The 243,784-nt window shown below is 39.2% G+C and overlaps 4 protein-coding genes across 30 annotated transcripts; 2 read left to right on the forward strand and 2 right to left on the reverse strand.

Annotated features, from left to right (window-relative positions):
* Positions 1 to 5,860: 5,860 nt before the first annotated feature.
* Carf (calcium responsive transcription factor) lies at positions 5,861 to 127,606 on the reverse strand. Of its 17 annotated transcripts, none has more exons than XR_011371201.1 (19): positions 88,204 to 88,314; positions 82,505 to 82,672; positions 71,360 to 71,479; positions 69,868 to 69,909; positions 63,698 to 63,925; positions 59,571 to 59,691; positions 58,428 to 58,551; positions 56,028 to 56,112; positions 51,483 to 51,672; positions 50,140 to 50,260; positions 42,243 to 42,386; positions 38,926 to 39,159; positions 35,633 to 35,795; positions 33,263 to 33,326; positions 22,920 to 23,050; positions 22,151 to 22,517; positions 18,006 to 20,356; positions 8,745 to 8,873; positions 5,861 to 6,020 (listed from the first exon to the last, which is right to left on the reverse strand). XR_011371201.1 is itself a non-coding variant. In XM_070019279.1 (18 exons), the coding sequence occupies exons 6-18, from the start codon at positions 63,911 to 63,913 to the stop codon at positions 20,238 to 20,240; spliced, it is 2,079 nt and encodes a 692-aa protein (XP_069875380.1). In that variant the 5' UTR covers positions 63,914 to 63,925; positions 69,868 to 69,909; positions 71,360 to 71,479; positions 74,307 to 74,389; positions 82,505 to 82,672; positions 88,204 to 88,314; the 3' UTR covers positions 17,184 to 20,237. The 17 variants fall into 17 exon arrangements, 11 of the variants coding, with proteins under 11 accessions (XP_069875380.1, XP_069875391.1, XP_069875332.1 ...); XR_011371209.1 differs by lacking the exon at positions 5,861 to 6,020 and having other exon boundaries at positions 8,528 to 8,873; positions 18,006 to 18,034; positions 20,180 to 20,356; XR_011371208.1 differs by lacking the exons at positions 5,861 to 6,020; positions 8,745 to 8,873 and adding an exon at positions 16,442 to 16,923 and having other exon boundaries at positions 18,006 to 18,034; positions 20,180 to 20,356.
* On the forward strand, positions 88,288 to 118,703 carry Wdr12 (WD repeat domain 12). Of its 3 annotated transcripts, none has more exons than XM_070019331.1 (14): positions 88,288 to 88,389; positions 88,638 to 89,000; positions 93,978 to 94,072; positions 95,204 to 95,298; positions 97,144 to 97,250; positions 99,383 to 99,498; positions 100,955 to 101,109; positions 104,278 to 104,323; positions 108,098 to 108,183; positions 114,753 to 114,893; positions 114,996 to 115,101; positions 115,211 to 115,343; positions 116,782 to 116,854; positions 118,413 to 118,703. In XM_070019331.1, the coding sequence occupies exons 2-14, from the start codon at positions 88,960 to 88,962 to the stop codon at positions 118,488 to 118,490; spliced, it is 1,272 nt and encodes a 423-aa protein (XP_069875432.1). In that variant the 5' UTR covers positions 88,288 to 88,389; positions 88,638 to 88,959; the 3' UTR covers positions 118,491 to 118,703. The 3 variants fall into 3 exon arrangements, with proteins under 3 accessions (XP_069875432.1, XP_069875434.1, XP_069875433.1); XM_070019333.1 differs by having other exon boundaries at positions 88,295 to 88,389; positions 88,772 to 89,000; XM_070019332.1 differs by lacking the exon at positions 88,288 to 88,389 and having other exon boundaries at positions 88,574 to 89,000.
* A 269-nt stretch (positions 127,607 to 127,875) lies between the features above and the next one.
* On the forward strand, positions 127,876 to 196,975 carry Ica1l (islet cell autoantigen 1 like). 9 transcript variants are annotated; one of them, XR_011371252.1, is made up of 15 exons: positions 127,876 to 128,178; positions 134,751 to 134,864; positions 137,885 to 138,053; positions 141,940 to 142,012; positions 147,209 to 147,332; positions 149,423 to 149,621; positions 151,139 to 151,264; positions 153,591 to 153,689; positions 155,135 to 155,220; positions 157,819 to 157,859; positions 158,904 to 159,164; positions 163,271 to 163,348; positions 169,555 to 169,810; positions 170,258 to 170,293; positions 172,470 to 172,686. XR_011371252.1 is itself a non-coding variant. In XM_070019341.1 (13 exons), exons 3-13 carry the CDS (start codon positions 137,892 to 137,894, stop codon positions 169,668 to 169,670), a joined length of 1,365 nt encoding a protein of 454 aa, XP_069875442.1. In that variant the 5' UTR covers positions 127,876 to 128,178; positions 134,751 to 134,864; positions 137,885 to 137,891; the 3' UTR covers positions 169,671 to 172,456. The 9 variants fall into 9 exon arrangements, 6 of the variants coding, with proteins under 6 accessions (XP_069875442.1, XP_069875470.1, XP_069875452.1 ...); XR_011371244.1 differs by lacking the exon at positions 172,470 to 172,686 and adding an exon at positions 196,953 to 196,975 and having other exon boundaries at positions 169,555 to 170,293; XR_011371247.1 differs by lacking the exon at positions 172,470 to 172,686 and having other exon boundaries at positions 170,258 to 172,455.
* Fam117b (family with sequence similarity 117 member B) lies at positions 179,502 to 241,935 on the reverse strand. The gene is made up of 8 exons (XM_070019334.1): positions 241,121 to 241,935; positions 211,639 to 211,790; positions 207,570 to 207,662; positions 206,528 to 206,641; positions 194,962 to 195,105; positions 191,868 to 192,093; positions 189,590 to 189,710; positions 179,502 to 183,452 (listed from the first exon to the last, which is right to left on the reverse strand). Exons 1-8 carry the CDS (start codon positions 241,749 to 241,751, stop codon positions 183,134 to 183,136), a joined length of 1,800 nt encoding a protein of 599 aa, XP_069875435.1. The 5' UTR covers positions 241,752 to 241,935; the 3' UTR covers positions 179,502 to 183,133.
* Between the last annotated feature and the right edge of the window lie 1,849 nt (positions 241,936 to 243,784).

The following is a 243,784-nucleotide window of genomic DNA, read 5'->3' on the forward strand; positions in this document are numbered from 1 at the left end:
GGTTCAATTCCTTAGTACCACATAAGCAAAAAGCCAGAAGTGGCGCTGTGGCTCAAGTGGTAGGTGCTAGCCTTGAGCTGAAGAGCTGAGGGACAGTGCCTAGGCCCAGAGTTCAGGCCCTATGACTGGACCCAAAAAAAAAGAAAAGAACTCCAATTACATTTTAAGTTCTTTCTTGTAAAGTGTTTCTTTTGAGGGCTGGCATTGTAAAAAGAACAGACTAGTCTTGTTTATTCATCTCTTCATTTGGTCTTGGGTTAGTCTTCCAACCTCCTAGACACTGTCCATTTCTCTTTTAGCAGATACCATACTGTTGTTTAAGCTAGTGTCAGACATGCTCATGAATACACTCGTATTATGATTACTCTGATTGGAAACTGTTCAGCACTTGCCTACACATTTTTATTAAATTGAATTAGCTTTGTGTTCTTTTTCATAATCCTATAACTAAAGAACTGAAAGTTACTGTAGACATCATGTAATTTAATACTTCCATTTTAAGTATTTTCTAAAAGGCCTGAATTCAACTAAGCCTCTAGACTGGCACAGTCCAACAGAAATTTCTGCAATGAAATTCTGCAATTTCCACATCTATTCTGTTCAATTTCATGGGTGCCAGCCATATTGGATAATTGAAATATGGTTTGTGCAACTAAGAAAGACAGGGCTCATTTTATTTATTTTAATAGCCACTTGTGGCTAATGGTTACTATATTGAATAGTGGTATTCCAGAAATAATTAGCATAGTAAGAAACATAGGGTATGGAAAAGGTAAGTTAAAATGACCATTTAAAATAGGTGGAAGTTCAGAGTGATTGATTACCTTGTTATGCAGCATGCCGATTCAAACGTGGTTGATGGTACTAGAATTAGAATCCAGAAATCCAGAAACTATGCTATCTTTTCAGAATGTATAAAGTGGTAAGTTTAGAGCAGGATTTCTCAAATCTAACACTATTAATGTTTTTGGATTGGATAAATCTTTGTTGTGGGAAACTGTCCTGACCACTGTAGGATGCTTTACAGCATCTGTAGCCTCTACCCAGTAAACACTAATAGCATCTCAAAAGTTGTGACAAACAAAAATGTCTCCAGACATGGCCAAATGTCCATGCAGATGGGTCTCCAATTGAGAATTTGTAATTTAGAATCTCTCTTCTAAGGATACTGTAGTCATATGAAATGTTTTTTAGTACTCCCATGAGAGGCAAGGTAGATTCAACTTACCTGATGGTAAAATAGCTTCAAAAATGTTATCTAATTCTACAAGTACAAATTAGCTAACTGTCTATTGATGGCTACCAATAGAATGAAGACTAACAATCAAGTGTATCTAATAACTATTTCTGGAACATATACTATGTATATAGTACTATGTGCTTTACAGCTTTCATATCTAGTTCTTAAACTAACATTGCAAGGTAGAATTCTCCATATCATACAGATTTTTTTAAAAAACTGGTCACAAGCCAGGCGCTGGTGGCTCACGCCTGTAATCCTAGCTACTCAGGAGGCTGAGATCTGAGGATCGAGGTTCAAAGCCAGCCCGGGCAGGAGAGACCGTGAGACTCCTATCTCCAATAAACCACCAGAAAACCGGAAGTGGCGCTGTAGCTCAAGTGGTAGAGCGCTCGCCTTGAGATGAAGAGCTGAGGGACAGCGCCCAGGCCCAGAGTTCAAGCCCCACGGCCTACCAAAAAACAAAAACGGTCACATTGTAACAATGAGATGTACAAGACACTATGTTGAAAACAAACTTTACAACTTTGCAGTGGGGGGAGGAGTTGGGGAGGTGAGGAGGAAAGGGATGGTAGGGGAAAAACAAAGGAGGGGGTAACAATGCTTGATAGAGAATGGACTCATTACCATGCTCATGTAACCCTTTGTACAGTATCTTTAGAATAAAAAATATATATTAAAAAAAAACTAAAAAAAAACTGGCTTAGAAAACAGAGCTAACTTGTAAAAGAGGAAAAAAAACATACCATCTAGACATATTGGACTTTAATGCCACCTGCTCTCTTTACAAATTCTTACTCTAACAACCTCTTTAGCACTCAGGACTGAAAGGCAGATTTTTATCATAAGATAAAGAAATGAGATCAATAAATAAAAGCATTGATGAGAGATACCATCAAGGAATAAGAATACACTGGAACTAGACCTGGAAGGAATATTAGAATTCTGGTATGCAGAAAGGAGAAGCTGAAAAGAAAATGCATTAAGTAAGAGCTTGGCTGCTGAGAAAATATCTTCTGAATTTTGAGAGGAGCACAAATTGCTTAACCTAGCTGAGGCAGGAGCAGCAGAGATGAACTGTAACCAGCACACAGTGGGTCTCTGAATGATTTAGATTTCATTCTATATAAAATTAGAGTTTTTAAGTAGATGTGTAACAGGTCAAAATATATGATGTCTTGCCCAAAACATTTACACACACACACACACACACACACACACACACACACACACACACACACACACGCTTCCCTTATTACTTAAATTGAAACATAAAAGTAAACCCCTTCACTTTCATCTATAATGAACTTCCCCTGGTGGCTGAGAAGTTAACTGTAATTTAAGACTTTTACATTCCACAATAGAGGAAAATTCTTTAATCAAGAAAAAAAAGAAATTACAGGAGTCTCATTGTTGTTGCTTTTAAAAAAATAGCATTTTCTCTTTTTAAATTCTCTGTCCTTTTACAAAACTGTGAAGAAAATGTTGTGATTGTAAGACATGTCTTAGTCTAAAAAAGCAACTTTCTTGAAGATCAGCTTCTCAAATTCAAATTCAAATGGCTAGCTGAGTGTTCTTTACTTGCTAGGTATCAAGGAATGTTTCACAGCAATACAGTAAGTCTGCCTTATTCATGCTTTATTACACATACTTTTGAATGTGCTGTTAAAAAAAATCAATGTTCATTGTACAACTCAGTTGATACAAAGGAGCCCTCCATCAATCCCATTGACTGCTAGTTGTGTTTAAATTTTATGCATCCTAAGGGTGTGTGGGCTCTTTTTAACTATGGTCTCCTTGTAAACAAGGATCTACCTTGTAATACTGTAAGTATTAAAAAGGAAAGAATCTGTATTGCTGTATATTCTGTATTATCATACTTCACAATTAGTTTTCCCTACATTTTCCACAGTAAGCTCATATATATAATGCTAGCAACTCAAGAGGCTGAGATCTGTGGAATGAAGTTTAAAGCCAGCAGGGGCAGGAAAGTTGGTGAGATTCTTACCTTCAATAAACCTGCAAAAAGGGGCTGGGAAGGTGGCTCAGTGGTAGAGAGCTAGCCTTGAGCTGAAGAGCTGAGGGACAGTGTCCAGGCCCAGAGTTCAGGCCCCATGACTGGGCCACCCCCACCCCCCAAAAAAAACAACAAATAAACCTGCAAAAAGCTGAAGTGGAAGTGTAGCTCAAATGGTAGAATACTAGCTTTGAGCAAAACAAAGCTCAGGCCACTAAGTTCAAGTTCTAGGACTCTCTCACGCACAAACAAATAAAAGAAAACCAAGGTATTTCTTGAAGTAAATCTATATCTGACACTGCATTTTCAGTTTTTTAGATGACTTGTTTTGATGCCTTATTCATTTGATTTGTTCCTTTTACTTTTCTGTTTGAGCAGTAGATTAATAATTATTGGTTTAGTTGTATTAAAATGATGATGAGATCTAGAATTTTGGAGTAAATGATTATAACTATGACTCACAGGGTTTCACTTTTTCATACAGCAAAAGTTTAATAGTAACAGAATAAAAACTTCATAGAAGAAAATAGATTCAAGATCAAGTAGTTACTACTTAAACTGACAATTTGACAGATATGAATCTTTAATAATTATTGAAGTAGAAAATTCTCCACAATTGTTAAAAAGTATTCTTGAAATAAACCACATATATCTCCATTTTTTCCTTCTCTATTATAATAGATTTCATGCAGGGAAGGAATGAGAAAGATCATTGTTTATTAAGCATTCCATTCCCATATTTATTCCCTGCCCAAAGCAGCATTAGTTTCTATCACATGACTCATCACCATGAAGCAGATTAGTAGGCCAAAAAGATTATGGTTTCAGGTTGTTAATAAGCAGATTAAAAATTGTGCTTTAAAAAAGTAAATATGAATAAATATGAAAAAAGTGTATTTCACTATAAATTTATTTTTTTATTGTAAAGATACTATACAGAGGGTTACAGTTACGTGAGTGAGGTAATGAGTACACTTCCTATTGAACATTGTTACCCCCTCCATTGTTTTCCCCCTACCATCCCTTCCCTCCCTACCTTCCCCAAGGTTCTTTTTTTTTTTTTTTGATTGTGATTAAGTGATTACATAATTTCCGGAATTTCACAGTATTGTGGAATAATGATGCTCATTTAAAGTCACAAGTTCATTCTACCTTTCCTGGAGCAAATTGTCTATCACAGTCTGTAACATATAATGGTGTTCACATGTTATACACCATACATGTGATCAGCAGCATGGGGATATTTAGTAGTGGTTCAACCAGATGAGTGGGAGTTCTTTGTTTCTTAAGTCCTGTTATTTTTGTCGTATCACCTAACAGTTTGGATTTAGCATCCACTTATCAGGGAGACCATGTACTGTTTGTCTCTTTGCTCTTGGCTTACCTCACTCAACATGATTCCTTCTAGCTCCATCCATTTCCCTGCAAATGCCATTTTTTGTCATTTCTTTTTTTTTTTTTTTTTTTTTTTGGTCTGGTTGTGGGGCCTGAACTCTGGGCCTGGGCACTGTCCCTCAGCTCTTCAGCTCAAGGCTAGCGCTCTACCACTTGAGCCACAGTGCCACTTCCAGCTTTTTGCTTATGTGGTGCTGAGGAATCGAACCCAGGGCCTCATGCATGCAAGGCAAGCACTCTACAACTGGGCCACCTTCCCAGCCCCTATTTTGTCATTTCTAATGGCTGCATAATATTCCATTGTGTATAGATACAATTTTTGGATCCATTCATCTGTGGTGGGGCATCTGGGTTGTTTCCATATCCTAGCTATTGTGTCACTATAAATTTAGAAGATAGAAAGCTAAAAAAAGTTTTCCCTCAAGTTGTTTTTTGTTTCCAAATGAGAAATCAAGACATAGCATTAGTTGAATTACTAACAAAAAATTGACATTGCAAAAATCTACTTTTCTAATAATATCATTTTATTGTTTGCTGTTACCCAATATATCCCATTAAATATCTAGCCACCCACCCATGGCTCATGCCTGTAATTCTAGATACTAAGGAGACTGAGATCTGAGGATCATGGTTCAAAGCCAATCCAGGCAGGAAGTCCATGAGATTCTTATCTCCAATTAACCAGATAAAAGCTAGAAGTGGAACTGTGGGAATGCTAGGCTTGAGTAAAAAGCTCAGGGACAGTGACCAGGCCCTGAGATCAAGCCCCAGTGCACGTGCTCTCTCTCTCTCTCTCTCTCTCTCTCTCTCTCTCTCTCTCTCTCTCTCTCTCTCTCGCACACACGCACACACACACACACAAAACATTTGTCAGCAAATTTAATGACATAGTGAGAAAAAAAGACTTCTGAGTGCTAAAATCTCTATCAGACCTACTCTGTGAACAATTTATTTCATTTAATAGTTTTATTATTGGTCTGCATCAGTCTCTGTTGAAGACATTCATATCACAGTAAGTATTAATAGTGAGGCTTATGTGGATAGCTTTCACAAATTATGAGTTCCACAGACAATATATTTCAGAGAACTCATATGCTAGCATTAGAAAGAATGTTAGATTATTCACAAGCTTGCAGTTGAACAAAATGGAGAGCCAGGCAAGTGAAGTGATTCTCTCGAGATTACTCAACAGGGAATGTGGCTTAGTGGTGGAGTGCTTCCTTAGCATGCATGAAGCCCTGGGTTCGACTCCTCAGTACCACGTAAACATAAAAAGCCAGAAGTGGTGCTGTGGCTCAAGTGGTTGAGTGCTAGCCTTAAGCCTTAAGCAAAAGAACGGTACCCAGGCCCTGAGTTCAAGCCCTGGGACTGGAAAAAAAAAAAAAAAAGAATTACTCACAAAGTAAATGGCCAAATTAGTCCTTTGATCCATCTAGTAACTGTAGTAGGAAGACCCCTATTCAGGCAGTCAAGCCCACCTAGTCATCCAGAGTGACAGAGCCCACTGCAAAAAAGTTGTTAACAAAGAAGCAACTTTATTGAGAAGGTTCCTACACTGGTCAGGGCCACAGCACAAGCTCGGGAGCTGATACTGAGATCTGAGTAGCCCATGTACTTTGTTTTTTAAAGACAAATTCTCTTTGGTCACGCAGGTGACCAATGAGCTTGTCACATACACAAAAGATTGTATAGTCATACCAGACCACACGCAGGTGGTCAATGAGGTTACAGTTTATCACATAATGGCTGTTTAAACCAGCCTATCACTTTTGGTTTAAATGACTCACAAATTCACCGGGTAAAGTGGAGCTTACAGTAAGCACTCGCAAAAGGCAGAGTATACGCAAAAGGTGGAGAATACAGTAAACTCAAGATGTTGCCAGTTTGAGCCATATTACAACCTGTTCTAACAGTCGGTCCTTAACTGAACAATCAAGGTGGGTTATGTTCTAGAGGCATTCTTTCCATTCCAGGAACTGGGCTGGTTGGAGCAAAATGTCTAGTTAACCTTGTTTAAAGGTTTTGTTTTTTTGTTTTTTTCCCTAAAATCCCTAAAACAAAGGCAAAGCCTGGAAAGAAGCTGTACCAGCTTGGGCCCCATCTCAGGGACCACTTCAGTAACTCTTGACAATTTTACATATATCAAATGATATATACCTACTAGCATCCATTGCTGCATTTCCTGTAATAGTTTACTTCCTGTTATAATACTTTTAGCTAAAGCTTATTGTCATAGGAATTGACTGAATATAAAACCATAGGGTGGGCTTGGAAGAAATTAGAAATAATCAAATGCATAGCTAAAGGTTTTAACTAAATTAAAGTCAGAATACTTTTAACTATTCCTCATTTGTGTTTTTTAAACTGGGAATAAGTAAAGCTCTAGCTTTCTCTTTTCTAGTCATAGTTAAAAGTTAACAGAAACATAACCTAGCATAATTAAAAATTAAAATGACCTGTATTTCCATGGAAATGAAAAGATCTCATGAATAAAAAATTACTGTCTGAAACTGATATAGAAGTCTGATGCTCTAAAAGCCACACATTGTCTTATAGGTCCTAGGAAATAGATGTTTGTGTTTTTTTTGTTTTGTTTTTCCATGTATTTATCTTTCAAAAATTGTTATTGTAGAGTTGATATACAGAGGGGATATAGTTAACACGAACGAGTAATGAGTACACTTCTTTTTGAACCATGCCTCCCCTTCTGTTGCTCTCTCTCAGTTTTATCTTTTAAATATTTTTGTATGTGTTTAATGCTGAGGATTAGACCCAAGGCTTGTCATACAGTTAAGCAAGGCCTTTGCCACTGAGCTATACCACAGTTCCTAGTTCACTTTTTTTTGAAGATCTAAATACACCTATACTTTATGAATATAATTTTGATCTTAAAACATTCTGAAGTGTTTTCAAATGTTAATGAAACAAGAGAGAAAATATCTCAACATAATAGGTTTACATGTATTAATCTGTATTTTTTACTATTTAAATAATCAGTATTTATATTTCCATTTGAATATATTTTAGATGAAAGCAAGATAAGTAAATTAGCTTAATATTTTAATTTCAAAACTGTGAAATGAGCCGGGCACCAGTGGCTCATGCCTGTAATCCTAGCTACTCAGGAGGCCGAGCTCTGAGGATCACGGTTCCAAGCCAGCCGGGGCAGAAATGTCCTTGAGACTCTTATCTCCAATAAACCTCTCAGAAAACCGGAAATGGTGCTGTGGCTCAAATGGTAGAGTGCTAGCCTTGAGCTAAAGAACTGAGGGATAACGCCCAGGCCCAGAGTTCAAGCCCCATGACCAACAAAAAAAATAAAAAATTGTGAAATGATTTCTAAAATTATAGTTTAAAGTAGATGTTTTAAAAAAATGATTAGGAAGCAAAGAGACTTTTATTACAGTCAAGAAAACTAACATACCTCATATAGTTTCCCTCCCTACTTCTTTCCTTCCCTTCCTTCATTTCTCTTAATTTCTTTTCCGTTCACTTTCTTTTTCACCTTCTCTACGTTTCCCTTCCTTTTCCTCCTGATCCTCTTACGTGTGTGTGTGTGTGTGTGTGTGTGTGTGTGTGTGTGTGTGTGTGTATCTATACAACTTCGCTGGCAAGTTAATAGTATACAACATTTTTAACTATGCCTTCATAAGGTTTAGTAGATTTTTTTTTTTTTTTTTTTTTTTGGTCAGTCATGGGGCCTGAACTCTGGGCCTGGACGCTGTCCCTCAGCTCTTCAGCTGTAGACTAGCGCTCTACCACTTGAGCCTTAGCCCCACTTCCAGCTTTTCTGCTTATGTGGTGCTGAGGAATCGAACCCAGGGCCTCATGCATGCAAAGCAAGCACTCAACCACTGAACCACCTTCCCAGCCCCAGATCTTTAAATTTATTCATCTTCCATGACTGCAACTCTGTACTCTGACCTATATTTTCCCATTCCCTCCTCCATTCCTACTCCTGAAAATCACAGTTAACCACCATTTATCTGTCTGTATGTGGGATAGAATTTCTTATTCTTCATGAATGAAACCTAGTATTTGAGGTGTTCAATAAACAATGAAACACCAAAGCTCAACCCAATGTGAACTCACCTCTTCAACTGTTAATTGGAGAGACATTGAGCAGGAGGTTCAGTTGAGGATTTAGGAAGTCTTGATCAGCATTTGATGGTATTTCCAAGATTGTCAAATGTGGCTCCTTTAAAATATCTCCCAAATAACCTGTTGGTAAAGTAACTTATTGAATTTTCTTTGTTTGCTTCAATGTGGGAAAATACTACCATGATAATCTTAGCAATGGTTCACAGCAGAAGTCAAAGTCACAATAATTTTTTTTTGGGGGGGGGAGGAGGAGGGAGGATTTGGCTTAAAATTAGTTTCATAATTGGAACTTCATTGGGATTGGCCAAAGCTGGTTCTTGTTCTTGTTTTTTTGAGACAGGATTTTATTATGTATCCAAGTGTCACTGAGACCTCCCAATCTTTTTACTTCAGCATTTTCAATGCTGGGATTATAACATGTACCACCATGTCCAGTAAAACTGGATAAAGTTTTTGACATAATAGTTTAGGACTGGACAGAAGGAGGTAAGAGTTTTGAAATCAAGTCTTTCACAAACTTCTACTTTCTTAGACTAGTCTTTTGCCATTTCCTTTATAATAGCCCATACTTCTGCCAACTTGAACAACTTATTAGCCTAGAACTTATTCTCTGACTTAAAATATTTTTGTTTGGATTGATAGTGCTTCTTATATTATTATAATTAAATATTCTGTCACCATAAAGTGAATCCCTGTGAGGATTATGTCTTTTTTTAATGTAAAACAATATTTGTTCTCAGAAAATTCTTGTCATTGTTGGGACTGAAGAAAACCAAAAATGTTTTTTTTCTAGTTGTGGGGCCTGAACTCTGGGCCTGGGTGCTGTCCCTGAGCTCTTCAGCTCAAAGCTAGCTCTACCACTTGTGCCACAGTGCTACTTCCTGCTTTTTGTGCTTATGTGGTGCTGAGGACTCCAACCCAGGGCCTCATGCATGCAAGGCAAGCACTCTACCACTGAGCTATCTTCCCAGCCCCAAACAAAAACATTCTGATTACTTTTATTTTCAATTTATGAATCCATTTAAATAAGTCCTTAATCTAGTAGGCCTAGGAATAGCATTTATTTACTCTTATTATATTACCCATATATATATATATATATATGGACTATACAATATTTTTTATTTTTATTTTTTGGGTCCAGTCCTGGGGTCTGAACTCTGGGCCTGGGCGCTGTCCCTCAGCTCTTCAGCTCAAGGCTAGCACTCTACCACTTGAGCCACAGCGCCACTTCCGGCTTTTTTCTTTTTGCTTATGTGGTGCTGAGGAATCGAACCCAGGGCCTCAGGCATGCAAGGCAAGCACTCTACCCCTGAGCCACCTTCCCAGCCCTGGGCTATACAATTTACAGCTCTTCTTTCCCTAACCTCCAAAATGACTCCTTCCACACCCCTATCTTAACTCTGACCTAAAGATAATACTGAAACGATCAGAAGAGAATGTTCACAAGCTCTCATCAACTAACAGTTACCCATGTAATCTGCTTTATCATTTATACTTAAGACGAAGCATCTGCTCGTATATAAAAGCTTAATCCTTTACTTGGGCACTGAAGTCTCCCTTTTCTCCTATTGAAAAGCATTTCTTCAGCCACAGATTGGTGACTAACATCTGTAATCCTAACTATTCAGGAGGGTAAAGTCCAAAAGATCCTAGTTCAAAGCCAGTACTGGCACAAAAGTCTGCAAAACTCCATCTCCAAAACAACCAGCAAAAAACAAAACAAAACAAAAAAAAAAACTGGGGCTGGGCTGGGTGTTGGTGACTCACACCTGTACTCCTATCTACTCAGGAAGCTGAGATCTGTGGATCTGTGGTTTGAAGTCAGCCTGAGCAGAAAAGTCCTCATAACACTCATTTCCAATCAGCCCCTCAAAAACTGCAAGTGGAGTTGTTGCTCAAAGTGGTAGAGTGCTAGCCTTGAGCAAAAGACCTCATGGACAGAGCCTGAGTTCAAGCCCCAAGAACTACTCCCTTCCCGCCCCCCAACAACAACCCCCCCCAAAAAAGCAAGCAGGGCTGTGGTGTGGCTTAAATGATACAGCATTGGCTGAACAAGTGTGACACCCTGAGTTCACACCCTGGTACTGCAAAAAAAATTATCTATTTTCCCCTCAACATGTTTTCATTTAGGGTTGTTGTTGGTTTTTTTTTTTTTTTTTTTTTTTTTTTTCTCAATGCTCTGTAAGTCATTTTAAAGTCTTAAATGTGGATGGTCATTTGCCAAAAAAATATTCTGTAAGCATCTGTTACCATGATATATCAATGAACAAAATGGCCACGTGTCTCTGCTTATCCATAGTTTATTATCTAGTAGGATACAACAGAAATACCATAAAAGCTTTTCTCAACATAATAGCCAAACTTCTTTTTAAACATAAGTGATATGCCATTCAAATGCTCAAAACTAAATACATGTCTTTCTTTGTATATATGCAGGTATCTTTATTGTGTGTTGTTTTACAATCCTTTGGATATATGCCCTAGCACTCTTGGGTTGGTAGAGCACATAGGAGCATAGTTTTATTTTGAATGTCTTGATTAATCACAATGATTTCCATAGTGCATGGACTAATTTACATTTGTACAGGCAGTGTTTAAGGTTCGCTCCCCTTTTTTGCTCCCCTTCATCTTCACCAGCATGTTTTTTGTGTGTGACAGGCATTCTGCTAGGGTGATATGAAATGTCATGTTTTGATTTGCATTTCCTTAATGACTAAAGATGTTAACATTTCTTCATATATTTATTGGCCATTTGCACTTCCTATTTTGGGCATTGCCTGTACAGTTTGTTTGTTTGTTTAATTGGATTACTTAATTTTTATTGTTGTTCTCTTTTGACCATCCTGGGACTTGAATTCAGGGCCTGGGTGCTACCCCTGAGTTTTCTTCTCAAGACTTGTGCTCTAATACTTGAGCCACAGCTCCACTTGTGCCTTTTTGGTAGTTAATTGGAGATAAGAGTCTCATAGGCTTTCCTGAAAGGGCTGGCTTTGAACCATGATCCTCAGATTTCCATCTCCTGAATAGCTAGGATTACAAGTGTGAACCACTGACACCTTGATTTATTTGTTCTTTTGATGTTTTAATTTTTAAAACCTTCCTATAGTTGATCTTAGTCCTTTGTCCAATTAGTAGCTTCTACAGAATTTTTCCCCCAATTATGTAGGTTTTCTCTCTCTCTCTCTCCTCCCTATCTCTCCCTTTCTCTCCCTCTCTCTCCCTCTCCCTCCCTCTCCCCCCTCCCCCTCCCTCTCCCCCCCTCCCCCTCCCCCTCCCTCTCTTTCCCTCTCTCTCCCCCTCTCCCTCTCCCTCTCCCTCTCTCTCTCTCTCTCTCTCTCTCTCTCTCTCTCTCTCTCTCTCTCTCTCTCGTTAGTCATGGGCCTGAACTCTGGGCCTGGGCGCTGTCCCTCAGCTCTTCGGCTCAAGGCTAGTGCTCTACAACTTGAGCTCTACCACTGAGCCTTCCCAGCCTCTGTAGGCTGTCTCTTAATTCTGGAAATTATTTTCTTGGAAGAGCAGAAGATTTTTGATTGGATGCAATCGCATTTGTCAGTTCTTTCTCTTTACATGCTGAGATTTTGGAGTTCTATTCAGAAAGTTATTGTCTATGCCTATATCTTCAGTGTTTTCCATCGTGTTCAAGTGGTAGTTTCAATGTTTCAAGTCTTACATGAAAGTATTTGATTAACCATATGAAAAGACCGCCTATTTTCCATTTATGTTTTTGGCTTATTTATCAGAAATCAGACAGTCGGGGCTGGAAAGGTGGCTCAGTGGTAGAGCGCTTGGCCTTGCATGCCTGAGGCCCTGGGTTCGATTCCTCAGCACCACATAGGCAAAAAGAAAAGAGCCGGAAGTGGCACTGTGGCTCAAGTGGTAGAGCGCTAGCCTTGAGCTGAAGAGCTGAGAGACAGCGCCCAGGCCCAGAGTTCAGGCCCTACGACCGGACCAAAAAAAAAAAAAAATCAGACAGATTCTGCTATGTGGATTTATTTCTGGGTCTTCTATATCATTAGTCCACCTGTTGGTTTTGTATCAGTACCATGATACTTTTGTTACTATGGTTCTGCAGTATAATTTGAAGTGAAGCATTGTGATACCTCTAGCCATTCCCTTTTTTCTCAGAATTGCTTTTAGTGTCTTTTATACTTCCAAATAAATTTTGGGTTGATTTTTTTCTATTTTGGTGAAGAATGACATTTTTATTTTAATGGGGATTACATCGAATCTGTAGACTGTTCTTGGTACTGTATCCATTTCACAATATTAACTAATTAATGAACATGGCAGTTCTTTCCACCTTCTTAAGCTTTCTTCAATTTCCATTTCAGTGTTTTTATAGTTTTCATTATGGAATTCTTTTACGTCCTTTGTTAAGTATAACTAGGTATTTCTTTGAGACTATTATGAAGTAGTTTTTCTGATAGGTTTTCTCTTCCTGTTCATTGCTACTGAATGTTGATTTTGTATTCTGCTACTTCCTGAAAGTATTAATCAGATCTAAGTTTTATGGTCAAGTGGTTAGTGTTTTTTAGCTTGTTTCTCTCTCTCTCTCTCTCTCTGTATATGTATATTCTCTCTTGCCTTACTGCTCTTGCTCTGGCTAGGCATCCCATGCCTATACTGAATGCAAATAAGGACAGTTGATACCCTTCTAATTCCTGATTTTAGATGAGTTTAGTTTTTACCTATTAATACAATGTTGGCTGTAGATTTGTCATTTATATCCAATATTGAAGTTAACTCCTCTATTTCCAGGGTTGCTTTTTTTTCCACATGAAGGGATGGTGAATCTTGACAAAGCTTTTTCTACATCTATTAAAAAGATTTGATTTTTGTCCTTTATTCTATTAGACACTGTTACATTTATTGATTTGCATATTTTGAACCATTCTTTTGTCTCTGGAATAGAGCCAACCTGATGATGGTATATAATCTTTTAATGTATTGTTCAATTTGGTTGATACGTATTTTATTTTATTTTTTTGTCGGTCATGGGGCTTGAACTCTGGGCTTGGGCGCTGTCCCTCAGCTCTTTAGCTCAAGGCAAGTGCTCTACCGCTTGAGCCACAGTGCCACTTCGGTTTTCTAATGGTTTATTGAAGAGTCTCAGGGATTTTCCTGCCGGGGCTGGTTTTGAACCATGATCCTCAGATCTGAGCCTCCTGAGTAGATAGTATTACAGGCGTGAGCCTCCGGCACCCAGCTTTATTGAAATTTTTGCACATATGTTCATCAAGGAAATTGGTTTAAAATTTGTTTCTTCTCTTTCTTGATTGCTTGTTTCCTTCCTTTCCCTCTTTCTCTTTCTTTTTTGATGTCTTTATTCAGTTTGAGTATGAAGTTAATACTAGCTTTACAAAATTAGTGTGGTAAAGTTCTTTCCTTTTCTGTTTTATGAAATGGTTTGTAGAAAATTGGTGTTAGCTCTTCTGTAAAGATATGAAAGAATTTGGCCCTGAATACATCTGGCCCTAGGCTCTTCTTTCAGTTTGTTGTTCATTTTAGGTCTAGGTGGGGGATACCATGTTGAGTCAATTTAAGTCAATTAAAGCATGCCTTATGAGTTCACTTATTCTAGATTTTCTAGTTTTTTATGTTTTCAAAGTATTTCCATTCCTCTGCTTTTCAATAATTGTGATATCCCTTTAAATCTCTAATTTTATTTTTTCCTTTCATTTTTTTCTTTGTATTTCAACTGGGACTTAAAAATCAGGGCCTCAAGCTCTTACTTAGCTTTTTAGCTCATGCTGTGTGCTCTGCCATTTGAGCCACACCTTCACTCTGGCTTTTTGCTAGTTAATTGGAGATACAAGTCTCAGATTTTCTTCTGTTGGGCAATCAGAATTCAGCCTGCTGAATGGCTAGGATTTAGGCATAATCCATTGATGCCCAGCTCACTATTGATTTCTGGTTTAAGTTCATGATAGTCTAATAAAAATATAGGAAGTGATTTCTATTTTCATTTATTTATTAAGACTTGCATTATGTCCTAAAATATGATCCCTTTTGGAGAAAGTATCATGTCTCAAAGATTTCTCTGCCTGGACTATCTTTGAACCATGATCATCATATTTTAGCCTTCTAGGGAGCTAGAATTATAGGCATGAACCATCAACACAGAGCCTCCTTTCTCTTGGTTAATGTGGCTAATGATTTGTCAATCTTGCTTATATTTGGGGGGGGTTGTTTATCTTTTAAAATAACTAATTCTATTTAATTGATTTAATGTAACTTTTGTCTCGATTACATTAATTTATATCTTGACGTTTTCTGTTTCTTTCTACCTTCTAACTTGGTATTTGGCTTGTTCTTGTTTTTCTGTGTCATTGGGTTACTTGAGATCTTCCTGGTTTTTATTTTTATTTTTTGTACTGGTCCTGGAGCTTGAACTATCCCTGAGAGTTTTTGCTTAAGCCGTATTTCCACTTGCTAGTTAATTGGAGATAAGAATTTAATGTACTTTCCTGTTTGGGCTGGCTTCAAACCACGATTCTCAGATCTCAGCCTCCTGAGTAGCCACTAGCACTTGGCTAGTTTTTCTTTTCTTTTTTTTTTTTTTGGTCGGTCATCGGGCTTGAACTCTGGGCCTGGGCGCTGTCCCTCAGCTCTTCAGCTCAAGGCAAGCGCTCTACCACTTGAGCTACAGCGCCACTTCCGGTTTTCTGGTGGTTTATTGGAGATAGGAGTCTCCCCGTCTCTCCTGCCCGGGCTGGCTTTGAACCGCGATCCTCAGATCTCAGCCTCCTGAGTAGCTAGGATTACAGGCGGGAGCCACCGGTGCCCGGCTTGGCTAGTTTTTCTGATTCTCAATATAGGTGGTCATAACTATCAACTTTCCTCTTAACACTGTCTTTACTGGTCCCCAAAGGTTCTGGTAAATCAGGTTTCATTTTCATTAGATTGTAAGACGTTTTTTCTGCTTATTTCTTCAAAAAGTGTGTTCTATAAAATTTCATTGGTAACAACCTAGCTCTTAGTATTTAGTGATTCCAATTCTGTTCGTCGTCCTCGTTGTTGTTGTTCTTCTTCTTCCAATCATTTCACATTCTAAAAGGTTTTCCAATTAATACACAAGTTATTTTTCCTAGGAATCTCTTTAGCATCCATTTATAAGTGAACTTTATTTCTAAAATTAAAGTTTTATCCAGGAGTTGGTAGCTCACACCTGTAGGCTTACCTAGTCAGGAGGCTGAGATCTGAGGATCTCAGAAGCCAAATTGGAAAGGAAAGTCCATGTACTATTATTGCCAATAAACTGCCAAAAAAGCCAGAAGTGAAGCTGTGACTCAAGTGGTAGAGCAAAACTAAGCTCAGGGACAGCACATAGGCCCTGAGTTCCTACCCCAGGACCTGCACACATGTGTATGCACATGCGGGAGCGCACGCGTGCGCGCGCGCGCACACACACACACGTTTAAAGAATTCATTTAGCAATAAACCTTTCTATCACTTAACAATAGAATTCATAGCTAATATGGTAAAAGTATACTAATATTTTTTGATTAAACAGAACTATAGCTGCTTAATATCCAAACAATATACTGTTTTAGATATCTGAAGCCCTTATCCAGCTGATGAGGAAGAGCCAATCAAGTCCCTCTAAGATTTTTATGGTCCTGAAAAACAGGCAGTAGAATAAAATGGCAAACAAAAGAGGGAAAAATAATACTGATTCTCCTCTTTCTCTGTCTTCCCGCTTCTCTTCTTTCTTCTTCTTTTTTTTTTTGGGGGGGGGGGGCGGTCATGCCTGAACTCTGAGCCTGAGCTCTGTTCCTCAGCTCTTCAGCTGAAGGCTAGCGCTGGCTTTTTCTGCTTATGTGGTGCTGAGGAATCGAACCCAGGGCCTCATGCATGCAAGGCAAGCACTCTACCACTGAGCCACCTTCCCAGCCCTCCTCTTCTTTCTTCTTTCCCTTGTGCCAGTTCTGGGCTTGAACTCAAGGCCTGGGAACCAGAGCTTCAGTATCAGCATTTTTTGGTGGTTAATTGGAGATGTCTCACAGACTTTCCTGCCTGGACTTGCTTCAAACCATGATCTTCCTATCTCAGCCTCCTGAGTAGCTAGGATTACAGATGTGATCCACCATTGTTCAGCTGGATCCCTTCTCTTTTAATTATATACTTCTGTCATCACTCTCCCATATATAAAGCTGCATTTTGTGTCCTGGTGCCAATAGATGGAGGAAAGAGGTTATTGATATTATATATTATGCAATATTACTATTATATATATATGGTTTTAAAATGCTGAATGCTTGGCTAGAGTGCAGAGTACAGATCTCTAAGTGTAATGATAACTAAAGTTATACTTTAAAACGCTCAGGTTTCAAACTAAATATAAATCTGTAGCCAAAATTATCAGGTATTAAATTGTTTATTCAGAATCCTATATAAGATGAATAGAACTTTTACTATCTCCAGGAAAGTTATTTTAAAAACAAACAAAAGCAAGTATAAGAAAAAAACTATAGAATTTTTAATTAAAAATTACATTATAACAAAGACACTATACATTAAGTTACAATATATACACACATTTTTAAGGTCTTATATAAAACCTTTTGTACAAAGGAAGCAACATATGTTTCCTACCCACATGATTAAATATATGTCCTGACAGGAAATAAAGAAAAAACACAAGCCGCTGTGCCTTAAAATTAGAAACTCTAATCAAGGCCAGATCCCAAAAATGTCGTTTCCTATCACTTTTGTAATGTTTAGGAAACATTTACTTTCATCAGACGTTAAAGCCTTTTCCTTTAAATATACCAGTTGCTTACATAGAAAATTGAAGGAAAAGTGCACCTTGACTGTGTTTACCTCTAATTCACTGAAGTAAATATAAAGTTCATTTAGAGGTTTGGAACATGAAAACTACAATGAAGAAACAGGCTGAGCTGTAATTGTGAATTTCTAACTGCTTATTTTGAATGTACAACTCAGTAGTACAAGTATTACACCTTGTAATACATGATACAAAAGAACACATGTCTGATTCTGCTGTAGAGCTTTTAGGAGAATGTCAAATACAGATATTAAATTTTTTATTCATTTGTATGTAAGACCCCGTGCATTTAAAAATAATTAAACACTTTAAATATATAAACATCGTTTTCAAAAATGATGCTAGGCATCTTTAAATGCAATACTGACACATTGTAACTCAACATGCAGTTAGAGGAAAAATGTATTTTTAAAAACTCATTTCAAAACCATTTTTAAAGAGTTACTCATTGAAGTACTTACATGAAAATATTGATAGTTCCAGTTTCTGCCTAAAAACCAAAAGAGTATACAATTAGGGATTAAAACCTTCCTTCATGTTCTTGGACTTTTAAGGATTTTTAAATTTTATTTCCATTTGTTTGTGGGAACTATGCACTATGACTTTCTTCAGGATTGAAAAAGAACGACAACAAAAGCAATAACAGAAGAGTTATCAATTCAGAAGAAAGGGAGAAAAAAAAAAGTTAACTGCATTTTTTGTTTCATGTCAGGGGCAGAGGGGTATTCTAGGACAGGACCCAGGGCCAGGTACATGCTAGGCAAGCAAACTACTTCTAAACTACCTCTCCATCACCTACATTTTGTTTTGGATTATGTACAAAGTCTGAATTCTTTGATATCTCTCATTCTCACAGGTAACTGACTAGGAAGTGTATTTTAGCAAGCATTTCTCCTTAGCCATTCAACATCAAAAAAGAAAGGAATGTCTCCAAAACAGTAAGTTTAACTGGCAAAATATTGAATTATATTTCATTATTTAAATACACATTATTGGAAGATGAAGACCAACTAAAATCTTGAAAAGTTTCTATGAAAAGAAGAAATAACAAATGAAAATAGTTTTATAGTACAGCTGAACTACAAATTTTTGCAACTTAATCCTTTTATGCCTACTGAGGCTAATAAAAACCTGGGTTTGAGGTAACTAAGAATTGTGTTTAATTTAGTATAATTTAATGCTTCTATAATGGTAATAAGAAAAAACAATTATTCAATTCTTAGGAAAAGGAAGAGCAATTCTTACTAAAAATTGTATACATAGCTACAAATAAACTTTACATTAAATAACATAAATAATAAACCTTACATTGAAAAGGGTATAAATCTAAAGAGAAAGGAATTTTAGAATTCTTTTTATTTCCAATACATTTAGATACATCTTACATACTTGAAACAAAGTGAATTAGGAATGGGAGCCAAAAGTGACTGAGATCCATGTAATCATGGTAAATTTCATACTATATGTATATGCCTTGAAAATAAGCTTTAATAGCTATTTGAAATAATTATTTTTAAAACATAAAATTTTAAATATGCCACACAAATTTCTTTTGAGATGGGGGTCTTATTATTTATCTCAGGTTGGCCTTGAAATCACAATCCTTCTGTCTGAGGGCTGGAATTACATATGTGTACTGGATTACACTGATTTCTTGACAGCTATATTTAACATTTCTAGCTTGCCAATCTTCCAGAAAACAGATGCTTATAATGAATAATTTTTTAGTATTTATTTGCATTTGAAGCAAATACATTTACTTAACAAATATTTTAAAATGTTAAATGTATAACTTTTAAACTTTATATTATATACTTACCTTGAAATACTATGAACCCTAATACTCATTCATTAAGAACTATGTTATTGAAAAAATGTAAATACAATGCAAATTATTTTCTAATCAGCACTGAATCTTCAAAACAAAAAAAATCCTCTACTATCATCAAAAAGCCCCTCTTTCCAAATTCTCTCCATTTCTTTATCTTTTTACCCTTAGACAGGACTTTACTCCAGTACAGCTGAAATCCATGCCATATAATCTGATTTCTGTTGCTTATTTAATCAATTTAAGTAATCAATTTAATCAATTCAGTACTTACCAAGACACTTAAATTCTGTCAGTTAACCATTACTATAATATTGGTTTGTAGTGAAGAAGTTTGAAAATTACAAGGAAGAGGCTAAAATGAAACTGCGGTTTCCACAAATGCAACTGCTGGGCTTTATGTCGTGGAAAATCTAATGCTTTATCTTTCTAGATAAGACACTATAAATATTTTCTCACTTACCTGCTAACTAAAAATTTCTTCACATCTTAATGACATACATATATCAAAACAAATATACACTCACATACTGTTTTTGTTATTGTTCTCCTTTGTCTATTAAGATCATAATTGGATATATCCAGGGATGGACTATGTTAACATTTGTGTTCAGAATAAATTACTGTGGATAACAATCTTTTGAAATCTGGATTATTAGACAATCAACAAACATAAAAATTATACAAAATAAAGAGTAATATCTCTTAAGGAAGGTAAAAAATATGGAATTGGCAACAATATACCAGTTTTAAGTCAAACTAGTCTTCAGTCCAGTTATCACAATGCTGCATTTTGACAATATTCACCTTCTTTTATAAATATCACAAGTCACCAGAGTTGTAAATTCTGAAAAGCTTCAAAAATTTATGTAGCAGATAATGTCTTACAGTCCAATTTATTTTTTGCTTCCATAGACAATGTAGTTTCTTTGGGTTCTTGCTTAACTTGATTCATAGAAATAGTACCTTCCAGATTTTCTTCAACTTTGAAACCAAACATAAAAGAAAAATCCAAAAGGTTAATATACTTTATGATACTGCAGTCTTTTGAATTAGATGAATTTAGAAGAAAAGCAAACAGTAGTGTAGAAAAACTAAGCAGTAATTTAGAAAAATAATTGGTATGCTGAAAATACAATGCCACATCTTATGATTGCTCTAACTTAGCTGTGTAAGCTAGGTGTTTGCTTTTCTGAAACCTTTCAGAAGGCACATTATCATTCTGATTTCAAAGTACTTTAAACCAGTAGCATACCAGTAGTAATCTGTTAAGTGGTAAATGGAATGTCAAATATCAAATTTTCATCTCTCTCAAGATTCAGTTTTCCAGCTGCTCTATGGGTATATCAGTTTGTCAAGAGTTGTGGAAATATGGAGAACCAACAAAGGATGGAGTTGAATGACCCCTGGAACTCAGATCCAGATGAAATAGTCCCTCAAATTAATCTAGATACTAAAATCACATAACTGTGAATCCAAAGACAGTCTCATTTAAAGCAATTTAGATTAGTGTTTCCAGAAATACGGTGGCACAAAACAGAGTGAGAAAACATGTTAGAATTGAAGAAAGCTTTGGGAAGTAAGATAGACCTAGGTTTAAATCCCTCTTCTGTTACTTACTAAATATGAGCTTCATGCAATTACTTAACTTCCCTGAGCCTTTGTTTTCTCACCTGTAGAATGGGGACACCAATAGTATTTTTGTGGGATTGTGAGAATGAATTCACATGTATTCCTCTTTCTCCTAATCTATTAAAGTTACTCAATAAATTACAAGTACCAAAGCCCTCTGGATGAGTTTTCTGTAAGGTAAGCTTCCAATAAATCTAAAAGATAGTAACTGTTTCTTGAAGGAGTTATATCACAATTTTCTTTACCCAGAAGAGCAATAATCAAGGAGGAAAAACATTATTTCTGTAAATATTTTTATACTTCAAAGCAAAAGAAATGTTCAGTCTAGAACAATCTGTGTTTAAAAAAAAAAAGTAACAGTATCATCAAGTAGTTAACAGAGTTCTTTTCTTCCTTTTTTTTGGACAGTCCTGAGGCTTGATCTCAGGGCTTGGGCACTGTCCCTGAGCTTCTTTTGCTCAAGGCTAGCACTCTACCACTTGAAGCCACAGCACCACTTGTGGCTTTTTCTGTTTATGTGGTAGTGAGGAATTGAACCCAGGGCTTCATGCATGCTAGGCAAGCACTCTACCACTAAGCCACATTCCAGCTCCTTAACAGAGTTCTTGACTGGGTTAGTACTGAATGAAGATAACAATGTCTTAGACTAAACTCAAGTGCCCAAATCTTACTTGCCCTCTTTCAATGTCCACAGAACTCAATATCTTCATCTTATTTCACATTTTTTTCTTTGTGTATGTATGTGTGCACATACCAATTTTTTCCAAACACTTTCTTTTTACTTGCTTCTATCATTTTTCCATACAATCTTTTTCTGACTTTACATAATCTTATCTTTCATACATTGTTTTTCTGGTTTTAAATTCTTTTCTTGTTTTACATAACCACAGATTTTCCAGGGAAAAATAATTTAAAATGAATAATTTCAATAGGGTTAAGTAGTTAGAAATAAGGGGAGGAAAAAATGTAAGTTTAAGAGTTCTTAAACTACTGAAATTTCCTTTTCTCTCATAATTTTGCTGGAGTTTTAAATTTAACCCACAGGGTAGAAATGATAGTTTTTCTATCTGAAACTATCATAGTTTTTTATCATAGTGAATGATAGTTCATAAAGACTAAAAAAATCATAAATTGACTTTAACTTACTAAGAGCTGAGTGGTTGTCTATAATTTGTATTGGAATGGTGTGCATATCTCCCAACAGAATCCTATGAACACTTCCTTCCAGATTCTCAGTATTTTCAACATCATCTTCCACCAGCTGATCCACGGCAACTAGAGTTTGATCTGGTTCTGGGAGGTTACCCATGGCAGAGGCAGTACTATTGTTTTGAGTTAGACATATATCTGTTTGAAGGCTATGACTTTGACCAAGCAGTAGAGAATTATTATTCATTATGGTACTTCCTGTAGAATTCAGAAGTCTTGAAGGACTGGAGGAGGGATGGTTATTTACTGATAGCAGATTTGGTGATCCTTCAGGGGAGGTGATTCTTGGTTGTAACTGCAAACCCTTTTAAGCAGAAGAGTCATATCAAAATACTTGTATGACAGTCTTATAGGCTATACTGTATTTTGAAAGAAATGGAACACAAACTAACAAGTATATAGTTACTATACACATTTGATTAAATATTAAATGAGAAACAAGAACCAAAGGAAAAATAACAAAATTTTACTGCACTTATAGCTAACCTCCAACTTTTTTTCAAAATATAGTTTTGAATTAGGATCTTAAATCATAATATTCAGGAGATATATTTAATCATTATTACCATTCTGAAACAATTATCTAAAATCCCTAGAAAAGGAAACACCTACAAAAGGAGAAAATCCCCAAATTGGTTGTAAGCTAATCCAATATTAATATCAGGGGATATTAATCAAGTTTTCTTTCTCTAGTGTGGATACCTACCTGTAGTTGTGTAAATATTTTGGGCTGTAATGAGGGCAATGAGGAGAGCAATTGATTTGGCTCTGGAGACAAAGAAGCCCCTGTCTGAGTTGTTCCCACTTTGGTGGTAATTGGTTCTCCTGGTGAATTTCCTGAATTATATAAAATACAAACTATTAAAACAGAATAGAGATATAATATGTAATCTTTGTTCATTCATGTGTTGTTGGGCATCTCAGTAGATTCTATCATTGGCTATCATGAACAGTGCTACCATAAACATAGATACACAGGTGTCTTTTTAGTATATTGATTTATTCCCATATATATATAGATAGATAGATGTCTGGTAGTGGTAGTGTGGTTCTTAAGGAAGGTCATTTTTAGTTGTTTTTTTTGTTTTTTGTTTTTTTTGGCTTATGTGGTGCTGGGGAATCGAACCCAGGGCCTCATGCATGCAAGGCAAGCGCTCTACCACTGAGCCACCTTCCCAGCCCTCATTTTTAGTTTTTTGAGGAAGATCAATACTGATTTCCATAGTGGTTGCACTAGTTTACCTTTTTTGTTGTTGTTGTTGGTCCTGTCTATGCCCTACGGCTTTATGGAAGGCTCATTTTATTTTTTTATTACTTATTTTGTCGGTCATGGGGCTTGAACTCTGGGCCTGGGTGCTGTCCCTCAGCTCTTCAGCTCAAGGCTAGTGATCTACTAGTTGAGCCACAGCACCACCTCCACTTTTCTGGTGGTTTATTGGAGCTGATAGTCTACGAACTTTCCTGTCAGGGCTGGCTTTGAACTGCAGTCCTCAGATCTCAGCGTCCAGAGTTACTAGGATTACAGGCATGAGCCACTAGCCTCTGGCACTAGTTTATGTTCCAACCAAGAGTTTGTGTGCTTCTTCCTTTCCTACTCCATCCCTGCAAGCATTTGTTGTTTGTTTACTTGATGGCTGCCATTCTTACTAGTGTGGTTTTAATTTGCATTTTAAAACTTTTATGACTATAGATTTTGAACATTTCATTAAGTATTTTTAACTATTTGTATTTCTTCTTGTAAGAACTTTCCAATTCACTTGCTCATTTATTAACTGGATTATCTATTCCTTCCCGTTTAATTTGTTGAGGTCTTTGTATATTTTGGAACTTAATTCTAGAGAACTATTTCTCCCATTTTGTGTGTTGTCTCTTAGTTCTTGTGATCTGTTGCTGTGTATAAACTCTTTAATTTGATATAGTTCTATTTGTCAATTTTTGTTCCTATCTTTTGGACAACTATTCTGAAATTTTACCTTTGCCTATAATTTCTAGATTTTTATTTATTTTTAATTGTGAAAATACTGTACAGAGGGGTTACAGTTAGATGGGCAAAATAATGAGTACATTTCTTTTTTTTTTTTTTTTTTTTTAATTTTGTTTTTTGGGTTTGGTTGTGGGGCCTGAACTCTGGGCCTGGGCGCTGTCCCTCAGCTCTTCAGCTCAAGACTAGTGCTCCACCACTTGAGCCATAGTGCCACTTCCGGCTTTTTTCTTTTTGCTTATGTGGTGCTGAGGAATGGAACCCAGGGCCTGATGCATGCAAGGCAAGTGCTCTAAAGCCACCTTCCCAGCCCATGAGTACATTAGCATTGTAGCCTCCTCCTTTGTTTCCCCTTCCCATCCCTTCCCATCAACTTCTAGATTTTTTTTTCCATTTTCCTGTAGTTTATTAAAGTTTCAGGTCTTATTTTGAGCTCTTTGATCCAGTCCTATTTTGAACTCTTTGATCAAATTTTCCCCCCCTCCCCCCCAGGGTAAGAGACAGAAGCCCAGTTTCAGTCTCCTGAAGGTAGAAACCAGTTTTCCCAGCACCATTTATTGAAGAGGCTATCGTTTATCCATTGTATATTGGCTTGTCAAAAATTAGTTGGCTACAGGTACATGACTTTTTCCTGTTTTTTTAATATTGTTTTATTGGTCTTTGGGTCTGGTTTTGTGTGGGTACCAATGTGTTTTTGTTTCTGGTTTTGTAGTATAATTTGAAGTATGGTTATAGTGTTACCTCTGGCTTTGATCTTTTTTTTTTTTTTTTTTTGGGTCCGGTTGTGGGGCCTGAACTCTGGGCCTGGGCGCTGTCCCTCAGCTCTTCAGCTCAAGGCTAGCACTCTACCACTTGAGCCACAGTGCCACTTCCGGCTTTTTGCTTATGTGGTGCTGAGGAATCGAACCCAGGGCCTCATGCATGCAAGGCAAGCACTCTACCACTGGGCCACCTTCCCAGCCCCTGATCTTTTTTATTAAGAATTTTTTTGCTATTATTTTTTTTTAATGCATGCATATGAGCTCTTGGATTGATTTCTGTAATTCTGTGTGGAATGATACTCGGATTTTGATGGATATGAATTGAACCCATATACTACTTTTGGCAGTACAATCATTTTCATATTACTTCTGCTAATCCACGAACAGTTTTTCCAACTTCTAATGTCTTCCTTAATTTCTTCAAGGATTTGTAGTATTCATTGTGGAGGTATTTTCTTCCTTGGTTAATACCTAGGTATTTTGTTTTTGAGGCTATTGTAAATTGTTTTCCTGACTTCCATCTTAGCCTATTCATTTTTGTTTTATAGAAAGGCTACTAACTTTTGAGTATTGATTTTATATCCTGTTATCTTTCCAAAGTTAGGCTCTCTCAGTTTTAGAACTTTTTGGTGATGTCTGTAAAGTACAGGATCCTATCACCAGTAAATAGGGATACTTCCTTCTTTCCCTATCTGAATGCTTTTTCTTTCCTTCTGCCTTATTTCTCTAGCTACGGAATAAGAGTGGGAAGAGTAGACATCCTTATTTTGTTCTTTAGGGGAAATTATTTCAGTTTTTCCCCATTTAATGAGAAGTTGGCTACAGGTTTGTTCTATTCCTAGTTTCTTCAGAACTTTTATCATACAAGGATATTCAATTTTGTCAAAGGCATTTTCTTCACTGATTGAGATAATTGTGTGATTTTTTATTCCTGGTCCTGTTTATGGGCTGTTTTATATTTATTGATTTATGTATGTTGAATCATCTGCATCTCTGTGTGCTTTTTTTGTGTTGTTAAATTCCATTTGCAAGAATCTTATTGAGAATGTTTACATCAACGTTCATCAACGAGACTGGTCTATAATTCTATTTTTGTTGTTGTTACATCTCTGGTTTTCAAAAGGCTGTAAAACAGCACTGGTTAGTAGTGTTTCTTCTTTTTCTATCTCATGAAAGAGTTTAGTGTAAGTTCTGTGAAGTTCTGGTGGAATATGTCCATGAATTGATCTGGCTCTTGACTTTTCTTTGTTGGAGGACTCTGTTACTGCTTCAATTTTATTGCTTGTCATAGCAGTTTATGTTTTCTTGGTTAAGTTTTGGTCAGTTCACTGTATATAAAAAACTTTCAATTTCTCCTAGATTTTCCAGCTTATCTGAGTATAGATTTTCAACATATTCCCTCATGATCCCTTGGATTTTTATTTTTATTTTATTATTCCTTTTTTACCTCTAATTTTATTAAGTCTCTTTTTTTCTTTTGGTCAAATTAACTAGGAGCTTATCAATCTTTTTTTTTTTGGGGGGGGGGAGGGTCCGGTCGTGGGGCCTGAACTTTGGGCCTGGGCGCTGTCCCTCAGCTCTTCAGCTCAAGACTAGCATTCTACCACTTGAGCCACAGCTCCACTTCCGGCTTTTTTTTCTGCTTATGTGGTACTGAGGAATCGAACCCAGGGCCTCATGCATTCAAGGCAAGCGCTCTACCACTGAGCCACCTTCCCAGCCTCTATCAATCTTATTTATTTGTTCAAAGAGCCAACTTTTGTTTTGCTGTATTTTTTAGGTTTGTTGTTACTCTTTTTATTTTGGTCTTCACTAATTTCTGCCCTAATGTTTACTAATTCTCTTCATGTGCTAGTTTTGAATTTGGTTTGTTGTAGTTTTTTGAGATGTATGAGTTGTAACATAGGCATTAAGCATTTTCTGGTTTTGGGATTTTTTTATTTTTGGCAATCCTGGGGCTTGAACTCAGGGCCTGGATGCTGTCCTTGAGCCTCTTTGTGCTCAAGGCTAGTGCTCTACCACTTGAGACACACTTTCTAATGTTTAAGTGGTTAATTGGAGATAGAGTCTCACAGGGACTTTTCTGCTCAGGCTAGCTTTGAACTGTGATCTTCAGAACTCAGCTGCCTGAGTAGCTAGGATTACAGGCATGAGCCACCAGTGCCTGACTGATTTTTTTTTTTTTTTAAGCATTAGGCACTTATGACTATGAATTTTCCTCTTAAAAATGTCCTTTGTTACAAGTTAACATGTAAAGTGGTTTTATATGAAACATCAATCGTGATGTTTTGATAAGCAGCAATACCAGCTTTCATTTGTAATACACTTTGTGGCTTTGGAAGAAAAGGATTGTTATTGCTGAAGTGAATTATGTTATAAATGCAAAGAGCTATTAAAAAATATTTCCTTAAAAAAACCCAAAAAACTTCCTTTGTTGTATCTCAGAAATTCTAGGAGGATATGTTTTCTCTTTCTTCTTTCCTTCCTTCCTTCTTTCCTTCATTCTGTCTGTCCGTTCTTTCTTTCTTCCTTTCTTTCACTTTCTGTCAGCCTTAGGGCTTGAAGTCAGGCCCTAGGCGCTCTCCCTGAGCTTTTGTGCTAAAGGTTAGTGCTCTTCCACTTTGAGCCACATTGCCACTTTGGTTTTCTGGTGGTTATGTGGAGTCTCATGGACTTTCCGGCCCAGACTATGATCCTTAGATTTCAGCCTCTTGAGTAACTATGATTATAGGTATGAGCCACCTGTGCCCCACTATGTGTTCATTTTCTTTAGTCATCAGGATCTTTTTGATTTCTCCTTTTACTTATTCAGTAACCTACATCTCATTCAACAATATATTGTTCAGTCTCTTTAACATTTTTTGTAGTGTCATTTGCTGTCAAGCTCTAGTTTAATGTCATTGTGATTAGACAGAATAAAAGGAGCTATTATAATTTTCTTGTATTTGCTCAGACTTACTATATGTTCTAGGATATGATCTAAGTTGGAGAAAATTACAGATACTGAGAAAAATATGTATTGTGAGCCTCTACATTAAATATTCTCTAAATATCTTTTAATTCCATTTAGTCTATGATGTCATTTAAGTCTAAGGTTTCCATTGTTGGCCTTTTTGTTTAGATGGCATATCTGTTGGTGAAATAGGATACTGAAGTGTTCATTATTTTTTGATTTTTGGGTCTAACAGTGCTAGTAAATGTATGTCTTTTTTCTAATGAACCTGGATGTGCTGGTATCATGTGTGTGTGTGTGTGTGTGTGTGTGTGTGTGTGTGTGTGTGTGTGTGTGTGTGTGTGTGTATGTGTGTGTGTGTGTGTGTGTGTATGTGTGTGTATCTCAACTCTAATTTTTTTTTTTTTGTCGGTCATGGGGCTTGAACTCCGGGCCTGGGCGCTGTCCCTCAGCTCTTCAGCTCAAGGCGAGCGCTCTACCACTTGAGCTACAGCGCCACTTCCGGTTTTCTGGTGGTTTATTGGAGATAGGAGTCTCACGGTCTCTCCTGCCCGGGCTGGCTTTGAACTGCGATCCTCAGATCTCAGCCTCCTGAGTAGCTAGGATTACAGGCGTGAGCCACCAGCGCCCGGCTTCTAATTTTTTCTTTATAGACTATTCCCTTTGTTAATATAAAATAACCTTCTTTGTCTTTACTGACTGATTTTAACTTGAGAAGATATAAGGATGGCCACTCCTGCCTGCTTCCAGATCTATTTGCTTAGAAGGTCTTTTTGATCTTTTAACCCAAGCCTGTGTTTGTTTCTGTGAGTGAGATATGTAACTTGCAGCAACAAATGGCTGCATAGGAGGGTCAGTATTTTTGCTCATGCTGGCATACAACATTTGTGCTATATAGTACCTCAACTTTGTGGCAGTTACCTGAAGAGTTTTGGCTTTGAACTGTAATCCTCACATCTCAGCCTTCTGAGTAGTTAGCATTATAGTGAACCACTGGCACCCAACTTCAAGGCATCTTAATTTCTAATGTCCTTTTATTTCATTCTGTTGCAGGTACCCAATACTATGCTACTATTCTACTCTAACTATATCTTTACAACACTTGGGACTATTCTACCTTTGAAATCTCACATTCAAACATTCCATTCTCTGATCACAGTCTCTATTCTTATAGGAACTGTGTATAGGTGTACTTCACTTGGAATTATTTGTCAACCTTATATGACTCCAGTCAAAAGATTCTGCAGTTTTCTTCAGCTCTACCAACCATTCCTTCATAACATTCATTCCCTACCCATATTTGTGTCCAACGCCTAAACTTTCAGTAAATTACGAGTACCTTAAACACATCTGCCTTTGGTTATATTCCCTTGGTAAAGTCATATGTGGATGAATATGGCTTCCTATGACCATACACAGGAGCCAAGTGGTCCTGAAAAAGAAACTCAATTATTAACGGACATCAGCTTCAACTGGACCTTCACCTAAAACTGGCAATCCTTCCCTCAAACTCACATTATTCTTTCTGAGACCTTTACTATTATTACTGTTATTATTATACCTAGCTCTCATTCAGCTTTTTCCCCTCATGGCTAGTGCTTTACTGCTTGAGCCAACCCCTACTTCCAGCTTTTTGTTGGGTTATTAGAGGCAAAACTCTTGAAGTTTGACTGCCTGAACTGGCTCTGAACCTCAATTCTCAGATCTCAGCCTCCTGAGTAACTAGGATTACATGTATGGCCCTTGGTGCCTGGCTCTTTCCTTATTCTTACTTGAAAAGATAAGCCAAACAGACAGAAATTTCTTCAACTTCCCATAAACATCTGCATTGGTCTCTTTAAAGTCTCTGTTTTTACCTTAAAATACCTTCCCTCAACCTCATATATCTCTTAAAAGATTTTTTTTTTAAAGATGGGGTCTTCCTATGGATCCCAGGCTGGCCTTGAACTCAAACTTAAAATCATTCTACCTTTGCTTTTCAACTGCTGGGATTGTAGGCTTGCACTACCACTCCAGATTTTATAGAAAAATTCTTTGAAAAGTGGTTCATATTGTCCCTACCTTTTCAGTTATCTCAAATGTACTCTTCAACTATCCCAAAATGGCTTCCTCCTCATCCATTCCATTGAAATGATCTGGATCCTCCAGCTTCAAACCCTAATATGACATTTTTCCCTCTTATTCCTCCCAACTCTCATCCATACCCACTTTACTCTTTGGCAGTATTGCTGAACTAAGTAATTGCCACCACAGTCAACAGTTCAAGTCTGAAATGCAGAGGTCATCAAAGGTCATTTTAACTCTTTTATCCCTTACTACACATACATCTACTCAACCATTAACAAAGTCTTGGTATTCTAATTTTAAAATAATTATTAAAGAAGGATAATTAAAGGAGTGAGATTTATTAGAATACATTATAAATGTATGTGGAAATGTAACAATGAAATCCTTCATATAACTAACGTAAGCTAATAAAGAAAAAAATAACTATTAAAACTGTCTATAATATGTATATCACCAACTATAGACTAAACCATGATTACCTTCTACATGTATATATTGAAATAGCTTCCTAAACCTGTTTTTGCTTATCCAGTTTTAATTCCAAGTGCTACATATGGTAAATCCATGCTAACTTTCTTAAGTTCATTAAATATGACAAGCTGTTCCTTGGTTGGCTTTTCCATATGCTATTCCTATTTTTCCTCCAGTTATTAGCTTCAGAGTGACATTTTCAAATATCATTTCTTTATTGTCAATTCTATCATATGCCCAGCACTGAGTATAATGATTTAAATATGTATAGAAGAACTCATTCTAAGAATTTGAAAGCTATTGTATTGATAAAGATACTTATAGGTTAATAAGTGAAATACCAAAATACCATATAATATATACTTATTCACTAATTCTAAAGCATTTATTGAGAAGTTAACTTTTTAACAGGCATTTTTCTAGGTACTAATTAGTTTGAATAAAATACAATACTTGCCTATTAAGAGCTCAAATAATATTCAAAGATACAGAAAGGTAAACAATAAACTACCATGTTGAATGCAGGGGCAAATAGAAAAGAATGAGTAGTTCTCTTATTAGTAAGGGGTGAGGTTAAAAGATCACTTAAGTGCTATGAATGTAGCTCAATGGTAGAGCATTTGCCTAACATGCAAAAAATCCTGGGTTTGATCTCCAGCGCTGCAATAGAAACAACTTAAAACCAGAAATTATTACTTGGGTAATAAAAAGAGTTTGCCATGTAGAAGAGAAAAGACATTTCCATAGGCGAGAATAAAAGCAAAATATCTGTAATATGTCTGGAATGCTGATAGACAATAGAATAGGGCTGGGAAGGTGGCTCAGTGGTAGAGTGCTTGCCTTGCATGCCTGAGGCCCTTGGTTCGATTCCTCAGCACCACATAAGCAAAAAGAAAAAAGCCGGAGGTGGCGCTGTGGCTCAAGTGGTAGAACGCTAGCCTTGAGCTGAAGAGCTGAGGGACAGCGCCCAGGCCCAGAGTTCAGGCCCCACGACCGGACCAAAAAAAAAAAAAAAAAAATACAAGCCATACAAAATGGACAAAAACAGTTCCCAAATCAAGGTATCTTAAGGCTATCACTACCAGAATCAGCCAGCCCTCTAGTTGAGTATATTAATATCCATTCTCGAAATTTTAGTCATAAAGAAGCATGAAATTTTAAAATAGGAGATGCTTTAATAGCTGTAATTTTCTAGCTGCTCTTTGCCTTTTTGGGTCATGGTTTCCTTACTTATAAAATATATTTTTAAAGCAAGGCGCCAGTAGCTCATGCCTGTTATATAAGCTACTCTGGAGGCTGAAATCTGAAGATTACAGTTCAAAGCCAGCTTGGGCAGGAAAGTCTGTGAGAGTCTTATCTCTAATTAACACCCAGAAAACTGGAAGTGGTGCTATGGCACTAGCCTTGAACAAAAAAGCTCAAGGACAGAGCCCAGGCCCTGAGTTCAAGCCCACAACTGCCCCCTCCATATATATATACATACACATATATATACATATATATATACACACATATATGTGTATATATACTAAAAAGTTATATATATATATGTTATATATATAATATATATATATAGAGAGAGAGAGAGAGAGAAAGCAAGCGCCTAGAATCAGGCACAATATCTCACGCTTGGACTCCTAGCTACCTAGGAGGCAGAGATCTAAGGATCAGGATCATGGTTTGAGGTCAGCTGGGGCAAAATGTTTGAAAGGTTTCATATAAGGCAATGGCACATGTCTTGTCATCCCAGTAATGGAGGAAGTACAATGGCTGGACATAGTGGTACACTCCTGTCATCTCAAGTATGTAGAAAATTACAAATAGGTCCCCCAGGCATGAAAAGAGAACCTATCTCAAAAATAACCAATGTAAAAAGGGGTAGCAGGGTGGCAAAAGTGACAGAGTACAGACCTATCAAGTGTGAGACCTGGGGCCTGGGTGTGGGGCTCACACTTGTAATCCTGGCTACTTAGGTGACTAAACTTGGAGGATTGTTGGCTTAAACCCAGCACAGGTAGCAAAGTCCACAAAATTCTTTCTCCAAAATAACCAAAGGATAGAACTAGTAGAGTGCTACCAGAACAAACAAGCAGGCTGAATAAATGTGAAGCCCTAAGTTCAAATTCTAGGATTAGAAAAAAAAAGTGTTAAGTGTTAAGTTCAAACTCTGGTACTTACAAAAAAGGAAGGAAAGGAATAGAGGGAGAGAAGAAAGGAAAGGAAAAGGAAGAGGGAAAAAAGTATGGGATGGGGGTATAGGAGGGAAGCATGGTGACTTATACCTGTAACCCTAGCTACTTGAGAGGTGAGACAGAAACATTGTGACATTCTAGGCCAGATGGGCTGGACAAAAAGTTAATGAGAGTCTATCTCAACAAACAAGCTAGGTGTGGTGGCTTTGGACTACAATTCAGCTATAAGATAGCAACGAGGATCAAGGTCCATGGCCAGCCCTGGCAAAAGTACAAGGCCCTTTCTGAGAAACAACTAAGCAAAAAGGCTGAAGCAATAAAACATTTTTTGGTGGTATGGAGAATTGAACTCAATACATTCATTGATAGGTAATGAGTGAGGCCTCCCTAGCCCTTTTGTGTTTTCGGTTTATTTTTCAGATTGGGTCTTCTACTTTTGCTACAGGTCAGCTCTTTAGACAGCAGTCCTCCCACCTCTCCATTCCAATTAGCAAGGATTATAGGTATCAACCACCAACTCTAGCCTGTTATCTGTAAAATTTGATTAGATAAGATAGTATCTTAAGTTCCTTCAAGTTTTAATGTTTTTGATTTAATACTATACAAATATTCAAGATAACCCACCTTCTGCAAATGTAACTGTCACAGTTTCTCTGAGAATATTCTCACCATCTGTTGTCCACTGAAGCTGAAATGAGAATATTTATTTCAATAAAAAAGTTACACAGAAAAATTTTTATATAAAAATAAAAAGTTCTTTATGTAAAATGGTACCATAAACAAAGTTAAAATATAAGCCACAGCTTAAGAGAAACAATATTTAGAAGGGAAAGAAATCTTAAAACATCAACATATGATTCTATTTTATTTTTATTTATTTGTTGTTATTGTAGAGTTGATATACAGAGGGGTTATAGTTACTTGAATCAGGTTATGAGTACAATTCTTTTTTTTTTTTGGTCGGTCGTGGGGCTTGAACTCTGGGCTTGGGCGCTGTCCCTGCGCTCTTCAGTTCAAGGGGAGCGCTCTACCGCTAGAGCCACAGCGCCACTTCAGATTTTCTAGTGGTTAATTGGAGATAAAGAGTCTCACAGACTTTCCTGCCCGAGCTGGTTTTGAACCGCGATCCTCAGATCTCAGCCTCCTGAGTAGCTAGGATTACAGGTGTGAGCCACCAACACCTAGCTATGAGTACAATTCTTTTTGAACCATGTCTCTCCTTTCCTTGCTCTCTCCCAGTTTTTCCCTTCTGTCCCCAACCACAAGATGCATCCATATAGTGCCTAGTGAGTACTGCTGTTGTATTCCTTCAACCCTTGTTCTACCTTTTCTGTGCTCCCCTTACCTTCCCAAAACAAACTAACAAACAAGACAAAAGAAAAAGAAAACAAAAGAAAAAAGCCGGAAGTGGCGCTGTGGCTCAAGTGGTAGAGCGCTAGCCTTGAGCTGAAGAGCTGAGGGACAGCGCCCAGGCCTAGAGTTCAGACCCCACAACTGGACCTCCCCCAAAAAAAAAGAAAAAGAAAAAGAAAACAAAAACAGCAACAATGGCAACTGAAAAACGTCGATTCCTTTTCTTGAAGTTCATTTCATAAAATATTACTTATATGATATGCACATAGCTATTGAGCCTTTGTCAACCACTCTTATGCATATCCTCCCTTTGGCCTCAGTATGTGAATATCTAGAGTCCTATGTAATTTATCATGTCCCAGTGTGTGTGTGTGTGTGTGTGTGTGTGTGTGTGTGTGTGTGTGTGTGTGTGTGTGTGTGTGTGTGTGTGTGTGTGTGTGTGTGTGTGTGTGTGTGTGTGTGTGTGTGTGTGTGTGTGCGCGTGCACACACACGTATACATATATATATTTTTTAATCATTTAGTGTGTGTACTTATAGATTTACAGGCACATTCTAGTTACCACAAATGAGGGAAACTATGCAGTCTGCGTTTCTTTGGCTCTGGCTTACTTCACTTTTCAGACTATATTTGTGCTTTATTCTGTAATTACTCTTTAGTTTACATTCTCATACCACAAGTATACCTCACTATCCAAATATATTAGGTTCTTGAATTCATCTACCAAGAATATGCATAGGAAGTGTAGGTGGTAATAATCAATTCTAACCAAATCTGCTTTATTTCTTGAATTCTGGATAAGATTAGGAGGCTATATTTTACAAATATTTCTAGATTCAAACACAGTACTGAACACTTCAAGAATTTCCTTGACTTTTACTATAATGAGGGATCTGAATGCTATAAAAGTTAGATAGTTATATAGAAAGAAATAGAAGTTCTACCTTTCATAAAGCCAAGAATCTATTCTAGTATTGAATTTGAATGAAGTTAGGAGAACAAAGGGTATTGCTGCTCAGATTTTCATGCCACAATCACTACCTGCCTGAATTGTAATTAGTGATTTCTGGGTAGCAGTAGTAAAATTTCATCAGAATAAGCTATATATAGGAAAAACTATAATATCAAAGTGTGAGGTACAGCTGATACCCACATATGGCATAAGGATACAACAGCATCACCTCCTGAATTCAAGTTGGAACAATTCAACCTTGCTCATGTATTTTTTACAGGAGGGCTATATACTCAGTATACACTGAATAAATGACTGCTTAGCCATAAGAAATAATTCTGCAAAAAAAAATACTGATTTAAAAGTGAAGATTAGTATTGTTGTTATTTTCAGATTGGAAATCCACTGTTTCTTCTTGTAAATGTAATAAAAAATTAGTCAAGTTATCATATAAGAGGTCTAGCATTTACATTTTTGATTGTCATATTGGTGGTACTAGAGATTGAATTCAGGGCTTCCCACTTGTTAGGCAAACACTCTACAACTTGAGTCACACCCCAGTTCTATTTTTTTCAGCTATTTAGATAGTCTAGTGGTAGACATCTCTATCAGGTCAAATAAAGAAGCTAATAAAGAGTCTCCAATAAAATAGTCCCTAATAAAATAAAGAACTATAGTTGTAATCATACCGTTGCTGGAATAATCTCTGAGTTATATACCATATCTCCAGTTCTCAGGGATTTCTGTACCTCATGGATATGATTTTTTATATCATTTACAGTTGGAAAAAATGATAAGTTATGTCTTTCGGGTACCTCATCAGGTTTGAACAGTTCTCTTTCTACAAATTTTCTGTGAAAAATATAAAATAGAATAAAATATAAGTAATGTAGTAATTATACTTTATAATAAACATCTATAAAGTATTATACAGGTCTATAAGAATAAGTATTTTATGTTTCCCACTTTAATTTTTTTCCATGTATTAAGTCAGAATTCACACAAGTTAAATAAAGAAATATTGTATTTTCATTGGTTAAAAGGCTAAAGCACATTACAGTGACCTTTTCATTTTTATGAATTTTATGAATTCATTTTATGAATTTAAAGGGCTCACTTCTCAGTTTAGGTATCATGTTTGTCAAACATAGTACAGAACTGCTAAGTATTTCCCTGAAATTTTACTACGCTCTGTGACAAAGTTACAATTATCATTCCCATTTTACAGATGAGAAAACAGAATACTTCAGAAGTTACATAATTTGCCCAACATGATAATTCTACCTAGTAAGAAATTGAGATTGAGCCTATACCCAAATTATACGCCAAAGCATCATGTGGTACTGTATCTAGCAGCAGTTTGATATGCTCAAATAGACGAGAAGAAAGAAAGACAGCATTGCTATATAGTCATATACAAATAAATGTATCAAGGGAATAACTAAGTTTAACAAATATATGTTTTGTATATTATACTCAATGAACCAAATTGCAGAATTGAGCCAGATGTTGGTGGCTCATACCAGTAACCCTAGCTATTCCAGAGGTTGAGATCTGAGGATTGTGGTTTGAAGACAGTGAGATTTTTTTTTTTTTTTTTTTTTGGGTACAGTCGTGGGGCCTGAACTCTGGGCCTGGGTGCTGTCCCTCAGCTCTTCAGCTCAAGGCTAGCACTCTACCACTTGAGCCACAGGGCCACTTCTGGGTTTGTTATTTTTGCTTATGTGGTGCTGAGGAATTGAACCCAGGGCCTCATGCTTGCAAGGCAAGTGCTCTACCACTGAGCCACCTTCCCAGCCCCGACAGTGAGATTCTTATCTCCAGTTAATCCCCAGTTAATCCTCAAAGTGGTAGAATGCTAGTAAAAAAGCTCAGGGATAGCACTTGGGCCCTGAGTTCAAGCCCCATGAACAAAAACAACAACAAGAAATAATAATAAATTAGAGTTGTATTATTCCTCTGTCCTTAATAAATCTCATTTCAAGTAGTTTAAAGTCAGTATATTGTCCTAGGTATAGTAAACAATGAATGGTTTTACCAAATTTTGGCTTTTTCTAAAGACATCCCAATGGAAATAAAATAAAAAGACTAATTGAGCTGTTAAATAGATGTCATGTATTAAATGAGAAATGATTTTAGAAAGTGTTAACTTTGCTGTTTAGATTATGCTACACAATAAATAGTAAGAGTCCCAATGGAATGATTCATGCTGTAATTCCAGTTACTTAGGAGGTGGAGATTAGGAGGATCATTATTCAAGGCCAACCCAGGCAGAAAGTTACAGAGATCCCATCTTAACACAGAAGCTACTTGTGATGATGCATACCTGTTATATCAGCTCATAGGGGGTGTAGGTAGGAGAATCACAGTCCAAGGCTTGCCCCAGAGAAAACCACAAGACCCTATTCAAAAAAATAACTAAAGACAAAAGCCTGGGGGCATGCTCAAATGGTAGACTGAGTGCCTAATTGAAAAGTCCTGAGTTCAAACTCAGGTTCTCCAAAACAATTTTAAAAATAGATCAAAATAACTAGAAGGAGCATGATTAATATCAGAAACTAAGATAATTTGCATAACCTACAGAATTAGGCTTAAATTTCAGTTCTGACTCTGCCTTTGAAGCCTATTATTCAACTACTTTGTATTTCCATTTTCTCATATGTAGACTGAGTATAAACATACTCACTTTGTAGAGCTGCTTAAGACTAAGATTATGTGTGTAAAAAATTATTTTAAATTATTTATTATTTGAAATTTTATTATTTTAAATTTAAACTTAATGTTAAATTATAATTCTATAATATATAATATAATCATATATAATATATATTATAATATATATTATTTATATAATACATAATATAATATATTATAATAATATATAATATTACATATAAATACATTATATTGTTATGTATTATGTACTATGTATTATATATGTGTAATATGTATATAATATATACATATCATATATTATAATCTCTAATATATAATAAGCATAATAAATAATTTTAACTATGAATTTTATTACAACAAATATTTTTTTCTGATAAGATTACATTTGTACTACTCTGGTCTAACTACTGATACTCGAGATAACAATTCATTTAAATATTTCTAATAATACATTATTATAGTAAATATTTTCACTATTTCATCTTGTTTTTTTTTTTTTTTTTTTGTCTGGTCGTGGAGCCTGAACTCTGGGCCTGGGCGCTGTCCCTCAGCTCTTCAGCTCAAGGCTAGCGCTCTACCACTTGAGCCACAGCACCACTTCCGGCTTTTCCTTTTTGCTTATGTGGTGCTGAGGAATCGAACCCAGGGCCTCATGCATAAAAGGCAAGCGCTCTACCACTGCGCCACCTTGTAACAAAATTTAATTGTATTCCAAATAGTCTGAGATACATATTTCGGCTTAGATTTTTTTTTTGGTTGGTTGTGGGGCTTGAACTCTGGGCTTGCCTGAGCTCTTCAGCTCAAGGCAAGCGCTCTACCGCTGGAGCCACAGTGCCACTTCTGGTTTTCTAGTGGTTTACTGGAGATAAGAGTCTCACAGACTTTCCTGCCTGGGCTGGTTTTGAACCTCAATCCTCAGATCTCAGCCTCCTGAGTAGCTTAGGATTACAGGCGTGAGCCACTGGTGCCGGCTTGGCTTAGATTTTAAATTTTTTGGTTCTTGAGAAATTTTTTTCTCTCAAAGTATTTATTATATAATTAAATTCATATATCACTTAGGAATAGTCTAACTGGTCAAAAATATAATGTCTCACATGAGTAATCAGAGTCATAATAAATCACATTATAGGTAAACTAGGGCATCTGCTGAAAATGATCAGTTCATAAATAAAGATTATTTTGATATAAACTATGTTCCTTTTCCTCTGATAGCATACATTCTAGAAAGTATCTACAATGTTAAGTGTGTTAAATAAACCAAAGCATAAAGATGAAAAATGCAGAAAAAAGCTTTCTTTTACTATACCGTAGCTGTTTCCTTACTGCATATACTTGTTCTACTCCCTGTGACACCAGCTCTTGAATCTTTTGTGCAACCTGAGGATGAAGACGTGAAGGTAATGCACAATTCTCATCTCTAAGTGCAGCTTCCTCTTCCTCGATAGAAGCCACAGGAAAGGGGGAGGGTGATAAAGGGAGGCAAGGAGTCTCTAATTCATGATACTGATGAGCTTGCTGTGTAGGTAACTGTACATACCACCTAATAAGAAAAAATATTTTAAAGGATTACAGTTTAAATGCTGAAATTATTCATTATTATTACATAGAGGCAGGAATCATAAGGGGCACTTAAGTTATAATTCATCAAAAGAAGGAATATTCTTTGAAAAATTGAATAAAACTTAAAATACCCTCTGGTTAACCTTTCTAAGACTGACTTCATACCAATTAAATACAAATCTTTTTAAATCTTTTTTTTAAAAGATTAATCATTGGGCCATGTTTATTTATTATTTATTTTTTTGCTAGTTGTGGGGCTTGAACTCTGGGCCTGGGCGCTGTCCTTCAGCTCCTCAGCTCAAGGCTAGCACTCTACCACTTGAGCCACAGAGCCATTTCTGGCTTTTTCTTTTTCTTTTCTTTTCTTTTTTTTTTTTTTTGGGTCCGGTCGTGGGGCCTGAACTCTGGGCCTGGGCACTGGTCCCTCAGCTCTTCAGCTCAAGGCTAGCGCTCTACCACTTGAGCCACAACGCCACTTCTGGCTTTTTTCTTTTTGCTTACGTGGTGCTGAGGAATCGAACCCAGGGCCTCATGCATGCAAGGCAAACGCTCTACCACTGAGCCACCTTCCCAGCCCCTTTTTTTAAGTCTTCATTCATTCACTTTCACTGGCCCTAATGTTGAGGGGGATGCAGAGATGTAAGCATATATGAGAATGGCATTTTAAATTTCATATTAATTAAATTTTACCTTAAAATAGTCAACTTGTAAGTCATCACTTTTGCATTGCATACTTCCCATTCAGCAAACATGTGTCCCACATTACATTTCTGTGAGGTACCTGTCACCTTATTACTATAGTACATTATAATTCAGAGCCTATCAAGATTGAGTTTTTGGGTTAGGAGTATGGCTCAAGTGGCACAGCATCTGACTAGTAAGATTAAGGATGTAAGTTCAAATCTCAGTAAGAAAAAAAGAGTTGAGTTATTTGGAAGAATCTCCTTAACAAGAACTCAACATGTTGCCTCTATATCATTCCTAGCTCCTACTGGCCCAAAGAACAAAAGAATTAACAACAAAAAACAAATCCTAGGGGGAGAGGGGGGAATGGGAAGGGATGAGAAGGGGAAACAAAGGAGGAGGCAACAATGCTTGATAAGAGTGCTTGCAAGGCATGCACTCTACCACTGAGCTACCTTCCCAGCCCTGGTAGGCTATTTTTAAAGCATATATATATAAATTATATATACATGCATGTGTATATATATGTTTTCTTCAAGTAGTTGTATAAAGGGGTTTCGATTAAACATATCAATTTATGTGTACAGTGCATCTTCATCAGAGTTACTCCTAGAATACTGCTTTGATATATTTATAGAAACTTTTTACAATGATTAATATCAAACAAAATGAGCCTACTTAAAAATTATAAACAATGTTTTCCAAGTTTTAAGGATATAATTATTGATTCAATTTCCTCAGACATCTGAATGTTTTTTATTAAAGGTTACACAAAGCTGCTGGGCAGTGGTGGTTCCCGCCTGAAATCTCAGCACTCAGGAGGCTGAGACTAGAGAATTGCAGTTCCAAGCCAGCCCCCACCGGGAAGTCCATGATAAACTTATCTTCAATTAACCACTGAGGTGGAGCTGTGGCACAAGTAGTAGAGAATTTGCCTTAAGTAAAAAAGTTCAGGGAGGCTTGATGCTGGTGGCTCATGCTTATAATCCTAGATACTGGGGGGGCTAAGATCTAAGGATCATGGTTCAAAGCCAGCCAGGCAGGAAAGTCTGTGACTTTTTTTTTTTGTTGTTGGTTGTGAGGCTTGAATTCTGGGTCTGGACGCTGTCCTTCAGCTCTTTAGCTCAAGGTGAGTACTCTACCACTTGAGCCACAAAACCACTTCTGGTTTTCTGGTGGTTTCTTGGAGATAAGAGTCTCATGGACTTTTCTGCCCAGGCTGGCTTTGAACCACGATCCTCATGATATCTCAGCCTCCTGAGTAGCAAGGATTAAGGTGTGAGCCTTAATCCTGGTTTCTGGCTATGACACTTAATCTCCAATTATCTACCAGAAAACTGGAAGTGGAGCTGTGGCTCAAAGAAGTAGAGTGCTAGTCTTAAGCAAAAGAGCTCAAGGACAGCACCCAGGCCCAGGACTGGCGCACACATGCGCGCACACGTACACCTACACACCTACACCCACACCCACTCATGCACACACACGATTACACAAAACTATTTCCCTTCTATTCAACTTCATTATATCATAATAAATTCTTCACCTGGGCATATATATAAAGAATAAGGAAAAAAGCTAATGTTTGTTTCTATTTAAACATGAAACATGAAATGGGATTTTATTTAAGGCCCAGGATTCATTTTTAGCTAATAGTAGTCAAAGATAGGTGGGAAAAAAAATCATACAAACAAAAGTTAGGAACAAATTGTGTTCCTAAATATCTTAAATAAAATACTAAAAGTAAAATGAAATGTACTGCTAAATATGTATTTTTCATTTTGGGGACAAAACACAAATATACCAAATTTTCTGTTGTATATAGTATATAGTAAGGTATAATTCAGGCAGATGCTAACACTAGGATGAATTATCTACAATGTTTGGCTAATAGATGCAATAAATTATACAATGGCAAATAAATAGTACTGCGATATCTACTTTATAAAAGCATTTCTTTGGTCCAAGACTGGGATTTGAACTGATGTATCTGATGCTTTCACTCACTGTCTGGCACCCTACCAATTGAACCACAGCTCTAGCCATAAAAGCATTTCTTAATAAAATAATTAGAAGGGGCTGAGAAGTTGGCTCAGTGGTAGAGTGTTTGCCTTGCATGCCTGAGGCCCTGGGTTCGATTCTTCAGCACACAAAAGCAAAAAGAAAAAAGCCGGAAGTGGCACTGTGGCTCAAATGGTAGAGTACTAGCCTTGAGCTGAAAAGCTGAGGGACAGCGCCCAGGCCCAGAGTTCAGGCCCCACAACCGGACCCCCCCCAAAAAATAAATAAAATAATTAGAAAAAATAATTAGAATTTCTCTTTAAAAAGAATTCTTATAAAGGAAGATAATTAGGAAGTAAAATAATTGTATAAATGTCATACCTAAGAACGCCACCAGCATCTACCAAGTTCTTCTTTAGCATGTTGAAGGCTTTCTCCTGTTCCATTCTAATTATTTTCTTGTCAATTTTGGGATCTGTAGATACTCTATATTCAGGAAACTTCTGTACCTTCTTAATGTAAATCCTGTATAGAAGATATAGGAGAAATTGTTTCATCACATTATGATAGAACTTACTAATCAAGAGTTTAGCTATAGGGCTGGGAAAGTGGCTCAGTGGTAGAGCACTTGCCTTGCATGTCTGAGACCCTGGGTTCAATTCCTCAGCACCACATAAGCAAAAAGAAAAAAGCTGGAAGTGGCGCTGTGGCTCAAGTGGTAGAGCACTAGCCTTGAGCTGAAGAGCTGAGGGACAGCGCCCAGGCCCAGAGTTCAGGCCCCATGACCGACCCAAAAAAACAAACAAACAAAGAGTTTAGCTATAATCCTAGCACTCAAGAGGCAGAGGCAGGAAGACTGTGAGTTTAAGTCCAGCTTGAGCTACATAGTGAGACCCTGTCTCCAAAAAAAAAATCAAAAAGAAATAAAGACAAAGATCCCTCACTGGCGGATGGCATTGCTCCATCCCACCAAAGCCACGTGGCCCCATAGCCCCTCGAAAGGAACTCCAGAACTACAGGGGTCTACCCACAGAACACCAGTGAGAAGACTCCCAAGGTGCTGGTGCTGACCTGGATAGCGCAAACAGAGACAGAAACCTTGAAGCTCAGAACGGTGTGAAGACCCCTCCCCTACTCCACTGCCGGCAGCCAGTGCATCCTCCTCCTCCCCGCCCCCCCACCCCCCGTGGTGCCGACCCAGGCAGCATCAACAGAGGCAGGGGAGAAACACTGACCCAGAGGAGCAGCCACTACACAGCCCAGGACCACAAGCATCTCAACTGAACGCAGAGTGCAGTGGCAACCAGCGACAGGCATCACAGAAACAGGGATTTGCCACAGCACAGCTGGAAGAGTTCCCAACTAGTTCTAGGGTGAGTACCCCACGGAGGGCAGTGTACCCCTTCCCCAAGGGAGACCAGTGCTAGTGGTCACCCACAGAGCTTGACCCAGACTCCTGCCCCAACACTTGGACTACAGGTCCCACTAAAACTGGGAACTGTGCAAGCGCCCCACCAGCCGGTGGAGCACATCCACCCTGCCAGGCCTGATGAAGAGTGCCCCTGGGAGGGAGCTTAAACGCCCAAACCGGGAACAGTACTTTTGGGCCATAGCAGCCAGCAGTGGAAGAAATCCAAACTGTGTACTCCAGGCTGTGCACCCCAGGTGGGATACCCAGCAGCACAGGTCCAACTGGCGTGCCCCAGGCAGAGGATCAGAAGGCAGGGCCAGGCCTGGGGATCGGGTGCCTGAGCTGCACAACTGAGTCCCAATTGAAGTCAGAAGCTGAGCACATGCCTCAGCAGAGGTGGGGGGGGGGGGGGAGCAGGGAACCACACCCCCTGGGAATCGTGCCCATGACAGCAAAAGCCTTGTGTGTCCAGGACAGGAGAATCAGAAGCCTAAACCCCACCAGAACCTGACCTGTATATCCCAAGCCTGGGATTGGACAGCTCAGGCTGCCAACACCTGATTATAGTCAGGAACTCATAGCAGACTCCAGCAACTGGGAGAGTACATCCAACATACCCGATCTTGCCAAGAGCACCTGTAGGAGTAAGCAGGAGCAGTCTAGGCTGCTCAGTCCTTGGCTAGAGGCAGGAACTGCCAGTGATCTCCAGTAGACAGCCCTACAGTGGGTCAGACTAGCAGCTGGAGGTTGGCCTCTACCCCAACAGAATTGAGACCAGGTACAGATTCTCCAGGCCAACCCAGGGCTGAGAGCAAGCTTCATCAATTGATCCTGGAACCAACCCAGAACCAAGCAAAGACAGTCACCTATACCAAAACAGTCAGAGTTTCAGATTCATCTCTAATAATCCCTGAATCCCCAGGCAAAAATCAGAGAAAATTACAAGATTTCTCAACACCCAAAACAGCAAGCTACTCCCCAAAGACAGCAGCAACTCAAGGGAGAGCCCAAGTGGAAGCAAAGCAGGAATAGGAATGCAGTAGGAATGCTACATCCAAGAGATGCTGGAGGCAATGACTCAAGAATTAAAATGAGAAATAGATCAGAAATTTAAAGAACACAGAAATGAAATATCAAAAGAGATGCAGAATTTCAAACAGGGGATGCATGCAAAAATAGATTCAGGGCTGGGAAGGTGGCTCAGTGGTAGAGCGCTTGCCTTGCATGCATGAGGCCCTGGGTTCGATTCCTCAGCACCACATAAGCAAAAAGAAAAAAGCCGGAAGTGGCGCTGTGGCTCAATGGTAGAGCGCTAGCCTTGAGCTGAAGAGCTGAGGGACAGCGCCCAGGCCCAGAGTTCAGGCCCCACGACCGGACCAAAAAAATAAAAACAAACTCAGAGTGAAGGATTGGAGAAAGATCTACCAGACAAATGCTCCCAGCAAGAAAGCAAGAGTTGCCATCCTGATATCTGACTAAATAAACTTTTCATAAAATCAATACAAAAAAGACAAAGAAGGCCGGGTGCAGGTGGCTCATGCCTATAATCCTAACTAGTTACTCAGGAGGCTGCGATCTGAGGATCACAGTTGAAAGCTAGCCCGGGCAAGAAAGTCCCTGAGATGGGCTGGGAAGGTGGCTCAGTAGTAAAGTGCTTGCCTGAGGCCCTGGGTTCAATTCCCCAGCACCACATAAGCAAAAAGAAAAAAAGCTGGAAGTGGCATTGTGGCTCAAGTGGTAGAGCGCTAGCCTTGAGCTGAAGAGCTGAGGGACAGCTCCCAGGCCCAGAGTTCAGGCCCCACGTCTGGACCCAAAAAAAAAAAAAGGAAGTCCCTGAGACTCTTATCTCCAATAAACCACTCAGAAAACTGGAAGTGGCACTGTGGCTCAAGAGGTAGAGTGATTGACTTGAGCTGAAGAACTGAGGGACAGTGCCCAGGCCCAGAGTTCAAGCCCCATGACCAACCCCCAAAAAAGACAAAGAAGGATACTACAGGGATACTACAGTACAGGGAACAATCCAAGAAGAGGATATTACCATTATTAGCAACTTATACTGCCCAAATACTGATGCACCCAAATACGTGAAGCAAATACTCTTAAACTTACAGAATAAAATAGATACAAATACGATAATACTAGACTTTAATACCCCACTCTCACCAAACGACAGGTCAACCAACCAGAAAATTGGCAAGGAAGCCACCAAGTTAAGTGAGGCTGTATTTCAAGCGGATCTAATTGACATTTCCCTAGTTTTCCATCCTAAAACGACAGAGTACACATTCTTCTCAGCAGCTCATGGAACTTTCTCCAAAATAGACCATACCATAGTTCATACAAGGAATTTAAGCAAATACAAGGGACTGACATAATCCCCTGTATCCTATCCAACCACAGTGGAATCAAGCTAGTTCTCAATAACAAAGCATGCTGTAAAAATTACTCAAATACATGGAAACTGAATAGCACACTTATGAGCAATACCTGGGTAACAGAAGAAATTAAAGAAGAAATTAAAAAGTTCCTACAATTCAATGAAAATGAATACATATCACATAGAAACCTGTGGGACCTGGCAAAAGCAATCCTGAGGGGCAAACTTATCGGTCTCAGTGAACACATCAAGAAAATAGAGACAGACCTAGTAAATAAGCTCATGTTGCAATTAAAACTGCTAGAAAAGCATGAAAAAAATTGAACCTAAAATTACTAGATGAAGCCAGATTACCAAATTAAGAGCTGAAATCAATGAGATAAGGACTAATAAAACTATAAATAAAATTAATAAAACAAAAAGCTGTTTTTTTTTTGAAAAAAATTAATAAAATTGATGGACCTTTGGCAAGTTTAACTGAAAAGAGAAGAGAGGAAACCCAAATTAATAAGATCAGGGATGCCATGGGAAAAATTACACCAAATACTCAATACATCCAAACAATTATAAAGAACAATTTCCAGAAACCATACTCACTAAAGAAAGAAAACCTAGCAGATATGGATGAATTTTTAGAGAAATAAAAGTTTCCCAAACTGACCCAAGAAGAAATAAATCAATTAAATAAGCCAATATCTTACAATGAGATAGAAGAAGCAATCAAAAGTCTTCCAACAAGGAAAGGCCCAGGACCAGATGGATTCACTAGGGAATTCTGTAAGACCTTTAAAGAGAAACTAATATCCATACTCCTCAGACTCTTCAAGAAATAGAAACAGAGGGAGCTATCCCAAACTCATTCTACAATGCCAATATCACACTCATCCCCAAACCAGGCAAAGACCCAACAAAAAAAAGAGAACTACAGACCAATCTCCTTGATGAACACAGATGCAAAGATCCTTAACAAAATTCTAGCCAACATAATTCAGAAACATATCAAAAAAATCATCCATTGGGCTGGGAAGGTGGCTCAGTGGTAGAGCGCTTGCCTTGCATGCATGAGGCCCTGGGTTCAATTCCTCAGCACCACATAAGCAAAGAGAAAAAAGCCGGAAGTGGATCAAGTGGTAGAGTGCTAGCTTGAGCTGAAGAGCTGAGGGACAGCGCCCAGGCCCAGAGTTCAGGCCCCACGACCGGACCCCCCCTCCCCCCCCCCCGCCAAAAAAAAAATCATACATTAAACCAAGTAGGCTTCATCCCAGAGATGCAGGGATGGTTTAACATACATTAAGTCAATAAATGTAATCCATCATATCAACAAATCCAAGGTCAAGAACCACATGATTATCTCCATTGATACAGAAAAGGCTTTTGATAAGATACAACATTCAGGCTGGGAAGGTGGCTCAGTGGTACAACGCTTGCCTTGCATGCCTGAGGCCCTGGGTTCGATTCCTCAGCACCACATAAGCAAAAAGAAAAAAGCTGGAAGTGGCGCTGTGGCTCAAGTGGTAGAGCGCTAGCCTTGAGCTGAAGAGCTGAGGGACAGTGCCCAGGCCCAGAGTTCAGGCCCCACAACCGGACCCAAAAAAAAGATACAACACTCATACACGTTAAAAGCTCTGGAGGAAATAGCAGTAGAAGGAACATTCCTTAAAACAATAAAAGCCACATATAACAGACCAATAGCCAATATTATACTTAATGGGGAAAGGATGCCCACTCTAACCACTCCTCTTCAATATACTTCTGGAATTCTTGCTAGAGCAATACGACAAGAAAAAGACATTAAAGGGATCCACATAGGGAAGGAAGAAGTTAAACTATCCCTTTTTGCAGATGACATTACACTATATCTCCATGATCCCACAAAATCCACCCCCAAACTCTTAGAACTTATAAACTACTTTGGCAAAGTAGCAGGATACAAAATCAACCCACAAAAATCAGTTGCTTTTCTGTACAACAATAATGTACAAGCAGAAAGGGAAATCAAGGAAACAATCCATTTACAATAACCTCAAAAAAAATAAAATATTTAGGAATTAACCTAACCAAAGGTGTAAAAAGAACTATTTAATGAAAACTACAAAAACTTATGGAAAAATTATAAGAGGACACCAGGAAATGGAAAGACCTTCCATGTTCTTGATAGGCATATAGTGAAAATGGTCATACTGCCAAAATTGATATACAAGTTCAATGCAATTCCCATTAAAATCCCAATGACGTTCATTACTGAAATATAGAAAACAGCCCAAAAATTCAAATAGAAAAACAAAAGATTTAGAATAGCCAAAACAATTCTAGGCAAAAAAAGACAACATGGGAGGGATCTTGATGCTGGACTTCAAGCTCTACTATAGAGCCATAATAACAAAGACAGCTTGGTACTGGCACAAAGACAGAACCAAGGACCAATGGAATAGAATAGAAGATCCGGAAATGAAGCTACACACCTATGGTCAGCTGATATTTGACAAAGGAGCCAAAGACATACAGTGGAAGAAGCACATTGGTGCTGGGAAAACTGGGCAGCCACATTCAGAAAACTAAAAGTGGATCCCAGCCTGTCATCATGCACTAACATCAACTCAAAATAGATTAAAGACCTTCACATCAAACCTAAAACTCTGAAACTATTGCAGGCCAAGTAGGAGAGACACTTGAACTTATAGGCACAGGCAAAAACTTCCTGAACAGAGTTCCAGGGTCACAACAAATTGGAGAAAGACTCAATAAATGGGACTACCTTGAAAAGTTTCTGCACAGCTAAAGATATAGCAACCAAACTAGAAAGACAGCCAACTAACTGGGAAAAAAAAATTTACCAGCAATAATATCAGACAAGGGGTTAATATCCAGTATATACAGGGAACTCCCAAACCTAACAAACCAATTACTATATGGGCAAGGGAACTAAAGAGAGACTTCTTAGAAGGAGAGATAAAAATGGCAAAGAAACACATGAGGAAATGTTCACCATTACTGGTTGTAAAGGAAATGCAAATAAAGACAACCCTGAGATACCACTGTACCCCAGTCAGAATGGCCCACATACTAAATTCAGCCAACGACAAATGCCAGAGGGGATGCGGAGAAAGAGGAACCTATTGCACTGCTGGTGGGAATATAGACAAATACAACCACTTTGGAAAGCAGTCTGGAGGGTCCTCAGAAAGCTAAATATTGACCTCCCCTATGATCCAGCAATACCACTCCTAGGTATCTATCCTGAACAACAGGAACCAGGATACAAGGACACATGTACCTCCATGTTATTGCAGCACACTGTTCACAATAGCCAGGATATGGAAACAACCCAGATGCCCTACCACAGATGAATGGATCCAAAAATTGTGGAATATTATGCAGCCATTAGAAAGGACAAAATAATGGCATTTGCAAGGAAATGGATGGAACTAGAAGAATCATGTTGAGTGAGGTAAGCCAAGAGCAAAGAGACAAATGGCACCTGATCTCCATGATAAGTGGATGTTAAATCCAAAACATAAGGTCATATAACTTGAGACTTGAGAAACAAAGGACCCCTACTCACCTGGTCGAATCACTACTAAATAACCCCATGCTGCTAATCACATATATGGCATATATGTGCATACTGGAGGGAAACCAGGAGGAGGACACAGAACTAAAGGCAATCAGGGAAAAACGTACAACAGTGGGACCCATCAGCTGCACTGAACATTGATCAAAATGAGCTAAGCAACTCAATGGCAGCAATGAGAGGGAGGGAATGAGTGGGAAAGAGGGAACAGCTGACACTAAGCAAAAGGAAAGAAATGTACACATTACTTGAAGTAGAAGAAATAACTGTATTGTTAAAGCTCTAGAACTCATAAACTTTATAGAACACGATAAAGACAATTTGCCCATGAAGGTTAGAATGTGTTTGTGACTTTAACTAAGTATCACTATCTCACAATGCTGTGAAATTTATGTAATCACTTAATCACAATAAAAAAAATTGCAAAAAAAAAGAAAGAAAGAAAAAAGAAAGAAATTAAGATCAAAATACATTATACTCATGTATGAAAGGCATAATGAAACCTATTTGAAAAAGAGTTAAAGTGAGGTGCCAATGACTCATGCCTTCAATCCTAGCTACGCAGGAGGCTGAGATCTGAAGAGTGCCTTAGAAGCCAGCCCATGACACTCTTCTCCAATTAACTACCAGAATCTGGAAGTACAGCAGTGGTTCAAGTGGTAGAACACTGGAGCCATGAGCAAAAGCCCTGAGTGCCCTAGGACTAGTGCCCATGCACGCATGCTCATACACACGCATGCACGCACGTACACACACACACACACACACACACACACACACACACACACACACACACACACAAAGACAAGGAAGAAGAGAGCCAGAAAACTTGGAATTGTGTTATATATTTTGTACTGTTTAAACAATAGAGTAGTATATTTGTTATTCAGAAATAATGAAAAACAAATATAAAGTTTACCTGGCTGGACAAGTGGCTTTGTAGAGATGACAAGACCTGTTTTCCTGCTCACTAATTTTTTTTAACTGGAAACCTTTTCTCCTTGGCCCATACTGACACTCCATTACTACAGCTCTACTCCCTGTGAACCAAAAACCATTTTTCCTATTAATTCAAGTATCTGTTTGCTTGAGGCAGATTTTTAAAAAACCTAGGTATTGGCAATGTCAAAGACTATACTGTTAATTTTACAAGTTTAGGGAAAGAAAACATTAGTATGTCTAATTAAAGATGTATAAACACATAAATTTAAAGCTTTGTTGCAAAATTTACCAAACGGATCATCTATGGTAAGAAAATTATCAAGTATCACACATTTACTGATTAAATATAGGGCAAGTACTATATTACTAAACTATATGCTCAACCTTAAGTACTTCTTATTAACCTCAGAGGTCCAGATGATATTCCAGCTACATTAATGCCCTCGTGTGTGGAAATAAACCACTCATTTTTAGGTTTGTTAGTGTCTGACTAGTTCTCTAATACATCTCAATGGATTGCTTGAATTTCTTTTTTTTTTTTTTTTTTTTGTCGGTCGTGGGGCTTGAACTCTGGGCCTGGGCGCTGTCCCTCAGCTCTTCAGCTCAAGGCGAGTGCTCTACCACTTGAGCTACAGCACCACTTCCGGTTTTCTGGTGGTTTATTTGAGATAGGAGTCTCACGGTCTCTCCTGCCCGGGCTGGCTTTGAACCGGGATCCTCAGATCTCAGCCTCCTGAGTAGCTAGGATTACAGGCGTGAGCCACCAGCGCCCGGCTGATTGCTTGAATTTCTAATGCCATAGTAAACACTAACCCAGTGTCTGGGATACTGCATGCAACATATCTGATACTTGGCAACTTTAATGTTAGAATTCTATATATTAACCCCAACTGTATATAAAGTCTATAAAATATCCCCACAATTATAACATACACAAAATGGGAATACATTTGTCCTATAAGACAAATTAAGAGAAAAGAAAAGAATATTTGGATTGGAGGGGAGGAGCCATAATGTATAAGCTTATTTAAAATAAGAAAATTGCCCTTTCATATTATTAAATAGATCTGTATGGAATTTCAATATTTTTATTTTTTATTTATAGGCAAAATACATAAAGCATTTGTTCACTAATATATTACAAAATAATTTTATAACAAAGTAATTTTTTATCTTTCTTGTAAGTTTTCTTCTTAAATAGGCATTTTCATTAATTAACATTCAGTTGTAACCTACCAAAATAAAAATGATCATCTCACTAAAAATTACATTTTCATAATGAACTATAGCTGTTTTTAAAATAATTCTTTTTAGAAGTACCTGCATTGACAAATGGGATTCCATCATATGGGACATACTGGGATTTCCACATCAGGCGGGTGGCAGGCTTGGCTGGGCTTGGAGACTGGCGGGTCCCCCAAACACTCTGTGTTTGCTGCTTGTGAAATGTTAGGATACTTTCTAATTCAGTCTCACTGACACAGTAGCCACGGTATGAATCACCAATTTTCTGCATGAAATAGTAATTAAAAAATAAAATCATAAGCAAATATGCTTCATTGCGCAATAAATTGAATGAAACTATCATCAAACGTGAAAGATTTATCAGCTTTTACAAGAGAATGTCATTCATTTCCTTAGATCACTGGTCTATACAACCAATAGATCTCCTCTGAATTCAACTAGTATCATCAAATAGATGAGGGAATATAATAACAAATTCATTACCACAACATGTCATAACCTTATGTGAGAGAAATAATTTATAGAGTAACTTCTTCCAGATATTAAAATTCTATTCCTAGGGCTGGGTATGTGGCTGAGTGCTTGTGTAGCATGCATGAAGCTCCAGGTTCGATTCCTCAGTACCAAATAAACAGAAAAAGCCAGAAGTGGTACTGTGGCTCAAGTGGTAGAGTGCAAGGTTTGAGCAAAAGAAGCTCAGCAAAAGAAACCCTGAGTTAGCCAGGATTGGCTAAATAAATAAATAAATATAAAATAAAATTATATTCCTGGATCAAATCAAGATCAGCATAAACCTAGCTACAAAGTACTGGTTTATATGGAGCTTCTAAAGACTGAGGTTGATATGATTCCATAAGTCTATTTGAAACTCTGTAATTTCAAATGTGATTGTGAATGTTATCTCCTATGAAAATGTTGCAGAAAATTTACTCATTATATTAATATTCTTTTTATGAAAATCCTTCCCTGACAGAAATGCCTGTCTATCCTTAAGAAAAAAATGGTTGTTTGCTTTTACCTTATAGAAATTGGTTTAATTTCAATTACCTAATAGGCACAACAGAATTTAGTAACTACCTAGGGTTCTCCTTTTCACAATGAAGGTACTTAGATTATAGACAAATGTGTTGTTTAAATATACATATTACATTAATATTTAAGATGTATTTACCTTAACTTTAATGGTTCTATTCCTTTTCTTTCTAACATTGGAGTTTGAATTCAGGTGTTGTGCTTGTTAACTTGCTAGACAGAAGCTCTACCACTTGAGCAATGCTTCCAACCCACCTCTTTCTAGTTAATTTGGCAGTAGAGCATAGCAAACTTTTCTTACAGGCTGCCTTCAAATCACTATTCTCCAGATGTCAGCCTTCTGAATAGCTAGGATAGTGGTGCTGTAGCTCAAGTGGTAGAGCACTAGCCTTGAGCTGAAGAGCTGAGGGACAGCGCTTAGGCCCAGAGTTCAAGCCCCACAGCTGACCAAAAAAAAAAAAAAAGAAGAAGAAAATAAAAAGAAAATAAATAGCTAGGATTACAGGTGCGGCACAGGTACTCAGTTGTCCATTCTTGTGTTTCTTGACTCTTCAGCCCCATTTTTAATTCCTACTTTGTTAATGTATTTTACATAGGTATTTAGGTAGTCTTAAATTGTTTCTAAAACAAAAGTTATAAGTTATGAAAATAAATTGAATGTTATCTACACACAGCCACTGAAATATACTAACGGAACAGCTTTTATTATATCAAAAAAGAAAATCCGTCAGGTTTGGTGGCACACACCTATAATCACAGTTCTCAGGAGGTGGAGGCAGAGGCAGAAGTATCTCTAATAGTGACGCCAAGGTCAGCCTTACCTATTTAACAACACCCTGTCTCAAAACAAACAACAAAAAAGAAAAAAAACAGGGAATGTGGCACATGGCAGAATGCTTGCCTAGCATGTGCAAGACCTGGGTTTGATATCTAGCACTTCAAAACACAGGGAGACAGATAGACAGACAGACAGACAGACACACACACAAACAGAGATGATAATTTTATTTCCAATTATTATTATAATACTTTGCAATAAAATGCATTAATAATTAGAATTAACTACATTAACTCCTTGGAGGAAATAAGAACAAAGATGTTGGCACAGTGATTCTACATTCTCCTTAGATTAACTACTCTATCTTGGAAGAATACATTTAAAAAAGAAGATATCAAAATACATATTGTGGCTGTATTTTGGTGATGATAAAAATAGAAAAATCTGATGCCAACGAATTTTATCAAAAATTTCCTCCAAAATTAATGAAAATGCTTTTATTTCAAATTTTCTTCTGACCTAAATATTTCTTTTTTAGAACATCTGTTATAAATAAAAGTAGGAATATAAAGCTTAACTGTTATAGTTTTTAGAAGGAAATGAACAAATGTTATAAAGAAAAAATTTAGAGTTAGTATATAATAAGGCCTGTAACAGATAATCATTAAGAATTAGAAATGAAAAAAGAATTAAAAAATAATATTTTAAAACAAAATCTGTTAACAAAAATGTTTTCTATAACTGATTTAGTTTGGAAGAGGAGAATGAATTCTTCACTGAAATAAATTAGTTTATTAGACACTTTTAAACATTTTCTTACAAAATCTATGATTTCAAGGTAAGCTACACAATGCAGCTTAGCTATAAAATAAAGTGATTTAGCACATGATTGTGAATGTTTTGTGAAGTTTATAATAATGACTTTGAAAAGCCTCATTAGCCAGGTGCAGGTGGCTCATGTCTACAAATCTCAACTACTCTGGGGACTGATACCTGAGGTTTGAAGCCAACCTGAGCAGGAAAGTATTGCCCAGGATGCTTATCTTCAATTAACCACCAAAAAGCCAGAAGTAAAGTTGTGGCTCAAATGGTTGAGCACTAAAAAGCTTGAGCAAAAAAGCTCAAGGACAGTGTCCAGGACCAGAGTTCAAGTCACAGGACTGGCACACAGAAAGAAAAAAAAATCCTTATCAATCAGAACAGTATCTTTAGGAAACTAATGAAAAAAATCATCTTATGATAAGCAAAATAATGGGCGAAAAGTCTAACATACACATGCATAACACACGTGTACATATATATGTATACATATATAACATATCACTTAGAAGAGCCAGGTTCAGGGGCTCAATCCTATAATCCTAGCAACTCAAGAGGTGGAGACTAGGAATTGATATTTGGAACCAGCCAATATAAGATTCAATCTCAATTAACAGCTAGATGAAAAAGCTCATTTCTCTCATTCTTAGCTATGCGATAGGCCAATGGCTAGGTATTATGGTGTGTACCTGTCATCAAAGAAACATGGGGAAACACAAAGAGGAAGACTGCAGTCTAAGCCAGTCTGTACATAAAGCAACACCCTATCTCTAAAATAACCAAAGCAAAAGGGGACTGGTGTGGTGACTCACTGGAAGAGTGCCTGCCTACAAAGTGTATAGTCCTAAATTCAAACCCAACTATCAGAACAAAAAAAGAAAGAAAATGTCCTAAGAGATGCAACAACAAATGACGTGACATTGTAAGACATTGTTAAAAGTGTTACCAAAAAATTAAAATTGAGGAAATTTTTTCTTTCCCACAAATTAAGATGTTTAAGATAATAAAGCATTTTAATAAACATTCATTAGCATCTATGATTTATATACAAAGGAGGTATGGCCCTTCCCTAAAAAAAATCTGTTGTCAAGGATCTCAGCACTCAGGAGGCTGAGGCAGGAAAATTATAAGATCTAGGCCAGGCTGGGCTATATATAAGAAAATCCTGCCTCAAAAGATCAAAATAAGAAAAAGAAAAAACAAAAGGTATGATTGGTAAATAATAATGAATAACTCAGGATAGCAAATAACTTAAGTGATAATAATAATAATAATAATAAATAGCAAAAGGATTTAAAGAAACAAATAGGTAAAAGCCAAAATAATCATTAGATAATTTACAGAAAAGATATGTATGACTTACATTGGGATTTGAAGGATCCCAATGGTCAATAGAAGAAATAACATGTAGGTGATAGAAATTAAAATAAGTGAAGGCAAAGCTAAAGAAAGACTCTGGAATAGTGAAAAGTAGAAAGACAAAGTTAACAAGAATGAAAGATGAGTGAGAAAAGAGGAAAATAAAATAAGGCAAGATAGGACACCAGATGACAGGATACTTTGAACACTAGCTAAATAATGTGGAAAACATAACACTGAACTTATTGGTGAGAAAAGACAATGAAAGCAATATTTAAAGATGAATTTAAGGATGAATAAAAGTAACTATGTCAGGGATTACTGTAATTTAATGTAAAGTAGGAAAGGTAGAGCTAGTTATACTTTAAAATGGGAGTTTTGGGATCAGGTATAACCAGTTAAATACATTGAGATAGGGATTGTATTTTATTTTTTGGCTTGAACTCAGGGTCTAGGCACTATCCCTGAGCTCTTTTTGCTCAAAGCTAGCACTCTACCACTTTGAGCCACAGCTTCACTTCCAGATTTCTGGTGGTTAATTGAAGCTAAGGGTCTTATGGACTTTTCTGCCTAGGCTGTCTTTGAACTGCAATCCTCAGACCTCTATCTCCTGAGAAGCACTTTTAACTCACCTCACAGCTTCTAAGACGGCAGGCCCATATAGGTGTATTAGAAGAAAGTGGCTGAAGAGGAGCCAGCAAAGGTTCTTCAACCATTCTGGGATAGGGAGAAATATATATAAACATATAGTTATACACACATATATGGACTCATACACAGACACAGAGCACTCAACTGTCAGAGACGGTTTATTGTCATCAACAAAATAGCTACAACAAGTGCCTTATTGTCATTTTCTTTATTTTGTTTTTTGCTTTTTTTTTTTTTTTTTTTGGGTCCAGTCGTGGGGCCTGAACTCTGGGCCTGGGCGCTGTCCCTCAGCTCTTCAGCTCAAGGCTAGCACTCTACCACTTGAGCACACAGCACCACTTCCAGCTTTTTTTTCTTTTTGCTTATGTGGTGCTGGGGAATCAAACTCAGGGCCTCAGGCATGCAAGGTAAGCGCTCTACCACTGAGCCACCTTCCCAGCCCCTTGTCATTTTCTACTAAATCACAGATGTAAATTAGTCTCCCCAAGTTTAATTATTTTCTATATCTCCTGAAATTTACTTAGTATGTTTCTCATTATATAATTATTTTACATTTATCAAAAAATGAGCTAATAGGAGCCAGATGCCAGTGGCTCACACCTATAATCCTAGCTACTCAGTGGTTCAAAGACAGCCTGGGCAGGAAAGTCCATGAGACTCTTTATCTCCAATAACCACCAGAAAACTGGAAGTGACACTGTGGCTCAAGTGGTAGAGCACTAGCTTTGAGCTAAAGAGCTGAGGGACAGCACCCAGGCCCAGAGCTCAAGGCCCTGAGTTCAATCCCCATGACTGACAAAGAAAAAAAAAAAAGAGCTAATAGGGCTGGGAATTGGCATAGTGGTAGAGTGTATGCCTAGCATGCATAAAGCCCTAAGTTCGACTCCTCAGTTCCATAAAAACAGAAAAAGCTGGAATGGCACTATGGCTTAAGTGGTAGAGTGCTAGTCTTAAGCAAAAAAAGCTCAGGGATAGTGCCCAGACCCTGAGTTCAAGTCCCAAGACTGGTACCTCCCCAAAAAAGATTAAACCAGGGCTGAAGGTATGGTCAGAGAAGGACCTGAGTTCAATCCTCAGTACCTGAAGTAAAAATAAAACTGTGCAAAAGCCGGGCGCTAGTGGCTCACACCTGTAATCCTAGCTACTCAGGAGGCTGAGATCTGAGGATCGCGGTTCAAAGCCAGCCCGGGCAGGAAAGACCGTGAGACTCCTATCTCCAGAAAACCACCAGAAAACCGGAAGTGGTGCTGTAGCCTTGAGCTGAAGAGCTGAGGGACAGCGTCCAGGCACAGAGTTCAAGCCCCACGACCGACAAAAAAACAACAACAACAACAAAAAAAACCTGTGCAATACAGAAAAGACAAAACCATTAAAATTTTAGGAATGGGCACATCTTCACTGTAACAATACAGTTAGACACTAAGTATGTTTTAAAAGATGTTACATGTCACTGAGAAAGAGTAGCACTTCTGAGGTTTATAGCTACTAGAATAGCTTCCTTATTGCCAAATAGCATTAAAATAAATATATGTTTGATGAGAGTGTGTGTGTATGTGTGTCTGTCCTGGGACTTGGGTGCTGCTCTGAACTTTTTTTTTTACTAACGTCTACCACCTGAGCCAGACCTCCATTTCTCAGTTTTTGGTAGTTAATTGGAGATAAAAGTCTTAAGGATTTTCTTTTTTTTCTTTTTCTTTTTTTTTTTTGTCCGTTGTGGGGCCTGAACTCTGGGCCTGGGCACTGTCCCCAAGCTCTTCAGTTGTAGACCAGCGCTCTACCACTTGAACCTCAGCCCCACTTCCGGCTTTTTCTGCTTATGTGGTGCTGAGGAATCGAACCCAGGGCCTCATGCATGCAAGGCAAGCATTTTACCACTGAGCCACCTTCCCAGTGCCTTTTTAAAAATTTTTACTTTTTGTGTTCAATGTCCTAGGTGTATCATAAACTAAGCTTTTTTCTCTTCTTTTCTTTTTTTGTTGTTTGTGGGGCCTGAACTCTGGGCACTGTCCCTCAGCTCTTCAGCTCAACGCTAGTGCTCTACACTTGAACCACAGTGCCACTTCTGGCTTTTTCTGCTTATTTGGTGCTGAGGAATGGAACCCAGAGCCTCATGCATGCAAGGCAAGAACTCTGCCACTGAGCCACTTTACCAGCCCGTTTAAGGATTTTCTTGACAAAGCTGGCTTTGAACCTTGATCCTCAGACCTCAGCTTCCTCAGAAGCTAGGACTACAGGCATGAGCTACCAGTATACAGCTCTGCTGATGGTGTTTCATGTTTTTTTAATCTCAACTCTTTAATCAGCTAGCTTTAGATGTAACCATTTTAGAAAAGATTTCCATGGTGGTGCAAAAGATGAACTCTTCTTTCTCATGAACTCACCTGGTCACTGACTTTTTGGGCAATGTGAGGGATGCTTGTGGATGAAGAATGTAACTACTGGTATTGTCTGCAAGATCATCTACTACAGTTGGTAAGTTATCACTGGGTTTCTCTTCAGAGACATCTTAACAAGAAGAACAAGAACCAAGCAACATCAGAATCTTAAATAATACCATTATAATGTACCTATCTAGAGCTTATATATACTAGAAAAAGAACTACTCTGAAATTAAAGACAATAAAATTTAAAATGTTTTATTGAGTTTATCATCAACAAACTTGTTTACTTCTAAATTGTAACACTGACTGTAATTAACTTTTTGGAACTTAGTTTGAACAGCTAGGATAGAAAAAGTAGTAGAAATAACTGTTATATTAAAGAGTTTGAAGATATAATAGAAAATTAATTTTTTTTTGTTTACAAATATTTTACTATTTGCTATTTACTGTGTATTGCTTACAAGGTTTTACTATTTTTCTTAACTTTATTAACAAAAACAATAAAGCATAAAGATAAATATGTTACCTAAACTATTGCCTATGAAAAAGCAGCAAAACAGAATACCTACAATGTTAGGAAAGAGATTTAATTACATAAAAAGGGAAGCAAAAGTAAGAGAACTAATGGATATTATCAAGTAGCTAAAGAAAAGAAAGCTAGTGAAAAGCAAGCAAGCATGATTCTCCTTTCTGAATTTGAAGGACCAAAGATAAGAGAAAAAGAATAAAAGGATAAAAGTGATCACTGAAAAAAGTAATGAATCGTACATCTAGCAAAAATATCAATAAAATGCAAATGTAAAAAACTTGTCCTGTAGCTAAGCACTTTATTCTTGTTATTATTTTTGTTATTACTATTATTGTAATTAAGAAGAATTTATTTTATGCTCACTGGTCATTTGGGAGGAAGCAGGGGTCAACCAGCTTCATAGAATTCCAAAATGAAATTGACAGCTAACCTAGACAGGAGTTGAAAAATGAACTTTAAATTCATTTGGGCTAAGAAACTTTTTTGAATTATTCAGTTCACAATCTTACCTAAGGACATCAATTTTACCATTGATTTTTATAAAGTGATTTAGCTAGAATATCACTTTATTCTGTAAAATAGTCTTAAATCTTCTATATCCTACTATGACTCACCCCGAGGACTATTCACATCAACAAGCTGTTCTTGAGGTATAATCACATGGGTCATTCCTGTTTGAATAGATGGAATTACACGAAGCACCTGTCCATTTTCTGATGGGCTGGCAACAATCATCTTGAATGGATTAAAAAAAAAAACAAATGCATATGTCATTCTGGTTTAACAGAATTATGAATTAAAATTTTAAACTCACATCTATCTTTATGATGCATATTATTATTTCCCCCAATTTATAGACAAAACATTGAGGCACTTTACAATCTTTTCTAAAGTCTTATAACTTATGAATGATGAAGCTAGGATTCAAAATAGGCAATTTGACTCTATAGCCTATGACCTTAAGCACCTATAGTCTTAATCATTATAGTCTATACATGAAGTTTAAAAAGGCTGTGCTTGGGGCTGGGAAGGTGGCTCAGTGGTAGAGCGCTTGCCTTGCATGCATGAGGCCCTAGGTTCGATTCCTCAGCACCACATATGCAGGAAAAAAAAAAAAAGCCAGAAGTGGCGCTGTGGCTCAAGTGGTAGGGCGCTAGCCTTGAGCTGAAGAGCTGAGGGGAAAGTGCCCAGGCCCAGAGTTCAGGCCCATGACTGGACCCCCCAAAAAAAAGGCTGTGCTTGAACTTAATTACATTTTGTATACTGTCTATTGTCCACATATCTGACCTATTTGTTGGGCAATAATTTGTCCCATATTTTTCATCATTTTCATTAATTTAAAAATGGTAACTTGTGCTGGGCACTGTGGCTCACGCCTGTAATCCTATCTACTCAGGAAGCTGAGATCTGAGGATCGCGATTCAAAGCCAGCCCAGGCAGAAAGTCCATGAGACTTTTATCACTAACAAACCACTAGAAAACTGTGGCTTAAGCAGTAGTGTGCTCACCTTGAGCTGAAGAACACAGGGACAACGCCCAAGCCCAGAGTTCAAGCCCCACGACCGACAAAAAAAAAAAAAAAGTAACTTGTAGCTGGGCACTCGTGGCTCACGCCTGTAATCCTAGCTATTCAGGAGGCTGAGATCTGAGACTCTTGTTTTTGTTTTTTTTTGCCAGTCATGGTGCCTGAACCCTGGGCTTGGGCACTGTCCCTCAGCTCTTCAGCTCAAGGCTAGTGCTCTACCACTTGAGCCACAGCACCACTTCCAGCTTTTTCTGCTTATGTGGTGCTGAGGAATCGAACCCAGGGCCTCATGCATGCAAGGCAAGCACTCTACTACTGTTGGCTGAGATCTGAGTATCCCAGTTTCTGCCTGGGCAGAAAAGTCCCTGAATCTCTTATCTCCAATAAATCACTCAGAAAAGGATGGAAGTGGCACTGTGGCTCAAGTGATAGAGTGCTAGCCTTGAGCATAAAGAGGCTCAGGGACAGTACCCAGGCCAAGTTCAAGCCCCAGGAAGAGAGTTGGTTTTTTTTTTTTAAAGGTAACTTATAGAGCTGGGGATGTAGTTTAGTTGGACAGTACTTTCCCTGGTATGTACAGGGCCCTGAGTTAGGTCCCCAGTAAAACACACACACACACACACACACACACACACACACCCACCCCCACCACCACCCGCACCCCCACCCCCACCACCCACCTCCAACCACCACCACCACCACCACCACCACATTAGATATAGAGCTGGGGATGTAGTTTAGTTGGATGTAGTTTAGTTGGACAGTACTTTCCCTGGTATGTACAGGGCCCTGAGTTAGGTCCCCAGTAAAACACACACACACACACACACACACGCATGCACGCACACACACACACACATACACACACACACCACCACCACCACCACCACCACCACCACCCCCCCCACCACCCACCCCCCCCCCACCACCCCCACCACCACCACCCACGTCCCCCCCACCACGTTAGATATCTAATTAAATAAAATCGTTAATTATCTGTATTATATGCCTTTGTCCCTAAAGAATACTAGAGTGTCCCGAGAGTCTGAAAACAAAGGGAAAACAGTAAACTTATTATAATCTTTTTCAGCTTGAAAACTGAATCCAGTATCTTACATTTATGAAATATCAACTTAAAAGGCACTTGAAGATTAAAAAAAATTAGGTTTATCATTTGAAAATATAATTAATACAGTTGTTGCAAATACGTTTTTTCTATTTTTTATAAACTATTGCTAATATAGTGATGTCCTATTGACTCAGTTTTCTTATTATTCTGCTTAAAATCTGCTGTCTTTCCAGTAAGAAGTAACTCTTTTATCATTCAAACCAGTATTACTAGACTTGCTTCCTGGTATATAAAATATGAACTGATTACTGATGCTTGATAGAATGCATTCCAACTTTTAAGAGGGTCATTTAAAAATAAGAATTTAAATTTGAAAAAAAAATAAAGGAAAAAATAAACAAAGAAAATGTTGAAATAGAATTTAATCAAACAGAAATAACACAAGGTTATTACCACTAAAAGTAAAAGTGGGACTTTTTTTCCTTCACCTAATGTTTTCCAAGTTTCTTAAGATAAAAATATCTTGCCATAGCTGGGCACTGGAGGCTCATGCCTGTAATCCTAGCTACTCAGGAGTCCAAGATCTGAGGATAACAGTTCAAAGCCAGCCCAAGGAGGAAGCCCTTGAGGATCTTATCTCCAATTAATCACAGAAGAAAAAAAACAGAAGAGCGGGGCTGGGAAGGTGGCTCAGTGGTAGAGTGCTTGCCTTGCATGGCTGAGGCCCTGGGTTCGATTCCTCAGCACCACATAAGCAAAAAGAAAAAAGCCGGAAGTGACGCTGTGGCTCAAGTAGTAGAGCACTAGCCTTGAGCTGAAGAGCTGAGGGACAGTGCCCAGGCCCAGAGTTCAGGCTCCACGACCTGACCCAAAAAAAAAAAAAAAAACAGAAGAGCTGTGCTCAAGTGGGAGAGTGCTAGTCTTGCAAAAAAGGAGCTCAGGGACAAGTGCCCAGACCCAGAGTTCAAGTCCCAGGACTGGCAAAAAAAAAAAATCTTGCCATCTTACCTCTTCAGCACAAAGAAACATGGTCAATTCTGATGAAAGTAACTATGCAGCAAGACTTAGGATGTATTCCTTATCTGATTTAATCCTCACCACATATATATGAAAGATATGAATTTTATAAATAAGGAAACTGTTGTAGAGCCTATAAAATTCATGCAAGGTTACACAGAATTATTTAATATTATGAGTTAAAATCAATCAAGCAATCTGACTTCTCTTAACCACTTCTCTGCAATGCCTCCTAATATTCAATATTACTTAACCAAAAATAATAAGGCAAAACTAAAACACAAAAAACCTTCTAGATCTGAGAAGCATGAGTTAATATTGACTTTATTTTGTTTTTGAGACAAGGTCACTGCATAACAAACTGGCCTGAAAATACTCTTAGCTAACAGTTTAAATTTGCATTCTTTTCTGTTTCACCTTGTTATATTGTTATTTTTACAGGAGATGCATCTTTATCTACCTATTAAGATCATGGAAGGGGCCTGGGCGCTGGTGGCTCACACATATAATCCTAGCTAATCAGGAGGCTGAGGTCTGAAGATGACTGTTCAAAGCCACTCGAGACAGAAAAGTTGTGAGACTCTTATCTTCAATTAATCACCGGAAAAAGCAGAAATAGAGCTATGGCTCAAAGTTAGTGCTAGCCTTGAGAGAAAAAGCTCAGGGACAGTGCCCATGCCCTAAGTTCAAGGCGTCCCCTCCACAAAAATCACAAAAGGTTTACTTAATTCCCAGATGTCCATGTTATCACCATGTCTTCTTTTTAATAGACATTACTAGCATATAGCTGATAAATAACCTTAATTTGAAACAAATATATATATATATTAAGAATATAACCAAATATATATTAAAATATGTAAATTACATGTAAACATTGGCACTTCAGCACTAGTTACAGATTTTATTATGTTTCCAATTTATTTTAAAGCACCAGTGTGCTTAGACATAAGTGGCTAAGAAGGATTACTATTCGTAATCCTAAAAGGAAATAGTCTTAAATCATTATATAAAAATGAACAGCACTGCCAACACAATATAGGTCAATAGTGTCAAGAGAGAAAGTTCAACTAGTCAGACTGACACGTTTTGCTAAGTAGCATAAGGGTCATTTATAAAAATATGCCCACCATTTGTGTATTAGAATCTTCCAGTGATTGAAGTTCATATTGAATAGGTTGTCCATTTTGGTCCACTAGATGGAATTGCTCAGCAGTCTGAGCAATTGTCTGAGTCAGGGGCCTTGGTATATTCTGTGATATGAGTGAATCATTTGCTTCAGTAGTAGTAATAGGCACAACTGTAGGAGAATCATTTTGTTCAAAGGAAGAAGCCTCAGATTCCATACAGGTTAGACACTTTGGGAAAAGAAAAAAAAATCACTCAGTCTCTTTATAATATACAGTCACTATTTTTTAAAAAGGCTATATATAATAAAACAGGGACATATTTATTTTCTAGTTAATTGCTCATTTTACTTCTGGAAGAGTCATCAATTCATACAAAGTATATGAATTTTTTTTCCATGCTAGAATTTGAACCCAGGTCTTTGTGCATGCCAGACAAATACTCTACCACTAAGCTACATCCCAGCCTATTCAAAGCATTTGTTAGGTGAGATTATTGATGTGGAGGTAGGAGCAGTACTGAGGATTGAATTCAGTGCCTGAAACTCGTCAAGCTGATATACTGCTGAGCCACACCTCTGGCTCTATTTTTCACTGGTTATTTTTTTAAGATAGGGTCTTGCTTCCCTTCTGGGCATGAATCTAAAGACACAATAGGCTTAAATTTATGCTTCCCATGGTAGCTTGGATTATAGACACACCCCTACATTCAGCTTTTTCTAGAGATGAGTCTTATAGACTTTTTATGCCTAGGCTGGCCTGCCCCCATAATCTTAATCTCAGCCTCCCAGTTTGGGATGCCTGATGGTTGCTGTCCAGATATGAGTTGAGTGGGAATCCTGAGAACTTTATTGTCTGGGCCAGCCTTGAACTGTGATCTTCCAATTCTCAGTTTCCCAAGCAGCAAGGATTGCATGTCCAAGCCACTAGTGCCAGGCTGAAATTATTTATTTCATATTTTATCATCTCAATTTTATTAAGATAAAGTTGTATAACAGAGTACATCCTGAAATGATGAAGTACATTTCAACATAGATTTTCTTTGCATATAAATTTTAATGCATATAAGTATTATTTTCCAGGTCCCTAAGTAGTTTGTATTACAGGCGTGAGCCATTGGCACCTCACCTAAAATTCTTTTAATTTTTGAGACAGTCTGGCCTTGAACTCACGATCCTCCTGCCTCAGGCTCGAGAGTGCAGAGAAAACAGGCATGTGCCACCACACCCAACACTATCAAAATTCTTGAATCATTGAATAACTAGTCTTCAAATATGAAAATTGGTTAAATGTATGCTGTTTTGGCTGAGAATGGAAAATGTTCCCATCTGAATCTCTACCTCAAATTCCTGAGTTTCTGGTTTTGACTCTTCACCATCATTACCTCTGACTCTTAATGAACTATTACACTGCTCCATGCTGGCTTCATACACAATTCCATTTTCTCCTATTAGCTAATGACTGAAAGAGTTTAAATATCTGATCAACTAAAGCATGTAACATTTTTACTGAATGTTTTCCTAAACAAATAATTTATCTTCTCTACTATAGAACCTTAAACAACTTATGGTAAAATTATTTACTAATTAAACTTATGACATGAAAAGGTAAGAAAATTAATATTTTTATTAATGTTGCAAAGGAACTATAGTACATTCAAAGCAGATAAAAGATTAGGATTGTGTAGCTGTCTCATTCTATCATACATTCCTATATTGGCTCATTAAAATTGCTTCTGTGAGGCCAATAAATATATGAATAAAGGCTTGCATCCGTGGACAAAAGGAAATGAAAATCAAAAGATAAGATTTCATTCATCTCATTCCAGTTATAATGGTTAGCATCAAGAACATACACAACAAATGCTGGTAAGGATGCCTGTGGGACAAGGAAAGAGGGTAGATATCTTTAAATACTACTGATAGAAATGTTAGTAAAATAACTATGGAAAACATATGAGGTTACTAAAAAAACAACTAAAAACAAGCCAGACACTGTTGGCTCATGCCTGTAATTCTAGCTGCTCAGGAGGCTGTGATTTGAAGATCCAGGTTTGAAGCCAGCCCAGGCAGGAAAGTCCTTGAGATGCTTACCTTCAATTAACCACCAAAGAGCCAAAAGTGGAGCTGTGGCTCAAGTGGTAGGGTGCTAGACTGGAGCATAAGAGCTCAGGCCCTGAATTCAAGCCCCAGGACCAACACACACACATATACACACAAAAAGAAATGAAAAACAAAATTAAAAACAGAATAGAACTACCATATGATCCATTCTTGGGCATATATCAGAAGAACTATAAGTCAAGATATAAAAGAGACACCTATAAACCCATTTATTATTAAATTAATAAAGCACTATTCAAAATAGCCAGTTATGGAAGCAATCTAGATGCTCTAAAAATGATAAATGGGTATGTGTTATGTACATATAATGTATATACCATGTGTATGTATACATACACATTGGAGTTTTATTCAGCCATAAAGAACAAAATCATGTCATTTTCAGGAAAATAGATATAATGTATATACCATGTGTATATATACATACATACACAGTGGAGTTTTATTCAGCCATAAAGAACAAAAAATGTCATTTTCAGGAAAATAGGTAGAAGTGGAGATCATCACGTTAAGTGAAGTAAGCCTGGTTCAGAAGGACAAAGTATATATGTATACACTAGACAAACACACGCACACCAAACATATTCATAACTGTGGACTTGCTTAAGGGAGTGAAAAGGCTGAGGGAGAAGGAAGGAGAATTACGGGGTTGAATAATATCAAGAATATCTGTGCGGGCTGGGAAGATGGCTCAGTGGTAGAGCGCTTGCCTTGCATGCCTGAGGCCCTGGGTTCGATTCCTCGGCACCACATAAGCAAAAAGAAAAAAGCTGGAAGTGGCACTGTGCTCAAGTGGTAGAGTGCTAGCCTTGAGCTGAAGAGCTGAGGGACAGCGCCCAGAGTTCAGGCCCCACGACCGGACCCAAAAAAAAAAAAAAAAAAAAAAAAGAATATCTGTGCTATGTATGAAGATGGCATAGGGGGAACGAGGACAGAGCAATAGAGGGACTTCATCTGATTACAGTATAATATGTGCATATGTGAAATACCACAATAAAATTTCTTCATATAATATACACTAAAGTAATGAATTACAGGAACCTAAAATAGGGTTTATCGGAGGTTTTACCAGTGGGAGAGAGGAAAACAAATGGAGAGGGTAAAGGAGGGTTAATATGGTCAAAATATAATACAGCCTGTTGAAACTGTTTTAAGAAGTGGGGAAAGAGGATGAGGAGTGGTATTACAGGAAAATTTAATCAGGGAACATTGTATGCTTGGATAAAATATTACAATGAAACCTCCTTATACAACTAATAATGTATGCTAATAAAAATGTGGATTTTTCCGGGCGCCAATGGCTCATGCCTGTAATCCTAGCTACTCAGGAGGCTGAGATCTGAGGATCGTGGTTCAAAGCCAGCCCGGAAGTGGCGCTGTGGCTCAAGCAGTATAGCGCTCGCCTTGAGCTGAAAAGCACAGGGACAGTGCCCAAGCCCAGAGTTTAAGCCCCACAACCGACAAAAAAAAAAGTGGATTTTTAAAAATTTGCATTTATGTGATTACACACATTCAAATAATTCTAAATTACTCACCATACAATAATTTAATGCAAATAAAGGCTATTTATCGGGGGGAAATGCTTGAACTCAGGGCCTTGCTTAACTTTTTCACGGAAGACAGGCACTTGAACCATACCTCCGCTTTTGATTTATTGCTGGTTAACTGGAGATAGAGTCTCTTGGAGTTGTCTGCTGGCTCCAAACCTTAGTCCTCAGATCTCAGCCTTATGAGCATAGGATGACATGTGTGAGCCACCAACACCCTACTACAATGTTTTTGTTCATTAAGAACTCTTGACTAGTAAGTTCAAGGAAAAAAGTTCAAGGATTGAAATAGCTATAATAAGAGATTAACAATGATGATTAATAATAAACTAGAATTAAGAGCCAGGCACCGGTGGCTCATGCCTGTTAATCCTAGCTATTCAGGAGAATGAGATCTCAGGATTACAGTTCAAAGGCTGCCCAGGCAGGAAAGTCCATGAGACTCTCATCTACAATTAATTACCAGAAAACTGGAAGTAATGCTGTGGTTCAAAGTGGTAGAGCACTAGCCTTGAGCAAAAAAGCTCAGGGACAGTGCCCAGGTCCTCAGTTCAAGCTCCATCACCAAACAAAAAAAAAAAATAGAATATGACAATATTTTTTCATAAAATTATCTATGACTCAAATTATTTCTTGAGTTTTTTCTTTCATATTTCAGACTATGGGTTGACCATAGGTAACTGAAACCACCAAATGTAAAGCTGAGGATAAGGAGGAACTACTACATACAATTCATATGATTAATGTATATTTCTAACACTTAATACTTCACTTGAAAAGCTTGGGGAAAAAAAACATATATACCTCTGAATGACTTGGGCCCAGTAATCTGTAGTTATTTAACTTTTAGGGCAATTTTGTTTTGTAACTCTGGTCTTTTTGTTGAATTTAGATAGATAGACAAACGACAGAGAGATGATATAACGTATCTATGTTATATGTTGTATATGCTATACATCTATGCTATACATTTATACATTTATCTATATTATATTTATCTACATACATATATAACACTTGAGAGTAAAAAATTTTCCTAAGAGAAAAATCTTCTACTAATGGCAATATGGCAGATTAGTTACTGTAGAAAATGAAGCTGACCTAAAACCAAAAAATTTATTTGATGTTTGGGCTCTGAGACAGGATTTAACAAAATCAAAGATTACCAACCAATTTCCATGTACCCTCCCCCAATCAAAAAGAGTAAAAGCTAATAGAAATCATTAGCAAGACTAAAATACTTAGAAATAAATTTCAACATGGAAGTAAAATACTTGTATACTTCTATAAAGTAAAAAGACTTAACAGCTGGATACTGGTGGCTCACATCTGTAATCCTAGTTACTCAGGAGGCTAAAATCTGAGGATCTCAGTTTAAAACCAGCCCGGGCAAGAAAGTCTGTGAGATTCTTTTTTTTTTTTTTTTTTTGTCGGTCGTGGGACTTGAACTCTGAGCCTGGGCGCTGTCCCTCAGCTCTTCAGCTCAAGGAGAGTGCTCTACCACTTGAGCTATAGCACCACTTCCGGTTTTCTGGTGGTTTATTGGAGATAGGAGTCTCACGGTCTCTCCTGCCCGGGCTGGCTTTGAACCGCGATCCTCAGATCTCAGCCTCCTGAGTAGCTAGGATTACAGGCGTGAGCCACCAGCGCCCGGCTAGTCTGTGAGATTCTTATCTCCAATTAACCACCAGAGAACTGAAAGTTGCACTGTGGCTCAAAGTGGCAGAGTGCTAGCCTTGAACAGGAGTTCAGGGACAACGCCCAAGCACTGAGTTCAAGCCTTACAACCAACCCAAAAAAAACAAAAAAAAGACAACTGAAATAAATGGGAAGATATACTGTGCTCAGATACTGTAAGACAGTTTTATGGTAATGACACTACTAAAATTAAGATATGTATGGAATGCCATCCCTATTATAATCCCATGGCCTTCTGTATAATAAAAAAAGCCAATCCTAAAATTCATATGGAATTCCAACGAACTCAGGATAATCAAATAATCCAAAAGAGGTAGAGAACTCATACTTCCATATTTCAAAACTTACAATAAAACTACAGTCCTGGAAATGTGACTTAGTGATAGAGTGCTTTGCCTAGCATGCATGTAGCCCTGGGTTTGATTCCATACCACAAAAATAGAAAAAGACAGAAGTGGCACTGTGGCTCAAGTGGTAGAGCTACCCTTGAGTAAAAGAATCTCAGGGGACTGGGAAGGTGACTCAGCGGTAGAGTGCATGCCTTGCAAGCATGAGGCCCTGGGTTCGATTCCTCAGCACCACATAAACAGAAAAAGCTGGAAGTGGTGCTGTGGCTCCAGTGGTAGAGTGCTAGCCTTGAGCTGAAGAGCTGAGGGACAGCACCCAGGCCCAGAGTTCAGGCCCCAGGACCGACAAAAAAAAAAAAAAGAATCTCAGGAACAGTGCCCAAGCCCTGAGTTTAAGCCCCAGGACTAGGGGAAAAAAAAAAGCTACATTAATCATGAGAACAGAGCTGGGGGTATACCTTGTAGTAGAGGACTTGCAGTAGAGGGTTCAATCTCCAGTGCTGAAAAATAAATAAATAAATAAATTGATTTGTTATCCATACAATGGAATATTATTTAGCTATAAAAAGAAATAAATTATTGATACATGCAACAACATGGATGAGACTCAAAAACATGCTAAGTGATAGGAGCTAGACACAAAGGCCACATATCATTCAATTTATATAAACTATTTAAAATTAGTAAATCCATACATAGAAAAAGCAGTTAGGGAATGTCAAATTTCAGGGTAGTGGAAATGTCTGCATGTAGATATAGCAGTAACACGTGTGCAAGATTGTGAAAAGAAGAACACAAATAAGTACTTGAGAAATAAAAGGGACTAACTAGAAAAGTAGATATAACAAGGTTATCATGAACAAAATTCTACAAACTATTCTCTAAACTGGACTCTGGTGACTCACACCTGTAATCCTAGATACTCAGGAGACTGAAATCTGAGGACTGCAATTCAAAGCCAGCCCAGGCAGGAAAGTCCATGAGACTCTTATCTCCAATAAACCACCAGAAAACTGGAAGTGGCGCTGTGTCTCAAGTGGTAGAACAGTCGCCTTGAACTGAAGAACTCAGGGACAATGCTCAGGCCCAGAGTTCAAGCTCCATGACCAACAAACAAACAAACAAACTATTCTCTAAAAAACTAAGTCATACTGCCTGAATAGGCATATACAGACATATATAAGTTGAATAAAATCTACCACAAAAAATAACAAGTGAAGGGCTGGGAAGGTGGCTCAGTGGTAGAGCGCTTGCCTTGCAAGCCTGAGGCCCTGGGTTCGATTCCTCAGCAACCACATAAGCAAAAAGAAAAAAGCCGGAAGTGGCGCTGTGGCTCAAGTGGTAGAGCGCTAGCCTTGAGCTGAAGAGCTCAGGGACAGCGCCCAGGCCCAGAGTTCAGGCCCCACGACCGGACCCCCCCAAAAAAAAGAAAAAGAAAAACAAGTGAAGACACTACAAATATTTACAACACTACATATGCTTTTATGGTATAAAGAGGATTTATCTCAACTGATGGTATGAGAATAACTTATCTAGACACAAAATTGATAGAGGAAGAAAGAAAACCTACAGCTAACTTTACTATATTAACTCTGTTTTTCTAGTTGTTTTTTTTTTTTTAATTTGATCCTCTGACACCTTCAGCCTTGCTGACCAGGGAAGGAACTGGATTAACCAATTCTAGAGATAGCATTCTTGTGAAATAACTCCTTTTCTAAAACAAATTCAAATACCAGGCTGCTCACTCAACTACCTTCTTTATTAGACTATCATCCTCTGGAACACTCGTTCTCCAGACCTATAATTCTAGGGCCAGGAACCAGTCAGTGTACCCAAAGACCAAATAAATGGTTCAGACTAATCATTCCTAAGCCTACTTATGGAGTATTATCCATTCTTTCTCTTAAAACCCACAATGAAGTTTCTTTCCCCTCTCTATCTACTACCAACCTTGGTGTTGTTTTGTGTGGGTCTTTGTGGTATATAACATGACCCTTCTTCTTGAGAATTGTGAGTAAAAAACTATTTTTTCAATGGCAATCTTCTCCGCATCTGTTGGTTTCACCATACCTGAATAGAAACAAAATCTGTCTTAAAACTGTCAGAAACATATAAAAAATCTAAATAAAATCTTAGTGAGCAAAATATAGCACTGTATAGTAAAAAGTGCTATGTTGCATAAAAACTAAAATGCACTATTATATTATGTGCAACTAAGAAAGAAAAAAATGAGGAACAATGATATTTGCTTTCTTATTATTTGGAGTTTTATTTCATACTTTTTGAAAGACTCTTAAGTTTAAAAAAGTTTTATTGTATGAAACTCTTATACACATATAAAAAAAACCAAATACATCTATTAACTTATCACTTCATTTTCAGTGATTTCTTAGAATCACTTTTACTCAGCTACTAATGTCCATTTTATCTCTCTAAAAGAAAAAAAACATAGGTGGCAACAGGTGTAATATTTACATAAAAACTAGGATCTTACAATGGTTTATGCAACTATATTGAAAAATTCTAATTGGCAGAGGTATAGATGTGTTGTAAAATATGGCTGAAATCTGCCCTCTTCCATCCAAAACTCTTTCCCATGGCCATTAGATTTCAATGGATAAAAGAGTGTTCCCTCAATGTCTCTAAGTGGAAACATTTACTTTCCAAATTTAGAGCACCAGGTGTTGTGGTTCATACCAATAATCCCAGCACTAAGGAAAAATACATAGGAAGATCCAAGTTTGAGGCTAGCCTGAGCTTCAAAGCAAGTTCAAGCAAGTAACAAGATTCTCTCTTTAAAAATCAAAGGCTGCAACAATGAAATGTTCCTTATTCAGTTAGACACAGAGGCTCACCCTTATTTCTAGTTGCTTGAGGCTGAGATTAGGAAGATTACAATTTGAGGCCAGCCCAAGAAAAAGTTCATAAGACCCCTTCTCAACTGGAAGCTTGGAATATTATCACATTTCTATCATCCAACCTTTGTGAGAAATTGAGATCATGGTTCCAAAGAAAAAGAATTTGTGAGATTCCATCTTAACAAAAAAAAACTGGGTATAGTGGCACATGCCTGTCATCTCAGCTATGGTAGTAAGTATAAAATATAAGGATCCTTGTCCTGGCATGTGACTGGGCAAAAAGAAAGACCCTATCTCAAAAATAACAGTATAGCTGGGCACTGGTGGCTCCTAGCTACTCAGGAGGCTGAGATCTGAGGATCATGGTTCGAAGCCATCCTAGGCAGCAAACTCTTTGTGACTCTTATCTCCAATAAACTATTAAAAAAAAAAAAAGCCAGAAGTTGCATTGTGGCTCAAGTGGCAGAGCACTCACCTTGAGCAAAAGAAACTCATGGACAGCACCTAGGCCCAGAATTTAAATCCCAGGAAAAAATAAACAACAACAACAAAAACCAAAACACCACAGCTGGAGTGCTGGTGGTTCATGCCTGTAACCCTAGCTACTCAGGAGGCTGAGATATGAGAACTGCAGTTTAAAGTCAACCCCGGGCAGGAATGTCCGTGAGACTCATCTCGATTCAACCACCAGAAAACCAGAAGTGGCACTGTGGCTCAAGTGGTAGAGTGCCCACCTTTAGCTGAAGAGCTGAGGGACAGCACCCAGGCCCAGAGTTCAAGCCCAGAGTTCAACAGACAAAAAAAAAAAAATACATAAAAAGAATTAAAGGAGTAGCTCAAAGGTAGAGCACCTGTCTAACCTGCTAGTAACCCAGAGAATACCCTAAAAGTAGAGCGCCTGTCTAGTAACCTAGAGTTCAAACTCTGGTACTGCAAAAAACAGGAAATAAAACATGGGCTACAAATGTAGCTCAGTGGTACAGCATTTATCTAGCACATGTAAGTCTCTGGGTTCAATCCCCAGTACTGGGGGAAAAAGGTTTGATACTGGTGCTTTTATTGTTATGGGCAAAGACACTGACATTGCTGCACCAGCTGTTTGGGGAAGAGAGATTATAAAGAACACACTATTTATGAAATATATTAACTTTAGAGTAGAAAAATGTGGTGAAATGCTCACTCTAGAATCACGAATGTAATTACTAACATGTTAGTTGTTAAAGCAACAAAAGCTTCAAAAGCTAAAGTTAAAATTCATTTGATAAGCCAGGTGTCAGTGGCTTAAGGCTATAACCCTAGCGGCTCAGGAAGCTGAGATTTGAGAACCAAGATTTGAAGCCAGCCCAGACAAGAAAGTCTGTGAAACTCTTGCCTTGATTAGCCACTAAAAAACCGGATGTGGAGCTGTGGCTCAACTGGTAGAGCACTAGCCCTGAGTGATAAAGCTCATGAACAGCACTCAGGTCTTGAGTTTGAGCCCCAGTGCATGCAAAAAATTTAATTTGATAAAATTCAATATTAAGTATATTAATGAAAGGAAGTATAGTTTAAGAGAATTGTGTATGTTTAAATTCCTGTCTAATACAAGACCTTTTATATAAAACCATTGTTTTTTTTGTTTTTGTTTTTGTTTTTTTTTTATTAGGGACATTGCCCAGGCCCAGAGTTCAGGCCCCACGATCAACAAGGAAGGAAGGAAGGAAGGAAGGAAGGAAGGAAGGAAGGAAGGAAGGAAGGAAGGAAGGAAGGAAGGGGAAAAAGAAAAGAAAAAAAGCTGGGCACTGGTAACTCATGTTAGGTTTTTAAAAAGCTGTAGCCGACTAAGAACAGCACCAGCACACACGTGGTATTCAGGTAAGGGGTAGGTTTATTCGGTAGACCTGCTGGGACCAGGCAAGGTTGGCACTCTACGTGGCTGGGAAAGGCCTAGGAAAGAGAGAGAGCTGGGAAAGAGAGAGAGGAAAGAGAGAGAAAAGAGCTTGAGAAGAGCTAGACAAGAGCAGAGAGAGAAGTAGCCGAGTAAGAACAGCAGAACTCACGTGGTATTCAGGTAAGGGGTAGGTTTATTCAGTAGACCTGCTGGGACCAGGCAAGGTTGGCACTCCACGTGATTGGGAAAGGCCTGGGAATGAGAGAGAGCTGGGAAAGAGAGGAAAGAGCTAGAAAAGAGCAGAGAGTGAGCATAGAGGAACAGAGAAAAACCATTGTTTTTTTTGAGGATTATAAAAAATAACAACAAAGAACACCAGACTGGGAATGTGGCTTAGTGTTAGAGTGCTTGTCTAGCATGCATGAAGTCCTGGGTTCAATTCCTTAGTACCACATAAACAGAAAAAGCCGGTTATCTTTTTCCCTCCTTTTAAGAAATGTATTTCTCTGACTCTTCAGATGTTTGGAAATCTTACCATGGTAATTGGCATCTGTTAGTCTTAGCTAAGTCTTAGGTGCTATCTTTTTTGTTTGGTAGCCATCTAGGGATATCTTCCTCATCTTCTAGTTCTCATGGGAGAGGAAGAGCCCACCACTGGAAAGCTCACAGTGCTCTAATAGTTGAAACAAATGGTTCTCATCAAACTCTGAGAACTTTGTCTCTCCAAGGAAAAGCCAGTTAGTTAACACAGGTGGTCTCCCCTGCTTCCATGATAAAGTTACAATGACCTGATTCTTCAGGTCCTTTTGCTAAATTAATGTTTATCTAGAAAACATGCATGTATGGGTTGTTTCTGTTTGTTGGAACAAAGGAGTAGGATTCCTTTCTGTCTTTTCAATCTCTTAGTGGGTTGCCTGTGATGCATTCTGATTTATGTTTATTTGATAATAAAAATGTTTTTTTCCTTTAAAAAAAAAACAAAACAGAAAAAGCTGGAAGTGGTCCTGTGTCTCAAGTGGTAGAGTGCTAGCCTTGAGGAAAGGACACTCAAGGACAGTGCCCAGGCCCTGAGTGCAAGCCCCAGAAATAGAAAAAAAAAATGACAACAACAAAAACCTACATTACCACAGAAATATAGAAGAACTTTCTTTTTCTTTTCTTTTCTTTTTTTTTTTTTTTTTGGTGGATGGTCATGGAGCTTAAACTCAACCTGGGTGCTGCCCCTGAGCATTTTCACTTAAGGCTACCACTCTACTACCTTGAGCCACAGCGCCACTTCCAGTTTTCTAGTGGTTGACTGGAGTGTCTCAGGGACTTTCCTGCGTAGGCTGGCTTCAAACAGCAATTCTCAGATCTCAGTCTCCTGAGTAGCTAGGATTATAGGCGTGGGCCACCGGTGCCCTGCAAGACTTTTTTTTTAATTGAAAAATATGATTCTAAAATTCATATGGAAATGTAGCTTAGTGGTAAAGGGTCTACCTAGCATGGTTAATGCCCTAACTTCAATACTCAACACAGAAAAAAGAAAAAAATGCAAATTTTATATGGAAATGCAAAGGTTAAAATAGTCAAAACAAGCTGGGTGCCAGTGGCTCATTCCTGTAATCCTAGCTATTCAGGAGGCTGAGATCTGAGGATAACAGTTTGAAGCCTGCCCAGGCAGGAAAGTCTAAAAGACTCGTTCCCAATTAACCACCAGAAAACATAAGTCGAGCTGTGGCTCAAAGTAGTAGAGTACTAGCCTTAAGCAAGAAAGCTCAGGGACATATAAAAGGAAACTTAAAATGGATCAGAGACTATAAATATAACCATAAAATTTCTAGAAGGAAACACAGGAGAAAATCTGTATAACCTTGGGCTTGAAAAGATGACAAAGATGATCTCCCTGATTCGTGGATGTTAAAACTCTAAATGCAAGGAGATATGACAAAGTAAACAGGACTCAAGAAACAAAAGAGCAGGGCAGTGGTTCACGCCTGTAATCCTAGCTACTCAGGAGGCTGAGATCTGAGGATCTCGGTTCAAAGCCAGCCCAGGCACAAAAGTCCATGAGACTTATCTCCAATAAATCACTCAGAAAGCCGGAAGTAGCCCCATGGCTCAAGTGTTAGAGTGCTAGCCTTGAGCTGAAGAGCTCAGGGACAGCACACAGGACCAGATCCAAGCCTCATGACCGACAGAAAGAAGGAAGGAAAGAAAAGAAAGAAAGGAAGGAAGGAAGCAAGCAAGCAAGCAAGAAAGCAAGCAAGGAAGGAAGGAAGGACCTCTTCTTAATTTGTCATATTATTTCTAGATGACTCCACGTCCTTGACCTCATATACTGATTATACATGTGCATATTTGAGGGAAGATAGAAGGGCACAGAATCAGAGGGAAACAGAGGAAAAAATACAGCAGAAGGGCGCATCAACTGCACTGGACATTGATGAAAGTGAACTAAGCAACTCAACGGCAGCAATGGGAAGGAGGGAATGAGAGAGAAAGAGGGAATAGCTTACACGAAGCAAAAGGAAAGAAATGTACATTATCACCTGATTTGGAAAAAATAGCTGTAGTGTCAAAGTTTGTAGAGACTATAAGGTTTACAGACAATGACAATGTGCCTCATGTATTTGTAACTTTAACTAAGTATCACTATCCCACAAAGGTATGAATTTTGTGAAATTTATGTAATCACTTAATCTCAATAAAGAAAAAAAAAAAGAAAAGATGACAAAGATGACTGCCTGTATAAATAGCAAGCTTTAAAGCTTGATAGTGGTAACATAGTATTTGTTTTTTTAATTTATTATTATTATAATTATTATTATTATTGTCAGTTGTGGGGCTTGAACTTGGGCCTAGGGACCGTCCCTCAGCTCTTCATCTCAAGGCTAGCACTCTATCACTTGAGCCACAGTGCCACTTCCGGTTTTCTGGTGGTTTACTGGCGATAAGAGGTTCACAGCTTTTCTTGCCCACGCTGGCTTTGAGCCACAATCCTCAGATCTCAGCCTTCTGAGTAGCTAGGATTGCAGGTGTGAGCCACTGGCACCTGGCGTGGTCACATAATTTTTATCCTAAAATTCTATAGACAAATAAAATAACTAGACTGTTTAGCAATTGTTAAACTGTTTTTTCTAAATTTTAACCACACTTATTCTAAATCATTTGTAATCAGTTTGGGTGTCTCTGTTTTTTTGTTTTGTGCAAATCCTAGGGCTTTAAATCAGGGCCGGGGTGCTGTTCCTCAGCTTTGCTTGTTCAAGGTTAGTTCTCTACCTCTTGAGTCACAGCTCTACTTCCTGCTTTTTTGTGTGTGATTAATTAAAGACAAGAGCCTCATGACTTTGGACTTTTTTGCCCACTTCCAACAGTGATAGATCTCAGCCTCCTGGTCACTAGTATTACAGGTATGACTGGTACCTGGCTGTGGTGTTTTTTTGTTGTTTTCTGAGCCAGTCCTGGCGCTTAAAACTCAGGGCCTGAGTGTTATCCTTTAACCTTTTTTGCTCAAGGATAGCAGTCTACCACTTGAGCACAGCTCCACTTCTGGCTTACCTAATGGCTAAATGGAGATAAGAGTCTTACAGACTTTCAAGCTTAGGCTGGCTTTGAACCCCGATCCTCAGATATCAGCCTTCTGAGTAGCTAGGATTATAGTTGTGAGCCACTAACACCTAGCTCAGTTTTAAACCTTTTCTGAAACATTTGCAATTGGGCTCTTATAAGGACTTATTTCTCAAATGAATTTGAGTTTAAATATTTGCTTTTATTAGTATTGTTTTGTATTTTCCTTATGAAACTTTGTAACTGCTGTCTATTAACATTCTGCAGAAGTACAACTTCCAACAATAACAACCTGAGATGTTAGGACATCAAATACAAAATGAACAAAATTAAACTTAAAAATGGGTTCCAAGTACTCCAAGCCTAAGCGTCACTTTTTCTATACCTCTCTCTATGTTGCTTATGTTTGGCCAAAAGAGGTCTTATTGACACTGACTCCCACCTAATCAGTCTGCTACTCCCCACTCCGATGTAGGAATCAGTGCATATCTTCAGAAAAAGAAAATTGTTCAGAGGTAGACAATTCCAGAAAAAATTCTTAAGATCAGAGAGGAAGTTACCAAATTCCAAATAGAGTCTCTTGTGTCAGTCCTTCTGACAGTTTGAAAATAAATGGTTCCTAAGCATGGTTACTTGAAGCTAAAATCCATGCTGGTCTATCTTCTAACTGAATAGAAACTTATACCCTAGCCTTTCTATCATCATTTATATAGATACAGAAAATGAAAAAAAAAAAGTCCAAGATGTTTTTCCCTATATATGGACATTTATAACCTCTTAAAAAAAAACAAAAGGGTGCCAGGCACCAGTGGTTCACATCTGTAATCCTAGCTACTCAGGAGATCTGAGGATTACAGTTCAAAGCCAACCCACGCAGGAAAATCTGTGAGACCCTTACTTCAATAAACTACTCAGAAACCAGAAGTGGCACTGTGGCTCAAGTGGTAGAGCACTAGCCTTGAGCACAAAGAGGCTGAGGGATAGTGCCCAGGTCCTGAGTTCAAGACTCAGGACTGGCAAAAAGAAAACAAAATAAAACAAAAAACAAACACCAACCAAGAGGGCTATCCAATTTATACTTCTGTTAATAGTCTTTGAAATTCCATCATACATAGGGATAGGAATAGGAGAAATTATTTCTTCCTCCCTGAACTTTATAAAAATCTGTCACCAGCCAGACGATGTGGCTCAGGCCTATAATCCTAGCTACTCAAGGGGCTGAGATCTGAGGATTGTGGTTCAAAACCAGCCTGGGCAGGAAAGTCCATGATACTCTTATCTCCAATTAACCAGAAAACTGGAAGTAGTGCTATGACTCAAGTGGTAGAGGGCTTGTGTTGAGCTGAAGAGCTTAGGGACAGCACCCAGGCCCAGAGTTCAAGCCCCATAAGACAAATAAATAAATAAATTACAACACTATTTACATAACATATACACAGAGAAGGGGGAGAGAGAGGAGAGTGAGGAAAAACTGCTTAGGTAGAAAATCTAATAAAATTTACACAGGAAGAGCCATCAAGGAAAAATCTCCACAATTTTCAATCAAATACCTAAGTAAATGGAGAAGTCTATGTATAGGTAGACTCAATATTAAGATGTCACTTCTTCCCAACTCCATCTACAGATCCAACTTAATACCATTCAAAATACCTTATATTATACATATTAAAAAATCATTCTAAAGTTTATGTAAATAAAAGATACAGAATAGGGGCTGGGAAGGTGGCTCAGTGGTAGAGCGCTTGCCTTACATGCCTGAGGCCCTGGGTTTGATTCCTCAGCACCACATAAGCAAAAAGAAAAAAGCCGGAAGTGGCACTGTGGCTCAAGTGGTAGAGCACTAGCCTTGAGCTGAAGAGCTGAGGGACAGTGCCCAGGCCCAGAGTTTAGGCCCCACGACTGGACCCAAAAAAATTAAAAAAATAAATAAAATAAAATAAAAAAGATCTAGAATAGCTAGCACAATACTAAAAGCAATGCCAGAGGACTCATACAACCTGAACTTTAAGACTAGACTATTTAGGGCTGGGAAGGTGGCTCAGTGGTAGAGCGCTTGCCTTGCATGCCTGAGGCCCTGGGTTCAATTCCTCAGCACCACATAAGCAAAAAGAAAAAAGCCGGAAGTGGCGCGGTGGCTCAAGTGGTAGAGTGCTAGCCTTGAGTTAAAGAGCTGAGGGACAGCATCCAGGCCCAGAGTTCAGGCCCCACAACCGGACCCCCCCCCCCCCCAAAAAAAAAAGACTAGTGATAATTTTAAAAGATTAGTCCAGCTGGGTTCCAGTGACTCATGCCTGTAATCCTAGCTACTCAGGAGGCTGAGATGTGAGGATGACAGTTCAAAGCCTGTGCAGGCAGGAAAGTCTATGAAACTCATCTCCAATTAACCACCAGGAAATTGAAAGTGGTGCTGTGACTCAAAGTGTTAGAGTGCTAGTTTTGAGTGGAAAAAGATCAGAGATAGTGCTCAGGTTTTGAGTTCAAGCCCCATGACAAAAAAAAAAAAAATTAGGTCAGCAAATCAATAAAATCTAGAAAATGGATCCTAGAAACAGATCCACAGATATATTATGAATTGATCTTTGATAAAGGAACAAATGCAATTCAATGGAGAAATGACAGTGTGGTTTTTTTGTTTTTAACAAACGTTGCTAGAATAAATGAACATTGACATGAAGCAAAGTCAACTTTGATAGACATTATATATTTCAAAAAATTAACTCAAAATGGATCAAAGACATATGTGTAATATACAAAATTGTAAAATTACTAGAGGATATTATAGGAGAAAAACAAGATGACCTTGGATATAGCAATGACTATCTTTAAATACTTGTACAAACAGGTTTCAATTCAACATGTCAATTTATGTGTACAATGCATCTTGATCAGTGTTGCTCCTTATTTAATTTTTTTTTTTGTCCATCATGTGGCTTGAACTCTGGGCTTGGGCGCTGTCCTTGCACTCTTTAACTCAAGACAAGTGCTCAACCGCTTGAGCCACAGCGCCACTTCCGGTTTTCTAGTGGTTTATTGGAGATAAGAGTCTCACGGACTTTCCTGCCCAGGCTGCCCTTGAACTGTGATCCTCAGATCTCAGCCTCCTGAGTAGCTAGGTGTGAGCCACTGGCGCCCGGCTAGTGTTGCCCCTTCTATTATCCTCCCCTCTCATCTATCCCAACCCCACCTGTCCTCAAGTTTCCTATAGTTCTATTGTACATATGTACATTGAGTATAAGACTACATTTACCTACCATACTCTGTCCCCTCCCTTTAACCCTTACCTTTTCCAATAAGACATGTTTCAGCTTCCTAGTATTCACTTTGTCAAACTGTCTGTTAATTGACTAATGGTGTTAAAACATGGATATACAGCCGGGCGCTGGTGGCTCACGCCTGTAATCCTAGCTACTCAGGAGGCTGAGATCTGAGGATCGAGGTTCAAAGCCAGCTCGGGAAGGAGAGACCATGAGACTCCTATCTCCAATAAAAACTGCCAGAAAACTGGAAGTGGCGCTGTAGCTCAAGTGGTAGAGTGCTCGCCTTGAGCTGAAGAGCTGAGGGACAGCGCCCATGCCCAGAGTTCAAGCCCCACGACTGACAAAAAAAAACAAAAAAAAACCCAAAAAAAACCCCATGGATATCCACCCCTTCTGTTTTTTGTTGTTGTTGTTTTTTTGTTTTTGGTCTGTCATGGGGCTTGAACTCTGGGGCCTGGGCACTGTCCCTCAACTCTTCAGCTCAAGGCTAGTACTCTACCACTTGAGCCACAGCACCACTTCTGTCGTTTTCTGTTTGTGTGGTGCTAAGGAATCAAACCCAGGGCCTCATGCATGCAAGACAAGCACTCTACCACTGAGCCACCTTCCCAGCCCCAATCCACCCTTTCTTACACCATAATCAGTCTGATGGTATAACTATTCATTCAGTGCTGTATGTGTTTTCATATATATTTTAGATTTAACTTCCACATACGAGAGAAAACTGTGCCCTTTGACAATGAGTTTTCAAACAAAATACTAGAGTTATATTCCATGAAAGATTTAACTGATAAGCTAGACTTCACTAAAATTAAAAAATGACTGCTCTCTGTAAAGGCAAAATCAAAGGAAGGAGAATATCAGCCAAGACTGGAACAAAGTACTTGCAAAAGACATATAAAGGACTCAGCAGTCCCAAGCTAGAGGCTACAGTGAAGAGAGCAGGAAGTATGTACATCCTAGGGCAGTAAACCAGTAAAGGGGTAGGAAGGATGTTGATGGAGAGAGATTGCCAACCATAAATCACCTCTGACAGAAAGAAAATTTGATGTTCTTATAGAAATATAGCCTTTTGTGGTTATAGAACAAATATATTATTTAGTAGTTTCTACAATTTGTAGCAAAAGTATTATTCCTTCATTCCTCATTTCTTTTTATCAATTTGCATTACTTTCTTCAATCCTCAGAATTGCAAAATACTTAAAATACCCAATTTTCCCCATCTATCCTTAATGTCAGTACATGCTATAAAGTTGTTAAGAATAAAAATATTAGTATATCATCAAGGTATAAAATGTCTTCTCCACTGGTAACAATAAATAGAACAAAGAATCTATATACAAAAATAATTTTACTTTTAAACTAATATGTAGTAGACAAGTTACCTTTTATCAAGCTATTACTTTCAGTTAATGAGAAATAAAATTAATATCTTCAATAACTAACATCGTGCTATATACCAACAATCCCAGCACTCATGAGGCTGAGGCAGAGAAGGCTCAAGAATCTGAGGTCAGCTGGGGCTAGATAGCATGACAGTATCAAAACATTAAAAAATTACCTTCAAGTAATGGCTGAAGTTTAAATTCCAGGTCTCAACATTCTATTACTCCCATAAATGCCCTTTTTGTTCACTGAAGTTCTTCATCTTCAGGTTACTGAGTCATAATAATTGTTGCAGTTTCATTAACACAAAAGCTGTAACTATATCTTCACAGTTGCATTTTATCTGTAACAAAAAGGTATATAAATGTACATTTTACATTTGCACACATAAATAAAACTATTTCATTGTGCTAGTTTTATTACAAACCAGCTATTTCTAGTCTCACATGACAGAATCAACAATCAATTCAGTTAAGAGAAGAAAAGACTATCGAGGTAGGTTACTTAATCATCATGTGCCAGTTTCCTTATCTAAAATTAGGTATTTGGACTGTTATTACAACTCAAATTCTACAACTACCACAGAAACAAAAATATTTATAGAAAGTAACATTTTCATCCTCATTAGGCATATTTTCTTGTTGGGCATCTTTTGGAACCACAAGAAGCTTGTAAATAAAAGCTTCCATCCCTATGCCTACATCCCCAATCCTACAACTGACAAATGTATTCTTAAGCAAGAATCTTTAGAATTAGTTAAAAGGAACACAAAGAATATATACAGAATCTAGATAGTTAATAATAATTAACCACTTTTTTCTGACAAATCGCTGTCTAGAATGTTTTATATCATGTTATAAAGGAAGGTTTCATCCTATATAAAAAAAATGAAGGGCTGGGAAGGTGGCTCAGTGGTAGAGTGCTTGCCTTGCATGCCTGAGGCCCTGGGTTCAATTCCTCAGCACCACATAAGCAAAAAGAAAAAAGCCGGAAGTGGCACTGTGGCTCAAGTGGTAGAGTGCTAGCCTTGAGCTGAAGAGCTGAAGAACAGGGCCCAGGCCCAGAGTTCAGGCCCCACGACCGGACCCAAAAAATTAAAAAAAAAAAAAAAAGAAGATTCAGGTGGGTTGGGGGAAGGTTTTTTAAATGAAGATTAAAAAGGAACTTAAAACTAGTGCTTCGTTGCTTTTACTGTTACATATAGAAACAGTAAACACAGAGAAAAAGAAAGTCCAAGCTGAATTCACTGTCATTTCTTTTTTTAAAATTTTTAAAATTTTATTGTCAAGGTGATGTACAGAGGAGTTACAGTTACATGTGAGTACGTTTCTTCACTGCATGTCTATAAAGGATCATACTGCAACTATGAGTTTGTTCAACAGTAATTAATTTATTCATAACTTTATAGATTTCTTTTTTCATCTGATTATGTTGAATGTTCTCCACAAAACTGCAAACCCTTCCTAGAAACTGCTTTGTAATCTTGGTTTCTAACCATTTCTTATTCTGTATGTACATACTTTTCACCTCTGCTCTTTGAAAGCTTTACAAATTACTTCATTTCTACAATGATGATATATAAACCCACAATGATCTTACTGCTTATGGATAAATTAAAACTGTCCAGTACAATGGTACCTTACCCTTGAGTCCAAGCCCCATCGACAGTACAGCAACAGATACACTGTCCTTTTTACTACACATACAAGCCAATTATAAAGCTTAATTCATCAACAAGGCAGAGTAACATGTTAAAAACAACAGCAATAGCCAGGCACTGGTGGCTCACTCCTGTGATCCTACTACTCAGGAGACTGAGATCTGAGGATCATGGTTCAAAGCTATCCCAGGCAGGAAAGTCTGTGAGACTCTTATCTCCAATTAATCAGCAGAAAAAGCCAGAAGTGGCTCTATGGCTCAAGTGGTGGAGTGCTAGACTCAAGCAAAAAGGAGCATAGGGACAGCACCCACATCCAGATTTTATACCTCAAGACAGACAAAAAACAAAACAAACAAACAAAAACAGTAATGAGTTAGAACTACTGTCACAAATACTACATTGAAAGCTATATATCTGGGGCTTGGAAGGTGGCTCAGTGGTAGAGCGCTTGCCTTGCATGCCTGAGGCTCTGGGTTCGATTCCTCAGCACCACATAAGCAAAAAGAAAAAAGCCGGAAGTGGCGTGGTGGCTCAAGTGGTAGAGTGCTAGCCTTGAGCTGAAGAGCTGAGGGACAGCATCCAGGCCCACAGTTCAGGCCCCATGACCGGACCAAAAAAAAAAAAAAAGAAAGCTATATATCTGAAGCTCTCTCAAAACAGCTTATTGTACCGTAAATCTTACAATCTGGTATTATCTTCAGTATATAACCTTTTCCTTTCATTAAGAACTTTTACTTTTTCATTTAAGCACTTTACAGCTTCTCTTTGTCATAAATGCATTGCCAGCATTGCTACTCTTGAAGTTAGAGGAACACAAGTGATGTGATACTGATCTGATAACGAACAGCACCACCAAGTAGCGAACAAGTAAATACCAATAGTGGATATCCTCTCAGTACAGAAGGATGATTCATATCCAAGGCAGGGTGGAACAAGAGATTATGCTATTCAGAAAGCCATGCAATTTGAAACTCAGGAATTTTCCATGTAATATTGGCAGTATACAACTAAAACTGAGGAAAGTAATATTGTAGACAAGGGAGGTCTAGTGTAATTTTCGTACTTTAGGTTCAGATTCAAAACCAAGTAGAGGCATAAAAACAAAATAAAACAAAACATAACCAGCCAGGTATATTAATTCCTTTAATTCCAGCTCCAGGATGAGAAGGAAGGAGCATCGTGAGTTCAAAACCAGCTTGTATTATATATTATCTTAAAAATGGAGGGGTAGGAGTAGGGAAGTTTAAAGGAAGAGTGCTTGAGAGTTCGACTAACATGAACAAAGTCCTGTTTTTTAATCTTTCCAACCAAGAGGAGATGGATAGGTGGCCGGGGAGAAGAAAAAAAGGACTCCATTTATTATGCCATTACACACAGAAGTATATATGCATACATGCATATATATACATATTAGACATAAATCTATTATTCATACTGTGGGTCTACAGATAAGAATGTAAACTCATGAGGATACATTTTCCACAGGAAATGATAAAGAACCAAAAATTTATGCCAGAAGTAGTGGTATGTGCTATAATTCCAGCCACTTGAAAGGTGATAGAGAAAGAGCTAGAGGTCAAGCTGGGGGAAAGTGGTATGCTCTATGTAAAAAAATAAATTAAAAGCAAGAGGACTGAAAGGCATGGCTCCAGTGATAAAATACTAACAAAGCCTGAGGCTGAGTTCAATCCCACTACTGTCCCTCCAAGAAAGTCTAACTAAACCTATGACAACCACTCAAAAGTGAAAGCATTATTTATCCTAAGTACTCAATGAAGGCTACATCAAACAAGTCACATAAATCACTGTTGAATGCAACACAAAACATGACACTAGGTGTTCAACAAGGACCAATTGGAACTGGAGGTGTGGCTCAAGTGGTAGTGTCAGCCTTGAGTGAGAGCCAAGAATAAGGCCCTGAGTTCAAGTTTCAGTACCTACACACAGTAAAACAAAAACCTTACTAATTTTTCTTTAAAGGTCCACACAAGTTCATTGTATGTATTTTAGTTAATTCAAGACTTGCTTTGCAAATTTGTCTTATCTTCTTTTTTTTTGGGGGGGGGGGCCCGGTCGTGGGGCCTGAACTCTGGGCTTGGGCGCTGTCCTTCAGCTCTTCAGCTCAAGGCTAGCACTCTACCACTTGAGCCATAGCTCCATTTCCGGCTTTTTTCTTTTTGCTTATGTGGTGCTGAGGAATCGAACCCAGGGCCTCAGGCATGCAAGGCAAGCACTCTACCACTGAGCCACCTTCCCAGCCCATTGTCTTATCTTCTTAAGCAGACTCTATATGGAAGCTTTGCATCTACCTATATTTCTACTCAAATTAAGATCAACCTATATTGACTCTATCAGGTTGCATTTTATATATATTCCTTTCTTGGTGCCAATATTGAGGCTTGAACTGAGGGCCTGGACACTGTCCCATAGCTTTTCCACTCAAGACTGGCTCTCGGGGCTGGGAAGTTGGCTCAGTGGTAGAGCGCTTGCCTTGCATGCCTGAGGCCCTGGGTTCGATTCCCAGCACCACATAAGCAAAAAAGCCGGAAGTGGCGCTGTGGCTCAAGTGGTAGAGCACTAGCCTTGAGCTGAAAAGCTGAGGGACAGTGCCCAGGCCCAGAGTTCAGGCCCCACAACCAGACACACACAAAAAAAGACTGGCTCTCTACCACTTGAGCTACAGCTCCACTTCTGCCTTTTTTCTGGTTATTTGGCATAGCTGGGCTTTGAACGGAGATCCTCCTATCTCAGCCTCCTGAATAGACAGGGCTGCAGGCATGAGCCACTGGTGCCCAACCCAGATACTGTAGTTTCTTAATTCGATAAATTTCAAATAAAAATTCAAATAAGAATTTCAAATACATTTTCAAAAGCGATTTTAACCAATGTTATCCATGAATATGGATTCAATTAAGGTGTCCAAGTTTCAGACGCCCTAAAGTTAAAATGTAAATCCTTACATTTAATGATATATTTAAGAGGCCATAAGTGACTTTTCTGGGACTTTGAGGACCGAAGTTTTCTCATTTCATTCCTCCTAGTCTCCCTTACTTGTTCACGTTGGTAAAGATTCTAGTTACTCGTGATAACTATTTACGATGTTAATAACATTTATGAAGAGCTTCTTATGTGGTATTTAATTTTCAGTTGATGAAAGCGTAGCCCAGAGGTTAAGTAGCAGAGGTTCTCAGGCAGTCTGGTTCTAGGCATGCATTCTACAAAAGTTGAGTAACGTGAAAACAGTTAATGCTTTCGTTGACATTATTCAAATTTTTCTTTCGTTTCCAATCGTTAAAATCATTTCTAATTTTTCTAAAGATGTCTTAAATAGTAGGCATCCAATTCATTGTAGTACATCTTTAAGAAACATTTAAAAAAGATAAGCTTTAGGTATCTTCATCTGCACCTGCAACTATTATGCCCTTACATTTTGCGATCCAGTTCACCCTGATTCTAAACTGCTGTCTCTTGAAGACCCTCCCCCTCTTGGAGCTTCTTTGGGCGAACGCCTGAAACTGTGCCTTTGGGACCTAGTTATTATCTCCATCCATCCTCCTTTAGGAAAACGGCCACACTGCACTCTAATATTAATTATCGGGCCCACTGAGACCTAGGCGGCCTTTGAGTAACTTCGAGACAAAAAGCCAAAAGCAAAGAGGCAGGTAGGGAAGGACGATTTCTCCTCTTCTAAACATGAAGTACAAAACGGCTCAGAAGGGGGGCCAGGACCCGCGAAGACGAGGCGCCGCGGAGCCGCCCAGGGCGCGCCGCCGCCCGGGGTCCAGGTTCTTCCTGGAGGTGGTGGCGCGTTCACGGGCTCCGCAACCCTCAACACACACTCAGCCTCCTCCTCTAGCCGGCCAGCCCGGCTTCCGCGAGCCCTACCCCGGGGCGGGCCGGGGCAAAGGCCCGGCCATGGAGGGCCCCGAACAGGCCCCACGGAAGGCGAGGTGCCGTCCGCTCCGGCGGCGACGGGGCCGGGGGCGGCCGGCGGCTCCCAGCCCCGACGGCTCCCGGCCCCCGCGGGTCAGGAGGTGACGGGAGGAGGCGGGAGGGAGAAAAGGGGGGTTGGGAGGGAGAGTCCCGCATGTCGGCACAGGCAGCTCTGCCAAACCTCCAGCTCCCCCAGCCCAATCGCCGCCGAGAGCCCCACGAGGCGAGGAGGGAAGTCCGCCGGAGCAGAGGGGAGAAAATTCAAAACGAGTCTACTCAACCTCGTCTTGGCTCCGAGGCCCTGCCGTGGAGACCAGCGCACTGCGCAGGCGCACTGCTCCCGGAGGGGCGGGGCAGTCCAGTGGGGAAGGACCACCGTCGGCCACCGTCGCCTGGTCCCTTCCGATTCGTTCTCTTCTCGTATTTCCGCCCTTCGCCCTTCGGGATCTGAAAGCCTGAAACAACAGGTGAGAAGCCAGGTTGTGCTTGTGAATATGAATGGCAAAGAAACGGTGCGAGACTTTAGTCCGTCAAAGCGGAACCCGGAGGCAATCTGAAGTTAGGAGGATTTAATGCAAGCCGTTGAGTAAAAAGACTGCATTTCCCAGCGGTCAGAGCGCCGAGACGCGCTGCTTTCTGGGGGTTGTAGTACAGAGGAGTTGGTCAGAGGCATCCCGTGTAAAAATCAGCCCTTTTCTCTTTTCCTTTTTCTAAGGCATTTGAGGAGGGCATTTCCGTGTCTTCCTCGTTGGACACAGGTCTAAAGCTATGGGAAGAAGCCTTAAAAAGGTTATGAGGACACGTTGCCTTTAAGACTACGCTCTGCTAATCGATGCGTCGTCCATCTAGGACTCGGTAGTTGATGTTTGGGGCCTGGGCCCCCTCGTGGACTTGCTCTGGGAAGCGGGTCGGCCACTGCGGTTCCCGCACGCCTCGCCAGGGTTTCGCCTCCCCGTGTGTGTCTTCAGAGGCCGGATCCGGGCCTCTGGCCGCTAACCGCACGTTCGAGTGAGCAGGTCTTCTTGGTGTATTCCGCCATGGCTCAGCTCCAAGCTCGCTTCTTCACCGACCACAAGAAGTAAGTAGACGGCTCCCCTCGGACTCCCCCGACGGCCGCTCTGCCCCGGCGGTCCCGGCTGTCAGCTCGGCCCCCTTTCTCCCTTACTCTCCCCCCCCCCCCCCCTCCGTGCTCGCACCCGAGCCCGGCGCCTGCTCACCTGACGCGGTGCCTCGCGACGGCTCCTCGGGGAGTCTCTGGGACCGACCCCCGACGGGCCCCCGCCTCCTTCCTGCCCGGTCGCGTGACTCCGGCTAACCTGATGGTGCGCGGCGCAAACGGAAGGGCCTCGAGTGGGCTGTCACCGCGCGGCGGGGCCGAGCGGGAGCCGCGGGCGCTGCCCTGCGGGGTCGTGGTTCACGGGTTCCAAAACACTTCATTTTCTTTTCGAGGACGTGCTAGAAGATGCTTTTCTGAGCGAAGCAGTGGGTCTCCAAAGAGGGGCTTAGGTGAGATGTATCCATAGGTATTTCTTGATTCGGGTCTGTATTTATTGATAGAGCTGTGGTCTAGATCTCTGTATGTCTATATCTGTGTTATTGGTGTATACCAACAAAACATTTTATGAGTGGTTCCCTCGGTTTGTAGCACTCATTTCAAACCTAATTATGTGCTGCCCTGTGTATGTTGTGGTCCTTTATTGCATTTGCCTTGTCTTCTCAACAATGCTGTAAGCCTTTCTCAAGTTTTTCTGGTGTAATCATAAGTAATACGTATATGTCGTATTAAGATTGCATAAAGTAGAAAACTTCCACCTGAATTAATACTGTATTTTTAAAATTTGTGTATATATGTCATATGATCAGTGTAATTAAGTTTATATACTTGGCCTTACTATTTTAATATTAAGCAGTGCACTAGTATAACTATATTTTTAAATGAAAAAAAAAATTTTCCAGCTGAGACCAGGACTCAAACTTGCTATGTGACACTTTTTACTCATTGGCAGGCACCCTGCTACCTGAGGCAAGCCTCCAACCCCTGAAATTTTTAATTACATCAACAATTAAACCACTATTTTAACACTGGAAATAAATTGATAAGTGCTTTGTGGGAGTGTGCATGCATGTGTGCTCACGTGTTTGTGTGTGTGGTGTATGGCTAGGTTCTCCAAAACATAACAAAATTGAGAAACTAAAAGTTTTCTTCCTTTGAGTGAATGCATTTTGGTCAGTAAAATGGAGGGTAGTATTAAATGCACACTTAAACAATTTACATATACTGGGTATGTATGCTTGTGAGAAAAAGAATTGTGCTTCCCCCTACATTTTACAGGCCAAAATATTAAGTAAGCCGCGCGCTGGAGGCTAACACCTGTAATCTTGGCTACTAAGGAGGCTGAGATCTGAGGATCACAGTTCAAAGCCAGCCAAGGCAGGAATGTCCCTGAGATTCTTATCTCCAAAAAACCACCAGAAAACCAGAAGTGGCGCTGTAGCTCAAGTGGTAGAGCACTAGCCTTGAGCTGAAGGAGCTGAGGAACAGCACCCAGGTGCAGAGTTCAAGCCCCACAAACGACAAAAATAAATAAATAAAACTAAAATATGTATGTATAAAGTAAAAACTAATTTTTAACTTTTGTTATGTTTTTAGGGACTAAATGGTTAACCTTGGGATGGGGCATGATACATGTATAGCTGTAATTACTCAAAGTGTAATATGCAGAATTGTGCAGCCATTACCACAGTCAATTTTTAGAACATTTCTCATTAATATTGCAGTCCTAAGTATTCTCTTAGCTACCACTTGGCTATACAGATTTGTCTATTTGGGACATTTTTTATAATTTGGAATGTCTTAATTTGTAGTCTTCTATGACTGGCTTCTATCATTCACTATGCTGTTTTCATCCATGCTGTACTATATTTTAGTATTTTATTTCTTCTCTGACCAAATGTTTTAATGGATATATCACACATTCCTATTCTTGTTCAGTTCAGTTAGGTTGTTTGCACATTTTGGTTATTATGAATAGTGGTTATATGAACATTCATGTACAAGTTGTGTGAACATGTGTTTTCATTTCTTCACTTAGATGTGGAGTTCCTTGGTGAGATAGTAATTTTACATTTTTACTTTTTGAGGATTTGCCAGACTGTTTTCCAAAGAAATTACCATTTTACATTACCACCAGCAATATATGAGGGTTCCAATTTTTCCATATCTTTACTAACACATTTTTGATGTCTGGTCATTTGTGATCTCAAGTACTACTTCTTTCTTACTTGTACTACTTCTTTCTTACTTCTACTACTACTACTACTATTATCACTATTATTAGTGCCAGTCCTATGCTTGAACTTAAGACCTGGGCTCTGCCCCTAACCTTTTTGCTCAAGTCTAGCACTCTCCCACCTAAGCAATGGCTCCACTTTGGCCTTTTCTTTTCTTTCCTTCTTTTTTTCTTTTATTTCTTTTTTTGGTAGCTAGTACGATTAGACTCACTAACTTTCCTACCTAGGCTGGCTTTGAACTGAACTCCTCAGATCTCAGCCTCAGTAGCTAGGCATGAGCCACTGGTGTCTGGCTGGAAATACTTGTTTACCTGACTCAGAAGTAGAATCTCTCAGAGGTTACAGCCTTCATCTCTTACCAATCTGTTCCTGGTACTTTTCTCCAGCCTCCTTCATCGTTTTGGTCAAAAGTTCTCATATTCTGCAGCTTCTTCCTTACTTTCCTTACTACATTGCTTCTTCAGGACTGTACTCTATGTTGTGTTGCTGGACATGTGAAGTAACAAGACACCAAATCTTGAGTGGTTTGTTACAGGTTTTTTTAACCTTACTTGTTCAGGACTTTGTGGCAGCACATTGGTAGTTATCATCTTTAGAAAAATTGAAAAATTTGTGTATTATTCTAGCTCTTTGTGTCTTAGATGGGAATCACAGTAGTATGTTAGTCCAGGAATATAATTCCTTTAAAAAAAAAAAAAAGACTGCCGGATGCTGGTGGCTCACGCCTGTAATCCTAGCTACTCAGGAGGCTGAGATCTGAGGATCATGGTTCAAAGCCAGCCTGTAAGATTCCTATTTCCAATAAACTACCAGAAAACCAGAAGTGGCGTAGTGGTTCAAGTGGTAGAGTGCTTGCCTTGAGCTGTGAAGATATGAGGGACAGCGCCCAGGCCTAGAGTTCAAGCCGTACAACCGACCAAAAAAAGAAAAAAAAAACCAAAAAACCCAGTTGAGACCATTTAGATTGGCATCCACAATTTAACCCCCGTTAGACTGCACTTTTCTCTTTCAAGTTTTCCTTGGTCTGTAATAGGAATGTCTATTACTCAATAGCAAGAAAATGGACTGAAATGCCATTTCTGGAGAACTTTGTCATTCCCTCTGCTGACTGGACCACATAACTCTTCTATTCTTTTTTTGGGGGGAGGGAGGGTCCGGTCGTGGGGCCTGAACTCTGGGCCTGGGAGCTGTCCCTCAGCTCTTCAGCTCAAGGCTTAGTGCTCTACCACTTGAGCCACAGCGCCACTTCCGGCTTTTTTCTTTTTGCTTATGTGGTGCCGAGGAATCGAACCCAGGGCCTCAGGCATGCAAGGCAAGCACTCTACCACTGAGCCACCTTCCCAGCCCAACTCTTCTATTCTTTACCCAGAGGGTCAGCAGCAACTGCTTCACTGCTCATAAGAAGTATGAAGTTTGTGATCATTGTCTACTCAGTGAGTTTCTGACACCATTCCCTTGGATGGAAATACTCAGCTTTATCTTGACGGTGGTAGCCTTACCAGCACTTCATTATCTGTCTTTTGCATTATAGCCATCCTAATGAACGTGAAATGATATTTCATTATAGTTTGATTTGCATCTCCCTGATGACAAATGATGAGGATCTTTTCATGTGCCTATTGGTCATCTCTATTTCTCTGGAAAACTGTCTATTCAAATGTTCTTGGGTTGTTTTTAGAACTAAGTGGTAAAATGTTTATATATTCCAGATACAAGTTCCTTATCAGATATATAAATTAAAAATATTTTCTCATATTCTGTGTCATCTAATCTGCTTCCTGTCATGTCTAACCTACTCTATTCCACAGCCAGAAAGATCTAATTAACGAAATACTGACAACTGTTCCAGTAGCACCTTGTTGCCTACAGAAATTAAAGCTATTTTCTGTAATACAGTATTAAAAGTACTCCATGCACATCTTTCACCTTCAGTTGCAGTTACCGCCTAAAGTTAAATCTCACTTTCTGAAATAAGGGCTTTTCCAACTACTGTTTCATTGTTCTCCCAACTCCCATTTCCTGCCTACTCTGTACCTGGCAAAAAAATACGAATATAGATGTAATCCTAGCTACTCAGGAGGCTGAGAGCTGGGGATCAAAGTCAGTCCACGCAGGAAAGTCCATGAGACTCATCTCCAATTAACCACCAGGAAGCTGGTAGCCCTTTGGGTCAAAATGATAGAGCACTCACCTTGAGAGAAAAAGCTCAGGGACAGAGCCCAGGCCCTGAATTCAAGCCCCAAGACTGATCAAAACAAAACAAAAAAATCTTCCTTATATATTCATTCAAACCCTGTTATTCTTCAGCTCTTCTTTGGTTGAAAAACCTATCTTCCCCCTTCTGTTATATTCCTCTTGTCTCCCTTTCTCCTCCCTCTCCCCTCCTCCATTTCCCTGCCTTCTCTATGTATATACATGTGAATAAATATGTATGTAAAATACATATACAATATTACTGTTTTTACATAAACTCATTGCATTTGATTCTAGTCTTTTTTTAAGAATAGATCTATTAATTCATTTTGTTTGCTCTGTATTGCAAAATAATATCAGGGTGGGGAGGACGAGTTGGATCAGGATACATTGTATGCATGTATGGAAATTTCAATGAAATTGCCTCCCCGCCCCCTACAATTAATATATACTAATAAAAAAGAAAATTATAATTCCTAATATGTATTAGGCACCCAATAAATGTTTAAGTGAATGAACATTTCTTAAAAATCTGTAGACTTGGTTTTGACATGTTATTTCCTTTGTATAGATATGCAGTAGATGATGTTCCCTTCTCAATACCTGCCACCTCTGAAGTTGCTGACCTTAGTAACATCATCAATAAATTGCTGGAGGCTAAAAATGGTGGGTATATATATTCTTGAGAAGCTAGGAGAGGGCACAGTCCCACTAACTATATCAAATTACATATTATATTTCCTGGTTTTTTGGACTCAACATATGAATTCTGTTGTAATTTTTAGTATACTAGCAAGGCGCTTTGTGGGCTGGATTATAGAAGTATAATACAAGCATTTTACTGCTTATGCATCACTGTTAGTGAAGCACAGAGTAAAATAACTGTATATTTGAGTATTTATGTAATAACAAAATGCTAGTCTTAGTGGAATTTTCTTTTTTGTGTTCCAAGTTTATTTAAAAAAAAGTAATAACAAAAACAACAATGTATGAATGCCAAGAGAATAAAGTTTCTGTTCTTTAAAAAATCACATTGTCAGCAGGTACCAGTGGCTCATGCCTATAAATTCTAGCTGCTCAAGAGGCTGAGATCTTACATTCACAGTTAAAAGTCAGCCCAGGCAGGAACGTCTTTGATATTTTTTTTTTCTTTTGTCAGTCATGGGGCTTGAACTCTGGGCCTGGGCGCTGTCCTTCAGCTCTTCAGCTCAAGGCTAGTGCTCTACTTGAGCCACAGCATCACTTCCAGCTTTTTCTGCTTATGTGGTGCTGAGGAATCGAACCCAGGGCTTCATGCATGCAAGGCAAGCACTCTACCACTGAGCTACCTTCCCAGCCCCTGTGATACTTTTATATCCAGTTAACCACCAAAAAGCTAGAAGTAGAACTGTGGCTCAAATGGTAAGAGTGCTAGCCTTGAGCACAGAAGCTAAGAGATAGCGCCTAGGCCCTGAGTTCAAGCCCCAGGGGAAAAAAAATGCCAAGAAAAAAAAAATCAGATTGTATATTGTAATACCTTTTTTTGTCGGTCGTGGGTTTGAAGTCTGGGCCTGAGTGCTGTCCCTTAGCTCTTCAGCTCAAGGCTAGTGCTCTACCATTTGAGCTACAGTGTCACTTCCGGTTTTCACGGGCTGGCTTTGAACTGAGATCCTCAGATCTCAGCCTCCTGAGTAACTAGGATTATAGGCGTGAGCCACGGGCACCCGGCTATTGTAATACTTTTGTCTGATATGTTGTTATACCTCAGATCTTAAGAGTGATACTAATTTACTCTTGTTATTTACTTATTTTTTTTAGAGTTCCACAAATATGTGGAGTTTGATTTCCTTATTAAGGGCCAGTTCCTTCGAATGCCCTTGGTCAAACACATGGAACTGGAGAATATTTCAACGGTAAATCCAAGTACTTCGTTCTCTATTTTACTTACGGCATCATCAAATATTATAGATATTTAATTCCTTATAGAATCAGCCTTAATCAAAAACAAGATTGTTTTAATTGTTGTTTTTCCCTGGAAATGTCAGCTTTGATTTTATTATATTATATTATATTTATTTATTTATTTATTATATTTATAATATTTATATTTATATTATATTATTCTTATTTGTGAAAGTAATTGTTTTTATAAGTATAGGTGTTTTAGAAAAATCTGTGGTAAAATTTACATTTTAGTCATTATTTTCAGTGTATTGTTGAGAAATATGAGGTGCATTCACAAGTTTGTGCAGCTGTCACTACCACCATTTCTGGAACTGTTTGTCATGCCAAACAGAATCTCTGTTCCCATTAATAATATATTTTCATGATTTTTTAGAAAGTTTTCTTATATTTTTTATATCTCACCTTTTCCACTTCTCACAAATGTTTTTCAAAACTGCTGATACTTCTTTTATTACCCTTAGCTTTTGTTAGATCAGATGAAGTTTCTTACCTTTTTAATTATTAAGTAAGGAATTGTACAAAGGGATTACAATTCTATAAGTCAAGTAATAAATACAATGTCCTCTTTTTAAATGGTTCCAAGTTGGGCTGGGAAGGTGGCTCAGTGGTAGAGCGCTTGCCTTGCATGCTCAAGGCCCTGGGTTCGATTCCTCAGCACCACATAAGCAAAAAGAAAAAAGCCGGAAGTGGCACTGTGGCTCAAGTGGTAGAGCGCTAGCCTTGAGCTGAAAAGCTGAGGGACAGCGCCCAGGCCCAGAGTTCAGGCCCCACAACCGGACCCAAAAAAATAAAAAAATAAATGGTTCCAAGTTTTCTGAGTATGTAGAGATCAAATATGAAGGTGATAGGTTAAATTGGGAGTCCTTTGTCTTTATAGTACTATACTTCAAAGGCGGATCATAGAGGGCTGGGAAGGTGGCTCAGTGGTAGAGTGCTTGCCTTGTATGCATGAGGCCCTGGGTTCGATTCCTCAGCACCACATAAACAGAAAAAGCCAGAAGTGGTGCTGTGGTTCAAGTGGTAGTGCACTAGCCTTGAGCTGAAGAGCTGAGGGCAAGTGCCCAGACTCAGAGTTCAGGCCCCATGATGGACAAAAAAAAAAAAAAAAAAGTGGATCATAGAGCTGTGCTGGTGGCTCATGCCTATAATCCTAGCTACTCAGGAGGCTGAGGTCTGAAAATCATAGTTCACAGCAAGCCAGGGCAGGAAAGTCCATGAGACTCTTTCTCTCTAAATAATTACCAGTAAACTGGAGTGGAGCTGTGGTTCAAAGTGGTAAAGTGCTAGCTTGGAGCAAAAGAGCTCAGGGACAGTACTCAGGCCACAAGTTCAAGCCCCACAACCAACCAACCATAGGAGTAAACTCCTTATGAGTACCTTCTTTTTTTATTTTTATTTTTTAAATCGGTCATAAAGCTTGAATTCAGGGCCTGGGCACCATCCCTGAGCTCTTTTCACTCAAGGTTAGCACTCTACCACTTTGAGCCACAGTTCCACTTAGGGCTTTTTTTTTTTTTAATGTTTAACTGAAGAGTGTCTCACAGACTTTCCTGTCCAGGCTGGCTTTGAACCATGATCTTCTTAGTACCTAATGCTATAGGCGTGAGCCACCAGTGCCTGGTAAGGAGTTTACTTTTCAAAGAATGAGATGCTAGAATTATCACACAAAGTTATCTCTTTTTTTTCTTATTTTGCTGTTTCTTTTCAAAGTTATCTTTTTACTGGATTTACTTTTACTTAAATGGGTTTGCCTTTAAAACTGCCACCTGATTTGTGGTTTCTCTTGTTACTAGGAAGAGGTTGTGGAACTAGAATATGTGGAAAAGTACACTGCACCCCAACCAGAGCAATGCATGTTCCATGATGACTGGATCAGTTCAATAGAAGGGACGGAGGAATGGTATTGCCAGACAAATGTTACTCAGTTTTCTTATGTATTTCCTTTAGTTGTTTTTTTTTCTTTTAGTTCTCTACATGAGTATTTTTTTGAATCTTTATTCTTTGTAAAATATGTTTTGTGATATAGATAGATAATTTAGATCAGTAGATTGGTGACCATGCCAGAAAGAAAGATCTTTGCTTTCAGTGTATTCAAGAAGGAAATAGGTATTTATTAATAGGCTTCTTTCATATTTCAAGATGTTTTTGTAATATTTGTGCCCAATTATGCACACGTCAGGTGTCTTAAAGCATTTATTTGGCTTGTGTAAGTTGCTTTTAAGACTGGGAATGCAATTTATTTCAGAAAAGAAAAAATAATTATAGCCACAGGTTTCCTGACCACTTCCCTGAAAATATAGATCATGCCATTTCAAGGCTAAAGTCCGCATTCTAGAATCAAGGATAGTTCAGAGGAAATATATACTGGCATTATTTGTAGAAAACACTTCAAAAGTAGATCATACGAAGAGCTTTTCAAAGAATGAGATGCTAGAATTATTACAAAAGGTTATCTTTTCTTTTTCTTATTTTTGTTGTTTTGTTTTGTCTTGTTTATTGGTCATGCGGCTTGAACTCTGGGCCTGGTGGCTATCCCTCAGCTCTTCAACTCAAGGCTAGTGCTCTACCACTTAAGCCACAGCACCACTTCTGGTTTTCTGGTGGTTTATTGGGGATAGGAGTCACGGACTTTCCTGCCCAAGCTGGCTTTGAGCCACGATCCTCAGATCTCAGCCTCATGAGTAGCTAAGAATATAGGCATGAGCTACCAGTACCTGCCTGCTGTTTCTTTTCTTTTCTTTCTTTTTTTTTTGTTTGTCACGTCGGCCTGAACTCTGGGCCTGGGCGCCATCCCTGAGCTCTTCAGCTCAAGGTTAGCGTTCTACCACTTGAGACACAGCACTACTTCTGGCTTTTTCTGCTTATGTGGTGCTGAGGAATTGAACCCAGGGCCTCATGCATGCAAAGCAAGCATTCTTACCACTGAGCCACCTTCCCAGCCCCCTGCTGTTTCTTTTCAAAGTAATCTTTTCATTGGGATTACTTTTATTTACATGGTTTTGCTTTTTATTTTTTTTTTTTTGTTGTGTGCTAGGAATCAATCCCAGGGCCTTATGCATGCTAGTCAAGTTTTCTACTTAAGCTATGTCTCCAGTCCTGGTCTAATCATTTTCACTGGCTAATTATAAAAGACCATTGGGAATTATAAGCAATTTGCCTAGTTGTTCTGAGATTGGTAATATTTACAACTACAGTGTAAATGAGTTTTTAAGTTTAGTATGTAAGAAAAAGTAAAGTGTAACACCTGGTATAAGAATATATGGCAATCTATGGGGCTGTGAAGGTGGCTCAGTGATAGAACACTTGCCTTGCATGCATGAGGTCCTGGGTTCAATTCCCCAGCACCACATAAGCAAAAACAAAAAAGCCGGAAGTGGCGCTGTGGCTCAGGTGGTAGAGCACTAGCCTTGAGCTGAAGAGCTGAGGGACAGTGCCCAGGCCCAGAGTTCAGGACCCACGACTGGACCAAAAAAAAAAAAAGAATATATGGCAATCTTTATCTTCATATTAAAAGGAGTTTAAAAGTATAATCTCTAGACTGGAGACATGGCTTAAGTTGTAGAGTACCAGACAAAAATAAACAAACTAAGTTAATACAAGGTCCTTGAGTTTAGCTATGGTACTGGCTAGGAAGAAAGGAGGAAGGAAGGAAAGAAAGAGAGTGGGGGAAGGAAAAAAGAAAAACACAATATCTGGAGGAGATGGGAAAAAACCAGTTGTTTAAGGATACAGGTGGACCTGTGGGGGGGGGGGAGGAGAAGGATTGGAATTGGGGGGGAGGGGGGAGGCTGGGAAGGGATGTGAAGGGTAAACCAAAGGAGGAGGGTGCAATGCTTGGTAAGAAATGTACGCATTATCCTGCCCATGTAATTGTAACCCCTCTGTACAGTATGTTCACAAATAAAATTAAATTAAATTAAAAAAAAAAAAGAAAAACACAATATTATCTCAAGGTTTACTTTGTCATTGTCATAGAAACATAACTGATTTTCATGACTTTTGTATTTTAGTTTTTTATTTTTCTCTTCATAGGATTTTGACTGGTTCTTATGATAAGACTTCCCGGATCTGGTCCTTGGAAGGAAAATCAATAATGACCATTGTAGGACATATAGATGTTGTAAAAGATGTAGCTTGGGTGAAAAAAGGTAGGACTCTGCTTAAACTAAGAGGAATTATAGACAGGAATTTTGAAATAGACCATTTTCAGTGCAGGGAAAAAATGGAAAATGAGTAAGAAATGCCTCATACCTCAGTTGTTATGAAGTCTTTCAAAACTTAAGTGTTCAACAAGAAAAGCATTAGTTTTAAAATCCATAATTGATCAAAGCGAATCTTTAATGAAATTGTTTCAAATAATGTATATTTCAATTCAAGTAATGTTTCTGTTTTTTCAAGAAACTTTTTTTGACAGGAGCAAGGAGGGTCTCACCATGAAGCCCAAGCTGGTCTGACACTCTGTAGCCAATTAGCATGTCTCTCGCCATCCTCCTGTTTCAGCTTTCTCCCTGTGCTGGGATGATAGCTTAAAGACTCTTCTCTTTACAACATGTTAGCTTCCTTTTAAAAGCTAGCCATTCGCCGGGCGCTGGTGGCTCACGCCTGTAATCCTAGCTACTCAGGAGGCTGAGATCTGAGGATCGCGGTTCAAAGCCAGCCCGGGCAGGAGAGACTGTGAGACTCCTATCTCCAATAAACCACCAGAAAACCGGAAGTGGCGCTGTAGCTCAAGTGGTAGAGCGCTCGCCTCGAGCTGAAGAGCTGAGGGACAGCGCCCAGGCCCAGAGTTCAAGCCCCACGGCCGACAAAAAAAAATAAAAATAAAAATAAATAAAAGCTAGCCATATGAATTATTTTTTGGTTGGTACTGGAGTTTGAACTCTTCCTCATGCTTGCCAGGCAGGCACTCTACACTGATTATTTTTACAACCAAATCTTGCTTCCTACCTGGACATGTGCCTATTTTAGGTTTTCTGTCCTGGCTGAGATAAAAGGCCTGCTCAGCCATGTCCAGAATCTTTCCATTGAGGAAGAGTCTTGACTTTCCTGCCAGGGCTAGCCTAGAACCATGATATTTCCAGATTTAGTCTTGTACATAGCTTCTGACAGGCTTATGCCATTGTGTCCAGCTATGAAAAGAAGTCTCTCAAACTTCTCTGTCAGAGCTGGCCATAACCTGCATTCTCAGTCCCCCACATATAGGCATGAGCCAATGATAATCAGGTAACTTCTTTTTTCTTTTAATCAACAACAAAAATATAGAACATTTAGTTTGGAATGCAATGTATTTAAAACCTTATACTGGGGTGGGGCTGAAAAAAAAAACAAAAAACCTTATACTGTGGCTAGGAATGTGGCCTAGGTAGAGTGCTGGCCTTGCATGCATGAAGCCCTTGGTTCATTTCCTCAGTACCACATAAACAGAAAAAAAAAAAAACAGAAGTGGCCCTGTGGCTCAAGTGATAGAATGATAGCCTAAAGCAAAAGAAGCTCAGGGACGGTACCTAGGCCCTGAATTCAAGCCCCAGGACTGGCAAAAATAATAGTAATAATAATAGTAATAAATAAAACTTTATACTAATTTGTTTCTTGTTCTTTCTTAAGACAATTTGTCTTGCTTACTGCTGAGTGCATCTATGGATCAGACTATCCTTTTATGGGAGTGGAATGTAGAGAGAAACAAGGTGAAAGCCTTACATTGCTGCAGAGGTCATGCTGGAAGTGTGGATTCGATAGCTGTTGATAGCTCAGGAACTAAAGTAAGTAGCCAGTATGTTACCAGTCCTTTTTATTTATTTATTTATTTATTGGTCGGTTGTGAGGCTTGAACTTGGGGCCTGGGCACGCGCTGTCCCTTATCTCTTCAGCTCAAAGCTAGTGCTCTACCACTTGAGCTATAGCACCACTTCTGGTTTTCTGAGTGGTTTATTGGAGATAAGAGTCTCACGGACTTTCCTGCAGGACAGTCCTGCCAGGGCTGGCTTTGAACCTCGATCTTCAGATCTCCACCTCCTAAGTAGCTAGGATTACAGGAGTGAGCCACTGGCACCCAGCTACCAGTCCAGTCTTAAATTAAGATTTGAGGGGGCTGGGAAGTTGGCCCAGTGGTAAAGCGCTTGCCTTACATGCATGAGGCCCTGGGTTCGATTCCTCAGCACCACATATGCAAAAAGAAAAAAACCGGAAGTGGTGCTGTGGCTCAAGTGGTAGAGCACTAGCCTTGAGCTGAAGAGCTGAGGGACAGTGCCCAGGCCCAGAGTTCAGGCACCATGACCGGACCCCCCCCCAAAAAAAAAAATTAAGATTTGAGTATCTTAGTAAATGTTTGCTCCACATATATTTCTTGTGATCTTACTACTTTCATAACAGTCAGTGGCTAAAGATCATGATTTCAGACTACATATAAATAGTCATACAGTTATAGACATAAAGATTTACTTCCCAGGCTGTGGCCATTGCTCAAGTGATAGAGTATCTAGTCCTGAGTTCAAACCCTAATACTCACTCAAAAACATAAACAAAAGAAAAAAAACATTCTATAATTCTTCTCCCAGCTGGGTTTCTGTGGTTCAGTATCCTTTTCTTTTTGTTTTTTTATTTTTGTCAGTCGTGAGGCTTGAACTCTGGGCCTGGGCACTGTCCCTCAGCTCTTCAGCTCAAGGCAAGCTCTCTATCACTTGAGCCACAGCTGAAGTTTTCTGGTAGTTTATTAGAGATAAAAGTCTCATGGGCTTTCCTGCCCATCCTGGCTTTTAACTGCAATACTCAGATCTCAGCCTCCTGAGTAGCCAAGATGACAGGCATGAGCCACTTGCCCGGTGGTTCAGTATCTTAATTGCAAAACTTTTAAGAAATCAGGTAAACAAGTAATTTCATGTAACCTTTTAAACATAGTAATTGACATAGTTTTAATGTACCAGGTACTCTTTTCAGTGCTGCCAGCAATCTAAAATACCTAGACAATCACCTGAAACTTAGCATACATACAAATTAGTGTTAATAGTTTATTATCAATACTGATCTACTATTTATGATGGCAAAATGGCAAAAGCAGTTTAAAAGACACAAACCTGAGAGTAATAGTATCTTGACTTAGGAGTGGTTTCAAACCCTCTTACAGTTTGAAAGTTCCCTAAGCCACACTGGAGTATTCTGGGTTTAAGAATATTTCCTTAGTATTGTTTTGCCACTGATAGCAATAGAGAACTATTTTCAACATCATTAAGGGCCATACAAAATAATCAATAGAGGTAGACTGAAAGCAGTTGATAAAAAGCGTGTGTGTTTAAATGATTTCAGGGCCCTTGTATTCCCAATAGGGTTGGGCAAGACCTTTCTGTTAGGGCAACAGAGGATATTTGAATGGATTCCGAAGTAAAGATTTGTGATTTTTCATATTAACCCCAAAAGGGTTTAAATGTGGGTGAGTCCAAATTTAAATTAATTACCCATACCCTATCTTGATTATATAATCTTAAAGTTACTTTGAGATTAGAAGAAAATTTATTGGGCTGTGGTATCCAAAGAGTGAACCAAGAAGACCTTTGGAATCAGTGGACTGGTAGATAGTACATGCTTACCCTTGTTTCCTGAAGTCACTTTACGTGTGTGTGTGTGGGGGGGGGGGGGGGGTGTGTGTGTGTGCGTGTGTGTGTGTGTGTGTGTGTGTGTGTGTGTGTAAAACCAGTGGGCTGGTAGGCAGTACGTGGTTATTACACTTCTTGTTTTCTGAAGTCACTTTATCTGTGTGTGTGTGTGTGTGTGTGTGTGTGTGTGTGTGTGTGTGTGTGTGTGTGTGTGTGTGTGTGTGTGTGTGTGCATGCCAGTCCTGGGGCTTGAACTCAGGGCCTGGGTACTATCCCTTACTTTTATGCTTAAGGCTAGTGCTCTACCACTTTGAGGTCTACTCGATGTCCAGCTTTTTGATGGTTAGTTGAAGATAAGAGTCTCATAGACTTTCCTGCATGGGCTGGTTTCAAACCTTGATCCTGGGCTGGGAAGGTGGCTCAGTGGTAGAGCACTTGCCTTGCATGCGTGAGGCCCTGGGTTTGATTCCTCAGCACCACATAAGCAAAAACAAAAAAAGCCGGAAGTGGCGCTGTGGCTCAGGTGGTAGCAGGCTAGCCTTGAGCTGAAGAGCTGAGGGACAGCGCCCAGGCCCAGAATTCAGGCCCACTACTGGACCAAAAGAAAAAAAACACCTTGATCCTCAGATCTCAGCCTCCTGAGTAGCTAGGATTACAGAAGTGAGCCACCACCCAGCTCTTTTATCTTCTCCTACCTCTAGCTGATTTTCGTCCTCACGGCAATAAACTTGGCTTGCAGTATTTCCCAGGTTTTACATCCTGTATTATACTGTCCCTAGAAAAAGACTGACTTTATTACCCTGGGACATAGTTTCTTGTTGTCTTTTTATTTCTGAATGAAGAAAAGAACCATTGGTATAGTGTAGATCAGAGGCCCATCCTTCCAGGGTACAGGGCCACATAAGAATGGCAGCTCCTTTGATTATTATGCAGATTGAAATTTCCAGGAGATTAGGAACCCAAGCAACTGAGATTATATGTGAAAGATTTCAGATCCTATACACCAGAGAGATTAAGAAAGGGAGATAAAAGGGGCTGGGAAGGTGGCTCAGTGGTAGATCGCTTGCCTTGCATGCCTGAGGCCCTGGGTTTGATTCCTCAGCACCACATAAGCAGAAAAAAAAGCCGGAAGTGGCACTGTGGCTCAAGTGGTAGAGTGCTAGCCTTGAGCTGAAGAGCTGAGGGACAGCACCTAGGCCCAGAGTTCAGGCCCCACGACCGGACCCAAAAAAAAAAAAAAAAAGAAAGAAAGAAAGGGAAGTAAAGGTTCTAAAGTCAAATAGAACAAAAACATCAATCATATTACATGTGTTTTCCCTCTTCATTGTATATTTTGTTTAGTTTTGCAGTGGCTCCTGGGATAAGATGTTAAAGATCTGGTCTACAGGTAAGTTAGTATTTCTTTTTCCTGGACTGATTCATTGTATTTTAAGAATTTCTGTGAGAAGTTTTTTTTTTAATTTTGGTGCTAGTACTGGGGCTTGAGTTAGGCCCTCGCACTTCACTTATCACTCAAGGTGGGTGCTCTCCCACTTTGAGCCACACTTCATGTCTGGCTTCTTGGTAGTTAATTGGAGATAAGAGTGTCACAGACTTTCCTGCCTGGGCTGGTTTCAAACTTAAGTCCTCAGATCTCAGTCTCCTGAGTAGCTAGAATTGTAAGTGTGAGCCGCAGATACCCAGTTAGTAACAGAGAGAGAGAGAGAGAGTGTGTGTGTGTGTCTTATTGTCCTAGAGATTGAACTCAGGGCCTAGGAGCTGTCCAATGAACTTTTCTGCTCAAGGCTAATGCTCCATCACTTGAGTCAGAGCTCCAGTCCACTGTTCTTAGTAGTTAATTGAAGAAGAGAGTCTCACAGACTTTGCTGCCTATGCTGGCTTTGAACCACAATCCTTAGATCTCAGCCTTCTGAATAGCTAGGATTATAGGTGTGAGCCACCAGTGTCCAGCAGTAAGAGAATTTTTTTTTTTTTGGGGGGGGGGGGGTCTGTCGTAGGGCTTGAACTCTAGGCCTGGGTACTGTTCCTGAGCTCTTCAGCTCAAGGCAAGCGCTCTACAACTTGAGCCACAACACCACTTCCAGTTTTCTGAGTGGTTTATTGGAGATAAGGGTCTCACTGGACTTTCCTGCCTGCACTAGCTTTGAACCACATCCTCAGATCTCAGCCTCCTGAGTAGCTAAGATTACAGGTGTGAGCCACCAGTGCTTGGCTAGTAAGAGGATTTTTAACCCCCATTTTGTTGTAAATAATAGATCAAACTGTTTTAGATCATACATTTAAAATATGATGAAAATTAATATATTAGGTTTAATATTTTAGGATTTTTCTATAATCCCATCACACTCTTAATTATTGGACTAAGTCACAGAATTGCTGAAATTATTTTAAAAAATGATTGGTATAACAGAACATAGCTAACCTGGTTCTCAGAGTTCTGTCATTCAAGAACCTAGAAATATTGTTGGTGTAGTGTCATAGGCCTGTCATCTTAGCTAGTTGGGAGTCTGAGATCAGGATTACTGTTCAGTCCAGCCCAGGCCAAAAGTTCATGAGACTACTTTAAAATCTAGCTGCTGTAGTGGTACACACCTGTCATCCCAGCTACATGGGAGGTTGACATTGAGAGGATCACATTTCCAGGCTAGCCCAGCTCAGGCAGAAAAATTCATGAGACTCCCTCTCAATCGAAGAAGGTAGATGTGGTAGAACACTCTTGTCATCCCAGCTATAGGCTGAAGCATAAAATAAGAGGGTTGCAGTCAAAGCAAAAAGGGAGATACTGTATAAAAAAAATAACCAGAGGAGCTGGGAAGGTGGCTCAAGTGGTAGAGTGCTAGCCTTGAACTGAAGAGCTGAGGGACAGCGCTCAGGTCCATAGTTCAGGGCCCACGACTGGACCCAAAAAAAATAACCAGAGGCTGGGAAGGTGGCTCAGTGGTAGAGCACTTGCCTTGCATGCATGAGGCCCTGGGTTCGATTCCTCGGCACCACATAAGCAAAAAGAAAAAAGCCAGAAATGGTATCGTAGCTCAAGTGTTAGAGCACTAGCCTTGAGCTGAAGAGCTGAGGGACAGCACCCAGGCCCAGAGTTCAGGCCCCATGACTGGACCCAAAACAAACAAACAAACAATGAAAAAGGGCTAGAGCCAGGGCTTAGCAGTAGCCTGCCTAACAAGTGCAAGGCACTGAATTCAGACCTTAGTACCACAAAACAAAACAAAATCCCTGAATATAAGCAATCCTTTTGAATACCTTTGACTCATTTTAAGGCATTTAAAGATGACTTTTGAGTCATTTAAATGTTACATTCATTTTATAACCATACTGTTTCCCTTAGAGAAAAAAATTGAATGCAGTTTTGCCAAGGTTAATACTCTTACTTTGAAAACACATTCAAAAGAACAATTGAGAGGAAGAGAAGGAAAGATTCTTAGTGGAAGGTGATAGGGAGAAAATACACAGGTATTTTAAACTTTAAAACCTAGGAACTAGAATTATTTACTGTGCATGTAAAAAGTCTAGAATAGCTTCATTGCTTCTGCAGGAATTGCTGTTTTACAGTATAATTATACTAAGTTGAGTTTACGAAGCAGAGAGGGAATCAAGAAAAGCTTTTCTTGATGGTAGGAACTATTTTAGTATATTTTACAAAATGCTAAAACAAACACTTTTTTGTTTTTGTTTTAGCTTGTCCTAGGGCTCAAACTCAGCCTGCACACTGTCCCTGAGCTCCTTTTAGCTCAGGGTTCGCGCTCTACCTCTTGAGCCACAGAGCACTTCCAGCTTTTTCTGTGATTAATTGGAGATAAGTGTCTCACGGACTTTCCTGGACTTTCCTGACCGAGCTGGCTTCAATTCGCAGTCCTCAGATCTCAGTCTTCTAAGTAGTTATGATTACAGATGTGAGCCACTGGTGCCTGGCTTAATGTGCTGGATAATAATTGTCTTAGAGGCTGGGAAGGTGGCTCAGTGGTAGAGTGCTTGCCTTGAATGCATGAGGCCCTGGGTTCCATTCCTTAGCACCACATAAGCAAAAAGAAAAAAGCCGGAAGTGGCGCTGTGGCTCAAGTGGTAGAGTGCTAGCCTTGAACTGAAGAGCTGAGGGACAGCGTCCAGGCCCAGAGTTCAGGCCCCACAAAAAACAAAAAAAAAATATCTTAGAGAACAAATCTAGGTCCTTATTCATGCTTAGCAAACACTCTACCATTAAACTATACTATCCCCAGCCCTATAATTTTTTTTTTTTGCTAGTCGTGGGGCTTGAACTCAGGGCCTGGCACTGTCCCTGAGCTGCTTTGCTCAAGGCTAGTGCTCTACCACTCGAGCCACAACACCATTTCTGGCTTTTACTGTTTGTGGATGAGGAACAGAACCCAGGGCTTCATGCCATTAAGCCACATTCCCAACCTGTAACAATTCCTATCATGTACAAGGTCCTGAGTTTGATTCTCAATACCACAAAATAAAAAATAATTTAAAAAAATCTATGAAGCATAAGGGAAACAGTCCAGGAGAATAAACATGACTAAAATACATTTCCTTTTGACATATATTTACCTTGTTATCTCTTGCATAATATAAATGCAGTCCAAGTACAACTCTTAAAACTAAAAGTAAAAAGGTTCTCATATTTATGATAGTGATCTATATTCATAGTAATGATAAAAAGACATCAAGATTTCAAACTGGAGAGTTTTCAGTTTTCTAATCTACTTTGTTTTGATTTCTCATTTTTGAAAATTGAAAATTAATATTCCACATATTGTCTTATATACATACAACTTCTGACACCAAAATGATAAGGAATATTTGTTTCCTAACCTGTAACAATAATAGAAATCATATAGGGCTGGGAATGTGACAGTGGTAGAGTGCTTACCTAGCATGCAAGAAACCCTGGGCTCAATTCCTCAGTACCACATAAACAGAAAAAGCCAGAAGTGGAGCTGTGGCTAAGTAGTAGAGTGCTAGCCTTGAGCAAAAGAAGTTCAGGGACAGTGCCCAGACTCTGAGTTCAAGTCCCAGGACTGGCAAAAAAAAAAAAAAAAAAAAAAAAAGGAGTAAGAAAACCTAGATATCCAGAAATACAGAAAATTCTTTGTTTGAAATATTTAATATTAACTAATATTGAAATTATATCTAATTCTCTGGGATGCAGTCCCTACAGATGAAGAAGATGAAATAGAGGAATCTACAAATCGGCCAAGAAAGAAGCAGAAAACAGAGCAGTTGGGGCTAACAAGGGTAAGTAAACATTAGAACTAACCATACTTAGTTTAGATCTATATTGCTAAGTATACAGTACTCAATATCATCTTTCCTGTTTATATTTTCTATGTCTTACCTTGCTTCTTCAACCATGATAGTGCTTTTTTTTTTAATCAGACATAGGACTTGAACTCTGGACCTGGACACTGTCCCTGAGCTCTTCAGCTCAAGGCTAGCGTTCTACCATTCGAGCCACAGCACCACTTCTGGTTTTCTAGTGGTTAATTGCCCAGGCTGGCTTTGAACCTCAATCCTCAGATTCAGCCTCTTGAGTAACTAGGATTACAGGCGTGAGCCACCAGTGCCCAGCTTAGTGCTTTCTTTTAATAATTTCGGATTTTTAATTTTTTAATTTTTATTTCTTTTTATTTTTTATTTTTTTGTCAGTCATGGGGCCTGAACTCTGGGCATGGACACTGTCCCTCAGCTCTTCAGCTCAGGGCTAGCACCCTACCACTTGAGCCACAGCACCACTTCTGGCTTTTTCTGCTTATGTGGTGCTGAGAAATCGAACCCAGGGCCTCATACATGCAAGGCAAGCATTCTACCACTGAGCCACCTTCCCAGCCCCTCGTAGATTTTTTATTAGAACTACTGTACTGTTGCTACATTTATCTGAATCAGGCTAATGCACGCTAGTCATCTTATGGTATTTTCTGAAGCAGGATCTTTTTTTTTTTTTTTTTTGTCGGTCGTGGGGCTTGAACTCTGGGCCTGACTGCTGTCCCTCAGCTCTTCAGCTCAAGGCGAGCGCTCTACCACTTGAGCTACAGCGCCACTTCCGGTTTTCTGGTGGTTTATTGGAGATAGGAGTCTCACGGTCTCTCCTGCCCGGGCTGGCTTTGAACCGCGATCCTCAGATCTCAGCCTCCTGAGTAGCTAGGATTACAGGCGTGAGCCACCAGCACCCAGCTGAAGCAGGATCTTTTTGTTGTTAAAAGTTGGGCTATGGTTATAGGAAACATCTAATTACCAACTACTTAGATTTGTTTCATATGCTGAGGATGTAATTCTAACTAAGGATATCAACCATGAGTTTAATTTGGGGCTTTAATTCTATCCTTTAGCTATTAAATCCCATTGTTAATTTTTTTTTTTTTTTTTGGTCAGTCATGGGTCTACCTCTGGGCCTGGGTGCTGTCCCTCAGCTCTTCAGCTCAAGGCTAGCATTCTAAGATTCCAGCCACAACACCACTGCTGGTGGTTAATTGGAGATAAGAGTGTCACAGAGAGGGAAGGTGGGAAGGGATGGGAAAGGGAAACATAGGAGGAGGCAACAATGCTTGATAGGAAATGTACTCATTACCTTGTCCATGTAATTGTAACCCCTCTGTATGGTATTTTCACAATAATAAAAGAGTATCACAGACTTTCCTGCCCAGACTGGCTTTGAACCTCAATCCTCAGATTTCAGCCTCTTGAGTAGCTAGGATTACAGGCATGAGCTACCAGCACCTGGCCTCATTTTAGAAGTTTTTAATTGACCAATAAATACTGAATATATCCAAAGTGTACATAATGCATGCTTAGATGTACATTATCAGACCTGTGCTGTATTAGATCTCCAGAACTTGTTCATCTTATAGGACAAAATTTGTACTCTTTAGCCAACATTTCCCATTTTCACCACACCTCAGCCATTGCCATCTACCATTCTACTCTGCTGCCATGAGTTTGGCTTTTCATCCATATTCTTCCTGTTTTGTTATAAAGATGGCTGGCATTCTCTTGTCTATACTGTTTTATATACCTAGTGAAAATGAGAATACTGAATCAGCCTTAGAACAATACACTTTTTCTTTTTCTTTTTTCGGGGGAGTGGGGAGGGGGTGGTGTTGTGGGCCTGAACTCTGGGCCTGGGCACTGTTCCTCAGCAATTCAGCTCAAGGCTAGCGCTGCTCTACCACTTGAGCCACAGTGCCACTTCCTGCTTTTTCTGCTTATGTGGTGCTGAGGAATCGAACCCAGGGCTTCATGCATGCAAGGCAAGCACTCTACCACTGAGCCACGTTTCCAGCCCCCAAAATACACTTTTTCATTCATTGTCTAGTTAAAGTGTGCAGTCACTAAGCATATATTTGTGTATTAGTTATATTAATTACCAATAAGATCAGTAACAACATTATTGAAATCATAATATAATCATACATGATTCACCACATTCACAAAGAATTCAACAAACAATAGCACTACTTCCAAATTAATGAGTTATAAATACTTAATAACCTTAAACATAGGTTATTGAATTTTTTTTTTCTGGTTGTGGGCTTGAACTAGCCTATTGAATTTTAAGAGGAAAGATATGACAGGAATTCAGTTTCCTTATACCAATAGAACAAATTAAAGCTCGGGCTGGGAAGGTGGCTCAGTGGTAGAGCGCTTGCCTTGCATGCACGAGGCCCTGGGTTCAATTCCTCAGCACCATATAAGCAAAAAGAAAAAAAGCTGGAAGTGGCGCTGTGGCTCAAGGGGTAGAGTGCTAGCCTTGAGCTGAAAAGCTGAGGGACAGCGCCCAGGCCCAGAGTTCAGGCCCCACAACTGGACCAAAAAAACAAAAAGAACAAATTAAAGCTGGAAATGGCTGTACTAACTGAATATTCTGTGCCAGTGTTATTAATATTGTTAACACATAATTCTGATCAACCATCTAAAGAATATATCTAGTAGAAAAAACTTTTTAAAGCAGTACGGGGGGAGGTGAATTCAGCATATCACACTTTCTAGGCAGACACTATATTACTTGAGCCACCCCAGCCTTTTTAATTTTTTTTTTTTTTTCAGATATGGTCTGGCCTGAGCTGGCCTGAGATATCAATCCCTATCCTTGTCTCGTTCATAGGTGAAATACAGACAAGCCACCACACACAACTTACTTGTTCAGATGGGCATCTATATAAAGTTTTGCCCAGAATGGCCTCAAACTTCAATCCTTCTGATCTTTACCTTATCTAAGTAGCTTGCTTAGCCCCAGAAGATTTCTTGAGTTATAAATATTCTTTACTGAGAAAGTAGGAGTTCCTTCTTTTCTTCTCTCTTTTCTTATTTTAGGAGGTACTAGGGTTTGAACTCAGAGCCTCACACTTGTTTGGCTTGCTTGTTTGGCTGGCATTCTACTACATAAGTCATGTCTCCAGCCCTGCCTTTTCCCAGATGGAGTCTCACAGACTTTTGTGATCAGCCTGGCTTTGATTATCTATATCTCAGCCTCCTGAGTAACTAGGATCGCAGGTTTGAATCACATTCTACTTTTTCTAATTAAAGTTTATATAAAGTATGAAGCTTAAATATACAAAACAGTGAGTTTTTACAGTGTATTTGCCTAAGTAATCACTACTCAAATCAAAATACAGAGACTTTTTCACTAGCTTGCCTTGAGATCTGTAGTTTCACCTTTTTTTTTTTTTTTGAGTCCGGTCGTGGGGGCCTGAACTCTGGGCCTGGGCGCTGTCCCTCAGCTCTTCAGCTCAAGGCTATCACTCTACCACTTGAGCCACAGTGCCACTTCTGGCTTTTTTTTTCTGCTTATGTGGTGCTGAGGAATCGAACCCAGGGCCTCATGCATGCAAGGCAAGCGCTCTACCACTGAGCCACCTTCCCAGCCCTAGTTTCACCTATTTTTAAAATCTCAAATTTTTATGTATCTATGAAATGCATGCCTACTTCTATGTGTAGTAATGACTATTTTCACTAATAAAACATTCCTTGGCACAAATATACCATAATCTTTCCATTCTTTGGATGAACATTTAGGTTGCTTCTAGTTTTGGTTTACAATGAATAAGTCTGCTAAGAATTAAGGGATTTCATAAATAATAAAAAAAATCACAGATGTAGAATTGCTGCATCACACAAAGTATGCATATGTTTGGTTTTCTGAATGTTAGATGCTCTCAAAAAAAAATCCAGTTGGCTTATATCAGCTTTCCTTTAACAGTATACCAAAGTTAGCTATTCATATCCTAATCAGCACTTGCTATTTCAACTTTTTGTCTGTGTGCAAGTACTCGGCATAAACTCAGGGCCTTTCTTGCTTATGTCTGGCATTCTACTACTTGACCCATGCTCCAGTCCAGCATTATTTATTTTTTGGGGGGGGGGTCCAGTTATGGGGCCTGGGCGCTGTCCCTCAGCTCTTCAGCTCAAGGCGAACACTCTACCACTTGAGCCACAGCACCACTTCTGGCTTTTTTCTTTTTGCTTATGTGGTTCTGAGGAATCGAACCCAGGGCCTCATGCATGCAAGGCAAGCGCTCTACCACTGAGCCACCTTCCCGGCCCCTCCAGCATTTATTTTTAAGAGGTGTTCTCAAGATATTGCTCAAACTGGTTTTGAACTCCTGGGCTCAAGTGATACTCCTGCCTCAGCCTCATAGATAGCCGAGACTACAAACATAACCCAGTGCACCCAGCTATACATTAGATTACTTTTAGGGTTGTGTAACAGAATTTAATGTAAACCCCAGTCCTTTGTTACTCAGTTACAGCTCTTTATTCATATTACATTTTCTCCATTCCGTGTCCTGCTGATGCCTTTGTATTTAGGGGTATTCTTTTGTAAATTTGCTTCCATATTTAAGAGATATAATAGTATACTGATTGTCTCATTCAGCTTCTTAAAGGGTTTAGATTTATATATTCATAAGTTATTAATTGAAGTCATGCAAAAAATGCTTGAAGCATTAATTTTCATGAAAATATTGTTGTAGTTATAATACGAAAATAGGTCTTAGAAAAATGGGATAAGACATATATCAAAAAGTTAGCTGAGCTGGGAGCCAGTGGCTCACAACTGTAATCCTAGCCACTTAGGGAGCTGACATTTGAGGATTTCGTCCAAAACAGACTCTTACCTCCAATTAACCAGCAAAACAGCTGGAAGTGGAGCTGTGGCTTAAGTGAAAGAGCAGCCTTGAGCAAAAAAGCTTAGGAACAGCACCCAGGCTATGAGTTCAAGCCACAAGATTGGCAAAAAAAAAAAAGGAACTACAGACATTGATTAAATAGTAATAGGACTTAATGATGCTGAAGAAATGCAGAGGTTAGCATAATTTATTGAGAGTAATTTAACTGCATGAGTCATGTAGAAATTGGTAATACCTCAATCCAAATCTAGATTTGTTTGACTGCAAAGCTTTTTCTAGTTAAGTAAGAAGTAGGTTCACAACCATGGATCCCAAGAGAAAACTCCCTCTGCAAGAAGGATGGTAAAGATGTCTCTATGCCAGCCACCAGGAGAGGGAGTTTATGCTGTCTACTGCTACAGTTTTACTCATTGTCTTAGTCCATTAAGAGAGAATACATTCAGTTGGGCACCAGTGGCTCACACCTGTAATCCTAGAGACTCAGGAGGCTGGGATCTAAAGATCACAGTTCATTTTGGGCAGGAAAGTCCATAAGACTCTTTTCTGTAACTTAAAAACTCAAAAACTGGAAGTGGAACTGTGACTCAAAGTGGTAGAGTACTAACCTTGAGCAAAAGAACTCAGGGACAGTGCCCAAGCCCTGAGTTCAAGCGCCCAAATCAGCAAATTAGAGAGAGAGAAAGAAAGGGGGGGAGGAGAGAGGGAGGGAGGGAGATAATACATTCATATGCAAATTATATGAAATAGACTAAGGCATTAGGGGCCAACTGAAGCCTAGAATACTTCATAAGTTTGTCTCCCATGGCCCAAGAAAGCTGTTCAGAGTAGGTGAATCCTGGCTTTGTGTGCCTCTCATACCACAGATGAGAGTCATAAAAGCAGTCAACCTTAGGTTTTAAATGTATGTATGAGTCATGAGACTCACTAGGACAATGCTTTGAAGGACATCCTATTTCTCTGGGAGACAACTGAGCTCAAGATGTTCTGGTCCCCCCCTCCCTTAGCACATTTTATAGTTATTCTGAGAACTAGAGGCAAGAGAAGAGAGTGGGTCATTCCAAGGCCATCGATTCATCACTAGTCTTTTAATATTTGTTAGTTGAGAGAGTTCTTTTTTTTTTTTTTGCCAGTCGTGGGGCCTGAACGCTGGGTCTGGGCGCTGTTCCTAAGCTCTTCAGCTCAAGGCTAGCACTCTACCACTGGAGCCACAGCGCCACTTCCGGCTTTTTCTGTTTATGTGGTGCTGAGGAATCGAACCCAGGGCCTCATGCTTACAAGGCATGCACTCTACCACTGAGCTACCTTCCCAGCCCCAGTTGAGAGAGTTCTGTTTTACTGCTAAAAATGAAAAATAACAACAGATGAGGAAGTACCAGAATACAGTGAAAAGTCTAAAGGTTTTAGAGTAACATTTGGGTTCACATTTAAGTCTGATACTTTTACGCTAATATGACTTCAGATTACCTTTCTCTGCTTCAGTGTTTCATATGTAAAATAAAAACAGAAATATCCACTGTGAAGGATTGTTGTAAAGAACAGAAAAAACTCCTAACAAGATGTAGGTTTTGGAAAAAAGAACAGATTAAACTTCTAACAAGATGTAGGTTTTGGAAGTTAATAGCTTCTTATTTCAATTATCTAAAATGAGAATGTTTTCCCTTTTGGGTGGTCTTCCATTTCTAGACTCCCTTGGTGACCCTCTCTGGCCACACAGAAGCAATTTCCTCAGTACTGTGGTCAGATGCTGAAGAAATCTGCAGTGCATCTTGGGACCACACAATTAGAGTGTGGGATGTTGAATCTGGTGGTGTTAAGTCAACTTTGGTAAGACTTAGTTTCAGTGGTCCTCTGATTAACATTTTTTTCAATGATAAACTTCTAAAAATGGATTCGCTTTGCTCACTACAAATGTTCTTTCTTTTTTAGACAGGAAATAAAGTGTTTAATTGTATTTCCTATTCTCCACTTTGTAAACGTTTGGCATCTGGAAGCACAGATAGGCATATCAGACTGTGGGATCCTCGAACCAAAGGTAAGTTGTATCCACTGGGGAATGTGAAAAAAGATAAAATTTCTATGAATACCTTTCAGTTTGTTCTCTCTTAAAATTCAATACTTTCTATCTTTTTTGCTTTGTTCAGATGGTTCCTTGGTGTCGCTCTCCCTGACTTCACATACAGGCTGGGTCACCTCAGTCAAGTGGTCTCCCACCCACGAACAGCAGCTGATTTCAGGCTCTTTAGATAACATTGTCAAGCTGTGGGATACTAGAAGGTACATCCTGTTTGTTTTCTAGCAAACAAACATATAAATTACTGAATTATTGAAGCAAATTATTGAAAACAAAGTAAATACTGGAATGATTATCCAAACCTACGAGAGGAAAAATAGTTCTTAAGTTATATTACCTGTTATGATAAATAATTGATATTCAAAAAAGACCAGAATTGAAGGCATTTTAATTACGTTTACATAGGGGTTTTGGTTTTGGTTTTGTTTTTTGGGGGGCATTCTAGTAGCATCACATTCCATTTTACTTTATCTTAAGCCCCTCCCTAAAAGAAATCCATCTTCCTGATTTTGTTATAAAACAGGAGACAAATATCTTAGAAAAATTATCCTGAGCCAGGTGCTAGTAGCTCACACCTGTAATACTAGCTACTCAGTAAGCAGAGATCCAGGAAGATCACACCTGAGGCCAGCCAGGCAAAAAATTCACAAGACCTCATCTCAAGTGTGGTGTTGCACACCTGTCACACCAGGTTTAATGGGAAATGGTAGTTGGGGTTTCATTCTAAATGTGATGGGAAGGCACTGAAGGATTTTGAGCTCAAAAAATGGGAAATGGCTACTGTTAAAGTTCAAGATATAGATAAATAGTGATTTGGGTTGTGGTGTTGCCATTAGAGATAAGTGGTTGGGTAGGTGGTATATCTTGAAGCTACTTCTTTGGCAAGAGAAGAGATATCTCTTGTAGATTAAACATGAGGTAGAAATCAAGGAATAATGTCCACATTTTCTGCCTGAGCAAGACTGACAAATGGTGCCACCTAACAATGGTTAAAGCAGAAAAAAAAGGCTGTGAGGGAGTTTTGATTATGTTGTCAGGCAAATGGATATACATAAGGAGCCACACTGAAGGCATGGCTCAAGTAATAGAGCACAACCTGAGCAAGCACCAGGTTACTCAGTTCAATCCCCACCACAAACCCCATGATTTTGAGGTAAAAGTACTGAAGAACCTATGAATAAGGTTTTACAACTTAATATTGTTTTTACTGCATATATTTGTTGTAGTAGATCTTAGTAAGTTGGCTACTCTTAAGAAAACAGGAAAGATGATGAAATACTCAGAATTTCAAGATTAAGTAATTACTTATTTTTTATTTTTTATTTTTTGGGTCCAGTCGTGGGGCCTGAACTCTGGACCTGGGCACTGTCCCTCAGCTCTTCAGCTCAAGGCTAGTGCTATACCACTTGAGCCACAGCGCCACTTCCACTTTTTTCCTTTTGCTTATGTGGAGCTGAGGAATCAAACCCAGGGCCTCAGAGGCATGCAATGCAAGCGCTCTACCACTGAACCACCTTCCTAGCCCCAAGATTAAGTAATTATTGAAGCAAAGATGTTAAGACTAAATTTTTTAAAGTGTATTATTCATGTATGCTTGTTTTCTGTGAATGCATATAACATGTTACTGTCTTTATCTTTTAGCTGTAAGGCTCCTCTGTATGATCTGGCTGCTCATGAAGACAAAGTTCTAAGTGTAGACTGGACAGATGCAGGGGTAAGAATTTATTAGGTATTTGGTGACAAGGAAAATACTGTTAGTAGAATAAATCCAGTGTTTCTCTTTACATAAAGTTACTAGTTTCAAAATCTGATTTTTAAAGTTGTTTTATGCAATAAAATCTCATATTTGAAAAGGAAAACAAATTTTCCCTCTAATAATAGTCGTAAACTTTGAAAACATGAAGTTTTTTTCTTATTAATCTCTTAAGGAAACCTTTTAGGTCCATAAACTACTTCAGACTGTGTTTCAAAGTATTTCCCAGTCAAAAGAACCTTATGTAACAAATATGGATAATAAAATATGTTTAAAGAAATACAATTTAGGCCAGTGCCAGTGTTTCACACCTACTTCCTAGCTCAGAAGCTGAGATCTTTTCAAAGCCAGCTGGAGCAAGAAAGTCCATAAAACTCTTAACCAAAATTAACTACCAAAAAACCCAAAGTAGAGCTGTGGCTCAAGTGGTAGAGGGCTAACCTTAAGTAGAAAAGCTCAGGGACGATGCCCACGTCCTGAGTTCAAGCCCAGGACCAGCATACACATACACACAAAATAATAATTACAAATTAATTATTGTTTATGTATATTCCTAAGTTACTGCCTGAGAATTTTCTCTAAATAAAGCTTACTGGGACATATAATTTGCAGTATACATTTGCCTACAACAATTAGTATAGTGTTCTTTAAAACTTTTATTTATTTATTTTTATTTTTTTGGTCGGTCGTGAGCCTGAACTCTGGGCCTGGGTGCTATCCCTCAGCTCGTCAGCTCAAGGCTAGCACTCTACCACTTAAGCCATAGTGTCACTTCCAGCTTTTTCTGCTTATGTGGTGTTAAAGAATCAAACCCAGGGCCTCAAGCATGCAAGACAAGCACTTTACCACTGAGCCACCTTCCCAGCCCCAAACTTTTGATTTCTTAGACAAGTAAAAGTACACCTTTGTTACTCTTCATGCTTTTTTTTTTTTTTTGGTGACTGTCCTGGAGCTAGAATTCAGGACCTGGGTGCTGTCCTGAACTTCTCTGCTCAAGGCTAGCCGTGTTCTACCACTTGAGCTATAGTTCCTCTTCCAACTTTTTGCTAGTTAATTGAATAAGAGAGTCTCATAGACTTTCCTGCTGCTCAGGCTGGCTTTGAACTACAATCCTCAGATTTCAGCCCGAGTAGCTAGGATTACAGGCATGAGTCACTGGTACAGGGCTCTATTTTTTATGAAGCCTTACCAAGTGCTTCATAGAAAATATTATAGCACATTTATACTGTACTTTAACCAAAATAATCTGTTTTAGTGTTTTCACATAGTGGATTGTAACACACATTTGACTGACCCAGACTGCAGAATGGAATATTTATTGCACATACATGGCCATCTTGGAGATGGGAACCAGGTCTAAACTCAAAATTTACTTTTTGTTTCATGTGTACCTAGTACACACAGACTGTCAGTAATCTGTAATTCTCTTTTGTAATGAAAATTATCAGTATTTAATTTGGTTTAACTTCTGAAGTAATAGCTATGTAATGTTTTAATACGTTTTTCTCTCTTTACACAGCTACTTCTAAGTGGAGGAGCAGACAATAAGTTGTATTCCTACAGATACTCACCTACTACTTCCCATGTTGGGGCATGAAAAATGAGCCATAATTTGATTAGAAGGACTTTACAAATAAAATGACATTGATGCAGATTCAGAAAGCAGCCTTGTAAACTTTGCATAATGGTTCCATCCTTAGTTCTTTGATCTTTGTTTTCTCTTTTGTTTATGAAGCATAATGTTGGTCATACCTCTCTACTTTGTGCCGACTTTTAAAATAAACTAAGTTTTTTCATTTCTGTTTTTAAAGATATTGGTTTGTGTTAATATTTGCTTTTGAAATTCTATAAAAAGAAATAATGAAAATACAGTAATTATCCAGATTTTTATTTGGGGTTTGGTAGGTGTATTTTAAAAAGCATCTGAAGGAAATTAATTAAAAATATTATAGGACAGAAGTTAGAAGTCAAATTCCTTTTCTGGAAAAATAATATTTATAAGAAAATCAGTCTGTAGGTATTTCAAACAAGCCAGGCACCAGCGGCTCAATCCTGTAATCCTATATACTCAGGAGGCTGAGATCTAAGAATTACGGATCAAAGCTAGCCTTGGCAAGGAAAGAGTCTCATGACTCTTACCTCTAATTAACCACTAGAAAACCAGAAGTGGAGCTGTGACTCAAAGTGGTAGAGTACTACTAGCCTTCAGCAGGAAAGCTCAGGGACATTGCCCAGGTCCTGAGTTCGAGCCCATGACTGATCAAAAAAAAAAAAAGCTGATTTAGCAGATCTAAATTTCATGGTAAACAAATACCTTTCCTAATCCTCATATGTAGGTAAGAGGAGTAAATTTAAAAACCTCTCATTCAGTATTAAGCATTCTCCGTATTTTATTTTATGATCGGTCGTGGGACTTGAATTCTGGACTTGGGTGCTGTCCCTGCGCTCTTCAGCTCAAGGCGAGCGCTCTACCGCTTGAGCCACAGTGCCACTTCTGGTTTCCTAGTGGTTTATTGGAGATAAGAGTCTCACGGACTTTCCTGCCTGTGGAACCGTGATCCTCAGATCTCAGCCTCCCAAGTAGCTAGGATTACAGGCGTGAGCCACCAGCGCCTGACACATTCTCCATATAACACTGGTATTTATGCATACGTACAAAATATTTAAAGTAAATGTCTTTTTTAAATGGTAAAAACAGTTTGACTTTATCACTGAATTGTAATATAGCATATCTCAAATGATGTTCCTTGTTCCTAAAGTATATTTTAGTGCCAAATCAAAACAAATGAATAAATAAAGGTAGACAGAAAATTCACACACACAAAAATTGTTTTTTGTGCTAGGGAAAACATCATTTCTGTGGCCTCTGGATCACAATCATTGTGAAAGGGTGAAGATGGGTGTGTGTGTGTGTGTGTGTGTGTGTGTACTGGCTGTGTGTGTGTGTACTGGCTGTGTGTGTGTGTACTGGCTGTGTGTGTGTGTGTGTGTGTGTACTGGCTGTGTGTGTGTGTGTGTACTGGCTGTGTGTGTGTGTGTGTGTGTGTACTGGCTGTGTGTGTGTGTGTGTGTGTGTACTGGCTGTGTGTGTGTGTGTGTGTGTGTACTGGCTGTGTGTGTGTGTGTGTACTGGCTGTGTGTGTGTGTGTGTGTGTACTGGCTGTGTGTGTGTGTGTGTGTGTGTACTGGCTGTGTGTGTGTGTGTGTACTGGCTGTGTGTGTGTGTGTGTACTGGCTGTGTGTGTGTGTGTGTACTGGCTGTGTGTGTGTGTGTGTGTGTATACTGGCTGTGTGTGTGTGTGTGTGTACTGGCTGTGTGTGTGTACTGGCTGTGTGTGTGTACTGGCTGTGTGTGTGTGTATGTGTGTGTGTACTGGCCCTGGGGCTTGAACTCAGGGCTGCTCAAGGCTAGGGCTCTACCACTTGAGCCACAGCTCCACTTCTGGCTTTTTTATGGTAGTTTATTGCATACTGGGCTGGCTTTGACCCATAATCCTCAGATCTCAGCCTCCTGAATAGTTACAATTACAGGCATGAGCTACCAGTGGCTTAATATGTCAGCCATCTGGGGCTGACCAAATGGAATTTGTATAGCCTAAGTGGTTAAAGTAAAGAGTTAGCCTGTTAAGATGGAAGGAAGGAAGTTGCATCAATAACTGAACCCTTGCTCATTCTCAATCCTGGTGCTGTGGCAGCAGAATGCATTCATGGTTTACACATTACTCCTCAGGATGAACAGTATGAACACAGCATTAGTGTCCAGGTATCAGACAAGATTGCATCTGATCTATCTGTCCAATTCCTTTGCTTGGGTAACTCAGGTACCTAGATGTTACTAGAAACAGGAAGAACGCTGAAGATCAACAGAAGCCTAGAACATCCAGCCCTCTTAAGATATATTGCTTGTTTTTTTCCTCAAAAATCTAGAGTCTACCTTTCTGGGCTGCCTATTCTGCAGAGGCTGGAGTGACAAGATAGATGACTTACATGTGTTCATTTGCTCCTAAGACTACTTGGGAAAATGAATGGAGCTGCTTTCCCATCACTGGGAGAAGCAGACTATCAAAGAGGTCAGAAGCATACTAATACCAGCTCTCCCACCTTTTGTTACCAATTTCCTTTTTTTCTTTTTCTTTTGTACCAGTCCCCAGAATTGAACTCAGGTGCAACGGAAGACTTAAGGTAGGAGGAGTGGCATGGAGTAACCAGCATTGTGGGGGGGAAAGTTGGCTATTAAGGCTATCAAGTCAGGCACCAGTGGCTCACACCTGTAATCCTAGCTAGCTACTCAGGAGGCTGAGTTTCTGAGCATCTATATTGGTTAACCACCAGAAAGCCAGAAGTGCTGCGGATAAAAGTTGTTGAGCACTATCCTTGAGCAAAAGAGCTCAGGAACGGTGCCCAGGCCCTAAATCCAAACCACACAATCAACAAAAAAATTTTAAAGGCTGTCAAGAAAATGAACACTGAATAAGATTAGTGAAGATGCAAGTTAGCTGTAGCACAGAGATAAGGACAGACATCAAATATGAGGGAAATAGGTGTAATGGTCAAACACCAAGAAATTTTGTATTTCTCTTAAAACCACTTCAGAGTCTTCATAGACAGATTGACAGATGTTTTGAAAACAAAACCTTGCTGTGATGATTTCCCAGAGAATAAGAAATTTGTGTTATTTTAAAAAGTTATTCTAGGGGCTGGGGAGGTGGCTCAGTGGTAGAGCACTTGCCTTGCATGCCTGAGGCCCTGGGTTTGATTCCTCAGCACCACATAAGCAAAAAGAAAAAAGCCAGAAGTGGCGCTGTGGCTCAAGTGGTAGAGCGCTAGCCTTGAGCTGAAGAGCTGAGGGATAGCGCCCAGGCCCACAAACAGATCACCGCCCCCCCCCCCAAAAAAAGTTATTCTATATAAAATGGGAAAACAGCTTTTCTGATCATTATTTGCTTTGAATATCTTCTTTTTGGTTAGATTTAGAATTCCATTTTATAACTGCTATGAACAATGCATAATATAATTCAATGTTCCTAGCATGACTGGAAGAACACATGAATATGCTTAAATTGATATAAAATATACAAGATTGCATAATTGAACAAACAACCAGTAAAAACAAATACAATCTGGGAATTTGACAGTAACATTGAAATTTTCATACTTGCTAAAATTATTTTGAAGCATTCTAGTTCTGAAAAATAAGTTGTTTATATTATATATGTTTATGTGCGTGTACAGTAAATATATTAATAGCTACTAGTTAGAATCAGGTTTCACAGGCAAAGGAAATGTCAGTTTGGGTAATCAAGCTGCCAGGTAAGAAAACCAAAACAAAAAACTATATATATAGCAATTGGATACTTAAATATTGACTCTATGCATGCGTGTTTAATGGGGCTTGAATTTAGGGCCTGTTCACTGTCCCTTAAGGTTTTTCACTCAAGGCTAGCATTCTCTCACTTGAGCCACAGTTCCACTTCTGGCTTTTTGGTGATTAATTGGAGATTAGGAGTCTCAGACTTCCTGCCTGAGCTGGCTTCAAACTGCTATCCTTAGATCTGAGCCTGCTGAATAGCTAGGATTATAAGAATGAGCCACCAACACCTAGAAATACTGATATTTTACTATCATTTATAAAGTGTCAAACATAACAGTCCATTGATTTTGCAGATTTAAGGATATAAATTATTTCTTTGTGTCTATAAAATGGCAATAAAAGTATTCTACCATAACAATTTGCTGATATAAACACTGAATTATATACATTTTTTTCTTATTTATTTTATTGGCACTGGCATTTGAACTAGAACCTTGACCTTTCTAGGGAGGCACTCTACCACTTTACCCACACTCCAGCCGCTTCTCTTTTTTTCCCCCTTCAGTTAACTTTTGGATAGGATCTTCAATTTTGCTCATGCAGGCCTTAAACCATGATCCTCCTACCTCCACTTCCCACATAACATAGGCTAACATGCCTGGCTTGTTTGTTGAGATGGGGGGGGTCTATCAACATTTTTCCCAGATTGGCCTTGAATCACAATCTCAGATTAGCTGAGATTACAAGCATGTTTTACCATGATCAGGCCCTTTTTCTGCATTTTGCTATATACTTACTGCTCACACCTACAATCCTAGCTTCTTGGGGAGCTGAGAACAGGAAGACTGGTTCAAGGCTAGCCAGAGTAGAAAACTTTACAAGATGCCTAGGCATATAGTGAATGCCTATTATTCTAAACTATGTGGAAGGTTGAGATCAGAAAGATTGTCATTCCAAGTCAGCTTGGGCAGGAAAATTACAGACTGTCTGAGACTCTTGTCTCCTCTGAGGGAAGCTGGATGCTCTGGTGTCTGCTTGCAGTCCCAGTGGTGACTGGAAGCCTAAAAGTAGACTGACTGCAGCTAAGGTGTGTACCCACACAGGAAGGTAGATCTTATCCTAATAAAATACGTGAAACCCAGTAGATGTATAGGCTACCAATATTCCACTAAGTACAAAACCTGAGTTTCCCTAGATCACCCCGCCTCTCCGCAAAAAAGGTGAGGTAAGAGTTAAGTTTCTAAACACTTGTGCTGAGATGAAATCCATGTTTAGGAGTTAACTGTCAAAATAGTGTATGCCTGTAATCCTAGCTACCAGGATGTTCACAAATTCCAGGGCAAGACCCTGGAATTCATAGCAAGACCCTGGGTTCAACCCCCAGCACATACACAAAAAGAAGACAATAATACTTAATTCAGTGTGTTAAACATTGTTAATAACTTGTACTTCATTGCTTATGGAATGTCAAAAGAAAGTACACATACAGGTTCTTTTGTTTCTAAAACTGAAATCTTAGATATTCTATCTAAAAATCCGTTGAGTCCACAAAGGAACCCAGGTATAGAAGGCTGACTAAATAAATACTTTGTTGTATGTGTTACTCCAAGTATGCTAGGCAAGCAGTCTACCACTGAGTCACACACACCCCAAGTCCTACAAACCTTTTTATCATGCACAAGAATGCTGTTTTTATGAGTCACAAAATGCGTGTGAAAATGTTTCTCCTGCCAGGTGCTAGTGGCTCACACATGCAATCCTAGTTACTCAGGAGGCTGAGATATGAGGATCTCAGTTTGGAGCCAGCCAGGGCAGACAAATCCAAGAGACAGCCCCAATTAACTAACTGCAGCTGGCTAACTAACTGAGTGCTAGCTGTGAGTGTAAAAGCCTAAGAACCAGTACAAAAAAAAAGTCTTCTCCTATATATGAGCAATGTTATATTTATTTAAATGGCACTTGTTGATACTAAAATACTGTCTATGTTCAGTTTAGCATGGTTTGCCGTTAAAATTAATTTCAATTTAGTATGTATGATTTTATTACTTTAGTAAATATCATTGTTACTTTAATAATATATAAACACATACATTAAAGAGATTACTATTTTCATAAAAGATTTGTAATGAGTAAAAGTAAATGTTAGGAATCACTTATATAATTGTATTGTGTTAAAATGTTTAAAAAAACCATAATCTAACCAAGTGTTGGTGGTGCACACATAACCCTAGCTACTTCAGAAATTAAGATTGGGAGGATCTTGGTTCCAAGTCAGAAAAGCAGAAGTCGTCTCAACTGAGAGCTGGGCACACTGGTATGTGCCTGCCATCTCAACTATGACTGGACGCCTAAAATTGCTGGCTTGAGACCCATGGAATCAAGAGGCTGGACTCTATCTCAAAAATAATCACAGTGCGGAAAAAAAGGGCTAGGGGTGTGTCACAGCACAAGTGCCTTCCTAGCAAGTAGTAGGCCAAGTTCAAACCTTAGTGCTCCCAAAGGAAAGAAAAACCACAATCCAGACAGTTTAAGTACCTAGTGTGAAGATATGCAGCCAGTTAATGATGGGGCTAGGCAACAGGCCTCAGCAATAAAAGACTGCAGAGAATTGATTGTTAAGAGTTCCAGAGAAAATTCAGGAGCATGTCAAACAAGTCTGTGCATAAGATATAAACAACGCGCCTGAGACTAATGCTAATTAAGTCAACAGTTTCAGGGGTGAACAATACTTTTTAAATATATGTCCACTATATTTCACCTTTTTAAAAAGTCATCTTCAAAACAGCCCATAGTGTTTGTTATCCCAGGGTTGGTAGATTTTTTTTAAAGGGAAAGATAGGTGAAATTCTGAAACTGAAATCCATGTTTCTGTTTAAAATTAAAAATATGAAGTCATCTTAATATAAAACGTCCAATTCTAGCCCTCCTTGAACAAATGAAAATGTAGTAGAAAGAGACAATTTGTTTACCGTACATTGAAGTACTGACTAATGCCAGCATCCAGGTTAGTAGCTCTTCACTGCATCACTGCTGACCTGTAATGTTCTGACTTCCCTGGGAAGATCCAGAATCTTGATCAAGGAAGTGGAGTACCTTGAACAAATGGAGCTATTTCTATGACATCAAGTTTAGTAGATCCCTAATCATTAGCCAAATCATACAAGTGATAGAATAGTTTTAATACATTTTCTAATTACAACTGATGTTTTCACAGTGCAAACAAAGCAAAGATTATTCTTTAAGGAACTAGGACTCCAGATGTGGATCCCATTTGTGAAGCTTCCCACATTTCTAGTCATCTAGGTAGCCTGTAGAAGTCTCTGATGGGGGAGGGAGGGGGAGGAAACCCTGTTTACACAGTATAAATGTGTTAGATATGGAGAGAATGTGAAACAGAAGTTCTGTGAATGTTTGCATTTCTAAATGAAAATAAATGCAAATAAAAGTATTTAAGTGATGTTAAATACTTCCATTTTCTTTTAAAAAGTGGGTATGAAACACTAAAATGAAACTCATTTGAAGGTTAAAGGATTAGTACAAGCCATTTAAACACCTGATCAATCTATTAGCAAAAGATTACTAATTGGTTCCACAAACATGAGTATAATAAGACCTGACTCCTGGCCCAGGAAGAGCATCAGTAGCTCAGCATTCTTTGCCCAAAGCATTCCTATGCTGTGTCCACTTAGACACTTAGTGATTTATGAAAAGTGAATTTGTGCAAATACTACATTGAAAATATTGTGTACCTTTCTGTGATGCTATCCAATTAATAAACTAAACTCTCAATTTGATTTCCTGATATGTTCCTTGGAGGACCTTTCTCTGTTTCAAGCAATGCTAAAGAAGATCTTTATTAACTCTCTTAAATTGCAATTTATTAGGATAAAATATCCTAAGAAATTTACCATTGGACATAGTAGTACTCAAGTTATTTTGCTTACAATGTTGGTCACAAGAAAAAGGTTCACGAGTTTTAAATTTTTTTATCCTTCATTTGGCAATTAGCCATCTTCCTTTTAGTTCATTCACTGAATAAGTATGTGTGAAGCACAGTTCTGGGAGATAAGGCTGCAGAAACGTCTATGTTTGGGGCAGCTCAGTTTGTAATGGGAAAGCCAGACAGATAGGTAATTAGAGTAAGATACTAAATGAGAGGATATGGCCCCCAGGAGGATACAGTAATCATATGTCAGATGCTAATTCTAACCCTTTTCAAGATCTGGACTCTGAGTAAAGCTGATTCTTTTTATAAAAAAAAAAAAAAAAAAGCTCATCAAAAGACTAAGTTAGCCGTTGCTAGCTTTTTGCACTATTCTAAACTTACTTTCTCTTGCCCCCAGTTTTTACAGTATTTTGACATTAACATTCTTTACTCTGACCCTATTTTTTTTGTCTTTAATAATCTTTTTTCTTTCTTTCTTTCTTTTTTTTTTAATTGTTGTCGGTTGTGGGGCCTGAACTCTGGGCCTGGGCGCTGATCCTCAGCTCTTCAGCTCAAGGCTCTACCACTGGAGCCACAGTACCACTTCCAGCTTTTTCTGCTTATGTGGTGCTGAGGAATCGAACCCAGGGCCTCATGCATACAAGGCAAGCACTCTACCACTGAGCCACCTTCCCAACCCTTTCATAATCTTAACAGGCTTCAGTTATCACAAGGGTAACCCTTTTCCTTGCTAAGCCTATGTGTCATAGATGCGATGAATTCATATATTGCAAGGTTTTTAGCAAAGCTGTTACAAAATTTGAGTAATCTGCCTGGAGCTGGTGGCTCACAACTGTAATCCTAGCTACTCAGGAGGCTGAGCTCTGAGGATCATGGTTCAAAGCCAGCCCAGGCAGGAAAGCCTATGAGACTCTTATGTCCAATAAACCACTCAGAAAACCGGAAGTGGCGCTGTGGCTCAAGTGGTAGAGTGCTAGCCTTGAGCTGAAGAGCCGCAGGCACAGCGCCCAGGCCCAGAGTTCACGCCCCACAACCGACAAAAATAAAAATAAAAGGAAAAATTTGAGTAACCTTAACATGAAAGCATTCGAAGCTTACTGAGCTGTCTCCAACCAAAAGCATTTGTCTCATTTTCCCCCCTGAGAATTGGACACTTAGAATTGACATTTAGTTACTGATGCTGGGTCCTGGGACTTGAACTCAGAGCCTTGCTCTTGCTTGACTTTTTCCACTCAAGGATAGCATCCCTAGAGCCACAGCTCCGCTTCCAGCTTTTTGCTGTTTATTTGGATATAAGGGTCTCACCGACCTTACCTGCTCAGCGAGGCCTCGAGCCTGGAGCCTCAGATGTCAGCCTCGCCATCAGCTCTGACTACAGGCGTGAGCCGCCGGCACCTCGCACAACCAGGATTATTTCTGACCTGTGAGGTCAGCTGCTAACGGCTAGGAGGCCCCCTTAAAGTTTTCAAACGAGGGAGTTAGCAGACCGCGGGCGAACACTCCCCACGTGCTGCGGGACCCCGGATCTGGGCGGCGAGCGGCTGCGGCCCGGACTCCACACCGGCCCGGCCGGCCTGAGGAGGCCGCGGCCCCTTCCACTCACCGACGCGGGGGGCGAGGTCTCACAATCCGGGCGGCCCGGTCCCTTTATTAAGTCAACACGCCTTCGGGGCCGGGGGTCGGGCCGGGAGGGTCCCCGAGCCCACTCCAGGATGGACCCTGGGAAACCCGAGCCCACCACGTCCGGTCCGAGAGCCCCGCGCGTGGACGCCGCGGCACCCAGGGCGGCGCGGCGGAGGCGCGCGCCGGGCCGCCGGGTTTAAATCTCCCGCCTTCCGCGGCTGAGCCCGACACCTCCACGCTCCGGAGCGGAGGGGCGCGGGCTGAGGGAGCAGCCCGACTAGCGTCGCGGGCTCGCGGCGGCGGCGGCGGCGGCTGGAACGGGTGAGGGGGGTCCGGACGCCGAGCGGCCGGGTGCGGCCCGAGCGAGCCAGGCGGCGACGGACCGGCGCGGCTCCAGCGGGCGCGGTAAGCGACCCCGACCGCGTCCGCCCGCTCCCCCGTGGCGAGGCCAAGCCCTTGGTTCCCATGGCGACCGGAGGGTGGGGGCGCGGGCCTGGCGCGCACGCGGCCTCTCGGGGCCTCTCCGGACCCCGCCGGCCTCTCCACTCCCCGAGGGACCCCCGGCCCGGCGGCCTCCCCGCTCGGCCAGGCCCCGGTGCCCGCTCTGCCGGCCGTTGTGCCCGCACCGCCCGTCAGGAGAGGCTCCCGGCGGGGCTGGGTCCCCACCCGGACGGGTCGGAGCTGCGGAGGGCGCCCGCCCAGCCCATGGAGGACGAGCGCGGCGGCCTGGGCCGGTGGTGTGGGGGTGCTTTCTCTCGCAGGTGGGGATCGCTTCTGGTGATGCTCCCGCCTTCTGGTGCCTCCCGGCTGCCCTCCTTTGTGCGTGGTGCTCATCTTTTATTCTGTTACTGTTTTGTGATGGGGATGTCTTCCTGAGAACGGGGACCTCTGTTTACGAAGGGCGGGGGAGCGGCAGGTACACGAAGTGGGGTCCGCCGCGGAATGCACCAACTCCCAGTGGGGCGAGGGCGGGGGTCCGCGCAGAAACCCCGGGGTTCCGGGGCTGGAGGAGCAGGTGTCCGGCCGCTCCTCACCTGGGCCGTGATGTCAGCGGCAGATACCTGATGCTCCAAGATGGAGGAGGGGGGAGATGAGCCCAGCCTGGCGACGAACCGGCGACGCGGTGGCTTTGCCGGGAGAGGGGGCGGGATTCTGGCTCATGCCAGACTGGAGAGCACAGAAACTGTGATAAACTCCGGGTCACTGAAGCAGCTTGTGGGGAAGCTGTACTTCTGAGTATGTATGTGTTGATTTACTTGATTCCCACCCAGGCTATGCAGGGTGTAAGGCGATATTGCTTTAATCATCTTCACATCAATATTTATGGAGCAGCCACGGGTGCCGCCTTCTTTACTAGGAGTTAATTATGCATTTATTGGCCAGATAGCCGCTACTCGTGGTAGGTATATGTTTTTATAGAACTAGGTCTTTCATTCGTTTCGTATTTAGTCGTGCTTAACATTCAGTGTTCTTTGAATTGTTTGTGTTTCATAGTGCAGAATGGTTGTACATCTAGGCACTGAAGTGCAGCTAGTTGCAAGGCATTGTTCTGATTACCTGTAATTATAAATCGCCAGGCAAATCATTATAATTTTAGAATTAGAAGGGTGTTTGGAGATCAACCAGTGCAAACATGAGACTGGTGGAACAAGTAGGAAGCCATATTTTTTTTATTATAAATGATTATCCTAAAACAAGATATCACTAATTGGGGAATATCAAAATATGAAGTATTATATATACAACATTAACTTAATGTTTTGTTCCGTGCTCATAGACTTTGATCTTAGTGTGAGTTGTAGCCTGTAATTAATTTTATTTTTTTTTACCTTTGAACTTTGCCTTTTTTAGTACTCACTGCTAAAATTTTATTCTTTTTGTGCTCTTTAACAACCACAGTGAAAGACTTAAGTATATCTGGAACTGGAAAGTTTCCTCACGTGAACTGCTTTTTGTAACAAGTTCCTTATTCCTTTTTTTTTTTTTTTCCATTTTGCCTGTTTTTCATTCAGCACTTAATTTTACCATTTTTTCTGATGTAAAACTTCCAGGTCTCTGCTGGTATTCATGATTAAAAGTCACGTTCTATATATCTTAATATTTTGTCATTGCTGACCTATTTTCACATATCGCATGAGGTTTTTGTTTGTTTCTCCAGTGGGAGATCTCAAGGTCTTGCCTTTGCTCAGCCTGTTTGCTTCGCTGATACTCTACTACTCCAGTCCTGCTTTTTGCTGGTTATTTTGGAGATGGAGTCTTGTTCTGGGCCAGCTTAGACTCCTAGATAGTTAGAATTACAAACATGAGCCTATATTTTCTTTTTGAAACAGGATCTTTTGTACATAGCCCACACTGGCCAAGAACTCATCATGTAATTCAAGGCTGCCTGTGACTCCAGTCTTCCTGCCGCATCTTCCCAAGTCCTAAGATGACTTTTTTTCCCCCCCTGTAATACTAAGGATTGAACTCAATGCCTCACAGTTGCTTGAAAAGCATAGTACCTCTTGAGCCACTCATCAGTCCTTTTTGTGGTAGTTATTTTTGAGTTAAGTTCTTGCTCTGTGCCCAGGTCATCCTAGATAGTGATCCTCCTATTTGTGTTGCTAGGATGACAGATGCTTGCCACTATGTCCAGCCAATAAGATAGAGTCTCCAGCTGGGCACCAGTGGCTCACGCCTATAATCCTAGCTACACAAAAGACTGAGATCTGAGGATCAGGTTTAAAGCCAGCCCAGGCAGGAAAGTCCATGAGACTCACATCTCAAACAAACTACTCAGAAAAAGCTGGAAGTAGCACTGTGGCTCAAGTGGTAGAGTGTTAGCCTTGAGCACAAAGAGGCCCACGGACAGCATCTAGGTTTTGCGTTCAAGCCCCAGGACAGCCACCCCCTTCCCGCCCCCCAAAAAGGTGGAGTCTCCAGCACTTTGTCCACTCTGGCTTCCAACCACCATTCCTCACTGTCTGTCTCCCAAGTACCTAAGATTACAGACTTGAGCCACCACACTCAACCCAGCTAGTTTTCAAATTTTTTTATTAATTTATTTGAGTTTTTTTAACACTAAAGTAACACAATATGTTTACAACATATTTTTAGTTATTTATTTTATGTTTTACATAAAATGAGCCCAGAACTTTACCCATGCTAGGCAGGTAGCTACAACACTTATCTCCCTTGCCCAAACAATTTTTAAATCTTTTCCAGAATTGTAGTTTGTGGGGTTGTTTTTGTTTGTGTTTGTGTGTGTGTTAAAAAACAAAAACAGGAAGTGGTACTGTGGCTCAAGTAGTAGAGCGCTCACCTTGAGCTGAAGAGCACAAGGACAGTGCCCAAGCCCAGAATTCAAGCCCCACGACCGACAAAAACAAACAAAAAAAGAGTCTTTCTATAGAGCCAAGACTAACCTAAAACTTGTTATCTGCCTAACCCAGCTTCCTGTTGGACTACAGGTGCACAACTACCGAGCCAGCTTGGGAATTTTGATCTTTGAGGATTTTAGACTTTAGGGATTTTGCTTTGGGACATTTCGACATTCTGGAATGTGATGTTTGGGATGTTCTCTAGGCATTATAGCCCAAACACAATTTGGAGAGTCATACCTTGGAGATACTGTGAATTCAGTTTCAGGCCACTATATGAAAGTGATGTGGACAACTTTTGGAGTTTCCCACTGCATATAGAAATTCCGTTTATACCACAGTCTGTTAAGTGTGCAATAGTGTCATGTCTTAAAAAACACATACTTTAATTAAACTACTTTATTACCAAAAATGCTAACAATCACTTAGTCTCAACAAGTCATAATCTTATTGCTAGTGAATGGTCTTCACTAATGGCTGCTGACTGATTAAGCAGTGGTTGCTGAAAATTGGTGTGGCTGTGGCAATTTTTTCTTCCTCATCTTTTTTTTGGCAGGGGATGAGGAGTGAGGAGAGGGAGACAAGGTCTCATGGCTCAGGCTAGCCTGGATTTCTGTGTTTCCTGAGCAGGCCTTGAATTTATGGCCCTTCTTCTTGGGATTCCAGACAGACATTTATCACCATGCCTGGCCATGCTGTGGAAATTAATGAAATTCACCACAATAAATCGTCAAATTTACCAAATCCTTCTTTTAGGACAGATTTCTTTGTAGCAAGAAATACTGTTGGACAGCATTTTACTCACTTAGCACTTCTCTTCTTGGCCTCCTGAGTAGGTGGGACTGTGGCATGCATCACTGTGCCCAGCTTAGCTGAAATACTTTGAAAGGATTTATCTCTTTTTTTTTTTTCAAGTAAACTATGTAGTAAATAGATGTGCTGCTATCCAGGCTCGTTCTATTTATAGAGCATAAGCAGAGGAGACTTAGTATTAAGGAACCTAGTGTAAGGTCCGCTCCTGGATGGCGAGCAGACTCCACCCTCCTCGCAGCAGTCTCCACCCAGTACCTGCGTTACCTAGGCAACTGGGACACCTGGAAGAGGTCACATCTGCATCCGCTGATGTCACATCTGAATTTGATGTGGCCACACCTTTCCCCACCCATACCCTACATAAGGCCTAGCCCAGGCCCAGACTCTCCCTCTTTTTCTCTCTCTGTTCGTTTCTAGCTCTTGCTGCTCTTTTCTTGCTCTCTCTCTTTCCCAGCCACGTGGAGTGCCAACCTTGCCTGGTCCCAGCAGGTCTACCCCTTACCTGAATACCACGTGAGTGCTACTGTTCTTACCCCTCTCTCTGCTCTTTTCTCTCTCTTTCCTCTCTTCCCAGCTCTCTCTCATTCCCAGGCCTTTCCCAGCCACGTGGAGTGCCACCCTTGCCTGGTCCCAGCAGGTCTACTGAATAAACCCCTTACCTGAATACCACGTGCGTGGTGCAGTTTCAGTTCTTACTCGGTCACCTCTTTTTAAAAAAAACCTAACACCTAGGATTTTCAGAATGACTGATGAGCATTGGCTTCTACCTAAAGTCACCAGCTGCACTAGGCCCTAACAAGAGAATTGTGTTGTCTTTGAAGCTTTGAAGTCTCTCTGGCTATGAAAAGCTCTAGATGGCATCTTCCTCCAGCAGGAGTTGTTTTGTCATTGTCATTGGAAGTCAGTAGCCGCCTCATCAGTGACTTGCGCCAGGTCTCCTGCATAACTGCTTCCCCGGCAGCACTTCCTGCCTCATCTTGCACCTCTGCTGGTAGCTAATGTTCTTCTGTAACTCCCTTCTTCCCTCTGCTTTTATAGAACTGAAGAGTTGGGGCCTTGTCTGACTAGGCTTTGGCTAAGGCAGACACAGACCAATAGACCCTTCTCCCTATCAGCAACATGACTGGCTCCATTTCTCATCTGCCTTTTCACTAGAGCAGCTCTTTTACTTGGAGAATGTTTCCTCTGTCTTTACAGCTAGACAGTTTAGCATACAATACCTAGCTCTGGGACTACTTTGGCTTTCAACCTGTCTTCTCAACTAAGGTCGGAATATTTGATAGATTAAAATCCCCATCATAAAAGCAATGCTAGAAAACAGACTAATTTTCCAATGGAAGATCAAAATAAAGCCATTTAAGCATGCAAGGACTCACGGAAATTACTTGAGTCTCTCTTTTTGCTGAATAAGGGTGATACAGTAGAATAAGGACCCTCCAAAGATATCTCTTATTCTTCTAATTCCTGAAACCTAGGAATGTGTAAGCTTTTGTGGAAAAGTGAATTTGGCAGATGTGATTAAGAATCCTGAGACAGGTATCCTCTTCTGGGTGGGTTCAGTGTAATCACAAGGATCCACATAAGAGAAGCAGAAGGGACAGAGAACCCAAAGGCAATATGGTAAAACAGAAGAATGTCATAGATGGATTGAAATATGCTGTGCTGCTGTAGCTGTCTTCCTGTGCCTGGCTTATTTCACCTTGCATAATGTCTTCTAAATTCATACACATCATCACAAATGACCATTCTTTTTATGGCTGAATAGTTCTCTATTATACCATATATTCTTTAGCTATTTCATGATGGACTGTTAACATTTATTCTTTTTTTAAAGTTGGGAATTGATATAGGGAACATATATGCTAGGCAAGAACTTTACCATTGAGCACCACCCCAGCTCAAATGTTAGCATGTCTAGGAGTACCTTGACCATGAATTCTCTGAAGTCTTATCTGAAACTGTCTTTTTTATATTTTTGGGACAAGGTCTGTCCAAGTAGATCAGGCTACCAGTAGGTCTCCTTCCTTGCCTTATGATTAGTGATCAGCACAGGTCTTGAGAAGGCTTTGTATATAGATTTGGGAGATCATTTCCTCTTTGGTTCTTTCCCATCTGGGATATTACTCCTGAATTATTACTGGTTATTCTGCCAACCTTGAATTCTGACATCTGATTTCACAAGCCTGAAAGACTTTGCTTTCTTCCTGTTCTGCCCACAGTGGCAAGCAGACTTAACAGTACCCTCAGTTAAACTCCACAAACATATAAACCTCACCTGGGCAAATTCTCCCTCCCAGCCACTGTTTGTACTTGCCAGGGAAAGTGTGTTCTCTGCAGGCACTGTAGCTTTCAGAGAGAAAAGGGAGGAGCCAAGTTTCTTTAACTGCTGATCCTCATATGTTATACTGGATAACTTGCTAGACATAATCTGGAATAGAAAACAGAGAATTTCATCTTTCATGGAGATGAGAGAGTGGTAAGAGTACAGGAGTATTTGGTCTGACCTGTGTCAATGTGGATGTCAACTAGGAAAATAAGTCTGCTGACAACTCCTACATAATTAGGCCTGCAGTCAGTTTAGTAGACAAGATGGATGGCTTGTCATACAATTAGACTGATCCTCATAAAGGTTATTCTAAGAGCTTCTAGTGAACTGAAGGCTGTTGAGAGCACTGAAAATCAGAAACTGGAGCAGAGAGCATAAATGCAAGTTTTCCCCAAAACTATGTGTCACACAGTTTGGTATTTATATGGAATCCAAGCTCCTTAGGAACCCAAGATTAAATTCTCTCTTTTCTATTCCAGATTATGTCCAGCCAAGTTATCCAGGATAGCACATGAGGATCAGCAGTTAACGGCGACTGATCTGGATTGCCCCGGAACCTAGAGGATATATATCCAAAGGAGAATATTCACAGCGTATGTGAAAGAATGGCCACCTTGTGGACTTTTTGAATTTACCTCTGTTCTAGTTTACACTTTTTATTTAAGCCTACTTTACCTGATACTTTATATTTATTTTTAAAAAAATTTTTGCTGATCCTGGGGCTTGAACTCAGGGCCTGAGCTCTGTCCCTGAGCCTCTCTGTGCTCAAAGCTAGTGCTCTACCACCTGAGCCACAGCACCACTTCTGGCTTTTTCTGTTTACATGATACTGAGGAATCAAACCCAGAGCTTCATGCATGCTAGGCAAGCACTCTACCACTAAGCCATGTTCCCAGGCCCATTCCTTTATTTTTATTCCTTCTATGTCATCTTGTTTTCAGTGGATCTCAGAAAAGCATATAGTTTTGTGTATGTGTGTGTGTGTGTGTGTGTGTGTGTGTGTGTCTTAGTTTTATATGACTAGCTTCTCTGTATTTAAAAGGAAGTCTGTGTTGACCATTTAAAATAACTAACTGATCTTACTCTAGCATCTTGGTTTATACTGTTTGTTCCATTGCCTTAGTCCTCCCACTCTTATTCTAGCTTTCTGCTAATTTTTCCACAGCCTTGTTTTGCTCCTAGTAATTTATAAATTAGAAATCCTATTTTTATTTAATTAGTAAGCACTTCAAAGGAAAAAGGAAAGAACCCTCTATTTCTTTCCCAGTATGAGGATTGCAGTCATACTATTGATGCTCTAGAAATCATGGATGAGTCACATCCTTGCCTTTTGTTCCCAGTCTCAGGTTATCAGAATAATTTAAGCTTTGAGTCAACTATTGTTTCCTCTTATACATCTTCTAAGAAATACTTTTCACATTTGCATTTCTTTAAATCTATAACATCCTTACAGATGTTAACTATTTTAGAACAATTACTTAGATATACATTTTTTTAGACAGTCATGGGTCTTAGAATTCTGGGCCTGGGTGTTATCCCTGAGCTCTTCAGCTCAAGGCTACTGTTCTACCACTTGAGTCACAGTGCTACTTCTGGTTTTCTGGTGGAGATAAGACTATTATGGATGTTCCTGCCCAGGCTGGCTTTGAACCACGATCCCCAGAGCTCAGCCTCCTGAGTAGCTAGAATTATAGGTGTGAGCCATGCATGGGTGCCCAGCTTAGACAAACATTTTTGGTTTTTTTGTTTTGAATTGTTTTGTTTTTGTCCGTTATGAGGGCTGAACTCTGGGCCTAGGCGCTGTCCCTCAGCTCTTCAGCTCAAGGCTAGCGCCCTATCACTTGAGCCACAGTGCCACTTCCAGCTTTTTCTTTTTTTTTTTGTCGGTCGTGGGTCTTGAACTCTGGGCCTGGGCGCTGTCCCTCACCTCTTCAGCTCAAGGCGAGCGCTCTACCACTTGAGCTACAGCGCCACTTCCGGTTTTCTGGTGATTTATTGGAGATAGGAGTCTCACGGTCTTTCCTGCCCGGGCTGGCTTTGAACTGTGATCCTCAGATCTCAGCCTCCTGAGTAGCTAGGATTACAGGCGTGAGCCACCAGCGCCCGGCTACTTCCAGCTTTTTCTGCATATGTGGTGCTGAGGAATTGAACCCAGGGCCTCATGCATGCGAAGCAAGCACTCGACCACTGGGCCAACTTCCCAGCCTAAGACATTTTTTACATGAGGAAAAAGTATCTTATTTGAATATATATAAAATAAATTGTTGACAGATAAATTTAGCAAACTTAGTTATTAGATATGATCTATACTTACCAAGGGATATATGTATCTTCTTTTTTTTTTTTTTTTTTTTGCCAGTCATGGGCCTTGAACTCTGGGCCTGGGCGCTGTCCCTCAGCTCTTCAGCTCAAGGCCAGCACTCTACCACTTGAGCCACAGCGCCACTTCTGGCTTTTTTCTGCTTATGTGGTGCTGAGGAATCGAACCCAAGGCCTCATGCATGCAAGGCAAGCACTCTACCACTGAGCCACCTTCCCAGCCCTGTATCTTCTTTTTTTAACTCTTTTTTTCTAGTCCTAGATCTTGAATTCAGGGCCGAGGCTCTGTCCCTGAGCCTCTCTGTGCTCAAGGCTAGTGCTCTACGACTTGAGCCACAGCACCACTTCCGGCTTTTTTTTTTGTCCATCATGCGGCTTGAACTCTGGACCTGGGTGCTGTCCCTCAGCTCTTCAGCTCAAGGCAGTGCTCTAGCACTTGAGACACAGCGCCACTTGTGGTTTTCTGATGGCTTATTGGAGATGAGAGTCTCACGGACTTTCCTGCCTGGCTTTGAGCTGCAATCCTCAGATCTCAGCCTCCTGAGTAGCTAGGATTACAGGTGTGAGCTACCAGCACCTGGGCTTTACTTCTGGCATGCATTCTAGGCAAGCACTCTACCACTAAGTCACATTCTCAGCCCCTATTTGTATATCCTGAAGTGAAAATTTTAACAGCTGTACTCTACAAATTGTTGGAAAAGTTGGCGCCACATTTTTAGATTGATGACTATGTCCATCTCTATTTCTTTTAATAACCTCAATATTGAAGGTTTTAGTTTTATTGATGTATTCAAAATCAAGGCTTTTATGTGATCTTTAGAGAAAGGTACGTTACTAAAGCTTTGCCTCTCTGAAAAAAAATTTTAAACTGTATTCACTTACATAGCAATTGTAACTACAAAAAATTTTCTTTAGGAATATATAAAAGTATATATACAAGTTTCTTTGTTTTACAGTATTATTACAAAAGTAAAAATTAGAAACAAATGTCTTTCAGTAAAGATTGGTCAAATAGAATTATTCCCAGACATAATTGCAAGATTGTAAGTTTTATCACATTTGCTACCTAACCAAAACTAATACGCATCATTAGTCTTTTTTTCCCTACTTCTTCTTCAAGTTACAATTATAACATACATTTATACCATACAAATACAAGCACGGCATGTCCCTGAACATCAATGTTCCATTTAGTACCTTTTCACTTTGTCACTGATGTTAAATATTGACTAGCTAAATAGATACTAATTATTGATTTTTAAGATGAAGAGTAATTTTAATCTATTTGTTGTAGTTACTCCATGGATTCCTTTGGGCAACTCAGACCACAAGATAACCAGTCAGTAGTCAGCAGAATGCAAAAGAAATATTGGAAAACAAAACAGGTCTTTATCAAAGCAACAGGAAAAAAAGAGGATGAGCATGTGGTTGCATCCGATGCTGAACTGGATGCTAAACTTGAGGTAAGTTTGAAAATTCTGTGTCCACGAACTGGTTGTTCTTTTGGAGTACAGGGGAGACTATAATAAGCTTTTACATCAACAATTGTAGATAAAGGCATGATCACAGAATCTTTATTTTCAGCTCTCAATCAGAGCTTCTAGATAAGAGGTCACAATTCTCACAATTGAAAAAAATCACAGAACTGGTAATATGATTAGATATCTAATGAAGTAGGGTAATTTCTCTGGGACATGTAGTTTTAAAGCTAAATACTAGTAAAGTAATTGAAATAATATACTCATTATTATATTGCTTCTGTTCACTCATTCATTCTTGCCGTGCTGAGGCTCAAACCCAGGGCCCAATGCTTTTAGGCAAATGCTTAACCACTGAGCTACATCCCCAGCTCTTTGTTGTGTTTTGTTTGGTTTTGTATAGGCTGTACCACAAACCCAGCTTGTGTCTGTTATTAAGAGAAAATATTATTGAGGAACTTTTTCTATATCGTGGGACTTGAATTTAGGGCCTGGGCACTGTCTCTGAGCTTTTTGTGTTCAAGGCTAGTGCTCTACCACTTTGAGCCATAGCATCACTTCCATTACTGAGGAATTTTAAATAAAAGGAATAACTGCCCTGAAGCAATTTAAAACCTACAAACATTTATACTGCTAACTTAAAGACAATCTCATGTACATTAATGAAAAATACTGAATTTTTAAATGCAGATTTACGCATACCACGCACATATTAACTCTTAGATATATTTCCAAGGAGGAGTTCTGTTACGATTAGAATCTAATCATTATGTTGGGATTCTTAAAACAATAGGGCCAATTAAATATTTCTTGGTTTACTAAGTATTTTCATTTTTCAAAATGTGAATAAACCTATGTCACTGCTGTAACAAAATATGGAAATAAGCCAAGCACTGGTGGGTCACACCTATAATCCTGGCTATTACGGATGCTGAGATCTGAGGATTATGGTTCAAAGCCAGCTCTGAGAGACCGTTATCTCCAATTAACAAAAAGCCAGAAGTGAGGTGTGGCTCACATGGTAGAACATCAGCCTTGAGTCAAAAAGCCAAGCAAGAGTGTAAGGCCCTGAGTTCAAGCACCAGTACTAGCACCAAATGGGGGTGGGCGGGAAGAAATAGATAACAAGTTAACAAAGCTTTGTTGTTTGTGTTGAAAAGTATTCCTCTTATGATTCAGTAGTAAATGTAGAAAAGTGACTAGTAATATCAGTTATTTTAACACTAAGACAACTTGTCATCATTTCACAGATATTATTTATATTGTCAGATAATCTATAGGTGACATATTTTATATTTATTGTAAATTTGTCCAATAAACAAATTTTGGGAATAAAACATGAATTTTCTCCCATATTTGTATTATTTTTAAACTGTAGAAATATTTTCGTTGTAAAAATAAAAATTGTAGTAAGTCCTGCAATACTTATGGGAAAAAAAACCATAATCACTTCATCCTAATTTTTTACATTCTTTTAAATTATTTTCTTCCATAAACATTGTGTGTGTCACATATGTTGTCAAGTGTAATCTACTTTTTGTTTGTTGTTTGTTTTTTAAATTCACTTTGGGGTAATAGTTTTGTCCAAGGTTTTGGATGAGCAGCACTTTAAAGCAAATTGGCTTGGTGTTTTTAAGTTAATCATATGCTTAATAAATATGTGTTTCTTGCATTAAAAAAACATTGTGTGTGTGTGTGCATACATGCATGCATGCATGTGTGTGTGTGTGAAAAGAGAGAGATCAAGCCAGTACTGGGGCTTGAACTCAGGACCTTGTGCTTATTCCTGCTTGGCTTTTTTACTCAAGGCTGGCTCTCATGAGTCACACCTCCTCTTTGAGCTTTTTTGCTGGTTCTCTCTTTTTGGCTCAGACTGTGATTCTCTTCCCTACACCCACCCTACACCTTCCTTGGATGGGATTACAGGTATGAGCCACTTTAGGATTCTTGATAATATTGGAAAATAATTTTTGATAATCATTGAGTTAATATTATACATTGTCAAGGTCTTTTAAACAATGAAGCTGGGGGAGGGGAAAACAATGAGGCTGCATGCTAAAAAATCTATGCTATTTTATCTGGGAAAACTTTTAAGTTTATGTGTAAAATTATGTGTATAATAATGTTTTTGTCTCTAGCTTTCATGTGCTTAATTTTGAAATGAGAGTCTACTGTATATTTTCTGTTATCATTTAGCAACCATTGTAAGAATTAAAAAGCAATTTTTTATTTTAACGTATAGTTTAACTGGTTAATAAAAACATGAAATTTAACCAGACAAGGATGGCTTATGCCTGTGATCCTAGCAACTCGGGAGGCAAAGATCCAAATATCAAAGTTCAAAGCTAGCCTGGGCAGAAAAGCCCACAAGACCCCATCTACAAACTAGCAAAAAGTTGGGCTGGACCTATTGCTTAAGTGATAGAACATCAGCTGAACAAGCAGGCTTAGTGAGAAGGAGCCCCTGACTACCAAACCTAGTATCAAAACTTACAATAAAAGCTGAACTTATTAGTGGGGAACTATGTAATCTTCGACATGTTTAATACAGAATCAGGTTGAACATATCTTTTCAAACATTTATCATTTCTTAGGGTGAATACTTCAGAAATCCTTTCTCTAGCTTTTTCAATCCTGTAGTACATTATAGTTATCTATATTCATACTGTATAATAGAAAACCAAAATTTTAAATGTATTTTTATAGTAAATCTACTGTTTTGCTTGGAAGATGTCAGAAAAAGTCAGACTCAGTTAATACACTTTGTAATACTGTCTTCTTTTTTCAGCTGCAGCTGGTAGTATTTGATCTAGTTTATATTAGATACACCTTTTTGTTGTTTAGTTTGTTGTTGAGTTTAGAACATATTCTACAGATATTTTTAATGGTCGTGGGACTTGAACTTGGTGCTTGGGTACTGTCCCAGATCTTTTTCTCAAGGCTAGCGCTCTACCATTTTGAGCCACAGCACCACTTTAGATTTGCTGGTGGCTAATGGGAGACAAGAGTCTCCTGGACTTTCCTGCCCAAGCTGGCTTTGAACCATGATCCTCAGATCTCAGCCTCCTGAATAACTAGGATTACGGGCGTAAGCTACCAGTGCCTAGCTTATTCCACAGATTTATCTCATGTTTTTATTACTATTTTCTCCAACTCTTTTACAGAAAATTTAAATGTGCTGTGTACATTAGAAGTAAAACAAAAACTGTCAAAACAGGAAGAGTAAATATAACGCTTAAAAAGTAAACGCATAGGGGGCTGGGAAGGTAGCTCAGTGGTAGAGTGTCTGCCTTGCATGCATGAGGCCCTGGGTTCGATTCCTCAGCACCACATAAGCAAAAAGAAAAAAGCCAGAAGTGGTGCTGTGGCTCAAGTGGTAGAGCGCTAACCTTGAGCTGAAGAGCTGAGGGACAGCACCCAGGCCCAGAGTTCAAGCCCCACGACTGGAACCCCCCCCCCCAAAAAAAAAAGGAGACACATAGGGCTGGGTGCCAGTGGCTCATGCCTGTAATCCCAGCTACTCAGGAGGCTGAGATCTGAGGATCGCGGTTCAAAGCCAGCCCGGGCAGGAAAGTCCGTGAGACTCTTATCTCCAATAAACCACTAGAAAACTGGAAGTGGGGCTGTGGCTCTAGCGGTAGAGCACTCGCCTTGAGCTGAAGAGTGCAGGAACAGCGCCCAAGCCCAGAATTCAAGCCCCACAACTGACCAAAAAAAAGGAGACACATATATACTTACAAGAAATATTTCACAGCCCAGGAAAACTTAATATTTATAAATAGATACTTGCGAGAAAATGTTCTGGTTTATAATTACCTGTAAATTATATGTATCATTCTTTAAATTGTTCTGATAAAATTTATTTTTCAAGGTTTTTCATGCCATTCAAGAAACATGCACAGAACTTCTGAAGATAGTGGAGAAATATCAGCTGAGACTCAATGGTATGACATTTAGTACCTGATGACTCCAATATAATGGGAAAGTAGCAGTATATTAAACTATATTATGAGTAGTTTTATGGCAAAATATGAGTATTTATGGTGACCTGTTCTCGCATACTCCTATCTTTTCCTTTTTCAGTTCATTCAATTCTCTGACACCTATTCATTATGGTGGTGCCCTATTTTCTTGCTTAGAGTATTAACTACATTTGCTTGTGTCACATAAAATCTCTCTCTTGGCCCCTACAGCCAACCCCCTTCCTCTGCTCCTCTGATAGAAAAATTTGACACAACAGATTTTGCAATCTCTATTTGTCCTCCTGCTTTATCTTGTACTCACTGGAGTCTGATTTTCATCTCTACCACTCCAAATTTTTTTGTGCGTGTGCCAGTCCTGATGCTTGAACTCTCAGGGTCTGGGCACTGTTCCTGAGGGTTTTGCGCTCAAGATTAGCACTGTACCACTTGAACCACACCTCCACTTCTGCCTTTTGGGTAGTTAATTGGGGATAAGAATCTCATGGACTTTCCTGCCCAGGCTGGCCTCCTGAGTAGCTGGGATTACAGGTGTGAGCCATTGGCACCTGGGTCTATACCAGATTTCTTTTTTTTTTTTCCCCACCAGATTTCTTCACTTTGCTGTCACACAACACACTTCCCCGGCTTTCCACTTAAACTTCATTCCTTCCTGCCTCTGCTGGATTCTTTTCTCTTCATGACCTTTTCTGTTAACTCAACCTTAGTATCTCTTCTGTTGCTTTAAGTAAAGTGACCTATTAGATGTGGCAAGCCCTTACTGAACTATGTTGATTTCTTTCACAGCAAGCATGTCTGTATAGTGGATTCTCTTCACTTCCCTTAGCTATCTTGTGAAGGCCATCTTTTTAATGAGGTCTTCCCTGAACCCCATGTCTAAAATGCAACCACTACCTCCTTCATAACTCTCCCTATCCACTTAACAATATTCAACATTTTAAGCTGGGTGCTGGTGGCTCACACCTGTAATCCTAGCTACTCAGGAGGCTGAGATCTGAGGATCGCGGTTCAAAGCCAGCCCGGGCAGGAAAGACCATGAGACTCTTATCTCCAATAAATCACCAGAAAACCGGAAGTGGCGCTGTAGCTCAAGTGGTAGAGTGCTCGCCTTGAGCTGAAGAGCTGAGGGACAGCGCCCAGGCCCAGAGTTCAAGCCCCACGACCGACAAAAATAATAATAATAATAATAAACAATATTCAACATTTTATATCACTGGTATATACTCTAAGGACAATAAATTGTCTCTTTTGTTTATATCTGTGTCCTCCAAACTCTAAAATGTCTAGTCAATATTCACTAAGGATTTACTCAATGAATGGTTTCTTTTAAAGCTGTGTAAATTAACTCTTACCACTTTACAGTTAAAGGCAATGCATTGTCCCATTAAAGAAAGAAGTCTAATATGATATGATCACTCTAGTATTTTTTGTGAAACTGACAGGCCTATATTCTTTTCCTAAGAATAATAAACAAGTTTTTGTAATAAAATAAGAGATGTTACATATAGTATTGAGTTTGGTATACTAATATAACTCTGAATTCCTACAAGTGAAAAACACTTAAAATAGACCAAACAATAAAGCAAGGGTTTGTAGAAATTGAATATATAGGGGAAAAGATTTTTTTTTTAGTCCAAGGAACGACCTTTAAGGAATGAGAACAGCATCCGCAGAAAGAAGAGTTGGTAACTGAGTCTAATAGGGGATAAAGGAATAAAGAAAGTTTGGAGTCAAATTACTAAGCATCAAAATATTTGACCTAGCAGTAAAAGGTCACCATAACCACTAGACCAAGGGAATCCTATAGGAATGAAAATGTTAAGAAACATTGACAAGTTTGTATGCCTTGAATTTTGCCCTTAGATCAATAATCTTTTTAACATTATGAAGGGATATTCCAGAATAAAGAAAAGATTATACATATATAAACTTCACTCAGTAGTTTCAGTTTGAAATTGTGTATAAATGTGTGATTTCTTGGAGACTTGCACTAATCTTTGGTTGGTAATAATAGTAGACAAACATGGTAAATTTAGACAGTAGAGTGTTTTGAGTGCTGGGAATTAAATCTAGGGCCCCCTGAATAGTAAGCATTTGTTCCTTCAGTGAGCTACCCTAGCCTCCAGTGTTCTACCTTGTTATGAGACTCATTTGGCTGGGGATGTGTCTGTAGATGTGGGAGGCAGGTTGTAGCACACATTCATCTCCTGACCTTTTTGCATTGATAAAGGTAAGACACAGATTCAGTGATTACTTATGCTCAGTTGATACTTGATAATGAAGTATTTCAGCTTCTCAGCTTTTTTTTCTTTTTCAGAGCTGAGATCCAAACTCAGAGCCTAGTGATTTGATTGATTTCAGGGCAAAATTCAAAGCATACAAACTTGCCAATGTTTCTTAACATTTTCATTCCTATCACAGGATTCCCTTGGTCCATGGGTTGCCTTTTACTGCTAGGTTAAATATTTTGATGCTTAGTAATTTGACTCCAAACTTTATTCTTTTATCCCCTATTAGACTCAGTTACCAACTCTTCTTTCTGCGGATGCTGTTCTCATTCCTAAAAGGTCATTTGTTGGACTAAAAAAAATCTTTTCCATTGAATTAAATGCCCAACCCCATTTTCTCAGCTTTATGAACCATCAGAAATGATGAATATTTGTCAGGTGTCAGTGGCTCATACCTATAATCCTAGCTACTCGGGAGGCTAAGATCTGACAATCATGGTTCAAAGCCAGACTCAGAGAGAAAAATCTAAAAAACTTTTATTTCCAATTAACCAGCAAAAAGCCAGAAGTAGAGGTGATGTGAGCAAAAAAGCTAAATGAGAGCATAAGGCCCTGAATTCAAGTACCCAGTACCAGCACATACACACACACACAAAAGAAAATGAGAGGGGTTTTTTTCCCCCTAATAGTTTCATTGAGGCATAATTTATGAAGTTCTGACTCAAAGGTAATATACATCTTCAAGTAATCAAAATATTAAACTAACTCCCTAGATCCAATCCTCTCTGGTTCAGTTTGTTTATTCAGGATATGGCACAACTGTTATTGTTCTCATGAAACATGACACTACAGAACAGAATATGTAGGCATCCTACGCCATTACGGCATCATGGAGTCACTCTGTAGACACTCAGGAGCAGCCCAATGGTGAACCAGCATATGAGGAGGGCTGAGCTCTGTTGCTACCTCAGAGAGACCCGGGATTCTCTTACAGTTCTTAACTTCAGTTTTCTGTCAATGATGAAAAGTTAAATGAGGCCTGGAATTTGTATTCACTGTAGCTCAATTGAAACACTTCATAAAAGCCTTTTTCCCCTTATCCATCTCACGGAAGCTACATTAGATCAGTGTTCCTGAAACTCTCTGCTCAGACCACTGTTTTGTTTTGTTGTTTTTTAAAAAAAATTCTAATGTGACAGTCTGAAATAAAAATGAAATTTATAATGTTTAAAATTTTAAAATATGGTGTGTGTGTGTGTGTGTGTGTGTGTGTGTGTGTGTGTGTGTGTGTGTGTGTGTGTGTGTGTGTGTTGAGGTTGAACTCAGGGCCTTATACATGCTAAGCATGTGTTCAATCTATGGGTTGCACGTCTAGCCCCATAATTTTTATATGTTTTTTATTGTAAGGATACTGTACAGAGGGGTTACAGTTACATGAGTAAGGTAATGAGTACATTTTCTATCGACCATTGTTACCTCCTCCTTTGTTTTTCCCCTACCATCCCTTCCTTCCCCAAAGCCCCAATTCCTCCTTCCCCTAATTTTTATTATTAGGTTTAACCTCTATGAGATACTCAGGCAAATTAGTAAAGTCTCTACACTGTTTTTCTCCATTTCTTCACTTCTCACAGTCTGGTAACATATATTCTAGTCTGACTTTAGTCCATGGGCCACACTAAGTAGCAGTGTACTAGAAGACAGCCTTTAGAGTTTCTATAGCAGAATTTGGATATCTGGGTGGTCAGAAATATGAAAGATGAGGAATATGCATAAAAATCTAGAAGAAATAAACAAGTATAAATATAAAACAAATGCCTTGCAAAAGGCAATGATCCTAAAGTAGAGCTGCACATTTGAAGCTAAGCTATATTAATTTGTGTCTTTGGTTTGTTATTTGTCACTAATAACCAGTTTTCCCAAAGCAAGATCATTGATTCACTGCTTCAAAGCCATCTGGAGTGCTTGTATAAAAAGCACATTGCCAGACCAATACAATCAGAACCTTTAGAAATAAAGTCTGGGAATTTTCACTTAAAAAGTCTCTTGCTGTTTTAAGATGAATAAATTAAGAATAAAATAAAAATCATATCAGAATGCAAATGTATCACTTTATTATTTTTTAAAAGTAGATCTAAAAGTATTAAAGTTGCTAAACTAGCATCTTAGAGGACTCTTACAGAGTTTGATTTCTGCCTGACCTCTATCCTGTGTGCTGTAGCTGCTTTTCTATTACATATACTGAGACAATATTTTATCTATTCGTTTTTATGCCTGCTTAAAATAGCTATACAAAGGGACTTAGCATGTCAATACATTATTATGATGGATCTGAACTGACTTTTACAATACTCCAATAATTGAACAATACTTAAAAATCTATCACAAGAAAATTAAGTTCCATGTGCACATGAAGAGGAAAATTCATTGTAATGTAACTCTACCTATATATAAAGTATATTTTGTGTGTGTTTCTGTGTGATTCTGGGGCTTGAACTCAGGACATGGCACTGTTCCTAAGCTTTTTTGCTCAAGAGTAGCACTAAAAAAAAAAAAAAAAAGTGTCTTGCTGGTTGCCAATGGCTCATACCGTAATCCTAGATACTCAGAAGGCTGAGATCTGAAGATTGCAGTTCAAAGCCAACCTTGTTTGCAGGAAAGTCTATGAGACTCTTATCTCCAACTAACCAACAGAAAAGCTGAAAGTGGAGCTGTGGCGCAAGTGGTAGAGTGCTCATCTTGAGCATGAAAACTTCAGGGACAGTGCCCAGGCCTTGAGTTCAAGCAGGAGGCCCATCATCCCCCCCCCCCAAAAAAAAAAGTCTTTTTTTTTTTCTCCAAATAATTCTTAGCATAGATTGCTATTGCTGTGAGAATTATTTCAGCTTCATGTGTGTAAACAAATGATGAAACAATTGTGTTTTTTTCCCTCTAGTTATGTCAGAGGAAGAAAATGAACTAGGGCTCTTTTTAAAGTTTCAAGCAGAACGTGACACAACCCAAGCTGGCAAAATGATGGATGCCACCGGCAAGGCACTCTGCTCTTCAGCCAAGCAAAGGTCTACCATAGATTTTCACCATCCTTCGATCTGTAGCCAATATGACACTTGTAGCATATGTATTTAAATGAGCATATTCGGGAAAAAAAGTTACTAATCAGTCTAATAAAGGGTTAAAAAAGAAATATATTCTAGTATAGAATTGTTTTGATGCCTAGCTCTTAATTCACTCTTAATTGTTTCTGGTTGCTGAATTCCTACAAATAGCCTTTAGGCTCGTATTTATATTTGTTGTCATTTGGTGGTACTGGGGTTTGAACTCAGAGCTTTGAGCTTCTTTACTTACTTGCTTCAGCTGTCACTTGAGCCCTTCCTCTAACAGCCAGCTTTTTATTGGTTGTTTTGGAAACAGAAGACTCACTTGGATATTTCTGCCCCAAGCTGGATTTGAGACATGATTCTCCATATAGCAGCGTACTGTGTAGCTAGGATTATAGGCATGAGCCACCAGTGCCTGGCTGTATTTTTATTTGAGTGGTTTAATAATATAACAAAATGACAAAAATCACTATTTAAAATATGTATATTCTACTTTTCCCTTTAAAAAAAAACCACCCTCTTTTTTTTGGGGGGGGGGTGGATTCCGGTCGTGGGGCCTAAACTCTGGGCCTGGGCACTGTCCCTCAGCTCTTCAGCTCAAGGCTAGTGCCACTTCCGGCTTTTTTCTTTTTGCTTATGTGGTGCTTAGGAATCGAACCCAGAGCCTCAGCATGCAAGGCAAGTGCTCTACCACTGAGCCACCTTCCCAGCCCACCACCCTCTTTTTTAAAAGGGCTTCCTGCCTGCCAGAAAAAGGGCTGTATCTTACCACTAGTCCTTCTTCACTTCACGTGGTCATAGTACTACCTTTGGGTATGTTGGGACTTCTTTTAAATGTAGGAGTCTTTTCTTTCTTAGTTACATAATTCCCTTCCATTTATTATTTCACCATTTTTTAACATTAAAGTACCTGTTATAAAGAACATCCTGTAAGTAGTAATTATTAAGAATAGTCCAAATATTGCCAGGTGCTGGTGGCTCGTGCCTGTAATCCTAGCTATTCAGGAGGCTGAGATCTGAGGATCACAGTTCAAAGCCAGCCCAGGCAGAAATGAGACTCTTTTTTTTTTTTTTTTTGGTCGGTCGTGGGGCTTGAACTCTGGGCCTGGGCGCTGTCCCTCAGCTCTTCAGCTCAAGGTGAGCGCTCTACCACTTGAGCTACAGCGCCACTTCCGGTTTTCTGGTGGTTTATTGGAGATAGGAGTCTCACGGTCTCTCCTGCCCGGGCTGGCCTTGAACCGCGATCCTCAGATCTCAGCCTCCTGAGTAGCTAGGACTACAGGCGTGAGCCACCAGCGCCCAGCTAGAAATGAGACTCTTATCTCACTGAAGGAGATGGAATTAGAGCTGTGGCTCAAGTAAGAGAGTCCTAAGCAATCCAGGCCCTGAGTTGATACCCTAGGACTGGCACCAAAAAAAAAAAAAGTCCAATATTTGTATTTCAGAAAAAAAGTGAAAATAGATCTTCTCAGGCCCACGATGATGTCAAGCTTCGGTGCCTTTTTTCTGAAGCAGCATATCAGTGTAAAAGTCTTGAAAGAAGTGAGAGAGAGTTCAGTGTCACTGAGTTAGGTTTGATATATGTTTTTTAATGCTTGTGTGGTTTTTTTGTCACCATCCTCACAGGCTAAAAATTCCATGCTCATTAGTTCTGTCATCTTACCTGCTCTTCTAAACTTATTTTTTCTCTAAACTTGTCAAATGAAAGGCCTTATATGAACTACGTTATACTTTATAAATGCGGTCCTTTGTTACCCCAAGAACTTTTTCTAAATGGCAGATTCACCTGCCTGTCAGGTACATGGATTAACATCCAAAGTGCTCCAAAAATTATAAATTATATATTTCCTAAAGTAAAAGGAGAAGGTATAAAAGGGAGAAAGTATAATAATTCAAAGTTGACTACATGAGCCTTACTTTCTATATCTCCTTAGATACGTCAATAAATTCATATTTCTAGGCTCATTTTCAGAGCAAATATTTTTTATAATTGGTTTGAACTTTTAATTATGGGATGTACAACCCTCTGATTTTTACCTTTCTTCCATTAGATTGGCCTTGTGTACTCCTCTCTCTCGACTTAAGCAAGAAGTAGCAACATTTAGTCAAAGGGCTGTATCCGACACATTGATGACAATCAATCGGATGGAACAGGCACGCACAGAATACAGAGGAGCTCTGCTGTGGATGAAAGATGTATCCCAGGAACTGGATCCAGATACCTTAAAACAAATGGAGAAGTTCAGAAAAGTAAGAAAATATATCCTTTTCCTTTCCTTGATGCATAAAATATGGAACTGATACATAATAATTTAGTGAAGAATCAAGACAATAGCTTTTTTTTTTTTGAGCCATTGTCTTGCTATGTAGCCCAGCTGGCCTAGAACTCCATCCTTTTGCCTCTGCCTCTTGGCGTGTACTGGGATTACAGACATATATAACTGGCTCTGCCTTTTTTTTAATGTATATTTTAATGTTCACCTTGGTAGCACATATATTAAAAATACATATTTTACTATAAATTATTGTTTGCTTGGAGATTTTGGCACACCTTCCACCCCCCCCCCCCCCCATCTCTATCTCTATCTCTTGTCCTAGAGCTTGAACTCAGTGCCTGGGCACTGAGCTTCTTTTGTTCAAGGCTAGTGTTCTACCACCTGAGCCACAGCACTCTTCTGGCTTTATTAGAGTCTTGTGGTCTATTAGAGTCTTGAGAGTCTCATGGACTTTCCTACTTGGGCTAGCTTCAAACCACAATCATCAGATCTCAGTTTCCTGAGTAGCTAGGATTACAGGCATGAGCCACCAGTGCCAACCACACTTTTTTTTTTCATCAACCTTTTCCTTTTTTTTTTTTAATCCCACTTGTATTAGATCTAACCACATTTTAAAGAATGTGGAAATTCTTTGCAGAAAGAAAACAGCTTACTACCAAAGGAAAATATATAATTTAAGTAAAAAGTTATATAAAAAGTTATTAATATTAAGAAAAAGTGAATACTATCAAAATTTTCATTCTGTTACAATACAATTTCACTACAAACCTACTAAGCAAATATGCATAGACATGTGCTTTGCTAATAAATTTCTCTTTATAAATTATATCCCATAGAGCTGAGGGATGGACCCTGTGCTCAATCCCAAACCTAAAAAAAGTAATCCTCTAAATTTGACGTACATGGATATTAAAATTCATTCATTTCATAAACTCAGACCTGATAACAAAAACTCCTAATATTTGACATTGATGGAGAGCCTATATTTTTATGCCAGTTAGTATAAGTGTTTGGTGTCATTGATTACTCTCAGCAGCATGTAGGTAAACATGTCTTTTTGGTTTTGGTTATTTTTATTGAATAGAGCCTGGTATTTGGGGCCTGGGTTAGCCTGGACGTCAGTGCTCCTTCCTATGGCCTCCTTCCTAGCTTTGATAACAAGCATGGGCCACCACATCTAGTTCATTTCATTGAAATAAAGTCTGACTTACTTTTTGTCCCAGCAAACCTCAAACCACATTCTTTGTATACCAAGTAACTGGGAGTATAGATTTGAGTCCATCTCTGATCTCATATTTTCTTAACCTAAAGATAGCCTGGGAAGACTCTCCTACAATTATCAGGCGTAGGCAAAATCTTCATTATTAATTATAGATTATACCAATGATGCAAAGAAAGAGTATTGTTATTCTTTTACAATTTTATATGTTTAGAAATCTTCATTCCAAACCTGTATTATTGAAAATAATATTAATATTTTTGTGATTGCAGGTACAGATCCAAGTGAGAAATAGTAAAGGTTCTTTTGACAAGTTAAAAATGGATGTTTGTCAGAAAGTGGATTTACTTGGAGCTAGTCGCTGCAATATGTTATCTCATTCCCTCACTACCTACCAGGTACCAACCTCCATGGTCAGCATGCCCTTGCAGTAAAGATGAGTGGTGAGATTCCTTTTTAAAAGTTGTCTAGAGGGTGAAAACAACTCATACAATTATGAAATTCCTTTCATTGGCATGTCAAGGTTGTCACATATAGACAATTATAAAAATCAAAACTAAAAGGACGTTACAGAGATTGTCTATTCCTGTAGTGTCAGGTTAGTCTTCTTTGTGTCGAGAGAGAGACAGAGACAGAGAGAGAGGAGAGAGAGGAGAGAGAGAGAAGAGAGAGAGAGACCTAGAAACTCTGGTTTGAAAAGAGAAATGCTGAGGAGGCCAAATTCAAGTTCCATTAGCCTGGATTGTTACTGGAGAGCTGAGCTTCTGGTTTGAACTACATAGTTTCATCTGAAGCAAAGAAACAATGGTTTGAAAAGGTTGGAAGCTTTTCTTGTCATTTTATAGATGACAATTCAAGTGAATGGCAATGTGGGGCTTAAAAACCTGTTTTCTAATTCTAGGTCATGGGTTCTTTTCACTCTGCCCAGTCACCATCCTACATCCCTTGAGCTCAGAAGCCTCCCTGTGCTTACATTACCTCAAACCACACAGAAATAATTATAATGAGCAAGTTAGCAGTTAACAAATAGCAGCTACTGAATTCAACATATATTTACAAATAGCAAGATAACACAAACTGTATTTGCTTAAGAAAATAATAAAATGGCTCTTTGTGCTATTTTAAAGGAATTCACCTAATACTGTGGATTCAGGAGTCAAGAAGGGATATACATGAAAATAAAAGCATATGACCATCCATGTAGAATAACTCCTTACACAAGCAGCTGATAATTCTGTCCTCCTTTGTGCTCTCTACTCATACCTCTCACTTTGACTAGGAACCCTGAAACAACAAGGAAGATGGTCAATTACTTGAGTACATTTTTTTTTTTGGGTCCGGTCGTGGGGCCTGAACTCTGGGCCTGGGCGCTGTCCTTCAGCCCTTCAGCTCAAGGCTACCGCTCTACCACTTGAGCCACAGCGCCACTTCCAGCTTTTTTCTTTTTGCTTATGTGGTGCTGAGGAATCGAACCCAGGGCCTCAGGCATGCAAGGCAAGCGCTCTACCACTGAGCCATCTTCCCAGCCCCTTGAGTACATTCTTGTGCTCTCAAGTGGAAGCATATATAAACATCTTACTATTCTTCAATAACAAGATGTTTACATATGTTTGCCACCATGAAGATTATACATTTACATTTATTCCTCTTTCTATAGAAATTAGTATTTCCGGGGCTGGGAAGGTGGCTCAGTGGTAGAGTGTTTGCCTTGCATGCCTGAGGCCCTGGGATCGATTCCTCAGCACCACATAAGCAAAAAGAAAAAAGCCGGAAGTGGTGCTGTAACTCAAGTGGTAGAGCGCTAGCCTTGAGCTGAAGAGCTGAGGGACAGCGCCCAGACCCAGAGTTCAGGCCCCACGACCGGACCCAAAAAAAAAAAAAAAAAAAAGAAATTAGTATTTCCATACTTTAACTTTTTCTTTTAGACTGTTTAAGTGTTCCAGTCTATAAGTTTTTTGTTGTTGTTGTTCGTTTGGGTTTTTTTGGTGCTGGTCCTAGGGCTTGAACTCAGGGCCTGGGTGCTGTTTCTGAGCTTCTTTTGTTCAAGGCTAGTGCTCTACCACTTGAACCAAAGCCTCACTTCCAGATTTTTTGGTAGTTTAGTGGAGATAAAGAGTCTCTACAGATTTTCCTGCCTGGGCTGGGTTCGAACCATGATCCTCAGATCTCAGCCTCATGAGTATCTAGGACTGCAGGGATGAGCCACTGGCACTTGGTTGGGTTTGCTTTCTTTTAGCTGCATCCTCCATAGGTGATGGGTGCACATACATGAATACACAGATGTTGGTGTCTAAACTCAGGGCTTCAATGTGCTAGGCAGACCCTTTGCCACTGAGACAGGTCTATAGTTCACTTTTTGCACTGGTTATAGAGACAAAAGTCTTGCTTTTTTGTGTGAGCCTACTGTTTGGACCACAATCCTTTTTTATGCTTTCCACAGTAGCTGCGATAGCATTTGCACCCTCACTTCACCCAGCAGTTGACTGAGGAGGTTTGCCTGAACCCCATCTCAGCCTCCCGAGTAGCTAGGATTACATAATGGCAAGGCCCACTCACTTGATTACAGGGACGATTTTTTATTCAGAATTATGATTTACAGCTCTTTCTGGTTCTCCAAACTTGAACAACTGAATTTAGTTCTTGCTGCTTCTACTGCATCAATAAGGAAATGCAGCACTGAACAAAGGAGGAAAGAAGAACTGAAGTGTCACTTTTTGCCTACAGAGAACATTGCTTGGATTCTGGGAGAAAACAGCTCGAATGATGTCCCAAATCCATGAGGCCTGTACTGGCTTTCATCCGTATGATTTCGTAGCTCTCAAGGTACATTTTTCTTGTTTCTTGTTAACATTTCATTTGGGTAATAACACTGAAACTTTTTTCTAAGCTTAATTTGAAATTTATAAAAAAAAATTTGGGCTATGTTTTCTGCACTCCTTCTGATAAGATGGATTAGCACTTCCTTGGTTCCAAATGATGGCAGCAACACTGAAACACAAGGGAGTACAGCAGTAGGTTGAAGGTAGTGTGTGAGGGGGAGGAAAATGAAAATAAAAATTCAAAGAGATAAGAAAAGACTATGGAACTAACATGTTGAATTGAGAACTCCTTAATGTACAAGATACATTATGGAAATGTGATAGAATGCTTGGCTATTCTAAACAATGGCCAGGTTACTAACATGACAGTTTTAGAACTTTAAGACACATTTCCTGTATTCACACTGATGTGTCAGATATGGCTGATGATAAAAATTAAGCTCATGACTTAGGTTTGATAACAGCTAAAGAGAAGAACATGCTTCATTAGTTCTCTCTGTAACAGAGTATCCTCTGGCCAGGAATGCAGTGCTTTTAACATTCGTACATCTTCAGTCACATCATTTGCACTGCCTTACTCATGTGATAGTCATTTCTTCAATTCTGATAGACTATTTTGCAGTACCTTTCATCTTACCATTCTGCCCTGTTTTCAGTAAAGCTTAGAATTTTTTTTGACGGCTGGGCACCAGTGATTCACGCCTATAATCCTAGCTACTCAGGAGGCTGAGATCTGAAGATCACATGGTCCAAATCCAGCTCAGGCAGGAAAGTCCGTGAGACTATCTACAATTAACCACCAGAAAACCAGAAGTGGTGCTATGGCAAGTGGTAGAGTGCTCACCTTGAGCTGAAGAGCTGAGGGACAGCACCCAGGCCCAGATTTTAAGCCCTACAACTGACACACACACACACAATCTGAGATTCTTGCTGGATTCATATCAGCCACAGGTTCATACCTTGCCACTGAGATGATTTCTAAAGTCAGGTTCTGACATAACATCTTTCAACCCCAAAGATGCCTTGAATTAGACTGGGTTTTTACATTTTTATGTAAACTTATTTTTTAATTTCTATAATGAATGCTTCCTTGAATAGCACTTGATATATTTAGACAAATTTTATGCCTAATGTCTACTCAGAAGTGATGCTGAAAATCTTTAGCTATGTTTGGAGCATTGCAACACAGTTGAAGTGGACCTGTCAGAACATTGTTAAACCAACCTGTCGCTAGCCCACATTACAGTATGTGTGGTTCCTACAGGCAACCAGGATAAACTATGTATATGAGGCTCAGTTAAAATTACATTAGCATACACTCCCCACATGGGAATAGTTCCAAATTATCCCTATTTTATATTGTTCTTTAGCAATGTATTTCTCATTTTGTTTTCAAAGAGAGAAACAGAGTCTTTGCATCTATTTAACATTGAATTTTTTTATCCTTAGAGATTACAAGACACTCCAAGCAAGCTTACTGAAGACCACAAAGAAGGACAAATAGAAGACAATGTTCTTAGTGAAAACCTCAATAAGTAAGCAGGCAGAAGCTATCCTGTGCAAGTCCTGGATATCATTTTGTGACTACATGTAGAATTATTTTTTCTCTGATTCATTGAATGCTTTCTTCCATGTCATTTTTTCCAGTACCCTTAGACATTTGTTTTGGAGTTGTTTTTTTTAATTCAAGTTTTACTATGGCAGGTAAAGAGTGACACGAGTACTAAATGAATTTGGGTTATTATTCCAGATTCTGACATTTGGGAGGTTGAGCCTTCTAGTAAGAGCCAGGAGTACCTCTGGTCATGCCTAAAGGGGTCAGCAGCTGTTACAAATCCACCTCTAAACCGCACAGATGAAGCTAGGCCTGGTTACCTAACAAGTTTACATACCTCGCTATGTATGATATGTTGCCTATTTCTCTTTTATTGCATATTTTCTTTGTTTCCCTTCCAGAGCTGCTGCTTAATCCTCATTTTGACTAAATTGACTAAAATAACAAACTAAAAAATAAGGACCAAATGATCCTAAATAGAAAGCATTTCCCCATTTTCTCTGTGGGAAATCAAAATCAAAATTTTGGCTAACTGGAATATATAAATGTTTTGGGATCAACAGTGTGTGTGTGTGTGTGTGTGTGTGTGTGTGTGTGTGTGCGCGTGTGTGCGTGCGTGCGTGTGTGTGTGTGTGTGTGTGTGTGTGTGTTGGTACTGGGGCTTGAACCAGAATTTTGGCTAACTGGAATATATAAATGTTTTGGGATCAACAGTGTGTGTGTGTGTGTGTATGTGTGTGTGTGTGTGTGTGTGTGTGTGTGTGTGTGTGTGTGTGTGTGTGTGTGTGTGTGTGTGTGTGCGTGCGTGCGTGTGTGTTGGTACTGGGGCTTGAACCAGACCTCCAGTGTTGCATTTTGCTAATTGGAAATGGAGTCTCAGAGAGATTTTTTGTTTGGCTAGCATTAATACAAGTCTTAGACTCCAGAATAGATAGGATTATAAGTGTGAGTGCCACTGGAGCTTAGCTAGGACCAACAATTATCAAGTATTAGTTATAAATTAAACCTATCTTAGCTATATATTGGCATTTTGATTCATACCTAAATGGAATATTTATTTTTTCGATTCTCATATCTCATAGAAGTTATTTTTTCAAAATCTTTCCATGATTCCTTAACATTACAAGAGCTACTTTTTGAGCTAACAGATTCCCAAGCACTTCATCCCCTATTCAATAGTCATTTAAAAACCAAATACATATATTGTCATTGGAAATTTTATCCCAAATCATAAGTATCTATTTGTCTAATAGATTTATCTTGTAGTATTTGTTAAAAATCAACATCCTATTGCTTTTATGTGTCTTTAAAGGCCTACTAGAAACAAACTTGACTAAATCTGTTTAGTTTTTTTACCTCACCTTTTGGTTTTTACATGGATGCTATAAGTCAGCTATTAGATGGATGCTATAAATCTCCAAAATTAGTATTGATTGATAATATTCTAAACTAATATGTCTTCTTTTAGAAACATGAATTTAGAATAGAATGCCTCACTTCTACAGGGATGTTCTTGTATTTAGTTGTTAAGTAAAACCATTCAATGCTTGAAAATGAAACTTCATATTATATGGCTTTGATTTTTCTAAATTGTAGTACAAGTTAAATTTCCTTTATGTTAGAGGTGTCAGATTTTGGATTTAAAAAAAAACTGGAATAGTCACATCTACATAAATGAGTAATCTTGGGGATAGGACCAAAGTCTAAAATGAAATTCACTTACGTTTTACAAACATCTTATACACATAATCTGAGGTAATTCTGTACAATACTGTAATAATTTTGTGCAAGAAACAAAGTTTCTTGGTGTAGATTTTTTTCCCCTTTGGTATCATGTCAGTGCTTGAAACATTATAGATTTCAGAGCCTTTTGATTTGTTTGGGTTTTTTTTTGGGTCCGGTCATGGGGCCTGAACTCTGGGCCTGGGCGCTGTCCCTCAGCTCTTCAGCTCAAGGCTAGCGCTCTACCACTTGAGCCACAGCGCCACTTCCGGCTTTTTTCTTTTTGCTTATGTGGTGCTGAGGAATAGAACCCAGGGCCTCTGGCATGCAAAGCATGCGCTCTACCACTGAGCCACCTTCCCAGCCCCTCAGAGCCTTTTGAATTGGGGATATTCAACCTTACATTTAGCACACTGCCTACAAATGCTGCTGTTACAATGGAGATACTTAGTAAATGTTGAATATGGGTAGACTTTTTGGTTTGTATAGATCTATAAAAGTAAGAAATTCTCCCAATGATAGATTTTTGGGAGATCTACTAGACAAATATTTTATATATCCTCCCCCTTTTTTGGGGGGGGGGGCTTGTCCCTGGGCTCTTTTTGCTCAAGACTAGCCTCTACCACTTGAGCCACAGTGCCACTTCTGGCTTTCTCTGTGATTAATTGGAGATAAGAGTCTTATGGGAGGGCTTCAAACCATGATCCGTAGCTCTCAGCCTCCTAGGAAGCTAGGATTACAGAGCCCACCAATGCTGGGCTCTAAGTTACATTTTTAACTATATAAACTCTTTGGGGACTATGAACACCAAATGTATTTTAACCAGAATCTATGCATTATCTTGCTTTCACTTCAGGGTAGGTTTGTCCGAAGAAGCAAGTTTCAGGAGAGAATCAGGTAAGATGTAGATTTGTTAGTTTATCCTACCTTTTAAAAAAAGATTTTGCTAATATTCATTGATAATAATAAATAAAATTTCATTCTATAAGTCCATTCTATACACATCAAATTATCTTTTTTTTTTTTTTTGTCAGTCGTGACGTTAGGACTTTTTACTATTTTAACACTAGGTGGTGCAGTAATCTAGGTTTGCCGTATTCCTGTTAATGTGTTGTTTACACATTAAAGGTTGCCCTCCTCTGTTCACTGCTATTTAAGCATCCCATAGATTATGCCATCAAATATTTGTATTTCAGAAAGTCTATTCTGCAACAAAGTTGTAAAATTTATAGGTGAAAGAGCCTTTTGTGTTTTGGTTTAATTTTTAAATCATCCTTCATGAATTCCAATCAAAGCATTCAATTATATATCTTTCTCCTTTAAGAATTCACTGAGGAAGTGGTGCTGTGGCTCAAGTGATAGAGCACTAGCTTTGAGCACAAAAAGCTCAGGGACATCACCCAGGCCAGCAAAAAAAAAAAAAAATTCAGTGAAATTTTTTATGCTAATATAAAGAATTTTAGTGATTTCCACGTGTGTAAGGTCCATTCCTAGTATTAGGTTATGTATATTCAGGATAAATACCTTATTAATTATGCTGCTCAAAGCTCTTAAATCTTTCTTTAATCATCTTTATCCCCTTCACTTTTTTTCTTTTTTACCAAACATGGTATATTAAACAAACATGATATATTACCAAACATGGTATATAGTGTTACTGTTTTTATTTCTCCATGCATCTTTTGTCATTTGCCTTACATAGGTGGTAGCTTAATTATTTCAAATATTATAACTGTCCTTTGTTATATCCTCATTGTGAAAATGTGACCATTTTGATCTAAATCTTGCCCACTTAGGAATAATTGTCACATTAACTTCCAACCAATTTATTTGCTGGTAAAAGTTCTTTGGTACTGTAAAAGAACAATGAAACTAATTTATCATGTGTCTTACTCTCATTTCTTCAAAAAGAATAGCCTTTCTGCTTTTATTTTCAATCAGCAGCAGCAAAAGATGTACCTTCAGATTCACTGGAAAGAGAAGATTTTGAGAAGGAATTCTCATTTCTGAATAGCCTTCTAAGCCCTGCTTGTTCCAGCACTAGTGAATCTACCCAAGAATGCCAGACTTCTTGTGGGAGCGCCAGTGCTGGTGTCACGCCCCAGGAGGCTTCTGTGGGGTCCGAGCCTCTTGCTCATTCCTCTGGATTCCTCCCCTCACAACTCTTTGACCTTGGCCTTCGTGCTGCTGGAGCTTTCAACAGTAAGTATCTATCAACCATTTGCACACACGTGCCTCATTCTACCTTTGGAAACAAAAATAATAGTATGCTTGTTGATGCTAGAACCAACAAGGAGCTTGATTTTTTTTTTCTTTTTTGGTTGGTCCTGGGGCTTGAACTCTGAGCGCTGTCCCTCAGCTCTTCAGCTCAAGGCAAGCACTCTACCACTTGAGCCATAGCGCCACTTCCGGTTTTCTGAGTGATTAACTGGCAATAAGAGTCTCAGGGACTTTCCTGCCCATGCTGGCTTTGAACTGTGATCCTCAGATCTCAGCCTCCTGAGTAGCTAGGATTGCAGGTGTGAGCCATCAGTACCCGGCTTAAGGAGATTGATTTTTTTTTTAAACTGTAGTACCACTGGATAAAATCAGCACTCACCACCAATGAACTGCAAAAATACCAAATCTAATCACACTGGATATATGTCAAGGAATCTGAAATGACCTATGTTTCCTTGCCATTTGCACCAGACTTACATGCTCTTAGATACTGACTTTCCTAGGTTGTTTGGTTTGCCATACTTGACCTGATAAGTTACCCTCCCAATAGAAGATCCATTTCTTTCATTAAACAAAATTTGGTGTGTTTTCATTCTGTGAGTTCAGAGTTAACAAGAAAAAGGGACAGCTTGAGTAGCTGGGTCCAGGCAGCCTTCTGGGTAAAACAGCAGGAGTGGAGGACTCAGAGGCAAGCTGGGAAGAGGTATTCCTGAAGGAACACCCACCTCAGTGTACTATCCTGTTTCCAGCTCTGCACCTTGGGAGTCATTTTGCTCCTCATGTCCATATTCGTTACCAAGTCACGTCTATTCTGTTTCTGAAACTGCTTCACAACTAGAGCCACTTAGAGCCTCCCTTGGCTTCATTTTGCTGCAATATAGCTCCTAACAAGTCTTTAGCTCCCAGTTCCTCCTCCACACTTCCTCCAAGAGGCAGATTCTGAGGTTAGCACCCTGCTTTTAAAAACAAGCACACATGGTTTCAGGATAAAACCTGCATTCCAATGTTTATCTCCTACCTTACCTTCAGAATATTTGCTGTTTCTGTCACCCCATTCAGTACCTCCAGATCCCTTAGAGGCACCTTTCTGTTGCTGTTCAGTAATGGAGGATGAATGTAAACCTTAGTACAGGATTCCCAATGAAAGCTTTCTCCATGATGGCCAGTCCTTGAATTGCTTCTTAGTACTAACAGATGGCCTTCCAAAGTGTGCTACTTGTATCTGTTTTCATAGCTGTAGTCAGTTTATCTTCCCTTAAACAGGTCTCTCATCTCCCAGATTTTATTATTAAAAAAAACCTTCAAAAAATAAACCATTCACACCTGTATCAGCATCTTAACATGCTGTACTTTGCACTAAAATACTATATCACAAGGGCATGATTTGTAGGGATTTGTCTTGTATATTCTGTGACAGAAGCATGAAGTTCCCTCAATAAAATACCAGTTAAATAACCATTTGGTAAGAATTTATTGACTAGCCTAAAAGAATGGACAGGATTACTTGACAAAGAAGCACTCTATCTAAGGATAACTGTGGTGCCTTCCTATGGCAAGGTTTTTCCTGGCACATAAATGGCCTGGTAAGTCTAATGATTCGTTGCTTTTCCATCATGTGTTCTAACTCTTCTACCCCCTATTTTTACAAGTCTCTAACAGCTTGATTTTTCTTCTAGTTGATACAATATCAACAATCACTTTCACTACTGAAAACAATTGGTCCCAGCTTGAAAACAAACAAGATATTCCCATCTACTAGACAAGTTAAAACTCAGTGTTTATGTGACTCATCTGAGGTCATAGGGCAGTGTAAGCAATAAAGGGAGCAGAACCTGGTCCCCTGCACCTCATGCAGGATTCCATTATTTTTTGTTGGTGGTGGTGGTAGTCATGGGTCTTGAACTCAGAGCTTGGGTGTTATCTCTGAGCTCTTTCACTTGAAGCTACATTCTACCACTTTTAGCCACTGCTCTACTTCCAGCTTTCTGGTGATTAATTGTAAACAAGAGTCTCACAGACTTTCCTGCATACGCTGGCTTTGAACCATAATCCCTATACCTCAGTCTCTTGAGTAACTAAGATTATAGGTATAACCACCAGTGCCCTACTCCATTTCACTATTCTTTTTTTTTTTTTTTTTTTTTTTTTTTTGTCGGTCGTGGGGCTTGAACTCTGGGCCTGGGCGCTGTCCCTCAGCTCTTCAGCTCAAGGCGAGCGCTCTACCACTTGAGCTACAGCGCCACTTCCGGTTTTCTGGTGGTTTATTGGAGATAGGAGTCTCACGGTCTCTCCTGCCCGGGCTGGCTTTGAACCGCGATCCTCAGATCTCAGCCTCCTGAGTAGCTAGGATTACAGGCGTGAGCCACCAGCGCCCGGCCCCATTTCACTATTCTTATGTCCACTTTCTTTTCTCCTGCTAATGTAGGCTGGGCAGCGAGCTAGCTACCTTAAGAGTAAAAAGACAAATGTTTTAGAAACCCCAAGGTCTTAGTCTACTTTATGTAATGTACCATAAGATTGGGTATTTATAAATAGGTTCTGCTGGCAGTTCTGAATGCTGAAAAGTCTAAGGGCATAATACCAGAATGTAGCACATCATCTCAGGGCTCAAGGTGATAGGTCAAGTGAGTGCTTAAGACAAGATGGGGCCAGTTTACCCTTTCTATCCAGAACACACCCTGTGACTACTAATCCTTCCATGATAATGGCAGTGATCCATTCACAAAGGCCAAAGTCCTCAGGACTTGCCTTTAAGGTTCTTCATACCATCATGACAACCATATTTCAATATAAGTTTGAGGGGGACAGTCAAAATATAGCATGCTATCTATGTGTGTGCATGCCATGTGTGCGTGCATGTGCACGCGCATGTGTATGTGTGTGTGTGTATATTCTGAAGGTACTGGAGTCTGAACTCAGGGCTTCATGCTAGCTAGCTAGATGATCTACCTTCTCCATTTTCAATTTTCTTTTCTTTTTTTTTTTTTTTTTTGTCGGTCGGTCATGGGGCTTGAACTCTGGGCCTGGGCACTATCCCTGTGCTCTTCAGCTCAAGGGGAGCTCTCTACCTCTTCAGCCACAGTGCCACTTCTGGTTTTCTAGTGGTTTATTGGAGATCAGAGTCTCATGGACTTTTCTGCCTGGGCTGGCTTTGAAGTGTGATCCTCAGATCTCAGCCTCCTGAGTAGCTAGGATTACAGGAGTGAGCCACTGGTGCCCAGCCATTTTCAATTTTCTTAAAAATTATATATAATGTATATCATGTATGTGAGGCATAGTCTATATATTATATACTTACATATTTGTTATTTATATTATTAAATGTTAATATTTGTTAACTATATAAATATTAAATATATATTACATTATGAGTATTTTTAGGGGTTCTTAACTCTTCACAGTGAAGAAAAACTGTGAATTATCAAAATATACCCAGTTCTGGACACTAATCTGCTTCATTTTGTAAGATTTGTGGATACACCATTTGGAATTGAAGTCTTTCTTTAATATTTTTCAAAATGACTTTGAAAACTATAAGGATTTCCAACCAACACTATCTGGTACTAAAATTAGATGATTGGTTAAATACCTAATTCCAGATGTTTTTCCCCCCCTTTCATACGGGGAGGAGGGAGAAGGGAGCGGGGATTTCAACTCAGGGCCTCACTCTTAACAGGCAGGCTATCTACCTGGGAGCCAGGCTCCCAGCCCTGTTTGGTTTTGTTGTTGTTGTTGTTTGCTTTTTTCAGTGGTCCTACTTCTTACCAAGACATGTGCCTGAGCTGTGATGTACCTAATTTTAGGCTTCTTGTTACAGTTAGGATAACAGGTGTTGCCATCAAGAAGGTTAAGAAGGGGTTTCATGAACTTTTCTGCTCAGTTGCCTTGAATAGTGATTCTGTCAAGTAACTGGGATTACATGCTTATATCAGTGGTGCCAAGATAGTTTTTAGTTTTTTATCCTATTTTACTATAAAATCTTAGCCTATCACAGACCGGAGGACTTAGCTATTTTGATGTTTTCTTTTTTTGATGCTTTTTCCTGTACTCTACTTAATTAACAAAATTCTTTTCTCCCTTCCCTCCAGATTGGGCCTCCCAAGAGGAATCAGAGCACACTGATAACCTACCAGTGCCTTCACAGAGTCCAAAGAAATTAACACGATGTAAGTTACTTCTTTTCCATTGCATTAAGAATCAGTTGAGCTGGGTGCTGGTGGTAGTTTGTGTTAAAAGGAAAAATTTCCAGGTGTTAGTGGCTCACACCTGTAACCCTAGCTATTAACGAGGCTGAGATCTGAAGATCTTGATTTGAAGCCAGCCCAGATAGCAAAGTCCAGGAGACTCTCATCTCCAATTAAGCACCCAAAAAGCCAGAAGTGGAGCTGTGGCTTACTTGGTAAAGTGTGAGCCTTGATCAAAATTGCTCAGAGACATGGGCTGGGAAGGTGGCTTAGTGGTAGAGCGCTTGCCTTGCATGCCTGAGGCCCTGGGTTCGATTCCTCAGCACCACTTAAGCAAAAAGAAAAAAGCCGGAAGTGGTGCTGTGGCTCAAGTGGTAAAGCACTCGCTTTGAGCTGAAGAGCTGAGGGACAGCGCCCAGGCCCAGAGTTCAGGCCCCACTACCAGACCCCCCCCAAAAAAAAAAAAATTGCTCAGAGACAGCACTTAGGCCCAGGATTCAAGCCCCAGAACTAGGAAAAAAAAAAAAAAAAAAAGGAAAATTCTACCTGGCTATTCTTATAGAAAGCAGAGAAGAAAAACTGAATTGTCATAGAGCAGGATGTTGTATTTTGTGTTAAGATCTGTCTAGTGGATATATAATTTGGTATAGGGGGCCCCCCAACTCTTTTTAGGCCCTTTTTAAGGGCCTTGTGCCTGTTAGGCAAGTTCTTTATCACTGAGATATAACCCTGGGTCAGATGCTTTTTGATTACAGGAAGCCTGTTAACAAAGAACGCATTCAAGTAATGAAGATACCATCCTAATCAGTTAGGGATGTAAAGATTTAACCCAGGGCCTTATGTATACTAAACACTGGCTCTACCACATAGCTAGTTTTAACATTACCTGTTCAAAAGTTTATGTTCACATAGCTGTGAAATAGATCGTTGGAATGTTTTTCATCTGGAAAATCCAAAACCCTATGACCATTAACAACTGCCCCTTTCCCTCTCCTTAAACCCCTAGTAACCATCATTCTTTCCTTTTGAGATAAGGTCTCACCATGCTGGCCTCAAACTCAAGGTTCTCCTGTCTCAGCCATTTGAGTGCTGGGGCTATGGGTGTGACTCACCATACCCCTCCATCATTATACTTTGTTTCTCTAAGTTTGATTATTTTATATACCTCATGTAAATAGACTAATACAATTTTTTTCTGGTGACAGGGCATTTCATTGAGCATAGTGTCTTCAATGTTCATTCATTTTGTAGCATGTGACAGATTTTCCTTTAAAAGGCTGAATATTCAGTTGGATGCTGTTGGCTCACTCCTGTAATTCTAGCTACTCAAGATGCTGAGGATTGCAGCTCAAAGCCAGCCTAGGCAGGAAAGTCCATGAGACTCTTCTCTAATTAAGCATCAGAACAGCCAGAAGTAGAGCTGTAGCTCAAGTGCTAGAGCACCAGCCTTAAGCAAAAAAGCTAAGGGAAAGTGCCCAGTCCCTGAGGTAAAGCCCTAGGACCAACATACACACATACACACACAGCCAAATAAGCTGGGCACTGGTAGGTCATGCCTGTGATCATAGCAACTCAGGAGACTGAGATCTGAGGATCAAAGCCATCCTGAGAGCAGGAAAATCTATGAGAGTCTTGTCTTCAAGAAGCAACAACCACAAAAGCTAGAAGTGGAGCTGTGGCTCAAGTGGTAGAGCACTAGCCTTGAGCAAAGAAGTTCAGGGACAGCGCCCAAGGCCTGAGGACTGGCACCAAAAAAATACATATACCACATCTGGTTGTTTTATAGATCACAATTTTCAAACAGCCTTACTGAGATAGGAAATATTCCCTCCATTGGCTGTCAATACTCTGCTATAAACAGGAGACTTCCTTTCTGCTCCAGTTATTTTGTCAGAATAGATTCCTCTCTGTCAGTGCTTTCATATATATATATATATATATATATATATATATGTATATGTATATGTATATATATGTATATGTATATATATATATATATTCTGTTCAGTATTCAAACTGCTCTTATATTGGCCTGTAGAAGCTCTACAAAAAGCCTACAACATTAATTGTTTTCCCATGTTCTCCACATGTTGACTTCTTAAAATGTTACCATATTTGGTAACATGATCACCAAACATTACTGTTTGCTTTATATTCTGTGTATCTTCTAATTGAATGTTCGTATCATATACATAATTCCTATTTAACACTAGATACTTCAGTATCAGCTTCCTGAAAACAAGGTTTTGATCATTGTATGATTATGTTACATAATGATCAAAGTCAGAAAATTAACTGCCATAGGACCACACACAGTTTGAGTACAAATCTTACTCAGTTTTGGTCACTGTTCCACTGATGTGTTTTACGCCAGAGGAGAAAAACAGCTTAGTTTTCATTTTTCCCAATCTAGGAACCAAACCAGAATTGAGCTGGCAAGTCTCTGTAGTCTCTAAGTAATCCTTAATCTTTTAAAAATAACCTTGAATGTTTTTCACTGTGCAGCAGGTCACTTATTTTGAAGACTGTCCTTCAGTAGGGTTTATCTGATTTTTTCATAATTAAATGCAGGTTGCTCATTTTGGCAGAACTAGCAGCACGGGAATGGTGCTGTACCATCTTAATCTTATCAGGTGTGTGATGTCTGTTTTGTCCCATTGCTGGTAACAGTAACTTTCACCACTAGCTTAAGGTGGTATCTGCTACATTTTTCCACTACAAAAGTGTCTACTTTTTTTCCTTTTGTTGGCTAACAGTGGTCTCATGGGAAATATTCTGAAACTCTGTACATAGCTTCTTTTGTAGTGGTATTAGGGTTTTGAATTCAGAGCCTTAATGTTGGTTAGGGTAACACCTATAGCTTGAGCCATGCCCACCATTCCCTCCAACCCCATTTCTGTTTATGTTTTGCATTTCTGTGTGGGCTGGGCCTTGACCCAAGAACCTCCTACCTATTCCTCCCTCCTAGCTAGGATGAATGCACAGCTTGTTTTGCTGAAACACGGTGTCACTTTTTGCCCAGTCTGACCTTAAATTACGGTCCACCCACTCTCTTGCCTCGTGAGTAGTTGGGATTATTTTGTGGGTCACCATATGTGTCCTAACTGGCTTTTTTCTATCAAAGTTTTGCCAATTAATTTGGCATTTACTGATAACACCTAGTTTTTCTTTGGAAATAGGAATCTTTGGATGTAGCCTAAGCTGGCCTCAAACTCCACGTGTTCCTGCCTCAGTCCCAAGTGATGAGTGCTATGTTCCATCACACCTGGCTCTTTGATCATTTTTCATGAAATACTTATTACTGTGTTGCTGAGTTTGGGCTTCTTTCCTCTTTTTCTCCAATCTCAATATCTCTAGCTCTACATCCATCTTCCTCGCTCTGATTCTCTCCTTTTCCCCTTGTCTTCCTCTCTCTCTGTCCTGGAGACTAAACTTAGCACCATGCACACGTTGCCTAGCAGTCCACCACTGAGCTGTGTCTTCTTCCTTCACTGTAATTTTTATTTCCACAGTCTCTGTACATTTGTGAACATTCTTAAAAATAAAAACATTCTCCCTTGTTCCCCTATGGATGTATTCATTGATTTTCTATCAGTACATCTACTCATTCTTGGAATCCTACTTTTCCAGTGCTTTGAGGTTAAAGATGGAATCACAAGCAAATCACAGCTTCACACTGCAGATTCAGAATATAGTCAACCCTCAAGAACTCAGACTATTTTTCTTTTTTAAACCTGAGTTCGTCCTTTTCTATTTAAATAGAAACTCTAATCTGAGCAGTAAAATACATCATGCTGCATTATGGTAAAGAAGTCCGTTCACTTCCTGGCAACCAGGAAGCAAAGAGCGATAGCAAGGGGCTAAGCTTCCTGGACCTTCAGATTTATCTGACTTCCTTTCACTAGGGTCTGCCTACTATAGGTTCTACCCCGCTCTTAACAGCAACAGGCTGTGGACCGATCCTTTAACATAGGGCTTTTGAGGGACAGTCAAGTTCCAAACTATAGCAAACAAAAAAGCAGATGTACTGAGAAAGATGCTACTTTACCTATAATCATAGAGGCTGATCTGGGGAGGAAAATAAGTGTTGGAAAAGTTAGCCCTCAGCATAAAGATACATGAATAATTCTAAGCATGTTAATAATAGTTGAAATAGTTAATGATTTAAAACTAATTCGGGGCTGGGAAGGTGGCTCAGTGGTAAAGCACTTGTCTTGCATGCTTGAGGCCCTGGGTTCGATTCCTCAGCACCCATAAGCAAAAAAAAAAAAAAAAAAAAAAAAAAGTCGGAAGTGGCACTGTAGCTCAAGTGGTAGAGCGCTAGCCTTGAGCTGAAGAGCTGAGGGGCAGCGCCCAGGCTCAGAGTTCAGGCCCATGACCGGACCCCAAATAAAACAAAAATAAAACAAATTCATTGTGTCCATGACTCAAAGCTGTAGCATGTATCATAGTGCAGGTATCACTGACACTACATCAGCGTGCTCTGAAGTGGATCTGGACACAAACCAACAGGAGACTTTTACTCTGCCCGGATCCTTAAGGTTTAGTGCCCAAATCCCAGCCTTCTCTGGTCTATGGCAAGTATGAACCAAGTATGTCACAGAGGGCTGACTTGATTCTGGAGTGGACTGCCTTTGACCCTGGTCCTCTGGATTTCCAACTCTGATGTTGAACCATTTGGCTTTCAACAACCTGGCCTTATATGACCTACAGTCTGTTCAGATTTGTTAGTCCCAGCCCAGTATCTGCAACAGAGAAACTTGAAGGCTACTTATGCATAAAAATTTCCATTTTCTACAGAAGATGAGAAGGATTTGATCGGAAAGAAGTTGTGATATTGGGAGTAGTGGTACATATCTGAAAATCCGAGTACTGAGGATACTCAAACAAGAGAATTACAAGTTTGAGCCTAGACTGAGTTATACAGTGAGACCTTGTCTCAAAAACTAAATTAGCCGGGCACTAGTGGCTCACGCCTGTAATCCTAGCTACTCAGGAGGCTGAGATCTGAGGATGGCAGGCAGGAAAGTCTGTTAAGACTCTTATCTCCAATAAACCACTAGAAAACCAGAAGTGGCGCTGTGGCTCAAGCTGTAGAGCGCTCGCCTTGAGCTGAAGAGCGCAAGGACAGTATCCAAGCCCAGAGTTCAAGCCCCATGACCGACAAAAAAAAAAACCAACAAAACTAATTAAATTAAACTAAGTAAATGCGTACATATATAAATACATGCAGGAAGGGAAGGAGGAGATTCTAAGATACAATGTATTCTGTAAGTTAGTATGTTATGAAAATCTTGTAGCTGAGTGCCAGTGGTTCATGCCTGTGATCCTAGCTACTCAGTAGGTGAGATCTGAGCATAATGCCCTGAAGCCAGACTGGGCAGGAAAGTCCATGAGACTTTCTCCAATTAACTGGCAAAAGGCTGGAAGTGAAGCTGTAGCTCAAGTGATAGAGTACCAGCCTTCAGAGAAAAGGGTATGGGGCAGCACCTAGGCCTTTAGTTCAAAACTTACCACCAGGGGCTGGGAAGGTGGCTCAGTGGTAGAGTGCTTACCTTGCATGCATGAGGCCCTGGGTTCGATTCCTCAGCACCACATAAGCAAAAAGAAAAAAGCCGGAAGTGGCCTGTGGCTCAAGTGGTAGAGCGCTAGTCTTGAGCTGAAGAGCTGAGGGACAGTGCCCAGGCCCAGAGTTCAGGCCCCATGACCGGACCCAAAAACAAAACAAAACAAAACAAAAAAAACTTACCACCAGCACAAAAGCAAAAACTAGAGCATATAGAAAACAAATAAAACAACTGTAAATTCAAATGAAAATGTATGTTAATATGGTAGGATTAGGAGAATGTTTTTTCTATATGTGATACTTTTGTAATACTTTCACCATAAAAATCAACAAATGCTGAGTTAACAAGTTATTTTAGTTTTAAATTTTACCTGATATCCTATAATTTACCTTAAAATTAAATGTTTCTAAGATGACTATTGCTTACCTTTCTCAGAGCAGCATGTAATTACTTCACTATGGGAGCTTCAGCAAAGCACAATGTGTCTGCATCAGCTGTTAAGTAGATATAATGATCATCAATTTTTTAATAAAAAGAAGTATCTTTTTCAAAATCATAAAAGTGATACAAAGTATGACTTCAAAACACTGAAACTCTTCAATGTGTTTTTCTTTTTAATAGCCCCCAACAATGGAAACCAAGACATGTCAGCCTGGTTCAATCTATTTGCAGACCTGGACCCACTTTCAAACCCAGATGCCATTGGACACTCAGATGATGAACTTCTTAATGCATGACTGATGTTCATTTCAGGGGTCTTGAGACATCAATTTTACAACATACTGCCTTTGTGGAAAGGAGATTCTATTGTAACCCACACCTGAAACCATGATATTTGCGACTATAATACCTGTCAGCCAGTACCTGTAATCAGATGGTAAGGACCACATATGAATAGATTACATATATCTTTGGATTTGTAGATGCTGATACTAGGTGGAAAATTTTTAAAATAACTGAGTCTGCAATATTTAGATGCCAAATTTAGGTCTAAATAATAGTTAGGAATAATTCTGTCAATAAGGAGTTGAGCTTATTTCTTTGAGAAGCATTTTATATTCATGACCTTGCTGACAGAGAATTCTGTATGTGGTAAGGACAGCATGTACACTGGGTATGGTTTGGGGGGGTGTTTTTTAGATAAAACAGGGTCGGGGAGTCTGTTGTGGAAAATAGCATTAGCCAGCTTTGTCTTTGGTTGGAAAGATAGAATAAGAGGACTCAATTTGCTTTAATGAAATCAGAGAAACTGTACTTGTTCCTCTCCATGTGGAAGCTAAAATGTAATATAATGAAGCTGTAATGTTACCTTTCATTCACACAGAAATCATGGACACCCTTAAAGCCATTATTAAACGGGGTAAGTAGCAGCGATTAATTTGCATACCTATCTTCCATAGAAATGGGAAAAATTATCTTCCCATTTTATAAAACACAATTTGCAACAACATTCAAGACATTTTCCAAGTATTTCCAGGCTATCACATATGGCTTCAATGAAATGCAACATTCACATTATTCCTGAAATGAGTGGAAAACATTCCCCATCTGGAATTGCCAGGAAATTTCCGTCTTAATTCCAGAAGACAAATGCTAGACACCTCTTTCTTCCACGGATTTGTATGTTTAATCCCTTATTTCTTGATATGATTTAGCTAGAATATTTTCACACAGAGAAAACCCTAAATGACTCATAAGGAGGTGTTTAATTTTTCCGCTTTTCTATTTTTGTGGGTGACATTTGAAACTCTTTGATTATTAAGTAAAAGCTGTTACCCTTGCAGGGTTTAAAGCCTAAGTTTTGGAGGGAAGGCTATTTAACAGAAATTAGTGAACAATGATAAAAAAAAAAAAAAACAGCTACTAAGTATATGTACTAGCCACTCATTTCCTGTCTATTTTTTTCTATTTTAGTTGTGAGGCAATATTCCAAGTGTTAGTTTGTCATCTAGTCCAATGTAATTCCATAAGAAAACAAAGTTTTGTTCACAAAATTTTCATGTAGTCCTAGTTCAAAACTGGCTTACTTATTTGTAATGCCACTGGACTGCAGTACAGTAGTTAAAATCTATTGCAATCTGGCCTAACCACAATGTTAACTGCCATGTGCTTTCCAGAAAATACACCACGATGGTCAAGTATGGCACAGGATGGAAAGATCTTATTTGAAGGCTGGAAACATAGGAAAGGTTATAAAGTCTTCCCTTAATATCTTTTACAATACTATTCCTATTTTTGTTTTTTTATGAGATGCTGTTTTTTTCAGAAACAATTGTCTTTCTTATTCAGTGAAAAAATTTTCCAGTCTAAAAAATTGTCATTGTTCTGCCAAGATTTTTACCTAGATTATGATTATCAACCACAATCTAAATTCTATGCCTTCAGTGATTCTAGTGCTCTCAACTTTGTTTTAAAAAATTCCAAGCTTACATCTTGGGTTTGTTCCATTTTTCTTGGCAATAGGATTCTTTGAAATACTTTAGTTCACAGACATTTGAATATTGTCCCTTACATACATGTTCATACTTGTTATCAGGTATAAACAAAGATACTTTAATGAATAGTGGGCCTTGCGGGCTACAAGCTTGAATCCAGACTATGAATGGGCAGGAATAACACCCTCAATTTCCCAAATTGAAAGGCACACAAGATTTTTTTCTTAATTCAATTCTTAGTTTCATCTTTCAACACAATATATGTTATCATTTCAACTCCAACAACTGCATTTTTGACAAGCATACCAATAATTGTTATTAAATGAATAATTATTCCTGTTTTCTCAGAATTAGTAATTCAAGGTCAAAAAATAATTTGATGGTCAGAAAGAGACCTTTTGCTGTAGTAAACCAATACTGATTAATATAGTGCTTGCCTTCCTGCCTATAATCATGAAGGCAAGCACAGTTCAGCAGGAGCAACAGATGAGCAATAACCAGCTGCTACTTATCTCCAGAGCATCCATTAAGAAATTAATTATCCTGAACAAAGAGTAGAATGAGAATATCTCTCAAAATAGATACCTTTTATATTCAATGGGGGGGTACATTGATCTTGTACTTTATTTTATACCAGATAAAAATGCACTGATGATTAGAAAAGCCCCACAGAATGAATCTGCCTTGTCTGTCTGTATAACTGCCTCTGGAGGAGAGGCGGAATACCAGGGCATAAGATCAGTGTAGTTTGTTACTTTTTGAAGTCTTTGTTTTGCTACTGTAGAACATAGCTCTGATAAAATTAGAAACAAACTACTTCAATAAAATAGGTTTTAGTATTTGCACAATGTAATAAAAGTGTAATTCAGCTGTGCATATTTCAAATAACTATTTATAGATCACCTAGAAATAGGAGGGCTTAGAGCATTAAAACAAAAAAAAAGATTAAATGTGCTCTATTTTTCTGAGCCTTATTTATAAATAAAGATTGCAAGATGGCATTAAACACAGTTTGTTTCCTAAAGTGTTTTGTTAATCAATAGATAATTCAACAATAATTCATTATTGTTTCCCTATTTTAAAACTTGGGTTTTACCTCAGGACCACAATAGTGAGAAAGTAAATGAAACTGACAAAGACACTTGAGAATGAAAGAAAAACCATAGTAGTTGCAGTTGCTATCCTTGTGAAGCAAATACAGAAGAGGACTGGATGTGAGATGAAGAATGTGTATTCTCTATAAACACTTCTGGTAACAAACACAGCTATCAGAAGTAAAAATTCCAAGTTTTGAATAGCCATAGTATTCATAGTATTCATAGTATTCATCCTGAGTTGTTGAAAGCAGGAATAAAAAGTAGAGAGCCAAAGTGATCTAGTTATTTCTGTCTTCCATAACGGCAGAGCCCTACATCTCTCTTTTTTTTTTTAACATACCAATTTTATTATATCCATTAGACTGTGTGTGTGCGTGCGTGCGTGTGTGTGTAGGTCATGGTACCCGAACTCGTGTGTGTATGTATGTGTGTCGGTCATGGTACCTGAACTCTGGGCCTGGGCACTGTCCCTCAGCTCTTGAGCTCCAAGGGTAGTGTTCTACCACTTGAGCCATAGCGCTACTTCTGGCATTTTCTGCTTATGTGGTGCTGAGGAATCGAACCCAGGGCCTCATGCATGCAAGGCAAGCACCCTTCCCAGCCCCCTACATCTCTTTATCTCAGTGACACTGAAGCAACCTAGAATCGTAAGATACAGATATTAGGAAGAAAATAAAATCTTAAAATATTTACTAATCCAGTAGTACTAACAATAATACATTTAAACATGCAACAGTAAGGAGTTTAAATATGGCAAAGAAAAACTATGAAACTATGAGTGGATCACATTCAGAAGCCCAACATAAAATGTCTTTCATCTTCTGTGTACAGCCTAAAAGAAGACATAAAAGCTCCATAAACACTGTCAATGGTTTTCTCTGGGGGATTTGGTGGGTGGGGGGGGGGGTCTGAGATGGAACTTAAGGCCTTGTACATGCTAAGCCCTGCTGTTAACATTTAAAGCCAAGATATAATTCTTCATTCAGTGGTGTAAATAAACTGTTGGCCAAAGAGTACATTTAAAAAAAGGAAATAAAGATCTGGTTAGTAAGATTTCAAAGTGCAAAAAAACCAAAAAAAAACCTTCCAAGCATGGTGACTTCTGCCTATAACCCCAGCTATTTGGGAGATGGAGATCTGGAGGTTATGGTTCAGTTTTTACCAGCCTAAGCAAAAAGATATTTGAGACATCTCAACCAATAAACCATGACTGTACGCCAAGGATACCCCATGCAAATATGGAAGATCTCTGAAAAATAAAAGCAAAATGGGATAGGCATGTATGCCTTAATTGGTAAAATACCTGCCTAGCAAGCAGGAGGCTCAAACCCTAGTACTATCCCAAAACAAAAATTAAACCCTATTTTCCTGCTGCTTCAGTATCACCTCCAGCAGGACAAGAACTCCTTGCCTTCTCATCGCCTAGAAGCATAGACATTCACCTGTGAATTCCTTTCATACCTTTTTTATGTAGTTCACTCTGCCCCCAAGGCATATGCACATAGGTCTTAACTCTAAATCTCTTGTTCCCACCTGCTCTGCAAGGCTCTCTCCCCTGATGCTGTCATGCCATTGCACAGTGGGTATCTTTCTGGGACTACTGAGTATACAATGTGTGTGTGTCTTTTTACCCTGTGTCTCTCCTTTTTCTTATTACTCACTGAACATCATCCAAAAAGGCAATTTACAAAATGTAATCATAGTGGCCACCAGTGAGGATCACTGGTGAGATCTGAGGATCATGATTTGAAGCCAGGTGGGACAATAAAGTCTATGAGCCTTTTAACTCCAATTAACACTCCCGACCCCCTCTCACCCCCCACCCCACCCCAGTGTAACCATGCAAAGCCTTACCATGCAGAAATAATGACTTAACATTATGGCCTTTTTTTTTTTTTTTGTAGTGCTGTGCATCACGATCCAGGTAATTTCATACCTTTCATTGTCTTCTTTCCCTAAAATGGACAGATTGTTACAATTTAAAAATTACCTCTGTGGGACTAGGGATGTAGCTCAGTGGTAGAGCCTCGCCTAGCACATACAAGCCCCTGGGTTCAATCTCAGCACTACAATTTTTTTTTAATTAAAATTATCTTTCTAAGTCAACAAGTCAGCTAAAGGAACAAATGTATGCAGACATGTTCCCCAGATTAAATGCATTTTTCTTTAATTTCTGTAACTACAGCAACATTAAAAACCAGAGGAGGACTGGTGTCACTAACTTCCTGGTTTCTTGTCAGTTGTGGGGCTTGAACTCAGAGCCTGGGTGCTGTCCCTGAGCCTCTTTGTGCTCAAGGTTAGCACTCTACCACTTTGAGCCACAGCTCCACTTTGTTTTTGAGTTGTTAATTGGAGATGAGAGTCTCACAGGGACTCTTCTACCCTAGCTGGCTTAAAATTTTTTTTAACTTATAAAAATACTGTACAGAGGGGTTACAGTAACATGAGCAAGGTAATAAGTGCATTTCCTATCGAGCATTGTTACCTCCTCCTTTGTTTTTCCCCTATCATCCCTTCCTTCCCCATCTCCCCAACTCCACCCTCCCCCCCCCACCAAGTTGTAAGGTTTGTTTTCAACATAGTGTCTTATATGTCTCATTGTTACAATGGGTCAACCTGTATCCTTGTTTCAGCATTTTATTTCCCTTTCCCTCCCCAAATTAAAAAAAAATGTATATACAAGATGCAAGGCACCAGAATCAAATACAGTGACAACAGGAGTTATACCATAGGGGGAAAAACATACAAAAGGAAAAAAAATCATATAGTACATTAAAAACTTGTACAACCACTCTGGAAAGCAGTATGGAGGTTCCTCATATGACTAGACATAAAGCTCCCCTGTGACCCAGCAATCCCACTTTTGGGCGTTTACCCAAATGGTCACAAAAAAGGCTATACTAAACTACCAGCACAACTATGTTTACTGCAGCATTATTCACCATAACTAAGATATGGAACAAGCCTGGATATCCCTCAGTAGATGAATGGATCAAGAAAATGTGATCACACACACACATACACACACACACACACAAAATGGAAGTCTATGCCTCCATCAGAATACCACCACTCCATTTGTTAGGAAATGGAAAGATGGAAAAAAGCCCCAAAGAAACATAGGTCCCATGGTTTCCCTTATTGCAATAGCTAATATATGTTGAGGATAATCTTACCAGACAAGCAAAAAGGTCAATATAAGGACCATATAAGATGATGCTAAGCACAATGAACCACAGTTTGGCTTTGAACCACGATCCTCAGCTCTCAGGCTCCTGGGTAGCTAGAATTACAGGTGTGAGCCATCAGTGCTTGGCTGACTTCTGGCTTTTAACCAGTTTCCTTTGGTACTTGAACCAAGCTGCAACAGCTGCAGCAATCAAGGGAACATGGAAGATAAGGAGAAGGAGCAGGGCAAAGGCCCAGTGTCTGAGACCCACAATCTGCAATGAGAGTAAAATGTGTTTTATCAGTATTACTGGTGCAGGACAAATAGCAAGGCTTAGTCGTTGAGTTCTGTAGTTAAGACTTGGTTCAAAAACAGAATGGGACATTTTTCAGATGTATGACCCATTTTGCTAATTGGAATCAACTTAATTCTAATTTTATCTGCTAAACAGTTAAAAGCAGCAGTTCCTGGCTTCATAGGGTTATTGTGAAGATTAGGGTAAAAGTAACATGTAAAGTGCTTGTCAAATGGTAAGCATTACCAACTTTTATTTACCAACTGTTTTCAGCTCAGTATCTTGACTATAATACCTCATAACCTAAAATAAATTTCATGGGACCATTTTCTATGATTCCAAACCCTGAGTTTTGTATGGAATGATCAGACTGACTTGGCAAGAAAAGGAAGATAACATCATTGCTTCATTTTTTATTTAAGTATTACCCTCATTCAATTGACAGTACCACTGTCAGCATTTCCATTATTGTATAAGAAAACTGAGGTTCAAAAAGATGGACTTTTTGTCCCAGTAGAGCTAAGACTAGTATCTCCCAATACTTAGTACTAGCCTCTAAATCCAGTAGTTTCTTTTTCCTCTAATGCATCAGAATGATCTCAAAAATAGGTGCTTCAGGCATGGGGTGGTGATGGTTATACTCCTAGCTGTTCATCATTGCAGCTTCCATGGTAATCGTCTGCAAACTATGCCAATTCAGCAGGACTATTTCATTCTAGTGCCTCAGACTATATGGAGGCAAAGTCTCAGTTGAGAAACATGCTAAAATCCGAAGAACAAGTATTGTATATGTGTGTTAACAAAACCAGCAGTTCAGAGATACTGATTAAAGGGAAGTAGAGACAATGTCTTGGTTTTAGTCTCATCTCTGCAGTAAGATACCAGACTAATCTAACAACACACATGAAAGTTGATATAGAAGCAGTACTTTTTATTTTTATTTATTTTTGTGTGTGTGTTTTGAGCAATTTTTAATAAAAGGCAAAATTTGCATTGTGAACTCACATTGGGATTTAACGATGAGAAGGAAGTATTTCATGCTAGGCTGATTACATGTACCTCATTTTTTGCACCATCACCCAGATATTTCTGGATTCAGAGATTTTCTTAAGACAGTTATTTCTTCCAAATACCTAGAATTTTTTTTTCCTTCCTGGACTATGGTCTCTCTTTTTTGATTGTTCAGATTCTAAGTCTGACTAATGTTTGAGAAATGTCCTCCTGATAACTCCTTGGACTGGTTATCTAGGTATATTTTTGACATGACTATGTGTGGACCCAGTTACAATGTATACAATGCTGTTCATGCTGTGGCGTAGGTTCTCCATGAGATGATTATTTATCGAACAGTACAAACAATGGGAAACAGCAAAGGGAGAGTTCCTTTCCCTGCAAAGGTAAGGGCTTCTTGTGGATGGTACACACTGACAGGAAAGTCACTTCCTAGAGAGGTTTCTTAGTGTGTAAAATTAAAAAGGTATTTTTCCCAAACCTAACAAATTATAATTATTTAAATTTCTGTGAGGTACTCTAGATGTGGGTTCACGTGCGTAAGCAAAAACAGAACAGTTACAAGGACAAAATGTATTCGAACTTTACATAATTTCTTTTAGTTACAAATAAGCTCAACATGCCCACAGATTATGTTTTGAAAAGTAAAAATTCACCCTTTTCCTATGAGTTTCATAAGTATAAACCAAGCACAACCTGCTAAAACTATCTATACTTTTCAAAAGTGATCTAGATTTGTTCTATTATATGTATCAAAATTTTTACAAATCTCACACTGTAGACATTAGTTATTGTAAGAAGCAGTACTTTTTATATAGCTTTGATTACAAGTCTGGATAAGAAATATTTTTTATATTTACATATGACACAGCCTGGCGCATAGCTCAGAGGCAGAATGCAGTTCTACATAAAAATACTTGTGTATGAATAGTTTTCTAATTGATTTCCTAAAAGTTGGTTAGGCCCATTTGAGACCCAAGCATTTTCCAAAACACAGAACCAAGTAAAAACAAAGGCTACTGGTATGATCAGACCATATTGTCCTGAGAGCTACAGGAGCTCTACACTGAGCTCCACCTGCAGCCCAGAAAAGCAGAAAATCTTATGCCAATATGGGGTTCTCTTTGCATTTGAATACTCTGTTGAATTATAAACATCAGTTATACCATAACTCTGGTTAACTTGATCAGAATTGTAATTTTTTTTTTTTTTGAGACAGGCTCTTTACAGGTAACCTAGGGTCCCTGAACACTAGGTCCTCCTGCCTCTTCCTCCCATGTGCTCTAATTACAGGCATGTGCCACAATAACTGGCTCAGAAATACACATGTGTAGCCAGGTGCCAGGGGCTCATGCCTGTTATCCTAGCTATTCAGGAGGCTGTGGCAGAGCACCTACCTAGAAAGCACGAAGCCCTAAATTCAAACCTAGAACACCAAAATTAAGAAAAAAGAGTGGCGCTGTAGCTCAAGTGGTAGAGCACTAGGCCTTGAGCTGAAGAGCTGAGGGACAGCACTCAGGCCCAGAGTTCAAGGCCCATCACCGACCAAAAAAAAAAAAAAAAGGAAGAAAAAAGAAAAAAGCCCAACAATTTGATGACCAAACTGCTTTTACTTGAAACATAAACCTACTTTTTACTTTACTTTTATTATTTTTTATTATTCTAAAGGTGGTGTACAAAGGGGTTACAATTATGTAAGTCAGGTAAAGAGTACATTCCTTTTTGGACAATGTCCCTCTTTCTTAGCTTTCCTCCAGCTTTTTCCTCCCATTCCCACCCACAAATTCTACAGTTCATTTTCAACAGTGTCTAGTGATTAGCACTGCTGCATTTTTCACCTTTGACTCTACTTTCTAAGTGACTGTAAAGCAGTCTTCATTGAGTTATCTGAATCGGCTGTTATGTCTTTCCAAAAAACAAATGGTGACCCCTAATAAAGGTAAAAGTTAACATTAATCTTCCCAAGCCAAAGTGGGGAGGTTATAATATAGTTAATTGAAATTTTCAGAGTTGCTGAACAGTAGTATGTCTCCAGTAGAAGCTTAGCAGCATTGTGGGACAAGTGAAGCAATCCACAGTACAATACTGAACTCTATGCTTCCTGAGCATTGTTTGTCCTTAGTAGCAGTCTCTTGGCAACCACATATCATCCCATACCAAAGGCTGTCACAGAACAAGAATTTTAAAAAGGAAAAAAACCATCTCTTTATGTACTTTAGAATGAAACCAACTGTCTCAGCTTTATGATCCCCAACAAACTTAACTAATACATCTTTCAGTAGCTGCTTATATTTTGAGTTGGCTTATAATACTTACTACAAAGACTAGGTACTCTAGCTTTGTATCAAGAAAATATTAACACAAACATACTGTTCTATCAATCTGTGAAGAACACATGTGTTAGGTCAGATTAAAAATGTCTAAAAAGAGTGCTGGAGATAGGGTTCAAGTGGTAGAGTACTGGCCTAGCAAGCCCCAAGTACAAACCCCAGGACTACAAAGAAGTCTGAGAAGAAACAAAATGTGAATTTTTGAGACAATATTCATAAAAATACACAGGAGAAACTCTCAAGAACAGACTTTATTTTTAACATAAAAGTTCTCTTTTCTTGTGAGGCAGCAACAAGTGTTCAGGTACAAGGAATACATAAGAACATAGTTACAATATCTATTACCACTGAAAATGCTGCTTTTGGGGTGGAATTTTGTTAGAAAACAAGTTTAAAAATTGCATTTTAAAAAGATTTACAGAGCTTCAACAGAGATAAAAGATGCAGAGTTTAAAAAACATAAATTATACTCAACAGGACTGTATAAACAAAATATTGTTCAGGGTTACTCTGCTTATCACTAATTTGGGCAGAGTAAAAAAACCTTAAAGTGCAGATTTAAATATTCTCATCTTTATTTTGCAAGTTCAGGACTTCCACTGATCCAGTTAGAAGGTAACAAAAAATCTAAGCTTTAAGGAATGAATTTGAAGTTTAGAACAATAGATTTTGTAGTAGCAATTTTTCCTTATTTTAAGAGAAAATCCTGACAACCAGTCCTAACCTTGGACATAAAAGTTGCAATAAATTCTGCCATTTTTGATACCTTCTTCTAATGAATGCCAACAATTTTTTAAAGAAAAAAGTCTCATTGTTGCCAGATATTCCCCAGTATGCAATAGCACCTTCTAAGATTGATTTGGTTAAAAGTGTAAGAAACATTATAAACAAAATGAAGAGCTGTGTTCAAAACTAAAAATTTGACACCACACACATCATATTTAACCAAAGAGGCAATACTAGTACTTTTAGAATATAAATGGTTACAAAAACCAGATAAGCAACAGAGTAATAGACAGAGTCATGAACAGTAACAGTCAATTTATCAGTTTATCATTACAAGGAATAAACTGTTTAAGGTTAAATTGACAAAAAGTAACGGAAATAGTTCCTTTTGCCAAAAGATACATGCCATCCATTTTTCTTTTACTTAAATGGATTTTTTAAAATTAAATACATTTAAATTAGGAACTTGGGAATATAGGCCCATGGTAGAAGGCTTGCCTGGCATGCATGGGGCTCTGGCTTCAGTCCCCTAGCACTGTGGGAGAATTTAGTTATATTCTATTCTATTTACCTTCTGTACAGTGACACAATAATTATGGAGTGTGATTTTAGAATACAATATTATGTATTCTATTGTGAATACTCATTTTTGAAAAAAATCTGCCATCTGGAAACAAAGGGTTAAATGGAACACCTAGATGGGCCTAAGGTTAATATTCCTTAAAAACTGTGATAAAGCTTATATGCTTAAAAGTTAGCCCTTTGGCACTGACACGAAAGAGTTGTTTTGTACCATGGACCTTTGACTTCACATCTCAAGCTCTAGTTCTCCCAAATCCAAGAAATGTGTTTGGTTGCCAGACAGTTGATTTCACATTCTCCCTACCACCAAACTTCTATATATAAGACTAAAAATAATAAATCTGAAACTTGTTCTTTCATCTGATTTTTAATTGCTTTTAAAGATTTATGAAAACCTGCACAAAGGTGTGAATTTGATAAAGGTGCACAACAAAGAGAAATTGTTGCACACTAATATTCTAATTTTGAAATACCCTTGTGACTGAGTTGGGGATGGAGACCATAAAGGTGAAGAAGCATAAGAGAATGAAAAAAAGATTTAGTAGAATTTAAATTTAAAAGGAAAAAAAAAACCCTGAGTTTAAACAAAAGTTGAGCAAAATCTTGTTTTTAACTACCTTCTCCTGCCCATTCCTATTAGCTAACCCAATTTCATTTTTACCTTTCTCTTGTACCTTTCTCTTGTATAGAGCAAATACTCACTTGTGAAATAGTAAAGTCAAAAGGCCTAACAAAGAAGGCAAAGAGTTAAAGTAATTTAAAAGAAAAATCAGAAACTTCAGATGCTGCATAACTGAGCTTTGATTGATATAGAAACTGTAACTTAATAGTTCCCAATAACTAGGTTTTAGGTAGAAAAAGTACCAAAAACCCAAGAGTCCTACCAACTGAAACCTTACACCTTCATTAAAATATTTAATTGTATCTGATTGACCTAAAATACACCTTTACTTTAAACTGAATAAGGTGCATTATAAATTGCTTAGATGTCATATCAGTATAAATAAGAGTTTTCAGCTGATATATGACTACGCTTAGATTTTTCTTGATGGAATACGTCTGGACAAGAGGACAAAATTAGCCTCTAAAATGATAACCCTTTTACAAGGACTTAAAAATATTTTTTCTACCTATTATACATATGAAAACATCAACTCATTGCATCATATGAAGATATTAAAAGGATGCCTTTTATCAACACTTTGCTAAAGTTCTTCTAAAAAGAGTTGCTCCTTAATTTCATTACCACATACCTAGAAATGAAATAGTGTCATGTATTACTGGCAGTGGTTTGTATTAGAATGAGCCCAAATACAAAATTGTTTGGATTGTTCAAAGGTACCTGTTGTTTATGATCCAAAGCTCTTATCTGTTTTTTCCCTCCCACTGGAATATTGGAGAACAACTTAGAAAAATCTGTAGACAACAAATCTCAGTGCCAACACTGTAAAGAAAAGTCAATCTCAAGATTCTGTGGCTACGGATCGCTATTCAATGGATTACACTCCTGGCAAACTACTAACCCTGACCAAATCCACAAGACAACAACATCACAAAAGCAAAGGAGGAAATCCATGCACAGCCATTTTAGGGTCTCTTGGGGCTATGATACAGTGATGATTAAAGGTAGAATGACACCTGGCAAAGGTGGGCGATCACGTATAGACATTTCACAGAAAACCAAAGGGTTCCTCACTCCTAGCTAGCAATCAACACTGGATAGTTTCCTTTTGGCTTACTGACTTTTAAACCAAGTTCCAATATGGGTGAACATATTAAAGCACTTGTCTTCAGACTAACTTTTCTGATCACATGGTAAAATGTGTACAGGAGTAGTGAAGAAAACAGCAGTTTTACAAATATTTCACCCAAAGCACAAACAACATCAAAAAACATAAATCACATAATGTAGTACAAATATTGCTTTTTATCTCTTTTATATATACTGTTGAACGTATTTACCTATCAATTCTTATTTGGGAGAAGAACTTAGTCATGAGATTAACATTGCTGGGAAAATGTCAACAATCCCTTTGGTCCCAAAGCTGAAAACAGCGAAAAAAGCACACAACTTTTAGAAAGGGAAACAAGAAACAGAGGCCACCAAAGAATCTTTTGAACATCCTGTTTGCTACGCTTCAGAAAATGTTACATTGGTATTATAAAATAGTTTTCATATAAAAGATGGTTCTTGCAGCATCATTCATATCTCCCTTCATGAATTATGTTTGTAGGGATCAGGTTTTGTGTATGTGATTTTGTCTTTAAGTCTAATTTGAAAACAAAAAAAAAATGTGGTATTGTCCCTCCAAAAAGTAAAGAATGAGACCTTATTTCCATCAGTGCTTTTAGAAAAGCAGGCAAAGCACTGATGGTTGGCCTTCATGAATGGGGCAGAGCAGTCAGAAGGACTGCTTTCTTCCAGAAGCCTCGCTGTCACACGTCACTGGATAGCTAGAGCACATCACAGCCAACAGGGAGCACACGATGTCAGCATAGTCAAGTGATGTGAGGACGTCCTAGTTTCCCAGAACATGGTCACATAGCACTGGGACCTATCCTTCAGCTTCCTCAATTGGTTCTGGTGGTGGAAGTAGGGAGGCTGATGGCAGGACTGTACTGGTTCCTCGAGAGACTCGGTCTTGTTCTGTGTTTGTAGACAAGGAGGCCACAGCAATGGGCTGAAGCAGAGTGGTTGTCATGCCAGTGGTGACTGTCAGGCTGTGGCCAGAGCCTTTGAGGGTAAGATCTGGTGTAGGAAGGAGTGGCTTGAGGATACTGACCAGGCAGAAAGCAGAGCCACTTTTAGGAATGAAATTCACCTTGTTTTTGTCAGGACAGTAAAATGCTGGGATTTCATGAAGTTGTTTTGGCCTAGATGTAAAACAGACAACCCAATAGCGTTAAGTCACTTAACATTGAAATAAACGCTTTACTTCCCCCTTGCCCCCCGCCCCCAGAACAACTTCTTTATTTTATTCTTATTGTAAAGGTGATGTATAGAGGGGTTACAGTTACATAAGTCAGGTATCGAGTACATTTCTTTTTGAACAGTGTTAACCCCTCCCTCATTTTCTCCCAGTTTTAGTTCATCTCCAATACAGCATCTAGAGTGTCACTGCTGAATTGGCTCACCCTTTGTCCCACCATTTCTGTGCTTCCCTTTCCCCTCTCCAAATCAGATACACTTACATACAAGACAAAAAGTACAGAAATTTTAAAAAAGCGACAAAAGGGAAAAAAACAAAAAAATAAGAACTGCAGAAAGTAAAATAGAAAGTCTTGTTTTCATTTCTTGGATATTATTTAGATAAGCATCATTTTATATGATCTAATGCTCATAGCGATTGAGCCCTTGTGGTCCTCTCTTAATATCCTCCTTTGGTCTCACTGTGTGAATGTTTAGAGTCCTGTTTTAATTTATCATGTCCAAGTGTAATTTTTTGTCTTTTACCATCCATTGGGTTTACCTGTACATTTACAGGCACATTAATTCTATACTTCCATCAGAAAGAATGACATTGCCCCATTCATATGGAAATAGAAAGACTTGGAAAAAATATATTAATTGAAGTAAGCCAAACCAAAAGAAACAGACTGCATGGTTTCCCTCATTTGTAAAAACTCTTTACTTTTTTTAAAAAAAACAGATAATGTACATAAAGAAATACAACCAAAGCTATCTATGTGAAAAACCCTGGGTTTTTTTTTTTTTTGTGGGAGGGAGCAGATTTTTGGGGAGGAGGGAGTGGGAAAATAAGAATCTCATAGATTTGCTGCTTAGGTTGGCTTTGACGCCTCCAACCTCCAGATCTCAGTTTCTTGAATAACTAGGATTATAGGCGTGAACCACTGGCACCTGATTTGAGAACTAGATTTTTAATCAACTAATTTATTTAACGTTACTTGTTGTAAAGCTTCTTGTTAAAAGCCACTCTACAGACAGGGTTAGGGGTAACTCAGTATGAGGGTGCTGCCTTTGCATGAGCAAGGCCTTGGGTTCTATTCCCCAGCGCCAAAATAAATAAATTGAAGTATTTTTAAAAATTTTAAATGGCTTGATACATGTAGCTACTAATATATGTCATGGATGAAATTTCACATTTTTGAAAAACTTCCTGACTTTGTGATCAAATTCTGAACCTAGAAAACATAGGGTGGTTGATTTTGTTTGTTTTGCTTTGTTTCGGTTTTTTAAATTTAGTGACAGAATCTAAAAAGCATTTAGTTTTCTTTATGCTTTCATGAAAACAGACTTATGACATACAGCACAAAACAGTAATAACCTGTCTAACTAATCAGATTAGGAAACATAATAATAACAGCAAACAGCACCAAAAACTCCTTGTCCCTCTTCTCATCACTCCTGAACACAAAAGAATCTCCCCAAACCCATTAGATTTCACTTCTAGGAGTACCTTATTCAAGGAAAACAGAACCCACTTCTGGGGCATAGGTCCTGTCTATTAAAACTTGCAGTTTTCATTAGCTCCAAATATTACTATTACTTTAAAGCATTCTGCAACTTAAAAATCAAACACACATGAGAGGATCACCCTGGGACAGTGCTGTAGAGCTAACCCAGGAGGGTCTCCTAGGGCAAGTGTTCAGCAGCACAGTTTGGGAAACAGATCTCTTCTGGAAGGCTCTGCAACTCAGTTTCAAGAACAACTCTTAAGTACTAAACACAGCTCAAGTAGTAAAGTTCAATCCCCACTACTGCCAAAAGAAAAAGGGAAAAGAAAAAGAACATGTGTAAGCTGTAGCCCCCTGATGCATAAGTGTGTGGAGTAAGCTAACAACAAAAACCATCAGTGTATACCCAAAACAGACTCCCTAATGAAGACCAAAAAGAAATACCTGAGGAATATTAAGCCTATCAACTGGGAAGCAACCTAGGAAAACAAGTTCCTGAAGTATCAAAAATGTACTGCTAATCAGCCACACTTCTCAGCACCTTGGCCCAAGGATGGGATGACCAGGTGAGTATCCATGCCTTTAATACTAGATACACGGGAGACTAAGTTTCATAGGATCATGATTCCAGATCAGCTGGAAAGAAAATTCCAGAAGACTCCCTCTCAATGGCAGAAGCTGAGTGGGGTAGTTTGTGCCTGTGATCCCAGCTACACTGAGAAGCCTACAATAGGCAGATAACAGTCCAGCTGTGCGCCTGGGTAGGAAGTACTAGTATTACACCCGTAATCCTAGCTACTCAGAAGGTTCAAAACCATAGGACCATGGTTCAAAGCTAGCCCAGACTCAATCTCCAAAATATCACAAAAACAGTACTAGGGGCTTGGTTCAAGTGGTAGAACATGAACTAAGTAAGTAAGTGAGCAAGCACAAGGTCCTGAGTTCAAAGCCAAAATTTTTAAAATTACAAAACAGGGCTGAAGGTGGGGTCACTGGTAGAATACCTAGCAAGGGTAAGATCCCAAGTTTAAGCCCCAATACTATCCCTACCCCAACTCTGTCCCACAAAGAAGGATGGGGTGCAAGGGCATCATAAGAGCAAATGGTCATGTAGTGACTATTCTAACGAGAGGATTTTAGGCTAAACTGTCTCCTTTTTTAGAGGCCTTTTTTAGAGGCTCTGACCTCAGAGCCCCATTTTGATAACCTAAATAGGGGCTGCCACTTCACTAGCCTTCACTTCTGTCACTTTCCAAAGGTACAGGTGGGAGTCTCTCCCATGCTCCAAACTGTACCCCTTCCCAGGGATGGATGACAGGCAAAGTAAAGTAAAGGAACTAGGGAAAGAGAACATAGAGTATGTACCAGGATTTGGGGATGAAATGTTCATTTGCTAAGAAATGAATTAGAAACAGTGTGGGAGCAGGAAGTTTTCAAGAGACAAGTTGGAGGAAAAGTACAATTCTGTGATGTTCTTGATTTTAATCCTCACACCACTTGGTTATTAGAAAAGAAATCTGAGGCACAAATGAAAACAAAAACAAAAAAAAATCTTAGAACTGTGGTTTTGTGGAGAGGGTTTTTTTTTTTTCTTGTACCAGGAATTTAACTCAGGGTCTCTTTCTTGCTAAGCATGTACCTCTAACACACCATCAATCCTATGTTTTATTTTTCCTTTAACAGTTATTCTTAAATAAAACATTAAGAATTGTGTCCAAAGTAGATATAAGCCAAAGTAGATAAGCCTCACTATCTGGGACTCTGTCAAGGATTTCATTAACTGGAACCAGGAAAATACATTGGCACCTGGAAGACAAAAATACATACTCGGGGCCCAAGCTGTTTTACTCAAGGCTAGCTCTCTACAACTTGAGCCAGAGCCCCATATCTAGCTTTTTTGAAGTTTATTGGAAATAACAGTCCCATAGACTTTTCTGCCAGGGCTGGCCTCAAACCTCAGATCTCAGTCTCTTGAGTTGAGTTGCTATTACAGGCCTGAGCCACTAGCACCCAGCGAAGAAATTTTTTTTTTTTTTAAATTATAAGGTGATATACAGAAAGTTACAGTTGAATAAGTCAGGCATGAAAAATATGCTTTTTTTTTTGTCGGTCGTGGGGCTTGAACTCTGGGCCTGAGCGCTGTCCCTCAGCTCTTCAACTCAAGGCTAGTGCTCTACCACTTGAGCTACAATGCCACTTTCGGTTTTCTGGTGGTTTATTGGAGATAAGAATTTCACGGACTTTCCTGCCCGGGCTGGCTTTGAACTGCGATCCTCAGCTCTCAGCCTCCTGAGTAGCTAGGAATATAGGCATGAGCCACCGGCGCCCGGCTATTAATAATCATTGATCATTTTCATATGCCAGATTTCTCTCTTTTTTTCTTTTTGTCAGTCATGGGGCTTGAACTCTCTGGGCCTGAGCGCTGTCCTTCAGCTCTTCAACTCAAGGTGAGTGCTCTACCACTTGAGCTACAGCGCCACTTCTGGAAAAATATTCTTAAACAACGATTTAAAAAACTAAATTTAGCCGGGCGCTGGAAAACCGGAAGTGGTGCTGTGGCTCAAGCAGTAGAGCGCTCGCCTTGAGCTGAAAAGCTGAGGGACAGCGTTCAGACCCAGAGTTCAAGCTCCATGACCGACAAAAAAAAAAAAAAAAGCTAAACTTTTTGGACCACTAATCTACTATTGCTTTAATGCAAAAGTATTCACTATTTGATCTAACTTTTACATAAGCAAGGGCAAAAAGAGACTAACTTTTGTAGACTTTGAGTAACTTGTTTAATAGGAAGTTAAAATTACTTCCAAAACATCCACTTTTGAATTACTACTGCCAATTAATCTTTGGGACAAAATTAAAATGCTAATAGATTTTCACATTTCACATAGAGGGGCTGGGAAGGTGGCTCAGTGGTAGAGCACTTGCCTTGCATGCCAGAGGCCCTGGGTTCGATTCCTCAGCACCACATAAGCAAAAAGAAAAAAGCCGGAAGTGGCGCTGTGGCTCAAGTGGTAGAGCGCTAGCCTTGAGCTGAAGAGCTGAGGGACAGCGCCCAGGCCCAGAGTTCAGGCCCCATGACTGGACCCAAAAAACAAACAAACAAACACACATTTCACATAAATTAGCACATTTGTGTGCTACACAATTTTTATATCAGTAAAAATTCCTAGGAAGCATTAGAATAAAAAAAAACAGATCAATATACCATAAAACTTGCAATGTGTTTGAGTTAACCCTGTTTGATCTATTTATCCATCTATACATACACTGCTCCTGTCTTTTCTCCCTTCAAAGTATATAACAGAAACAAATAGCTCAGAGAGTAAGCTATTTCATCTAAGTGAAATAGTGTACAGCAAAAAACAAGACACTAGCTTATATAACAAATATCTAATCATTTCTAAGAAGTAAATTGAAATTGCTGAGCCAGTCAACCATTTCTTTACACTTAGACAAGTCCTAATTGCCAAATAAGTAAAATCAAAGAGCTCAACTCAAAACAGCTGTATTGAGGCTATATTTAGATTTTTACTTTTAGGATCCTATTTAAGAACCCTCATGAAAAGCCAGCATTTTCAAACTGAGCAATAAGATCATCTGTCCCTCAGGATTTGGTAAAGATACAGAAAACTCAAACCCTGCTTTCAAGTTTATTGATTCATTAGTACTGGGTTGGGGGCCTGGAATCTACAATTACAGTGAATTTCGCAGGTGATAATAATACAAGGCATCTATAGAACAAATCTACTTAAACTCTCATAGCTGACATGAGCTAAAACCTGCAGATCAATGTGGTAGAAAAAAATAAGTACTTGCTAAAATAAGAGTTCAATTACTGTCAGAGACACAGATAGGAGACTGACTGGTATTTCCTAATAGAGAAATTGAAGGGATTCAAAGATAATGTTCTTTGTGTGGCAAATTAGTCAGAAGTTAGGTTAAAAGAGGCTCCAAATAGGAGGGAACATAGAAGAAACAAAAAGATGCATATTTCAAATAATTCCAAATGTTCATGACAGAAAAAAAAAAAAGACTGTGAACTAGGGAAGGCTGCACTATTTTCATATTATATTTTAGTTTTCACAAGAAACAAAAGCAAAAAAGGGTGGCTCTTAGACCTGAGGCTATGATGAGACTGGAGGGTATGGCTAAACACTATCATATCCCAAATACTAATCAATTTTCTCAGTGGTTGACTGCTTACCTAGCATACATGAGGCCCTATGTTAAAGTTCCAACAATCTCTCCACACTCCCCCCACAACACAAATTTTGCTTCTTACATTATCATAGAGACATGCCTAATTCTATAAAGCAAAAAAACTGATTGTATTGGCAAAGGATTTCAAAAATAGTTTAAAAGAGCTGGGCCCAGCCACAAAAAATACTCTGGAGATAACTGAGGCACCAAATAACATTACCTGATACTACATTGCTGTTAATTTTCTTCAGTGTGATAGCAGTATTGCACTTATACAAAATGCTAACAATTATATAATCTGCACGGTTGATAAATGCATGGTCAGTATATTGGTCTTGCAATTTATGTGAAAATTCTAACACAATTTCTTTTGGAGAGGTGTGCAGGTAGGTACTCACGAGCATTCCTCAAAGACTTTGACTCTTTCACAGCCCTCAGGAGGTTCCCTTTTGAACATGTAACTGTTGTTAGGTTTTGGTGAGGTTGCATATTTGGGCAAAGGAGAATTGTTCCCATTCTCTGCAAGAAAATGACACACTATATTACTAAGAAATACATCTTAGTAAAATGCATACTGTGTTTAACACTCTTGGCTACTTTAAGGCAGAAAGTATTCATCATCACCATAATATGTAGCACAATTCCTGATTTTAAAAAAAGATAAGTGTTAAATGCATAAATAAATAGATTATTTCTTTTTATTTAAAATTATCAGTCTAGACCTACACTACTTCATCCTCAGTTACAACACTGTTCTAACTGGTTGTTTTATTTCTATTCTATACTCTTAATACTATTTCCATTTTTTCCCATCACAAATATCTGAAATAGATTTTTTATTGCTTGCCTGGACCTGTCCTTCACAATTTCTTAATTTGATCACTCTGTTCCCAGTAGTCCCAACGGATATTGTATGCCAAATACTTCCTTTTGCCTATGAGTTTCTCATTATAAGGAGAATAAGTTCTACTCATTTTCCCAGAACATCCTGCAAAGTCTACATCAAAGTTTTAAAAATCTTTACAAATTACTCTAGTTAATTAAAAATATTATTGGTTCTGTTTAACTTAAATTCTTAGTATATTACAGGACTGTTCCACATTTTCAATCTGTGTTAACTAAACCATAAATTCCTGTTGACAGTAGTGCTGTGGCCTCCTTTTCTTTCTTCCCTTTCTCCTCCTTTTGCCTTTTCCTTCCCCACTCCTCTGCCCTCCCTTCTCCTTTTCTGTGCCCTTTCCACTTCCCTTAATCCTCCTCTTCTCATTTTCCTCCACCTTTCCTTTCTACTCTTTTCCCCCTTTTCTCTCCCTGTCCTACTCACTCTTCCCTGATTCCCTCCCTCCCTCTCTACCTTTCTCCTTCTCTCCTCCCCCCCCTGCAGTAATGGGGATTTAACCCAGTGTTACTGCTCCAACATGTAAGCTCCGGCTCTAGACCCTTTTGTTGTTTTTGAGATAAAGTTTTGATTTTGATAAATTTGAGGCCAGCTTTTCTCATGAAAGAAACTCGTAAGTTGGGTGCTGGTGGCTCACACCTGTAATCCTAGCTACTCAGGAGGCTGAGGTCTGAGGATCAGGGTTCAAAGCCAACCTGAGCAGAAAAGTCCCTGTAAGACTCTTATCTCCAATTAATCACTCAAAAACAGGACGTGGCACTGTGGCTCAAAAGTAGTAGAGCACTAGTCTTCAGCACAAGAGGCTCAGGGACAATGCCTAGACCCTGAGTTCAAGCCCCACAAAAAAAAAAAATCATAAAAGTCAACCAATCATTAGTTTTCTAAAATCAAATTTAACAAGGATGAAAAAATATATGGAATTTTTACCTGTAAAAGCAAAAGTATGAAAATTCAAGGGGTAGATCTTACTAGTCATGTTCTACCTGACCTAACACAAAAAGGTCCAAATAGCAAGTTCAAACTGTCCATAATTTAATGTGACTTCAGTAAATCTTCTGTCTTCTGTACTTGTTAGATTCAATGATTAGGTAGCTGGTCAAACTAACGTAGCATTTAACACAATATATAGGATGTTCTAAATAAGTAACTACTAGGAGGTTCTAAATAAATAACTACTGAGCTGTAGAATTTATAAATGCTCTACTGTTGAGTATGTATATTAGCAGATTAGGGTAACAAAATATTGACCTGATTACAAGTTTTTAAAAAAAGGATCAAATTTGTTTAAAAGGTAGAATACTTAATATTCAGATTGCTTTCTCCTTCTGGTTATTTTTATGACATATAGCATACTCCACCCTTTACTCCAGGCTTGATTTGCACATTCATCTTGCTATGTAAACCAGTTTAATTTTGCTGGAAAAAGTATTAAAAAAACTAAATTGAATGTTTTATATTTAGTTAGAAAGTATCAAGGTAGGCAATAGAGAGCAATGAGCTTTACAGGAAAAATGTTTATCATGAACAAGAAAGTTGCATTACTAAATGCCCCAAATAAAAAAAATACCAACAAAATTCCATAAATTCACCAAACTTGTCTGAGCACTACAACAAGACTATTTTGTGGTATAATTTTTTTTAACCTATGCTTTGATGCCATTACTCTGGTAGCCTGGGTACACATAGTGTGTGTCGTCCTAGAAAATGAACAGAATGAATAATAAAACATATGGAATTCAGTTATTATCCAGTGACAATTTCCTCTAGCCTTACTATACCTTTATCCCTGGGATCAACAAGCAGGTCATCAGCTGAACAAGGACTCTCCTCGCTGCCTTCATTGGAGATGGTGAGGAAGGATGTGGGGGACACAGACTGAGAGCGGCTGCTATTGTTGCTTCCCCTGTCTGCCCCACCAGGGGTCTGTGTGTCAATGCTTCGTGTGCTGCTACTTCTCTGTGCAAGGGGGGGAGGTGCACGATGGCCATCTGGAATATCTTGTGGCTGTTATAAAATTTTTAAAGTATAAATGTATTTAGCATTGATTTTGAAATTCACCAGCTATGCACCTTTTGTCTGTAGTGTCAGAAACTCACAAATTCTAAGCCAGGCATGGTGGTGAATGCCTGTAATTTCAGCACTCGGAAGGCAGGAAGATTTTGAGTTGAGGCCAGTCTATGTTCAAGGCCAAACTGTATTGCACATAACAGAACCCTGTCTATTATTTTAAAATTTTTAACTTTAATTGTTATTATAAAGGTGATGTACAGAGAGGTTACAGTTTCATTAGTCAGGTAATGAGTACATTTCTTTTGGATTCTCCTGCACTTTTTCCCTCCCATCCCCACCCACAAATTGTATATTTCATTTTCAGCAGTGTCTAGTGAGTTTCACTGCTGCATTTCAGAACCCTGTCTTTAAAAAAAAAACCAACAACCCTCCTCCTTTTCAGTCCTTTATGTGGCTTATTCTGACACCCTACCTAATCTAACAGCCCCACCCAAAATCCTAGGTGAAGAATTTATCTTCCTAGAATCTCATACATATGGGTAGTCCATGCTTGTTGAATAAATGAACTGTTGAATTATTTATCATACATAATTATAAATGTTATTTTAAAAATTATAAAGAATAATCATGGTAAAGGAGGAAAACTCTTAGGTATACTATATTGCATATGGATAAAGGAAAATGTTATCCAAAGATTATCTAGTGTTAATATTAATAATTAACTACTTGATAATAGGCTCCTGCTTTCTTTTTCTTCCTGCTGATTCCCTCTAAAAGTTTCTTTTCAAAGAAACCTTTGAGAAAGAGAGAGAGTAGTAGTGCTAATTATAAGAGGAAATCAAGGAGATGCTCAGAGGAAGGCTTGTATGGCTCACTTAACAGGCAAACCAGCTTGTGGTACACCTTTGATTCACTTAACTTTAATCCTACCTCATATCATGCAGAATGGAAGGAAAGTATGGGAAGTTTGTTTTCTTTTTTTTTGTTGGTCATGGGGCTTGAACTCTGGGCCTGGGCGCTGTCCCTCAGCTCTTCAGCTCAAGGCGAGCGCTCTACCACTTGAGCTACAGCGCCACTTCCGGTTTTCTAGTGGTTTATTGGAGATAGGAGTCTCACGGTCTTTCCTGCCCGCGCTGGCTTTGAACCGCGATTCTCAGATCTCAGCCTCCTGAGTAGCTAGGATTACAGGTGTGAGCCACCGGCGCCCGGCTCTTTTTTTTTTTATTTTTAGATGTCAAACTATGTTCTCTAAGTTATGCTCAAATTGAGATCCTCTCCCAAGTAGATGAGATAATAGGCATAGGCCACCACAGCCACCTGTTTATCTTATGGGAGCAATCTTAAAACATCAGTCAAGTATTACTTTAAACTTTCTAATTACTCACTCACCAAAGAATAGAGGCTTAAGTAAACATCCTCTGTGATACAGTTTTTAAATCTAAGTAGTAATTTTTCTGTTTTATATGTAACTACTCTTATATGTACAGTATCTCCTTCACCAAAAAGTAGAGGCTTTGGTAAATATCCTCTGTGATATGGTTTTTAAATCTAAGTAATAATTTTTCTTCATACGTCTTATACATAAATATTCTTATATGATCTTAGATGTAAGACTATTTCTTTGTTTTTGTGATACTGAGGTTTGAACTCAATTTTGAGCTTGATGGCAGGTGCTGTCACTTAAGCAGGTCCCTGGACCTAGTTGTAGATCATTTCATTTTTTGGTGGCTCTAAGGTTTGAACTCAGGCTTTATGCTTGCCAGAGAAGTATTCTACCATTTGAGCCACACCTCCAGCTCAATTTTGCTTCAGTTGTTTTTCAGGTAGGGTCTTCCTTTTTTTTTTTCCCCAACATCATTCAGGCATATTCTGCTACAATTCACTTACTGATTGAGATGGGGGGGGGGGGTCTCAACTTTTTGTCCAGACTGGCCTGGAACAGTGATATTCCTCCACCTGACAAATAGCTAGTATTACAGGTGTGAGCCACCATGCCTGGCTATATCATTTCTAACTGTACTTCATGGACATATAACCTAGCATATCAACTAAATCTAAACAGTAACAAACAAACTACAGGAAACATGCAGAATCATGTTTAGAAAGTATCTGATGTCCTAAAATCTTTCTTAGTAAGCTAAACTTTTGTTATATAGAATTACAGCAAATGAGAACATAGTACCTGTCTAGTTTATAAACACAGATAAACAAAAGTTTCCAAATTTAAAGTTAGATCAGTTGCTTCGGTGAAATATAAAAAATTTTCCAGTTGCCAACATCCAAATTTTTCAAGAGATAATTTTTTTTCTAAATAAGTAGCAAGAAATTAAGTAAATACAAAAAAATGGTTAATTTTTAAAGTAATTAGAAGAGTTCATGTGTATGGTTGATTTGAAATACTAATTACTATTGGGCTCTGGTGACTCATGCCTATATCCTAGCTACTCAGGAGGCTGAGATCTGAGGATCACAGTTCAAAGCCAGCTGGGGTAGGAAAGTCTGTGAGACTTAACCACCAAAAACCAGAAGTATAACATGGCTCAAAGTGGTAAGAGTGCTAGCCTTGAGCAAAAGAGCTCAGGGACAGCGCCCAGCCCTCTGAGTTCAAACCACATGACAAAAAAGAAAAGAAAGGAGGGAGGGAGGGAGGGAGGGAGGGAGGGAGGGAGGGAGGAAGGAAGGAAGGAAGGAAGGAAGGAAGGAAGGAAGGCAGGAAGGCAGGAAGGCAGGCAGGCAGAAGGGAGGGGAGGGGAGGGGAGGGGAGGGGAGGGGAGGGGAGGAGAGGAGAGGAGAGGAGAGGAGAGGAGAGGAGAGGAGAGGAGAGGAGAGGAGAGGAGAGTCGAGTCCCACCAAATTACTTACTATAAGTTGCTCTTCCTTTTCCCCAGTCTCTTTAATTATTATTTCAATCTCCTGATTCAGTCCTTCTACACTATTCCGGAAACGAGAACCTGTTGATTTGGTGATGGGAATTACTGGAACAAGTGTACTCTTTGGAACAGGAGCCTTAAGAAAATAAGGTGGAAAGGAGAAAAAAAGAGGGTTTTATTTTTTTTCCACCCCCACCCCTCCCCCAAAAGAGGATTTTAATAGTATGTTTTACTTCACTAAATTGAAGCTCACTACAAGTTAATGTAAATAACTCAAAAATCTATCAAATGAAGTTTAAAAAATTTTAAATGGATATTGTTAAATCTATACCACAGCAAAGATTAAGAATAAATCCTACATTTGGTGTTTGGTCACACATTTCACGCAGTGAGGAAGAATTTTGCTAGTCTATTTGGCATTACACAAATTTGGCATTACACAAATTCTCACTGTATTCTTTGTACCAATAGTTTCTCTGTACTCCCAAGGATTTATCTTAAGGAAGCATTTATATATCTATATCTATATCTATGTACAAGTATGAAACTGTTCACATGCCTTTTTTTCTTTTTTCTTTTTGATGTCAGTCCTGGGGCTAGGAATCAGGGCCTGGGTACTGTCCCTGAGCTCCTTTTGCTCAAGACTAGCACTCTACCACTGAGCCACAGCTCCACCTCTGGCTTCATAACAGTATGTTTTGTTTTGGTTTTTTTATCAGTCCTAGGGCTTGAACTCTGGGCCTGGGTGCTGTCCCTCAGCTCTTCAGCTCAAGGTGAGTGCTCCACCACTTGAGCCACAGCACCACTTAAGAGTTTTCTGGTGGTAGTTGGAGATAAGAGTCTCATGAACTTTCCTGCTCAGGCTGGCTTTGAACCTCAATCTTCAGATCTCAGCCTCCTGAGTAGCTAGGATTACAGGTGTGAGCCATCGGCACCCGGCATGCGTTCATTTCTTTTTGGACAATGTCATCCCTAGCTCTCCCAGTTTTTCCCTCCCATCCCTACCCACAAGTTGCATAGTTCATTTTCAAAATATCTAATGAGTACCACTACTGCATTTGTCTATGCTTTGTCCCTCCATTTCTGTAACTTTTTCCTTCTTTTTAAAATTGCTATTATAAAGGTAATGTACAAAGGGGTTGAGTAAATGTAAGTAGTGTAAACAGTATATTTCCTTTATGGACAATGTCATCCCTTCCCTCACTCTCTCCCAGATTTTCCTCCCATACCCACCTACAAGTTGTATAGTTCATTTTCAGGTTATGAGTACAATGCTTCTTAAACAATGTCACCTCTTCCATGTTCTACCCCACTGTTACACTTTTAAAATATTTGCTTTTCATATGGACTTTAGTACCAACTTATCTAATGCCACAATAAAGTTTGTTGAAATAGGTATTTTTATTGGCCTGGTATTAAGTTTGTAAATTAAATTGGAAGTACTAGTGAATGAATACATTCTACTCAAGCGTTGGAAATTACTTTTAAGTTTACATTATATTTTCTAAAATGTACCTAATTTTCATATGTTCTGAAATTCTTACTAATTTCATTCTTAAGTATTTAATTTTTGTTGTGCTGTTATAAAGTAAGCCTTTCAATCATTATGTTGTCTAACTGGTCACCATTTGTATATATGAAATATGCCAATGCTTATAAGTTAAATGTTATAGGCGATAATCTTATAGAAATCTTAGTTTTATTGACTCCTGAGATTTCTGCAGGTATTGCATTTAATTACCTGAAAGAGGTTTTTTTTTTATTTCTGCATTACCAGTTCTAATGACTTCTTTTTTCTAACTGCATTGGCTGATATTGTGAGTCACTAGTACAATCAATACCTTATTTATGATCTTAGATCTCTACGAAATAACACTGGCTCTAAAGTTAAGGGATATGTTTGTATATAAACATTTTTAAAGAAAGTATTCCTTAATTCTATGAACATGAGTATTTTTTTTCTCCCCACCTTAATATCCCAAGGATCAAACCTACAGCCTTGGCAAGCATGGCAGCTCATACCTACCTACAATCCAACCATTTGGGCGGAAGATCAGGTTCAAGACCAGCCTGTGCGAAAGTTTAGCAAGACCCCAAATCAACAAATAAGCTGGGCACAGGACCCAGACAAAGCAAAATTCTAACTGAAAAAATAACAAACACAATAAAAGGCTTGGAGCATGGCACAAGTGCTCTGCCACTGAACTGTATCTCCAACACTGCTGAGTATTTTTTTTCTTTTGGTTGGTCATGGGGCTTAGGCACTGTCTCTGGGCTTTTTTTGCTCAAGGCTAGCTAGCCACTTGCAGTTTTTAGTGGTTCAGGGGTGGTTAGGAGTCTCAGAACTTTCCTGCCCAGGCTGGCTTCAAACCATGTAGTATTATTACAGGCATAAGCCACCAGCACCTGGCACTGTTGAGTATTTTTAAATAAATAAATTTCCCAGAGGCTATATTCTTTTTTCTTCAGTTTAGATATTCAAATGTACTTGGCTAGAGATCTACCATTGTGGGGTCTCCAGTACAGCACTTTGCTACTTGATTGGAAATGGAGTCTCTTGGATTTTCTGTTCAGACTGGTTAGAACGATGATCCTCTGATTTCAGCCTTCTAAGTAGCTAGGATTACAAGTGTAAGCCACTGGCAACAGGCTAATATGGGAAACATTTAATGTAGATATAGCAGCCAAATATCTTCCAAGGCCATTATGGCAGACCTGGTAATAACCAGATGAGACAAGAAAAGGAAAGTAAACAATAAATGCTACTTCCTTCATCTAATTTTTTTCTTTTTGCCTGTCTTGAATTCTGGGCTTTTGTGCTCAAGGCTAATGATCTAGCATTTAAATTCTACCATGTCCAGCTTTTTTTTTTTTTTTTTTTGTTGGTCGTGGGGCTTGAACTCTGGGCCTGGGCGCTGTCCCTCAGCTCTTCAGCTCAAGGCGAGCGCTCTACCACTTGAGCCACAGCGCCACTTCCACGTCCAGCTTTCTGTAGTTAATTGGATATATATAAGAGTCTCATGGACTTTTCTGCCCCAGCTGGCTTCAAACCACAGTCCTCAGATCTCAGTCTCCTGAGCAGCTAGGATTATAGACATGAGCCACAGGCACCCGGCTATATTTACCTATTTTTACTTGAGTGAAGTAATATATCAGAGAGTCACTAAGACTGGCTACTTCCCATTGGTTTTTTACATCCCCAAGGATGGTCACCATTAGGATTTTCACCTATTCTCATCATCTCTTTTCCTCTTCATCAGAAGTAAAATTATAAACTATAATCAAACCAAGGCTATTAAGCCCTTCAGATATGGTATTACTATTTCAAGGATAAAGTAGTGGGATAATGAAGCTAACACTCAATTTTAGTTTCTGATAAGTCGTGGAAAAAGAAAAATCTTTCTGAGTAGAAGGAATAAAAAATATATCATCTCACCTGTGGCTAGACCCTTCCTCTGTCAGAAAATAATGAGGCGACAGGGAAGTGGAGTAGAATGAGAAGTTCTCAGTACTTTATTAGTACATATACTACAAATAGAATTTTTATTTTTTCCCATTGTCAGTACTCAGTTCTCTTATTTATTTATTTATTTTTTGAGGTTGGGGTTCGGTCGTGGGGCCTGAACTCTGGGCCTGGGCGCTGTCCCTCAGCTCTTCAGCTCAAGGCTAGTGCTCTACCACTTGAGCCACAGCACCACTTCTGGCTTTTTTTCTTTTTTCTTTTGTGGTGCTGGGGAATCAAATCCAGGGCCTCATGCATGCAAGGCAAGTGCTCTACCACTGAGCCACCTTCCCAGCCAACAGTACTCAGTTCTAAACCTAATTTCCTCTTATAATTGTCACACAACAAAAATAGCTTGCATCAGATGGTATTTTCAGGCTAATTTCAGATATGAATTTATCACCTAACAAAATATAAGGGAAAAATAATATACTAAGACTTTTATAAACTGCTGACCTTGGATTTTAGGACCATAAAGATATATTAATGTCAAGCAAGCTTGGGCATAAGAGTCTGCAAGATTTTATGTCAGTGGAAGAGGCTATGCATGATGGAATGTGCCTGTCAGCCCAGCTAAGACAAAAAGCCTAAAACAGGATGACTTCAATCCAGGTGCCAGGAAGCGAGGCTCAGCAGTAGAGTGCTGTAGCAATAGACTGCCTAACAAGCATGAAGCCTGGAATACAAACCCCAGTATAAGGGAATGGAGCAAGTACATTAATAAGCTTCTGATAGTACAGAAAGCTTAAGTGCATTCTGGCTGTCATGTTGAGAAAGGCACATACACAGGAACCTGCTATTGTTGTAACTTAACCACACATATCTGCTTTGCTGATTTATCCACTGCATTTCAAGGAGCTAAAAGAACTTATAGCCTACACAATTTGGTAAGAAATTGTTTTTTTTTTTCCAGATATAATCTACATAGTAGCAATTATTTATGTTTAATTGTTTAAATGAAAAGAAGGACAAAGGAAAAAAGAAAGGAAAAAAGTAAATAAGCCTATTTCTTTAAGGCTGACACATCATTGTAGGTAAGTGAAGAAACTATAATTTATTTAACTAGCAATGATTCGAAGAAAAATAATACACCAAGTCTGCCTGGGAAAGATCCCAGGAAAGATTTCTTCCAACATACTGTTGTTTTTCTTCAGAAACTGATTTCACTCCTTATATAAATAAAACTATATTCTAAAATATCTGAAAAGAAGAAAAATCATTAACTTTGACTTTCATACTTCATTCCAAAGGCCTCAGGAATAGTGCACAGGCCCTGAGTTCAAGCCCCGTGACCAACTAAAAAAACACACAAAAACAAAACTTTAGAGCTATAACTTCAGAAACATCAAGAACAAGTACCTCCTATTTTCCTAGCTTTTATTTTTTCCTCAAAGTAGTTTCCAACCCATTAAGATTTCTAGTTAGGTGGACCAACATTTCAAAAATTTATTATTCATTGACATTTTCCATGTATGTATCTATGTAACTATCTATCTATCTATCTTACATTCTGTGTAAGAAAAAAAAATAAGAATCAAGGGCTGAGGATGTAGCTCAATGGTCAATACTTGCCTAGCATGTGCGAGGCAATGGGTTTGGTTACCAGCACTGCTTAAAAAAAAGGCCTACAAAAACAAAACTGTTTTGTGTTTTTCTCAGAAGAATCAAGAGAAGGGGTGACCAAAGTAAACCTCCCAAAATCAATATACATTTTAACTGACATGTCTGTTTCACATTGTTTCAAAATATGGGAATGAAGACTGCAGTATTACACAGAGTCAGGACAGATAGGAAAAACACCTACAGGAGCAGAGTTAGTGGAGTATGAGAAAGAACCAGAAAAGGTTTGAAGGATAAAGATCTACCTCAAGAGGTTGGGTGTGGTAGTACACGTCTACAATCATAGCTACTCAGGATGTTGAAGTACATAGATCAGAGGTTTAAGGCCAGCTGGACAAAGTTAGTATGTGAGCCTATAGATATGAAAAGCAAACTAAAAGCAAAAGGACTGGGGGCATGGTTCAAGTTGTGGAGTTCTTTCCTAGCAAATGCAAGGCTGAGTTCAATCTTTAAGACCATTAAAAAAATTTTTTTAAAGGAAAGTGGAGGAAAAGGGAGGGGAGGAGAGGAAGGGGAGGGAAGAGGGGGAAAAACTGATCTTAATACACAAATAGGATGGAAAAAGGTCTGTTCTTCAACAGAGTTCCATGAGAAAAATAAGCCAGAAAGCCTAATGCAACCAAAGGGAGGTAAAAATTTATGTTTAGAATGGTAGAAACAATAAATACAGAAAACACTTAGAAAACAGCTTTACTATTTTAAGGGCTTCTGATTCCAGACTTCCCAGTGGTCTTGATTTTTCCTATCCTGTCACCATTATTAATTTGTCTTTCAGCAATCACTATTACTTCAGCTCTACTAAGTTGCAGCTGTATTCTGTAGTAAACATCACAAGCAGAAGTACTTACTCTCTTGATTTCTAAATGGCCAAACCTTTAAAAAAAAAAATAGCAATCACGTCCTGGACTGACAAAGAGTCTAGTGCAAAGTTGCAGTTTTTATTCTAAGGTACAATTCACCTCTCACTTCTCAGAGAAAGTAGGTTTTTTCTCTTCTATTTTACTGACTCTTGTGCTCAAATCCTTTTAGCCCTCACACTTACAGTGTTCTCAGCCCAGACAAAGAAATAAGACAATTCTATGGATAAGCTTTTTTTCCTGAGGTTGTAGCAACAGCTAGAAAACATCTGCCTGATTTTAAAATTCTCACCTCAAAATTAGTTTATGTGGCTGAGATGATCTCCCAGCTTTTCTGTTATGAATATCTGATACTAGTCCTCAGTCAAACAATTCTGAAATGTGTTATTTTCTAAAGAAACTTAAAAAAAAAAAACTATTAGAAAAGCTGAGCACTGGTGGCTCATGCCTGTAATCCTAGCTACTCAGGAGGTTGAGATCTGAGGATCATGGCCTGGGCAGAAGTCTGAGACTGTTATCTCCAATTAACCAGCAGAAAACCAAAAATGGTACTGTGGCTTAAAGGAGTAAAGTATTAGCCTTGAGCAAAAGAGCTGGGGTCAGCACCCAGGCCTCAAGTTAAGCCCCATGACTAACTAACAAAAACAAAAACAAAAAACAGCAACAAAAAACTCTATTACAAAATATAACCTTTTAAGCATCTGAAGGCTTTGTCATTTTTGGAACTTTGACCATGCTTATTTTTCCTAACCAACTGCTCCTCTTGAATTTCCAGGGAAAGAGCCATGCAAAAAAATTAATGAGAATTCTTCTCTAACTGTGACCTTTTAATTTTTAAGTAGTTGCTGTAAACTGTCAGACTATCATAAGAACAACACTGTCTTTTAATTGTTATGAGTTTTCTAGTAAAAACAATCTTGAAGTCCAACGATCTACTATTGCTTTCTTTTGGTTTTTGTTGTTCTGTTTTGATGATACTGGAGTGAACTCAGGGCCTTGTGCTTTCTAGGCAGGCACTCTAAAACTTGAGCAATGTCCCAAGTCTGTTTTACCCACACTAGCCTCCACCATGCACCTGCCACAAAGCTAGGATAAGAGAAATGGACCCTGGGCTGGGAAGGTGGCTCAGAGGTAGAGCGCTTGCCTTGCATGCATGAGGCCCTGGGTTCGATTCCTCAGCACCACAGAAGCAGAAAAAAAAAGCCGGAAGTGGCACTGTGGCTCAAGTGGTAGAGTGCTAGCCTTGAGCTGAAGAGCTGAGGGACAGAGCCCAGGCCCAGAGTTCAGGCCCCATGACCGGACCCCAGAAAAAAACAAAACAAAACAAAAAAGAGAAATGGACCCCACATCCAATTTTTGTGATGAGCAGGGGGTTTCACTAAGTTTTGGCTGTGCTGAATCCAAAATAGGATCCTCAGATCTCTACCTCACAGTAGCTACGATTAAGACATGAACCATCCACACTTTCTTCGGTTTTTGATATAAAATCTATGAAACCACTTCCTATACCAATGTCACTTTTATTTACTTATTTATCTATTTCCAGCAGTCGAGTTTGAACACAGAGCCACATGCTCTTGCTTTTATCTTTTTCCAATCCAGGCTAGTACTCTACCACTTGTGGCACACCTCCATTTCCAGCTTTTTGCTAGTTAATTGAAGATAAAAGTCTCTTAGATAAAAGATAAAATTGAAGATAAAAGTCTGCTTAGAATGGTTTCAAACTGGATTCTCAGATCTCAGCTTCTTAGTAGCTAGGATTACAGGCAAGAACCAGTGGTGCCCAGCTTAGTCTAAGATCTTACATTTAGGTCATTGATCCACTTTGAGTTGCCCTTTTACACAGTATGAAGGTAGATGTATTTTAAGAATCATATTTCAAAGACTAGGACTGGCCTCATCCTTTAGTCTTATCTTTCCACCATTCCAATATCTGATCAACCATCAGCTATCATAAAGTGTAAAGTCTCAAAACCTGAGGTCAGAATGTATGCTAGTATCCTAGCTCTGTTTTGTATGACTGAAAAAAAGTCCTTCTCAGTTTCCTAGTATGTAAAATGGAAATAACAATGCAAACCTTAAATATAGTACTAAAATGCCAGTAATACTCATAAGTATTAAATAGAGTGCTTGCCTCTCAACTTTAGTACTACCTTCCTCAGCTGAAGTAGTACAACAGAGTTCACTTTCAATGGAGTTCAACTTTGCAATTATTACCTTGTAAAATATCATGTTTATCTATTCTTACCAGTTTCAAGCTTCTGCTTAACTTGAGGTTATTATTATTTCTTACTTGGATTACTAATTCTAAACTTGTCTTCTTCTAATTACTCTGAACTCATAATGACTATTATAAAATGTGTCTCAGACCCTGTGTCAATTTCAGAAATAGTTTTCTGGTGTCTCAGGATGAAGTTCCAATGTATTTGCATGGTATTTATTTCTCTAACCAAGTCATTTATTACTACCCACAATGGAGGCCATGATTTCATTCACCTCTAGAAGACTAGTTGACTCTTCTATTTCAAGGATCAAGTAGACAGCATTTTCTCTGAGAAGTTTTTCTGGTTGGCCCCATCATCGGTTTAAGAGTAAATACTGTGGAATTGTACTATGAACCATTCTTATCATTACACAGTATCATAATTAACTACTTTCTTATATGTCTCTAATATTGGATTTGTTTGGGACATGAAAAATATTTCCTTGAAAACTTCCCTAATAAGAAGTACAGTAATCAGTCACAGAGTAGGTATTCAATAAATGTGCTCACACATGAGTGGCTTCAACAATACATTTGCATCATTTGTGGTACTTTAACTAAAAAGACAATCTATTTAAACAAAGCCATGCCAATAACTAAATATACGATTTTCATGTTTACACCCTGATAGTTTCAGTTGAACATAAATACCACTGAGCTAATTGTCATGATGTATATTTGCCTAATTTATAGTTGGCTGTTACTAAACAAAAAACAAATCAAGAAGTCAAGATGCTTCATGCATCAAGTGTACAAAATTCAAATCTGATAAAATTCATCTTTATCTTCTTCTATTTAACTTCTCTGCAAAGGGATATTTTTTTTAAGTAAGTATGAATTTCATGCAAATTTCACCAATTTCCATTGAGCAAACTTTGAAGGGAAAAAATTGTGAGTGCAGCTCAATGACAGAAAATTTGCCTAGCATTCTCAAGGCCTGGGTTCAATCCTTACCAGCAGGGTAGAAGGGGGGAAAAGATAATATTTTGGATATTTTTACTACTTTGCAACTGCCGATTTTTCTTTTTTTCTTTTTTCTTTGCCAGTCCTGGGGCTTGAACTCTGGGCCTGGGCACTGTCCCCAAGCTTCATTCTGCTCAAGGCTCTACAATTTTGAACCACAGCTCCACTTCCAGTTTTCTGGTGGTTAACTGCAGATAAGAGTCTCATAGACTTTCCTGTCCTGGCTGGCTTTGAACTGTGATACTCAGATCTCAGCCTCCTGAGTAGCTAGGATTATAGTCATGAGACACTGGCTGAATGATTAATTCTGAGTGTGTGTGTGTGTGTGTGTGTGTGTGTGTGTGTGACACTGGCTGAATGATTAATTCTGAGTGTGTGTGTGTGTGTGTGTGTGTGTGTGTGCACATGTGTACACCAGTATTTGAACTTGGCCCTGGGCATGGTCTTTTTTTTTCTCTCAAGACTGACTGATGTTCTACTATTTGAGCCATAAGCTCTACTTTCAGCTTTTTGGTAGTTAACTGGAGATAAATCTTATGAATTTTCCTGCCTGAGTTGCCTTTGAATCATGATCAAGATCTCAGCCTCCTGAATATCTACATTTACAAGCACAAGCAACTGGTGCTCATTATGTAGTCCAGGATGCTCCTGAGTTATCCCTAAAGGATAACTGGGATTTCCTAAAGGCTGAGATTACAGGCATGCGAGAGCATCACAATAGTTGCCTAATTGCTGATGCTAATAAAGAAAAATTTTTTAAATCACTTCAAGCTGGGAGTGGTGGCTGGTGCCTATAATCCTAGCTGTTCAAGAGGCAGAAATCAGGAGGATTCTGGTTCAAAGAAAGTCCAAGAGAAAAATGTTCTTGAGATTCCCATCTTAACCAAAAAGGCTGGGGTACTAGTGATACAGGCCTGTCCCAAAGCTACAAAGGAAGTATAAATAGGTCACAGTCCAGGCCACTCTGGGCAAAAAACACAAGACCCTATCTCAAAACAAGAGGCTTAGATGGCAGAATACCTGCCTAATAAGCTTCAGGCTTTAAATTCAATCTCTAGTACAGAAAACACACACACTTCAGAAGCTTAAACCTTACAACTCACCACACCAAGTTCAATCTTAACCCTAACTGTACTTGAAGTAAAAATATGGACTGGGATCAAAGAGTATTTTTTTAAGAAATAAATATAAATTATTTATGGATAAATTAGAGGAAGAAGATGGGAGAGTCACCTGTAAAAATATCTGGGTCTCAACCAGGTACCAGTGGCTCATGTTTGTAATCCTAGCTACTCAGGAGGCTGAGATCTGAGGACTGTGGTTCAAAGCCAGCCTAGGCAGGAAAGTCCCTGAGACTCTTATCTCCAATTAACTACCAGAAAAACAGAAGTGGCACTGTGGCTCCAAGTGGTAGAGCACAGCTTTGAGCTGAAGAGCTCAGGGACAGTGCCGAAGCCCAGAGTTCAAGCCTCACAACCGACCAAAACAAGAATGAATGGCTATACTTTAATAAAACCTTACTTTCAAAAACTGAAATTTGGGCTGGGCAGGTAGCTCAGTGGTAGAGTGCTTGCCTTGCATGCATAAGGCCCTGGGTTCAATTCCCTCAACACCACATAAGCAGAAAACAAAAAAGCCAGAAGTAGCACTGTGGTTCAAGTGGTAGAGTGCTAGCCTTGAGCTGAAGAGCTGAGGGACAGCGCCCAGGCCCAGAGTTCAGGCCCCACAACCGGACCCCCCAAAAAATATGGTTTAGAACATATGATTAGTTGGGCCTTAGAGGCTCACACCTGTAATCCTAGCTACTCAAGAGGCTAAGATCACAGGATCATGGTTCAATGATGCTAGTTCAGGGCAAGAAAGTCTGTGAGATTCTTATCTCCAATTAACCATCAAAAAGCTGGAAGTAGATCTGTGGCTCAAGTGGTAGGCTCAGGGACAGCACCCAGGCCCTGAGTTCAAGCCCCAGGATAAGCACACACACATAATACAAACAAAAATATATGATTAGATATGTCTCCTGGAAGTCCTACTTAAGGTCACTAAAAGAAAATATTATTTTGCCAACTATGTATGTTTTAGGAAGGCTGTGATTCAGTTTTTATTTTGTTTTGTTTTATGCTAGTATTACAGCTTGAACTAATGACCTCAAGTGCTTCTTTAGTTTTTTGCTCAAGACTGGTATGCTACCACTTGAACCGTATTTCTCCTCCTGGCTTTTTGCTGGTTTATTGGGGATAGAGTTTAAATGTACTTTTGGATGTTTTAGTTATAAACAATTACCTATTAATCAACTGGCTAAAAAAAAAAATCAAATTATTTTTCTGTATTTTTGTAGTAACTCAACACCTACCTGACACTGGTTAATAGCTGAATGGTTGCCATGGAATGGAGACTGTCTTTCTTTATCTCGATGATGACGACTGCTGTGCTTACTTCTCTGCAACTGCTGGCGTAATTTTGCAATCTAAAAAAAGGAAAAAACAAGTACACTGGAGTGTTTTCCACTAAAAAAAAAAAAAAAATATATATATATATATATATATATATATAATATATACTTGCTTAGTAAGAATAAAAACCAGCCTTAATAAATTTTAAACTGTATCACAAAATCCAATTCATTGTACATAATGTTTATACCTACAAGTGAACAAATACCTTCCTTTTAAAGAGAAACAAAACTACATCCCAACATTGTTCTTTGTCTTCAAGATCCCTAAGTACTAAACAAATGAAGTTTTAAAAGCACTTAGAATAAATTACAGCTCTCAGGAAGAATTAAAAAATAACAGTAATTATTCTCTTACTGCCTTTATGATAAGTCACTTTTTATTTCAACTTACATTTCTTTATTGAACATAGAACTTTCAACAACTTTAAAAACTAAGTATCTTAAAGTCAAGCCATGATATACATTCACATCTATAATCTTTAAATAACAAATACAATCCTAATGACCATCCCATTATTTTACCTTGACTAAATTTTATATCTGCATGTGTAAAATGTGAATATCACTACAGGCACAGAAAATGGTAATACTGGCATAAAGCCATAACCAACCTGGCTAAACTGTTACCAAATTTCAGTAACACTATCATATGCAAAAAAAAGTGAGTTTATTTTACCACTATAGTTTAAAAAATACAATATTTACATTGTATTGATAGGTATAGACTATCCTTTTTTTCTGAAAAACCTACATAATCAAGTACATTGCCTTATTCAAAATCAACAAAGTAACTTCTATCAAATCAAAAAAGTAACTTTTTCTCTAGGTTTCTCAAGTCTAAAAAAGAAAATGCAAATTGTTGAGAACCACAACTTTAATGAGCTAATAACTAACTAAATAAAAGGTCAAATTTCTACTTCCAAGCAACATTTTTCCTGACCTCTTTAAGTTGATCCGTACTGCCCCAGGATGCTGAGCGCTTGTGAGAGCCTTTCTTCTTTTCCAAGTATTCTTCAGCCCATGCACTCTCTGTCTATAATGGAAAAAAGAGGGAAGGTATATTAACAGAAAATATTTAAACACAGCCAGGCACTGGTGTCTAAGGCCTGTAATCCTAGCTACTCAAGAGGCTAAAATCTGAGGATCGTGGCCAGCCCAGCCAGATTCTTATCTCCAATTAACCACCAGAAGACTGAAGTGGCTCTGTAGCTTAAAGCAGTAGACCTCTAGCCTTGAGCAAAAGAGCTCAGGGACAGAGACCAGGCCCTGAGTTCAAGCCCCATGACCAACAACAACAACAAAACTCAGTAACAATGAATGCTACATATTTTCCCTATAAAAGACATTTCCATTACAGAAAAACTAGATACCAACACAGATTTAAAATATCACAAATTACTCAAATTTCTCCTAAAACCAGTTAAATATAATTAATATATTAGTATATTTCTTTCATTTCTATTACTAATAAAAATTATTTTCACAAATCTATATAGCATTTACCGACAAAAATAAACTACAGAGATGTTTGAGAGTAACAAGAACATTAGTTGTTCAATGTTCTTATTCTGTTCTGTGTTTTCTTAGTTTTTAGTGTTTTTTTCTTTCTGGGTGAATTCAAAGCCAGGGCACTGTACCTGAGCTCTTTCACTGAAGGTTAGCTCTGAGGCATAGAGCCACTTCCATCTGAGTTATTATCTAACACAACACATTAAGTTCTACAAGTTTTACCAAGAAGAAAACAATGAGAGTGGAGAGGTTAAATAAAATTGCCAGTTGTCTCAAGCCTAGGAATTATGAAAGCCAAGAAAGAAACTGACTCCAGAGCTCATAATCTTAATCTCTACACCCGTCTACTGTTGCTTTAAGAATATCTAAACAGCCGGGCGCTGGTGGCTCACGCCTGTAATCCTAGCTACTCAGGAGGCTGAGATCTGAGGATCGCGGTTCAAAGCCAGCCTGGGCAGGAAAGACCATGAGACTCCTATCTCCAATAAACCACCAGAAAACTGGAAGTGGCGCTGTAGCTCAAGTGGTAGAGCGCTCACCTTGAGCTGAAGAGCTGAGGGACAGCGCCCAGGCCCAGAGTTCAAGCCCCATGACAGACAAAAAAAAAAAAAAAAAAAAAAAGAATATCTAAACAGCCTCAAAATGTCTTTAGTAGCTACACCAAACCCAGAATGGAATAGTATAACAGAAACAAAAATAAATGAATTTTTAGCACATAATAAGTATGTTCACCCTCATCAATAACAAGAGTAAAACAAGTTTTGGGGCTGGGAGGAAGGTGGCTCAGTGGTAGAGCACTTGCCTTGCATGCCTGAGGCCCTGGGTTCGATTCCCCAGCACCACATAAGCAAAAAGAAAAAAGCCGGAAGTGGCACTATGGCTCAAGTGGTAGAGCGCTAGCCTTGAGCTGAAGAGCTGAGGGACAGCGCCCAGGCCCAGAGTTCAGGCCCCACGACCAGACCCCCCCCCCAAAAAAAAGAAGAGTAAAACAAGTTAAACATTAACAAGACTGATAATATAAATTCTTTTATAATAATATAATAATATAATAATATAATATAATATAATAATATAATATAATATATATAATATATATAATATATATAATATATATATAATATATATATATAATATATATATATAATATATATATAATATATATATAATATAATATAATATAATATAATAATAATAATAATTAAACTCTCCTACATTGCTGTGTGAGTGTACAGCCTTTATAGAGGGAGATTTGGCAACTAGTGTCAAAGTTACTGTTTGACATTGCTATCCTTCTTGATAATTTTTCTTGCAGATGGACAAAACATAGTCTTTTTATGCAAAATGACATATTTGTATTATTTTGTCCAGCACTGCTCACTGGATAATGTACATAAATTGGATTCAGGCTTGGCATAAATTATAGTATACTTTTATAACAGAATACTACACAGCTTTAAAAAATAAGTAAGAAAATTTACAACTGTATGGATATAGAATAACTTCCAGATATACTGTTATATGAAAAACCTCAAGGCTTAGTATAGTGTATTTAGCAACTGACTGCTAGAAAAAAATGTAAATAAATTATCTTTGGAAAAATAAAGTGGGACCATCAGTAGCTATCTCAAAGAAGATTCTTTATCAGAACCTTCTGTACCTCTTTAATTCTGTATTGCAGAAATGTATACCTCAATCAAAACAATAAATAGTTCTAAAATATACTGTTTCTCCTTAACTCTTTTTTTTTCTTTTTTTTTGGTGGGCATGGGCTTGAACTCTGGGCCTGGGTGCTGTCCCTCAGCTCTTCAGTTCAAGGCGAGCACTCTACCACTTGAGCCACAGCGCCACTTCTGGTTTTCTAGTGGTTTATTGGAGGTAAGAGTCTCACAGACTTTCCTGCCCCAGTGAACCTCGATGCTCAGGTCTCAGCCTCCTGAGTAGCTAGGATTACAGGCGTGAGCCACCAGCACCCGGCTTACTCCTTTACACTTAAGGAGATGGAAACCTCACTGACTATTCCGTCCAGGCTGGCTTTAAACTGTGATAATTCAAATTTCTGCCTCCTGAGTAGCTGGGATTACAGATGTCTGGCTTAAAATCCTTTTGATTAAAAATTTCATAAATATAAAAACAACAATAGAGGGGGTAACAATGTTCAAGAGGAAGTGTACTCATTACCTCACTCATGTAACTGTAACCCTCTGTATAGTATCTTTACAATAAAAAAAATAAAAAAAAAATATATAAACATCAACTTCAATTCCAGAGTTCTTTCACTGAGATACTTACATTTATAAAATCTATCAGCAGTATTATATAGTCTCCCAATAAATGAAGATTTTTGGCATGAAAGTGTAAACTTATATGGTAATGAATCCTTACTGTTTCAAATGTTTAAGTCCAAATTCTAGATTTAAAAAAAAATAGTGTGATAAGCTAGGTATAGTGACTCATGCCTATAATCCTAAGGTGCTTGGAAAGCAGAGATTGGGAGGCAGTTCAAGGCCAGCCTAGGCCTCATTTTAAGCAATAAAAAGTTGGGCACATGATGATGTGCATGTTGTCCTAGCTATGTGAAAAGGGTAAATAAGAGCATTGGATCATGGTCTTGGCTGATCCAGGCAAAAAGTAAGACTCTATTTAAAAATTAGCAAAAGCAAAAAGGCCTGGAGATACAGTTTAAGTGGTAGAGTACCCACCTGGCAAATACAAGGCTCTGACTTCAAACTGCAGTAACACTCTCTCTCCAAATTGTGATGCTCTAAACTAGCTTATAAAGAGTAAGTTTTTAAAAAGAAGTATGTCTACAAACAATATGCACAAATCAGAATTATCTTGAGAATTAAAGCCTGACCAAAACCCACTACAGAGAATCCACTACAGGAGCAACCTTCTCAGAAAATCCTAATATACATTAGTGTTTCAAGATTTTGTTGTTTTTTTTGTTTGTTTGTTTTTGTTTTCTTTGGGTCAGTCATGGGGCCTGAACTCTGGGCCTGAGCGCTGTCCCTCAGCTCTTCAGCTCAAGGTTAGCGCTCTACCACTTGAGCCATACTACCACTTCTGGCTTTTTCCTTTTTTGTGGTGCTGAGGAATCAAACCCAGGGCCTCAGGCATGCAAGGCAAGCTCTCTACCACTGAGCTACCCTCCCAGTCCCGTATTCCAAGATTTTGAACACAGAGTAGAATACGAAGGAGAAATGGCTTCAGAGTAAAACATTAAGAATAAGAGTCATGAGCCGGGTGCTGGTGGGTCATGCCTGTAATCCTAGCTACTCAGGAGGCTGAGATCTAAGGATCACAGTTCAAAGCCAGACCAGGCAGGCAAGTCTGTGAGACTCTTATCTCCAATAAACCACTCAGAAAACCAGAAGTGGTACTGTGGCTCAAGTGGTAGAGCAAGAGTCTTGTGCTGAAGAGCTGAGGGACAGCGCCCAGGCCCAGAGTTCAAGCCCCACAACCGACAAAAAAAAAAAAAAGAATAGTCTTAAGAAACCTACCTGTGTAGCTTTGTCCCTCATGCAAGGTGCAGCTTGCCCATGACTGTCACGAGGCCAGTGCCCAGCAAGGTACGGAGCTGCAAGTGTATCCAAGGAAGAAGTACGACGAATAATACTGGAAGGGCTTGAGGAAGGTGGTCGTGTTTTGTCACCTAGATGAAAAAGAAAAACCAAATTTTTTTTAAATGCTTCCAAAGAAGAGTCAGAAAGTTTTAAAAATATTTACAGAAGTTCTCTAACCTACAAGGAGCTGTTGGCTCATACTTGGAATCCTAACTGCTCGGGAGGCTAAGATCTGCTTATATATATATAATATATATTATATATGTATATATTATATATAATACAATAATATTATATAAGATTTTATATATATATATATATAGTGGTATCCACTATAACAGGATCTTAAAAGCTATTCCATAGGGATATTCAGTCATTTCATCTGCTTCCTGAAAATTGTTATAAGCTTAAACATTAGTTATATTCTAAGAATCGCTCCGCTGCTGTAAATGTACCTAAAGCATAGCTTTTATCACATCATACGACTACCAATGAAGAATTAATACCCAATCTTTAACGACTTTGGCCAGACATTTATTTTTTCTTTTGGTCGGTCGTGGAGTTTGAACTCTGTGCTCTTCAGTTCAAGGCCTAGTTCTCTACCACTTGAGCCACAGCACTACTTCTGGTTTCCTGATAGTCAACTGGAGATAAGGGTCTCACAGACTTTCCTGCCTGTGTTGGCTTTGAACTGAGATCCTCAGATCTCAGCCTCCTGAGTAGGTAGGATTACAGGTATGAGCCACCATCACCTGGCTCAGAATATTTATTCTTTACCATAGCACTTACTCTACCTACAGCTGTACAAATTATAAAACTGTAAGAAGACAATATAAAGTCCTGAAGTGTGTATTTGGGACAGGTAGGGGAATCTACCTAGAATTTTTGAAAAAGAATTCTGAAATCTATTAAACTAATGTTAAACACTATAACTATGCTAAGATAAAAACTCAATGGAGGGCTGGGAAGGTGGCTCAGTGGTAGAGCACTTGCCTTGCATGCCTGACGCCCTGAGTTTGATTCCTCAGCACCATATAAGCAAAAAGAAAAAAAGCCAGAAGTGGTGGTGGTAGAGCGCTAGCCTTCAGCTGAAGAGCTGAGGGACAGCGCCAGGCCCAGAGTTCAGGCCCAACGACTGGACCCCCCAAAACAAAACAAAACAAAACAAAAAAACCTCAGTGGATGGGTAAAATAGACAATTCAACACAGCTTACAGGAGAAATAGAAAACACGCTGGTAAAAAAGAAGAAATTATTCAAAAAAGTGGCACAAAGACATGAAACATGTAAAACAGAAATTAAGAAACATGGAAAGGAGAGTATTTATTGCAACATATGTCCAATATGATTTCAAGGAGAAGAACAGCAATATTCAAAGAGATAAGGAATATTTTCCAGAACTGTTGAAAATATCAATCTTCAGAGGATCCAGAAACATAGGAGAGAAACTTCAGGCAAAGACTAAGGGCCAAAAATCTCATCAATAGTAACAGGAAGAAGGTACTGGGATAATGTCAAATAATAAGGAAATAACTATTAATCTAAATTACCTAGCTATACAGTAATTCAAGAGTAAAGATAAAACACTGATAACCAGACAAAAAGATTTACCACCCATACATACCCTCAGGGGAAAAGTTATTGCACAGAAAAAAGGAAAAGAAAACTAAGGAAAGTAAGGTATAGTTAAAGGAGCACTGACAAGTAAAGAAAGCAGTAATAGTGAATTTAAAATAATCTAGGTGTTAGAATGGTAACTACTTTAGAGTTTTAAACACAAATAAAATACTAAATAACAATATGAGAATAGAGGTGAGGACTATAGTACAGGACAGACAAATTAAGTGTATATATGAACACTAAGTGTATAGATGAACATAAACTAATACTCAGCTTCAAGTTGCTACCTAATAATAGCAATTACAACATTCATCTACTGCCCAACAGTCACAGGAATTCAGCTACTTTTTCATCTTCTAAAATGTCTTTGACTGTAGTGGTACTAAATGAATTTGGGACTTGTGCATTCAGAACTGCCACCACTCAAGCAGCAGTTCAAGTAAGCTAGACAAAAGCAAAGCAGAGAGCAAGTCCTGAGATATAAAGGAAATTATTAAAACAAAAATTAAAAAAAAAAAAAACAAATCAAACCACCACACTTGAAGACTTCAACAGGAATTACTAGTGTAAGAGGAAAATCAGAAGTAAAGAGAATCAATTCCATATGTAAATATGTAGCAATCACTGAATATCAAAAGAACTTTGGAATTTGGCCCTAATCATTTATGACTCTTCAAATTTGTGGTATTTAGCACCAGCACGTCCTATGAAATACATCTTATCCTCATTTGTAAAAGGTTTAAAAGAAAAAGTAAACTGACACATGGGGAAGTTATTTGCTGTTGCTGAATAACTAGTTCTGGCAATACAAAGATTTGGATTTAGGTTTCTTGAGGTTCTTTCACTATATTCATGTGTCTCTCTCTGGGGACAGTATTTGACATATAGATGATATCTCTTTAAATGGGCATTGAAAAAGGTAATTTTCTTGGACAACCAAGAAAGATCATTTTTCAGAAATGAGGTGAACTTGAGATGCAAGGGCATATGTTTGTAATAAATTCAGATACTTTTTATTAATTCAAAGCAATTTAAAACAATAGTTCAAACTTGCTTGGCTTGTTTTTTAAAAATCAAGCCTCCAGACAGGTTAAGAAAACAAGATGCAGCATTAAAATTTTCAGTCAATTCCTTGGGTTCTGGAGTTCAGTTTGAAAGCAGTTTAAGCTCAGCTGGTCATACACCCAGATCCCTTAACCCTTCTTCTCAAGCAATACCTGGACACTAACACTATAAGGGAGGCTGAGACCAGAAGGATCACAGTTCCAAGACAGCCCAGACAATATAGGACACAACTCAAGAAGCTGGGCATGATGATACATGCCTGTCATTTTAGCTACAATGGGATGCCTAACTAAAACAGGCAGTCTGCTGTCCAAGTGTCCTCCCAATAAACCAATACAATAAAATGAAAGTCATAAAAACTCAGCAAGAGAGCCCCTGCCTAGCAAGCACAAGGTCCTAAATTCAAATCTCAGGACTATATACATACATATAATTTCCTATTAAAAAGTACCTATTAACCGGGTGCCAGTGGCTTATGCCAGTAATCCTAGCTACTCAGGAGGCTGAGATCTGAAGATCATGGTTCAAAACTAGCAAAGGCAACAAAGAACCTGTCAAACTCTTATCTCCAATTAACCACTCAAAAACCAAAAGTAGAGCTGTGGCTCAAAGTGGTAGAGTGCTAGCCTTGAGCGAAAAAGCTCAAGGACAGCACCTAGGTCCTAAGTTCAAGCCTCATGACCAAAAACAAAAAAGTATTATAGAAATCAAAGCTTTAAAACAATTTGAAAGTTTTATACTCCCTTAAACACATAAACTTTTTTTATACTGGAGAATAAAATTTCATAATAAAGTAATATTTGATTGCATAGTCACATCAAATACAAATACACACACACACACACACACACACACACACACACACACACACACACACACACACACACACACACACACACACACACACACACACACACACACACACACACACACACACACACACAGAGCGCCTATAACATATGAGGCACTCTTCCGCCAGCTTATCCAGACTCATTTATCCACCTGAGCTTGGGGAAGATTGCACATATAATAGACAAACATGAACTGGTTCCTCAGTATTATGCATTTGGAAATGTTAAGTACACAGCCCTTTTATTTAAACTCCCTATCATGAAAGTTTATTTTAAAACTTTTATAATGGATTAGGGAACAAATTAGAATCTATGAAAATTTTAATCATGTAGAAAAACAGCCACTATAGAATGAAAGTGAAAACAGCCATACTACCAAAAGCAATTTACAGATTCAATGTAATATCCATAGCCCCATGTTATTATTCACAAAAAAAAAAATCAATCCAAAAATTCATATGGAACAATAAAAGACTAGACTTGCAAAAACAATTGCTGGGAAGTATCATACTAGTACACATCAAATTTCACTACAGAGCCATAGTAACAAAAACAGCTTGATGCTAGCACAAAAAATAGCTCTAAAGATCAAACATAACACAATAGAAGACCCAAGAACAAAACTCACAAAGCCATCTTTCTCTCTCTCCTTCTCTCTTTCTCTCTCTCTCTCCTTCTTTTCTTTTCTTAAAAAACCAAAGACCTAAAACCATACACAGGAGAAGAGACTTGCAGGAACCTGTATTTCTCACCCTGTACAAAAGTCAATTCCAAATGGATTAGTTAATTAAAAAACCTGAAACTTTAAATCTCTACAAGGAAATGTAAGGAAAACCATATAAAAATTATAGTTATAACAAATATTTTCTGAAAAGGACTCCAGCCAAGAGCCCAGTTAGCTCAGGCCTGTAATCCTAGCTACTCCAGAGTCTGAGATCTGAGGATCATGGTTCGAAGCTAACTTGGGCAGGAAAGTCTGTGAAACTCTTATGTCCAATTAATCACCCCCCAAAAAGCCAGAAGCAAGCAGAGCTGAGGGACAGCGCCCAGGCCCAGAGTTCAAGCCCCATGACTGACAAAAGAAAAAAAAAAGAAAAAATAATAAACAAGCCAAAAGATGACACAAAGAGAGAAAATCTTCACAAGCTATTCAAAGATTAAAATACAGAATATACAAAAAGCTCAAAAAATTAAACAATCCAATTAAAAAATGTACAAGTGAACTAAACAAACTTCTCAAAAGAACACAAATGGCTAATGAATACATGAAAAAAATGTTCAACATCTTTAGTTATAAAGGAAATACAAAACCACACTAAGATTCCACCTCATCTCAGTAAGAAAACAAACTATTGACAAAACAACAAATGCTGGTGATGCTGTTGGAGGAGGAAACCCTCATATCCTGCAGGTGAGAATGTAAACTAGTACAACCACGATGGAAATCAGTTATGAAGGTTCTTCAAAAACCTAAAAATACACCTTCCTAATGACACTATCATATCACTACTGAGCATATATCCAAAGAAGAGTAAATCAATCTATCAGGAAGACACCAGCTTATCTATGTTCATTTCAATACTGTTCAAAATAGCCAAATGGTGGAACCAATCAAACTCCTCAACAATAGACAAATGAATCAAAATATGGCATGTGTACGTGTATACATTATGGAATATTACAGAACCATAAAGAAAAATAAAATCATATCATTTGCAGGAAAATGGATGGACTTGTAACAATTTTCAAAGACACCTCTCCAATCAGGTTGTGGCCATGCAACTGGTTTTGGCCATGGGCATAAAAATCATTATACCTTTTCATGATTTTCCCTGTCCATATAGCTAGAAAGAAAGTAATCTGATAGTGGGATTTCTAAGTAAATGATTGAAAGAGAGCTCTACCCAATCTACATTGGCCATGATAAATCTCTGTTGTGTTGACACTAAAATTTCTGAGATTTGTTGCAGTGGGTAGTGTTAAAATACTCTAAAATAGAACAATAAACTAGAGAGGGACAAGATTAATATAAGTGGCAGAGGGAGGTGAGCTTGATTGGAATATATTGTAAACATGTGGAAATGTAAAAATGAGCTCCCCCCCCATCTAGCTAATGTAAACTAATTTGAGGTTAATGCAACTACTTAATCTACTAATATATAAGAATTCTGATTTTTTTAAAAAGGAAAATTCACCTACTTTGAGGCTATACAATACTTTTCATTCTGTACAAACAAATCTATGAATACTCCCTCCATATCCTTTCATAGACATCATGGAAAGCACCTTAAGTTTCTCTAAACAGTTCTCTAGATAAGTCTCAGCATCTGTGTCTCTGCCTGTGCTGCCTGACAACTCTCTCTCACTAAAGCAGCACACTCAACTTGACAGCAAGACAAGTAAAAAGGATCCAGGGGTTAACACAAAAACTTTAACAATAAGGCATAAGAAAAAGCAGATGACATTTAACTGTAACCCCTCTGTATAGTATTTTTACAATAAAAATGTAAAAAAAAAAAAAGCAGATGATTGATAGATTAGATAGAGACAGGTATACATACATACACATACATATATATATGTATGTGTGTGTATATATATTCACCTTCCATAGGACAATTCTATATGAATTATATCCTGTATGATTTATCAGAATGTGCTCAATGAAGCTGAGGTCCAATTGGTCTCCAAACTATAGTACTTCAAACATCCTTCCTAGGACCATCATTTTAGTGAACTATTTAAAACCAAACATTTTTGTCTCAGGATCTCTTTTGGTAGAACCCAAACTAAAACATTATGTAGCATTAACTGTGTGTGTGTGCGTGCGCACCTGGTGCTTGAACTCAGGGTCTGAGCACTGTTCCTAAGCTTTTTTGATCAAGGCTAGAGCCCCTCCACTTATAGCAGTTTAAGAGTCTTAGACTTTCCTGCCCAGGCTGTCTTTGAACCATCCTCAGCCTCAGATCTCAGCCTCCCAAGTAATAAGGATTATAGCCTAGAGCCATTAACACCCAGCATACTTTAAGACTATCTTTGTACTCTAACTATAAAATTATATTCTGTTGATACACTGAATTATGTAGGGTATAATATATTAAGTCACTAAATTATTTGGTCCTTTGAACATCTGTCTCAAGATCACAACTACTCTAGATTTAGAATCTAAGAAAAAGACAAAACTTTCAAACTTCAAGAACTGGTAAAGCAAGCCTGGTGCTGGTGGCTCATATTTGTCATGCTAGCTACTTCAAAGGCCAAAATCCATAAGGTAACTGTTCAATAACAGTTGGACTGGAGGTATGGCTCATGTCATAGAGAGCCAGCTGAGCAAGTAATCTGAGTGAGCACATGGCCACAAGTTCAATTCCAGAAACAAACACACACACACACACATGCACACTTATTATAAAAGTAAAGTTTGACATATTTGGCAAATTGATTTGAAGCTTTAAGTATAAGGAATCAGACTTCAAAATGCAAACACTATGAAATAGCCACCACCTTTTCCTGATTAGTATACTCCTCCTCTATAGTCTTTCCTTCTTTTGGCAACAGACCTTGCTCCCTGAGCAAGGTGAACACATGACTAGGCTTTGTTAATAACAATACTTCTTCCTTTTAGGTGTAGCAACTGATTCTGGAAGAGTTTACCTAATCTAAAAGCTCTCTTCCTTAGTGCCTTGTGGAGTCGGCAGATGAATGTATTGGACTGGAATTATCTTTGGTCCTCTTCCCTGAGATTAAAGTTCCTACATTAGAATGTATGCTCTCAGGGCAAAGGTGGCACTTGGCTACCCAGTAGCTTAGCTACTCAGTAGAATGAGATCTAAAAATCTCATTTCTGAGCCAGCCTGAACAAATCCACAGACTCTCTTATTTCCAACTTACTTTATTAGACATTTTTTCCAAAATATAAATGTACCCAACATGTACTCACTCGAGATTCCATTTCCCAGAATAACAGATTTGGCAGATGAGCTCCTGGCTCTTCAAGCTTTTTGTCCCTTTCATCCCATACCTGGGGTTAATATGTGGGAATGTATAACACCAATATATTTTCTAACTAGTTTTCCAGTTCAAATTCATTGAGGCAATTTATCTTTTGATTAATTTTGTAGAGATCAAAGGTAAGTAAATTTCTAATTTTTGTGCTTATTTTCTTAAGATCACAAGTAAATTATTTCCAATTTTAAAAATGTTGTGCTTATTTTCCTAAAATTATCTAAAATGGTGTATTCAAATGCCTTTTAAAAGTTTTTTTTTGTTGTTTTTTTTTGTGTGACTGAGGCTTGAACTTTGAGCCCTGCATTCTCATTTGGCTTGTTTTCTTTTTTCTCTATCTTTAATTAGTTGTATAAAGGTATTTCAATTCAACAAGTCAGTTCATTTGGCTTTTTTATTTTTTTGTTGGTAATGGGACTTGAACTCGGCCTGGTGCTATCCCTGAGCTCTTTTGCTCAAGGCTAGCACTCTACCTCTTTTGAGTCACAGCTCCACTTCCAGTTTTTGAGTGTTTAACTGGAGATAAAAGAGTCTCAAAGGAACTTTTCTGCTCCTATTGGCCTCAAACCAAGATCCTCAGATCTCAGCCTCCTAAGTAGCTAGGATTACAGCCACTGGAGCCTCCCGGCTCTCTTAAGCTTTTTACTACTTGAGTCACTCCTCTACTCCCGTTTTTTTGTTTTGTTTTTGTTGTTTGTTGTTGTTGTTGGGAAATTGGAGATAAGGATTTTTCAGCCTGTGCTGACTTCAGTTAGCATGCTGAGTAGATAGGATTATAGGCCCAAACTACCAGCATCTAGATTGTTCAATTGCTTTTAATATGAAATTTACAATAAAGACCCAATCCATTATCTCCTTACTTTTCTCAACAGATACCTTTATCAGTGATATTGATCAAGATTAGTTATATTCATAAATTCTGTCAAATTTAAACTCTTTAGTACAATTTCTTTCTTTTTTTTTTTTTTTGGTCCGGTCGTGGGGCCTGAACTCTGGGCCTGGGTGCTGTCCCTCAGCTCTTCAGCTCAAGGCTAGCGCTCTACCACTTGAGCCACAGCGCCACTTCCGGCTTTTTTCTTTTTGCTTATGTGGTGCTGAGGAATCGAACCCAGGGCCTCAGGCATGCAAGGCAAGCGCTCTACCACTGAGCCAACTTCCCAGCCCTCTTTAGTACAATTTCTTAAAGATAATAAATGGAAAAAGGAAGGATATGAAAATACAGTTATAATATTCAATGTACATACGCAAAAATAAACCTAGGTAAACTGAAGAGATGGATGGGGCTAGCGAGATGGGGAGAACAATGGGAGGAGTGACATTAAGATGCACTGCACTCATCAGCTATCATGCTAAGCCCCTTTGTACAACTACTTAAAAAAATTTTAAGGAAAAGAATATAAAATACATTTTTCTTTATAAAGCTGGAAGCATGGCTCAAGTGGCAGGCTAACATGTATGAGGCCGATACTAGGCAAGTACTGTACCACTTGAGCCTACACCCCACCCAACATATCCCAGTACTACAAAAGAAAAGAAAAAAAAAATTTTTTTTTCCTCAGTAGCAATTACTATCATGTCCAAGATACAATTATACAAATATGTACTCTTCATTAAATTTCATTTAGATGTTTCTATGACACAGTTTTACAGTTGCTTTATTTGCAACATATCAATAAACAAGTACATCAGAGTATGTACATAATAGGTTAAGTGCCATATTCTGAGTGGATAGTACAATAGTTTCTACTAATTTCTGAACTGAATCCAGTAGGCCAAATTCTTAAGTGGTCCCAAGATTGGCTAATCCCCAGAACTATAAATTTAATGATGTATCACAACCATGATGGTGTTATATGTGAAATCAATTATGCAGTTGTAAAGTTATCAACCCAGTTAACAATGAGTTAATCAAAAGAAAGATTATCCAGGGAGGCCTACTGTAATCATAAATTCTTTAAAAGAAGTCTCACTGGGGCTCATAGCTCACACCTGTAATCTTAGCTACTCAGGAGGTTGAGATCTGAGGATCATGGTACAAAGCCAGCCTGGGCAGAAAGTTTATGAGACTTTTATCTCCAATTAACCACCAGAAAACTGGAAGTGGCAAAGTGGCTCCAAGTGGCAGAGCACTAGCCTTGAGATAAGAGAGCTCAGGAACAGCACTCAGGCCCCAAGTTCAAGCCCCATAACTGACAAAAAAAAAAAAAAAAAAAGAGAGTCTCCTCTGGGAGGTTTCAGAATATCAAGTCAGAAAGGTATTCCACTGATGGCTTTGTAGACTGAGGGTGTCACATGCGAACCACCTAAGAGTAGCCTCAAAGAACATTTAGTTCTATAACCTCAAGGATCTGGATTCTAACAGTAAGGAATGAGTTGGCGGAAATATATAATCCTATAAATCTTCAGTTAAGAACCTGTCTAGTTAATATCTTTATATGAGATATAATGAGACCCTGAAAAGAGAACAGAATAGTAGAATAGTCTGTGTAGAAAATTTATACCCTGATCAATGGAGAAATCCATAAGCAATCACTACAAGCCGATTTCTTTTTTTTTAAATTTAATTTAATTTTATTTTATTTGTGAACATACTGTACAGAGGGGTTACAATTACATGGGCAGGATAATGCATATATTTCTTACCAAGCATTGCAGCCTCCTCCTTTGTTTACCCTTCACATCCCTTCCTGCCTCCCCCCTCCCCCGCACCAACGTTGTAAAGCTGATTTCTTTTTTTTTTTTTTTTTGGGTCTGGTCCTGGGGCCTGAACTCTGGGCCTGGGTGCTGTCCCTGAGCTCTTCAGCTCAAGGCTAACGCTCTACCACTTGAGCCACAGCGCCACTTCCAGCTTTTTTCTTTATGTGGTGCTGAGGAATCGAACCCAGGGCCTCAGGCATGCAAGGCAAGCGCACTACCACTGAGCCACCTTCCCAGCCCTCAACATGATTTCTTAAAAGCAAGGTCAAGACTCATTCTCTGCACAAAGTAACTTACCAAACAGATAACACAAATGATCATCCATGATGAAAAAACTACCAAAATTTTTAACATTTTAATAGTATTCAACCTTGCACTTACATGATTCATAACTAATCTTGGTTCTATCAAGAACCAAGGGGCATGACTGTAGTCTCAGCTACTCAAAAATAGGATAGATCATGGGGCTGGGAAGGTGGTCAGTGGTAGAGTACTTGCCTTGCATGCATGAGGCCCTGGGTTCAATTCCTCAGTACCACATAAGTACAAAAAGCTGGACGTGGCGCTGTGGCTCAAGTGGTAGAGTGTTGGCCTTGAGCTGAAGAGTTCAGGGACAGCGCCCAGGCCTAGAGTTCAGGCCCCATAACCAAAAAAAAAAAAAAAAGAATACCATTCAAAGCAGCCTAACCAAAATATTGTATTAAAGAGCTGATATCAATCAACACACCAATTTTGAGGCAGGCATAGTATTGTAGGATAGCCGTTCTAATAATCCGGTCCTAGGCAAAGGCACAAGACTCAATAAGAATAAACCTAAAGCAAAAATAGGTAGGGGCTTGGCTCAAGTGGTGGAATACCTGCCTACCCAGTGCAAGACCTAGTTTAACCCTCAGTACCACCCAAAAATAAAACCCACTGAAGGACAACAAACTTATTGTAGATTTAAAAAATTATCAAGCATGCTTATAATGAATTGATGACATTAGGCCAAATATCACACACGCCTATACTCCCAGCACTCCAGTGTGCTGAGGCAGGAGGACCTCAAATTTCATGCCAGCCTGAACTACACAGCAAGACTCCATCACACACACAAAAAAATCAAGTCACAATGCATATATTAAAAAGAATTACAGGGCTGGGAAGGTGGCTCAGTGGTAGAGCACTTGCCTTGCATGCCTGAGGCCCCGGGGGTTCGATTCCTCAGCACCACATAAGCAAAAAGAAAAAAAGCCAGAAGTGGCATTATAGCTGAAGTGGTAGAGCGCTAGCCTTGAGCTGAGGGACAGCGCCCAGGCCCAGAGTTCAGGCCCCACGACCGGACCCAAAAAATAAGTAAATAAATAAAAAGAATTACAAAAAAAAAGAAAGAAAGAAAAAAGAAAAAGAATTACTAAAAAATATTCAATCAATCCAAAAAAGGTTAGAAGCCAGGCGGCCAGTGGCTCACCTAGCTAGCTACTCAGGAGGCTGAGATCTGAGGATCACAGTTCAAAGTCAGCCTGGGCAAGAAAGTCCGTGAGACTTATCTGCAATAAACCACTCAGAAAACCAGAAGTGGCACTGTGGCTCAAGTTGTAAGCACTCTCCTTGAGCTGAAGAGCTGAGGGACAGCGTCCAAGCCCAGAGTTCAAACCCACAACTGACAAAAAAAAAAAAGTTAGAGAAGTAGAGAAAGAGAAACAAACAAAATAGCAAACCTATAAATTCATTAAGTGTAAATCATCTGAACAAAGCAATTAAAAAATCTCTACCCAGAAATGGTCAGATTAGATTTTTTTTTTGAACCACAAGACCTAGCTATTTCTAAGACAGCCCTGTAAACAAGTTTAACAACAACAAAGATGTAGCTGGGAGCTGGGAGCTCATACCTCTAATCCTAGCTACTCAAAAGGCTGAGATCTGAGGATCACAATTTGAAGCCACCCCAGACAGGAAAGCCCAGAAAGATTATGAGATTATCTCTAATTAACCTGCCAAACCCCCAAGTAGAGATGTGGTTCAAATGGTAGAGGCACTAGTCTTGAACAAAAAAGCTAAAGGACGGGGCTGGGAAGGTGGCTCAGTGGTAGAGTGCTTGCCTTGCATGCATGAGGCCCTGTGTTCGATTCCTCAGCACCACATAAGCAGAAAAAGCTGGAAGTGGCGCTGTGGCTCAACTGGTAAAGCACTGGCCTTGAGCTGAGCTGAGCTGAACTGAGCTGAGCGCCCAGGCCAAGTTCAGGCCCCGACAAAAAAAAAAAAAAAATCTAAAGGCCAGCACTCAGGTTCTGAGTGAAAGCCTCCGTACTGGCAAGAATAAATATTATATATACATATGTATGTATATATAATAAACATTGTGAATAAAATTTTCCGGAACTGAGAGCTTGACTGAAATAGAACACTTGCCTTTTAGAAAGCACAAGACCCTGAGTTCAATCCCTAGTATCACCAAAAGTTTAAAAACTATAAAAAAAAATTATAGTAGGTTAATTTAAACTTACACTGAAGTTAAATCTAGTATTTCTTTTCTTGCTCTTGATGTTAAACAAGAAAAATCTACTTATTAAAGTCAAAGGTTGAAAACTGCATCAAAACATCCACTGCTTGCCTGTGAATGGAAAATTTTACTTTTAGTTTCCATAAAAATCTAGAACTTGTTTCAGGCAGATTAGGGAAGTTTTGACTGCACCCAAAAGACCAGATTTCAACTAATTTATCTTCCACTAATTTATCTTCAACTAATTTATCTTCCAAAACTTAGTAGAAAAATTAAATCCCATTTTGGCTTTTATCAACTATTTAATAAAATTGTATTGTGCATACCTTACAAGCTTTTATTTTAATCTGTAAAGAAAAAAGAAAAGACAAACTAGCCAGGCACCCATGGCTCAAGTCTGTAATCCTAGCTATTCAGACCGCAGAGATATGAGGCTCAGCAGAGATATGAGGCTCACGGTTCAAAGCCAACCCCAAGCATGAGACTCTTATCTCCAATTAACCACCAAAACGCCAGAAGTGGAGAGATGGCTCAAGGGCACTAGCCTTGGGCAAAAAAAAAAAAAGGCTCAGGGACAGTGCCCATCATGCCCTCAGTGTAAGCCCCAGAACTGACATACAAACAAACAAACAAAAACCACAAAAAACTACATTTTTCCCCAGTTGAAGAATTAGAACATCATTTTTTTTTGTGTGTTTTCAATGGGAGGATTAAGGGATCTGCTAATACAGGTCCATAGGGCATATCTCATTAGTATCTCTTAGAGTAAGATAAATTATTCTGACCATTTGAACAAAGTTGAAGATTTTCTTTAAAAATTAAAACTGAAGTTTCCTCTACTTGGCAGCTCACATGATAACAACGACTTCCTTAGTAGCCTAGAGGGGAAAACTATACAAAATGATTGGGTTACTAAACTGGCCTTATTAGAAATCAGTCCCTACTCAAGACAGCATTAATTATTACCAGATTTACTGGGTTTCAACTTACTGTCCGTGAATGCTCCTGCTGCCTAAGAAATAAAAATTATACCAAGTTTCTCCAGAGCAAAAAGACTGGGGAAAACTGTTCAAGAGATTAACTAGATGGCCTGTAGAATTAAGGACACCAAAACATGAATTCTCAAGCTTGATAACTGCAGCATTTTTCCCTGGAGAAACTGACCAAAGAGAAGAAAAACACTAACACTTGGGAGTCCCTTTCATAGTCACTCTACAGAAGTATCCTCTAAGCTAACAGCCTAATACAGACACACAGAACACTTAATCAGCATTTTAGCATTCCATTTAAACATTAATACAAAACTAAAAGACTGAACACAAAACACAAAGATCAAGATAAAAAGAGCTGAAAAAAATGAAGAGAGCAAAAAGAAAGTTTTGAGGGTATTGATACCTTTTAAAAGCATCTTTAAAAGGAGAAAGCAAGATAAGTATTCTTGAAAATAGTAGTATAATAGACAATATATAAAAACTGACATGAATACAAATAAATCTGCTAGGATGGAAAGGAACAAAGTGTCTGAAGCTAGAACAGAAATAAGAAAATTATAGGTTTAATCCAAAATATACCACATCTGGATTTTCAGGGGTTCCCAAAGAGAAAATAAAAATCATAGAAAAAATAAATAAGTACCTAAATTGAAAAAGCCAACAAAGTAATGTCCATACTGAACAGAAAACAATACCCATTATCAATAATACCAACAACAAATGCTGGGGTAAGGATATGAGAAGATGGGGTGGGAAGGAACCGTAATACACTATTGATGGGAATGTAAATTAGTGCAATCACTATGGAATTCAGTATGGAGATTCCTCAAAAACAATTTTTTTTTAATCTGAAACTAAAACTACTTTATCATCAAGTGATGCCATTCTTGGGCATTTATCTGCAAGAATGTGAGTTAATTTACAACATAGGCACCTGGCACACTCGTATTCACTGCAGCTCAATTCACAATAGCCAAGTTATAGAAATAGCCCAGAGGCCCTACAATGAAAAAATAGATCAAGAAAATGTGATACATATGTGTGCTATATTTGCATATGTATATACATAAATAGAATTTTATTTATCCATCAAGAATAATATTCTATTATTTGCAGGAAAATATTATTAATGGATGGGCCTGGAAAAAACTCATGTTAAATTAGGCTCAGAGAGCACAAAAAGTGCATGTTTTCTCTCATACATAGCAATCCTAAAATACAAACATATGAAAACATATAGGTCATATGTATATACTGTATACATGATCAAAATGACTGAAGTATGGTTAACACAGGGGTTGGTTTCCATGGTGTAATCCCTTTGAACAATTAACAGATAGTTTAACAAAATGAATACCAGGAAGCTGTACTAGGTCTTGTCTGTGAGGGGAGAGGACTAAAGAGGAAAGTGCTGGAAATGCTGGGAGAATACAATAATGTACATTTGTGAAAATGAAACCAGGAAACTTTGGTAGATAGGAAATAGATGAGGGGAGAATGTGGAAGGGGTAACACTGATCAAAATGCACTGTATACATAAATGGACATGTTAAACTGAAATCTCTGTGTATAACAATTTGGAGATATTAAGCCATGAAAAAAAAAAAAAGAAAACAATCCAATGATTAAAAACACCTCACACCAAGGCAATCTTTATTTCAGAATGGTAGGTAATGTTGGCCTTAGGCAGCTAGAAAGGAATGAGTATGAAAGAGAATATGCCTTTGATTATACGATTCTATTCTAATCATATACTGTACCTATCAATAGCCTGTATTAGGTGAACAGGCAAACTGAGGGTATAATGACCAATACATAAACTTCTACTGGCACAGCTAAACCAGCAAGGGCAAAGAGGTTTAAGTCGGAGAGGAAAAGAAGACTGAGCACCCAAACATATGCCTTTCCCTCCATATAGATGCCACCATATAGATATCAAATTATTTGGAGTGGGGTCAAAAGAAGAAAGCCAGATGGACAACCATGGCTCATCCCTGCAATCCTAGCTACTTAGGAGGCTGAGATTTAAGGAAAGCAGTTCAAGTCAACCCAGCAGAAAAGCCTGTGAAATTCTTATCTTACCAAAAAGTCAGAAGCAGAGCTGTGGCTCAAGTATTAAAGAGTACTAGCTTTGAACACAAAAGCTCTGGGATAGCGGATAGCACTTAAGCCCTGAGTTCAAGCCTCAGGACTGGCAACAGAACAAAAAAAGATGAGAGCCTCTATTTCATACCACCTACTAATCCTAGTAGCCCCATTCTACTGATAAAACCCCAAGCACAGACAGATTCTGTGCAGTTGATCCTTATCTGATCTGCCCACTTCACCTCTTGAAATAAAAACTTTGCTTATAAATCATTCTATCTTCCTACTCTTCTTGGCTCTCTGAAGTGTCCTAATCTTAGAAGTTGTAGTCAAGAACCAAGGAATATCTGGTGACCATAATACTTTCATTAAGAAAATGCACATCATTACGTATCAAAGGACTAAAAAGTACAATGGCATCAGAATTCTCAATTCTGAAATTCTAGAGTCTGAAAGATACAGTGCTTAGACCTGAACCCACCTTCACATGCTGACTGTACCACTAAGTTACACATACTTAATATTCAGTAGAGAAAAGTTATCCCCAACCTAGAATTCAAACTCTATTCTCAAATCTATCTACAGACATTAAAGGTCTTAAAGAATATAGATTTCCTATGTACCATCTCTCAAAAAAATTACTGGAGAATATGCTTCAGCTCAAAGCTGAAGAGAAGTGAAGGGAATTCCTAAGAAAGTTCCAAAACTGTAGGTAAGATCCATGATCAGTTAAGAGTTCAGTTAAGAGGTTGAAAAAAAATCCAAAGGGATGCTCCTAAGCTGGGTGTAGGACAGAGGTACATGTACACACACACACACACACACACACACACACACACACACACACACACACACACACACACACACACACACACACACACACACACACACACACACACACACACACACACACACACACACACACACCTAAAAAATTAACAAGAAAAAAAGTGCTATCTAATGGCAGCGGCAGCAGCAGCAGCACTGGGTCCTGTGTGGAGGTACTCTTAGTGTTGTTTCTCAAGCAGCTACAGATCTCACTACAGCACCAGGACAAATCCTGTTCATGTTTGTCCATTGAGATCTTTCTCATCCTCCTCTGCTGCAGGAAATCAGGTTGAAGTGACTGAGTCCAGGATGGAGAGATAAAAGGAGCAGTTCCATAAACTCTTTATTGGTGGCTTAAGCTTTGAAACCACAGAAGAAAATTTGAGAAAGTACTATGAGTAATGGAGAAAGCTCACAGACTGTGGTTATGAGGGATCCTGCAAGCAAAAGATCAAGAAAATTTGATTCTGGGCTGGGAAGGTGGCTCAGTGGTAGAGCGCTTGCCTTGCATGCATGAGGCCCTGGGTTCAATTCCTCAGCACCACATAAGCAAAAAGAAAAAAGCCGGAAGTGGTGCTGTGGCTCAAGTGGTAGAGCGCTAGCCTTGAGCTGAAGAGCTGAGGGACAGCGGCTAGGCCCAGAGTTCAGGCCCCACAACTGGACCAAAACAAAAACAAAAACAAAGAAGATTTGATTCTGTAACTTTCTCATCCATGGCAGAGGTTGATGATGCCATTCCTGCCAGGCCTCATTCAACTGATGGGAGAATAGTGGAGCCAAACATGCTATAGCAAGAGAGGAGTCTAGAATACCAGGGGTTCATGCAACTGTAAAGAAGCTATTCATTGGTGGAATTAAAGAAGATATTGAGGGCTGGGAAGGTGGCTCAGTGGTAGAGTGCTTGCCTTGCATGCATGAGGCCCTGGGTTCGATTCCTTAGCACCACATAAGCAGAAAAAGCTGGAAGTGGTGCTGTGGCTCAAGTGGTAGGGCGCTGGCCTTGAGCTGAAGAGCTGAGGGACAGCGCCCAGGCCCAGAGTTCAGGTCCCATGACCAGCAAAAAAAAAAAAAGAAGATATTGAGGAGCATCACCTTAGTGATTACTTTAAAAAAACATGGAAAAATTGATACCATTGAGATCATTATTGATATGTAGTCTGGAAAGAAAAGAGGCTTTGGCTTTGTTACTATTGATGACCAAGATCCTGTGGATAAAACTGTATTGCAAAAATACCATACTATCATGTTCATAATGCAGAAGAAAGGCATTGTAGGAGGTCAAAGTTCTAGGAGTGGAAGAGGAGGGATCTTTAGTTTTGGGGGTTCTCCTGGTGGTGGTAGAAAATTCTGGAACAGGACCAAGAAGTAACTTTAGAGGAGGATCTTGTAGATATGAAAATGGACATGGAGGGCCGGGCGCTGGTGACTCACGCCTGTAATCCTAGCTACTCTGGAGGCTGAGATCTGAGGATCGCAGGAAAGTCCGTGAAACTCTAATCTCCAATTTTAAAAAAACCACCAGAAAACTGGAAGTGGCGCTGTAGCTCAAGTGGTAGAACACTAGCTTTGAGCTGAAGAGCTGAGGGACAGCGTTCAGGCCCAGAGTGCAAGCCCCGTGACCGACAAAAAAAAAAAAAAAAAAAGGACATGGATTTGAAGATGGCTATAATGGGTATGGAGGAGGGCCCGGAGGTGGCAATTTTGGAGATAGCCCTGGTTATGGGGGAGGAAGAAGAAGATACAGTGGTGGAGGACTTGAATATGGCAAACAGGGTAAGGGCTACAGAGATGGTTATGACAACTATGGAGGAGATAATTATGGAAATGGAAATTACAATGATTTAGGAAATTACAACCAGCAACCTTCTAACTATGGCCCAAATGAAGAGTGGAAACTTTGGTTGTAGCAGAAACCTATGGGGACCATATGGCAGAAGAAACTATGGTCCAGGAGGCAGGGGTAAAGTGGTGGTTATGGTGGGAGGAGCCAATATTGAGTTTCTTTCTTCCTATTTTCCATGAGCTTCACTGGGTAACTAGGAGAGGATGAGCCCAGAGGTAACAGAACAGCTTCAGGTTATCAAATTAGCAATCTTAAGGAAACTCTTATCTCAGTTATGCATAAATCTGCAGTGATATGGCAAAAGACACTAGAGCAGATGGAGGGAGCCATTTTGTAAATGGATTGGAATATTTAATATCCTTTCTGTGGAGGAAGGACTGTAAAACAAAAAACAAAAAAACAAAAAAAATGCCTTTGAGACAGCTTCTTAGCTTTTTAATTATTTCTTTCTAGTGGTCTTTGTGAAAGTATAAACAAATTTGTAAGTTTCTGGTGATATGTGAAATGGTTAAGATTTTTCTCACAAGTTTTGAAAGTCTATTAGCCAGGATCATGGTGTAATAAGACATAATGTTTTTCTTTTAAAAATTTAAGTGCATGCCTCCATGTTCATTGCTACACTATTCACAATAGCCCAGATGCCCCACTACAGATGAATGGATCAAAAAATGTGGTACCTATATACAATAAGATATTACACAGCCACTAGAAAGGACAAAATCATGGCATTTACAGGGACATGGATGGAACTAAAACAAATCATGTTGAGCAAAACAAGATAAGATCAGAGACAAATGGTACATGGTCTCCCTGATATTAGGTGTTAAATTCAAAATGCAAGGAGATATGACAAAGTAAACAGGACTCAAGAAACATAGGACCTCTCTTAATTGGTCATAATATTTTTTTAGATGACTCCATGTTCTTGACCCCCCATATGGTATATACATATGCACATCTGAGGGACACTAAGAGTAAGGTATAGAATCAGAGGGAAACAGGTAAAAAAATACAACAGAAGGGCCCATCAGCTGCACTGGACATTGATGAAAGTTAACTAAACAACTCAAGGGCAGAGATGGGAGGGAGAGAATGAGAAAGAAAGAGGGAACAGCTCACACTAAGCAAAAGAAAGAAATGTACAAATCACCCAATTTGGAAAAAAATAGTTGAAGTGTCAAAGTTTGTAGAGTTCAAAAGCTTTATAGACTGTGAATATGACAATGTGCTTTATGAAGTTTAAAATATGTTTGTGACTTTATCTAAGTATCACTGTCCCACAACACTATGAAGTTTATGCAATCACTTAATCTCAATAAAGAAAAAAATTTAAGTGTATGTGTAGAGTTAAGAAGCTGTTGCACATTTATGATTTAATAAAATAATTCTAAAGGAAAAAATTCACGAATGCTGTTCAATCAAAAGGATACTATAACTACAATAGAAAGATAGTCTTTCAAAGTTAAAACTACATTTGCCATACAAGGAAGTATACAAAAAGTTAGGGGGAAAAAAAAACTTCCCAAAGCAGCAGTGTAAGCATGCTATGTAGTAATGTGTAGGTAAACACCTCCAAGAGCTGAGGTGGAAGAAGCTCAAACCTGTAATCTTAGCTTTTTGGGAGGCAAAGATCAGGGGTTCAAAGCCAGCCCAAGTACAAAGAAGTTCATGAGAGTTGATCTCAATCAATGGCTGGATACACACCACATTGCCCATCTATTATCCCAGCTATAAGGGAAGCACATATAGGAGGATTACAGTTGAGGCCAACTGGCAATAAAGCAAAACACCATTTCAAACGTAACAAATGGGGGCTGGGGATTTAGCTCAGCAGAAGAGTGCCTGCCTGGAGAGCTCAAGGCCCTGAGTTTGGTCCTCAGCTCTGGGAAAAAACAAAAACAAAAACAAAAAAAACACGTAACAAATGCATGCTGAGTGAGGATGATTTACACCTGTAATTATAGCTACTCAAGAAGTTGAGATCTGAGAGTCTCAGTTTGAAGCTAGCTCAGGCAATTAAGGTCCAATTGTAAGGTCCATTCCTGGAGGGAGAGCAGACCCCGCCCAGTACCTGCGTTACCTAGGCAACTGGGACACCTGGAAGAGGTTTCATCTGCATCCGCTGAGGTCACATCTTAATCTGATGTGGCCACACCTTTCTCCCACCTGGTCCCACCTCTTACCTGGTCCCACTTCCCTTTACCTGGACACACCTCCCCCCACCCTATATAAGGCCTAACCCAGGGCCAGACGCTCTTTCGAGTGGAGTGCCAACCTTGCCTGGTCCCAGCAGGTCTACTATATAAACCTAACCCTTACCTGAATACCACGTGCGTGGTGCTGTTCTTACTCAGCTACCTCTTTTTAAAAACCTATCGTAACTACCAAAAAAGCTGCAAGTGGAACTGTGGCTCAAGTAGAATGCTAGCCTTGAGCAAAAAAACTCAGGGTGGGCTGGGAAGGTGGCTCAGTGGTAGAGTGCTTGCCTTGCATATATGAGGCCCTGGGTTCAATTCCTCAGTATCACATAAGCAGAAAAAGCCGAAAGTGCCGCTGTGGCTCAAGTATCTGTAGAGCACTAGCCTTGAGCTGAAGAGCGAGGATCAGCGCCCAGGCCCAGAGTTCAGGCCCCATGACCAAAAAAAAAAAAAAAAAAAAAAGGAAGTTGTTATACAACATGTTTATAGTTGGGCACCAGTGGCTCATGCTTGTAATCCTAGCTACCCGGGAGGCTGAGATCTGAGGATCACGGTTCAAGGACAGCCTGGGCCAAAAAGTCCATGAGACTCTTATTTCCAGTGAACCAGCAAAAAGCCTGAAGTGGAAATGTGGCTCAAGTGGTAGAGCCATAGCCTTGAGTGAGAAAGCTGAGAGAATACACTGGCCCTAGGTTCAAACCCTGTTATCAGCACCAAAATTAATTAAGTCATTAAAGCATGCTCATAACTAAAGAAAAAAAAAAAGCTCAGGGTCCCATCACTTGAGTCATAACTCCAGTTCTGTAGGTAAGAATCTCATGGATTTGTCTTCCCAGGCTAGTTTCAAACTGTGATCCTCAGATCTCAGTCTCCTAATTAGCTAGCATTACGTGTGTGAGCAACCAGCACACAGCTCTTCAATCTGTTAAAACTTTGCCATTCTCAAACTCAAGTACACATTGTTTTGGGGAGTTACTGTCCTCTAGCCTATTTCATCTCAAAATCACATTTTATTCATCCTAAATGTGGATTATCACACACATGCAATTCATTCTAAGAATATAAAGACCACTAATTCGGGGCTGGGAAGGTGGCTCAGTGGTAGAGTGCTTGCCTTGCATGCATGAGGCCCTGGGTTCAAATCCTCAGTACCACAGAAAAAGCCAGAAGTGGTGCTGTGGCTCAGTGCTAGCCTTGACCACAGAGAGGCTCAAGAACAGTGCCCAGGCCCTGAGTTCAAGCCCCAGGACTGGCCAAAAAAAATTTTTTTAAGTAACAGTTTAGTCACCCACTCCTTAATTCAGGTAACTTAAAATAATACAGGGATTAAAATTAAAAATCATAAGCATTCCAACATTGGAAACCTCCTATTATAATTTCTTCTATCTAGGAATTTTTCTAAGAAAATACATTATAAAAATAAACCTTTTGGGACTGGGAAGGTGGCTCAGTGGTAGAGCGCTTGCCTTGCATGCCTGAGGCCCTGGGTTCGATTCCTCAGCACCACATAAGCAAAAAGAAAAAAGCCGGAAGTGGCGCTGTGGCTCAAGTGGTAGAGTGCTAGCCTTGAGATGAAGAGCTGAGGGACAGCGCCCAGGCCCAGAGTTCAGGCCCCACAACCAGAAAATAATAATAATAATAATAATAATAAAATAAAAAATAAATACCACTAATTTGTAGGTGAAGATAACAAAGATATATGAAAATAGCTAATACTGAGACATCCTTGTATCCCATGGAGTCATCAAAAGAATTTTATCATTATGATAATCCTCTACTGTAAGTACTATCAGTATCCCCCCCCCCAACCTTTTTTGTCAGACATGGGGCTTGAACTCAAGGCCTAGGCACCATCCCTGAGCATTTTCCACTCAAGGCTAGAAATCTACCACTTTGAGTCATAGCTCCACTTGCAGTTTTTTAGTAGTTAATTGAAAATAAGAGTCTGCCTGGACTAGCTTTGAACACAATCCTCAGATCTGACTCACGAGTAGTGAGGAATAGTTATGAGCCACCATCACCCAGCTTTCAGTATTCCCTTAATTAATTTTTGTTGGTCGTGGGCCTTGAACTCTGGGCTTGGGCGCTATCCCTCAGCTCTTCAGTTCAAGGAGAGCGCTCTACCGCTTGAGCCACAGCGCCACTTGCAGGTTTCTAGTGGTTTATTGGAGGTAAGAGTCTTACAGACTTTCCTGCCCAGGCTAGCTTGAACAGTGATCCTCAGCCTCCTGAGTAGCTAGGATTACAGGCATGAGCCACCGGCTCGGTATTCCCTTTATAAGTGAAGTATACTGACTAAATTAAACAGCTATTAAATAAATGGGAATGCCAGGATCTGAACCCTGCAAATCTAGCTCCAGAGCACATAACTATTAACCATGAAATGTATATTAACCATGGCATACAATTTAATTTATTTTAGTTCACATATTCTACTAATGTCATTTTGAAATCTGCCTTTCCACTTTTTTTCTATTCCTTCCTGTCTCACCTCCCCAATGTACCCTATGCCCTACCATTTTAGCCATATAGGAGTGAACAGGACATGTACATTTTCATATCTTTAAAGTTCAACTATAAAGTTCTGTTCCTCCTTTTCAAAGCAAAATCAAAAGCCATTTTCTCTAAGAACTTTCTTTTTTTTTTTTTGGTCGGTCATGGGGCTTGAACTCTGGGCCTGGGCACTGTCCCTCAGCTCTTCAGTTCAAGGCAAGTGCTCTACCACTTGAGCTACAGCGCCACTTCCGGTTTTCTGGTGGTTTATTGGAGATAGGAGTCTCACGATCTACCACTTGAGCTACAGCGCCACTTCCGGTTTTCTGGTGGTTTATTGGAGATAGGATTCTCACGGTCTCTCCTGCCTGGGCTGGCTTTGAACCGAGATCCTCAGATCTCAGCCTCCTGAGTAGCTAGGATTACAGGCATGAGCCACCGCGCCCGGCTTCTCTGAGAACTTTCTATACCCATCTCCTATAGAATTATTCACTCTCTAGGAACCCAGAGTATTCATGATACTCAATGCCTACATATCTGTTATACATGGCTAATTTGAATCTCTGAAGCTATACAGTTTACATCTCTACTGCATAGTACAGTAATACAGAGTAGTTCAGTCAAATTTAACATAACTGAATGAAATTTGCAAAGCAATGGAGAAACGACTAAGAATATGTCTTGTCAGTCACACCAAAAAAGTCACACATAGACACTAAACTACTGACTTTTTTTCTAATGAGTTTTCAAACCATTTTCCCTGGGGGCTTCAAGTAAACAATTTTCAGTACAGAAAAAGTGTAACAAAATCACTGAAGTAGGAGGGATTTTTTTTAGGCTTATAGTATTTTCTGGAAACAGTTTTTAGCAAACATCAAATATTCAACAATTGGGGACTGGGAAGGTGGCTCAGTGGTAGAGAGCTTGCCTTGCATACCTTAGGCCCTGGGTTCGATTCCCCAGCACCACATAAGCAAAAAGAAAAAAGCTGGAAGTGGCTCTGTGGCTCAAGTGGTAGAGCACTAGCCTTGAGCTGAAGAGCTGAGGGACAGCGCCCAGGCCCAAAGTTCAGGCCACACGACTGGACCAAAAAAAACAAAAACATAAACAAATATTCAACAATTGAATTCTGACTCTAACATACTACAGTTAACACAAACTCCTCAGCTTAAAAGGGTTGCACCCATCTTTCAGATGCTAGTACCTGGGCCACTTGTACTTCTGACATATCAGCCATAAATCAGGGTTTTTCAGGACCCCCTCCTAAGATGTGGTTAATTTTCTACAACAGCTTACAGAACTCAGGAAACTCCTTCACTTAAATTCATTACCAGTTTTATTATAAAGACACAAGCTAAGATGAGCCACATAGGCAGGCAGGAGTGGCTCACACCTACAATCCTAGTTACTCACGAGGCTAACATCTGAGGATCACAGTCGGAAGCCAGCCCAGGCACGAAACTCTGTGACACTCTTATCTCCAATAAACTACTCAGAAAAAAACAGAAACGGCATTGTGGCTTAAGTGGTAGAGTGTTAGCCTTGAGCACAAAGAGGATCCGGGACAGACCCAGGCCCAGAGTTCAAGCCCCAGGACTGGCTTAAAAAAAGGGGGTGGGGGGTGGAGAGCCCATATGGAACAGATTCACAGAAAAAGGTATGCAAAACTATAATAACATACAGTTGATCCTGAAATAATGCAAGCTTGAACTGCTCAGGTACTTATATGAAAATGCTTTTTGGAAATTTTGTGACAATTGGAAAAAGCACCTAGAAATAACTTCGTTGCCCAGAAATGTGAAAAAAGAAGTCTTAAGTGTTATATATGCCACAAATTCATAAAATACAAACATTCCTTAATTTTACTATTGTCTGTGAGTAGATAATAATATATTAATTATTCTCATCATAAAATATGTATAAACATATTATAAAAAGATAACAATTATTGCTTGTGGTTCCTGCTGATAATCCTACCTAGTAGGCCTATGAAAATGGAAGGTTGACTATTTGGAGCTAACCAGGAGAAAAAAATTCCAGAGATCCGTCTTTATCCTGTATCTATCATCCTAAGCTACTGGCAGGCTGAGACTTGGAGGATCAGGGTTCCAGGTCAACCAGGACAGGGAAGTCCACAACTTTCCATCTTCAGCAGAAAGAGACTAAGGATAATAGCATGGTCCTGTCATCCCAGCAACCTTAGGAAGCCTAAAATAGATGGATTACATATCTCAGCAGGAAGTAAGACCCTATCATAAAAATAACTGACAAAAAAAAAATAGGGCTGGAGGTATATGGCTCAGTGGTAGACTGTCTGCCTAGCAATCATGAAGTCCTGAGTATAAACTCTCTAGAACCACCAAAAAAACTAACACTTATTAAATCGAACACACACAAACACTAACAGACCAAACATGGCTCCATTCTCAGTCAAGGGAAAAGTAACCAAAGTGAAAATTCAGTATTAAATATAACTGCACACAATACCTGAAGTACTATAATACTGCTGTTATAATTTCATTGCTACAGCCTATTGTTATTTCAGTGAGCTCCAATATTCCAAGTATACACAATGTAATGCTGATCCATCTCCACCTGAGTAGTCCAACTCTCCATTATATTGCAAAGTCAGTAAAAAGTGATCTCCTGAGTTTCTACCTATGTTTAACAACCAAAAATATGTGCTAACTTCTTATCAGTGAAGCTTTCGGAAAGTTGCAGGCTATCAGTAGTTAAGTTCTGGAAGAGTAAAAAATTATGGATACATTTTTAAATTGCACAGGGGACAGGACAATGTCAAAACATCGAATTCACAAGCTGTTCAAGTCTACTGAATTGTGTATTTTAAAATAGCTAAAAGAATGGATTTCAAATGTTGTCACTAGAAAGAAGTGGTGTTTGAGATAATAGATTAATTAGTCTAAACTGATCATATCACAATGTATATAAGCTTCAAAACCACAGTACCCTATAAATATATCCAATTATTATTTACTGAGTAAAGGTAAAACTAAACAAAAAGAAATTCCATATAATCGTGAAACTCAGGCTATGTCCACTAAAACTAGAAGCAATAATATACAACAAAAGTTAATTTGTCTACTTAGATACTACACCTGAGTTATTTGTCAAATTCTCATTTATAACTACTACATCATAAGTATCATTACTTAATTTTCATTTAAAAAAAAGTTAAGGGTTTCACTCACTCCTGTAACCCTAGCTACTCAGGAGACTGACATTGGAGGATCACAGTTAGAAACCAACTCAAGCAAAAAGTCCATGAAACTCTTATTACAATTAATCAGCAAAAAAGTAAAAAATAGTTTTGGTTCAAGTGGTAGAACACCAGCCATGAGCAGAAAAAGCCAAGTGAGAGCTCCAGGAACTGAGTTTAAGCTCCAATACTGACAAACACACATGCACACACAAGCTCATGCATGCACAATATAAAAAGAAAGTTAAAAATTACAAAGTTTCCTTATGTCAGATGACTGTAGGTGGCAGAACAATTTTCTGTTTGTCAGTCATGGGCTCTGTCCCTGAAGCTTTTGTGCTCAAGGCTAGTGCTCTACACTTTGCACCACAGCTCTACAACTGGTTTTCTGGTTAATTGGGGATGCGTCTCAATGATTTTCCTGCACAGGGCAACTTCAAAATGTAATCCTCAGAATTTAAGCCTCCTGAGTAGATAGGATTACAGGAATGAGCCACCCATCAGTGCCCAACTAAAAGTTATTAAATCCAGACCATCTTCCCAAATCTTATTTTCTAACTTCAATGTTATCCACATGTCCACTTTTAATATATTTGATATATTTATATATTTAATATATTTCCTGGATAAGATAAAGTCAGGTAAAAAAAAGGGAAGGCACTAAAACAACTTCATAGTTAACCCTGTTGCCTAGTTACCTTCAAAATGTGTCTCAGTTCCTAATGACAAACCACTTTGCTACCTATGGAGATGCAGGCACTGAGATGATACATTTAAAAAAATGCTGGGTGTCTGGTTTACTGCATCTTAGCCAAGAGAATAACGTTCTAGATCAGGCAGTGATTAGATCAAAGCCCAGCAGAGTGAAGCAACTAGGTAAAAATCCCAATTTAAGAGATTTTTGAGATACTGGAGCCCTAACAACAAAAGTTAGGACATCCAGTGACACACCTGGAAAACAGGAATATATGATCTAGATGAATCTTGGAATTTGAGTCACATGAGGTAGCCCTTCCTTCTACATTAAGAACTTTCATATTTCACTGAACCTGCAAACTAGTGATATAACATTCCTTTGGGGGGGGGCACTGGTGGGTCACACCTGTAATTCTAGCTACTCAGGAAGCTGAGATCTGAGAATTACAGTTAGAAACCAGCCCAGGAAGGAAAATCTGTATAAACTATTCAAAAAAGGGGGAAGTGACACTATGGCTCAAGAGGTAGAGCACTAGCCTAGCACTGAGCAAAAGCAGGGACAGTGTCCAGGCTCAGAGTTCAAGCCCCAGGACTGGCAAATAATAACAACAATAACAATGTAAATGTCTTGTAATTAAAGACTATCCTTCTACATTTAGATATACAAAACAGGCAAATGATCTAATCAGGTAGAACTAAAATAAAAAAGCTTTTTATCCACATTATAAGGGTGGTTCACTACAGTAAAACAATACATCCCAGGAAGAAAACTATCAAACATTCACACTCTAGTAAGACCCATTAATACAGGCAGAATTCCTCACATCTAGTTAATAATGCTGCACTAGATGAATAATTTTTTTCCTTTTTTCTGTTTTATTTTTGGGGAGGGACAACTAATGAGGATGGTTAATTTTATAGCATGAACATGCCAAGAAATGATACATCAGCAAGAAAGGAACCTTTGGAAAATACAAAGAATAAGCACAGCAGAAACCTGAGATCCCAGGAAACACAGTCTTTTAGAAATCACTATAGTCAATCCACACTTGGCCAATATTTAACCTCGTTTTTCTTGGTTGTTTCTCTGCTTTCAGTATCAAATACTGTAGTTGATAGGGTGGCCAGACTGTGTTACCATACTGGGTGCACTATCTCTTTCCTCCACCTTTACTGCCCATTAAGCAGCTCTTCTGATTGACTGTATTGGCTCCACAGGTTGAAGACTGTAAAAAGAAGCAATCTGGTTCACCACTTCAAAACTAAATATACAGAACTCCTCATGCCACTTATTTCCCAGATTTTTCTTCTTATATACATCATGAAGACATGGTCTTTGGAATACAAACAACTAGAATTCAAATGTCAGTCCATTCTACTACCACATGTGAAATTGCCAACCATTCTGCCTTTAATAAACTAAGACATTCTTCAGACAGGGAAAAACAAAGGTATATGTTGGCCTTCTTCATATATAAAAACTTTTTGGTACATTTTGCCACATAAGCAAATCACCTCATCAATTTTAACCCTTTCAACTTCCCATAATACAAATTTCTCCTGAGTTACTCTTTTTGAATGCTTCCACAGAAATGCAACAGCTTAGAACCCTTCCCAAGAAAGCTACCAGGTATTTATTTACAAGCGCAACAAATTTAATTCTGCACGAACAGAACAAGAGGGGGGAAAAAATCCTGGATTTGGTTTTTCTAGATACAAATCATAAAAATCCTCAGACATAAATAAATAAATAAAACCCCCATCCACCTTCCAGAGGAATGTTAACTGCTCCCTACTAGCTATTCATTGATGAAATGTTAGGGAACGCACAAATTCGCTCCCAGCCTCGCCTCACGTATCTTCACTGAGCTAAATCTGCTATTGCTAAGCCAGCCATTCCGTTCCCCCAAATGTGGAACAGGAACACTCAGCAGCACGCCTGTGCCAAGGCTAGGCTCTACCCGAGTCACTACGACAAAGTGACAAACCAATCGAGCCTCACCCTCGAGGGAGGGGAGCGGCCAGAACCTCAGGTTTATAATTAACACCTAGCGGCCCCCAGCGCAGGCTTAGCGGCTGCCCTCCGCGGCGGGGACCCACGCGGGGTGGGCGAAGGAGAGGAGGAGATGGGCACGGAGCAGCGGCTGGGGGCGGGGGGCACCGGGGGCCGGAGGCAGGCTGGGCCGCGTCCCCCGGCCCCCACCCCGCCCCCACCCCGCCCCAGCGCGCGCCCCGCCCCCGGCCCCGCCCCCGGGCTCCGCGGTTCCGCCGCAGTCCCAGCTCCGAGCCCCGAGCCCCGTTCCCTCGGCCGCCTCCCCCGCCACGGGCGCGCGACGCCCCGCACCGACCTGCTTTGCAGACCGGGGCGCTCGGGCTCCTCTTCTCCAGGGAAGGGCGGCCCTGCTCCGGGGACCTCCTCCGGTGGCGGACGCGGGCGGGGGGTGGGGCCGCGCTCACCTCGCCCGTCCACAGGTGGGTGGGCGACGAGCTGGGCGACGACACCGTGCCCAGCAGGGGCGGCGGCGGCTGCGGCCGCGGGGGGCTTCCGCGAGCCCCGGGCGCGGCGCCACGCGGGGGGCTGGTGCCTCGCGTGGACGTCGCCGACGCGCCCGTCTGCGTGGCTACCGTGGGGCTGGTGCGCGCCGCCGCGCTCCCGCCACCGCGCGTGGGGCTCGTGCTGCGCGAGGCGGTGCGCGGGCCGCCGCCGCCACTGCCCCCGCCGCCGCCACTGCCCCCGCCGCCGCCGCCGCCGCCTGAAGGGCCTGAGGCGCCGCCGCCGTTGTTGTTGCCGCCGCCGCCGCCGCCGCCGCCGTTGCTCCGCGTGGGGCTGCCATGTTGCTGCTGCTGCTTCAGCTGGAACGGAACCGTGGCCCTCATGGGCTGCAGGCGGCTCCCGGGTCCTCCGGCTGTGGCGACCGCACTACATCCGAGGGCGCCGGTCGGCGTGGGGGACCCATTGCGCCTCACCCGCTGGGACATGGTCCCCCTCCCCTCCCCGGAGACTGGGCCGAGACGAGAGGGCTTTGTTGTGAGGATGCTGAGAGGATTCCCGAGGCCAGAGAGAAGGCCCTCCCCCCCCTCCTTGGGGTGACGAAGCTGGACTCTGGGGTGCAGGGAATGAGGCGACCGGGCCGCGGCCGGCAGTAACAAGGTGGTGCAGCCGCCGCCGCCGCCGCCGCTCCTCATCAACAATAGTGTCTCCTCCGCTGCCCCCGCCCCCCGCGGTCGTCCATTGGTGCAGCGTCACCCGCGCTCGAGCCGTTCCGCCACGCTGATTGGCTGCGTGGAGCTCGGGTCCGGGCCCCGGGGCCTTAGAGAGCTTGGATTTGCGCGGAGACCGTCTGCTCTTTAAAGAGAAAAAGACCCGCCCCCCTCACTGGGGGGGAGGGGGTGGGGAAGCGCAGGGAGCGGGCCTGTGTGTATTTGTAGTGTGCGTGCGCGAGCGTGTGCACACGTGAGTGTACGCAAAGGCGCGGACCTGGCCACGCGCGTCCCTCCTTCCCACTGCGGGGAGCCCGGAGACTCAGACCCTGGTGTATTGCCAAAGGGGCTGTCCAGAACCGGAGCGTCCCCAGGGATGGCCTGAATGAAGCCTTTACCCATAACTCATTTCCGTGTCACAGTAGTAGCTGTGGATTAACACGTACACCTGGCTCTTTCTGGCGTTGTTTTGTTTTTTTTGTTTTGTTTTTATTAAGCAGTTGTACAAAAAGGTGACAATTCTATGTCAGGTTATGAGTACAATGCATCTTGATCAATGTCACCCTTATATCCTCCTCCCCCATGTTTTCCCTTTTTGTTTTTTTCTGGTTTTGTTTGTTTGGGTTTTTAGTTTGGGCTTAATCTTCTTATTCTATACTAATTACATCTACTAATGAGCAGGACTCGAAATTAGAAGAAATGTAATCTCACTGCCATTTCACACCTCTTTTCTTGCTTGTTTTTATGCTTTTTTTTAAAGCTCTAACAAAGAGCCCAATCTCAGAAAGATTAAAATTGCAGGCTAAAATACGATTTTAGATAGTTATCAATGGAGTTGCCAAATGCTGCTGTTACTCTTGTGTATCCCAAGTAATCAAGAAATTGTTTTAATCAGCTAGTGTACAGTTTTTTTTTCTTTTTTTTGGGGGGGGGAGGGAGGGGGTCAGTCGTGGGGCTTGAACTCTATTGTCCCTGAGCTCTTAAACTCACCGCTAGCATGCTACTACTTGAGCCACAGTGCCACTTCCAGTCTTTTTTACTGTTTATGTGGTGCTGAGGAATCGAACCCAGGGCCTCATGCATGCGAGGCAAGCGCTCTACCACTGAGCCACCTTCCCAGCCCCAAGTGCACAGTTCTCTAATAGTTTTTAAGATAACTGCTCCCTTAAAAATCTGTAAAGTGCTACAGTTTACAGAGGCATTTACTTTAGCCTCACTATTGGAAACAGAACTGAACCAGCCATCCAAATTTTAGTCTCGTTCTAAAATGACCCAATGGACATTTCATTTTTAATGGTGGATCCACACCCTACATGTGTATTTTCATAAACTTTTTCCATTTATTACTTTATAAGATATTTGTTATACACAGACTTCCTATTGTAAAAACATTAAGAGTGATGGGCACAGTATGACTAGCTCTTTACTTGAAATCCTACTGAATACCTGTGGTGGAAAGCAAGCCTTTGAAGAACTAAAGAGGAGATTGAGATCCCAGATCCACCGTGTACTCTGAGGCCCTGGGGAGATCACTAAGCTGGTTTCCTTAGCTGTGGAATGCAATTACCAGACACGAGTCTCATATCTAAAACATACGTAGAACTCAAAAAATTAAATCTCCCAACAACAAATCCTCAAAGAAACAACTGCCTGATAAATAAGTGGGGTAAAGACTTAAAGAGAGACTTCTCTGAAGAGGAAATAAGAATGGCCAATAGACTAATGAAGAAATGTCCAACTTCTCTAGCCATAAAAGAAATGCAAATCAAGACAACATTGAGATTCTACCTCACCCCAGTTAGAATGGCTAT

Source organism: Dipodomys merriami, unplaced genomic scaffold (genome assembly GCF_024711535.1).
Source record: "Dipodomys merriami isolate MVZ:Mamm:240054 unplaced genomic scaffold, mDipMer1.0.p SCAF_1, whole genome shotgun sequence".
Lineage (NCBI taxonomy): Eukaryota > Metazoa > Chordata > Mammalia > Rodentia > Heteromyidae > Dipodomys > Dipodomys merriami.

What these genes read in the sequence shown, in the direction of transcription:
- Carf (XM_070019241.1), bottom strand. Translation starts at nt 63,913, where the DNA reads ATGGAATCTGAGGCTTCTTCCTTTGAACAAAATGATTCTCCTACAGTT. An exon ending in GCCGTCTTAGAAGCTGTGAG is followed by an intron (nt 51,673 to 56,027) that starts GTGAGTTAAAAG and finishes TATTTCATGCAG; the next exon opens with AAAATTGGTGATTCATACCG. An exon ending in GCAGTAAGGAAACAGCTACG is followed by an intron (nt 35,796 to 38,925) that starts GTATAGTAAAAG and finishes TATTTTTCACAG; the next exon opens with AAAATTTGTAGAAAGAGAAC.
- Wdr12 (XM_070019331.1), top strand. Translation starts at nt 88,960, where the DNA reads ATGGCTCAGCTCCAAGCTCGCTTCTTCACCGACCACAAGAA. An exon ending in TGTAGCTTGGGTGAAAAAAG is followed by an intron (nt 99,499 to 100,954) that starts GTAGGACTCTGC and finishes TTCTTTCTTAAG; the next exon opens with ACAATTTGTCTTGCTTACTG. An exon ending in GTTAAAGATCTGGTCTACAG is followed by an intron (nt 104,324 to 108,097) that starts GTAAGTTAGTAT and finishes TCTGGGATGCAG; the next exon opens with TCCCTACAGATGAAGAAGAT.
- Ica1l (XM_070019341.1), top strand. Translation starts at nt 137,892, where the DNA reads ATGGATTCCTTTGGGCAACTCAGACCACAAGATAACCAGTCAGTAGTC. An exon ending in AAATGGAGAAGTTCAGAAAA is followed by an intron (nt 149,622 to 151,138) that starts GTAAGAAAATAT and finishes TTGTGATTGCAG; the next exon opens with GTACAGATCCAAGTGAGAAA. An exon ending in TGCTGCTGGAGCTTTCAACA is followed by an intron (nt 159,165 to 163,270) that starts GTAAGTATCTAT and finishes CCTTCCCTCCAG; the next exon opens with ATTGGGCCTCCCAAGAGGAA.
- Fam117b (XM_070019334.1), bottom strand. Translation starts at nt 241,751, where the DNA reads ATGTCCCAGCGGGTGAGGCGCAATGGGTCCCCCACGCCGACCGGCGCC. An exon ending in CGCCCCGGTCTGCAAAGCAG is followed by an intron (nt 211,791 to 241,120) that starts GTCGGTGCGGGG and finishes TTTTTCATCTAG; the next exon opens with GTGACAAAACACGACCACCT. An exon ending in AAAGTCTTTGAGGAATGCTC is followed by an intron (nt 183,453 to 189,589) that starts GTGAGTACCTAC and finishes TTTTACATCTAG; the next exon opens with GCCAAAACAACTTCATGAAA.